The sequence below is a fragment of the Dasypus novemcinctus genome, chromosome 30, assembly GCF_030445035.2.
Source record: "Dasypus novemcinctus isolate mDasNov1 chromosome 30, mDasNov1.1.hap2, whole genome shotgun sequence".
In the NCBI taxonomy this organism is placed as follows: Eukaryota; Metazoa; Chordata; class Mammalia; order Cingulata; family Dasypodidae; genus Dasypus; species Dasypus novemcinctus.
In genome coordinates this window covers 20,969,119-21,212,911 of record NC_080702.1, presented here as the reverse complement: position 1 = coordinate 21,212,911, position 243,793 = coordinate 20,969,119, and the positions used below count along the sequence as shown (strand labels likewise).

Sequence of the window (243,793 nt, the reverse complement as noted above, 5' to 3'; positions counted from 1 at the left end):
AAATAAAATTTAATGGAATTTATGTGTCATCACTTCTCAATTTTTTGCTGTTTTGTTTACACTTTACACTCTTAATAATAAAAAGACACCATGAAAATTCAATTAAGTGAAAGATAGTTATATATACAAATACATATACATATCTTTACTGTATTAGAAATTAAAAGGCATACAATTGTAAATGATTTAATTTATTTAACCCAATGAATCCTATATACATTAATATATTAATACCTTTTGACCAAAATACATTCATTTCTAAAACAAGGGCATAATGAGAAATTGTTTAGGACTTATGAAAATCTCTTTAAACCAAGAGATTTAGCATGTTAAGAAAGAGCTGGAATTTGCTACCTGTGTCTTTATTTATGCTTTTGAGATAAGAGAGCCTCACACAGACATGTTGTCAAAAAATGGAAGGACTATTTAATGAGCATTTTTAGATAATCATTAATACTTCTTCATAATATTGAAATTCTACAAAAATTCAACAAGTGGTTACTTACAAAGAATGATTGTAGCTTATAATCTGAAAATATGCCAAAACTTTCATATTATGTTAAATTTAAATTCATTGAATTAAAAACATTGACTATTTTCACAGCTGTGCATGATTTTGTAACACTAGAAAATATTTACACATTTACATATTTGGTGAGCTTTCAAATATGAAATAATTCTTACACATATACACTTACAAATATGAAACACATACATTTATTTCACTAACAATTCTCATGGAGAAGACTTTCATTACTGGGAGATTTGTAAGGTTATATGGAGAACAATTTTCTAAAATACGAATTTCATTGAAACTAAATGAAATATTTAGCTTCATTTTCATAGATTTTCCTTCAGTAAACTATTTCATTACTAATATTAGTATTCAATTTGATTTTCTTTAATTCCTGATATATCTAAGTAGAAGTTAACCAGTCTGGTAACCGATCTTTTAAAGAAACTAAACCTTTTTGCTTTTCTTACTTTTTCCTTTCCTTTATTTGTTTATCCTCTTCTACTTACTTGAAGGTCACTTTCTTTTCCTGTTTTTTCAGTTAGAAATGACAGTCATTCAGTGGTGCAGTAATACCTTTGGGTTGAATGGTGCTGGTTCATCTGAGGAATAGGGAGGAGAGGGTGGGGTGCACTGTCCATGGAACTGGGGGGAGGGATGGGGGATGGAGCAGGTGAACACTGGAGATAGGCGGGTATGTGGTTAAAACTACAACACTGGGAATGCTCTTTTGGCAACATGGCAGGGGAGGGTTACTGGTTTAGGGTGTTGAATGTGGGGGACTTTCGTGACAGGATGCCCCTGGCAGGCTTCTAGGCAGTGTGTGAGTGTGCATCTTGTCATTTTGGGTTGTATCAGTGGGTGGAGGCCCACAAAATGAGCAAGAAGGTGATGCACTCCCATCCTGGGGAGTCCTGCTGTGTTCTCAGATAGAGGGGCAGGAGTCTATGGAGAGCATAGCATTCAAATAGGAGAGGACGGAACAATATGTCAAGTCCTCCATGTTGTTGCAAGTAACCATGAATCTTGGTCTTCAAGGAGTGAAGCCCGGTGGTTGCCTGGGTCGCAAGGGGAGGGGAGGGAGGAATAGAATAGATGGAACATGGGACATTTTGGGGGAAGGGTGATGGAGGTGGTCTACATGATCTTGCAATGATGGATACAGGCCATGTTAAATTTCATCAAAATTTATAATAGTGTATGGTCCAATATATAAACCATAATGTAAACAACTGACCATTGTTAGTAGATAATTTTCAATATTTGTACATTAATTGTAACAAATCTACCATCCACATTAAAAAATGCAATTTATATAGGAAAGACTAAAGGGGAAGGATGTTGGGTATATGAGAAATATATATGTGTGTGTGTGTATTCTATAGTTTATTCTATAAAACTGAAATCCAGCCGGATTATTTTATAAAATTATAAAGATAGGTTTATCAGTTGATATATTTATTTCCCTCCTCTCCCCCCCCACCAGTTTTTCTCCTCTCTGTATTAATTCACTGTGTGTTCTTTTGTGTCCACTTATATTCTCTGAGCAGCACCGGGAATCTGTGTCCTTTTTTTGTTGTGCCATCTTGCTGTGTCAGCTCTCCATGTGTGGAACACCACTCCTGGGCAGGCTGGACATTTTTTGCACTGGGCAGCTCTCCTTATGGGATGCACTCCTTGAGGTTGGGGCTCCCCTGTGCAGGGGACAGCCCTGCGTGGCAAGGCACTTCTTGAGTGTGTCAAAACTGTGAGTGGGCCAACACATCACACAGGTATCAGGAGGCCCTGAGTTTGAACCCTGGACCTCCTATGTAGTAGGTGGATGCTCTATCCATTGAGCAAAGTCCGCTTTCCAGTTTATATTTTTTAAAGACTTACTTTTCAGAGCTCTTTTTGGGAAATACAGAAAAGTTTTAGTATCAGAAGGTAGTCATCCATAATGTAACCACTCAGAAGCAAATACTATTGCCATCTTTGCATGATTTCTTCCATATTTTCTTTTGAAAATATTGTTGAAGCTACACCATATTTTCAAAAACACCTCTATTGAGGTATAGTTCACATACCATTCAAATCACACATTTGAAATGAGTGATTCAGTGATTTTTGGTGTACTCAGAGTTCTGTAGCCATTACTCAATCTAATTTTAAATCATCCCAGAAAAAAACTATTTGCTAGCATATCACTCCCTGTTCCCTATGCCACTGCCCATAGTCCAAGGCAAACACTGATCAACTTTCTGCCACTATGGATTTGCCTACTCTTGATATTTCATATAAGTGGAATTAGAGAAAATATAGTTTTTGTGACTGGCATCTTTCACTTAGCATGTTTTCAAGGATTATCCATGTTATAGCATGCATCAGTATTTCATTTCTTTTTATTGATTAAAATATTCTACTGTATGTATATGCCACATTTTATGTATCTATTTGTCTATTGATGGACTTTTGGATTGTTTGTACTTTTGACTATTATGGATAATGCTGTTCTCAACATTCATGTCTAACTTCTTGCACGTACATATGTTTTTATTTCTCTTGGGTATATACCTACGTGTAGAATTGCTGACTCATGAGGTAGCTCTATGTTTGACATTTTGAGAAAATTCTAAAATGTTTTGCAAAGTGACTGCACCATTTTACATTTTCCTCAGCAATGTAAGAAATTTCCATTTCTCCACATCCTATCAGTATATGTTACTGTCATTTTTGTTAAAGCCAATCTAGTGGTGTAAAGTGGTATCACCTTGTGGTTTTGATTTGCATTTCTCTAATGATGAATGATGTCATTTTCTTATGCTTATTGGCCATTTTAGATCTTCTTTGGAGAACTATCTATTGAGATCTTTCACCCATTTTTGAATTGGAGTATTTATATTTTGATTATTGAGCTGCTTTGAGAGTTCTTTTTGTATTTGAAATACCAGTCACACATGAAATATATAATTTGAAATTATTTTTCTCCCATTCTCTTAGTTTTCTTTTCACTTTCTTGATGAAATTATTTGCAAACGATAAGTTTTTTTTGCTAGAGTTGAATTTATCCACTTTTCTTGTATTACCACTGATTCTGGTGTCATATCTGAGAAACCATGCCCTAACACAAAGTCACAGAGATTTGCTTCAATGTTTTCTTTAAGTGTGTCATAGTTTTGCCTCATATATTTAGGTGTATGATTCAGTTTGAGTTAATTTCTGCAAGTAGTGTGAAATTCTTTTGCATGTGTATATCCTGTTGTCCCTGCAGTATTTGTTGGAAGCACTATTCTTTCCCCATCATTGAGATGTTTTTGAAAACTGGGTCAAATTTAATTGCTAGAGGGTTGTGGGAAGATGGCAATGAACTAACAGGCAGAGCTGAATGCTCTCACAAAAGTAGTGGAGAAAGAGCCAAAAGCTGTCTGAGGGACCTGCTTTGGGGATCAGCAGACCAGGACAATGTTACACAATTCCAAGAGTAGCAAGGAACAGAGAGATGAAGAAGTGAAAATCACAAACGTGACTTACCCAGCCCCTGTGGCAGCCAAGAAAGGCTCCCCTCCCTAACCCCCAAGATATTAAGCTGGGAAAAACCCCTGCTGACTGTAGCTGACTGAGAGGGGAAAGGACATCATCCTGCCTGTCAGCAGTTTCAAAGGAGTAAAGGAGGGCAGGTCAGGGTGCTTTTGTTCAGTGAATTGGCCAGCAGATTCTACTTTGAATCACGATCTGGAGATTCAACACAAGAAGAAAGGATAGCCTAGACTGAAACACCTATGTGGAAAGGTGTGCTGATAAGCGCTATCTGTTGGGTGGTGTGGAAAGTGCATGGACAAAAACTGTTCATGTTCTCTGTATCCAACCCCTGGGAGAAAAATCTATGCCCCACTGGTGAGTGTCTGGCCCGATTTTGAAAACTTAAGCCTTGTAAATTTAAAGACTTAGAATAACTTGAATCAAATGTCAAAGAACTACTGTAAAAAGAGAAAAAACAATAGGAAAGAGAAATTGGTCATCAGAATAAATTCACCAACATATTCAGATTCCTTGACATCAGCAAAAAATTATAAGAAAAATTACTAGGAAACAGGAAAAGATGGCACAGCCAAAAGAACAAACCAAATATCCTGAAGAAATATAGAATTCAAGACAATTAGTCAGTGATAAACACACAACTCTCCTAAATCACTTCAAAGAATTTAAAGAAAATAGGACTGAAGAAATAAATGTTACAATGAAGGCACTGGGAGAGCATGAAGAAAAATTTGAAGACATTCAAATAAAAGTAACAAAGCTTACAGGAATGAAAGACGTGATGGATGTGATAAAATAAATAAAAAAACATGAGAGGCACATTCGAGCAGCTTTGAATTGCTTAAACACAGAAACAGTAATTTTGAAGACAGAACATCTGACCTGGAAAACACAGTAGAACAGAAAGAGACTAGAATGGAAAAAATGGAACAGAGTCTCAGGGAATTGAACGACAGTGTGAAATGCACTAACATTTGTGTTCTTGGTGTCCAAAAAGAAGAGAATGGAAAAGGAGCAGAAAGAATATTTGAGGAAATAATTACTGAAAACTTCCCAACACTTATGAAATACATAAATATCAATATCCAAGAAGGACAATGCATCCTAAGAAGAATAAACTTCAATAGACCTACCCCCAGACACCTAATATTCAGAATGACAAACATCAGCAATAAAGCAAGGATTTTGAAAGCAGAAAGAGAAAAGCAAAGCATTCCATACAAGGGAAACTCAATACGATTAAGCACCCACCTCTCATCTGAAACCATGGAGGAGGGAAGAGGGTGTGGCTCGGGTGATAGCACCTTTGCCTATCATATCGGAGGACCTGGGTTCAATCTCTGGGGCCTCCTGGTCAAAAAAAAGAAGAAGGGAAGCATGCCTGAGCAGTGAGTCAGTGCCCAAGTGGTGACCGCAGTGAGCCAAGTGCCCATGAGGTGAGCCAAGTGCCTACATGGTAGGCTGAATGCCCACATGGCAAGCTGAGTTCCCACATGGTGAGTCAAGTGCCTGCACTGTGAGCTGGTGCCTGTGCAAGTGAGTCACGCAGTAAGATGATGACACAAGGAAAGAGATGAAGGGAAGAGTCAAGGTGAAGTGCAGTAGAGACCAGGAACTGAGGAGGCTCTCTCCACATCAGAGGTCCCCAGGATTGAATCCAGGTGAATCCTAGAAGAGAAAGATGAGAAAAGAAGACAAAAAGAGAAATAGGTAAGGAAGATCACACAGCTAATGGATACAGACAGCAAAAATCCATTGGCTATTTAGGAATGTGCTAATTTTCACTTATTTGTGAATTTCAAAAATTTCCTTGTTATTGCTTTCTCACTTAACTTCATAGTTTGTGTGGTTTTTTAAAGCATTTATTACAAGTAGGATTTATAAAGGTGTAATTTTGTTCTGGCAAAGCAGTCTTAGAAACATCTTTTCTTAAGGTGATTTTTATGGTCTATCATATGAGCAATCCTAAAGAATGTTACACTTGTGCTTGTGATGAATGTGTATTCTGCTTGTGTTGTGTGGAATGTTGTATAAATATCTGTTAGATCTAGTTGTTTTGTGGTATTTTGCTGCATTCAGCTCACAATAGGTTGGCTTGAAGGGAAGGCAATGCAGAAATAAAGGTGAGACACAAGAGGGGAGACAAACCTGGGACCAGGGGACTCACAGCTTCTGGAACTGAGAGCCTCAACCCTGGTTTTCCCATCGCATTTATTGGGAAACTACCAAGCAGTTCTTTGCTATTAGAACTGCAACATCATTTACAATAACAGGGAACAACTGTAACATCTAACAACTGCTACATTTAACAGGTGTAACATTTACAATAACACACAGGTAAGCCAGTTTCCCACAACAGTATTTTCTGTAGATTTTGATCTTCTGCCTCAATATTCTATTTATTATTGAAAGTGGGTTATTGAAGCCTTCATCTATTAATGCTGAATTGTTTAATTCTTTCTTTGGAGTCCTGTGGTTAGAAGCATGATAGGTGTTCCGTTGTTATATCTTCCTGATGGAGTTATCCATTTATTATTTTAAAATGTCTGATTTTGGGGGGATTTAAAGTCTATTTTGTCTGATATCAATATAATCCTTCTGACTCTCCTGTGGCTTGTTTGTATGGTATGTCTTTCTCCATGCTTTTAGTTTTGACCTATTGTATTTTTTATTCTGAAGTGTGTTTCTTATTGACAATATAGAGTTGGTTCTTATTTCTTTATTCAGCATGACAATCTCTGCCATTTGGTTGCATTGTATAATCCTTTCCCATAATGTTATTGATATCATTGAATTTATATCTGCCATTTGGTTTCTATACATTTTATATTATTTTATTCCTCTATCTTTCTTTTCCAATATTCTTTTTATTACATGGATTTTTTTTGTAGGGAAATATTTGGATTGATTTAATGATTTTGAAACCATTTTCGACTTATTTTCTCAGTGTGGCTCCAGGCCTTACCATATACATAAAAACTTACATATTCTCAAATTTATACTAACTTCATTTGAGTGAGGTATAGAAATTTTACTCCTATATTTGTTTTCCCTCTCCCCTTTTTGTGCTATTATACATATTCCACCTATATATAAGTCCCAAATACGTTATTATAGTTATTATTTTATATAACCTTATCTCTTTTAAAGTAGCTGAGTAAAGAATGCAGAACAAGTATATACGAATAGAGTTAATTTTATTAACCTTATTTATGATATCTGGTTTTCTTCATTTCTTTTTATTTTTCAAAATAAAATTTGCCTTATTAATTTTGGATCGTGATAAATCCATAAAATGCCTTAGTTCTGCCTTTCTATTACAATTCCAGCCTCTAGCTGAGCCTCCTGTACCCTTCCCCTCCCCTCCCCTCCCTTCCCCTCTCCTCTCCTCTCCCTCCCCTCCCCTCCCCTCCTTTCCCTTCCCCTCCCCTCCCCTCCCCTTCCTTCCCCTCCCCTCCCCTCCCCTCCCCTCCCCTCCCTTTCCCCTCCCCTCCCTTCCCCTCCCCTCCCCTCCCCTCCCTTCCCCTCCCCTCCCCTCCCCTCCCTTTCCCTTCCCCTCCCCTCTCCTCCCCTCCCCTCCCCTCCCCTCCCCTCCCCATCCCTCCTCCTTCCCCTTGCTCCTCCTGCCTTCTCGGCTTCCATCCTCCTTACTTCGCAAAGCCCCGGATGGAACCGCTGCTGCAGGCGGGAGGGTCGTTTGTTTTAGTGGTGGCCAGGCCTGGCGCCTAGCCTGAGCCGCGGAGAGCCCTGGCGCCCCCGTCTACTGTGCAGACAGGCCGGGGGCAGGAGGAAGCCCTGCCCCTGGGGCGACCTGTCTGCCACCGCGGTTCCTCCTCCCGCCGCTCTCCCTCCTCCCGCCGCCCCTGCCTCTCTGGTTTTCTTCATTTCTTCTTGCAGGTATGTTACCACCAGGCATTACGTCCTTACTTCAGTTTAGATTTGTTCGCATCTACCTCCTTTGTGCTCCTATAATGAAATTTTTACATTTATACATATTATGGGCCCAGCAATACAAATTATTATAAGTCCAGCAATAAAATTGCAAACGTATTGTTTTCTGTAGTTGCTTTTTAATGTACTAGTAGAAGTTAAGAGAAGACATATAATGTCTTTATAATTGCCTACATAATTATCTTTATTGGCACTCTCTACTTTTTCATGTGGATTTGAAATACTGTGACTTGCTTTTAGCCTGAAGAACGTCCTTTAATATTTCCTGTAAGGCATTCCTGCTAGTAATTAATTCTCTCAGTTTTTCTTACTAGAAATTTATTTTGTCTTCGTTTTTGAAAGATAGTTTTGCTGGATATGAGATTCTTGGTTGACACTTTCGGTTTTTTTTCTTTCAGCATTTACAATATGCCATCTTGCTGCCTTCTGACCTCTATTGTTTCTGATGAGATGTCAGCTCTTTATCTTATTGGGGTTCCCTTGTATGTGAATAGTCAAATACTTCTTGCTGCTTTCAAGAATTTCCTTTGGTCTTGCTTTTCAGCATTTTTACTTTGATGTACTGTGTGTGACTCTCTTTGCATTTGTTTTACTTGAAGTGTGTTGAACTTCTTGGATGTGTAAATTAATGTTTGTCATCAAATTTAGTCTCTAAGGCTCTGCTTGTTTTTTATCATTTTATTCTCTCTGTTCCCTAGATTGCTTAATTTCCATTTATCTGTCTTAAAGTTCATTGGTTCTTCCTTCTGCCAGGACACGCTGTTGATCCCCTCTAGCAAATTTATCAATTTTGTCATCATTCATTTCAAGTCCAGAATTAGCATTTCATTCTTTTTTTTATAATTCCCATCTCATTATTGATATTCTGTCTTTGATATGTAATTATCATTATATTTTCCTTTGTTCTTTAAACCTGATTTCCTTTAGTACTTTAAACATATTTAAAATAGGTGCTTTCAAGTCTCACTCTGCTGAGGGCAGCATCTGGGTCCCCCAAAGGCAGTATCTTTTGTCTGCTTTTTTTCCCCAGTTGTGTTGGTCACAGTGTCCTGTTTCTTTTCATGTCTTATAATTTGTTATGAAAATTGAACATTTTAGATAATATATTGAAGTATCTCTGGATGTTGAGTCCCAACGACCCATGTTCCCAAGACTTCTTATACTTGTTATTATTTGCTCATTTCTTTGTTATCTACTGGGCTGGAAAGTCTATTATTCCCTTCATGTACATGTGCCTGCTCAATTATTTTCCTTGTTTTTTTCTTTATGGTTGACTATTTAGGGTTTGCCTAGGAGTCAGTGCCATTTTTTTTAAGAAGACACTGGAGATTGATTCCAGGACCTCCTTCATGGAAAGCAGGTGCTAAACCACTTGATCTACATCCACTCCCAGCACCATTTAGTTTTCAACCACTGATTGGTCAGGATTTGCTTAAGTCCCCTAAACCAGTAAGATTTTCACTTTTTACTATTGAATCTGTGTGTGACTTGGAGACTGCTTTTACTCTTCAGGTGTTAATGAATTTGTCCAATATGTAGTCAGAGACTTGTAGCTCAGAAATTCCTTCCCTGGTTCTTTAGAGTGTACAGCATTGAGCATGTACAGTTTTTCTGATCACCAAAGATGACAGAGATTTAGCTGGACTTTCTTTGAATGTCTCTTTTTCTTATGTAACCATTAAGCTTTTGGCTCTGTTGGTATCAGACTCAGCTGTTAGGCCCCAATTATTGCTGACTGATCGCTCTATTGTTTTGAACAACACCCTGAAACTTTAATTGCTTTATAGTCTTATCCAAATAGTACCTGGGCCCTTGGCAGGGGCAGGGTGTTGCTAGCCTTTGAGATTATCCCAAGACCTGCCTTGGGCAAAAGGTCAGTACTCTGGAACAGAGGCTGGGGTTCCAAAAGGATGACTTACTCTTCACTAGCTTTTACTCAAAGAATCTCCTTATAGAACAGGGCCTGTGTGCTAGGCTCAGGGTTGGAAAATGGGGCCACCAATCTTCTGCCACCACCATCCACTATAGTACTTCTGTAGCCCAAAGCTGGGAGGAAATTCTGGAAATAAAATGAATAGAACAATAGCAATACAGAAATATGAATAAAAAGGGAGACGGTACAATAGGAATGAAAGGGGAACATTATAACTGAAATTAGAAAGACTGTAAGAGGATACTATGAACAACTGTACATCAATAAATTGATAATCTACATGAAATGGGCAAATTCTTAGAAATACATGGTCTTAGAAATGGAAAAATTCTTACATTGACTGAAAATCTAATAGAAGATCTCAACAAACTAATTTGTAGTGAAAAGATTGAATCAGTCATCAAAGACCTCCCAACAGAAAAACCCAGGACCAACTGACTTCAAAGGGGAATTCTACCAAGCAGTCTAAGAAGACTGAACTCCGATTAGTCTCAAACACGTCAAAAAATTGTAGAGGAGAAAGCATTCCCTAATTCATTCTTGAGGCCAACATCACCTTCATACCAAAGCAAGATAAACACAGCACAAGGAAAGAAAACTAGAGACCAATATCCCTTAGGATTATAGTTGCAAAAATCCTCCACAAAATGCAAGCAAACTGAATCCAACAGCACATTAAAGAATAATACACTGTGATCAAGTGTTATTTTAACGAGTATGCAAGATTGGTTCATTAACAGAATGAAGGAACTAAACCACATGACCATCTCAATTGATGCAGAAAAGTTATTTGATGAAATACAGCACCCTTTGTCATAAAAGCCTTTAGAACATTAGGAATATACAGAAACTTCCTCAACATGATAAAGAGAATATATGAAAAGTCAACAGGTAGCATCGTACTTAATGGTGAAACATTGAAAGGTTTTCCTTAAGATCAAGAATAAGACAAGAATGCCCACTGTTACCACTGTTATTTAACATTGTGTTAGAAGTCCTAGCCAGAGCTCTTTGGCAAGAAAAATAAGTATAAGGCATCCAAAAGGTCAATGAGCACATGAAAAGAGGCTTGAATTCATTAGCCATCTGAGGAATGCAAGTCATAACCACAATAAGAAACCATCTCACAGCTGCTAGTATTGCCATTATTAAAACCAAACCAAAACAAAACAAAACAAAATAACAAGTGTAGAAGAGGCTGTGAAGAAATGGTAACGCTTGTTCATTATTGGGAATGTAAAATTGTGCAACTGCTGTGGAGAACAGTTTGGCAGTTCCTCTGAAAGTTAAGTGTATACTTACCACATGACCCAAAAGAATTGAAAGCAGGACTTAAATTTGCACATGTGCACATAGTGCCATTTTTCACAGTTGCCAAAAGATGGAAGCAACTCAAGTGTCCATCAACAGATGAATGAGTAAGTAAAATATGGTATAGACCTACAATGGAATATTATTTAGCCATAAAAAGAATGAAGTTCTGACACGTGCAACAACATGGATGACCTTTGAAGATAAGATGTTGAGTTGTGATCTCATGGACATTAAGTAATTAGAATAAGCAAATTCAGTGAGAAACTAGAATGCAGGTTACCAAGGACCAAGATGGGGAAAGGACCTTTGGGCTTAATGCTTATTTAGTATAGACTTCCTGTTTAGAGTGATAAAAAACTTTGGTAATGGATGGTGGTGATGGTAGTACAACACGTTCATTATATGTTTGAATGTGGATAAGGAGGGAAGTTTTAAGTTTTATGTAACTTACCACACACAGAACAGCACAGCTCAAAGAGTGAACCCTAATGTACACAGTAGGCTAAAGTTTGTTGTATAATTATAGTAATATTGTTTCATGAATTGTAACAGTGATACCACATTAGAAAAATGACATTCAGTAAAAACTAAGGAAATCTGAATAAAGTGTGGTAGTTAAGTTTTTAAAATATTTAGTATTTCTTCTTAGCATTTCTGCATCTGTAGCCTCAGTGTGTCTGTCATTGCGTCTAAGATTGTAGGCTGGAGGTCTTGTAGTACTGAATAAGAAAAATAGGTAATACTATTTAGATTATTTATCCTATTTACAATAGGATAGGGAAGACAAACTTGTAAATACTTTACATGTTTTATCTTATTTCATGTTTTTTACAACAAACCTTTAGTATTTTTTATTTTTCATATTAGAGATGAAGAAGTGAAAGGTTAAGTTACTTGTTCAAGATTAAGCATTAATTCCCAGTAACCAGATCCTATACTCTTTTTTTTTTTTTAAAAGATTTATTTATTTATTTAATTCCCCTCCCTCCCCCGGAGGTCTGTTCTCTGTGTCTATTTGCTGCGTCTTGTTTCTTTGTCTGCTTCTGTTGTCGTCAGTGGCAGGGGAAGTGTGGGCGGCGCCATTCCTGAGCAGGCTGCACTTTCTTTTGTGCTGGGCGGCTCTCCTCACGGGTGCACTCCTTGCGTGTGGGGCTCCCCTACGCGGGGGACACCCCTGCGTGGGGGGGCACTCCTTGTGCGCATCAGCACTGCGCATGGGCCAGCCTCACTCGGGTAAAGGAGGCCCGGGGTTTGAACCGTGGACCTCCCATGTGGTAGACGGACGCCCTAACCACTGGGCCAAGTCCGTTTCCCGAGATCCTATACTCTTAACCATTAGGAGTTACTGAATTTCTCTTGTAACTAGAGAATGGTTATTTGTGGGGGAATTTGCAAGGAGCAGTTCCTCTTCATCACCAATTCTGGCTTCTGTCCAGATATGTCAGATACAGCATAAGAAGTCTTCTCTTACATTCATTAAATGAAAGTGGAAAGGTTATTCTTTTATGGTGTTGTATGTATATTATTTCATACCCACTTCCTCCCTATTTTCTCCTTTATATGGTAGGAATACTACAATTTTCTACAAACTAAGAGTCCCATACTCACTAGTTTTATGATGACTGGACAAATACTCTCTACCAATATACCTCAGGTAAAATGGTTATTATCTAACATCTGTTTTGCATCATAACATTTACAGATATTGGGTCTTTTTTAAGTCATCCTTTTTCATAACAGCATTTGGAATTTTTACTTTGTAATCCTCAAATAGCAGAAACAATACCAGGGGCTTGGGAACATTTAATCAAGTTTGTTTGGCAACGTTATATCTGAAGACCTCAATATGTGTAATCCTGCTTTTTTCCCCTGTAAAAATAACATAAGGTAACATCTCAATGTTTTCTTAGTTTTCCAGAGCCCAGCTGACAATAGCTCATTTTTATTATTTTTATAAACATTTATTTACGTAATTACAATCCAAGTAGCAATGATGCTAATTGGCAGAGATGATATCTGCCCAGAAAAAAAATGTGTTCTGTAAATTGAGGTGAACTATTTGCCCTTGGCTTGAATCTTTGTGGTGCCTCACAGCTAGTTTTTTTTATTTTCACCTAGTGAGGGACAAGTAAGATTTATTTATTTTGGGACACAGAAAAAAATGCTAGCATGTTCCTGTCTTTGTGAGCTATGTTAACATTTTGAAGTCTAACCTACAGTAGTGCAGTCCACCATTTTACACCTACAGCCCACGACCTCCTGAACAGGGTTGAGCCATGCCACTAGCAGATAGCTAAGCTGTCACAATTCACCTTTTTATTCAGCTACTACTTCTGTGGTAGGTGCCTCCCAACTTTATTTATGTGACACACATACAAAGTGATGCTATTTGGAGAGTACCTTGGGTTAACTTGTGGCTGGTGGTGATTGGCCTGAGGGCTCAAGCTGCCCCAGTCTCCATCAGTCACCCCAGGCTGAAGGGTTCAGCATCTTAGCATACTTGTAAACTACTTGTGATGCATTATGTGCTTTCCTCCCCTGTTCTGTGATAGGCAGTGGTGTGTTTTCCCCAGGTGTATTTAGTTTGCACAACAAATTGTGTAAGGTTTTTACAAAAAATCTTTATGCAGAAATCTGAAATATTTAGAAGATACATGATATTACAGTCTCTTAAACTGATTTGAATCTTGCCTTTGACAACTTGTATTGGATAATTCCATTACGGGGATGGTGTCTCTTAAGAGGTCCAATAAATCTTAAGAGGTCCATCCCTTTTCTCCACCTAAATTTTGAATAAAATAAGAAATAAAATAAAAGTTAGGCCCATATTTACCAGTAAGATGAGTGACTTTTTCTTCTCTGGCAAGAGATAGGAAGATGTTGACAGAAGGTCAGTAGTTACGTGACTGAACTCCCTCCACACTCTCAGGAAACAGAGGAAGTGCAGAAGAAGCATTTTTCCCAATGCCAGTGAGTGAGTTACCATTATTAGTTGTAGCAAGCTGTGAAAACCAGACCTTTTTATATAACAGGACCTTAGAAGAAATCTTAAATAGGGCCTCTTAAAAAGGAAGGTATTTCCTTAAAAAATACCTCAACCTGAAAAGATTTAGATTATTAATCATATTTACTATCTAATATGTGCCCTAAAGATAGTTTTCCTTCTCTGCATTCAAGTCCCTTGAGCCAATGACTTAGGAAATCTATATGTGTTTTATGAAATCATTTTAAAAAGTCAGATTCTTTTTCTATTTGGAGTTGTAAGTTTTAAGCTTAGAAAGTCAAACATTTCAGAAACAATGTTGATTTTGGATGAGTATGAATTTTCGTAGCATTATTAGGAATTCCGAAGAATCATTAGAACTTTAAAAATGTACAGTTATGAACTTCAACTAAGGGGGTAGATGGAATTTGAAATATCTTGAAACATTTAAAAGTATTTCCAGAAGGTCTCCTTCTAGTAGAAAATCTCAAAAGGTAAAAATGGAAATATATGGTATTATACTGTATTAGTTAGCCAAAGGGGTGCTGATGCAAAATACCAGAAATCTGTTGGCTTTTATGAAGTGTATTTGGGTACCATCCTAAAGTCACAAGGCCTTAAAGAGTCCAACTCAGAGTACCATAACAGGTACTTTCTGACCCAGATTCAGTTGCCATGTCTATGATGCAAGACATCAGGTGATGTTTGTAAGGGTTCAGTCTTCCTCCTCCTTCCAAGGCTTTGTGGTCCCAGCTTTGTCTAGTCTCAGCCACAGGCTGGACAAGTCTTGCCTCTCCCAGGGCTTGTTTCTCTTTGGGCTCAGCTGCCCTGGGCGCTCTACAAGGTCAGCTGTAGGCTATCAGGCAAATGGCTCCTCTCTTCCCAGGGCCTCTGCCATGTCTATAGAGCTGTGATCTTTTCCTGTGTGTTTACTTCCCAGGCTCCAGGTCCAGAATGCCTTCCAACTCCTTTGCCTTGTCATTTTTTCTGTGAGTCCCCACACGCCAAGTGAATGGGGAATCAGCATCCTACTGATGTAGTCCAATCGAAGCCTTAATCATAATTTAATCAAGTAAGAGTGAAACCTCTGAATCCAAAATCTACTTTTAGAATTCACAGAAAATATCAAACTGCTACATGTACCATTTTTGTTATGTTAAAATCTCATGAGAAGAAATTGTTTGGTATTTGCTGTCTCAAAATCACCTTAACTTCAAGGCAGTCTTCATTTTCTGGCAGATGGCCAGTGCTCAACAAATGTTTCTTTTTTCCTTTCTCCTTGCTGATTAATAAATCATGTTCAGGCTAATGTCTTTGCCAGGTAGTCCTATTAATGAAAGATGAAGTTAAATATAACCATGAGGTATCCTTTATATAAAACATTTTGAGAAAGAAAATTAAAGTATTTAAATAAGGAAACAGTTTCAACATGGAAGAAAAAGATCAAACTATCTCAGATTCCCAAAATAATGTAGGATATGTTTTTCACTTAAAATACAATATCTTTGCCTTGCCACTGTACACACAGGGCAAAAATATTGCAGTAATGAAAGCCAAGATGTCAAAAATAAAGCTGTATAATATTTTTCATTTTTTAATACCCTGATTTATTTTTACTTTATTTTATTTTTCTAAATTAGTATTTATTCTACTTTTAATGCTTGAACCCATTATTATATTTTGTTTTCCTATTAATTGAATTTGGCGATATATTAGACTTCATTTTTGAAGAAGTTTTGGACTACAGAGAGGTTCAGCTATGGCAGTGGAGGAACACTGTGCGGGGTGTTATTGATTGGTGGCACATTGTTGGGGGTTCTCCAGGGCATGCATATAGGGTACATAAAAATGTTTGGATATATGTTGGGTATTTTCATAGTAGTTACTGTTAGAAATGACAATGGAGTAAGTGCTGAGTTCCTAGCCAGGGGAGCTCTATCACATTCCTGAATGGAACAGAAACAATCATCCAAGTGCAGTGACAAAGACCAACAAACAAAGATGGTCCAACAATGAGCCCTTGATACTCATGGCTATGCTCATGAGCCTGTGTGTCTCAAATATGAACTAGGCCTAGAGGTGCAGGGTGCCTAAGAGTTACCTCCTAAGAGCCTCCATGTTGCTCGAGGGGTTAGAAATGACTCTAACAATTTGTTTGGGTGGCTGACTGAAACATGGAGCAAAAGACAGCATAGCATGTCTGAGGTTGACATGCCCGATTTGTCCAGGTATACAGTAGAAGAGAAAATTCAAAAGCTTAGGGAGATTGGAATGCTAGAATAGATTTACCATTTGAGTGATGCCTAACTACCATAGGAATGTCCCAAGGACACACCTATAATCAGGACTGTGAGGAATAAAATTGTAAGGCTAACTCCATCTTCCCTGAAGAGCTCTGTGCTTGCTTTTCTGTGTAGTCCAGATATTAATGTAGGGAGGGCTGTGATGGAATTAGAATCCTTAACATTATGGGGATGATTGAATGTAGATCTGGTAAAAGTCAAGTATTTGTAGTTAATCACCTACGTCAAGGAGGGTGCAGCTACATACCTTGAAACACAGATTCAAAAAAGAACTCAAAATAATCTGTGTCATGTAGAGTTATGGCATTGACCAATACCTCATGGGGTACCGAGCAGTGAAGTAGATGGGCAGTCTACTAAATTTCTTCTGGATCTGTGTAAAGAGAAGAGTTCTAGGTCAAGTGAACAAAACCCTTTCTTGAATTGAAGACACAGAGAATCACAGCCCCTTAATCAATTTCCAGACTTGGGACAGCTTACAGACCCAGAGTACCTTGAATGAGGAGAAGGCTAGGTCTTCTTGGGGAAGGATCCTGTTAAACTGCCCAAAATGTATATGGTTAATCTTCCTCACATTTCCCCAAAGGGATCTATGGCCTTTTACCAGAGTAAGTATATACTGGGGAAAAGGAAATGATCAGACATTTTGGGGATTATTAGATATTGGCTCAGAGGAGACATTAATTCCAGGAGACCCAAATGTCACTGTGGTCGACCAGTCAGAGTAAGGGCTTATGGAGCACAAGTGATAAATGGAGTTTTAGCTCAGGTGCATTTCACACTTGGTCCAGTGGATCCCTGAGCCCATTTTGTTATTTCACCAGTTCCAGAATACATACTTGGAATAGACATATGCAGCAACTGGCAGAATCTCCACATTGGACCCCTGACCTCTGGAGTAAGGGCTATTATGGATGGAAAGGCCAAGTGGAAGCCAGTAGAACTGCCCCTACCTAGCAAAATAGTCAACCAAAAGCAATACTGGATTCCTGGAGGGACTGCAGAAATTAGTGCCACCATCAAGGATTTGAAGGATGCAGGGATCGTGATTCACATCACATCCCCGTTCAACTCCTGTACAGAAAACAGATGGATCTTGGAGAATGACAGTAGATTATACTAAACTTAACCAGGAGGTGACTTCAATTGCAGCTGCTGTCCCAGATGTAGTATCATTGCTTGGTCTCTGATATGCAGCTGTTTATTTGGTGAATGCTTTTTTCTGAATTGCAATTAGTAAGAAGCACCAGAAACAATCTGCTTTCAGTTAGCCATGCCAACAGTATACCTTTACTGTCCTGCCTCAAGGGTATATGAGCTCTCCAGCCTTATGTCATACAATTGTCCACAGGGATCTAGATCACCTCTCCTTCCCAGAAGACATCACACTGGTCCATTATATTGATGATAGCATGTTGATAGGACCTAGTGAGCAAGTAGTAGCAAAGACTCTAGACTTAGTAAGGCATTTGCATCAGAGTGGATGGGAGATAAATCCAACTAAAATACAGGGTCCTTTCACCTTAGTGAAATTTCTAGGTCTCCAGTGCTGTGGGGCATATTGAAACATCCCTTCTAAAGTGAAGGATAAGCTGTTGCATCTGGCTCATCCTAAGACCAAAAAAGAGGCAGAACAACATTGGTGTCTTTGGATTTTGGAGCCAATACATTCCTCATTTGGGTGTGCTACTCTGGACCATTTACTGGGTGACAGAAAAGCTGCTCGTTTTGATTGGGGATCGGAACAAGAAGTGGCTCTGCATCAGGTGCAGGCTGCTGTGCAAGCTGCACTACCACTTGGGCCATATGATCCGCAGATCCATTGGTGCTGGAAGTTTCAGTGGCAAATAGAGATTCTGTCTGGCATCTTTGGCAGGCGCCTATAGGAGAATCACAACGCAGACCCTTGGGATTTTAGATCAAAGCCCAGCCATCCTCTGCAGATAACTTCCCCCCTTTTGAGAAACAGCTTTTGGACTGCTACTGGGCCTTAGTAGAGACGGAATGCTTAACCACGAGCCATCAAGTTACCGCAAGACCTGAGTTGCCTATCATGAGCTGTGTATTGTATGACCCACCAAATTATATAGTTGGGAGTGCACAGCAGCACTCCATAATAAACTGGAGGTGGTATATACAAGACAGGACTCAGGTGGGTCCTGAAGGCCAAAATAAGTTATATGAGGAGGTAGCCCAAATACCCATGGACCCTGCCCCTGGCCATGTTACCTTCTCTTTCCCAAGACATCCCTTAAAATCAGTTGACTGAGGAAGAGAGAAAACTTGGACCAGGTTTACAGATGGTTTTGCACGATATGCAGGTACCACCCAAAAGTGGACTACTGCAGCCCCTTTCTGGAACATCCCTGAAGGACAGTGCTGAGGGCTAATCCTCCCAGTGGGGCAGAGCTTGAAGCAGTGCACCTGTTTGTTCATTTTGCTTCAAAGAAGAAATGGCCATGGGCTGTTGCCAGTGGTTTGCCTGGATAGTCAGGGACTTGGAAGGATCATGATTGGAAAATTGGTGACAAAGAGGTCTTGGGGAAGAGGTATGTGGATAGACCTTTTTGACTGGGCAAAAAACATGATAATGTTTGTGTCCCATGTGAATGCTCACCAGAGGGTGAATTCAGTGAAGAAAGATTTAAATAATCATGTGGATAAAATGACCTGCTCTGTGGCTAATGCTCATACTCTTTCCCCAATCACTCCTGTCATTGCCCAATGGGCTCTTGAAAAAGTGGCTGTGGAGGGAGGAATGGATGTTATGCATGAGCTCAGAAGCATGGACTTTCCCCTTCCAAGGCTGACTTGGCTACAGCCACTGCTGACTGCCCAGTCTGCCAGCAGCAGAGGCCCAAACTCAGCCCCCAGTATGACAGTATTCCTTGAGGTGACCAGCCTGCTACCTTGTGGCAGGTGGACTACATTGGACCACTTTCACCTTGGAAGGGGCAGGGATTTATTTTAACTAGAATAGATGCATACTCTGGATATGGGTTTGCATTTCATGCACAGAATACTTCTTCCAAAACTACCATGAGTGGACTTAACAAATGTCTTATCTACCACCATGGCATTCCTCACAGCAATGCTTCCAAAGAAGGAACCTGTTTCACAGCAAATGATGTGTGGAAATGGGCACATGCTCATGGAATTCACTGGTCTTACCATTTTCCCCATCACCCTGAAGCAGGTGGATTGATAGAATGGTGGAATGGCCTTTTTGGGGGGGGGTCTTTATTTATTTTTTTAATATTACATTAAAAAAATATGCAGTCCCACCCCCCTCACACCACTCCTCCCCCCATAGCAACAATCTCCTCCATCATCATGAGACATTCATTGCATTTGGTGAATATATCTCTGAGCACCGCTGCACCTCATGGTCAATGGTCCACATCATAGCCCACACTCTCCCACGTTCCATCCAGTGGGCCATGGGAGGACATACAATGTGCAGTAACTCTCCCTGCAGCATCACCTAGGACAACTCCAAGTCCTGAAAATGCCTCCACATCTCATCTCTTCCTCCCATTCCCCACCCCCAGCAGCCACCATGGCCACTTTCTCCACACCAATGCCACATTTTCTTCGATTACTAATCACAACAGTTCATGAATAGAATATCAGTAAGTCCACTCTAATCCATATTCTATTCCTCCATCCTGTGGACCTTGGAATGGTTGTGTCCACTCCACATCTATATCAAGAGGGGGCTTAGGTTCCACATGGATAAAATGGATGCAATCCTCCTGCTTTCAGTTGTAGGCACTCTTGGCTCCATGGTGTGATGGTTGACATTCTTCAACTCCATGTTAGCTGAGTGGAGTAAGTCCAATAAACCAGAGTGTAGGAGCTGAAGTCTATTGAGGCTCAGGGCCTGGCTATCACATGGTCTGTTCAGAGATTCAGGTCCCCTGGCTATGCATTCAACCCCAGCACCAACTACAGTTCTGGTAAAATTAACAGGAGAGGCTTGTGAACAAAGATCACATCTGAGTCCAGCTGCATCACACAGAAACACAAACTCCAAAGAAGGGCCAACTGACATGGCAGTGAACTCCATCTGCCATGTCCATAGAACCTGTGGGTCTCTGTAGCCCTCAGAAGAACCAATACCAGGGTTGTATCTACCTTATCTTTCTTTGGGACTCTGCTGAGGTGTGCATAAGGCAACTCCTCTGATAACCTCCCCACTCTTTTTCAAGACTCATAGCCATATAAACTCATTTGTCCTTTCCATTTCTCCCTTGATCCAGGTCAAAAAGCATTTTTAACTCCTGGAATGGTCTTTTGAAGACTTAGTCATGGCACCAACCAGGGGGCAGTACCTTGCAGGATTGGGGCAGTGTTCTCCAGGAGGCTGTGTATGCTCTAAATCAGTGTCCACTCTATGGCACTCTTTCTCCCATTATCAGGATCCATGGGTCCAGGAATCAAGGGGTGGAAATGGGAGTGTCACCACTCACTATTGCCCCTGGTGACCAACTAGGAAAATTTTTGCTTCCTGTCCCTGCAACCTCAAACTCTGCTGGTATGCAGGTTTTAGTCCCAAAATGAGAAGTGCTCTCACCAGGGAACACACAATGATTTCATTGTCCTGGAAGTTAAGACTGCCACCTTGGCACTTTGGGCTCCTCTTCCCTCTGAATCAACTGTCAAGGAAGGGAATTACTATACTGGCTGGGGTGAATGATCCATACTCTCAAGGGGAAATAAGACTGCATATACATATGGAGGGTAAAGATGTGTTTCCCTGGAATACAGGAGATCCTCTTGGGCATCTCCTAGTACTGCCCTGTCCTATGATTAAAGTCAATGGGAAATTGCAACAACCCAATTCAAGCAAGACTAATAATCACCCAGAATCATCAGGAATGAAAGTTTGGGTCACCCCCATCAGGCAAAGAACCATGGCCAACTGAACTGCTTGCTGAGTGTAATGCAAACATGGAATGGGTAGTAGAAGAAGGTAGTGATAAATATGAACTTCGGCCAAGTGACCAGTTACAGAAACGAGGGTTGTAATGGTCAAGAATCTTCCTTCCTTTTTTCATTATGATGATGATTGTGTGTGTACACAAAGCGAATTTCTTTGTCATCTTCCCCAAACTTTTCCCTTATCATGTAACAAGTTGTATCCATTTTGTGTCATCTTCATAAAATTTGAAGATGTCAAGTTTGAGTGAATATTACCCAGGATTTTGCATGCTATTCTGTATAGAATTAATGAGTTTTCAGTTGTATGCAGGAGACGTGAACATTGTTAGGCAGAAATATATATATATATAAATGCATGTTCGTTATTGTTTTTTCTTAGTGACTGAGTATGGTTTAAGGTAATGTGTATGGTTGTCAAGATGACAAGGGGTGGACGGTGATTGTTAGGCAAATGTGTCAACTTGGCCAGGTAATAGTGCCCAGTTGTTTGGTCAAGCAAACACTGGGCTAACTGTAATTCAAGGGCATTTATGGACTTTAGACACCATTGACTTTACTGCAGTGGTAAATCATAGATAACTGATTACAATTACATCAATCAGGGAGATTGCCATCATCAATGAGTGATGCTTTATGCAATCACTTGAATGTTTTAAAAGGGGAAGTGATTCCAGCATTGAGTGAGAATTTCCAGCTCTTCTATGGAAAGCCATTGTCTCTCAGAACTTGTCAAGGAACTGCACTGGACTTTCATCAGAGTTCCTGGTTGCAGCCTGCCTGTGGAACCTGGACTTGTGCATCCTCAAGGTCATGTGAGAGACTCATAAAATCACATGCTATTGTCAAATATCTCTTGTTGATTCTGTTTCCCTAGTGAACCCTGACTAATACAGGGCATATGGAGTTACCTTGTGCAGACTTAACTTATAAACATGTTTTTTGTTGTTTTTTTTTTCTCAGTGAGTAGTCATACTAGATTCTTTAGGATAGAAGGGAAAAATAACTTTTAATCCTAAAACAAAATTTTAATCCCAGTAGAAAAATGTACCTATGTAAATTGAAGCTAAAGGTAAGAGAGATTAAGAAACCATTCCATACAACTCCATTACCTTCAAAAATCTAAAAATACAGCTTGAATGTAAAAAGTTAAGTAAAAAACCTACAAAGTAGTTATTTTGCTCATTATTCCCTCCAATTAGAATATTAAACCTGTAAAAATTTTTCTCTATTATATAATGCTACAATTGAAAGTCAGTATAGTGTATCTTATTTTATGTCAGAATAATGAAAAGCATTGTCCTAAAATGATCAATTGAATGCATATTATTATTGCATGTCAGCATCCCTATTTAGAGTTCATAGGTAAAATATCCTAATATGTACACAATTTTGGGATTTCAACATATGGCTAAAGATGAGGGCATCTCTGTTAATCAAGTTTTAATTCAGATTGTCATTTTGTATACATGCTTTTGTAGATGGTAAAGGTTTGACTGCCCATCATAGTTCAGTTCCTTTGAGAACAGCTGTTGCAGATGAACTTCTTTTACATGCTTTAGGTAAAGAGTAGTCAAACCTGATACAGCACCTGCTTTTGCATATGCAAATCTGTTGTTTTCTCGTATCATTAAACTAAGGAGAGGTAACAGTCTCTTGGATTCTAAATAAGTGTGCAATATCACTTATATGAAATAAAAGTCAGCAAAAGACAACTGATTTCTGTTCTGTAGTCATGGGAGGTTGCTTCTGTTTAGGGCTTTGTTTCTGGAAGACTGTCCATAATTCAGAGGGAGGATAGAGAGGAAAAATAAGTTTGGAGGCAAGAAAAGGTAAGGTGATTTCTGTCATTGACTGTAGGGTAGTTGTGAAGTTTGACATGCCCAGAAGCTACCAAATGCCATGTGGGCCCCCAACACCACATGCCTCAGTTTTCATCATCTGATGAGCCTGCAGCAGGATTTCCAGACACTGGAGTTGACAATGTGTCGTCTTTGGTTTGGAGCTGATTGATTCACACAACAGAACACGCCTGTGGGATCTTCCCTTGTTATAGAACAACATAAATAAGTGAAATGCTTTTTTTTTTTTTTTAGTAAAAATGAAACGGTATCATTGGTTTATAGACCTTACTGCATATGGGATATAAAGTGTCAAATAGTAACACAAGTATAGTTTGCTGGAAATTTTCACAGTTAAGTTAGTGAGTCATTGCTTGCTCAACTTTGGTGTATTAGAAATAAAAATGGGAAAACACAAATAAGGGAAAAAGAAGATATGAGGAAAAATTCCCCTTATTTACTGTATTCTTAAAAAGGACAGTGGCATATAATAAAAATGGCAACGTAGGATTTTCAAAATAACTGAAGATTTTACTCTGTCACCATAGATTGCTTTGGGGAAGAAAAGAGAAATACTAGAATTGATGAACAAATATTACATGCTGTCTTTTTGGTTTCCATTAGTTTACTGTGAATTGTTCCTAATTTTCCTTTTTAAAAAATAGTGCAAAATGCCTTTACATAGAAAGTAATTTTATGAATCTGCTAATTGTGTTAATTATGTTGAAATATGTCTATTCTGACAAGGGTATACTTGGAGCAGGAGTAAAAATATTTTTTAGCTTTTGGGGAAGTTTTAAAAATTCTTTCCTGACCTTTTAACCTTGTCAAATGATTTCCCTGCTGTGACACAGTACATTATATTTACAAAGGTTGGGAGATAAACTTGAATGTATCAGGCATCATTTTTATTGGGATATTAATTCTCAGAGGTGCTAATCTCTTAAGATTTTAGGCATTTTCTTTCATAGGCTATTCTGATTTGTAACTCTTTCTTTTCACAGCAGTGTTAAATATCAAATCTTCTCCAATGTGGACGTTCATTTAAGATAAGTTTTTGATGACAGTCCTTTCCTGTCCTCAGTTTTAAATACCTTGATGTAAAGCTAAGAAGCCATTGTGGTGTTAGCCCTCCTTGATGAGCCTTATGAGATCTGCAGGGTAAATCAAAGAAAATCAATAAAAAGGCAGCAGATGGAAGCATAAATATAAGGCCAATAGGGAATTGGGTTTGGCTCAACACATAGCATATTCGTCTACCACATGGAGGTCCAGGGTCCAAACCCAGGACCTCCTGACCAGTGTGGTGAGCTGGCCCACACGCAGTGCTGATGCATGCAAGGAGTGCTGTGCAACACAGGGGTGACCCCCACATGGGGTGCCCCACAGGCAAGGAGTGCACCCCATAAGGAGAGTCGCCCAGTGCAAGAAAAGTGCAGCCTGCCCAGGAGTGGCACTGCACACATGGAGAGCTCATGCAGCAAGATGATGCAACATAAAGAGACACAAATTCCCAGTGCTGCTGGCAAGAATACAAACAGACACAGAAGAACACACAGAGAATGGACACAGAGAGTGGACAATTGGGGGAAGCAGGGAAGGGGAGAGAAAAATTAAATCTTTGAAAAAAAGATAAGACCAATGAACAATTGTATTTACGTGATGTTGTTATGAAGTTGACAGGAGCTAAAATTCACTAATCTAGTTCAAATGATCTGCATTTCAAAGAAATCTCATTTAACATCATCTTGAAGGTTTGTAGGCTGAAGTTCTTTTACTGCAGCTTTCATTGCATTCTTTGCTATTTTTATGGTCAAGATTTTCAAGATTTAGCCTTGCTTACTTAAAGTTTCAAGTATGTTACAAGGAGTCTTAAATATTATGAAAGCATTGATGTCTAGACTATGAACTGGAGGTAATTACATATCCAGTCTTTAATAGAGTACATTTAGAAAATACTGTTGTCCAAACTGAATTGTCAGGGCAATACAGATAAAGTAGGTTCCCCCCCGCCCCGCCTGTTTGCTTTGAGATATTTTTTACTTAATAAACAAGCTCATATACAGTGAACTCAGAATTTATGCACAAAATAAGTAGATAATCTTTATGTATGAATCCATTAATGCTGATATTGGCTGTGCCCTTTTCAGAAAGGAAAATTATTAGTTTAGGATGTCTGATACCGTTATTTGACTCAGTGCAGTTATAAATTTTGTTAAATGAGAAATCTAAAATGTTTGAAAAAGTATTTGAAAATAATTTAATGGAAACTAGTTATATTGAACTCTAGTTAGAAAAATTATATACTTATATTTACATTATTATATCATGTATATTACATATATATGCATATTTATACACATCATGTATATATATTTTCATAGTGCATTTATAGATACATTTACATGTAAATTAGAATATACACATTACATGTGAGAAAAAATTATTATATATATTTACATATAAACAATGATTTGTTGATAGAGAAATAATCAAATAAAAATGAGTAGAAGACATTGACAATTTCTTCACCAGCATATCTGATTTAATGAATGAGAAGCTTTTTTTAAAGATTTATTTTATTTCTCCCTCCCCCCATCCCCCCATCGTCTGCTCTCTGCATCCATTAGCAGTGTGTTCTTCTGTGCCTGCTTGTATTTTCAGTAGGTGGCCAGGAACTGTCTCTGGGAACTTCCAGAGTAGGGGAGAGAGAGGTGATTACTTTTTTGTGCCACCTCAACTCCCTGTTCTGCTACATCTTCTTATTTTCTTTCCTCTGTGTCTCTTGTGTCATCTTGCTTCACCAGCTCTCCACATTGGCCAGCAATCCTGTGCGGGGCAGCTTTCCCACACAGGATGGCATTCCCACACAGGGGGCGTTCCTGCATGGAGTGGCATTCCCGCATGTGCCAGCACTGTGTGGGCCAGCTCTTCATGTGGACCAGCTTGCCCTCACCAGGGGGCCCTGGGCATCAGACCCTGGAGCTCCTGTATGTAGAGGGGAGTCCAACTGGTTGAGTCATATCTGTTTCCCATGAATGAGGGTTTTAATTGTCAATATTAATGATTGTTTTTTGTATTTATTGAATTAATTGACAAAAATACCAAGCATATTTTTTATGGCCTTATTGGAAGTTAACTATTCAGTTAAAAAAATTGGTGCCCAATATATACGAAGCTCTGTCCTAGGGAAATGAACATAATTAATATATAAAGTTATTAAGAATCCAACATTGTAGTGAGAATTTGTGTCCAAAATTTCCATGTAGTGTGATAAGTGCATTAATGATAATGATAATAATGTCCAAATAACATTTTGGTATATTAGTCCTATTTTTTTAGGGTTAAGATGATAGCATATTAAAATTGAAATTTTGAGGAATAGTTTGATTCTTAAAAATTTTTTTCAAGGGAAAATATAAGGCATAGATAATTGTACATATAAACAGGTTTTTCTCCAACATAAAAAATATGTTCACTATAAATATATATTTTTCCATAAAGGGATGCATTTCCTTATCCATGATATAATTTTAGCCATACTCAAGCTGTATTCTGCAAGGAGTCTGGCATATTCCTCTGACACCTCTAGTAGATATGGATGACATTAATTAGCTTAGGTTTTGCTTTAAATGACGTGTCAGTCCAAGACCACAAAAAGCATTTGTTACTCTTGTCAGTCACTCATCCTTTGTCAGTTCAAGAGGCTTCCCTGAAGGAATGTGCACTGATCTAACACCGACCCAAAGTACTGAAAAAATCATTTCTGTATGCTAGAAACCATAGTAGAACTATCCATGTTTTTAAAGCTCTATGGAAATATTCATATAGAGAGTGTATAGTGGTAAATTTTAGCAGTAGTACTTTAAAATAGGTCAAGATTAATTGAATATTTGCTACAGAACACAATAATTGTTTGTAATACAAATATCTTGAATGGTTTGTTACCTTTAGTAGCTTTCAACATTTGTAATCAAATTTAGGTTTTCTTTATTTCAAAAGATAGTAAGTAGATGATTCTAAGTGCCATTTATAATGGTTAAAAGCAAAAGGGGATCCTAAGAGTATCAGCTTGTGACCAAGTAAATGGTTTCAAGAGGTACCCTTTTGGGCCACATTTATTTTGGCTTTATGTTTAGGTATTCTGATGTAGGTATTGACTGGTTTCTTTTTTTTTTTTTAAAGATTTATTTATTTATTTCTGTCTCCTCCCCCCCCCCCACCCCGGTTGTCTGTTCTCTGAGTCTATTTGCTGTATCTTCTTTGTCCATTCTTTTGTTGTCAGTGGCACGGGAATCTGTGTTTCATTTTGTTGTGTCATCTTTTGTTAGCTCTCCTTGTGTGCTCCATTCCTGGGCAGGCTGCACTTTATGGGGCGTACTCCTTGCATGTGTGGCTCCCCTACGTGGGAACACAGCCTACTGGTGCTTTAAAGCCAGTTTTTGCTCAGAATTTGACTATTATGTTGGAAATTTATTTTTTTTAAAGTATAGTGGAAAAATAATAAAGTAATTAAAAGTAAAGCAATCAGGTGGCAGACTCGGCTAGGTGGTTAGGGCATCTGTCTACCACATGGGAGGTCTGTGGTTCAAACCCCGGGCCCCCTTGCCCTGCTTTACTGACCCTCTGCTGCTTCTGGTCTGTCTCATGTTCTTGAAATCATCCTTTTAATTATTCCATTCAACTTTTTAAAACTGGAGTTTGCTATACATTTTTGTAATCATCCTGCAATTCTTTAGCCCTAAGACATTAACTTGAATGAATAAAAATATTGGATACCTAATCATATCTGCCAGTCGATTCAAACTCATGGATTTGCAAAATTATGTTGAAGTCTTCTAAAAAGACATTGAGTGGGCTTTTGTAGTCATTTGGATTTTGAATATTAATTTTCTCTTGTTGTGCTTATTAGCCATAACAATAGAAGAGAAGTGAGATGTGGTTTAGATTTAGTGGTTTAGATCTAAAATACTAATTTTGTTTATTACAGTGTTCAGCAATGGCAATTCCTATTTTTTCTGTTTACCAAAGATCCAACAGAAATTAATGGCATATGCCAAACCCCTGCCCCCACCAGCACTGTTAGAAGAAAGTTTGATGCATTTTGAAATAATTAAAAGTATAATTTCCCCATAGATCAAACAAATGATAAAAGTCTGTTGAAGCTTTGTCCTGACCTATTCTGGAAGTAGAATACCCTGGAGAAAGGAGCATTGTAAGCAAAAAGAATAAGACTTCTCAATCCTGGGAGAGAGAATTATTCTACCATTCTGAATGTAAGTCATCTGCACTCTATATTTTCTGTCCCTGTTTTTGTGCCTAGTTAGGTATTGTTAGAGAATAATGTGATAATAATAGTGGTTGGCATTATTTCCGTACAAAATTTACACGTGTAATGGTTGGTAAATTTTTAAGTTCAATTTGTGTTGAATCTTTATTAATTAATAACATAAATATTGCCATAATAATATTTAATGAAAAATGGATTAAAATCATGTGCATTTTCTGGGAGAAAATTGTTAAGAATTTTGAGAGTGTTCTGATGAAAAGAAATAATTTCCTATGAATTTAATATCTGCAGTTGTGCAATGACATTCCCTTTTTGCTCTGAACTTAGATCTTCCTTTTATACTGCTTCTTATCAGAGATTGACTATTTTAATATATGTATGTAAAACCACCACCCTGTAAGAGAAACTTTAAGTCCTTTTATCACTTTACACTTTGAAACTGAATTCGACTAACTTTGTATCCATAATCTACTATGGAAATGTATGAATTTTGGGGCTCACTGTACTGCAAAGACCAATGTCCTGTCTTGTTAGGAAGAACTTAAGAGACGTGTTAATGATTTGCTGTTTAGAAAGTAAGAAATTTATCCTCTTTGTTAAGTTCTGAAGCAGAAAAAGAATGGCAATGGAAGCTAATACTTGTTTGAGGAAAATTAAATTTCATATTCTTGACACTTTTTTCTGGAAAGTTACCTGGTATTCACATGACATGTGAAGTAAAGGCTATTCTACCAGATTTTTACTTAACAAGTGATAACTTTTTCCATTCCTCAGTGATAAGAATCAAGAATTGACTACTGTTTTGATTTTTTAAATTATCCAAATTGTGCAATAGAAAATGAATACTTATTTAAATGCACTTACATCATATCTTCCCATTATCATCTAAATTGAAACATGAGTCTTTACAGATTTTGAATGTAATATTCTTGATGACATAGCATCTGGTAGAGTTATGAAAGTAATCTACGGTGAGAAATCTCCATAATTTCTAGGTTCATGTCTAATGCCATTCATTTGGAGCTTTTTGAGTCACCATACATTATGGCTGTTGGAGAAAAGGGGGCTCTCACTGGAACACAGAGACTGATTGCAGGCAGGAAGTTTATTTCAAAGCTCTCTCACTGGAGGGGGTCTGAAGAATAGGCTTCAGCCCACTCTGCCAGCATGGCGGGTGTCTGAAGAGAGACTTTGGCCACTTTTGGAAAGGGTGGATTTAAATTTATACAGTACATACCTAGGTGGGAAATGATAATTGGTGGGAGGGGCTTGAGGGCCCAAGTGAGGTGCAGGGGCCAATAGGAAGCCCCATAGATGAAAAATTTCCCTTGTATGACTAGTGGGTAGTGGGTTAGGGGGTTACGTTTTTTCAGAATGCTGGAGGAGCAGGTGGCACTTTGATCTGGAAGGAGTGAAGGTCTCTGTCTCCCTCTACTGTGCTTTCCATGTGGTTTCTTTTTTAACCTCTGGGGAAGTGCCATGCTTTCAGATACATAGGCTTATGGGGGGGGGGTGTGCTTTTCTTTCCTCAATGCATGTCAGTGGAAACTGAGTCCCAGCTTGCTAGTTATTGCAAACCTAGTGGGAGGAACCTGTAACATTCTTAACTCTTTGTTTATATATAAGAATGGGGGGAGGGTGAATTCAGAGATAATATCAGAGGATTATATGGAAGAGGTATGGGGTGGGCACGACCTGAGGAATCAAAGTCAGAGTGTTCAGAAGATTTAGGGGTTGAAAGTTTGAGAAGGAAGATTTCTGAGGAGTTTTCTGGTGTAAAAGAAGAACAGGATTGGCAGAGGGAGGGAAGGAATGAAAAGGAATGCCTGAATATAAGGGATCTCTAGACAGCTGCCCTTGAATTGGCTGAAGTTCTCTAAGTCTTGGAGAACTTGGAAATTGGAAGTGCTGTTTTTTGGTCATTGACTTTCATTGTCCAATTTGTATACAGCCCCCCAAAGGTTGAATAGAAAATGATCTTTTAAGGTCTGATGTCTCCTTCTGGCTGCAGAATTTTAAGTTTATGAAAGAGATAGACAGCCCAGAGGCATAGTTTTTTGGGTGGCTGAACTTGAATTCCCCATTTTAAGTGGGTGGGGTGAGACTAAAGATCTCAAGGACAGGAAAGATTCTGAGTGAGAAGGCATCACTCATCAGTCAGATAACTCCAAGGAAACAGGAAACCATGCTTGGAACCAGAAGTCTCTGGAGCCAAGGGGTTTCTTCCCATGAGAATGTGGGTCTTCCACCTTCCATGGCCCTCAGACACAGTGAGGTAACTGACCTAGTGCTAGTTTTTTTCCCATGGGTTGTCCTGGACAGTGGAAAAGGAGAGAGAGAGGGAGCAGTATCCTCCAGTGGAGAAATCCTTAAGTCACCCAGCTGAGATTCAATATCTGGTTTTGGATGGGCATTCAGCCACAGCAGAGGGGAGATTCCTCACCAATCAACCGGTCTCACTGTGACCCCAGTCCCAGGTTTCAGCACCAAATGTTGGAGAAAAAGGGGTACTCACTGGACCCAGAGACTGATTGCAGGCAGAAAGTTCATTGGGAAGCTCTCCCCGTGGAGGGGGTCTGAACAATACCCTTCAGCACTCCGCCCAGCATAGGGAGCTGAAGAGAGACTTTACTGTGATCTAAAACTCTTTTGAAGACAAAATTAAAAATTTAAAAAAGGATATATACACTGAGGAAGGAAGGAAAGAAATTATTTTGCCACTGTACATACAGGGCAACACCTGTTATGATGATGGAAGGCAAAATGTCAAAAACAAAGTTTTATGCTATTTTTTTACTTTTTAATACCCCCCATTAATTTTTTACTCTACTTTAGTTTTTTTAAATTAGTATGTATTCTATTTCTATTCTTTAAGCCTATCATTTAACTAAAAATTGAATTTGGTGGTATATTAGGCTTTGTTTTTTAGAGGAGTTTTGAACCACTGAGGAGTTCAACTATGGCAGGTGAGGAACACTGGTGGGGGTGTTATTGAAGGTGGACACATGCCTGGGAGGAAGTTCTCCAGAGCATTAATATAGGGTATATAAAAATGTTCAGATGATCATTGGGTAGTTTCATAGTAGTTACAGTTATCAATGACACCTGAGGGAGTAAGGAGATCCTAGTTGGGGGAGCTCTGTCACATTCCCCAGTAGAACAGCAGCAATACCCCAAGTACAAGGGCAAAAATTGGTGAAGAATGATGGTCCAATGATGAGATGTTGATACTGATGACTATGCTTATGAGCCTGCATGCCTGCAATTTGAACTAGGCGTAGACTTGCAGGGTGCCTAAGAATTACCTCCTGAGAGCCTCCATGTTGCTCAAATGTGGCCACTTTCTAAGTCAAACTCAGCATGTAAATGCATTACCTTCCCCCAGAATGGGGCATGACTCCTGGGGATGAGCCTACCTGGCACTGATGGATTACTAACAAGTACTAACTGGTTGTGCAACTAGAAAAAGACTTTGAATAGAAGGGGGAAATGGTAAAGACAAACGAGTTTATATGGCTGAGTCTTCAAAAATTGTCAGGAGGTCACCAGAGGGTTCGTGCTTACACCTCAGCAGGATCCCAGAGACAGCTAAAAATGACACAATCCCAAGGAGTGGTGCTCTTTAAGGCTATGGAGGCATACAGGTTCTACGGTCATGGCATATGGCTCTGGAGTTCAGTGCCTTGTCAGTGGGCCCTGCTTTGCAATTTGAGTTCCTTAGTGTGATGGAGTTGGACTCATATGTGACCTTGCTGCACATGCCTCTTCTGTCACTTTTACTGAAGCTGTGTTTGGTGCTGGGGTTAGTGTATACTTGGGAGACTTGAATCTTTGGACTGCCCAAATGTCACCTAAACCTTGAGCCCCAGCAGAGTTCCAACTCCTACTCTCCAGTTCATTGGTTTTACCTAGGTCAGCTAAGAGGGAAGTGAAGATGGTCAACCACCACAATAGGGAAGCAAGAGTACCTAAAACCACAAGCAGGAGAATTGCATCCAACCTCCTTGTGGAACCTAAGCCCTGTCTTGATTTATAGGTGGAAGGGACATCACCATCCCAGGGTCCACAGAATAAGGAATAAAATGTGAATTAGAGTGGACTTACTGGTATTCTACTGTAGAACTATTTTGACTAGTAATGGAAGAAATTGTAGCATTGATATGGAGAAAGTAGCCATGGTAGTTGCTGAGGGTGGGGAGAGGGAAGAAGAAATGTGATGAGGGGGCATTTTCAGGACTTGGAGTTTTCATAAATGGCAGGTGCTGAACATTATATCTCCTGTCATAACCCACTGAATAGGCTGGGGGAGAGTGTAAGGTACAATGTAAACTGTTATCCATGTGGTACAAAAGTGCTCCAAAATGTACTCACCAAATGCAATGAATGTGCCAAAGTGATGAAAGAGGTTGTCAAAGTGGAAAGTATGAGGTGAGATGGAAATGGGGTATATGGGAACCTCTTATGTTTTTTAATGTAAAATTTTTTGCACTCTATGTATCTTCAAAAATACACAATTAAAAAATAAATAAAATGATCTCTTGGATGAGAAGCCTATTACCTCCCAGGAAGTTCCTTTTCATTTCAGACTTTTCACATCTTTGGAAGTTGTTCCTTATGTTAAACCAAATTAAGTCTTCCACAAGCTTCAGTGTATCAGTCTGTGTTCTTATCTTTGGAATCTCGAAGGAAATTTAAACCAGTCAAATATGGAGGTCACAATCCATTTGAATATCAGTGAGTCATATTCTTCAAGCTTCTTCATAATATTTTAACATGAAAAATGATATTGTATTACCTCTTATATGTTTAATAACACTTAGATGATAAATGTATTGGTAACAAGAACATTGATAAAATCACTGAAGCCCATTAATTTCGCTACCACTATCCCTAAAATTTATATAATGGAAATAGTCTTTTCTCATACCTGGGATGAAACTTAAGCAGGCTTCATTACCTTTTTTCATACTGGGCCTTGGTAAATCCTTGAAGTTGAAGGCTGTCACAAGGTAAAATCAACTTACATTTGCTCTTGTAGCCCACCTTACCCCTAATATTAACCAAAGGACCAAGTTCTTAAAGGGGTCCCATAGATGCTCTCCTGTCCCTTTTGGGGGTAAATGACACTCTAGCACACATTTCTCAAAAATAGTTCTATTTATATACCCCCTCTCTATTTCTACTCACCAATCATTTGATAAATTCGAGATACATGAAGTGTTTCAAAAGTCACCTACTTTGGATTACTGGTCAACGAAGATGGGCATGTACATACTTGAAAATGCCATTCCTTCATGGATCTTTGAAAAACTAGCAAAAATTGGAAGTAACATCTTTCTCAAGAAACTCCTGAAAAATATTAAAAAGTTGCAGTATGTGACCAATTGATGAGTCAATAAAATGTGTCCTGAAAAACAGTAGATGAAACTCCTTGCTAACCCCTCTCCCCCACAACATTGCCAGGCTTTGAAGCCAGCCTGCACTTCCATTGTATGTCTCTGGCCCTGTTCCAGAGGGAGCAAAGTAACCTCTATGAACATAATGGGGTCCCTATATGCCACTGCCCATCTATGAGAGGGAAGCCTGAAGTACTGAATCAGGAACCTTGTCTCAGCAAACAGAAATTGTCCTACAGGCAAGGAATCATCTAAAGCACTGTAGGAAATAATTTTGTCATAGAAGTCTGGAGCAAAGGATTACCACCATGGAGTCATAAAAGAGAACCCCAGCAAGAGGCAACAGGAATTCAAATTCCAAAAATGGAGTAATACTAGGGCCAAAAGCAAGCACAAGCCAAGACAAGAAGCACACATTTGCTCTAAAATTAGGATACTATAGATAAGATGCAGAGAACAATATGTTTTCCAGGCACTTCAGGTTGATCGTCTTGATAAGAGGAGTTAGCTATAAAGGAGAACACCTGCCACAGAAGAGAGAATTTGAAAAGATGTGAAAGGTGCCATTTCCATTGGATTTATTGTTTTTGTTTTTTTAGCTCCTGATACTCAAGGAAATCTTCAAGATTCCTTCTGGATACAAACTTTAGGAAAACAGACATCTCAGAGAATAAATCCCAGAGTTAACATCATAAAATACTAAAATGTCCAGCGTGCAACATAGGAACACAAGGCAAAGAAATACGAAATGTAAGCCATAAAAAAGGACAAGGTAAATATCCAGAAAATAGAAACAATGAGGACTAGATTTTTGACATACCAGAAAAAGACTTTAAAAAATGATCCTTGGGTGCTCCAGGAGTGGACAGAGAAGGGTGCCCCCCCATTAGGTGATGCTGTCTCTGTTGCTGGAGTCACATTTGCTGTTGTGTGTCATTGTGCCCAGCTCAGTCCCTTCTCCCCCCAACACCATGGGCTGCAGGTTGAGTGTTGAAGACAGAGCAACAGTGGAATGGAGCCAGATGGTCAACCACAATTTCAGAAGAATGTGTAGAAAAAAGAGAAAGAAATGAAGGTACTGCTTTTTGGTGTTCGAGAATCTGGTAATTTGGGACGATGGTGATGGACTAACAAGCAGAGCTCAATTCCCTCATGAAAACAATGGAAAAAGAGCCAAAACCTGTACAAGAAATCAGATTTGGGGGTTCACCGACCAGGGCAGGGTTACACAATTCCCAGGAGATGGAGGGACAGAGATAAATAAGCTGACAGAAAAAACATGGATTTCTGGGCCTCTCATGCAGTGGATGACTAAGGCTTCTCAACCCCATCCCAAAATATTAAGCTGTGGTAAAACACCTGGCTTGCTTCATCTCTATCAGCTGTTTCAAGGGAAAAGGTATTGGGAGTCAGAGGGGCTTTTCTTCAGTGTCACCCAGTAGAGCCTGCATTGAATCTCTGGGGAGTCAAGACAGGAACACAGGACAGCTCAGACCAATAGGCCTCCAAGGAAAGGTGCACTGATGAGTCCCATCTGTGGCTTGGTCTGGAAACTGCATGGACAAAATTTTTCTTGGTCCTTTCTGTATTCTTACCTCTGATAGAAAATGTGTGCCCCACTAGTGAGTCCTTGGCTTTATATTTTAAACTATTTTTTTTATTTTTAAAGAAGCTTTAGATTACATAAATTCTACATAAAAATAGAGAATATTCTCATATGCTATACTCCCTGCCCCTCCCACACTTTCCCACTTTAACACATCCTTCATTAGTGTGGTACATTTGCTAAAATTAATGACCACACATTGAAGTAATGCTACTAACTGTGGACTATAGTTTACTTTGTAAGTTACACCCTGTTCCACACAATTTGTATAAAGTGACAAAATATGTAATGGAACTTAATCCTCATTGCAATGTCCTGCAGGACACTTCTGATGTCCCAAAAATGTTCCCATACTGCACCTATTCTTCCCCTTCCCTCTCCTCAGACCCTTGAATGGCCACTGCACTTATGTCAATGGTAAAAGTTCTCCCATTGCTAGAATAATAACGTCTGTAGTAGAATAATAAGTCTAATTTACTCCATTGCTCATTCCTCAGTCTTTTTGGTTTTAGGATGGTGATGCCCACTCTATTTCTAATTGAGAGGTTCTTTAAATCCCATGAGCCAGGTGGATGTAAATATATTATTTGCAAATGCAAGCACTGTCTGCTCCTTGGGATGGTTGTTGTCCATCATCATCATCTTCTTATTTTTCCAGGGTGAGTTTAAGAACTGGAGAGTAGGTGTTGCAACTCTGCTAAATTTCAGGGCTCAACTGACATACTGATGGACCAAAGATTTAAGTGTGTGGAACATATATTTATCAAGTATAGTGTTAATTATAGGTTCAAATAAAAGGGACAGAGTAGCCATGTGTAGGGGAAGTATAAATGAGTCTTAAGTCTGTTACATTTGGGAGGATAAATTCCAAAGTAAGGCCTACTGACAGGGAGCTGAATTCCTGAGATGTATGCCCTGCTTATATGCCTTGGGTGTCTCTAGAGACCTCAGGAGAACCACTATTGAGTTGCTTTTTACTGTGGCAGTCAATGAGATCCTTGGGAGACATGCATAAATGTAACCTCTGGAATGACGTCTCAACACACTTTGAAATCTCTTAGCCATAAAAACTCATTTGTATTTACCATTTCCCTTTTTGGTTAAAGTTTTTTTCAGATGCATCTCTAGTCAGCACTTGTTAATAATCCCTCAGTTCCAGGGAGTCCTATTCCTGGGAGTATGTCCACTCCAGGTATGGTAGTGCATTTATACACTGAGTTTGGCTTAGAGAGTGACTACATTAGAGCAATAAGGATGCTTTCAGGAGGCAACTCTTAGGTAATATGTAATACTAGGCTCACTTTGAACTTCCCAAGTCAAGATTCAAAAGTAAAATCAATGTCAAGGGCCTGGTGTAAAGGTCTGACTTCCTTCACTAGGCACTGCCCTTGCACCTGGGGAATTGTTAACTGTCTTATTAGCGAATGTAGCATAATTCTCCAGGATGAGCATTCAGTGTCCCTTCAGTTATTGCATGGCTCTTCAAAACCAAGACAATCTTCACCCGACATTGATATCTTATGCCAGGAATTTATACAGACTTAAGAGTAATTTGAACCAAATATCAAAGAAGAGCTGTGATAAAAACAACAACAACAATCGAAAAGAAACAGAAATTGGCCATCAGAGTAAATTCACCTGTTCTGATGCCTAGACATCAATAAATTTTAAGACACACTAGGAGATAGGAAGAGATAGCCTGCTAAAGGAACAAACCAAATATCGTAAGAGATATAGGATTCAAGACAATTATTCAGTGATAATCACACAACTCTCCTAAATCACTCAAGAATATAAAGAAAATGTGACTAAAGAAAGCAAGATATTAAGAGGACACCTGGTGACCATAAAGAACAATTGGAAAGCTTGTAAAGAAAAGTAAGAGATGTTATGCGAATAAAAGACATGATGGCTGAGATTAAAAATACTTTAGAGTTACTTAAGGGTTAAATTGAATTGATTCAAGTAAGAATTAGTGATTTCAGAGACAGATATCTGACCTTGATATGACAGGAAAAAGAAAGAGAAGAATCTCAGGGAGTTGAATGATAATGTGAAATACACAAACATTTGTGTTATTAATATCCCATAATGAGAAGAGTATGGAAAAGGGGCAGAAAGAATATTTGAGGAAATAATGAATGAAAATTTCCCAACTCTTAGGAAAGACATAAATATCAATATCCAAGAAGGTTGACACACCTCAAAAAATATATATATCTCAATAGACATACCCTGAAACAAATACTATTCAGAATGACAAGTATCAGAGATAACGAGAGGGTTCTGAAACCATGAAGAGGAAATCAAAGCATCATGTAAAAGGGAAAATCAATAGAATTAAGTGCAGTCTTCTTATCAGAAAGCACACAGCAGAGAATAAACTGGTATGATGTATTTAATTTACTGAAAGAGAAAAACTACCAGCCAAGAATTCTGTATCTGGCAAAACTTTCCTTCAGAAATGAGGGAGAGTTCTAAGTCTTCCCCATCTAATAGAATATGTAAAAAGACCAGAATTGCAAGAGATACTAGAGGGAGTGCTACAGCCTGAAAGGAAAAAACAAAGGTGAGAGATTTGGAGAAGAGTTCAGAAATGAAGATTATTATGAAGAGTAAACTAAAGGATAAGAGAGTCAATAGAATAATGTAACAACAGAGAGCAAAGGTACAAAATGGATGAAGTAATGCCTTTATAGTAATATTGAATATTAATGGTTTGAACTCCCCAATCAAAAGATGTAGACTGATTGAATGGATAAAAAATCATGCATCATCTACATGTTGTCTACAGGACACTCACCTCAGATGTAAGGACACAACCAGGTTTAAAGTGTAATGTTGGGAGAACATATTCCATGCAAATAGTGCCCTAATATACATGAAGCACACAGTGGCAAAACTGAAGGGAGAAACAGATATCTCTACAATAATAGTTGGAATCTTCAGTACAGCACTCTCAGTATTACATAGACCATCTGGACAGAGGATAAACAAAGAAATGGAGCAATCGAATAATATGATAAATGGTATTATTTATCATATGATAAACCAGTAGACATAAACAGAATATTGACACCTCAAAACAGCAGAATATACATTCTTTTAAAGTACTCATGGTGCCATCCCCAAGACAGACTACATGTTGGGTCACAAGACAAATCTCAATAAATTTAACAACATTGAAATTATACAAAACTCATTCTCTGATCACAATGGAATGAAGCTGGAAAGCAGTAATGGATGGAAAAAGGCAAAATTCATAAATATATAGAGATTAAAAACACATTTAAGCAATCAGTAAATCAAAGAAGAAATTTAAGGGAAATACAGCAAATATTTTGATACGATTGAAAATGAGAACACAACATTAAAAAAACTTATGGGACACGGTGAAGGCAGTGCTGGGAGGGAAAATTATAACCCTCAGTGCTTACCTGAAACAAGAAGAAAGAATTAAAATTGATCTAATTTCACTTCTAAAGGAACTAGATAAAAGAATAGCCAACTAAACCAAACTGATGGAAAGAAATAAAGATCAGTGCAGAAACAAAGTAATCATGCACACACCAAAAGAAAAACAATTGGGAGAATCAACATCATCAAAACCTGATTCTTTGAGATGATCACCAAAATCAGTGAACCCTTAGGTAGATTGACAAAGAGAAAGAGAGAATGCAAATAAATAAAATCAAAGTAGAGGGCAGACATTACCACTGACCCTGCACAAATGAGAGTGATCATAAGAGGATACTATGAACATCTGTATACCAAAAAACTAGATAATGTGTAGGATATGGAAAAATTCCTGGAAAGACACAAACCACCTATACTGATCCTAGAAGAAATAGAAGATCCCAAGAAACCAGTCACAAGTGATGAGATTGAAACAGTTATCAAAAACCTCCAAAAGATGAAACACCCAGGACCAGGTGGCTTCACAGATGAATTCTACCAATCATTCCAAGGTGATGTAATACCAGTCTTGCTTATGCTCTTCCAAAAAAATGACCAGGAAGGAATGCTACCAAACTGATTCTCTGAAGCCAATATCACCCTAAAACCAAAACCAGGTAAAGATATTACAAAATATATATATATATATTGAGCAATTACTCTAATGAATACACATGCAAAAATCCTCATTAAAATTTCTGTAAACAAAAAGCAAAGGTAAATTAAAAGAATTATACACCATGATCAAGTGGGTTTTATCCCAGATATACAAGAATATCAATTTGTGTAATAAACAACATTGATAAATTAAAGAAGATTAATCACATCCTCTCAGTTGGTGAAGAATAGGCATTTGACAAAACACAGCACCCTTTCTTGATAAACATTAAAAAATCTAGGACTAGAGGGAAGCTTTCTCAAAATGGTAAAGTGTATATATGGAAAACTAACATTAACATTGTACTCAAAGATGAAAGACTGAAACTTTCCCATTGAGATTAGGAACAAGACAAGAATATCCTCTATCACCATTGTTATTTGATATTGGGAGAGAGGGTCTAGCTAGAGCAATTAGGCTAGGTAAAGAAATAAAAGGCACCCAAGGAAAATGGAAAGGAAGAAGTAAAACTTTTAGTATTCCCTGATGATAAGATCCAATATCTAGCATTTACTGAAAATTCCATAGGAAAACTACTAGACCTAATGGACAAGTTCCAGAAAATGGTGAGATATAAGATTAGTACACAAAAATCAATAGTGTTTCTATACATGACTAATGTGCAATCTGAGGGAGAAATGAGAAAAAAATCCATTTATAATACCAACTAAAATAATCAAATATCTAGGAATAAACACTGAGGGCATAAAGGATCTCTATTGAGAAAACTACAAAGCATTGCTAAAAGAAACTGAAGAAGACTTCCGTATATGGAAGGACATTCATGGATTGGAAGTCTAAATAACATTAATCTGTCAAGTCTAACCAAAGTGATTTACAGATTCAATGCAATCCTTATAAAAATCCCAACCGCCTTTTTTTGAGGAAGTGGAAAAACCAATTATCAAATTTACTTGGGGCTTATGGTGGTTCTGGGAAAATGGCCTCAATATAGATAGGCACTGCTCGGCTCTTCTGCAAAAACCAACAGAGATGGGGCAAAATCCAACCTGAGTGAGGTCTTTTGGGCATCCACAGAGCAGTAGCCTGCAGGCGTGGTTCAGGGGGGAGCTGGATAAAGAGTCAAAGAGCCCAAGGGCAAAGCATGTGTCCCTTGCCTCATGTGGCTGGGAACTGAGGGCAGGAAAGCCCCACACTCTGTAGATCCCCTGACTCTCACCAGCCAATTTAGTGAGAGGGAGCATTTCCCAGGAAGAGGATTCTAGCGAGAGGTGGAGAGTGCTTTCCTTTCCATGGGTTTGAACACCTAATCCCCCTTTGAATCTCAGGATGGTAAAAGCCAGCACTGAGGTTGCACTGGGGTGAGGGAAGGGGAGGTAACTGCTTAGCAGGCTGTCACACCCAGCCATCCAGGGAGAAAGGAACTTGATCAGAGAGACAAGCATCTAAGTACCCTAAAAGTGTTAGAAATCCAACTTACCTAAGGGGAAAAAGGGCAGGAAGAGCCAAATAAGTATTCAAAAACCTATTTAGTCTGTAAAACTGCTGTGGCTGGTGTAATGGGGGAATTCCTACCTTGTGTGCAGAATGTCCCTGGTTTCAGTGCCTGTACCTCCTAAGAGAAGTGATCTGGGGAGCAGTAAGGCATATAGCTAGCCTTTTATGATAGGGAACTTGTAGACTGAGTTTCTAGTCTTGTGTTTTATAGGTTGGTTTTTGTTTTTGTTTTTGTTTTCTGAGTTTTCCCCACTTTCCCTTTCATTGTATTCAGTAAAACTGGATATGCCACCTGAGCAGGGCAAGCTACAGGGTGATTAATTGATAAGCACCAGCAGACCCTAGGGGCCTAAGAGGGAAGCCTGTTTTTCCTGGATTGATTCTTCCTTCTTGTTTTCTATCTTGTTTCTTCTTTTTCCTTTCTTTGTTTCTTTTTTTCCTTATTTTTTCAACCTACTTTATCTTCTTTCCTTCATTTTTTCTGTCTTCTGACGTCTGTTGCTTTTCTTCCATTCCACCCCTTCTTGTTTTATCTTCATTTTTTCATTTTCTCTCACCTATTTTTTTTAAATTCTTTCCTCTTACTGACCTTTAATTCATTCTAGTTTTTCCTCTCTATTTTGTTTCTTGCTTTTTGTTTTCACTACTCATGTTTCTGAACACAATGGAATGAAGCCAGAAATCAGTAAAGAGGACAAAATGAGATTAGGCACAAAGATATGGCCCTTAAACAACACATTCTTAGACAATCAGTGAGTCAAGGAGGAAACTGCAGAAGAAATCAGTAACAACCTTGAGAAAATGAAAATGACAACTCAATGTATCAAAACATATGGGAATCCGCAAGAGGAGTGTTGAGAGGGAAATTCATAGCCATTAATGCCTACATTAAAAAAGAAGAAAGAGCTAAAATCAAAGACATCATAGCACACCTGGAGGAGTTAGAAGAAGTGCAAGAAATTTATGCCAAAGCAAGTAGAAAGAAGGAAATAAGAGATGTTTTTCTTGTATTATCTGGAACTCCTTTCTCAATATGTTTTACCTTCAACCTCGAGCAATGAATTTAATGTTTGGCAGAAAGGAGTTAAAGTTGGCAGAATAACTTCTATAACCATGTCTGCTTTGACAGGCCTTTTTAAATTTTTAGAAAAAATTTGCTTATTATCTCAGCCTGTTCATACTTCCTGGAACTTCATGTGTGCATCTGTGGTCATGAAAGTATATACTTTATCTCTGAAGCCAAATAATTTCAGAGTATACATACCCTGCTGGCTTCTAAGCTATGCAGCTCTCTGCACTTTAAAAAAGATGCCTTCATAATGGAGAAGACATATAATATGAAGGTTCACATCCAAGTACCTATACTTCAGAGTTTCTCTCTCCTATTCCTTCTCTTCAGACAAAATACAAAAATATCAGGACTAGAAAATTTAAAAGTATTTGCTTATAAGTAAACCTTATACTCTACAATTTACACTCTACAATTCTCAGTATTTCCTTTATCTCCTAAAAAACCTGCATTCAAAAAGATTGTCAGCCTTTTTCATAATGAAAATGAAATTATAAAACTTATGGAACATTTGTGTTCTAAGTGCTGCCTACATGTAGAGAAAAATAAGCTTTTTAATGTAAAATTTGTTTCTCCTCTTGTTTTTCCAAATCTCTGTCCACCAATTTAAAAAATTTCATGTCCTGAGAACCCAGAAATACTTATGAGTATAAAGAATAGGGAAAAAAATTGTTCCAACTGAAGATCATTTAGGTTGGCCAGTAGTTACTTAAGGAATTGTATAAGGCAGTGAGAAAAATATAGGCATTGTTTAAGAAATATTTATCTTATATTTTAAAAAATTTTTAATCTATTAAAAATTAGATTATAAAAAATGTTACATAAAAAAATATAAAGGATTCCCATATGCCCTACTCCCCATACCTCCCACCCTTCCCCACTTTAACAACAACTTTCATTAGAGTGGTACATTCATTGCAATTGATGAACACATTTTGGAACATTGCCACCAAGAATGGATTATAGTTTACATTGTATATTACACTCTTTCCCACTCCATTCTGTAGGTTATGACCATATATGTAATGACCAGTATCTGTCACTGCAGTTTCATTCAGGACAATTCCAAGTCCTGAAAATGCCCCCGTATTACACTTCTTTGTCCCTCTCCCTGCCTTCAGCACCTCAAGTGGCCACTGTCTTCACATCAGTGATCTAATTTCTTCCATTGCTAGAATCACAATAAGTTTCTAGTAGAATACCAGTCCATATTAATACTAGTCCAAATTAAAGGGGAAATCATATGTGTGAAATATTCGAGTTGTCACAAAGTGCCCGACAGAATTTGAGTAAGCTCTAAGTCACCTTTCACTCCAAGGGAGACCCTCTCTCTTTTTTTTTTTTTTTTTTTCTGTATGAATTGGGTTTTATTACCTTGAATGCTGAGTTAACAGATGCCAGCCATTATCAGTAGCCCCTTTTCCTTATTAAGTAGGGTGCAGAGAAACCATTCACCCCTTTCTCAACCTAGGGACCTGGAAAACTGCTTACACCCTAGTGAGTAGGCCTTGTAGTTTTGATACTTGTCCACCAGAGGGCAGTGGGAGCCCAGGCACCAGGAGAGAACCCAGTAACAGAACTGGTTGTTTCCTATACAAAGGCCCTTCTTTTTCCCCACTTCTCCAATTCCCACTATCTCTGCACTGCCTAAAGGGATGTCACAGGGTCTCAAGGTGGGGAGAGACCCCAGGCACTGGCCGAGTGGTGTTTCCTCTCCCATGCAGCAACCACTGGTGTAGGTAGCTGCCTGGTGCCTCGGGGAGGAGACCCTCTCTCTTTGACCTTACCCACTCCTTTTCCCCTTTCCCCTTCCAGGATTTCTGGATGAGGAGGGATTTTTATTGTTAGTGTATCTCCATGAACCAATCTAGGTCTGGTGTATCCAGGAGAATGAAGAAGCCCCCAAGCTAGTGAAGTTCTCATTTGACAGGTACAGCTTTGAGAACACAGTACTGAGAAAAAGGAGGGATTTTTAAAAATGTTAAAATGGTGCCAAGTTAATAAGACTATAGTTTTGGAATATGAATAGTTGCCAATATTCTGCCTACTTAAATCATCCTTCTCTGTGCTTTTTAACCCTGTGCTCCTGCCTTCCTCTTACCTTGTCATCTTTTCTCTGTTGAGCACTTCTCCCTTCCCTTCTCTGATTTCTTCTTCATCCAAGTAATTGTTTAATGCATTCAATTCAAATCAGTTGAATAGGATAAAGAATGAAGCATCTCAGATTTCATTGATCTACAGGGTATTTTGTGTTTTTAAATTTAGGGATGTATTAGTTTTCTATTGCTGCATTAAAAGCCACCATAAACTTACTGGCTTTATTTGGTGCAGAGTATTACCTCATAGTTTTTGTGAATTAGTAGTTCAGGAACTGGTTAGCTGATTCCTCTGCTTATGGGCTTACAATCAAGGTGTTAACTAGAGTTTCTTCTCAGTTCAGGGCTCTTCTGGGGAAGAATCTGCTTCCAAGCTCTATTAATCTTGGGCAGAATTAATTCCATTGAATTTGTAGGTTTGGGGGCCCCAGCTGCTTGCTGACTATCACTGTTTAATGTAATGTAATGCAGTGCAATTGCTTGTCTCTGTTCCTAGAGTCCAATGCAGTTCCTGGCCATGTGGTCTTTTCAAACATGGCCACTACTTAAGCTAGCAAAAAGTATTTCTGGAGCATGATACCTATCGAGACAGTCATCTAATGTAATATAATCAAAAGAATGACATCCCAGCACTGTTGACATGTTCTGTTGGCTGAAAGCAAGGCCCAGATTCCACCTACACTCAAGGGTAGGGGATTACATGGTCCTGAACACCAGGAATGGGGATCATGGAAATCCACTGAGGAAATCCATTATGCAGAAATAGCTACCATTTTCCTTTTTACCTAAAAACAATGGATTTTAAATTTTTCCTTTCCTCAGAGTATCTGTACTAGCACAAAAGAATTCACCTACACATTAATGATTTCAAGGACTTGTTCAAAATATTTCAGAATTAATAGTTGATGAATAATACCAATACAAACGTCATAACTGCCTTACAAGGATCAAATCTGAAATGAATAACTACAGAATATAAAAATTTCATTTAGAACATGATGCAAGGATTTAATCAAGAAATATCATAGTTCTTTTTGCCTTAATTTTTCCTTCTTTGCGTATCTTAGGAGATGTGCAATTATTTCTCCTAAATGCTGCTTTGACTTAATCTCCTTTTCTCCATCTTGTCTACCTCTCTTGATCCAGTTTCTCCCTACTGTAATATATGCATTACACAGGCAGGAAAGTGATTTTCCAGTTGGAAATCCTCCAATTTTTCCTTCAGGCAAAGTCTCAAATTACTTAGCATGGCTTACAGAAGCTTCTACTATCTGGCCCCATCCAGTCTTTCCAGTCTTAGCCTGTGTTTCTCTCTATCCAAACACACTTAACTAAACTCACTTGTTCCTAACTACACCATGTTTTTTGCACAATTTCTCTTTATGTAAATGATCTTCATGTAATTTGTTCACAAGGCCACTTCTCATTCTCTTTCTGTTGCTCGCTTAGGCATATATCAAGATACAACTAAGATAACTGCTTTGTGAAGTCGTTCTCAAGTCTCCTAGGAATTACAAAAATGAATCCTTATTCATATTGTCCTTTCAGAAGACATCATTCATCTATATTGTATTTATTTGTCAGTTCTTTAATAGAATGTAAAATACTCAAAATCAGAAACTTTATCTTATATTTCTTTTATTCCATACACTTTCTGTGCTATCTGCCCCATGATGTATTAGCTCACTACTTATTAAATTAATACTTTGTCTTCTACATATTTTTATAATTAAAATAGTACATGTATCTTTATTTGGTCGAGAATGTTATGTTTCCTCATGAGAAAATTTAAAGATACTTTAATAAATACTCCTTTAAATTATTCATGTACCAATTCAGATATAAATACATTAAGCATTTAGTAGATACATACCATGATTAAAACGGAGGTTAAACACTAGGGATGAACTCAGGATCTAAATGGAAAGAGAGAAATATCCTTTCCAGAGAGGGCTATACTGATGTATATATATCTGTTGTTTTCCAGCTGTGGTCCTGACTCAGTCATCATTAGGTTAATTCACTATTTCATCAAGTCACCTGATGGTCTATGTGTCAGCCTTTTGCTCATATATTCTGCTGTAAAATGAGTTCTCCAGTAAGAATGTTGTGTAAGATCCCATAATACAAATAAGGCATTCAGTAATCTCCATCGATAGGGATACTAATAAAAAACATTGCAGTTAAGGGATGTAAATCCATATCGAGAGTAAGGATCTATTTGAGAGCAAACCAATAGTGCTTCTATGTAATCAACCCACCAGAAATGGTTGTTTGGTTCTATGAGGAGTGGGCTGGATGGTTCTACAATGATCTCTGTTCTTGACAAGCTGGGCATTCCGCTGGCCACTTAGTATCTAGGTGAATCTTCAAGAGGATAGGTCTCCGTTGTTGAGTCCATTCATAACCTTCGTCCTTGAGTCCATTGCTACATTGTTTGTAGGCCTGTTGGGTAAGAACTGTGCAGAAGAAGGAGTCTAATATCAACAGAAATGTTCACTTTGACAACCTGGTCATTGAGAGCATTCTCAGAAGTGGGTTCCTTTTATATCATTTCTTTTTTTTTTTATTTTTTTTTTATTTTTATTTTTTATTGACTTTGTAATAATATTACATTAAAAATATATATGTGAGGTCCCATTCAACCCCACCCCCCCACCGCCCCTTTCCCCCCCCCCCCCCAACAACACTCGTTCCCATCATCATGACACATCCATTGGATTTGGTAAGTACATCTTTGGGCACCTCTGCACCTCATTTTATATCATTTCTATGAGATGCAAATATCCTCTCAATCTGTAACTATTTGAAGAAATTCTTCATCATAATTCTCCTGGACCTCCTTATCATCAACATTCTAATTGCATTCCTTTCAAGTCCATGAGAATTTGACTAAACCATTATCCACCTCTCAAATACATTGCTATCAATCCATACATGTGACCATACACAGATCCTGGTCAAAACTTCACTTATCAACTGATCACCATAATTTTTTAGCCCTAATTGTAATTAGGTGATTTTTTTGGATCATTAATTACTAAAGTAGTTCAAAGCCTTGGTATGTTCCTTTCCCAATTTAAAGGCACACTGGTAATGACCACTAATCTGGTAGAAGCTATGAGAAAGATTTACAGCACATACCTGTACCAGTGCCCAGAAAGGTATGAAGCTATCACTTTATTCAGAATTCCTAGTTTGTAAACATGCTGCGTTTGACAGTTGTGGAGAGAAGGTGTCACTCTCTGATGCAGAATATCAAGGTAGCTGTTTCTTATAATACCATTATTTTTTCAATATAGAGATTAACCAAAACTTTAATAGGCTGCCAATTTCTTTCAGTACCAGGGAAAAATATGAGTAAGCATTTGTTGCAAAAGATCATGAGGATGAAAATATTATTATCATCCTTGCCCTGCTGCCCATTATAATTGTTCTAAAGTGACCCTGCTGCTACATACTATTAGTATATGAGAACAAGAAGTACAAGAATGAAATGATACACTGTCTATGATCTGAGCTTCCTGCCACTCTGAAGTAGGTCCATATAGTTTTCTTGTTTAATTTGTTGGTTAAAATAATATATTTTGCATGATATCAGTCACTTATAATTTTTGAAATTTGTCTTCTGACTCAGAATATACCCCTGTGGAATGTTTCATACACACATGCAAAGACATTTTATTCTGCAGTTCTTGGTAGAGTGTTCTATAAATATCTTTTGGTTATGCTGGTGAATCTATAGGTCAAGTCTTCTCTATATATTTAATGACTTTCTGCTTATTTTCTATTATTTTTTAGGTTGGGTTTGAAAAAGCCCAATAAAATTGTTGATTTTTTTGTTTTTCCAGTCAGTAGTAGCAACATTTTTTCATGTAGTTTGAATTAAACAATATTTTGTCCTGGTGAATTGAACTCTTTATTATATTGGGATATTGCTCCTTATCCCTTGTAATTTTCTTTACTCCAAATTATAATTTCTAATGTTAACACAGCGATTCAAAATTTCTGTTTATAGATCTTTACCGGATAACCTGTGCTTATAAATTTAAAGCAGGTTTCTTGTGGAAATAATATAATTGGATTTGCTCTTTAAAATAAAACCAACCTCTTCCTTTTATTTGAATTGTTTACACAGTTTATCTTTAATAGAATTATTGATATGATTGGGTTTAAATCTCTTCTTTTGGTATTTGTTCTATTTTACCTACCTCTTCTTTGTTCTTCTTTTTCCTATTGTTTTATTTGTATATTGACCATATTTTTCTTTATTAGAGAAGTATTGGGTACACAGAACGGTCATGCATAAATGCAGGATTCTCATATACTACCCCACCCACTACCTTGAAATGGCATGGAACATCAGTTACAATTCATCATAGCACACTTCCAATTGTACTATTAATGAAAGACCATGGTTTAATTTAGTGTTCATGTGTAGGATAGTTCCTTAGGTTTTTTAATAATTTTTTCGCATTACCATATATACAGTCTAACACTCCCCCTTTTAATCATATTCATATACATATATCAATGCTGTTAATTGCATTCACATCATTGTGCTACCATCTTCACTATCCATTACCAAAACATTTCCATCATTCCAGATAGGAACCCTGTACACATTAAGCCCTAACTTCCCATTCCCTATTACCTTTGCATCCCCTGGTAAACACTATTCTAGATTCTGCCTCTATGAGCTTTTTTATTCTAGTGGTTTCAAATCACAGTGATCATAAAATATATTGGCCTTTAAGTCTGACTTATTTTATTCAATATGAGGTCTTCAAGGCTAACCCATGATAACACATGTATCCAGACTCCATTCTTTTTAGCTGAATTATATTCCATTTATGTATATAGCACATACAATGTGCTTGGTGTTGATGGTAACTTGGGCTTCTTCAGTCTCTTGGTAATTGTGAATAATACCTCTAAGAACATGTGTTTCCAAATATCTGTTCAAGTCCCAGTTCTCATTTCTTTCAGATATTTATCTAGTAATGGGATTGTCAGTTCATGTGGTAGTTCTATATTTAGCTTCATGAGGAACTGCCAAATTGTCTTCCATAGTGGCTGCACCATTTTACACTGCTACCAATCATGATTGTCTGTTCCTATTTCTCTGCATCCTCTTCAATACTTATTCCCATTTTTATTTTAAAAAAGCAGTCATTGTAATGTTGAAGTGGTATCTCATGGTTTTGATTTGAATTTTTCTGAGAGCTAATGATGTTGAGCATCTCATCGTATACTTTCTGATCATTTTTATATCTTCTTTGGAGAGATGTGTATTCAGGTATTTGCCCCATTTTTAAATTGGTTTGTCTTTTTGTTAAGTTGAAGGATTTCTTTATATATAATGTATAGGATCCTTTATCAAATATGTGGTTTGAAAATATTGTCTCCCATTATGTAGCTTGTATTCTTTTATGATAAAATTCTTTGAGGACCAAAAGTTTTTTATTTTAATGAGTCCCATATACCTATTTTTTTCTTTTTTTCCTTGTCCTTTGGGTACCAATTCTAAAAAAACATGGCCTAACAAAAGATCCTAAAGATGCTACCCTACATTTTCTTCTAGGAGTTTCATAGTTGTAGCTCTTATATTTAGTTCTTTATTAATTTTAAGTTGATTTTTGTCTATGGTATGAGACAGGGCTTCTCCTCCTTTTTTCCTTTTTTTTTTTCATTTTTGAAGAGAATATTCTTTCCCAATTAAGTGGTTTTGCCACCATGTCAAAAAAAAGTTGGACATAAATATGAGGGTTGATTTCTGAGTTTTCAGTTCTATTACCTTGGTGTATATGCCTGTCCTTAGGCCAGTACCAGGGTGTTTTGATTCCTGGGACTTTTTAATACATTGTCAGATCAGGAAATGGGAGTCCTCCAAATTCATTCTTCTTTTTCAAGATGATGTAATCTATTTAGGACACTTATTCGTCCATATAAATGTAATGATTGGCTTTTCCATTTCTGCAAATAAATTTATAGGAAGTTTATTGGGATTTCATGGAATCCATACATTGTTATGGGTAGTGTTGGCAACAAAACCTATTCAGTCTTCAAATCCATGAACAGGAAATACACTTGCATTTATTTAGATTTTCTTTAATTTCTTTTAGCCTTTATAAATTTTCTGTGTACAAGTCCTTTATTTCCTTGTTAAGATTAATTCCTAGATATTTAATTATTTTAGATACTATTAGGAATGGGTTTTCTTAATTTCTTCTGATTTTTCATTGCTAGTGTATAGAAACACTACTGATTTTGAGTGTTGGTCTTGTACCCCACCACTTTGTTGAATTCATTTATTAGCAGTTGGAGCTTTGCTGTGGATATTTCCAGGAATTTCTGTATATAGGATGACAGCATCTGTATATAGGGAAAGATTTACTCCTTCCTTTCCAGTTTGGATGAGTTTTGTTGCTTTTTCTTGCCTAATTCCTCTGGCAAGAACTTCCGGTACAATGTTAAATAACAACAGTAACAGTGGTCATCCTTGTTTTATTCCTCATGTTAGAGGGAAAGCTATCGGTCCTTCACCATTAAGCAGGATGTTGGTTATAGGCTTTTCATATATGCCATGTATCATGCTGGAGAAGAATCCTACTATTCTTATTGTTCTAAATGTTGTTTATCAAGAAAGGATGCTGGATTTTTGTCAAGTGCCTTTTCTGGATTGATTGAGACAATCGTGTTTTTCCCGTCATTCTTTTAATGTGGTGTATGACATCATTTACTTTTCCTATGTGCGGCTGGGGTTTGTTTAACCCCGACGCTGACGGGGGGGTCTGGAGGCATCAGGATAGACCACAGCGGCGTCTGAGGCTGCGGCAGACAGCCTCAGAGGGGCTCTCAGGTGTGGAGGACACACGGCAAGGGGAGGAAGAAAGCCGCGGAGACCAGGTCTGTGCGCAAGTCTGGTTTATTGCGGAAGGGGACACAGCTTTATAGGGTTAGGGACTGCGTGGAGGGATTTGATAGGTGCGGGCGAGTACTGCTTCCTGATAGGTGATTGTAAGCGGTTGCTAGGCAGAGGGCTGGCTGAGAGGTTTGGAATAGGGGAGGGGAAAGGGGAAGTGAGAGCTGGCCGGATGTTGGGCTAGGCAGGAGATAAAAAGGGGGAGGGCAGCGCCAGCCAGCCATTAGCAACAAAGGCCTAGTCAGGCGTGGTCACCTTATCTAGGCCCAGTGGGCAGAGGCGGTATCACTTCTTGCCGCACCGTTTGCTACTGTGGCAAGCCGGGCGCCCTTCCTCCCACATCTCCCCCTTTGTTTTTATTAAGCTCCTCCGAAAAGCTTGATTTGAGGAGGGAGGGGGACTGTGCCTGTCTTAGGTCGGGATTGCGCCCAGCCAGGCAATGCCCGTGCCACACAGGTGGCCAGTCTTACCCGTCATGGGGAAGCGCGGCAGCAAAAGGCTGTGTCTCTGCCTTAGGTTGATTGGCGGGCCGATCCCGTTGCCCATCATTGGCTAACCACTCCGGCGCCTCGATGGAATGTTGGCGGCCTTAGATAAACAGGGCAGGGGAGGGGAAAGGGTAAGGGGTTAGGATGGGCGGTGAGAAAGGGTAGGGGCAGGGGAGCTGGGGATCGGGTGCGTTGAGAGGTGGCTGGCCATTTGGGGAGGACGGCAATTAATGGAGACTCCTGGTGCGTCTTCATCGGTGGTGCGGATTCGCTGGTACCAGACCTGGATGGGCTTACTAAGGACAGAGTTAACTTGATTTTTGACAGGCCGGACAATTCGCCTGATGATCCAGGGTCCTAGGGCTAATAGGAGGACAAGGGTGAGGAGCGGGCCTAGGAAGGGGAGAAAGTAAGAAAGGATTCTATTGGGCAGCCCCCAAGAGAAAGACCATCCGGCTTCATATTCCTGCTTTCTCTTGCGGAGGCCCTCCCTAACTTGTGCGAGGTTATCTCGAATGAGGCCAGAGTGGTTAGCATAGAAGCAGCATTTTTCTCCTAACGCTCCGCAGAGCCCCCCTCTTTTAGGAGGAGGAGGTCTAGGCCCCTGTGATTTTGGAGAACGACCTCGGACAGGGAGTTGAGAGATGTTTCAAGGTAGGCCATGGAAGTCTCAAGGCAGGCGATGTCTGCATCGACAGCTTGCCTAAGGGTTGAAAAGGAATTATCTTGGAGGCTGAGAGCTGCAGCTCCAGTGGCTGCGCTGGCAAGACCTAGAAGGGTGGCAATTGTGATGGCGGTGAAGACTTCCCGTTTCTGCTCGTGCTGCGGGGAGCTGAAGTGCTGCCAGGAGTCAAAGAATTGGTTATCAGTATAAAAGAGAACGCGGGGGGCAATGAGTATGAGCACACAGGTGTCGCTGGTGGAGTTAAGGGTTTGAACATTGAGACATGGAGTGAGGCCGGAGGAAGAACATAGCCATTTGGTATTATTAGGGGGAATTAGGAACTTAGCGGCTGCATTAGGGGTGTGAGTTAGGTTGCAGAGGGACTGCATGGAGGGGAGAACTTTGCCGCCGATTCTTATTATACAGAGTCCAGTCTGGGAAACTGATCGGAGGGTGAGTCCTCTTTTTGTTTGGTTCCAATTGCAAGAGGTACCAGTGGAGTCTGGGGAGGCGTGATAGGCACCGTTGGTAGCTATGGCTTCATAGAAAGGAGCCGCGGTGGAGAAGCAGAGCCAGCAACGTTGTGTAAGGTTGGGCTGGGATAAGTTTAAGGAGATAAATGATGCATTGAGGAGGGCTACAAGAGGGTTGGGGGGTGGCAGGGTTTGGCGGTGGGGAGGATACATAGCGATGGAAGGATTTAGGGTGGTAGCGGGAGGAGAAGGAGAAACAGAGGGAGGAGGGGGAGGCTGTGTGTGGGGAGGATTGAGAACTTGATTTGGGCCCACGGCGGCGGATTGTGTGCGGATTGAATTTTTCTTTATAATGAAAAAGGCACCATAATCATAGCTGCTCATGTAAAGTCGGGCTCCCCAGGTGCAGCCCTGTAGCCAGCCTGCATTTTCAGGGTTTTTGACAGTGAGCGTGATGCTGCCCCAGTAGGGCTTAATGCTGCTCCTGTGACTTTTATCTTAAAAGAAAGGGAAAGGTAGGGGTCCCTATTGGGAGCTCCCGACCACCCGTGGGCCATGGTTTCGCACCCCCAGGAGGGGCAGTAATAGTGCGCTGGGTCATGGCAGTCTCTGGCCTTGGAAGGACAAATATAGAAGCCTGAGACTTCATGATTATAGGGGCCATTAAGGCCTGTAAGTGAGCTATACCAACACCGGTGAGTATTGTGTGTAATGTCTTGAAGGGAACCACCACTGGCGAAAGGAAGGTTGGCGAGATTACATATGTGCACTGTGAAGGAGGGAGCACCCACAGTAATGTTATTAGCGAGGAGCTTTTCCTGCTGCCAAAGAGAGAGTGTCCAGTTAAAGGGCTGATGGCTTATACTAGCCTGGTCCGTAGTGGAGGGGAGCAGAGCTAACATGAAAAGCAGGAGAGAGTGTAGATTTTTAGGTTTTTTGTTTGAAGGTAAGGCGCGGACAGCAAGCTGTACTAGCTGTCCAAGGAGGAGGGTGTCATGAGCTGGATCCGCGGCCACATTTGGCCTCTCCATCCGATGGGCGAGTGCTCTCATCATCCGTCGTTGGAACCTGCTGCTGGCCGGTGGTGGGTTTGACATTTTTTTCGGGGATCCAGAGCGGCTGGGAGGCATTTTCTGGAAAGACACAAGCAAACCCTCTGCCTTGGGTGAGAAGGGGACTGGGTCCCTGCCAATTGTTTGTTTCTGGGTCCTTCCAAAACACCATCGGGGCAACTGTTGGTGCATAGGAGGGGCCCCAATGCTTATGGAGGGGGGAAAAACCGTTTTTATCAAAGGAGAGGAGGTTTATGTGAATGAGGCAGGCAGTGATGTCGCCTGGTTGACTATGTGGGCGTAGATCCTTCTCTTATTGAATTTGCACTTTGAGCTGGCGGTGGATGCGTTCTACTATAGCCTGCCCTTGGGGGTTGTATGGAATGCCGAAGTGGTGAGTAATGTTGTAGAGCTGGAGAAATGCAGCGAATGAGGAGCTGCGATACTCAGGCCCATTATTGGTTTTTAAATCCCATGGGACTCCCATGAATAAGATGGCTTGCCGCAATGCTTTAATGCAATGCTTGGCTGTTTCCCCCGGTAAGGGGACAGCGTAGCAAAGGTGAGAAAAGGTGTTGACTGTGACATGGACATACTTGAGGCGCCCAAATGACGGCACATGGGTGACGTCTATTTGCCATCGGGAGTTTGGCTTGAGGCCGCGGGGGTTGACCCCTTGTGGCTGCAACGGTCCAAGCGGCAAGAAGGGGGCGCATGTTTTACAGGCGCGCACCAAATGCTTGCACGTTTCCTTGGGGAGGCCCGGCAAAAGACGTTGAAGTGAGGCCACTGAAAAGTGGAACTTAGAATGGAGAAGTTTGGCTTGATTGACCAAGTCTCCGACAGTGGCTATTGTATGGGTGGAGACGGCTTGGTCGGCAGCAGAGTTACCCGCGGCTAGAGGCCCGGGCAGCCCTGAATGGCTGCGAATATGAGAAATGTACCATGGCTGTGTGCGGAGCTCGAGCTCTTGCTGCAAGGCACAGAGTGCCTGATCAATGGGCGTGTCACGCGGAAAGAAAACAGCATGGGCAATAACTGAAGAAACTTGCAGGGCATACTGACTATCAGTGAAGATGTTGATGGGCTCATTGCCGTGGTGTTGGAAGGCAGTGAAGATGGCTAGTAGCTCGCCCACCTGAACCGATCCGGGATGGGTTTGGCAGTAAACGGTTGGCAAGTCACGGCTGGGAGAGTAGGCAATATAAGCAAACTTGGTCTTAGAGGCGGCCGTGAAGACAGTAGTGGACTTGGAGAGAGGCTTGGAGCCAGGGAAAGGGTGGTATAGTGGGGAGAGGGGGGGCCTTGTGAGGCCCTGGAGCAACTTGTGTGGGGGGGGGTAATGGCAGTCAAAGGTCCCGTGGAAGATTTCTAGAAGAATTTGAGCACGGGGGTTTTCGGAGAAAAGGGCAGTGGTGTGCTTGTCAGTAAGGCGTACATATTCAGAATCAGAGACAATATTTAAGGGCTCTTAAAACATTTGTAAAACTTTAATGATGGCTCAAAGCTCTGTGCATTGAGCAGATGAATAAGGAGTTGGCCAAACCTGTTCTTTTTGAAAAGTAACGTATGCTGCTTTTCCATTACTATTACTATCAGTAAATACCGTACAAGATGGTTGGGCTATGCACATAGCTTTGAAAAGCACTGCAAAAGTTTATTGTTGGGTTCTTACAGATAAAGGAATGCAGCTGGCTTGATTTGTCTAAGAAGACATTAAAGAAAGTCTTAGGAAGTTTTAAAACAAAGTGATAGCCATGTAACTGGACTTTAACTTTTTGCAACAAACTAGCAGTGTTTGGGATTGCTGCATACTAGTGTTGTTACTTTAATCTATGATAAGAGGTTGTTTTTGTGACATACATTCTTTTATAATAATTAAAACTATAATTAACCATATTGTACTTTTCTTTAATATTATGCTGAAATATTGGTAACTTTATACACTTTTAAGCATTCATAGAAACCTTTTATCCATACGACTTTAATTAATAGAGGGTTTAAGGGAAGAAAAAGTTGTTAATTTTATAACACTGTAAAACACCTTTATTTAGCTTATAACATATTAAATGAACTTAATTATTACTTTAATTTTTCTTTCAAGGTAAAAGAACAAATCTCCTACAATTAGTTTGGAACAAAAGGCCACTGTTCAGGATTAGGTCTTGAGAAAGCAGTTTTGAACGTTATGTTCCTTTAAGAGATAAAGCTTTCTTTCTTGGAACACCGAGGAAACGATAAGCACAAGAAACATAAGACAGACTTTCTTTGTATACCGACTGAGGATAAGAACTTTTACTAAAACAGATTAATGGTGAGAGGCCTTGAGAAAGAACAAAAATTTTCAACTTTGCATCAGCATACTACCCGACACCAAAGCCTGTAAAATTTTATAGATAGACCCATTAAATTTCATTTAACTTTAACTGTAAAAATTCTTTGTCCATTAATCTTCTGCAGTTTTAGCATTCACTCAGGTTTAGGACTCAGGTCCTATACTCTACTTTTTCCAATAGTCAATTATTTTATTTCAGGACAAAATTATTTTCTGTTTCTTTAATAATAAAAACACATTCCATATAGCCTACATCAAAGTTATCAAGCAAACCTCTTATAACAATACTGTGAACATTAAACAAGCTTGTTAAAATAATGAACTTTTCTTTAAATACTTAGTAGCATGCAATATTAGAAACAGTTTCCTAGAAGTAAGTTGACAGGGGAGGCTGGTTGCTGCCAATCTTTTCTGTTATAAAATTACCTTTTATTATTATCATCATCAATTCAGTTTTATATATATTTAGAATGACCTTTTGGAATTAGCCATTTAATACTTTAATGTAAACAATGCTTTATTAAACCTTTTATTTATAACCATATAGACTATTGAAGACAAATTTTATGTTTATAGAACACATTCCCTTACTTAAAGTTATCACAATACCTTTTACAGCTTGCCATCTGCAAATTAAGTTTCAAGAGTTCATGAAAAATTAGCCATCCTACTTTAGGACAAAATACGCCTTTTTGCAAAACTTATTACATTTCAGTTAGCATTTTCACAAACTTTTAACCTTTTTTAATATTCATTTAAGCTTTATATTCTTTATATTATCCTGTGAAGAAAAATAAGTTATTCATTTTAATCTGGGCAAGAACAACCTTTTATGAAGACGTACAGTTAATCTTGTCAATCAATACTTACAATTTCTATTATTGTAGATATCTTATTAACATTTAAGCTCATGTATTGATATAATAAACTTAAGTATTAATATAAGCGCTTATTTAATTTTTGGCCATGTGTATAGAGCTCTTTTATAAATTTTTATTAATTTATATTTACCATCCGGAGGTATCAAAATATACACTGACATTGAACGAACAGATAGACAAACACAGAACAATCACAACATAGTAACAGAAACATACAGTTTACAATTAACTCATAATTCTTACTTTCTTGGTATAGCTGCTTTTAAATCCTCTGTTATATAGCACATTTTAGATTGTACCTTTCAAGATTTTCTCTGGAATCCATGCTGCCTGCAACACGAAAGCCTGTGCTCGGAAACATTCCTATCAGTTATCAGCAATCAGCTAAAATAACCCGAGCAGCAGTTAGGCAGACCATTAGCACACATTTTTGGATAATTACTGTAAGACTATAGTGAGACTTGAAGTTCAGGAGTAAACTATTGATTTAAAACTGAAAATTCCTTTTTAAACCTTGATAAAAATTTTGTACTAATTTTAATATCTTGGTTAAAGAAGTCCAATTAGAATTAGCATGGAAATAAAACAGAACACCAATGTTGCCATGTTTTTCTCTCATACCAGTGGATTAACTATTATTAGCCTTTACTAGCCCAGAGCTACATTGTCATGTAGATAGTAGGGAGCTTGAGGAGTTGTGAAAAGGGGTGGGCGTTTGCTGGAACAGAGTTGATTGCCTTATAATCTTGTGTGGATTTTCGGGCTTGTGGCTGGCCTTGTTGATAGGCGGGGCCAATTTCAGATAGGTATCAGGGTCCGAGAGATTGGCAGTGGAAAGCTAGGGGTTGAAGGGGACCAGTAGATCCCAGTAAGCCTGGAGTTGCCTGCCCGAAACTTTACATTGGTGGCAGGCTAGTAGGCCAGCAAGCGCTCTGACTTGCGGCGCTTGGCGGGAAGATAGACGCCCGCCCATTTTTCTGCCGGGGGCCGATAACGGGGGTCCTTACCTTGAGAGCGCGGCAAAGGGGTGGGAGCGAGATCCCACGGGGGTGAGGCAGCGGTCACGCCGGACCGGACTTGAACTGCTACCACGTTGGGCGCCAGTTGCGGCTGGGGTTTGTTTAACCCCGACCCTGACGGGGGGGGGGGGTCTGGAGGGGTCAGGCTAGACCGCAGTGGCGTCTGAGGCTGCGGCAGACAGCCTCAGAGGGGCTCTCAGGTGTGGAGGACGCATGGCAAGGGGAGGAAGAAAGCTGCGGAGACCAGGTCTGTGCGCAAGTCTGGTTTATTGCGGAAGGGGACACAGCTTTATAGGGTTAGGGACTGCGTGGAGGGATTTGATAGGTGCAGGTGAGTACTGCTTCCTGATAGGTGATTGTAAGCGGTTGCTAGGCAGAGGGCTGGCTGAGAGGTTTGGAATAGGGGAGGGGAAAGGGGAAGTGAGAGCTGGCCGGATGTTGGGCTAGGCAGGAGATAAAAAGGGGGAGGGCAGCGCCGGCCAGCCGTTAGCAGCAAAGGCCTAGTCAGGCGTGGTCACCTTATCTAGGCCCAGTGGGCAGAGGCGGTATCACTTCTTGCCGCACCTTTTGCTACTGTGGCAAGCCGGGTGCCCTTCCTCCCACACATATGTTAAACCAACTTTGCATATTAGGCATAAATCCTACTTGACCACGGTGTATAATCCTTTTTAATATGCTGTTGGATTCAGTTTGCTAGTATATTCTTGAGCAGTCTTACGTCTATATTCATAAGACATATTCTTCTTTAGTTTTCTTTTCTTGTGATATCTTTATCTGTCTTCAGTATGAGGGTGAGATTCGCATCATAGAATGAGTTAAGGAGTGTTCTTTCTTCAATTTTTTGATTAAATTTGTGCAGAAATGGGAATGAAGTCTTCTCAGAATGTTTGGTAGAATTCCCCTGTGAAGCCATCTAATCCTGGGCTTCTCTTGGTTAGGAGATTTAGTGTTTAAGTCACTTTACCAATAACTGGTTTGTTGAGATCTTCTATTTCTTCTTAAGTCAATGTGTGTAGTTTGGATGTTTCTAATAATTTTCCATTTTATCTGTTTCCTCTAATTTATTGACATACAGCTATTTATACTATCCACTTATAGTCCTTTTTTAAATTTAATTGGGGTTGGTAGTACTGTTCCCCTTTTCATTTCTGGTTTTCATTATTAGTATCCCCTTCCTTTTTTCTTCTTCAGTATATCTAAATGTTTATTGATTTTTTTATATATTCAAAAAGCCTACTTTTTTTTGTTAGTAAAAGGAATTTATTGGGAAATAGGGGAAAAGAACAGAGCTTGCTGAGAAATGCAAGAGAAGGATGGAAATATGCATCAAGCTTTGTTGTGGGATCTTCTAGACAGAGAGAGTGGGTTTTGTCTTGTGTGATCACCTTTCCAGCTATTAATTATTCCTCCCCTTGCTCATGCTAAGGGGAGGGACCCCAGATGTTATTGAGTAACCCAAAAATGGTGGGAGCCAATCGTGTGGTCTCTTTGGAATATCCAGATCCTCTCTCAATTCTGGGATTTTAAGGTCAAGGTCAAGGTCTTGGTGGGTTCTCACTGCCCTGTTGTCTCCTGGTCAGGTTATCTGTCAGCCAAGTTGTCTGCTGGGGCTGCTGCCTTCCCTCTTTCACTATACTAACCTGCCTCAATTCTCTTCTTGAGAGTTCATGCCATTATTCTTAAGGGGACACTGAGGGGCATGGTCATTCTTTCTGTAGCTACTTCCTGTTGAAGAACCAACTTTTGAATTTGTTCATTCTATCTTTTATTGTTTTCTGTTTCATTTATCTCTGCTGTCATGTTTAGTTCCTTTTGCTTCTTTGGGTTTATTTATTTATTTATTTTTAAAGATTTATTTTATTTCTCTCCCCTTTTACCCCATCCCCCAGTTGTCTGTTCTCTGTGTCCATTGGCTGCGTGTTCTTCTTTGTCCACTTCTGTTGTTGTCAGCAGCATGGGAAACTGTGTTTCTTTTTGCTGCGTCATCTTGTGTCATTTCTCCATGTGTGTGGTGCCATTCTTGGGCAGGCTGCACTTTCTTTCGTGCTGGGTGGCTCTCCTTATGGGGAGCACTCCTTGCGTGTGGGGCTTCCCTACACGGGGGCACCCCTCTGTGGCATGGCACTCCTTGCGTGCATCAGCACTGCCCATCGGCCAGCTGCACACAGGTCAAGGAGACCTGGGGTTTGAACCGTGGACCTCCCATGTGGTAGACAGACGCCCTAATCACTGGACCAAGTCCGATTCCCTTCTTTGGGTTTAGATTGCTCTGTTTTCCCTAGTTCTTCTAGTTTTGAGGTTAGTTCACTGCTTGGAAGTATTTCTTCTTTTTCAATGTAAGCATTTAGATTTAGAGTGTGAGGTTTATTTTACTGTTAAATTTCTTGAGCCAGACAACTGCACTTAAAGTGATTAAATAAGTGAATATCCTTCCTAAGGAAGATACAAGGAAACATTGTGTTTGAGGATTACATGTACAACATGCTTTCAAATGATCGAAGATAGGTAGGTAGGTAGGTAGGTAAGTAGGTAGATAGATAGATAGGTAGGTAGATAGATAATATAATGATAGAGACCATATGGAAAAATGTTAAAATTTGTGGATCTGAGTATCTGTGTACCTTGGGTGTGGGATTATGTTTGATTCTTTGTATGGGGTTTGTATTACTTCTGCAACTGTCCTGTAGATTTGAAATTATTTCAAAATAAAGAGTTAAAAATATAATTTATTGCTAAAAGAATCAGATGCCAGCTAACAATCTTTTTGGTTAATGCAGCCCTTGTGTGAACAGTTAAAAGAGAAAAATGAGAGTGAATCTAAAGATCACACAAACAAAATGTATGAGCTTGAAATCTAAAGACTTGAAAATTCCAATAATTCTCCCTTAGTTTTTAAAGATGAAAGCAGTAAAGTGAGTTGAATCTCTGTGCAGGGGCTGTCATAACCCCTCTCATATTCATAGTACACTTTCAAGGCCAGGGAGAAACAAATTAAGGAGGGCACTGACAGTTTGGGGTCTTATGTGATCACCATGCGCTGTCTCGAATGTCCTAGGCCACAGAATGAAAAATTTATGTGGCCAGCATTGGGGTCTGCAAATCCTCTCCCACGAAACCTCCCAATAAGCAATCCAGATATTTTACAGCTATGGGAAAGCATTTATCTCTTTCTTTCCTAAGGCAGTTGGGAAAAATTTTAGGGAGGCCATCCCTGCTGGCCTATAGAGCTTAGTCTATATCCCCTGGGTCATGAGATGTGATCACTGATTTGTGGGTCAAGATGTGGGGAAAGATGGAGGCACTGTTTTTCTAGACCTCTCCCCCACCCCCACTGAGGTCTGCCTTGGTTGTCAGGCAGTTGGAGGTTCCAGGCAGGCGGCTCACCATGAGGTTCTATCTTGTGTTGTGGCAACAGGTTCCTGGCAACCTGAGGTGACTCAGCAGAGGCCTTGGGAGGCTCATATGGTCTGCTGATAGCCATGATGCTCTGCGCAATCCTGATCCTGGTGACCTTGTGCCAGGTGTTGGCAGCTCTGCCAGAGGACTTTATACAAAGCCCAGATCTCCCAGGACTGCTGTGGACAATGGTGGCTTGGATAGTTTTAGTGGGGATTTTTATTATTAAATCATATGATGAAGGAAAGACAGACAAAAAACTGGCTACTGACATTTCTGCTCTTCTAGAGGGAACACGACAAAATGTTGATAAGTTTCACCACATTGAAAAGGTATTTGGAGACCTTAAATCAACTATAAGAGAAGCTAGACTGAAGAAGGAAGGATCAGAAATTGTAAATGTGAAGATCATGAGTAAAGAACTGGAAAGCTACAACTCTTTACTTGGACTTAAAGCAGATGAGTCTGGAAAATCATGGAAAGGAGAGACATCTAAATGTTTACAACAAGTTCACCTTATGCCTAATCCTACAAGCAGTACTCTGACCTTAGAAGACTCAACAAGGCAACCCCAACATCAAGTCACTGCAACCAAATCATTCTTCAAAATCTCTCAAGTGAATACAGTACAGATTCCCACATCAGTGACAGGAGCTTTGGAGGAAAATTCCAGGCTGGACAGAAGCATGAAACTGTCTACACTGGAATCTCAAAAACAGAAGGGAAAGCTGGGCACTTTTACTAAAGAGAGAGAAATCTCAGAAAACTCTAAACTCCCTCCGGAGCCATTTCTTAGTAATAAAGTGGGTCAGGTCAAACCTCCAACTGAGCACTTGCTTAAGATTAGTGATTCAGCTGCTGTTCTTGAGGAAGATTATATAGATCTTGGGAACATGGAATCAGATATACTGAAGATATTAGAAAATGGAGACCAAATAGTGGAAGAATCTAAAGGAGTGTTGATGGATGGTGTGGAGTTAAATACTTACTTAGAAAGTCTGAGGGAAAAAAGAAAAGAAATGCACACAAAATTAGAAGAAGAAACTAAAATAATTAGCGAACTTGAAAATCACATAGAAAGGTTCGAAACTGAAAAAGCTTTGCTCCACTTAGAAATCGCCCAGCTAGAAAGGGAGAGGCAAAAGCTCCAACAGAAACATCAAGTCCATCCCCTTCAAGAAAAGGAAACAAATGTTTATCCAGTGTTGAATTTAAAGAGAATTTACCCTGTGAAGATGGAGGATTTTTCCAAAGCAAATAAAGGCATCAGCAATGGATGTGAAAAGGTGAAAACTTATAAAATTCTAGCAGAAATCATTGCAGAAAATGTTGATAGACTCACTGGGTATTATGAAAACCTTCTTATTTCCCAGAAGCATAAAGCTCATGATTTGGGAATAAGAGTTCTGATAGCTGAGAGAAACTTATTTGAAATGAGAAAAGAAAACACATACATGGCACAAAAGCTAATTGTGGAAGAACACAAAGTTTCTGAAAATTATCATTTCACCCCTCATATTCCAAATGGAGCATTTGGCAGAGTCCTGGAAGTACAACGAGGAACCCTCTGGAGCAATAGTTCCCCAAGGAAGGAGGAAAATCAGGCTGAGACGGTAAAGCCATGCCCTGTATCAATCCTGGGGTCCCTGCACTTGGGCCAACCCCATCCAGAGTCAGTAGGTGCCATGGGGGATCAAGACAGATCTTGTCTTGGAGCTTCTCTCACAAGCAGAAGCAGCTCAATAGAATCTTCTTATCCAACCCTGTCACCTGATAAGGGATCAGCCAGCCCAGGCTCTGGTCTTCCACATTGCCCTCCTGTCAAAAGTCAGATGTTAAGAAGGAGGCCCAGGAGGAATGTTCTGAGAAGAGGACATGCTGTGCTTCCCCCTATTCTGGAAAGTGAGGAGGAAGCTCCCCAAGATTCCATTTGTTAAGAGACTTCTTTGGCCCAACACTGATCTCCACTGGTAACAAGAATGCATCAACACCAGCCTCTTGACTTCAGCTTGTTTATACAGCTTGGAACAATGTAGCAATTGCTGTGTGGATCCTGCTTCTAATAAGTCTCCTTTGAAGACCTAAAACAGCAAGATTTTTTTCTCTCAACTGATTTTTTTTTTCTTGTTTAGTCTTATTCTATTAAGAGATTATAAAAATGGCTTAGGTGGATATTTGATAATTTATAACTGTTAGTGTATTTCATAACTGAATTTTATATAATATGAATCTGTAAGTTTATTCTATTTAATTATTTATACTACTTATTCTGTTTAATTTTTGTTACATTTCTCCTTAGGTATAGCGTGTCATTTGTATCAACTGTAATAGAGTTTCATATGAGAATGTTTATTTCTGTATATCAAGGGGTCAATACACTCGGGCTATAACAGTAATGAAATTTACCATTATACAATTTGAATAATTAATAAAACAAAGTTCATGTAGCTTCTGTGTGCTGTTTTGATTAAATATCAGATTATGAGATGTGTTTATCGATAATGTAGAATTTAATCCATTTTACTTACCAGAAACCCCTTTATTTGTTGTATTGGTTGTGTTTCTGTACATCTTTATTTGTTGTATTTCTGTACATCTGCATTTCCAAAAAAGGATTCTGGAAAAAGTCTATCAGGCAAATGCACAATGCTTCCATATCCACACATGTTTTGTCCTGTACTTAGGCCCCATGATCTCAGGGAACCACCTGCCTTATTTATCCCTATTTATCCAGCATCAACAGTACTTCCTGATAAGAACAAGGCCCCATAAATAATTGTTCAGTAAATGACAGGACTCAGTTTTTCAAGTATGCAGTACTTTCACTCATCCTTCTGAACCCATTCATTTCCTTGCTCTAAAATATGTATAACAGCTTTATTGAGGTATGATTCATATACTGTGGTAGATTGAAATATCCAACCAAGAAGAACAAAAACACGTTCTTAATAGTAGTCCTGTTGTTGTGAACCCTTTGTAAACCTCAGCTTTTGAAGATGTTATTTTTAATTAAGGTGTGGCCAGCTGAATCATGATGGGTCTTAATCCTATTTTTTAAGGCCTTATAAGGAGAAAGTAATGGGAGAAGCAGGAAGTCAACAGGAACACCCAGATGTGAAAAGAGGATATACCCATGGGCTTGAAAACCCAGGGAACTCAAGATTGTCAGCCAGCCAGAATGCAACAAACTCTGGGAGGAGGCAATTCTTCCAGCCTCTGACACATGCAATCAATAAATTCCTCGTGTGAAGCCAGCATATTGTGTGGTATTTGTCATAGTAGCTGTGGAAACTAAGACACATACCATACAATTCATTGAAATTGTAAATCATTCTTTTTAGTACAGTCACAGAGTTGTGCAACCATTACCACAGTCAAATTTAGAACATTCTCATCACTAAAAAAGGAAACTATAAATTAGCAGCCCCTCTCCATTTCTTTCCAAGTCCCCTAGTCCTATGTAAACATTACTGCTTTCTATCCCTATAAGTCTGCCTCTAATGGACAATTCATCTGAATAAAATAATACAACATGAGGTATTTGGTAGAAAAATATTTATAGAATTATAGGGCATGGGTTGAATGATTTTAAGACAGCTCTTTTGAGGCAGAGGAGTGTGTGGGTGTGGGCATAATTTATTTAGATTGCTGAATCTAGCAAGGACAATTTTTTGAAGAGAGTCTTGAGGGACAATTTCTTTGTCTTGATTCGCAAGCCTTTTAGATCTTTCACAGTTTTACTTTCCAAGAGTAAGTATTCACAGAGCATCCATTTACACTACTATGGCTTGGTCTCAGTTTTGTTCAACATAGGAAGAGAATTATCTTGGCTTTAGTTATCAAGCCCTTTAATTTTTTTCCAACAAGAGAGATATCATTTTTTATTGGTGTTACTATATTAATTATAGCCTCCACATGCTATATGACAGGGATATCTTATTTCTGGTTTTAAAGCAAATGCTCTAGAAATGCCCTGTTCTACTCTTGGATTTATTTAAGAGTTCTATAATCATTGAGTTTTCTTTTCTCTTATACTTTATATCTTTATTTTTATTAAATGGATAACTCAAGATTCAAGAAAATAACTTTAGTAACAAACATTTATTGAACACATTTGCATGCCGAACACTGTGATACATGCTTTGCATGCATAATTCCATTTTATTTTCACAGCAATGCCATGAAGAAGATATTAAGATAACCATTTCATTGGTGATGAGAATGAAGCTTAAGGTTAAGCAGCTTTTCCAAGGTTAAAACAGGAGCTAATGTCAGAACTGCAGGTTCTCAGCTGGCTCCATCTCATAGTTTGCTCTTGTGTGATCTCTGGCTCAGGACCTCCTTTATCTGCTGGCTCCAATAAGTAGTAGGGTTTTGCTCTGATATGATGGACCCAGGGCTTGATTCCCTGCAACTTAAGAGAAGAATGAGAGGTTAACAGTACTGTGTAAGGTCCCTCCTGTTTGGGTTTAAACTGTTCTTCAGGATATTTGTTTTTCTAAACTTTCGAAGAACCTGATCCCTGATTGAGAAGGGGTGGGGGAGGCTGGTCAGTGGGGTATTTTAGGTGCATATTTGCATATACATGCGTGGTGGTAAGGAGCTCTCCTAATTGCAAAGCCCACTTATGGAGGGCTCCCTCTAAGGTTACAGGTGAGCTGGGTTTTTCCCTCAGGTTACTTAGAAAGGGCCTTCTATACATAAGTTCAAATGGACTTAATTTAAGTCCTCTTTTAGGGGCCACCCTAACCAAAAGGAGAGCTAATTAAGTGCTTCTGTCAAATTTAACTGCTTCTTGACAAATTTTACTTAAGGTTTTCTTTATAGTTCATTCTTTCCACCTTTCTTGATGACTCAGGTCTCCAGGCTGCATGTAGTTTCCACATAATTCCAAGACACTGATTGACACCCTGTAGCACAGCAGAAATAAAAGCAGGTCCATTATCTGACTAAATTGTTTGGGGCAGTCCAAACCTCGGGATGATTTCCTGGCGGAGGAATTTATTCACTGTGGAATGCTGTTCTGTGTGGCAGGGAAAGGCTTCCATCACCCTGAAAAGGTGTCTACAAATACCAAAAGATACTTAAAATTTCCTGTGGTTTTTGGCATTACTGTGAAGTCTACTTGCCAGTCTTCTGCTGGGGCAAAGCCTCGACTTTGTGTTGCAAAAGAAGTCCACAATGTTCCCTTTGGGTTATTTTTCTGACAAGTAAGACACTGGTTAGAGACTTTTTGTATAGCTTGAGCAAGGTGGGGTCCCACCACCAAATCAATAAAGAAGACTTATTAGTGCTTGTTGTCCCAAGTGTGTGGTGTGGTGATAATAAGAGACTAGGGGTTATACTAGGTTCTCAGGCAGATAAAATTGTCCTTGGCTCTTTTACAGCCACTTACCCCCTTTTTCTGTTTTTTTTTTTTTTCTGAATTTTCTTGAAATCCCCATTCTCTTGTGCATTCAAGGTCTGCAGGGGTATAGACTGGACAGAAATCTTCCTCTATATGTTGAGGAATCTGAGGTTTAATGAATACAGCTACTTGACTAGGAGGGTAGCCTTTTCTTGAGGATTCTTTTGCCACTTGGTCTGCTTGTCTGTTCATTAAGGCAACATAGGAGTCTCCTTTTGAATGTCCTGGGCAGTGCATTACAGCTACTTCTGCTGGTAGTTTAACTGCTGCTTGAAAGTTCAGTTATTTGTGTGGCATGCTTCATGTCTTTCCACCTAGATGATAAAAGTCCTCTCTCCTTCCAAATGGACCCATGTGCATGCAAGATAAGAAAAGCATATTTTGAATCAGTGTAAATGTTCACTCTTTTTCTATCCCCTCTTTGGAGGGCTCTAAGAAGAGCAAAAAGCTCAGCTTTTTGTGCAGAGCTCCCTGGGGGAATTGGTGTACCTTCTAGTACTTCCCCTGCGGTTACAAGAGCACACCCAGCTTTTTGAATACATCCTTTAACGAAGCTACTTCCATCAATGAAGATTTCTACATCTGGATCTAGTAGAGGAGAATCCTGCAAGTTTTTCCTGGAAGAAAAGACTTTTTCTAGTGTTTTTATATAGTTATGAATAGGTATTTTCTTAGTATTTGATGGGAGTATAGAAGCTGGACTTAAGGTTGCACAAACTTTTCATTTAACTTTTGGGTTGTTTCCGAGTGCCACTTGCTATTTTTCAAGCCTCCCTTAGGTTAGCCAAAGATTCCCTTTTCCTTCAAGCAGTGTGAGTACTCAATGGGGGGTGTGAATGGTGAGGGGCTGTCCTAGTGTAAAGTTTTCAGCCCCTTATAGTAAGATATAGGTTGCAGCAAGAGCTCTTAAACATGCTGGCCACCCTTTTGCAGTCTTGTTTAGCAGTTTTAAGAAGTGCTCTACTGGACGATGCTCACTTTCCAATTTTTGGATTAATTCTCCAAGGAGAATTGTTTTCCATGGACAAATAAATTAAAAGCCTTTCTGCGATCTAGTAGTCCCAGGGCAGGGGCACTCATTAGCTCCCTCTTCAGTTGGTGAAAGGCTTGTTCACATTCAGAGGTCCACTGGAGGGGCTCTGCATCCTCACCAACCAAAGCTGTGTGCAGGGGTTTAGCTATTAGCTCAAAATTTGGAATCCATATTTGGCAGAACCCAGCTATGCCTAAAATCCCTTGAGCTGGCAACAGCTCTTTGAGCTTTTTATTTACAAAGTAACTTTTCTCTAGCAGTAGTCAGGGTCCTTGTTCCTGATTCTTTAGTTTAAATCTAAGATGGCGGACTGATTTCTGGACTAACTGGCTTTACTTTTTGAGACTTTGTACCCCAAGATTGCTAAGCTATTTAGTATTTCAATTGTATCTTTAATGCATTTTCTTGGTTTGGACTTGCAGTTAAAATGTTATCTACATACTGAAGATATTGCCTATTTAAGGTAACTGTTTCTCACAAGTCCTGGGCTAATTTTTTTACTCAAAATAGTTGGGGAATTTTTGAACCCTTGGGGCAGTCCAGTCCAGGTATTTTGTTGCTTATGTCCTGCACTTGTTTCTTCCCACTCAAAGACTAAATCCTTCTTCCACAAAAACCATAAGGCGCACTGTAACAAACTTTGAGCATCAGGATATTGAACCTAAACAAGAAGCCAAGGTCTTAAATTTGTGATTGCTATCCTAAAATCCCAATGGGTGGGTGGTTTGTTTGTTTTTATAAATATATTTACTTTCCAGCAGGCCATCTTCCCTGGGCAAATCCCTTGTGATGCAACAATGTAAGCAGAGTGGATCACTACCGCTCTTTAGCAGAATATACCAATCTACCTTATGCATCTTGCTTTATAAAATCCTAAACCAAGAAAAAATAAAGGACAGTCCACAAATGAACCAAATCCTTTTCCTGTACCTTCCAGTTGTGGCTTTTATTTATCTCCAACTATACAATTAAACCCAGAAAGATGTGTTTTTACTTTTATGTCTTTTATTCACAACCTACTGAATGTGTGGCAGTACATCATTGTGGTTATGTTTTTCCAGTTTCCAGCAGTATGAATTATGTATAACTTATTATCACATGTAAGTGAGATAAAGAATTAAGACATTTATACTGAATATCTATAACCCTTCATTTTAACTTACATTGCAAAATGAAGATTTGCTATACAACTTGTCAACATTTATTTATCCCTCCCTTTTTTCCATCTATTCAACGATCATTGTTCGTATATTTTTCAAAATTTTCTTTGCATTTAAATTTTATTTGCAAATATTATATTTCACTCCTGAACACATCAGAGTGTTTATCATTAATTGAAAGTAATTATTTGAGTATGGTTCTTATTGTTTAGGCAAATTTTACAACAAAATGCATGCACCTTAAATTTCTGGGTCTCATTTAAACCTGATGAAAAATCACATTGACCCAAACCCCTATCAAAGAAAGTACTTTTACCAATGTTGCACTGAATTTCCTCTCTCCTTCCTAGTTAATCCTCAGAAAGATTCTCCATCACACAGGGCTAACTACTAATACCACAGTTTATTTATTTTACACTTGTTTAATTTTTCCTGCCATAAAACTTCACATAAATTTTGCATCATGCTATGGGCATATTTTGAAAAACTCAAAATAATATTTTTGAAATACATCCATAGTGTTGCATATGTTAGTTGTCTATTACTTTAAGTTTTTTTGTATTATTCTGTTTCATAAATAAGCCACACATTACATGTACACCTGTACCATTTGCACATTTAGTTAATATGAACAAAGCAAGTATAAAAATTCTTGTACAATTTTCTTTGGATGTATTCATCCAGTAATCTTGAGTACAGAATGAAGGTTTGACTTACTAGTTCATCTTAATTTTATGAGAAACTTTTCAATTTTTTTGTCAATTATTGTAGGATCTTGAATATCTCTAAAATGTATGAAATGTTATGTTGAGCAATGTCATCACAATCAGTTGGTGTTGACATGATTATTAATTTTATAAATGCTGGAATTGTGTATTAGCATAATATGTTTTCATTAGCATTTCCCTGGAAAATATCTCAAGATGTAACATATATTGAGCCATTGAACAAGGATCCATGAGTTAGAAAGACCAATTTTGCATAATTTGTTCTCTATCCACAATGGAATTAAATTAGGCATCAACAACAAAACATTTGGAAATAATATAAATGTACCAAATCTGTGAGTCAAAAATAAATCAGAAGGAAAATTTGATATATTTATATATATATTTTCATGGAATGATAGTAAAACAAAATATATCCAAAAAGGTGGAATAAAAATAAGGCACTCCCTAGAGAGAAGTTTACATCTGTTAGTGCTTATTCTTAAAAAAAAGAATGTCTAAAAGCAATGGCCTACAATTACCTCTCATAAATCCAGGGAAAGAAGAACAAAGTGAATCTCCATTAAGTATAAAAAGGCAGAAAATTTAAAAAATAATAAAGGGAAGAGTCCAAATCAATGTTATATAAAGGGGATAACAAAGAAAATAGAACAAATCAAAAGATTTTCTTTGAAACAATCATGTTGATTACCTCCTTCTTTGCTCTATCAAGAATAAAAGAGAATGGAACAAATTACAAATGCCACTAATTAATTACTGGTTATTACTAAAAGACTGGCTACCACAAAATATACCTTGCTGAATGGCAGGTATTTTCTAGAAAAGGAATATTATAGAAACTTTAAAAATAATTGCTAATGACAAAATTTGAGTTTCAAGTGAATTTAGAATTTTAGAGAAATTGAATCCTCCACCTGAGCATACAAGTTTCACCAAACTTGATGAACTTAATGGCGATACTGATGTTGATATTTAAAGGGAATTTTGTGGCTTCTCTGGATCCTTGCCCAGCACAGAGAATTGAAATCCACACCAACAGTTGATCACAGAAGGGAAAAGTTTATTAAGAATTCTCAAATGTATATCCCAGAACGAAAGAGGCAAGGGTCTTTATTAGACTTTGACAAACAGGTGGGACGGTTGCTACTGGCTGAGTCCACCTGCAAACTTGGTCTCCAAGGTGGCCATTAGAGGAGGGGAGAAAGGTGAGCTCGTAGCCACTGATTTTGCCCACCTTGACTGTGCTCCTTAAAGTGCCCTTGATTTCACACTTTTCCTCCAGTGTATGTTTTATTAGGGGGAGAAGAAAAACAGGAGCTTGTTAGAGAGTGAGAAACTGAATTTTGCTCCAGAGGGGAAAACAGGAACCTACTTTGTGACTAAAGACACTTTTCATGGATAAGTAATGATGCAACTTCATGCAAGAAATTATAGGAATGAGATTATATAGTTAAAACTAAAGTATCAATTGTTTGTTCAATATAAAAATTAAAACTCTAGTGTTACATATATCATAGGACTGCTTTTGGTTTCTTTCAATTTTAATAAATATGAATTATTTTGGTAATGTATAATTAAATATATGGTGTTTGCAATACCGGCATCACTCTGTGACCAGCATTTTCCAGGTGAATCTTCATATTGTTATGAAATCATGTATGAGTAAAAGAAATACTCAAAATGCCTTATTAGATAATGAATTTAAATCTTACAGAGTTTGAAAAGTTGTTAATATGATGTCAGATTAAAAATTGCAAGACTGCTTTAAGAAACCACCATTTGCTTACTTTTGGTGTAGCATCAGAAGAATATGTCAAGTTCCTGAAAGTGCTATGATTCTACTTTCATTTTGTAATCATATATTTTTGAGTTCATATTTTCTTCATATTCTTCAACCAAGAGAATATTTTCAAAAGTTTAAATGAAAAAGCCAGTATGAGAATACAGTTCATTCCTATTTATTCAGAAATCAAAGAGTGTGACAAAATGTAAAGGGCTATTTCTATCTCTATAGATTTGACTTCTAATCACTACTCACCAAATTCAAACTGACTTTTATAACTCTGGTGATAAACTGTGAAGTTACATAGAAACATCTATTTTGGAGTCTTCATGTCCACAGAATTTCCCCAGAATTTCTTAGCCTCTTACACATTATACTTCTCTCCGGATTTCCAGTCATTAATAAAAAATTCTGGACAATGACTATTAACTCCTTAAGAAAGTCTTCTTAGGGGTAAAATTTTACATTCTGAAGGGAACATAACTTTAGGGATCAAATCCTATGTAGATAAGCTCAAAACACATTTGGTGAGTGAATTACACTCTGTGCCACAAATACTTTAAAATTTTTTTTACATGTTTTCTTTTAAAATCAGTTCTAAAGTATTTCATTTTCTTAAACTTAGTAGCTCTTCAAAATTGATTTTTATTTTTCAGTAATTTTAATCTAAAAATATAAAATTGAAAATATATTGATTTACCTCTGAATTGGGAAATCTTAGTGTATAATTAGTTTTCCAAGTCTAAAAAAATATTTACTAATTTTATTTCAAAGAAACACCATTAAAAATTTAATTTATCTCAAGGGTATAGGGAAGGAATTCCTACCAAGCAGGAAATGGAGGAAAACTAGTTCTCCTGAGATTGAGATTGACAGTTAACCTTGTCTCATGGGAGGTATGACCCACAAGTATCCTTACAAAAGAAAAAACATTTATAGAAAGAATCCAGAAGCAGAATGATTGTTAAAAGTGTATCTACCTGATAAGGGATTTCATGAATTTTATGCAGTAAAGGAAGAGGTAGGACCATGGATATTATCAATCCTTTAAATATTTCAAAGATATGTTCCTGTTATGGAAGAAAATCTCTCACATTTAAGGTGTAATTGTATATTATATTTGATTTACTTCTTTGATATTACCAGTGAATAATTCTCCTACACAACACTGTTAGGCCTCAAGATAATTTGCACACTTAATTATTTCTTTGCCATATGGCACATTTTTGCTCTAAAGATAGGCTGGATTTTTCTGATTCAATTACTAACTTCACAATATTTTTATATATTGTACCTGAAGATCTGTCTGTGAATAGTTTGTCTCAAAATATTGGAAACATATTGATAACAAAATTCCCTTGATATTGAAATAGCAGAAGCAACAAGTATGAGATATTTCATAACCCAGAAATTTACAGGCAAAAAATAATGATGGTATTTCATGGAAATCTATCAAAATAAATAAAAATCAATATTAAAACATTAATGGAAATGTAAAGATTTCCAGTGTATTTTTTTTATTGACTTTGTAATAATATTACATTAAAAATATATATGTGAGGTCCCATTCAACCCCACCCCCCCCTTCCCCCCCCCCCCCCCCACAACACTCGTTCCCATCATCATGACACATCCATTGGATTTGGTAAGTACATCTTTGGGCACCTCTGCACCTCATAGACAATGGTCCACATCATGGCCCATACTCTCCTCCATTCCATCCAGTGGGCCCTGTGAGGATTTACAATGTCCGGTGATTACCTCTGAACCACCATCCAGGGCAGCTCCATGTCCCAAAGACGCCTCCACCTCTCATCTCTTCCTGCCTTTCCCCATACCCATCGTCCACCATGTCCACTTTTCCCAATCCAATGCCACCTCTTCTATGTGGACATTGGATTGGTTGTGTCCATTGCACCTCTATGTCAAGAGGAGGCTCAGATTCCATATGGATGCTGGATGCAATCCTCCCATTTTCAGTTGTAATCACTCTAGGCTCCATGGTGTGGTGGTTGTCCTTCTTCAACTCCATCTTAGCTGAGTGTGGTAAGTCCAATAAATCAGATTGTAGGTGCTGGAGTCTGTTGAGGCTCAGGACCTGGCTATCACATTGTCAGTCCAGAGATTCAAATCCCCTAAATATATCTTAAACCCCAACATTAACTGCACCTCCAGCACATTAGCATGAAAGTCTTATGAAGGGAGATCCCATCTGAGTCCAGATTCATCACACATAAACACCATTTCCAAAGAGGGGCCATCTGCCCTGGTAGTTAACCCCATCGGCCATGACCATAACTCCGATGGGTCTCTTTAGCCCTCAAAGGAACCAATATCTGGGGGTTGTATCTGCTTTATCTGTCTCTCTGACTCTGCTCAGTTGTGCATGAGGGCAATCCTTCTGCCAGCCTCCAGACTCTTTTTTTAGAAACTCGTAGCCATATAAACTCATTTCTCCTTTCCATTTCCCCCTTACTTTAGGTCAAACAGCATTTTAAAGTCATGTTATTTTATGTAGACATGGATATTCTGCTGATCCGCATTGAACCTTCCATATAAGGTCATTTTCCAGTTGCATCATCAGTTGGTAGTTGAGAGTGGTCCCTCGTTGCCAGGGAGGCTCATCCCCGGGTGTCATGTCCCACGCTGGGGGGAAGGCATTGCATTTACATGCTGAGTTTGGCTTCGAGACTGGCCACATTTGAGTAACATGAAGGCTGACAGGAGTAAATTCCCAGGCACAATGTTGCTCTAGGCCTTGTTCTTATTTTAGGTTTATCAGCTCACAAGCATAGTCATTAGCATCAGGGGCTCACTGTTGAACCCTCACTCCCTCCCAGTCCCCGCCGCTGTACCTGGGAGACTGTCGCTGCTCCCCTAGGGACCATGACAGAGCACCACTGGTCAGGAACCCAGTACCCCCCCTGCTGTGGTTTTTAATTGTTGCCACTATGAGTATATCCAAACATTACCATGCACCCTGGACATATGTTCTGTACAGCTCCCTGTCAGCCATATATCACCTGTCATTGGTATCCCATACCAGTATCCCTCCATTGCCATTGTTGAAACACTCTGTGATCCAGAACTCCCCGAAATTTGAAGCCCAATATAATGTCATGGTCCCTTACTAGGGAATGGCATATAGCGATGGGCTTAAAGGATAGATAAAGAACTTGGATAAAGATAGATAAAGAACTTAGATAAAGAATGTTGACTTGAAAAAATTCCACATCCTATCTTTTTCTTTTTTTTTTTTTTTTTCCCCCTAATTATTCAGCTTTTCTTCACAGGAGTCCTAGACCACAGCAATGCATATATATAATATACAGCACTCCCACACATCCACCAGAAAACATTTTCCCTTCCACAGTGATACTCTTACGCCCTATTCATATCATATTTACTTAAAGTGATGTACAGATTCTGAGACATTAGCTTTCTAACAAGGTGACATCTGTGCTTACATTATGGTGCATACTTTAGGATACACAGTTCTTTACATTTTTAGTTATCCTGTTTTACATTATGGTTTACATTATCAGTCTGTCATCTCCTATATGTTATGGTGTAATATTACATGTTTTATATCCATCCTTGTGTACTCTCAAGAAACTCCTCTCTTACCCCCCATTTACTTTGGTTCCACACATTTAACGTCCATTTTCCCTTCCACCTTGGTGCCCACAGTGACAGCCAACCTCCGTTTCCTGAGGAGCCACTTCCAGAGATAGATGGAATAGTGTTCAGGGCCTAACTTGCTCAACTGCCCCAATGCCCTGGGAGCCACCCTTTCTCTCGAGGGGTACAGTTCCCTCTATTTGATGGCATTAGTCCTCCCCAGGATGTGGGTCCACCCCCACTCTCACTACTTGGGTTTCTACCCATGGTGTCACCCACTCTGGCAGAATGAGCATTTAGACATTCCCCAGGAGCCCGTCCTGCATCAGACCCTCCCCTCCGAGCATTCTAAACAGGTAACCCTCTTTATTATATTTTGATATGATTTTCTCGGCATTTTACTCTCCACCAACACCTGACCCTCTCCTGTGTTCGTATGCGAACCCTCCCTCCCCCCCACTTTTGGGCAACGTTACCCATCCGTCTCTCCCCAGCCACCCTCAAACCCGCAAAGCCCCAACCAAAGGCAACCCCTTGCCCCCCTTTTATCTCTTCTTTGTGTTCATACTTACCACCATCTCGTCTTAACTTCCACCCCTGCAGACATTGGCTCATATCCTTCCTCCACCCTCCAATTTCCTGTAAGTCTATCGTTCAGTCTCTTGCTATCTAGGGCAGCTTGTTTATTTCATATCATTGAGGTCATGTAGTATTTGTCCTTCAATGTCTGGGTTGCTTCACTCAACATAAGGTTCTCAAGATTCATCCATGTTATCACATGTGTTTGTAGTGTGTTTGTTCTTACAGCCGAGTAGTATTCCATTGTGTGTATATACCACATTTTATTGATCCACTCATCTGTTGATGGGCATTTGGGTTGATTCCAACTTTTGGCAATAGTGAACAATGCTGCTATGAACATTGGTGTACATATATCGGTTTGTGTCCTTGTTTTCAGTTCTGCTGGGTATATACCCAGCAGTGGTATTGCTGGGTCATATGGCAAATCTATGGTAATTTTTTGAGAAACCGCCATACTGTCCTCCAGAATGGTTGGATCCTTCTGCATTCCCACCAGCAGTGGATGAGTGTTCCCCTTCCTTCACATCCTCTCCAGCACTTGTAATCTTCTGTTTTTTTCATAGCTGCCAATCTTATGGGTGTAAGATGATATCTCATTGTAGTTTTGATTTGCATTTCCCTGATAGCTAGAGATTTGGAACATTTTTTCATGTGCTTTCTTGCCGTTTGTATTTCTTCTTCGGAGAAGTGTCTGTTTAAGTCTTTTTCCCATTTTTTAAATGGGTTGTTTATCTTTTTATTTTCAAGATATAGGAGTTCTTTATATATGCAAGTTATAATTTTCTTATCAGATATATGATTGCCAAATATTTTCTCCCACTGTGTGGGCTCCCTTTTTACTTTCTTGACAAACTCCTTTGAGGTGCAGAAGGCTTTAATTTTGAGGAAGTCCCATTTATCTATTAGTTCTTTTGCTGCTCGTGCTTTTGGTGAAATATTCATAAATCCATTTCCTATTACAAGGTCCTGTAGATGTTTCCCTACACTGCTTTCTAAGGTTTTTATGGTCTTGGCTCTTATATTTAGGTCTTTGATCCATCTTGAGTTGATCTTTGTATAAGGTGTGAGATGGTAATCCTCTTTCATTCTTCTACATATGGCTATCCAGTTCTCCAGACACCATTTGTTGAATAGGCCACTCTCTCCCAGTTGAGAGGGTTTGGTGGCTTTATCGAATATTATGTGGCTGTATATGTGAGGTTCTATATCAGAGCTTTCAATTCGATTCCATTGGTCTATGTGTCTCTCCTTATGCCAATACCATGCTGTTTTCACCACCTTAGCTTTATAGTATGTTTTGAAGTCAGGTAGTGTGATTCCTCCAATTTCGTTTTTCTTTTTCAGTATGTCTTTGGCTATTCGGGGTCTCTTTCCTTTCCAAATAAATTTCATAGTTAGTTTTTCTACTTCCTTAAAGAAGGCTGCGTTGATTTTTATTGGGATTGCATTGAATGTGTAGATAAGTTTTGGTAGGATAGACATCTTAATAATTCCAGTGTAGTTTTTACAATGAACAATTTCTGATATTTATTTGCTGGATATTTTGAAGCAACCGTGATAAATGCTGGTCATTTTAAAATACTACTATATATCTTCTTTTAAAAAATAGACAAGGAATTAGCAATCCCACTCATAATGCTATTGTCCACACATTAAAATTATGAAATAAATGCTTCTTAAAAATCCCTGAGGTAATAAGGCATAGAGGAAAAACCCTGAACTCTCTGCATGGCCATAGCTATTCTTTTGATTGTCATGGTATATTTTAAAGAAGATACGTGGTAAATTTAGCATAATTAAACTTGAGAATTTCTATGGACTAAGGAAAAAGTTGCAGTCTGAAGAGATGGATGATAGGAAGGAGGTTTTAATGATCAAGGGCTAATGTATAATCCTGATAGAGCAAATATGCAGAAATATTTTTTTAAAAAATGTACATCTGGCTTAATTCAGTAACATGCACCAAAGCCCATTTGTATTCACCTTAACCACTGAGTAATGTTTCATAGTTAATAAGTTATCTACTTTGCATAAATTGTATACTTTAGAAATTGAGAATATTAGAAGAAACCACATATAATAGAAATGATATTATATAAAACAATCTGCACAAAATATTTTGAAATAAACTAGAAATTCATGTGGATAAAAACAATGTAAGCAATATAACATGTTTATTTTTTACTTTTATTTTTTATTATATTTTTTGAAAATACATGGATCACACAAAATCTTACATTAAAAATTATGAGGTTCTCATATACCCCACTCCCCACAATGCCTACTCTTCCCACATTGACAACTTCTTTCATTTGTGTGGTACATGCATTGCATTTGATGAGTACATTTTGGAACACTGCTACATCATATGGGTTATAGCTTATGTTGTAGATTACACTCTTCCAGTTCGTTCAGTGGGTTATGTCAGGATATATAGTGTCTGGCATCTGTCCCTGCAATATCAGTCAGGACAGATCCAAGTCCCAAAAATGCCCTAATATCACAACTCATTTTCCCTCTCCCTGCCTTCAGCAACTCCTGTGGCCACTGTCTCCACATCAATGATATAATTTCTTCCATTGCTAGTGTCAATATTTTTATAGTAGAATACCAGCAAGTCCTCTCTAAGCCATATTTTATTCCTCTGTCCTGAAGACTCTGGGATGGTGATGTCCACTCCACCTCTAAATCAAGCTGGGGGTTAGATTCCACGTGGCTGATGGTTGAAATTCTCCTGCTTGCAGCTGTAGACTCTCTCAGTTCCCTGGTGTGGTGGGTTGACCTTCCCCACCTGTTAGTTGACCTGGGTAAGTCCAGTGAATTGGAAAGCAGGTCTTGCAACTCTGCTGAGTCTCAGGGCCCAGTTGGCACATAGACAGTCCAAAGGTTCAAGTTCTGAACATAAACCAACCCCAGAACCAACCACAGTTTCAGTAGAAGTGACAGAAGAGAGGTCACATCTGAGTCCCACTCCATCACATTCAGGAGCACAAATTCCAAGGCAGGGCACACTGGCAGGGCACTGAACTTCAGAGCAATCTGTCATGACTGTAGGAGCTGGGTGTCTCCATTACCCTCAGGAGCACCACTACCTGGGGTTGTATTTACTTTGGCTCTCTCTCAGATCCTGCTGAGATATATTAACATGTATAAAAATGGCAGAAAAACTGAAAACATATTTGTAAAGACAAGAGATCTTTTATAAAGAAAATATTATTAAAATACAAATTATAATCATGTGTAATTATAATTCTTTAATTTCTGGTTTCTGACAAGTAGAAATTAGTAAAAAATTCTACTTCAATAGCAATAAAATTTATTGAAATAAGATTGCTTTATACTTTGAACTACTTCAAGATGAGCACAATTTATTAATTATAGTTAGCATAATTTTTTTTATGAATGAGGAGATTTCTGCAACCTAGAACAGCATATAAGAAAGAGAATTGATCAGAATGTGAACCCTTCACTAAATATTGGAATTCCTGCTACATGGTAAAAGGATGCTATGTGTAGGACTACTGTCAGCTGGAATTATTTTCTCAAGAGTTTGTGTGCAGGTGAAAAAGGTAACTAGATTGAAAACAGGGAACTGAAGATACACACTCCCAACTAAATCAAATATAATTTTATGGGCAGTGTCACAAAAGAGGAATGAAATAATTTGTCTACATTTCCTAAAAGCAACTAAAATGAAAGAATGCTGAGGAAGAACCATTTGTTTCATTTCTAATAAAATCTCAAATCATTTCCAGAACTATTAATTAACTTGTTACAGAAACAAGCAATTTCTATGTCCCATTGCCTTTGAATGGGAAGATAAAGACATTCCCTGGTACAAGCAAGATTCAGTAATAGCTGTGTAGTGGTATAATGCTCTGCTCTCTATATAAACTTTCTCACAGAGCATGTCTGCATTAATATTGTAGAAAATAAGAATATAAGCACTGGATGTGTTCAGCTTATTTTTAGGTATATTTTAAGAAATACTGTAATTGTAGCTCAATGATTGAAATACTCAACTTTAAATCTCATAAGAAATATTTAGTTTTGCTTAGATTCTACTATATCATGAGTGTTGTAGCTACTATAGCTCAGCAGAGTATGAGTGGAAAATGAAAAAGAATTTCATGAATTTACTGATTTTGAAAGACTGCTATTTCTTGATTTCCTATATCCTGATTTCTAGGTTAGAAGCCTTACCTTGATGCCAATGTTGGCTTATTATTTGTTGATAGTGTGGATTGGCTTCATTTTGCTCTTTAGTGTTATCTTATGATTTTATGCTCTGACTCCCAGGTTGACTGCAGCATATAAAGTGCACATGAGCAACCTCACCATCTTCACAGAATTCGTCCTCATGGAGATCTCAAGCTCCCGAGAGCTACAAGTTATGCAAGGTCTGCTATTTTTAGTGATTTATCTGGGAGCACTGACTGGGAATCTTGTAACTGTTACTGTTATTGTGAGAGACCCTCATCTACACTCTCAAATGTATTTCTTTATAGGAAATTTATCCCTGATAGATATTTGCTGCATTTCCGTTACTGTTCCCAAATTCATTGTGAATTCTTTGACAGGCAGTGCATTGATTTCTCTGCCAGCCTGTGCTGCTCAGCTTTTCCTGTTTAACTTCTTTGCTGCCACAGAGCTGACCTTCCTCGTGGTGATGTCCTATGATCGCTATGTTGCCATTTGCCACCCTCTGCACTATGGACTCACCATCACCCCACGTCTGTGCGCACAGGCTGCAGGCGTCTCACGGGCAACTGGGTTGGGCTATTCTGCTGTCCACACAGGTATCATGTTCAGGCTTCCTTTCACAGGGTCCAATGTGATCCATCAGTATTTCTGTGATATACCTCAAATTTTGAGTATTTCATCTTCAGATGTTTGTTTTTCCGAGTTTGTTTTCATAGCTTTAAGTATAGGCCTGGGCTTATTATGTTCTATCTTATTGTTAATATCATACATTAATATATTTTCAGTGGTGCTTAACATGCATTCCATGGAAGCTCGTAATAAAGCCTTATCCACCTGCACACCACACTTGGCAGTTCTATTTATATTTATAGTTTCTGGAATTGTTGCTAACTTAGGACCCATTCCAGATAAAACATATCTTGGTAATCTGCTCACAGGCATGTTCTACTCCATGGTGCCCCCACTAATAAAGCCCCTCATCTATAGTCTGCGGAACAGAGAGATTAACACTGCTCTATGCAGAATGTTCAACAGATGTTTTTAGGTCCCAAGGAATGCTTTCTTTGGTTAAAAATAAAGCAACTTAGAATACAATGACAAAGAAGTATAATTTATATTTTATGTATGTTTTTAATTTGAATCTTTCCCTATAAAATATCTAAACCTTTCTGATCTGTACATATCTTGTCATGAACACATGACAGGAAGCTAGAAAAAGCTGTCATAATTTTTCATTCTTAATTCTACATTTGGGTAATTCACATATTCTTTTAGAATAGGCTTTCAAATTCTAAAATATGTTTTGTAAAATTATTATGATGGTTTAGAGCAAAAAGCAGGATATGGCACCATAAGAAAAAGACTGGGCCTTCTACATCAGCGCCTAAACAGGTGTCTATACTTTTTATGTATTTCCAAGGTACTGGATACTGCCACCCTGGAAGAAAACATTGAGTGTTTTGGTTTAGAGAAATATGCTTTTTAAATTGCTCTCTTTGGTTCATGCATATACACGTCTGCTCAAAATAAGATATTAGAACTAAGAGACAACTATGGAATTGAGGACTCAACATGGGTATAGCACAGACACTTGTATCATTGCTGGAATACTTCATATTTGTCTGCCTCGTTCAAAATGGGCATATAAAAACCCTGAACTTTAATACAATACAATTTGCAAGTTTTAGGTTTTACTTATCTCTGTGTAAAGTTGCATGCTACTCTTGTTTCATTCAAGCTTCTGCATGAGAAAAAACAGGATTCATTAGTTGTAAAATCCAATAAATGATATTGGATTTGTCTGTAGAACAGCAGTCTTTTTAATACTATGTGATTCACTTTTCCCATAAGTAAAATATAAACATCATACCCTGAAGAGCAAACATTTTATTTTTCTGATTCCTCAAGGCTTTGCTAGCACTCTGATAGCCTAAGAATATATTAGCCCCTTTATATCTAAGAATTTAATTCTTTGACAGCTTCCTTTTTAACTCCAGGATGCTATGTAGAAAATGTGTACTTCGTAGAAACTTAAGCTCATTTATATTCAGCTGCAAGTTGTACAGTTTACAGTCTCCTTATGGTTCAGTATGGATTATCAGACATAGAAGCAAGAAGTTGGTGATGAACTCTGCCCTCCTTTCATCAAAAGTCATAATCCTAGGAATAATTTGAACATTGCTCATGTTCATCTAGTGTCTGAAATATAAACTTGTATTTTCAATGATTTGATAATTGAGAGAACCATCATATTTCTTTGTAAAATTTAATTGTCCCTACCTGAGTTTTCTTCTAGCTTTTTCCTGTTTAAAGGCATCACTGATTATATGTTCAATTAACAAACTTACAAAGATTAGCTATACCCTTTCTGAATATGCATATGTGACAATGTCTTTATATTTCACTATGTCTTATTTATATTTTTATATATATATATATATTTATTTATTTCTCCCCCTCACTCCTCCCCTCTCATTGTCTACCTTTTGTTTCCATTCACAGTGTATTCTTCTGTGTCTGTTGTATTCTCATTAGGGGGCTCCGGAAACCCATCCTGGGACCTTCCAAAGTGGGAGAGAGCCTATGATTCTTTTGCTCCACTTCAGCTCCCTAGTTTTCTGCATCTCATACTATCTCTTCTCTGTGTCTCTCTTTCATTGTGTCATCTGGCTGCATCAGCTCTCCATGTGGGCAGTGGCACCACTCCTGGTAGGTCTGTCCTTCTGCGCTGGGCTGCACTTTATGTGGGGGCCACTCCTTGCACAGGGGGCACCCCTGTGCAGGGTGAAGCTCTTCGCATATGGCAGCCCTCCATGTGGGCCAGCTCACCAAAGGTCAGGAGACCCTGGGTTTCAAACCCTGGACCTCCTGTATGAGAGGTGGAAGCTCTATCTGTTGAGCCATATACACTTCCCTATATTTATGTTTATATTCACATTAATAATTCCTGTTGAATTAATTCCCTCCAGATATTTGACTGTCTTCATCCATTGAATTCTATTTCTCAGTGGCTCCTTATAGAAATCGAATAGTCTTCATATTCTAATTCTTTCATTTTCTTGATATTACAGATTTTATTTCATGCATTTCTTGATATTCAGTATTTATTTCTAAGTGTATGTTTAATGAATATGGCTGGTATGTGCACACTATCTTAAATAGAAAACTTAAGTTTTCTATTCCTGAAATTTTTTTTCTGTGGATTTTATGTAATATCTAATCAATTACATTTTTATCTCAGGAATTGTATCATTAATTTTGTCCATATTTTCAATATATTTTTATTATAAATATATATTATGGGAAATATTCTTCAAAATTTCTTCAAACATATGAAATGAACTTCTGATTAAGGAATTCTATTCATATATAATAACCCCTAGTATTTTTTATCTTTGGTTTCTCATAGCACAATCCAAATGCAAAATTATCTTTTGTGTCTTTGAATATATTAAATAGATATCTTAAACTGTCAAACTTTTCCATTTAGTGTCTCAGCACACTTGTGGCCACTTAAAAATGATTTCTTTTTTAAAATATAGTTTTCATTTATTTTTAAAAGATACATAGATCACACAAAATGTTACCTTAAAAATATAGGAGTGGGGAACTCTGTTGCACTCCCCAATGTAGCAGCAACATTTCCCCAAGTGAAAGGGTGAAGACCAGTGAAAAAGGATCGCACAATGATGGGCCCTTGATACTGATGACTATGCTTATGAGTCTGTGTGGTTGAGATTTCAACTAGGTCTAGAGCTGCAGGGTACCTAAGAGTTACCTCCTGAGAGCCTCCATGTTGCTCAAATGACTCCTGGGGATTAGCCTCCCTCATGCTGAAGAATTACTACCAAGCACTAGATTGTGATGCAACTAGAAAAAGACATTGAATAAAAGGGGTAAATGGTAAAGACAAATGAGTTTATATAGCTAAGGGACTTCAAAGTGAGTTGAGAGGTCATCAGAGGGGTCATGCTTATGCACATCTCAGCAGGATCTCAGGGACAGCCAAAGTAGATACAACTCCAAGTAGTGGTGCTCCTAAGGGCTATGGAGAGGGCCACGTCTCACAGTTATGACAAATGGCTCTCAAGTTCAGTGCCTTGCCAGTGGGTCCTGCTTTGGAATTTGTGCTCCTGAGTGTGATGGAGTTGGACTCAGATGTGACCTCTCTACACATGCCTCTTCTGTCACTTTTACTAAAGCTGGGGTTGTCACTGGGTTTGGTTTATGCTCAGGAGATTTGAATCTCTGGACTGACTGTGTGTCAGATGGCTCTGAGCCTCAGCAGAGCTGCAACGCCTAGTCTCCAGTTCCTTGGCCTTACCCAGTCAACTAACAGGAAGGTGGTGATGGTCAACCAACACACCAGGGAACTGAGAGAATCTACAACTGCACACAGGAGAATTCCATCCATCAACCATATGGAATCTAAGCCCTCTCTCAAGTTAGAGGTGGAGTTGATATCGCCATCCCAGGGTCCTCAAGATGGGGGAATCAAATATGGATTAGCGTGAACTTAAAGGTATTATACTATAGAATTTTTGTGACTCTAGCAATGGAAGGAACTACAATGTAAACTGTATGCTGTGTAGCAGTGTCCAAAATGTATTCATCAAATGCAATGAATGTGACACACCAATAAAAAGTGTTTGGTGATATGGGAGGGTGGGGAGCAAGGGTATGTGGGATCTTTTTATACTTTTAATGCAACATTTTGTATGATATATGTATCTTTAAAAGATAAATACATGAAATCTAAAATAAATGTAGGAGATTCTCATATGCCCCACTTCCCATATCCCCCATTTTTCCTACATCAACTTCATTAGTGTGGTACATTCTTTGCATTTGATGAATACATTTTACAGGAAATAGAAAGGGAGAAGAAGGTTGTGAGCCAACACCCACATGGGTGAAATATATGAAAAATGATTTATGTTTATTCTCATTCAAAACCTCAGTTTCTGCCAATACTTTCTGCCAAGTATTCCTTCCGATGCTCCACTGATTCAACTCCCTCCTTCCATAAGAACCCCACAGCATTGTCTGGTTTGCCAGAAAAGTATCTGGAACAAATATTGATGAAATTAGAACCAACACATTTCAGAAATCAGGGGCAAATGTAATTCAAGATTTTACAGTAACTTCAAATAAATGAATAAATATTAATGTATATATGGTGACTTTTGGACAAACATTAACTGTTGGAGAAAAAGACGGTGCTCACTCAGACATCAAGACTGACTGCAGGCAGAAAGTTTATTGGAAGCTCTACCAATGGAGGGTGTCTGAAGAATAGACTTTAGCACACTCCTGGAAGGGGGAATAAGGATTTATACAGGACTTTCCTAGGCAGAGAAATGATAGTTGGTGGGAGGGTTTTGAGGGTCTGATTGAGGTGCAAGAGCCAAGGAAGCCCTACAGGGGAAATCTTTCCCTTGTATGGCTAGGGAGTAGTGAGTTAGGGAGTTATGGCTTACTGGAATGCTGAAGGAGCAAGTGGTGCTTTGATCAGCAGGCAGTGAAGGTCTTTATCTCACTTTACTCTCATATCCATGTGGTTTCTTTGTTCAACCTTTGGGGAAGTGTCATGCTTTCAGACATGTAGGCTATGTAATCACCTCAGAATCCTAGAGATTTTCTATGTGTATCTCATTTTTCATCAGCTTTTTTTCCACCATGAAGATAACCACTCTCCTTACTGGAAATGCAGGGTCATAGCATGTGTTTCTGAAATTTAATATATAAAGCCTAGTTTGAATCTTTATTCAAAATATCAATGTCCTTTGAGTTGCTCCTCTCTTCTGTGCCCTTGTAAGAGTGCATTATAATGTCCTAATTCATTATTGCCAGATTAGGCCACAGGTGTGTCTTTACAATAACTTCTCATTCTGCCACAAGAACCAGTAACATCTCATATACAAGCTGCTCCAGCAGCCTGGACAAATAGCTGAAATGTTGTAGCAAAGTCACAGCCAACACACATGGAACATGTGTCATAAGTAAAAAGTTATCTGTTGCTCTCAGCATCATGAATTAAGACTTAGTGGGGACTGCAAATTAACATGGTCAGAGCTGACTGAAACAGTATTAGACAGTTTTCCAAAGTTTCTGTTCCAACTTAAACACACACACCAATAATCTATGTCCAGTTCCTTTGCTCCACATCCACAGCAACAATTGGTATTCCCAGATTATTTTACAATCTATTGAATTTTTTGCATTACCTTACTGAAGTTATACTTTTTATTTGCCTTCAGTATGAATGTCATTAGTTGTAAATGAGATATTAGTGCTTCTTCAAATGCATTTCTTAGCCTTATAAGTGACATCTATTTTCACTTGATTTATGGTGTGGGTTTAGGTGCTCTTATGTTGCATCTAGGAAGAAATACTCCTCACCTTAATGCAATTAAATTCACACAAAAAAATCCCAATATTTTCTTTCCTCCTCATCCTTATCCTTCTCTACCTCCCTTTGTGTAATTCTTTCTCACTTTAAGGTTCTGAAGATTTCTTCCAAAATATAATATTGTTTTTCATACTTTATTACTCAGTATACTTAGAGTTAACTTGGAACAGGTTGGGAAATATGAATACCATTTGATTTTTAATATATTTTTATCTACTTGTCTTGGCACCATATACTAAAATATACACAGTATTACTACACTTAACAGAGCTGCATCTTTAATCACTTGAGTCTTCTTATATGTACCCTCTAATCTGTTGCTCCCATCCCTATAGCACAATGTTTAATTACTATTATTTTATAGCAAGATTTTATACATGTTAATTAAAATCATATAACTTTTTCTTCCTTATAATTGTATAGATTATTTGCTTTCATATGAATTTTTATGGCCTACTAGTCAAATACTAAACAATTGATACCCTGAGATTATTATATTGTTATCGTTTTAAAATTAGTATCATTTACATCTTTATAATATTGTCTTCCAATTCATAAATACAATCAAGCTCTTCATTAATTTATTTTCTAATAACTCCCAATGAAATCTATAATTTTATACAGGAGATCTCATATAGATTTGTTGCATATCTCCTATGTTTATATTTCATATTATTTTCAATTGTTCCATTTAAAGTTCCATTTTATATTTTCTGTTTTCTGTTAATGGGTATTAGATATTTTCTTAGCATCCAGTTGCATTTCAAACCTATTCAATTAATATTCTTATGATATTTGTCCAGATTTTTTTTATCTTTCACATTTTCAGGTCTTAACATATTAGATGGCTCCTTGGACTCTTTATATAGAATCTTTTTTTTTTTGTCTTTATTTTTTTAATGTTACAATAAAAAAATATGAGGTCCCCATTTACCCCCCACCCCCCTTACTCCACTCCTCCCCCCATAATAACAACCTCCTCCATCATCATGAGACATTCATTGTATTTGGTGAATACATCTCTAAGCACCGCTGCACCTCATGGTAAATGGTCCACATCATAGCCCACACTCTCCCACAGTCCACCCATTGGGCCATGGGAGGACATACACTGTCCAGTAGTATCCCTGCAGCACCACCCAGGACAATTCCAAGTCCCAAAAATGCCCCCACATCACATCTCTTCCACTCCGTACTCCCAGCAGCCATCATGGCCACTTTCTCCACACCAATGCCACATTTTCTTCGATTACTAATCACAATAGTTCATGAATCAGTAAGTCCACCCTAATCCATACTCTATTTCTCCATCCTGTGGACCTGGAATGGTTGTGTCCACTCTACATCTATATCAAGAGGGGATTTAAATTCCACATTGCTGCTGGATGCAATTCTCCTGCTTTCATTTGTAGGCACACTTGGCTCCCTGGTGTAGTGGTTGACCTTCTTCACCTCCATGTTAGCTAAGTGGGGTAAGTCCAATAAACCAGAGTGTGGGAGTTGCAAGTCTGTTGAGGCTCAGGGCCTGACTATCACATGGTCAGTCCAGAGATTCTGGTCCCCTGGTATACATTAAACCCCAGCACCAACTACAGTTCCAGTAAAAGTAACAAGAGAGACTTGTGGACACTGATCACACCTAAGTTCAGGGATAGCTACACAGAAACACAAACTCCAAAGTAGGGCCAACTGAGATGACACTGAACTCCATCTGCCATGACCATAGAACCTGTGGGTCTCTGTACCCCTCAGAAGAACCAATATCTGGGGTTGTATCTACTTTATCTGTCTCTGGACTCTGCTCAGGTGTGCATAAGGGCAACCCCTCTGATAACCTCCCGGCTCACTTTGGAGACTCATAGCCATATAAACTCCTTTGTCCTTTCCATTTCGCCTTTTTATTCAGGTCAAAAAGCATTTTTAACTCCTGGTATTATATGTAGATTGAGATATTCTGCTGGTCCGAGTTGACCCTTTTATTCAAGGCCATTTTCTAGTTACATCATCAACTTATATAGAATCTTAATACATTTCTTTTTGTTTGGATGTTTCTAATTTTTTTTATTGGAGCAATTGTAGATTTACAGAAAAACCATAAAGAAAATACTTCACATATACCATTCTAAATGCACATAAACAGCTTTTTCATTTTACTAATAATATTCATTAATGTGGTATGATTCTAACAATTGATAAGTTGATAGTATTACAATTATATAATAAACTATAGTTCCATTAATTACATTAGGATTTACTGTTTGTCTTGTACTGTCTAATTTTCTTTAAATTTTAGTTACATATGTATACATACAGACAACTATATATATAACCAAATTAATCATTTCAATAGCATTTAAGTGTGCAGTTTGGCAGTGATGAATACATTCATAATGTGCTCCATCACCACAAGAATTACCAAAACATATCCATCATCTCAACTTTCCATTCCCCATTCTCATCCATACCCTTGGTAATTGCTAATTGCTAATTTCTGACTCTCTAAATTTGCATATGTGAGATAATTTGCATATGAATTGTCATTCATGTCTGATTAACCTCATTCAACATAATTTCTTCAAGGTTCATCAATGTTGTAGGATATAGAAGAACTTCATTTATTTTTAGAGCTGAATAATATCCTACTGTATATATATGCCATAAGTTGTTTATCCAATCTTCCATTGATTGATATTTGGGTTGTTTTCACTATTTGACCATTGTGAATAATGCTGCTACAAACATTGCTGTTCAAATATCATTTCAGTTCCATGTTTTCAGTTCTTTTGTGTATATACTTCGAAGTGGTTTTTCTGGGCCTTATGGTAATTCTATATTTACATTTCTGAGGAAATGCCAAACTCTTTTTCACAATGGCTATACAATTTTACATAACCAACAAAAATATATCAGGACTCCAATTTTTCCACATTCTTGTCAACATATATTTTTCATTTTATAAATAGTAATGGGTGTAAAATCATATTTCATGTTGGTTTTCAGTTGGATCTTCCAAATGTCTAAAGGTGCTGTCTTTTCATGTGCTTGTACATCTTCACTGAAGAAATGTCTATTGAAGACCCTTGTCCATTTTTTATTTGGGTTGTCTTTTGTTGTTGAATTGTAGGATTTCTTTTATAATGTGGATCTTGATCCTTTATAATATATGTGGCTTCCAAATATTTTCTCCTATTCTTAGGTTTTTTTCCTAACACACACAAAAGTTTTTAACTTCGATGAATTCTCATTTTATATATTTTTCTTTTATTGCATGAAGTCTCATTTATATACATTTTTTTCTTTTATTGTAATGTCTAAGAAACCTTTGCCTAACACAAAGTCCTGAAATATTTCCTCACATTTTATATTTTTTTAGGGCTTCTTTAGTTTTAGTTGTTATATTTAGATCTTTCATCCATTTTGAGTAAATTTTTGTATATGGTGTGAGGTAGAGGTAAACCGTTTTGTTTTTGTTTTTGTTTGCATGTAAGCTTTTTTCCCCAGAGTAATTTGTTAAGGAAAATGTTCTCCCCCATTATCAGAAATCAATTGGCTGTCCTCAAGAAGTGGAAAGAAGACAGGAAGTCTCTGGTCCATAAAGGAAGTGGTGGGGCACAAGATGAATGGTATGCAAGCAGCAGATGAGTGGGGGACTTGCAGGATGTGGGGGAAAGTGTGGGACCACAGGTTGAATGGTGCATGGACAGCCCCATAGTGAGGGACTTGCTGGGCATGGGGAAACTGGCAGAGCCATGGGGCAAGCAGCACACAGATGCCAAGAAGGAAGTCTTGTTGTGCACAGGGGTAACCAGTGGCACCCAGGAGACTGGCAAGGAGGGACACTTGCCAAATATGGGTAGAAGCAGCAGGTGAGCAGCACATGAATGACCAATGAGGGGGACCTTACTGGGTGTGTGGGGAAGTGGTGGGTGCACAGGGCATGTGGCAAGGCTAGCCAGATAGACCATGCTGGGAGTAGGGGGGAAAGACTGGGTAGTTTCTGAGGGAAGCCTCACTGTTATGGGCAGGCACAGGCAGACACGGAGAAAAGAGTCAGCAGTTCTTAGATTCTGGAGCCAGGGAACCACAATACAAGATCTAGGAGGGAGTGAGGACGTGGAGACTGAGAGAGGCCAAAGTAGAGGAATTTAGTTTTTGGACTGATCTGTGCCACTTTCATGGGTACATGGTCTGGATTTTACCAGTTAAACACAGGCAGTTCTAAAAATTTAGAATGAATTACACTGAGTATCAAAATAGCATTAACACAAATCCAAACAACAAAAAATAGCCAACTGAGAAAGTGACTAACAATAAACTGATCAAAATAAACATGTCTAGACATCAGCTAAAATGGCAAGTCATACTAAGAAAAAAGATGTGGCAGAATAAAAGGAACAAAGTAAAAGCACATAGGAAACACAGAACGAATTAAAGATGTCCACTAAAATCTCCTAAATCAATTCAAGGAATGAAGGAAGAGGTAAAGGATATTAAGACACTGGGTGTGCCTACAGAAGAAATTTTAAACATACATAGAAAAATAATAGATCTTGTGTTAGTGAAGGGTACAGAAGAAATTAAAATATCACACTACAGAAAATTTGAGCAGGCAGAGGAAAGCACTAATGAATTAGAAGATGAAACATCCAAAATAACACAGATGGAAGAACAAATAGAGAAAAAATGAAATAATTGAGCAGGGTCTCAGGGAATTAAATAACAGGATCCAATGCATAAACATACACATTATGAGAGTCCCAGAGGCAGAAGAAAAGGTAAATAAAAAGGGGCAGAGAGTTTGAGAAAATAATGGATGAAAAAGTTCCCAACTATTATGAGGTACACAGATGGACAGAAGTGCAACATACTCCAAACAGAATTAATTCTAGCAGAACTTCTCAGAGACACATATTAGTCAGATGGTCAAATTCTAAATATAGAGAGAATCCTGAAAGCAGGGGGAAAAAATCAACACATCAAATACAAGGGACATGTGATAAGATTAAGTGCTTGTTTCTCATCTGAAAGATGGAGGGATGAAAGCAACGGTTTAACTTATTTAAATACAGAAAGAAAAACTTATATCTAAGAATTCTGTATAGGGAAACGGACTTGGCCCAGTGGTTGGGGCGTCCGTCTACCACATGGGAGGTCCGCAGTTCAAACCCCGGGCCTCCTTCTCCCATGTGGAGCTGGCCCATGTGTGGTGCTGATGCATGCAGGGAGTGCGGTGCCACTCAGGGGTGTCCCCCACGTGGGGAAGCCCCATGCGCAAGGAGTGCGCCTGTGAGGAGAGCTGCCCAGCGCGAAAGAGAGCGCAGTCTGCCCAGGAATGGCGCCACCCACACTTCCGGTGCCGCTGATGATAACAGAAGTGGACAAGGAAACAAGACGTGGCAAATAGACACAGAGAACAGACAACCGGGGGGGGGGGGGGTAATTAAATAAATAAATAAATAATCTCAATTAAAAAAATTCTGTATAAAGCAATACTGTCTTTCAATAATGAGGAAGATGGGCCATGATGTGAACCAATGTATATGAGGTGCAGAGGTGCCCAAAGATGTACTTACCAAATCCAATGGATGTGTCATGATGATGGGAACGAGTGTTGTTGGGGGGGGGGGGGAGAGGGGGGGTGGGGGGGTGGGGTTGAATGGGACCTCACATATATATTTTTAATGTAATATTATTACAAATTCAATAAAAAATAAAAAAATTAAAAAAAAATAATAATGAGGAAGAGATCAAAATATTCAGATATAAACAGAATTTAGAGTTTGTCAAAAAGAATCCTGCCCTTCGAGAGATCCTAAAGGGAGTTTGGCAGACTGAAAGGAAAAGACAGGAGAGAGTGGTTTGGAGGAAGAGTAAAAATGAAGTTTATTAATAAGGGTAACTAAAAGGTTAAGAAAGAAAAATATCTTAAGATATGACCTATAAAACCCTGAAGAAAAATTCTTGAAGTAAAAAAATTCTGCCTTTGCAGTAATACAAGTGCTTGTTAATGGATAAAACTCCCCAATTAAGAGTTGCAGACTGGTGGAATGGATTAAAATATGATCCAACAATATGCTGTCTACAGGAGACTCACATAGAACCAAGGACACAAATAGCTTGCAAGTGGAAGGGTGGAAAATGATTTTCCATGGAAACAGTAACTGAAAAAGAGCTGGGATAGCTAAAATACTATCAGGCAAATAGACTCTCAATGCACAACTGTTACAAGAGAAAAAGAGAGACACTATATATTAATAAAGGGGTCAATTTACCAAGAAGAAAGAGCAACCCTAAACTTTGCATCTAACCAGGGTTCTCCAAAGTATACAAGGCAGACACTGGCAAAATTGAGGGAAGAAATAAATGCCTCTGCAATATAGTGAGGGAATTTATTATACCACTCTTAGCAATAGAAAGAACGTCTATACTGAGAATCAATAAGAACAACAGAGATCTTGAATAATATAACTGAAGTAGACCAAATAACATATACATAACATGGAATCCTCAAACAACAACATATACATTCTTTTCAAGTGCTCATGGATCATTCTCCAGGATAGACCACATGTTAGTTCATAGAGCAAAACTCAGTGAATTTAGAAAGACTGAAATTATACAAAGCAGTTCCTCTGACCAAAATGGAAAGCATGTGGAAATCAGTAATGGGTGAAGAACTGGAGTATTCAAAAATATATGGAAATTAACACATTCTTAACCAGTTGGTCAAAGAAGTTGCAAGAGAAATCAGTTAAAAACTCCAGGTAAATGAAAATGAGAACACAACATATCAACAGTTATGGGAAACGGTGAAGACAGCACTGAGGGGCAAACATATAGCCTATAGGCTTACATTAGAAAAGAAGAAATGAGATCCATTATGGCTAAGTAGGGAATGGTAGTCTGCACTCTTCCTCTTGAAATTGTGGGAAGGTAGGCAGGCTTGCTGGGCATGTGGGTGAGGAAAGGGAGACTGGGGAGGGGGATTTCCTACCTGGGCACCAGAGAAAGGGGAATGGCCCAACCAGCCACGGGGAAGAAGGGAGCATACCAGCCAGTCCAAAGGAGAAGAAAACTGCCCAGGCAGTTCTGGAGGATGGAGAGCCACAGAGCTGGCTCTGTGGGAGGCAGGACAAGTGCTGCTGAGGAATGATCCTATCCGTTGGTCTATGCCCAACATGTTTAGAGTAGGGGAAAACTGGGCAAGCCATGGGGATAGCTGAAGGAATTTTGCCAGAGGTTTTTACCCCACTTTTTTTCCTATTTCCTTTTTTTCTTCAGGGTATCGGCAGAGAGGCTGGTTGTGAATAATTGGTGGAGAGGTACAAGCAGCTGGAGAGGAGTGAACTATTGAGGCTCTGAAGGCCTGAGAAGGAGGACTGTTACTCTGTGTGTGTTGGGGGGTAGGGGTGATAAAAGAGCCTAGCCAGTCTTGGTGGTCTGAGATGAAGACACAGAATTTTCCTTTTGTTTTGCTTTGCTTATTTTTCATTTCCACTTCCTTATTTTCATCTCATCTTCTCCTGTTTACTTCTACTCTCATTTCTCATGTCTCCTTTTTTTAAATTTTTAAATTTTTAATTTTTTGTCTTTATTCATTTTTTAATATTACATTAAAAAAATATGAGGACCCCATATACCCCCCACTCCCCTCATCCCACTGATCCCCCTGTAGCAACATTCTCCTCCATCATCATGAGACATTCATTGCATTTGGTGAATACATCTCGGAGCTTCGCTGCACCTCATGGTCAATAGTCCACATCATAGCTCACACTCTTCCACATTCCATCCAGTGCACCATGGGAGGATATACAATGTCTGGTAATTATCCCTGCAGCATCACCCAGGACAACTCCAAGCCCTGAAAACGCCTCCACATCTCATCTCTTCCTCCCATTCCCCACACCCAGCAGCCACCATGGCCACTTTCGTCCCTCCAATGCTACATTTTCTTCAATTACTAATCACAATAATTCATGAATAGAATATCAGTAAGTCCACTCTAATCCATATTCTATTCCTCCAGCCTGTGAACCTTGGATTAGTTGTGTCCACTCCACATCTGTATCAAGAGGGGGCTTAGATTCCACATGGATGCTGGATGCAATCCTCCTGCTTTCAGTTGTAGGCACTCTTGGCCCCATGGTGTGGTGGTTGACCTTCTTCACCTCCATGTTAGCTGAGTGGGGTAAGTCCAATAAACCAGAGTGTAGTAGCTGAAGTCTACTGAGGCTCAGGGCCTGGCTATCATATGGTCAGTCCAGAGATTCAGATCCCCTGGGACTATATTAAACCCCAGCACCAACTACAATTCTGGTAAAGTTAACATGAAAGGCTTGTGAAAAGAGATCACTTCTGTGTCCAGCTCCATCACACAGAAACACCAACTCCAAAGAAGGGCCAACTGACATGGCACTGAACTCCATCTGCCATGACCATAAAACCTGTGGGTCTTTGTAGCCCTCAGAAGAACCAATACCTGGGGTTGTATCTACTTTACCTGTCTCTGGGACTCTGCGCATGTGTGCCTAAGGGCAACCCCTCTGATAACCTCCTGGCTCTTTTTTAGAGACTCATAGCCATATAAACTCATTTGTCCTTTCCATTTCCCCCTTGATTTAGGTCAAAAAGCATTTTTAACTCCTGTTATTATATGTAGACAGAGATATTCTACTGGTCCGAGTTCAACCTTTTATTCAAGGTCATTTTCTAGTTACATCATCAGGTGGTACTTGGTAGTAATCTCTCGGCGCCAGGGAGGCTCATCCCCAGGAGTCATGTGCCACGCTGGGGGGAAGGGTCTCTTATTTTTTAACATTTTTATTTTCCTCCCTTTTCATCATTAATTTATTATATTTTATTGTCTTCATTTTTTCCTCTTTCCTTGTTCTTTTAATGTTTCTTTCTTTCATTTCATTCTTTTCTTCTTCCTTCCTTTCTATCTTTCCTTGTTTTGCCTTTTTAAAATTGCTAATCACTTATTTGGCATTCTATTATATTACATTCTATTCTACTTTTTCCTGTTTTTTTCTCACCTTTTAAAAGTTTTATTCCTTCTTTATATATATGTATATAAAGTTACTATATGCTGTCTACAGGAAACTGACCTTAGATCCAGGGATTAAAAGAAGTTTCAAGTGATAGGTTGGAAAATAATTTTACATGCAAACATTAACCAAAAAAGGGAAAGATTAGTTATACTATCAGGTAAATAGGGCTTTAAATTCAAAACTGTTGTAAGAGAAAAAGAAAGACCTTAGATATTAATAAGAGGAATAATCTACTAAGAAGATAGAATAATCATAAGAATTTATGCACTGAACAAAGGATCCCCAAAATACTTGAGGCATATATTAGCAAATCTAAAGGAAGAAAAGATGCCTCAACAATCATAGTAGGGAGATGTCAGTATACTATTATCACCATTAGAACATCTCAACAGAGGCTCAAAAAGAAATATGTACGTTAGTCGAACTAGACATACTAGACTTACAAAGAACATTCTACTCAAAAAGAGCAGGATATACATCTTGTCACGTATTGTAGCTTCATTCTCCAGGATAAACCACATGCAATGTCATAGAAAACGTCTCAACAAATTTAGAAAGATAGAAATAAAAAGCACTTTTTGTGACCACAGCTGAATGAAGTTAGAAATCAATAAAGAATGAAAAATGCAATGAGCAAAAATATGTGGAGGTTAAAAAACAAACTCTCAAACTATCAATAGGTCAAGGAAGAAATTGTCAGAAAATTCAGTAACTACCTAGAATTAAATGAAAATGAGAATGCAATATATCAAAATGTATGGGATGCAGCTCTATCAGTGCTGAGAGGGAAATTTACAACCCTAAATATATACATTTGAAAAGAAGAAAGAGCTAAAATTAAAGATCTAACTGCACACCTGGAGGAACAAGAAAAAGGACTATAAAATAATCCAAAACTAGCAGAAAGAAGGAAATAACAAAGAGTAGAGTAGGAAAAAAGTGAAATTGAGAATAGAAGAAACATTAGAAAGAATTAACCAAACCAAAAGCTAGTTTTTGGAAAAGATGTATAAAAATGGTAACCCTTTAGCTAGACCAACAAAGAAAAAGTGAAAGAAGATGCACATAAATAAACTCAGAAATGTGAGTGAGAATATCATTACTGATGCCACAGAAATAGAGTATCGTAACAGTTACTTTGTCCAAGGCGGACAATTTAGATGAAATAGATGAATTTCTAGAAACACATAAGCAAACTACATTGATGAAAGAAGAAACAGAAGACTCAACAGACCAGTCACAAGTAATGAGATTGAACTAGTCCTCATAAGCCTCCCAATCAAGAAAAGCCTAGGACCAGATGATTTCACAGTTGGGTTCTACCAGTCATTACAGAAAGAACTAACATATTTCATGCTCAAACTCTTCCAAAACAATAGACATGGAGGGAACATTACCTAACTAATTCTACAATGCTAACATCACCTTAAGTCCAAAACCACATAAAGATGCTACATGGGAAAAAATACAACAGAAGAAACATTCTAATGAACTTAGATGCTAAAATCCTCAACAAATTACTTGCTAGTCAAATCCAACAACACATCAATGGAATTATACACCATAATCAAGTGGGTTTTAACCCAGGTATGCAAGGATGATTCAACATAAGAAAATTAATATAAAACAATACATAAACAGATTGAAGAGAGAAAAAAAGCACAACCATTTCTGTTGATGTAGAAATATCATTCAATAAGACAGAATACATTTTTGATGAAACACTTAAAAAATAAAATTGGAAGGGAACTTCCTCAACATGATAAAATGTGTATATGAAAAACCCACAGCTGACATCATAGTGATGAAATGCTATAGGTTTTCCCTTAAATATTTGAAAAAAGACATGGATACCCCCTGTCACCATTCTTATTTAGCATTATTTTAGCAGTATTTGCTTAAGGACTTAGGTAAGTAAAATTAATTAAAAGCAACCTTACTCAGCAGAATCTCAGAGATACAAACTCAGGTAGTGGTGCTCCTGAGGGCTACAGAGACACCAGGTCTTACAGTTATGGCAGATGGCTCTGGAGTTCAGTGCCTTACCAGGGGGTCCTTCTTTGGAATTTGTGCTCTTGAGTGTGATGGAGTTGGACTCATATATGACTTCTCTACACATGCCTCCTGTCACTTTTATTGAGCCTGTGATTCCTGTGGGGTTGATGTATGCCCAGGAGGCTTGAATCTCTGTCTATGTACCAGCTGGGCCCTGAGCCTCAGTGGTGTTGCAACACCTATTCTCCAGTCTATTGGACTTTCCAAGTCAGCTGACAAGGAGGTGAAAATGGACAAGCAGCACACCAAGGAACTGAGACAGTCAACAGCTGTGGGCTTGAGATTCCCATCCACCAGCCTGTGGGATTGAAGCCCCATCTCAATGGGAAGTAGAATGGGTAGACCACCCCAGAGTCCTCAGGATAGAGGAATAAAATCTGGATTAGAGTGGACCTACTACTATAGAATTATCGTGGCTCTAGCAATAGAAGAAATTATATCATTGATGTGGAGACAGTGGCCATGGGAGTTACTGAAGGCACAGAGAGGGAAAAGGAGATGTGGTATAGGGCATTTTGGGGACTTGAAGTTTTCCTGAATGATTGCAGGTACAGATGCAGGACATTATATATATTCTGTCTTAACCCACTGAATGGATTGGGAGAAAGTGTAAACTACAGTATTAAGTATAATTCATGATGTGTAGCAGTGCTTCAAAACATCTTCATTAATTGCAGGGAATGTACCACACTAGTGAAAGAAGTTATTGTGGGAAAAGTGAGAGCTGTGGGGAGTGGTGCATATGGGAAATCTTACATTTTTTAATGTAACATTTTGTGTGATCTATGCATCTTTTAAAAATAAAAAATATAAATTTTAAAAAGCATCCATATTGTAAAGGAAGAAATAAAACCTTTACTCTTTGCAGAACATGAGAACCTATACCTAAAAAGTCCTGGAAAAATATACAGCAAAGCTTCTGGAACTGATAAATTCAGTATAGTGGTGGGATATAAGATCAATATGCAATAATCAGTAGCATTTCTGTACACTAATAATGAGCAATCTGAAGAGGAAATCAGGAAAAAAATTCATTTACAATAACAACTAAAAGAATCAAATGTCTAGGAATAAGTTTAATTATGTAAAAGACTTGTACACAGGAAACCACACAACATCATTAAAAGAAACCAAAAAGTATCTCAATAAATGGAAGAATATTCCACATAATTCTGTAAGTTATGACAAGATTTATAATGGCCTGTATCTGTCATTGCAATGTCATTTAGGACAAGTCACAAGTTTCAAAAATGCCCCATATTACTCCTGTTTTTCCCTCTCCTTGTCCTCAGAAACTCCAGTGGCCACTGCCTCCACATCAATGATATAATTTCTTCCATTGCTAGAATCACAATAAGTATATAATATAATACCAATAAGTCTACTTTGGTCCAAAGTTCATTCCGCAATCCTGAGGATTCTGGGATGGTGATGTCCACTCCACCTCTAAATGAGAGCTGCAATCATTAGGATCAATGGATGGGACTCTCTTGCTTCCAGTTGTAGATTCTCTCAGTTCCTTGGTACGATAGTTGTCCATCATCACCTCTATTTTGGTTGTCCTGGGTGAGTCCAATTAATTGGATAGTAGGTGTGGTAATTCTGATGAGATTCAGGGCCCAGCTGGCACATGGACAGCCCAAAGATACAAGTCTCTTGGACATACACCTACCAACTCTAGTACTAATTATAGTTTCAAATAGAAGGATAGAAAAGCCATGTGTAGAGAAACCACAATTAAGTCCAACTCTGTCACACCAGGGAGCATAAATTTTAAAGTAGGGCCCACTGGCAAGACACCAAAATCCTGAGCTATATGCTCTGACTACAGCCTCTGGATGTCTCCAGATCCCTTAGGAGCCCTGTTATTTTGGGTAGCATTTCTTTGGCAGTCAAAGAGATTGTGCTGTGATGTGCATAAGCATAACCTCTGGAATGACCTCCAAATGCACCTTGAAGTCTCTTAGCATTATAAACTCATTTGTCTTTACACTTGCCACCTCTTGATCAAGGTCTTTTTGCAGTTGCATTGCTAAATAGTTCTTGGTAGTAATCCCTTGGTTCCAGTCAGGCTCATGCCCAGGAGTAATGTCCATCCTGGGGGACAGGTAATATATTTATACACTGAGTTTGGCTTAGAGAAAGGCCACATTTGAACAATGAGGAGGTTCCAATGATGCAACCTTATGTATCCTGCAACTCTTGGCTAAGTTTCCATTTCAAAATTAAAGGTTCATAAGCACAGTCATCAGTATCAAGGACCTGTCAATGGACCACTGTCCTTCACTAGGCATTGCCCTTGTGCTTGGGGGATTCTTACTGATCTCTTAGAAAATATGGCAGAGCTCCCCAGGATGGGAATTTGATATTCCTTTTTTTGTTGTGCGAATCTTCACCTACAATGACAATGCCCCAAGACACATTTGAACACATTCATTTGCCTTATATGTGTGCCCAAGTGAGCTTCCTCCCATGTATTCCTCATCACTGATACCCCATACCAAGGATCCTTCTCTGCTACAGTTGTAACCCTTCTGTGGTCCACAACTTCTTAAAATATGAAGCCAATAAAATAGCTAAAACTATGAATGATAGCTTTAAAAATAAAATATAATTTTTAAAAAATATATTAAAATACGGGATAAAAATAATGAAAAACATTTTTAAAATTGACATTCCCTTTCATCACTATAAGATATGTTGTTGTTTATGTACAGTGGCATTGTCTTCCATTTATTCCCCCAGTGTCTTACTTTTAAAAATTTTGTTCTCAAAGAAGTTTTAGTTTACAGAAAAGTCATGCACTGAATACATGGGACTCCCATATACCCAACATCCTCCTCTTTCCCCCTTCCCCTAGTAATAACATTGTATATGTGGTTGGTAGATTTATTACAACTGATGTACAAGTATTGAAAAAAAGGTATATATTTTAATATATGAAAATGTTAACTCTAGGCTTTAGCCCCAGTCTATTTCTTGGTTTTGCAAGCAGTTAGTGTGATAAGACAGGGAGATTTTTTGAGCTTCAGCCCTGCTATCAGGATGGCCTATCCCAGGTGAGTGCAAATTGCAGCCCTTTCCATGTCTTTTTAGACCTCTGCGCTTTCCTGGGGTCTTGCATATTTGCTTTGGAGTTCCTCTCTTTACAGGAGTTTGATGGTCCCTTTTCTGCTTCCCAAGGGACATTTCTCCCTCTACAGTGTATTTGACACTGGCAGGCCTTTTTCCCAGAAGTTACCACCATAGTTTTTTAAAAATTAATTTTATTGTCTCATGCTGCTTTTGCCTGGAAGGCAAATTCCCAAGTCAGTCCTCCACAGTGAAATCATGGCCATGGTCATATGAGGGAGTGCAGACATGCACAACATGCTTCTTTTTGGGATATTAGGAGGGGTTCCAAAACTTCTCAGATGGCTTCATGTGGCTAAGCTTTCCTGGCATTCCCAGCCAATGCAGCCCTTCAGCAAAATGTGACCTGCAGCCTGAGGAAGCACTGAGTCTACAAATCTCCCCTTCCTCTGCTGATGTCTGGAAGGACTGGAACAATGGCTTCTGTAACCTTTGTCCAGGACAGTATTGAAACAATGGCACCCTCAGAGCTGGGACCCAGCAAAACAACTTCACTAATCAAAAGCTGTTATCAGTGATTGGCCATGCCCACCCTATTCTTTGGAAGGAAGATTTTTAAGTCCCTTTTTGTCACCAGTAGGAGTCAGGGACTGAACCCCACAGCAGCCAACCATGAGATTGTGCATATGGATGCTGGTAGCCACTGCATAGAGACACCGATTCATGGGTCTTTACTGCAATTTATCTGCCCTTTGGCCTGCTCTTCCCTCAATGTTGAACTGTGTTCTTCTGGCTTCTAAAGTCTCAAAATATTTGTTTCAGATACTTCTGCCTTTTTAACAGTTATTTGTGGTAGGACTATGTCCTGGAGATCCCTATTGCCATCTTCCCCAAAATTTATCTCAAAAATATTTTAACTGACATACTTTGCCAATTAAATGTGATGTTAATATAATATCAACAAGTACAGAACATAGTAAATAAGTTCAATAGTGCTACATTTCTTATTTCCAGGGAATCAGATACTTTCAGAAACGCAATTAGTTCAGGTAAATCTAAACATCCATTGATTATTTTTAATTAGTTATTCTACTGTGGAATCACAAAAGAACATCAGGTTCCTTTAGTCAAAGTTTTGGAAGCATATCACCTGATTTTCTCATATCTTGGGAACATAAGCTTTTGGATGAAAATAATATCATAATTTACCCAAGTACCTCAAAGCTCTCCCTATTGTAAAATATTAAAAATTCAGAATCAAATCAAAGAACTAAAATTGTTGTCAAGAATTGCCAACTTTTCTCAACCTTTAGTCAATATGATACGTAAATCTGAAGACAATACTGGACCTTCTTCTTCAATCCAGACTCTGGATGTCAGTGCTAGGAAAAAGGAGTAAAATAAGGCTCATGGCTCATGGAGCTACCAGAGTGTGTTCTATTCTTGTTTATCTTATGGACTTTTTCTTGCTCTTAAGTATCTATTAAATATTTCCCAATATAGGTTTGCCCATCAATTTGAGTCCATTAGAAATTCAAAAGACTTTTTTGCTGCTTAGATTTTGACAAAAATATTCTGTGAGGCTGTTTCAGCACAATTACTATATAGAAATTAAATATATTCCCAAAATGGGCCTTGTGATAAATATAACTAATTTTGGATCTTTAGCTGCAATTCATTAATAATATTTTTTTTAAGCATTCAGAATTTTTTTTTTTGTTAGAGAACTTCATGTCAGGCATCATATTGAACACCTTATAGGTGATACCAATAATAAATGAGATAGATTCTGACGGAATATATCCAATAGAAAAATGAAAAATAATTAAGTGAAAAAAAATATTGTGATAGGGTGTATAAGGGAAAACAATTCTATGTAATGACAGAAGGAGATCATCTGCTCTTTTAATGACTTGATTAAAGTGATAAGAGAGATCACCAAAAGGAAATAGACATCAGTAGGCAATATCCACCATCAGGCAATATATTATGCATTATGGATCAATTCACACTCAATTATACAACTCATAAAAGTAAGAAAAAATAAAATCTTATATTATGAATTCTTTCTCCCAACACCTGGTACTGTTCAATTAGATTTGCATTCATCAATATATTTATACTCACAAAACCATATAATATACAAGCTATTATCATTATCATTTTGTAGATGAAGCATCAGAGGAAAGAAAATTTATGTAGCATATCTGAAGTCACTAATAAAAGGTGAAGTCAGGAAGGAAATCCATTTACTCTGGACCCAAGCAGCAGCTGTTAAATTCTGCTTTGGGATTTCACCACTGCAATTTTCCAGTTCTCAGCTAGAGTTAGTTGTGACAGGTTTATGAGTGCTTATGGGACTGATTAATATTTTTGTTTGCTCGTTTCCAAGAAAACAGACTTCATTAATTTGGTCATTTGAATTACAATGGAATAAATTTGCTTGGCCTACCTAAGGGAACTGAGGGGCAGACAAGGGACATTTTCTCTGAGGAAAGTGCAGGTAGGATTTTAAATTGGCCTTAATATCTTTGGTAGAGAATTTTGTGTTTTATTTAACCACCATAATTCAGTGGTAATATGTGATACTGATAAACATGATTTCTCTGTAAAAGGACAAATTGGGATGCAAGATGGGGCAAAGAAACAGAGTAACTGGAAAAAGTGTAGATGTGGTTATGGTGCTGGTCATTTAACTATCAAAAATATGCAAAATTATTGATTTTTCTGAAAATCAAACTTAACTTTTGAAATTAAAGAAAGTAACCCCTTGAAGACATATTATAAAGGTAAGATAGCATATGTGAAACAATGGGTGTATTTCATATAGTTATATAGAATATGATTTATGATTACTATCTCATTAATGCTGTTTCTAGCTCTTGCAAATCAGGAATAAGCAAAAGCAGATAACATCTGCTTTAAATTTCTACGTTGGATATAAACATACACAGAAATAGATATAGAAATAGAAACAGGAAAGTAACTGTAGGTGTAGATATATACTTAGCCATAGACTTTTTAAAATATATATATATGTTTATATATATATATATATAGAGAGAGAGAGAGAAATATTGGCAAAGAAGTAGATGGAGAGATTATATATATGAATATTTTATTTTTAAACAAAATCTACTTATTAACATCATTCCAACTTCCCGTTGTCTAAATGTATTTCCTTAAAATATAGAGTGTATTATCTAGGTAATAGATGTTCCATCATATTACAGACTCATTTCAGAATCTGAGTCAAGAATCCAGGGCATCCAAATGAATCAATGATCTCCCAAGGAAAAACTTACCCAAGCACAACTGAAGGAATCATGCCTTATTTAGCAGGCCCCCCAGATTAGACCTTCACTGACAGCCTTCCTGGGGGCTCAGGAGGTGTGATGTGATCTGCAGATCCCACATGACTCTCTTCCCTCATTTCCTAAAATTTCTCCCATTCAATGTACCTCTTTGTGCTGAGTATGTCTTCTTCTGGTGTGCTTTCACTAGACACCCCTCAAAATAAGAAACTCCCTTACTTCCTTAAGACTGCTTAAATGTCACCTCAGTGAGACCTCTACTGCCTGCTAATTTTTTTTTTAACTTTTATTAGGGAAATTTACATAATATTTAAAAATTAGAAAAAAACAAAACAAAACACTAAGAACCTTCCAGAACACAAACAAGTTTCAACTATCATAATTTTTCTAAAGTTCTGGTTTCATTTATTTCACCTCACCACCACCCGATTTTTTTTTTTTTTTCTTGATGCTCTTGTTTTTTATTTTTTTCCTTGTTTTGTTTTTCTGGAGCATTTTAAAGCAATTTGAAGACATAATAATACTTCTACTTAAATATTTCGGTTTACAACTCAACAAAAGATGAAGACTTAAAAAGAAAATCAAGATTGCATTATCATATCCAGGCATCAATTCCCTTATATCATCTAATACTCAGCATATATTCAATTTTACTCTTTCTAAATCTTATTTTTTACAATTCTGGCCATCCTATCTAAAATGTCAATGCTGACCCTCACCTTGTACTACCAGTATTATCCTACATGGCTTTTTCTTTCAAATACGATATTTATCAGTGCTAACAACATGTTAAGTGTCTTGCTGTACCAGAATATGAATGTTGAGAGAGCTATTTTTTCTTTTTTCCTTCTTCATATATGAATCCCAACCAAAGTGCTTGAAAATAAATATGCTGGAGGAGGTGGGGCAAGATGGTGGCTGAGTGAACTTGCCTGATAGTATCTCCTGCAGGGAGGTGGTTGGGCAGCGTTGGAGGCTTTTCGGGACCGGGCTGTTTCAGGATTTTTGCTGGTCGGCTGGTGTCTGGACATCGATTTGGTGGGAAGGTAACAGAGAGGATACGTCTACAAAATATACACAGAGGTCCCAGCTGTGCATGGAAAGTTCCCTCCTTGGGTGGGCGGAGCAGCAGCATCGGGCGCTGCCATGGCCCGGGGAGCTGCCGCGGTGGTTGGGTGGCCAATTGGGGGGTTGATAGGACAGGAGGCGCTTGCAGACCGATTTGGGGAGACAAATGGGAGTTTTATGGCAAAGCAGGGGGTAATTTTTGATTGCACACACAAACAATAGCGCTTCCGCCTAGAGCCACTCCCCCCCAAGCCCGGCTACTGACCTACAGTGGTCTTAAAGTGATAGCAATAAAGAGACGCCACCAGGGTCTGGTACGGTGGGAGACGTTTGGCAGCTGATTGGGGGAATATTTTGCGAAGCGTGGGAATTTTGGGTTTGGACTCTGTTATTAGCATTTCCGGCTGGAGCCCCTCCCCTAGACCTGGCTATTGATCTGAGTCATTAAATTGGCCGCAGCCTAGAGACGCCCCCAGGTGGCCGTTCCGGGGGATCACAGGGTGGGAGGGGTCCTGAAGTCAATTGGTGATATACCCACAGAATAGACCCCAGTGAGTGAATGAATTGTGGGGTACAGAACACAGGATAAAGCTTGTGGATGTGACCTCACCCATTGGGCTGGCACCCAGCTGTGGGGATCCCTGAAGGCTGTGATGCACTGTGGTGCTCCCAGGCTTCCTGTTAACCAGACTTGAGGTTTCCAGGTCTGAGTCCCCTAAACCCTGGTGGCCTACACCCCAGAGACTCACACCTCTTGAGTCCTCAATATCTCAGACATTCCATCCCTGAATCCATCATGCGCTGAGGTCCATCTGAGGTCCTTGAATGTCCTAGCCCTCAACATTTGCGTTTTTTCTTTTCTGTTTTGTTTTTATTTTTATTCTATTTTTATTTTTTATTCTATTTTTTTAATGTTCTGATTCCTAACATTGCATTATCCCCTAATCTTTTCTCCCAGAATATCCCCCAAAGTCTTTTTTTTCTCTCTCTCTTGTCCCCCATCTTCTTCTTATTCTTTTTTATCTTAACTATACAATAGGTGCTGTAGGAAACATCTCATATTTGCTGGGTTCCCTCATCCTCCACTGCCTCATTTCTGTGTGAATAGATTTTGGCTATCTACACTATCCCATTTCCCCTACACCTTGATATCCTCCATCATCTACTATCTCTCCTATATCCCACCTCCCTTTCTTTGATCCACAAAGTGTCTACTCTTAATTTCTAATCCCTTTGTTTTGTTTTCTGTCTGGTATCCACTCTTGAAACTATTACCTTTCTTTTCTCTTTCCCTCTCTCACGAAAACAATAGCTTTTTAGCTCATACCATATTCCTCCCATATTCAATGGGCTACCTCATTATAGGTACTCTACATACTGCTATAACTCTACACAATTTACATGAATCTAACCTCCATCCTCCCAGATCTCATATTGTTGCTTTGTTAACATATATCACCAATACTACTTTACACTTTTTCCTTGCTTACACAATTGCCTTTCCCCAGCACTAATACTTTCCTTTAAAGTGAACTTAACCAGCAATAAGAAATTAGAATAGGAAGAACAAAGTGACAAAGAGAAGATATAACACTTACGCAAAAACAACAGCTAATTAATCTCCAAGACTAGACAAAGAACCTAAGGAACTGATTAAACCCGTCAAGATAAAATGATGACCAGACAACAACAAAAATCTACAAACCAAACCAGTAATCAGGAAAACATGGCTGAATCCAATCAACAAATTAAAAATCAGGAAGGGGAGCAGAACTTCGCACAAGCAATGAAAGATCTCAGAACATTTATCACCGCCAAATTTGATGAAGTAAAGGAAGAGGTTAACAACATGAAGACAACACTTGGAGGGGAAATTGCAGACATACGCAAAAAGATAACAGATATGATGGAAATGAACACCACAGTTCAACAAATCAAAAATACACTTGTAGCAAATATCAGCAGACTAGAAGAGGCAGAGCAGAGAATTAGTGATGTGGAAGACAGTGCATCGGAAATCAAAAGATAGTAGATGTGATCGATAAAAAGATAGAAAAAATCCAGCTAGGACTTAGGGACCTGAATGATAATGCAAAACGCTCAAATATACATATTATAGGCATTCCCGAAGGAGAAGAGAAGGGAAAGGGGTCAGAAGGAGTGTTGCAGGAAATAATGGCTGAAAACTTCCCAAATCTACTGATAGAGACAGATGTACATATCCAAGAAGCACAGCACACTCCACAAGTCAAAAACCCCAACAGGCCCACTCCAAGACATATACTTGTCAAATTATCCAATGCTCAAGACAAAGAGAAAATTCTAAAAGCAGCAAGAGAAAAGAAAACCATCACATACAAGGGAAGCTCCATAAGATTAAGTGCTGATATCTCATCTGAAACCATGGAGGCAAGAAGGCAGTCGTATGATATAGTCAAGGTACTAAAAGAAAAAAAATTCCAACCAAGAATACTCTATCCAGGTAAACAAGCATTCAAAAATGATGGAGAGTTCAAAATATTCACAGATAAACAGAAACTGAAAGAGTATACCAACAAGACCTCCCCTTCAAGAAATTCTAAAGGGAGTTCTGCAGGAAGAAAGGAAAAAACAGGACAGGCAGAGTTGGAGGAGAGTGTAAGAGCAACAAAAAAGAAAAATAGAAGGGAAAAAAAAAACTACAAACAAAATATGACAAACACAAATCCAATCAAAATATGGCTAACACAAATAATTCCTTGAAAGTAATAACACTGAATGTCAATGGATTAAACTCACCTATCAAAAGATTCAGACTGGGACATTGGATAAGGAAATATGACCCATCTATATGCTGTCTACAAGAGACACATCTTAGACCCAGAGACTCATGGAGGTTGAAAGTGAATGGCTAGAAAACAATCATACAAGCAAACAATAACCAAAAGAAGGCAGGAGTAGCTATGTTAATATCAGACAAAATAGACTTTAAATGTGAAACAATTGTGAGACACAAAGAAGGATACTACATTTTACTGAAAGGGACAATCTGTCAAGATCGAACAATCATAAATATTTATGCTCCTAACAAGGGCGCCTCGAAATACATGAGGCAAACGCTAGAAAAACTAAGTGAAAGAATAGATGCATCTACAATTATAGTGGGGGATTTTTTTTTTTTTTTTTTTTTTTTTTTTTGAAAATTGATGACTTTTATTGGACCCATCAGAGAATTGAAGTTGCAAGATAAACTACCACCTTGAATTTAGAAGAGACAGGCAAATTCAGAGAGCAACAGCTTAGATCTGTCTATCTGGGGCAGAAGCTGTTGGCAGCAAAAATTGATAGGTATAGTTAAATGGTCATTTTGATGAGTTGTTGGTAGCTGAAATTGGACTGGGTATGAAAACATGAGAGTGAGACACTCTGGAGAGCCACAGTCTCAGGATGGATTACACACTTTCATGGGTTTTGGCTCCAGGAACTCCATCAGCTTTTCATGCTCAAGAGTCAAGAAAGATAATCTGCTGATTCTGCCAGGGAAATGAAAATTAAACATTAATATACCATTATGTTTCTCCATAACAAAGTATAGTGGGGGATTTTAATACACCACTATCAACTCTGGACAGAACATCTCAAAAGAGAATCACTAAAGAAACAAAACATTTGAACAGTATATTAGAGGAGCTGGACCTAATAGACATATATAGATCATTACACCCAAACACAGCAGGATATACATTTTTCTCAAGTGCACATGGATCATTCTGAAAGAGAGATCATATGCTAGGCCACAAAGAAAGGCTTAATGAATTCAGAAAGATTGAAATCATACAAAACAATATCTCTGACCACAGTGGAGTGAGGCTGGAAATTTGCAAGGGAGAGAGGCCCAGATTTCACACCACGATTTGGAAATTAAACAGCACACTCTTAGAAAACGGTGGGTCAAAGAGGAAATCTCAAAAGAAATCAATGACTACATTGTAACAAATGATAACACAACATACCAAAATTTATGGGATACAGCAAAAGCAGTACTGAGAGGGAATTTATAGCCATAAATTCATATATCAAAAAAGAAAGAGCAAAAATTGAAGAACTATCTGCACATTTGGATGAATTAGAAAAACAACAACAAAGTAATCCAGCAGGAAGAAGAAAGAAGGAAATAACAAAGATAAGAGCAGAACTAAATGAAATAGAAAATAAGAAAGCACTTGAAAAGATAAACAAGACCAAGCACAGAGATCAACTAAATTGACAAACCATTAGCGAGACTACAAAGAAAGAAAGAGAGAAGATGCAAATACACAAAATAAGAAATGAGAAAGGCGATATCACCACTGACCCCACAGAAATAAAAACTATCATAAGAGGGTACTTTGAAAAACTATATTCCAACAAAAATGATGATCTAGAGGAAATGGACAAATTCCTAGAAACACATAAGCAGCCCATACTGACGAAAGAAGAAATTGATGATCTTAACAAACCAATCACAAGCAAAGAGATAGAATCGGTCATAAAAATCTCCCAACTAAGAAGAGCCCAGGGCCAGACGACTTCACAGGTGGATTCTATAAAACATTCCGGAAAGAACTAACACCAATCCTGCTGAAACTATTCCAAAAAATCGAAACAGAAGGAATATTGCCTAACTCCTTCTATTATGCCAACATTACCCTAGTACCAAAGCCAAACAATGACACCACAAGAAAGGAAAATTACAGACCAATTTCTCTAATGAACCTAGATGCAAAAATACTTAACAAAGTACTTGCTAATCGTATTCAACAACACATTAAATGAATTATACACCACGACCAAGTGGGATTTATTAAAGGTATGCAAGGATGGTTCAACATAAGAAAATCAATCAATGTAATACACCATATAAACAAATTGAAGGAAAAAAATGACATGATTATATGTATAGATGCAGAAAAAGCATTTGACAAAATACAGCACCCTTTCTTGATAAAAACACTCCAAAAGATTGGAATACAAGGAAATTTTTTGAACATGATAAAGAGTATATATGAAAAACCTACAGCCAACATTGTTTACAATTGAAAAATCCTAAAATCCTTTCCTCTAAACTCAGGAACAAGACAAGGATGCCCATTGTCTCTGCTCCTGTTTAACATTGTCTGAGAAGTACTTGCTTGAGCACTGAGGCAAGAACCAGATATAAAAAGCATTCAAATTGGAAAGGAAGAAGTCAAAATTTCATTATTTGCAGATGACATGATCCTATACATAGAAAACCCTGAGAGATCTACAACAAAGCTTCTAGAACTCATAAATGAGTTTAGTAAAGTCGCAGGTTATAAGATCAATGAGTGAAAATCAGTAGCATTTCTGTACACCAATAATGAGCAAGATCAGGAGGAAATCAAGAAACAAATACCATTCACAACAGTAAATAAAAAAATCAAATACTTAGGAATAAATTTAACTGAAGAGTTAAAAAAACATACACTGAGAACTATACAAGACTGTTTAAGGAAATCAAAGAAGACCTCAATAAATGGAACAATATTCCTTGTTCATGGATAGGAAGACTGAATATTATTAAGATGTCTATCCTACCAAAACTGATCTACACATTCAATGCAATCCCAATAAAAATCAATACAGCCTTCTTTAAGGAACTAGGAAAACTAACTGTGAAATTTATTTGGAAAGAGGCCCTGAATAGCCAAAGACATATTGAAATAGAAAAATGAAATTGGAGGAATCACACTTCCTGACTTCAAAACATACTACAAAGCTACAGTAGTGAAAACAGCATGGTATTGGCATAAGGAGAGACACACAGACCAATGCAATTGAATTGAAAGTTCTGATATAGAACCTCATATATATAGCCATATAATATTCGATAAAGCCACCGAACCCTCTCAACTGGGAGAGAATGGCCTATTCAACAAATGGTGCCTGGAGAACTGGATATCCATATGAAGAAGAATGAAAGAGGATTACCATCTCACACCTTATACAAAGATCAACTCAAAATGGATCAAAGACCTAAATATAAGAGCCAAGACCATAAAGATCTTGGAAAGCAGTGTAGAGAAACATCTACAGGACCTTGTAATAGGAAATGGATTCACGACTATCACACCGAAAGCATGAGCAGGAAAAGAACTAATAGATAAATGGGACTTCCTCAAAATTAAAGCCTTCTGCACCTCAGAGGAGTTTGTCAAGAAAGTAAAAAGGGAACCCACACAATGGGAGAAAATATATGACAAGCATATATCTGTTAAGAGACTTATAACTTGCATATATAAAGAACTCATATATCTTGAAACTAAAAAGATGAACAACCGATTTAAAAAATGGGAAAAATATTTAAACAGACACTTCTCCAAAGAAGAAATACAAATGGCGAAAAAGCACATGAAAAAAATGCTCCAAATCTCTAGCTATCAGGGAAATGCAAATCAAAACTACAATGAGATACCATCTTACTCCCATAAGATTGGCAGCTATGAAAAAAACAGAAGAATACAAATGCTGGAGAGGATGTGAAGAAAGGGGAACACTCATCCACTGCTGGTTGGAATGCAGAAGGTTTCAACCATTCTGGAGGACAGTTTGGCGCTTTCTCAAACAACTAACCACAGATTTGCCATATGACCCAGCAATACCACTGCTGGGTATATAACCAGCAGAACTGAAAACAAGGACACAAACCGATATATGTACACCAATGTTCATAGCAGCATTGTTCACTATCGCCAAAAGTTGGAATCAACCCAAATGCCCATCAACAGATGAGTGGATCAATAAAATGTGGTATATACATACAATGGAATACTACTCGGCTGTAAGAACAAATACTACAAACACACGTGATAACATGGATAAATCTTGAGAACCTTATGTTAAGTGAAGCAACCCAGGCATTGAAGGACAAATACTACATGACCGCAATAATATGAAATAAGCAAGCTTCCTCAGAGAGCTAGAGACTGAAAGATAGGCTTACAGGAAATCGGGGGGTGGAGGAAGGATGTGAGCCGACGTCTGCAGGGGTGGAATTTATGATGAGCTGGCATTAAGTATGAACATAAAGAAGAGATAAAATGGGGGCAAGGGGCTGCCTTGGGGTGGGGCTTTGCGGGTTTAGGGGCAGCTAGGGATGGGCGGATGGGTAATATTGCCCAAAAAGTGGGGGGAGGGAGGGGCAACATACGAACATAGGAGTGTGTCAGGTGTTGGTTGAGAGTAAAATGATGAGAAATTCGTATCAAAATATAATTAAGAGGGTTACCTGTTTAGGATGCTCGGAGAGGATGGTCTGATGCAGGACGGGCTCCTGGGGAATGTCTTTATGCTCATTTTGCCAGAGTGGTTTGTACCATTGTGTAGAGACCCAGGTAATGAGAGTGGGGATGGACCCACATCCTGGGGAGGACTAATGCCATCAAATAGAGGGAACTGTATCTCTTGAGAGAAAGGGTGGCTGCCAGGGCATTAGGGCAGTTGAGCAAGTTAGGCCCTGAACACTTTTGCAAGTATTTCTGGCCATAGCTCCTTGGGAAATGGAGGTTGGCTGTCATTGTGGGCCCCAAGGGGAGGGGAAAATGGATGTTGAATGTGTGGAACCAAGGTAAATGTGGGGTAAGAGAGGAGTTTCGTGAGAGTACACAAAGATGGATATAAAACATGTAATATTACACCATAAACATATAGGCTACGACAGACTAAGAATGTAAACCATAATGTAAAACATAAGATAACTAGAAATTTAGAAAACTGTATATCGTAAAGTGTGGACCACAATGTAAGCACAGATGTCACCTTGTTTGAAAGCTATTGTCTCAGAGTCTGTACATCACTTTAAGTAAATATGATATGAATAAGTTATAAGAATATCGCTGTGGAAGGGAAAAGGTTTTATGGTAGATGTGTAGTTGTAATGTATATTGTATATATGAATTACTGTTGTTTAGGGCTCTTGTGAAGAGTAGCTCAATAATTAGGAAAAAAGAAAAGAAAAAGATAGGATGTAGAATTTTTCCAAATCAATACGTATTCTATATCTAATCTTTAAACCCATCGCTATATTCCATTTTACTAGTAAGGTATCCTGACATTATATTGGGCTTCACTTGTCAGGAATTTTGGATCACAGAGTGGTTCAACAATGGCAGTGGAGGAATACTGGTATAGGATGCTATTGACAGGTGATATATGGTTGACAGGGAGCTATACAGGGCATATGTCCAGGGTGCATGGTAATATTTGGATATACTCGTAGTGGCAACAGTTAAAAACTACAGCTGGGGGGGTACTGGGGTCCTGGCCAGGCATGCTCTGTCATGGTCCCTAGGGGAGAAGCTGCAGTCCTCCAGGTGCAACGGTAAGGACCAGGAAGGAATGAGGGTCCAACAGTGAGCCCATGATACTAATGACTATGCTTGTGAGCCTATACGCCTGCAATAAGAACAAGCCTAGAGCAGCACTGTGCCTAGGAGTTTCCTCCTGACAGCCTTCATGTTACTCAAATGTGGCCAGTCTCGAAGCCAAACTCATCATCTAAATGCAATGCCTTCCCCCCAGCGTGGGACATGACACCCAGGGATGAGCCTCCCTGGCACCAAGGAATCACTAACAAGTACCAACTGATGATGCAACTAGAAAATGACCTTGAATTAAAGGTTCAACGCAGACCGGCAGAATATCCCTGTCTACATATAATAACGGGTTAAAAATGCTGTTTGATCTAAATTAAGGGGGAAATGGAAAGGACAAATGAGTTTATATGGCTATGAGTCTCTAAAAAAGAGTCTGGAGGATGTCAGAAGGATTTCCCTTATGCACACATGAGCAGAGTTTCAGAGACAGATAAAGTAGATACAACCCCAGGTATTGGTTCTTTTGAGGGCTAAAGAGACCCACATGTCACATGTCTAGGGTCAGGGCAGATGGGGTTCACTGCCATGTCATTTGGCCCTTCTTTGGAGCTAGTGTTTCTGCATGATGGAGCTGGACACAGGTGGGATCTCTTTGCACAAGGCTTTCATGCTACTTTACTGCAAGTGTTGTTGGTGCTGGGGTTTAAGATATATCTAGGGGATTTGAATCTCTGGAGTGACAATATGATAGCCAGGCCCTGAGCCTCAACAGACTTCATCTCCTACACTCTGATTTATTGGACTTACCCCACTCAGCTAACATGGAGTTGAAGAATGTCAACCACCACACCATGGAGCCTAGAGTGCCTACAACTGAAAGCAGGAGGATTGCATCCAGTATCCATGTGGAATCTGAGCCTCCTCTTGACATACAGTTGCAACGGACACAACCAATCCAAGGTCCACAGAGAAAAGGTGGCATTGGTGTGGGAAAAGTGGCCATGGTGGCTGATGGGTATGGGGAATGGGAGGAAGAGATGAGATGTAGAGGCATTTTTGGGACTTGGAGTTGTCCTGGGTGGTGCTTCAGGCACAATTACTGGACATTGTAAATCCTCCCAGGGCCCACTGGATGGAACGTGGGAGAGTGTGGGCTATGATGTGGACCATTGACCATGAGGTGCAGAGATGCCCAGAGATATACTTACCAAATGCAATGGGTGTGTCATGATGATGGGAATGAGTGTTGCTGGGGGGGAGTGGTGGGGTGGGGGTGGTGGGGTTGAATGGGACCTCATATTTTTTTAATGTAATATTTTTACAAAATGAAAATAATTTTTTAAAAAAAGATCAAACTGAAGTGCCTGGAAAACATATTGTTCTCAGCATCTTATCTATCTTATCCTAATTTTAGAGAAAATGTGTGGTTCTTATCTTGGCTTGTGCTTGCTTTTGGCTCTAGTATTACCTCATTTAGAGGAATTTGAATTCCTGTTGCCTCTTGCTGGGGTTCTATTTTATGATTCCATGGTGGTAATCCTCTGCTCCAGACTTCTATGACTTAATTATTTCCAACAGTGCTTTAGATGACTCCCTACCTGTAGGACAATTTCTGGTTGCTAAGACAAGATTCCTGATTCAGTACTTCAGGCTTCCCTCTCACATAGATGGGCAGTGGAATAAAGGGATCCCATTATGTTCATAGAGGTTACTTGGCTCCTTCTGGAACAGGGCCAGAGACCCACAATGGAAGTGCAGGCTGGCTCCACAGCCTGGCAATGTGGTGGGGGAGAGGGGTTAGCAAGGAGTTTCATCTACTGTTTTTCAGGACACATTTTGTTGACTGATCAATTGGTCACATACTACAACTTTCTAACATTTTTCAGGAGTTTTGAGAAAGATGTCACTTCCAATTTTTGCCAGATGTTCAAAGATCCATGAAGGAATGGCATCTTCAATATGTAAATGTCCATCATGGTTGACCAGAAGTCCAAAGTAGGTGACATTTGAAACACTTCATGTACCTCATATTTATCAAATGATTGGTGAGTAGAAATATAGAGAGGGTATATAAATAGAACTATAGTTGAGAAATGTGTGCTAGAGTCTCATTTACCCCCAAAAGGGAGAGCAGACTATCTATGGGATGCCTTCAAGAACTTGGTCCTTTGGTTAATAGTAAGGGTAAGGTGGGCTGGAAGAGCAAATGTAAGTTGATTACACCTTGTGACAGCCTTGAACTTCAAGGATTTACCAAGGCCTAATATGAAAAAAAGTTATGAAGCATGCTTAAGTTTCATCCCAGGTATGAGAAAAGACTATTTTCATTGTATAAATTTTAGGGATACTGGGCTTCAGGGATTTTACCATTGTTCTTGTTACCAATATATTTATCATCTATGTGTTATTAAACATATAGGAGATAATACAATATCATTTTTCATGTTAAAATATTATGAAGAAGCTTAAAGAATGTGACACACTGATAATCAAATAGATTGTGAACTATATATTTGACTGGTTTTAAATTTTCTTTGAGATTCCAAAGATAAGGACACATACTAATACACTGAAGCTTGTGTTAGACTTAACTGGGTTTAACGTAAGGAACAACTTCCAAAGATGTGAAAAGTCTGAAATGAAAAGGAACTTCCTGGGAGGTAAGAGACTTCTCATCCAAGAGATGATTTTATTTATTAATTGTGTTTTTTAAAGACACATAGATTGCAAAAAATTTTACATTAAAAAACATGAGGTTCCCATATACCCCATTTCCACCTCACCTCTCACTTTCCAATTTAACAACCTCTTTCATCACATTTTCACATTCACTGCATTTGGTGAATACATTTTGGAGCATCCTAGCACCACATGGATAATAGTTTACATTGTAGTTTACACTCTGCTCCAGCCTATTCAGTGCGTTATGGCAGGAAATATAATGTTCAGTATCTGTCCCAGCAATATCATTTACAGAAACCCTAATCCCAAAACTGCCCCCACATTACATCTCTTCTTCCCTCCCCCCACCCTCAGCAACTACCATGGCTACTTTCTCCATATCAGTGCTACAACTTCTTCCATTACTAGTCTACTGGAGTAGAAAGCCACTCTAATTCACATTTTATTCCTTCATTCTGTGGACCCTGGGATGGTGATATCCACTCCACCTATAAATCAAGAGAGGGCTTAGGTTCCACAAGGAGGTTGGATGCAATTCTCCTGCTTGTGGGTGGAGGCACTCTTGGTTCCCTCGTGTGGTGGTTGACCATCTATATTTCCTTCTTAGCTGACCTAGTTAAAACCAATGAACTGGAGAGTAGGAGATGCAACTCTGCTGAGGCTCAGGTTTCAGGTGACACATGGCCAGTCCAGAGATTCAAGTCTCCTGAGTATATACCAACCCCCCACCAACCACAGGTTCAATAAAAGAGACAGAAGAGGCATGTGCAGCAAGGTCACATCTGAGTCTAACTCCATCACATTCAGGAACACAAATTCCAAAGCAGGGCCCACTGGCAAGGCACTGAACTCCAAAACCATCTGCCATGACTGTAGAACCTGTGTGCCTCCATAGCCTTCAGGAGCACCACTACTTGGGATTGTATCATCTTTGGCTGTCTCTGGGATCCTGCTGAGGTGTGAGTAAGCATGACCCCTCTGGTGACCTCCTAACAGTTTTTGAAGACTCTTAGCCATATAAACTCGTTTGTCTTTACCATTTCCCCCTTTCATTCAAAGTCTTTTTCTAATTGCATAACTAGTTAGTACTTGATAGTAATCCCTTGGTGCCAGGGAGGCTCACCCCCAGAAGTCATGCCTCAAAAGCACTGGGGGGGGGGGGGGGGGGAAGGTAATGCATTTATGTGCTGAGTTTGACATAGACAGTGGCCACATTTGAGCAACATGGAGCCTCTCAGGTAATTCTGAGGCACCCTGAGACTCTAGGCCTAGTTCAAACTTCAGGTACGCAGGCTCATAAGCATACTCATCAGAGTGAATATCTCATCATTGGACCATCATTCTTCACCAGTCTTTGCCCTTGTAATTGGGGTATTGCTGCTGTTTCACTGAGGAATATGACAGAGCTCCCCCAGCTAGGATCTCCTTACTCCCTCAGTTGTAATTTGTAACTGTAATTACTATGAAAATACCCAATGAACATCTGAACATTTTTATATACCCTATATACATGCCCTGGACAACTTCCTCCCAGCCATGTGTCCACCTTCAATAACAGCTCACACCAGTGTTCCTCCCCTGCCATAGTTGAACCCCTCAGTAGTCCAAAACTTAAAAAATAAAGCCTAATATACTTCCAAATTTAATTTTTAGTGAAATGAAATAGTAATGATAGGTTTAAAGAGTAGAAATAGAATACATACTAATTTAGAAAAACTAAAATAAAGTAAAAATTGGGGTATTAAAAAATGAAAAATATCATAAAACTTTGTTTTTGGCATTTTGCCTTCTGTCATTGTAACAGGTGTTGCCCTGTATGTACAGTGGCAAAGTAATTTCTTTCATTCCTTCCTCAGTGTCTTTATCCTTTTTTTAATTTTTAATTTTGTCTTCAAAAGAGTTTTAGATTACAGTAAAGTCACATATACAATATATAGGACTCCCATATATCCAAAATCAAACCCTTTTCCCCGTTCCCCAGTAACGACCTTTTTACATGTTCATGTTATGTTTTCTGTAGCTGATGTACAGATATTGAAATATAGCTACCAAACATGGTTTCATTTTGGTTTCCATTTTGCTTTATATTTTAGACTAAAATTTTCTAAAATTGTATTTACCTTATGTTTTACATTTTGGTTTACATTTTAGCCTATAGACTTACACATTTTTGGTGAATTTTAACATGATGTTCTCAAACACAGGGAATTGTGTCTCTAGAGAGACTTGGTGGCTCCCAATGGGAGAGGACAGTCTACTGTGTCAAGCCCTCAGCATTGTTTCAAATATCTGTGAATCTGGTCCTTCAAACAGTGAAACTTGATTGTCACTGTGTGCCCTGAGGGGAGTGGGAGAGAGGAATAGAATAGACAGAAGCAGGGCCGCTGGGGGACAATTGATGCGATCCACAAGATTATGCAATGATGGATATGATGGACATGCTAAATTTCACCAAGAAACTTTAAATAGAAGCTGTGAAGCCACCATGGATCCTGGTGCAGAGTAGGTCTGTAAATTAAGAAAAGACCTCAGCTGTTGCTTCTGAATTTAATATACTGTCCAAGATTTTCTACACTTTCCTTCCTATTCTTTTCTTAAGATCACTGGGCTCCCTATACAGGTGGCCCTTAATAGAGGTTCTGAGGGTAGAATTAGGGAAGAATAGGTGGAATACAGGGCATTTTTAAGTCATTGGAATTGCTCTGCATGATACTGCAATGATGTACACATAGCATTATACATTTTTCCAAAACCTACAAATTGCACAGTGCAAAGGGTAAACAATGGTTAGTCATAATGCTTCAATATTTCTTGAACTGTAGCAAATGTACTACAGAATGAAAGATGTTATTAATAAGGAAAACTGTGAAAGGGAGTATATGGGAATCACTTACATTTTCATGATAGGATTTCAAGGAAAAAAAACCTCATTTATAGTAGTAAGTAAAACAATCAAATACCAAGGAATAAATTTAACTAACAAAGTAAACAATTAATACACAGAAAACTACATGACACTGTTAAAGGAAAATAAGGAGATTTAAATCAATGGAATATTATCCTGTACATGGATGGAAAGACTTAACATCATTAAGATGTCTATCCTACACAAACTGATCTACAGATTTAATGCAATCCTAATAAAAATAAACTGCATTTTATGGTATTGGAAAAATTAACTATGAAATGTTTTGGAAGGGCAAGTGGCCCCAAATACCCAAAGACATACTGAACAAGGAAAATGAAATTGGAGGAATCACACTACCTGACTTAAAACCTACTACAAAGCTACAAAGGGCAAAACCTGGCCTTGGCACAAGGATACACATACCAACTAATGGAACCAAACTGAGAGTTCTGATATACATACACACAGATACAGTCATGTGATATTCAACAAGGCCACCAAGCCCACTCAATTGGGAGAGAATGGTCTCTTTTTTTTTTAATGTTATATTAAAAAAGTATGAGTTCCCCATATATGCCACACCCCACTCCTCCCCCCATAACAACCTCCTCAATCATCATGAGACATTCACTGGATTTGGTGAATACATCTCTGAACACTGCTGCACTTCATGGTCAATGGTCCACATGATAGCCCACACTCCCACAGTCCCACCAGTGGGCCATGGGAGGACATACAATTTCTGGTAACTGTCCCTGCAGCACCTCACAGGACTACTCCAAGTCCCAAAAACATCCCCACATCACATGTCTTCCTTCCACTCCCTACCCCCAGCAGCCACCATGGCCACTTTCTCCACACCAATGCCACATTTTATTCAAATACTAATCACAATAGTTCATGAATAGAATATCAGTAAGTTCACTCTATTCCTCCATCCTGTGGACCTTACAATGGTTGTGTCCTCTCCACATCTATATCAAGAGGGGGCTTAGATTCCCCATGGATACTGGATGCAATTCTCCTGCTTTCAGTTGTAGGCAATCTTGCCTCCCTGGTGTAGTGGTTGACCTTCTTCACCTCCATGTTAGCTGAGTGGGGTAAGTCCAATAAACCAGGGTGTAGGAGCTGCAAGTGTGTTGAATCTCAGGGCCTGGCTATCACATGGTCAGTACAGAGATTCAGGTGCCCTGGGTATACATTAAACCCCAGCACCAACTACAGTTCCGGTAAAAGTAACAGGAGAGACTTGTGGACAAAGATCACATCTAAGTGCAGCTCCATCACACAGAAACACAAACTCCAAAGTAGAGCCAACTGAGATGGTACTGAACTCCATCTGCCATGACCATAGAACCTGTGGGTCTCTGTAGCCCTCATAAGAACCAATACTTGGGGTTGTATCTGCTTTATCTGTCTCTGGGACTCTGCTAAGGTGTGCATAAGGGCAACCTCTCTGATAACCTCCCAGCTCTTTTTGGAGACTCAGCCATATAAACTCATTTGTCCTTACTATTTCCCCCTTTTATTCAGGTCAAAAAGCATTTTTAACTCCTGGTATTATATGTAGACTGAGATATTCTGCTGATCCAAGTTGACCCTTTTATTCAAGGTCATTTTCAAGTTACATCACCAGGTGGTACTTTGTAGTATTCCCTCAGTGCCAGGGAGGCTCATCCCCGGGAGTCATGTGCAATGCTGTTTGGAGTGCAGAACATTTACTTGCTGAGTTTGGCTTTGAGACTAGTCACATTTGAGCAGCACAGAGACTCTCAGGAGGTAACTCTTAGGCACCCTGCAGCTTTAGGCCTTGTTCTTATTTCAGGTGCCCAAGCTCACAAGCATAGTCATTAGTATTAAGGGTTCATTGTTGAACCTTCCTTCTTTTCTGGTCTTTGCCACTGCACTTGGGGGATTGTTGCTGTTCCTTTAGGGACTGTGATAGAGCCCCCCTGGCTAGGAACTCAGCACTCCCTCAGTTGTTTTTAATTGTAACCACTATGAAAATATCTAAACATTTTTATGTACCCTGGATATATGCCCTGGAGAACTCCCTACCAACCATGAGTCCCCTGTCAGTAACATCTCACACCAGTATTCCTCCCCTGCCATTGTTGAACCTCTCTGTGATCCAAAACTTCTTCAAAAGTGAAGCCCAATACATTGCCAGGTTCCATTAATAGTAAAATGTAATATAGTGATGAGTTTAAAGGTTAGATATGGAATACATACCAATTTAGAAAAATTAAGGTAAAAATATGTTGGGTTATCAAAAAATTTAAAAATACAAAAGCTTTGTTTTTGATGTTTTGCCTTCCATCACTGCAGTGTTGTCCTGTATGCAAATTGGCAAGGCAACTACTTCCTTCATTTCCTCAGTGTCTATGTCCTATCTTTTTTCTTCCTAATTATTAAGCTTATCTTCAAAAAAGTTTTAGATCACAGTAATTCATATATACAATAAACAGTACTCCCACATATCCAACATAAAACCATTTTCCCTTCCACAGCAATAATCTTTTTACTTATTCATACTATATTTACTGAAACTGATGTACAGATATTGAGACAATAGCTTTCAAACAAGGTTAACATTTGGGTTTACATTGTGGTTTATATTTTAGACTGTATGATTTTCTAAATTTCTAGTTATCCTATGTTTTACATTATGATTTACATTTTAGCCTATTAGCCCCTATATATTTTTGGTGTAATTTAACATGTCTTATATCCATCCTTGCATAATCTTGTGGAACACTTCTATTGCCCACACAGTTACATTGGTTCCATCTATTCAATACCTCTTTCCCCCTCCCCTTAGGGCCCACAGTGAGCCAATTTTCATTGCTTGAAGGGCCATGTTCAGAGATGCTTGACATGCTCAAGTGCCCTAATGCACTGGTCTCTTGAACAATGTTTCTTAGAAAACTGGATATTCATATCCAAAAGAATGAGAGAAGAACACCATCTCTTACCTCATTAAAAAAAATCAACTCAAAATGCATCAAAGATCTAATATAAAAGCCAAGGACCTAAAGATCATTAAAACCTTGGAAGGTAATGTAGGGCATCATCTTCAGAACCTTGTAAAAGGAAATGGCTTCATGAAATTCACACCCAAATCATGAAAAAAAGAAGAAAAATTTCATAAATGGGACTGTGGCAGTTTGATATGGTTATGAATTCCAAAAATAGAAATTGGATTATGCTTGTGATCTGATCTGTATGAGGGCAGGATTGAGTTATGATTAGGGTGAGTCCAAGGGGTGGGGACTCATGGATAAAAGACATGGCAAAGAACAGTATTGAGGGTTTCTGAAGTTGCAGTTTTGATGTTGGAGTTTGATGCAGAAGACTTAAGCTGGAGCCCCAGGAAGTCAGATCTCAGAGGTAAGAGAAGCCAGCCCCAGGAAGAAAGTAACCTTGAACTCGGAGAGAAAAGCAAGTCCCAGGATTGTTGGAACTCAGGAAGCCTGAACCCTCAAAGACATTGGCAGCCATCTTGCTCCAAAGAGATGTTGGTGAGGGAAGTAACTTTTGCCTTATGGCCCAGTATCTGTAAACTCCTACCCCAAATAAATACCCTTTATAAAAGCCAACCAGTTTCTGGTATTTTGCATCAGCACCCCTTTGCCTGACTAAGAATTTGGTACTAAGGAGTGGGGAAGTGCTTTTGCAATTACCAACATGCTGGAATGATTTTATAAATGGGTAAGGTATATTATTTGGAAGAATTGTGAGATGCTTGGAAGATAAATTCACAGAGCTTTGAAGAGAGTGTTGATAGCAATATGGATGCTAAAGAAACTTTTTAGGATGCCTTAGAAGTAAATGATGAGGGAAGTGGACTTGGCCCAATAGATGGGGCATCTGCCGACCACATGGGAGGTGCTTAGTTTAAATTGCGGGCCTCCCTGCCCCATGTGTAGCTGGCCCATGCACAGTGCTGATGCACTGCAAGGAATGCTGTGCCACATAGGGGTGTCCCCCACATAGGGGAGCCCCATGTTCAAGGAGTGCACTCCATAAGGAGAGCCACCCAGTGTGAAAGAAAGTGTAGTCTGCCCAAGGATGGTGTCACAGGTACGGAGAGCTGACACAATGAGATGACGCAACAAGGAGAAACACAGATTCCCATTGCCACTAAGGATAGAAGTAGTCACAGACGAGTGCACAGCAAATGGACACAGAGAACAGACAACTGAGGGGGGAGGGGAGAGAAATAAAAAAATTCTTAAAAAATAAATAAAAATAAATCAATTTTAAAAATTTAAAAAAAGGAAGTAAATGATGAAACTATTATTGGAAAATGGTTGGTGATCTGTGTTTTAAAGTTGCAGAGAACATATTAGCAAGATTAACTCCTGGTGTTGTATGGAAGACGGGGCTTGAAAATGGCAAGCCTGGGCATTTAGTTGAAGAACTTTCCAAAGTAAACCAGGGGAATGCAGCTTGGCTTCTCCCTGCAGATTATAGCAAAACGCTAGATGAGAGAGATAAGTTAATGACTGAAATGTTTGACAAAAAGAAAACAGAAGCTGATTCCAGAAAGGTCACCACCCCATAGGTCTGAATGTGTGCACCTTGCCCCAAAAGGTTAGGGAAAGCCAGCTAGTCAACCTGTTGCTCTGAGAGGGTTGAGCCTGTATGCCAAAGGTTAGGAGAAATATTGTCTTCATATCACCGCAGTAGGGGGGTTAAGACTGTAACCCAAAGACTGGAGAGGTATGGCAATCACCCCAATACTCTTGGAGGGAGAAGTCTGGAGTTTGGTTGAAACCCAGATGCTTCATGAGGGTGGAAACAAGAAAACGATCATTGGACAAGACTGTGGAAAGTGTACATTCCCATAGGGCCCCAAGGAGAAGAAACCATCATCTTAAGAATGACTCTCAGACTGAAATCTAACAGAGGATGCCCTGCAGGTTTACTGAAATGTAGAGTACCCCAACTCATGTTTTCCTCCCAATTTCTCCTTATTGTAATGAAAATGTTTCTTCTACATCTGTCTATTTGTGCATTGGAAAAAGATAAATTATTTTCTAAGTTTCAGAGGTCTATAGCAGACAGGACTTTGCCCCAAGACAAACTATTTCTTCAAGTTGATTGGGATATGATTTAGTACCTGCATTGTTACTGATTTAAGATTTTTTTCAAATATTGTAATGTCTTTTTGGAATTCAGTGTTGGAGTGCAGCAGTTTGATATGGTATGAATTCCAAAAATAGTTATTGGATTATGCTTATAATCTGATCTGTACCTGGGCATGATTGAGTTATGATTAGGGCATGGGAAGATAAAAGGCATAGCAAAGGGCAGAGTTGAGGGTTTCTGAAGTTGGAGTTTTGATGTTGGACTTTGATGCTGAAGACTTAAGCTGGAGCCGCCAGTAAATCAGCATGTAGAGGAAAGAAAATCCAGCCCCAGGAAGGAAGTAACCTTGAACTCAGAGAGAAAAGAAAACCCCAGAAATGTAGGAACCCAGGAAGCCTGAACCCTCACAGACATTGGCAGTCAACTTGTTCCAAGTAGACTTTGGTGAGGGAAGTAACTAATGCTTTATGGCCCAGTATCTGTAAACTCCTACCCCAAAGAAATACATTGTATACAAACCAACAAGTTTCTGCTATTTTGCCTCAGCACCCGTTTGGCTGACTAATACAGGGCTCTCATTAAAAAGAAAACCTTATGCACCTCATACCAGTTTGTCAAGAAAGTGAAAAGACAGCCTATCCATGGGACATAATATTTGGTCACCATATATCTGATAGGAACCAAATATACAGTATATATAAAGAAATATTATATCTTGAAAATAAAAAGATAAATGACCCACTTAACACATGGGCATGTGATTTGAACATACACTTCAACAAAGAAGGAATGCAAATGCCTAAAATGCACACAGAAAGATGTACAACATCACTAGTTATTATCAAATGGAATTCAAAACTCCAAAGAGATATCATCTCAGAGTATTAGACTGGCAACCGTTTTAAAAAAAGAGGACTACAAATGATGGAGAGGATGGAGAGGAATGGGAACCCTTATTCACTGCTAGTGAAAGAATGAACACAGTCCTAACACATGGATAAGATGGATGAATCTTGACCTTATGTTGAATGTAGTAAAGCAGGCAATGAAGGAGAAATATTACATGACTTCATTCATATGCATTAAGCATATCAAGGAGACTCAGAGAGAAAAAGTTTGGAAAGTATGTTTATAGGAAGAAGAAAAGGAGAAGAGGGTTGTGAGCCAACGCCGACATGGGTGAAATCTATGATAAGGTAAAAGTGAGTAGTTGTGAAGTTAAGGAATATTACTGGGTATAGTAATACTGCTGGGTTGGGTGATGCAAGGTTGACAGCAGAGTAGGATGGGGAGGGTGGTTTGCATGGCTCATGGAACTGCAGGTGGTTTGGGTGAAGAAGCATGTGAACACTGGGGGTTGGCAGGTAACTGGTTGAAATGACAATGTTGGGAAAGCTCTTTTGGCAATATGACATGGAAGGGTTACTGGTTTAGGGTGTTGAATGGGGGAAATTCAGGACATGGCACACCTGGGGCAGTCTCCTAGAGAATGTGCATGTGATCATTTTGTCATACTATGGTGTATCAGTGGCTGGAAGACCCACATAATAAGTAGGAAGGAGTATGACTCCCATTCTGGGGAGGCCCAATATGTTCTCAAACAGAGGGGTGTCTCTCAAGAGCATGGGCAGTTCTTAATAGGGGAGGACAGATCAGTGTATGTCCAACCCTCAGTGTTGTTGCAATTAACTATAAATTGTGTCCTTCAATGAGTGAAGCACAGTGGTTGCTGTGGGCCCTGAGGGGAGGGGAGGGAGGAATAGAATACATGGAAAGGAGGTATTTAGCTGGCAATGGAAGGGTTCTGTGTGATCTTGCAATTGATGGATACAGGCCATGTTGAATTTCATCAAAAATTTATAAAGGTGTATGGTCTAGAAGGGAGACCATAATGTAAACCACCGATCATGGTCAGTGGCTATGTTTCAGTATTTGTACATCAGGTGTTACAAATGTATGATCCACATATAAAAAGGTTATTGATACAGGAAGGGGGAAAAGGGAGAGGATATTTGGGTATAGGGGAGTCCCCTGTGTTTCACATGTGACTTAACAGTGACCTAAAACTTCTTTGAAAACAAAATGAAAAAACGTAAGACACTTGGGAAGAAATGGAAGAAAATGTCACTATTTACAGGACAAAAGATATTATAGCAATGAAAAACAAAATATCAAAAAAATTTTAAAAATATTTTTCATTATTCATTTACTATACCAATTTTTAAATTTTATTTTACCTTCAGTTTTCTAAATTATTGTATATTTTACTTCTTATGTCTAAACCAATTTTGGTTATTTGATTTTCCTATTAATTGTATTTGGCGATACACTTGGCTTCAATTTTCAATTACAGAAGGGATACAACTATGGTAGGGAGGATCACTGGTGTGGGGTGTCAGTGAGAAAGTTCACCTGGGCATATATATAATGTATTTAAATGTGTTCAAATATTATTTGGGCACTGTCACAGTGGGTAGAGATTCACACAATAGCCAAGAGAAGATGGAATTCCCATCCTGGCCAGCTCTGCCACATTCTGTAATAGAACAGCAACAATCCTCCAAGTGCAGTGACAAATGACTAGTGAAGCAGGGTGGTCAATTCCTGCAGCCCTCGATATTGACAACTATGCTTATGAGTCTTTACTCTTGAAATTGGAACTTGGCCTAGAATAGTAGGGTACTTAAGAGTTACATTCTGAGAACCTCCATGTTGCTGAAATTTGTCCTCTCTCAAAGCCAAACTCAGCATATAAATACATTACCTTCCCCCTGATGTGGGCTATGGGGTGGAAGGCTCTTTGTCTCTTCAGAGATAACTAAGTTGTTTGACTTGTGGGTGTGGAACGGTAAGAGGCTGCAGTCCTGCCCTTAGGGACAGTGGCAGCGGCTCCAGTCCCAGGAAATGTTTAACAATGCAAGGGCTATAAACTTTAAGTATTTAGGGGAAATGCAAAAAGTAAATATGCTAAAAGCTTATCTAGAATATCTGGAGTCCATGCTAAAAGCTTACCTAAGATGTGGAAGAGATATATGCTAATTGAAGCCTATTGAGAATTGAAACAAAGGGACCATTTGGCCTTTCCTCTCTGTATAAAAGACGTTTGAAAATCTTGTTCAGGGCTTGGGATTCAAACAGAAGTTCCCGAGTCCGGCCGGCCATCAATAAACCATTTTTCCTTCTCAAAATCATTCCTGAGTCCTGGCCTCTCTATACGCAAATAATTGAACTTCTCTTAAATTCTACAACACCCCCAGTATGGGACATAACTCCCAGGGATGAGCCTCCCTGGCATCAAGGGATTACTAGCAAATAGCAACTAGAAAGGCAACTGGGAAAAAAAAGGCAACTGAGTAAAAGTGAGAAAAGATAAAAAGATATGAGTTTGTATGGTTAAGAGACATCAAAGTGAGTCAGGAGGTCATCCTAGAGGTAATGCTTATGCATGTAACTGCCGGATCTCATAGATGGCCAAAATAGATACTACTCCAAATAGTGGGACTCCTGAAGGCTCTGTAGACACCCCAGTCCCACAGTCATGGCACATAACTGTACAGTTTGGAGCCTTGTCAGTCTGCCCTTCTTTGGAGTTTGTGTTCCCAGGTGTAAAAGAGTTGTATTCAGTTGTGATTTCTCTACACATGACTATTCTTTTCCTTCTGTTTCAACCTATAGTTCATGCGGGAGTTGGTAGGTGTGCTAGTTAGGCTATTGTCTAAACTCAGCTAGCTAACTGTGCCCAGTTGTTTGGTCAAGTAAGCACTGGTCTAATTATAATACAAGGGCATTTACAGACTTTAGTCAATATTGACCTTACTGCAGTGGTAAATTATAAGTAGGTGATTACAGTTACATTGATCAGGGAGGCTGCCATCAGCAATGAGTGAACCTTTATCCAATTAGTTGAATGCCTTAAAAGGGGAAGTGATTCCAGCATTAAGTGAGAATGACCCAGCTCATCTTTGTACAGCCAATGTCTCCCAGATTTCATCAAAGACCTTCACTGGACTTTCCTTGGCACCCCTGGTCCCTAGTTGCAACATGCCTGCAGAACGTGGACTTGTGTATCCCCATGGTCACATGAGAGACTCTGATAAAATCCCTTACTATCAACAGGTATCTCTTGATGATTATGTTTCCCTACATAACCCTGACTAATAGAGTAGGTGTAAGTACAAGAGACTTGATTCTGAGCTCTCCATATGCCAGCAGGGTTCTGAGCCTCAGTAGAGTTGCAAAACCTACTCTCCTGTTCATTGGACTCACCCAGGACAACAAAGAGGTGTGGATGGACAACCAACATACCAAGGAACCAAGAGAATGTATAACAGTAAGCAAATGAGTCTCATCCATCAACCATATGGGATGGAGGCCCCTCTCAATTATAGGTCGAGTGGGCACCACCATCCCAGAATACTCAGGATTGGGGCACAAAATATGGACTAAAGTCGACTTACTGGTATTCTACTACAGACTTATTGGTATTCTAGCAATGTAAGAAATTATATCATTGATATAATCTCCCCTGGAGATGCTAAAGGCAGGAAGAGGGAAAAAGAGGTGTAATAATGGGGCATTTGTGGGACTTGGATTGGTGTTCAATGACATTGCTATGAGAAAAACAGGCCAATAGATATCCTGCCATAACCTCCAGAATTGAGTGGGAGGGAGTGTAAACTGCAATGTAAACTATAATCCATGCTTATTGGCAATGCTCTAAATGTGTTCAACAATTGTAATGAATCTACAACACTAATGAAAGAAATTGTTAATTGGGGAAGGGTCGGAGGTGTGGGGAGTGGGGCACATGGGAATTCTTTACATTATTTTGTGTAATATTTTTGTCATCTAAGTATTTAAAAACAAATAAAAATATATTTTAAAAAGGAGGAATAGACAAGAGGATGAAATCCATCCCACTGCTCACATGTAAATGATTATTTTGTGATTAAGTGTCTGTAATTTGCCAGGTATTATTACACTTGATCACTTAATCTTCACAACAACCCTATTAGGAAATTATTATTATTGCTTTTTTTTTTCCAGGTGAAAAAACTTACCAACGATCAACATGAAAAACAAGTGGCAGAGAAAACATTTGAACCCAGGTCTGCCAAGTGCAAAAATGGGTGCTGCTTCCTCCATTGTATGTTTAAAATAAGTTTTAAATGTGTAAGTATTTCTCCATGCTTCTTTAACTGAAAAAGAAATTATTCTGGCACTATGAAGAAACAGCTGTTTTTTTAAAAACAAAATCTGATTCTATTCCCAAAATTTTGATATGGCAAAGGAAAGATTGCTACAGAGAGAATTCTTAGTTGAACATATTCAAAATTTAATTCCTTGGTAATCTGGGCTTTGGCCAAGACAAATCAAAAGTATAGCTATTTTACAAATGCCAAGTTTTCAAAGAAACAAAAAATTGCAAAAGCAACAGATGTGATCTCCTTAGACATTTGTGTTGAACCTAGTTAGATCCAGATCTTGAAGAAAAGTGGGCTTTCTCATTTTTTTTGAATAATGTATTCCTAGTTTCTCTTAATGTCAAGCTAATCAAATAAGGTTATGTACACTTTTTTGAAAATTAATCAATAGGCAATGAAAGAGAGAGAAAGGGAGAGGAGGAGAGAGAGAGAAGGAGGGAGGTGGTGAGAAGGAAGGAGGGAAGGAAGAAGGAAGGATTTTAAAGGGCAAAAAAGGACTAGAAAGGAGGGAGGGGGCAAGATGGCGGCTGAGTGAACATCCCTGTTAGGGTCTTCTGCAGGGAATCGGCTGGGCGGCGTTGGAGACTCTTTGGGACCGGATTGTTTCGGGATTTTTGCTGGTCCGGAGGTGTCTGGACATTGATTTGGAGGGAAGTATACAATAGGTGCTACAGGGAACACCTCACATTTGCTGGGTTTTCCGATCCTCCACTGCCTCATTTCTGTGTGAACTGATTTAGGCTACCTACACTATCCCCCTTCCCCTGCATCTTGATATCCACTATCATCTACTGTCTCTCCTATATTCCACCCCCCACCTCCCGTTCTTTGATCCATAAAGTGTCTAACTCTTAATTTCTAATACCTTTGTTCTGTTTTCTGTCTATTATCCACTCTTGAAACTATTACCTTTCTTTTCTTTTTCCCTCTCTCATGAAAACAATAGCTTTGTAGTTCATACCATATTCATCCCAAATTCAGTCATCTACTTCATAAAAGGTACTCTACCTACAGCTATAACTCTATACAATCTACATGAATCTAACCTCCATCCTTCCAGATCTCATATTCTTGCTTTATTAACATACATCACCAATACAACTTTACACTTTTCCCTTGCTTACACATTTGCCTTTCCCCAACACTAATACTTTCCTCTAAAGTGAACTTAACCAACAACAAGTAACTAGAATAAGAAGAAAAAAGTGACAAAGAGAAGATATAACACCTGTGCAAAAATAACAACTAATTAACCTCCAAGAGCAGACAAAGAAGCTAAGGAACTGATTAAATTCGTCAAAATAAAGAGATGACCAGAAAGCAACAAAAATCTACAAACCAAACCAATAATCAGGAAAACATGGCTGAATCCAATCAACAAACCAATAATCACGAAGGGGAGCAAAACTTGGCACAAGCAATGAAAGATCTCAGAACATTTATCACCGACAAATTTGATGCAGTAATGAAAGAGGTTAACAACATGAAGACATCACTTGGAGGGGAAATTGCAGACATACGCAAAAACATAACAGATATGATGGGAATGAACACCACAGTTCAAGAAATCAAAAATACACTTGCAGCAAATATCAGCAGACTAGAAGAGACAGAGCAGAGAATTAGTGATGTGGAAGACAGTACATCAGAAATCAAACAGATAGTAGAAGGGGTCAATAAGAAGATAGAAAAAATCCAATTAGGATTTAGGGACCTGAATGACAATGCAAAACGCGCAGACATACATATTATAGGCATTCCAGAAGGTGAAGAGAAGGGAAAGGGGTCAGAAAGAGTGTTGCAGGAAATAATGGCTGAAAACTTCCCAAATCTACTGAAAGAGACAGATGTACATATCCAAGAAGCACAGCGCACTCCACAAGTCATAAACCCCAACAGGCCCACCCCAAGACATATACTTGTCAAATTATCCAATGCTCAAGACAAAGAGAAAATCCTAAAAGTAGCAAGAGAAAAGAAAACCATCACATACAAGGGAAGCTCAATTAGATTAAGTGCTGATTTCTCTTCTGAAACCATGGAGGCAAGAAAACAGTGGTATGATATAGTCAAGGTACTAAAGGAAAAAATTTCCAACCAAGAATACTTTATCCAGCTAAACTAGCATTCAAATATGATGGAGAGTTCAAAATATTCGCAGACAAACAGAAACTGAAAGAGTATACCAACAAGAAACCTCCCCTTCAAGAAATTCTAAAGAGAGTGCTGCAGGAAGAAAGGAAAAAACAGGAAAGGCAAAGTTGGAGGAGAGTATAAGACCAACAACAACAACAAAAAAGACAAAAAAAATATACAAACAAAATATGACAAACACAAATCCAATCAAAGTATGGCTAACACAAATAATTCCTTGATAGTAATAACACTGAATGTCAACGGATTAAACTCACCTATCAAAAGATTCAGACTGGGACATTGGATAAGGAAATATGACCCATCCATACGCTGTCTACAAGAGACACATCTCAGACCCAGAGACGCATGGAGATTGAAAGTGAAAGGCTGGAAAACAATCATACAAGCTAACAATAACCAAAAAAAGGCAGGAGTAGCTATATTAATATCAGACAAAATAGACTTTAAATGTGAAACAATTGTGAGAGACAAAGAAGGATACTACATTTTAGTCCAAGGGAAAATCTGTCAAGAAGATCGAACAATCATAAATATCTATGCCCCTAACAAGGGTGCCTCTAAATACGTCAGGCAAACGCTGGAAAAACTAAGTGAAAGAATAGATACATCTACAATTATAGTGGGGGATTTTAATACACCACTATCAACTCTGGACAGAACATCTCAAAAGAGAATCACCAAAGAAACAAAACATCTGAATAGTATATTAGAGGAGCTCGACCTAATAGACATATATAGATCGCTACACCCAAACGCAGCAGGATATACATTTTTCTCAAGCGCACATGGATCATTCTCCAAGATAGATCATATGCTAGGCCACAAAGAAAGGCTGAACGAATTCAGAAAGATTGAAATCATACAAAATATTATCTCTGACCACAGTGGAGTCAAGGTGGAGATTTGCAAGGGACAGAAGCCCAGATTTCACACCACGATTTGGAAATTAAACAGCACACTCTTAGAAAAACAGTGGGTCAAAGAGGAAATCTCAAAAGAAATCAATGACTACCTTGAAACAAATGATAATGATAACACAACATACCAAAATTTATGTGATGCAGCAAAAGCAGTACTGAGAGGGAAGTTTATAGCCACAAATTCATATATCAAAAAAGAAGAAAGAGCAAAAATTGAAGAACTAACTGCACATTTGAAGGAATTAGAAAAACAACAACAAAGTAACCCAACAGGAAGAAGAAGGAAGGAAATAACAAAGATAAGAGCAGAACTAAATGAAATATAAAATAAGAAAGCACTTGAACAGATAAACAAGACCAAGAGCTGGTTTTCTGAGAAGATTAACAAAATTGACAAACCTTTAGCAACACTAACAAAGAAAAAAAGAGAGAAGATGCAAATACACAAAATAAGAAATGAGAAAGGCGATATCACCACTGACCCCACAGAAATAAAGACTATCATAAGAGGATATTTTGAAAAACTATATTCCAACAAAAATGACAATCTAGAGGAAATGGACAAATTCCTAGAAACACATAAACAGCCCATATTGACAAAAGAAGAAATTGATGATCTTAACAAACCAATCACAAGCAGAGAGATAGAATCAGTTATTAAAAATCTCCCAACTAAGAAGAGCCCAGGGCCAGATGGCTTCACAGGTGAATTCTACAAAACAGTCCGGAAAGAACTGACACCAATCCTGCTGAAACTATTCCAAAACATCGAAACAGAAAGAACATTACCCAACTCCTTCTATGATGCCAACATTACCCTAGTACCAAAGCCAAACAAATACATCACAAGAAAGGAAAATTACAGACCAATTTCTCTAATGAACCCAGACGCAAAAATACTTAACAAAATACTTGCTAATTGTATTCAACAACACATTAAACGTATTATACACCACAACCAAGTGGGATTCATCCCAGGTATGCAAGGATGGTTCAACATAAGAAAATCAATCAACGTAATACACCATATAAACAGATTGAAGGAAAAAAATCACATGATTATATCTATTGATGCAGAAAAAGCATTTGACAAAATACAGCACCCTTTCTTGATAAAAACACTCCAAAAGATTGGAATACAAGGGAATTTTTTGAACATGATAAAGAGTATATATGAAAAACCTAAAGCCAATATTGTTTACAATGGAGAAATCCTAGACTCCTTCCCTCTAAACTCAGGAACAAGACAAGGATGCCCACTGTCGCCGCTCCTATTTAACATTGTCTTAGAAGTACTTGCTCGAGCACTGAGGCAAGAACCAGAAATAAAAGGCATTCAAATTGGAAAGGAAGAAGTCAAAATTTCATTATTTGCAGATGACATGATCCTATACATAGAAAACCCTGAGAGATCTACAACGAAGATTCTAGAACTCATAAATGAGTTTAGTAAAGTCGCAGGTTATAAGATCAATGCGCAAAAATCAGTAGCATTTCTGTACACCAATAATGAGCAAGATCAGGAGGAAATCAAGAAACAAATACCATTCACAATAGTAAATAAAAAAATCAAATACTTAGGAATAAATTTAACTAAAGAGGTAAAGAACTTATACACCGAGAACTATACAAGATTGTTCAAGGAAATCAAAGAAGACCTAAATAAATGGAAGACTATTCCTTGTTCATGGATAGGAAGACTGAACATTATTAAGATGTCTATCCTACCAAAACTGATCTACACATTCAAAGCAATCCCAATAAAAGTCAACACAGCCTTCTTTAAGGAACTAGAAAAACTAACTATGAAATTTATTTGGAAAGGAAAGAGACCCCGAATAGCCAAAGACATACTGAAAAAGAAAAACGAAATTGGAGGAATCACATTACCTGACTTCAAAACATACTATAAAGCTACGGTGGTGAAAACAGCATGGTATTGGCATAAGGAGAGACACATAGACCAATGTAATCGAATTGAAAGCTCTGATATAGAACCTCACATATACAACCACATAATATTCGATAAAGCCACCAAACCCTCTCAACTGGGAGAGAGTGGCCTATTCAACAAATGGTGTCTGGAGAACTGGATAGCCATATGTAGAAGAATGAAAGAGGATTACCATCTCACACCTTATACAAAGATCAACTCAAGATGGATCAAAGACCTAAATATAAGAGCCAAGACCATAAAAACCTTAGAAAGCAGTGTAGGGAAACATCTACAGGACCTTGTAATAGGAAATGGATTTATGAATATCTCACCAAAAGCACGAGCAGCAAAAGAACTAATAGATAAATGGGACTTCCTCAAAATTAAAGCCTTCTGCACCTCAAAGGAGTTTGTCAAGAAAGTAAAAAGGGAGCCCACACAGTGGGAGAAAATATTTGGCAATCATATATCTGATAAGAAACTTATAACTTGCATATATAAAGAACTCCTATATCTTGAAAATAGAAAGATAAACAACCCATTTAAAATATGGGAAAAAGACTTAAACAGACACTTCTCCGAAGAAGAAATACAAATGGCAAGAAAGCACATGAAAAAATGTTCCAAATCTCTAGCTATCAGGGAAATGCAAATCAAAACTACAATGAGATACCATCTTACACCCATAAGATTGGCAGCTATGAAAAAAACAGAAGAATACAAGTGCTGGAGAGGATGTGAAGGAAGGGGAACACTCATCCACTGCTGGTGGGAATGCAGAAGGATCCAACCATTCTGGAGGACAGTATGGCGGTTTCTCAAAAAACTAGCCATAGATTTGCCATATGACCCAGCAATACCACTGCTGGGAATATACCCAGCAGAACTGAAAACAAGAACACAAACCAATATATGTACACCAATGTTCATAGCAGCATTGTTCTCTATTGCCAAAAGTTGGAATCAACCCAAATGCCCATCAACAGATGAGTGGATCAATAAAATGTGGTATATACACACAATGGAATACTACTCGGCTGTAAGAACAAACACACTACAAACACATGTGATAACATGGATGAATCTTGAGAACCTTATGTTGAGTGAAGCAACCCAGACATTGAAGGACAAATACTACATGACCTCAATGATATGAAATAACCAAGCTGCCCTAGATAGCAAGAGACTGAACGATAGGCTTACAGGAAATCGGTGGGTGGAGGAAGGATATGAGCCGATGTCTGCAGGGGTCGAATTTAAGACGAGATGGTGGTAAGTATGAACACAAAGAAGAGATAAAAGGGGGGCAAGGGGTTGCCTTTGCTTGGGGCTTTGCGTGTTTGAGGGTGGCTGGGGAGGGACGGAAGGGTAAGGTTGTCCAAAAGTGGGGGGAGGGAGGGGTAGCATATGAACCAGGAGAGGGTCAGGTGTTGGTGGAGAGGAAAATGCCGAGAAAATCATATCAAAATATAATAAAGAGGGTTACCTGTTTAGAATGCTCGGAGGGGAGGGTCTGATGCAGGACGGGCTCCTGGGCAATGTCTAAATGCTCATTCTGCCAGAGTGGGTGACACCATGGGGTAGAAACCCAAGTAGTGAGAGTGGGGGTGGACCCACATCCTGGGGAGGACTAATGCCATCAAATAGAGGGAACTGTATCCCTCGAGAGAAAGGGTGGCTCCCAGGGCATTGGGGCAGTTGAGCAAGTTAGGCCCTGAACACTATTCCATCTATCTCTGGAAGTGGCTCCTCAGGAAACGGAGGTTGGCTATCACTGAGGGCACCAAGGTGGAAGGGAAAATGGACGTTAAATGTGTTGAACCAAAGTAAATGGGGATAAGAGAGGAGTTTCTTGAGAGTACACAAGGATGGATATAAAACATGTAATATTACACCATAACATATAGGAGATGACAGACTGATAATGTAAACCATAATGTAAAACAGGATAACTAAAAATGTAAAGAACTGTGTATCCTAAAGTATGCACCATAATGTAAGCACAGATGTCACCTTGTTAGAAAGCTAATGTCTCAGACTCTGTACATCACTTTAAGTAAATATGATATGAATAGGGCGTAAAAGTATCACTGTGGAAGGGAAAAGGTTTTCTGGTTGATGTGTGGGAGTGCTGTATATTATATATATACATTGCTGTGGTCTAGGACTCCTGTGAAGAAAAGCTGAATAATTGGCAGGTGGGGGAAAGAAAAAGATAGGATGTAGAATTTTTTCAAGTCAACATTCTTTATCTAAGTTCTTTATCTAACTTTATCCAAGTTCTTTATCTATCCTTTAAACTCATCGCTATATGCCATTCCCTAGTAAGGGACCATGACATTATATTGGGCTTCAAATTTCGGGGAGTTCTGGACCACAGAGTGTTTCAACAATGGCAATGGAGGGATACTGGTATGGGATACCAATGACAGGTGATATATGACTGACAGGGAGCTGTACAGAACATATGTCCAGGGTGCATGGTAATGTTTGGATATACTCATAGTGGCAACAATTAAAAACCACAGTAGGGGGGGTACTGGGTTCCTGGCCAGTGGTGCTCTGTCGTGGTCCCTAGGGGAGCAGCGACAGTCTCCCAGGTACAGTGGCGGGGACCGGGAGGGAGTGAGGTTTCAACAGTGAGCCCCTGATGCTAATGACTATGCTTGTGAGCTGATAAACCCAAAATAAGAACAAGGCCTAGAGCAACTTTTTGCCTGGGAATTTACTCCTGTCAGCCTTCATGTTACTCAAATGTGGCCAGTCTCGAAGCCAAACTCAGCATGTAAATGCAATGCCTTCCCCCCAGCGTGGGACATGACACCCGGGGATGAGCCTCCCTGGCAACGAGGGACCACTATCAACTACCAACTGATGATGCAACTGGAAAATGACCTTATACGGAAGGTTCAATGTGGATCAGCAGAATATCCATGTCTACATAAAATACCATGACTTTAAAATGCTGTTTGACCTAAAGTAAGGGGGAAATGGAAAGGAGAAATGAGTTTATATGGCTACGAGTTTCTAAAAAAGAGTCTGGAGGCTGGCAGAAGGTTTGCCCTCATGCACAACTGAGCAGAGTCAGAGAGACAGATAAAGCAGATACAACCCCCAGATATTGGTTCCTTTGAGGGCTAAAGAGACCCATGGGAGTTATGGTCATGGCCGATGGGGTTAACTACCAGGGCAGATGGCCCCTCTTTGGAAATGGTGTTTATGTGTGATGAATCTGGACTCAGATGGGATCTCCCTTCATAAGACTTTCATACTAATGTGCTGGAGGTGCAGTTAATGTTGGGGTTTAAGATATATTTAGGGGATTTGAATCTCTTGACTGACAATGTGATAGCCAGATCCTGAGCCTCAACAGACTCCAGCACCTACAATCTGATTTATTGGACTTACCACACTCAGCTAAGATGGAGTTGAAGAAGGACAACCACCACACCATGGAGCCTAGAGTGATTACAACTGAAAATGGGAGGATTGCATCCAGCATCCAGGTGGAATCTGAGCCTCCTCTGACATAGAGTTGCAATGGACACAAACAATCCAATGTCCACATAGAAGAGGTGGCATTGGATTGGGAAAAGTGGACATAGTGGACGAAGTGTATGGGGAAAGGCAGGAAGAGATGAGAGGTGGAGGCATCTTCGGGACATGGAGCTGCCCTGGATGGTGCTTCAGAGGTAATCACCGGACATTGTAAATCCTCACAGGGCCCACTGGATGGAATAGAGGAGAGTATGGGCCATGATGTGAACCAATGTATATGAGGTGCAGAGGTGCCCAAAGATGTACTTACCAAATCCAATGGATGTGTCATGATGATGGGAACGAGTGTTGTTGGGGGGGGGGGAGAGGGGGGGGTGGGGGGGGTTGAATGGGACCTCACATATATATTTTTAATGTAATATTATTACAAAGTCAATAAAAAATAAAAAAATTAAAAAAAAAAAAGGACTAGAAAGTAGCCCATCACTGCTATTTCTTTGGAGCAGTAATAATTAGACTTTTAAAATTCTATTAAAAGAAAACACAACATGCATCTCTCTTTTTCATTTCTCTTACAGTATTCTCATATTAAATATAACAAATCAAAGTCCTACTTAAATGAGAAATTGTTTCTGAAGTTGGTAGAAAACTGATAGAAAAAAGTTAAAACCTGAAGAAAGAAACCATGAGCAACTCAGTAAGAATGAGTAGTTCATTATTTTAGAATGGATGGTATTTTCTTACATTTAATGTAATGAATGTTAATTGAAAAAAAAAAAATCTCAAACCAAACAGCTAATATCTTTAAATACCTTAAAGGCAAGTTTATGCTATGTAAGTAAATTATCACAAAATTCAGAGGTCATCTCCTATGGACCTTAACACCAAATAAAATTCCTACTTTTTAATGTCACATAATAATGAATTTTAAATTCTACTTTTTAATTTTGAATATTTATGTCCAGATAGATTGAAATTATTTCAATTTTTGCCAGAATTCTACTTAATATTGGGATAGATTTTCAATTACATTTAACTATGAATTATATAATATGCAAAAAAGTCAAAATTCAGATGTGCAGCTCAATGTATTTTATAAAGCAAACATCCATGCTACCAACAACCAGTAGATAAATAGAATGTCGCCATACACCAGAAGCTCCTAGAGACTTCACACCAATCTCTACAATTTCTCTTCATCTCTCTAAAGCTTAACTCATTCTTCTATTCTATGAGTTAATCATTATGATTACTTTTGTGATAATCACTTCTCATACCTCTCAATACAAAGTCTAGCTTTGGAACTTTGTATGAGAACTCATACAGTGTTATACTTTTGTGTCTGACTTTTCTCACATAACATTATTGCATTTGTCAGCCAAAGGAGTGCTGATGCAAAATACAAGAAATTAGTTGGTTTTTATAAAGGGTATTTATTTGGGGTAGGAGCTTACAGATACTAGGCCATAAAGCATAATTTACCTCCCTCACCAAAGTATTTTCAATGTTGGAGCAAGATGTCTGCTGATGTCTGCAAGAGTTCAGGATTCCTGGGTTCCTCCCTGCCTGGGACTTACTTCCTGGGGCTCCAGCATAAGGAGTCAGCATCAAATTCCAACATCAAAAATTCTTAACTATGTCCTTTGCCATGCCTTTATTGTGATTCCCTGCCCACAAAGGGATGGGGACTCAATGCCCTACTGACACAAGAGGTTTACATAATTACTTAACCCAGTAAACCTGTGAATCCAATGTAATCTAATATCCCCAGAGGAAGAGATCAGTTTACAAACATAATCCAATATTTCTTTTTGGAATTCATCAATAATATCAAACTGCTACAGTTACATTTGTGAGATTTATTCATGTTATTGTTGCTGAACTTTGTTCATTTTCATTGCCATTAAACCATGAAGTCAGCAAACTTTTCCATAAAAGGCATTATTTTCCAATCTCTTATCAGCCTCAAACTGTTAAATTGTACTACACAACTGATCCACCACATTTAAATAAATTTCTAGGCTCCATCAAACTTTTCAATAATAAAAAGTAGCTTTAAATGAAAAACAACTGTTGTTTGTCAGAAAAAGGACTGATAATGCTTGTCGTCTTTCTTCAAGGTATTTCTATCTAGTTTTAAGAACAAAATTTTGAACTAAACATCTAAGTCCTGACCTAAAGCTTTCTCTTTGTATGCACAGTTACTGCTAAATTTGAGAATCCTACCTTACAATTACACATTGTCAGGAATGGCCATTGTTAGAGGTTTCCTCTTACTAGGTTTGCAATAATTAACAAGCTATGACTCAGTTCCCCCAGACATGTTGAGGAACGACAAGACCCCCCCACACAGCATAAGCCTAAATGACTGAAAGCAAGGCATTTCCCCAAAGGCTGAACAAAGAAACCATGTGGAAATGGGAGAAAAGGGAGATAGGGACCTTCACTCCCTCCAGATCAAAGCACCACCTGCTCCTCCAGCATTCCAAGAAAACATAACTCCCTAACCCACTGACCTCCGGCCATATAAAGGAAATTTTTCACTTCTAGCTTCACTTTGGTACCTGCACCTCACTTGGACCCTTGACTCCTCCCACTAACATTTCCATAAGTAGGAATGTACTGTATAAATTCCAGCCTTCCATTCCAGAAGTGGGCTAAAGTCTCTCCTCATACCCCTATGCTGGGGGTAGTGCTGATGTCTATTGTTCAGAACCCCTCCATTGGGAGAGCTTCCCAATGAACTTTCTCCCTGCAATCAGTCTCCAGGTCCCAGTGAGTGCCCCCTTTTCTCCAACATTTGGTGCTGAAACCTGGGACTGGGGTCAAACACTGATTGATCAGTGAGGAATTTCCCCTCTGCTTGGGCTGAATGCCCATCCAAAACCAGATATTGAATGTCAGGTGGGTGACTTAAGGATTTCTCCACTGAAGGATACTACTCCCTCTCTCTCTCCTTTTACATTATCCAGGACAACCCATGGGAAAAAACCTAGCACTAGGTCATTGACTTCACTGTGTCTGAGGGTCCCAGCAGGTGGAAGGCCTGCATTCTCATGGGAAGAAACCTCTTGGCTACAGAGACTTCTGGTTCCAAGTGTGGTTTCCTGTTTCCTTGGAGGGATGTCTTCTCACTCAGAATTTCTCCTGTCCTTGAGATCTTTAGTTTCACCCCACCCACCTAAAATGGGGAATTCAAGTTTGGCCCCCCAAAAAACCACACCTCTGGGCTGTCTGTCTCTTTCATAAACTTAAAATTCTGCAGCCAGAAGGAGACATCAGACCTTAAAAGATCATTTTCTACTGAACCTCTTGGTGGCTGCAGTACAAATTGGATAATGAAAGTCAATGGCCAAAAAACAGCACTTCCAATTTCTGAGTTCTCCAAGACTTAGAGAACTTCATTGAATTCAAGGACAGATGGCCAGAGATCCTTACATTCAGGCATTAATTTTCCTTCCTTCCCTCCCTCTACCAATATTGTTCTTCTTTTACACCAGAAAACTCAGAAACCTTCCTTCTCAAACTTACAACCCCTAAATCTTCAGAGCACTCTGACTTTGATTCCTCAGATCATGCCCCCCCACACCTCCTCCTAATAATCCTCTGATATTATCTCTGAACTCACCCTCCACCCATTCCTATATATAAACAAAGAGTTAGGAATGTTAAAGTTTCCCTCCCACTAGGTTTGCCATAACTATTAAGCTGTGGTTCAGTTTCACAGTCATGCATTGAGAAAGAAAAGCACCCGCAATAAGCCTATGTATCTGAAAGCATGGCACTTCCCCAGAAGTTAAAAAAGAAACCACATGGAAGACACAGTAGAGGGAGACAGAGACCTTCACTCCTTCCAGCTCACAGTGCCACTTGCTCCTCCAGCATTCCAAGAAAACATAACTCCCCAACCCACTACCCACCAGTCATACAAGGGAAATTTTTCACCTCTAGGGCATCCTATTGGCCCCTGCACCTCACTTGGGCCCTTGAGCCCTTCCCACCAAATATCATATCCCCACCTAGGAATGTACCATATAAATTTAAGTCTACCCTTTCCAGAAGTGGCCTGAAGTCTCTCTTCAACACCCACCACGCTGGCAGAGGGGCTGAAGCCTATTCTTCAGACCCCCTCCACTGTGAGAGCTTTGAAATAAACTTCCTGCGTGCAATCAGTCTCTGTGTTCCAGTGAGAGCCCCCTTTTCTCCAGCAGCCATAATTTATGGTGAATCAGAATGCTCCAAATAAATGGCATTAGACATGAACCTAGAAATTATGGAGATTTCTCACTGTAGATTACTTTCATAACTCTGTCAGATGCTAAGTCATCAAGAATATTACATTCACAATCCGTAAAGAGTCATGTTTCAATTTTGATGATTACTGGGGAATACATGATGTAAGTACACAAATAAGTATTCATTTTCTATTGCACAATTTGGATACTTTCAAAAATCAAAACAGGAATCAATTCTTGATTCATATCACTGAGGAATGGAAAAAGTTATCAATTGTTAAGTAAAAATCTTTGTGGTAAAGCCTTTACATCACATGTCATGTGAATACCACGAAGATTACATACTACATAACTTTGAAGAAAAAAAGTGTGAAGAATATGAAACTTAATTTTCCTAGAACAAGTATTAGCTTCCATTGCCATTCTTTTTGTGCTTCAGAACTTAACAAAGAGGATAAATTTCTGACTTTCTAAACAGCATATCATTAACACAAGTCTCTTAAGTTCTTCCTAACAAGACAGGGCATTGGTCTTTGCAGTACACTGAGCCCACAAAATTTATATATTCTCACAGTAGATTATGGATACAAAGTTAGTCCAATTCACTTTCAAAGTGTAAAGTGATAAAAGGCAAAGTTTCTCTTACAGGATGGTGGTTTTACATACATATATTAAGATAGTTAATCTCTGATAAGAAGCAGTACAAAAGGAAGATCTAAGTTCAAAGCAAAAAGGGAATATCATTGCACAACTGCAGATATTAAATTCATAGGAAATTACTTCTTTTCATCAGAACACTCTGAAAATTCTTAACAATTTTCTCCCAGAAAATGCACATGATTTTAATCCATTTTTCATTAAATATTATTATGGCAGTATTTATGTTATTAGTTAATAAAAGTCCAACATAAATTGAACTTAAAAATTTACCAACCATTACACCTGTAAATTTTGTAGGAAAATAATGCCAAACACTATTATTATCCTGTTATCCTGTAATAATACCTATAGGCACAAAAACAGGGACAGAAAATATAGAGTGCAGATTACTTATGTTCAGAAAGTTAGAATAATTCTCTCTCCCAGGATTGAGAAGTCTTATTCTTTGTGCTTACAATGCTCCTTTCTCCAGGGTGTTCTACTTCTAGAATAGGTCAGGACAAAGCTTCAACAGACTTTTATCATTTGTTTGATCTATGGGGAAATTATACTTTTAATTATTTCAAAATGCATCCAACTTTCTTCTTACAGTGCTGGTGGGGACAGGGGTTTGGCATATGCCATTAATTTCTGTTGGATCTTTGGTAAACAGAAAAAAATAGGAATTGCCATTGTTGAACACTGTAATAAACAAAATTGTATTTTAAATCTAAACCACTAAAAGAAATCCACATCTATCTTCTGTTCTATTTTTCTGGCTAAGAAGCACAGCAAGAGAAAATTAATATTCAAAATCCAAATGACTACAAAAGCCCACTCAATGTATTTTTATAAGACTTCAACATAATTTTATAAATCCATGAGTTTGAATCAACTGGCAGAGATGATTAGGTATCAAATATTTTTATTCATTCAAGTTAATGTCTTAGGGCTAAAGAACTGTAGGATGATTACAAAAATGTATAGCAAAATCCAGTTTTAAAAATTTGAATGGAATAGTAAGGATGATTTCAAGAACATGAGATAGACCAGAAGCAGCAGAGGGTAAGAAATCTGGAATAAGAATATTAATGGTAGTAAAATAAGGTTGGTAAATTGCTGTTTAAACAAGGCATATTAGATAAATTAGAGTATAAGTCACAAGAATGTTCTAAATCTGACTTCATCTTAATTCTCCACCAAATTTATAACTCATAAAATGTGATGCATCCTACCTTGTCAGGGACACAGAAAGGTGATGTGAGTGATTATGTGAGCTTTGGTGGTAGGAACATTCATAATTTTAAGGGAACTGATCCTATTCTGCAAATTTTATCAAAATGTTACTTTCTAATAATGGGCACTTTCTGCCTCATTAAAATTAAATATTAAGATAAGTGTCTTCTACCTGTACCAAAGCTAGATCATAACTTCTTGGTTTTTCTTAAATTCACTCATATTCCCTTGTACACCATAATGTTGGTAGAGCATTTAAAACAAAACTGAAAACAAAATATAGATGTTTGGGGGGAAATGTTCAATTCTTGGGGACACAGTCTGCTGGTGCTTTAAAGCCAGGTTTTCTCAGAAATTTGACTATTATGTGGGAAATTTATTTTTTGAAAAGTATAGTGGATAAATCGTAAATAAAGTAATTAAAGGGAAACCAATCAATACCTACAACAGAATAGCTAAACATAAAGCCAAAATAAATGTGGCCCAAAAGGATACCTCTTGAAACCATTTACTTGGTCACAAATTGATACTCTCGAGATCCCCTTCTGTTTTTAACCATTATAAATGATATTTAGAATCATTTACTTCTATCATTCAAAATAAAGAAAACCTAAATTTGATTACAAATGTTGAAAGCTATTAAAGGTAATAAACTATTGATGACTAGATAAGTGTATTACAAACAACTGTTGTGTTCTTTTGCAAATATTCAATTAATCTTGACCTATTTTAAAGTACTACTGATGAAATTTATCACTATACACTCTCTATATGTATATTTCCATATAGCTATAAAAACATGGATAGTTCTACTATGGTTTCTAGTATAAAGAAATTATTTTTGCAGTACTTTGGGTCAGTGTTAGATGAGTGCACATTCCTACACGGAAGCCTCTTGAACTGACAAAGGATGAATGATCGACAAGAGTAACAAATGCTTTGTGGTCTTGGACTGACATGTCATTTAAAGCAAAACCTATTCTAACTAATGCCATCCATATCTACTAGAGGTGTCAGAGGAATATGCCAGACCCTTTGCAGAATATAGCTTGAGTATGGCTAAAATTATATCATGGATAAGGAAATGCATCCCTTTATGGAAAAAAATAGATATAGTGAATGTACTTTTTATGCTGGAGTAAAACCTGTTTATATGTACAATTATCTATACCTTATATTTTCCCTTGATACAAATTTTTAAGAATCAAACTATTCCTGAAAATTTCAATATTTAATATGCTTTCATACTAATCCTAAGAATATAGGACTAATATACCAAAATGTTAGACATTATTATCATTATCATTATTGCGTTTATCACACTACATGGAAATTGTGTTCACAAACTCTCAACTACAATGGTAGATTCTTAATAACTTTAACTATATATTAATTATGTTCATTTCCCTAGGACAGAGCTTGATATATATTTGGCACCATTTTTTTTTTTAACTGAGTAGTTAAGTTCCATTAGGCCATAAAAATAGTGTTTGGTTTTTTATCAATTAATTCAATATATACAAAAAACAACCACTAATATTGGCAATTAAAACCCTCATTCATGGGAAACAGATATGGCTCAACCAGTTGGACTCCCATCTACATACAGGAGCTCCAGGGTCCGATGCCCAGGGCCCCCTGGTGAGGGCAAGCTGGTCCACATGAAGGGCTGGCCCACACAGTGCTGGCACATGCAGGAATGCCACTCCATACAGGAATGCTCCATGTGGGAATGCCATCCTGTGTGGGAAAGCTGCCCCACACAGGATTGCTGGCCAATGTGGAGAGCTGGTGAAGCAAGATGACACAAGAGACAGCGGAAAGAAAATAAGATGTAGAAGAGCAGGGAGTTGAGGTGGCACAAGAGAGTAATCATCTCTCTCTCTCCTACTCCAGAAGTGCCCAGCAACAGTTCCTGGCCGCCTAATGAAAATATAAGCAGGCACAGAAGAACACACTGCTAATGGATGCAGAGAGCAGACAACAGGGGTGATAGGGCAGAGGGAGAAATAAAATAAATCTTAAAAAAAAAGTCTCTCATTCATTAAATCAGATATGCTGGTGAAGAAATTGTCAGTGTCTCCTACTCATTTTTCTTTGATTATTTATATACAAATCATTGTTTATATGTAAATATACATATATAATAATTTTTTCTCATATGTAATATATGTATATAGTAATTTATATGTAAATACATCTATAAATACACTATGTAAATATACATATATGCTTTGTATAAATATGCATATATATGTAATGTACATGATAAAACAATGTAAATATAAGTATATAATTGTTCTAACTAGAGTTCAATATAACTAATTTTCATTAAATTATTTTCAAATACTTTTCAAACTTTAGATTTCTCATTTAACATATTTTATAACTGCACTGGGTCAAATAAGATTTTCAGACATCCTAAAGTAATAATTTTCCTTTCTGAAAATGGCATAACCAATATCAGCATTAATGGATTCATACATAAAGATTATCTACTGATTTTGTGCATAATTTCTGAATAGATTGTATATGAGCTTGTTTATGATGTAAAAAATCTCTCAAAGGAAACAGGAAGGGGGGGAACCTACTTTATCTGTATTGCCCTGACAATTCAGTTTGGACAGCAATATTTTCTAAATGTACCCTATTCAGGACTGGGTATGTAATTACCTCTAGTTCATAGTCTAGACATTAATGCTTTCATAATATTTAAGACTCCTTGTAACAAGCTTGAAGCTTTAAGTAAGCAAAGCTAAATCTTGAAAATCTTGACCATATAATTAGCAAAGAATGCAATAAAAGCTGCAATAAAAGAACTTCAGCCTACAAACCTTCAAGTTGCTGTTAAATGAGGTTTCTTTGAAATGCAGATCAGTTTAACTAGATTAGTGATTTTTTGCTCCTGTCAACATCATAACAACATCATGGAAATACAATTGTTCGTTGGCCTTAGCTTTTTTTCAAAGATTTAATTTTTCTCTCCCCTTCCCTGCTTCCCCCCCAATTGTCTGCTCTCTGTGTCCATTCACTGTGTGTTCTTCTGTGTCTGCTTGTATTCTTTCCAGTGGCACTGGGAATTTGTGTCTATTGTGCTGCGTGAGCTCTCCATGAGTACAGAGCCACTCCTGAGCAGGCTGCACTTTTATTGCACTGGGCGACATTGCTTATGGGGTGCACTCCTTGCATGTGGGGCTCCCCTTTCTTTGCATGCATCAGCAGTGTGTGTGGGCCAGCTCACTGCACTGACAGGAGGTCCTGGGTTTGAACTCTGGACCTCCCACATGGTAGGTGGAGGCTCTATCTGTTGAGCCAAATCCGCTCCCTTATTGGCCTTATATTCATGTTTCCATCTGCTGCCTTGTTATTTACTTTCCGTGGTTTACTCTGTGGATCTAAATAAGGTACATCAAGGAGGGCTAACACCACAATGGATTCTTAAGTATTACATCAAGGTATTTGAAACTGAAGACAGGAAAGGGCTGCATCAAAAACTTATCTCAAATGAACTTCCACATCAGAGAAGGTTTGTTATTTAACACTGCTGTGAAAAGAGTTACAAATCAGAAAGGCCTATGAAAGAAAATGCCTAAAATCTTAGAGATTAGCACCTCTGAGAATTAATATCCCAATAAAAATGATGCCTGATACCTTGAAGTTATCTCCCAGCCTTTGCAAATATAATGTACTGTGTCACAGCAGGGCAATCATTTGACAAGGTTAAAAGTTCAGGAAAGAATTTTTAAAATTTCCCCCAAAGCTAAAAAGTATTTTTACTCCTGTTCCAAGTACACCCTTGTCAGAATAAACATATTTCAACATAATTAACACAATTAGCAGATTTTGTAAAATTACTTTCTATGTAAAGGCATTTTGCACTATTTAAAAAGGAAAATTAGGAACAACTTCACAGTAAACTACTGTAAACTAAAAAGACAGCATGTAATATGTGTTCATCAAACCTACTATTTCTCTTTTCTTCCCCAATGCAGTCTATGGTGACACAGAGTAAAATGTTCAGTCATTTTGAAAATCCTAAATTGCCATTTTACTATATGCCAATGTCCTTTTTAAGAATACAGTAAATAAGGGGAATTTTCCCTTATAGCTTCTCTTTCCCTTTTTTGTGTTTTCCCATTTTTATTTCTAATACACCAAAGTTGAGCAAGTAATGATTCACTAACTTAACTGTGAAAGTTTCGAGCAAACTATCCTTGTGTTACTATTTGACAGTTTATATCCCATCTGCAGTAAGCTCTATAAACGAATGATACCCTTTTGATTTACCAAAAAAAAAAAGCATTTCAATTATTTATGTTGTTCTATAGCAAGGGAAGATCCCACAGGTGTGTTCTCTTCTGTGAATCAGCTCCAAACCATAGAAGACACGTTGTTGACTCCAGTGTCTGGAAATCCTGCTGCAGGCTCACCAGATGATGAAAACTGAGGCATGTGGTGTTGGGGGCCCACATGGCATTTGGTAGCTTCTGGGCATGTCAAACTTCACAACTAGCCTACAGTCAATGACAGAAATCATCTTACTTTTTCTTGCCTCCAAACCTATTTTTCCCCTCTATCCTCCCTCTCAATAATGGGTGGTCTTCCAGAAACAAAGCCCTAAACAGAAGCAACCTCCCATGACTACAGAACAGAAATCAGTTGTTTTTTTGCTGAATTTCATTTCATATAGGTGATGTTGCACACTTATTTATAACCCAAGAGACTGTTACCTCTCCTTAGTTTAATGGCATGACAAAACAACGGATTTGCATATGCAAAAGCAGATGCTGTATCAGGTTTGACTACTCTTGATTGAAAGCATGTAAAAGAGTTTTATCTGCAACAGCTGTCTCAACAGAACTGAACTCTGATGGGCAGTCAAGCCTCTACCATCTACAAAAGCATGTATACAAAAAGACAAACTGAATTGAAAATTGATTGCCAGTTTCCCTCATCTTTCTCCATATGTTGAAATTCCAAAATTGTGTACATATTAGGATATTTTACCTATGAACTCTAAATAAGGATGCTGACATGCAATAATATGCATTCAGTTGATCCTTTTAGGTCAATGCTTTTCACCATTCTGACATAAAATAAGATACACGATACGACTTTCAATTGTAGCATTATGTAACAAAATTTTTTACAGGTTTAATATTCTACTGGCTGGACTAATGAGCAAAATAACTACTTTGTAGGATTTTTGCTTACTTAACTTTTTATATTCAGGCTGTATTTTTAGATTTTGAAGGTAATGGAGTTGTTTGCAATGGTTTCTTAATCTCTCTTACCTTTAGCTTCAATTTTCATAGGTACATTTTTCTACTAGGATTAAAATTTTGTTTTAGGATAAAAAGTTATTTTTCCCTTCTATCCTAAAGAATCTGAGTCTGACCGCTCACTGAGAAAAAAAAAAACAATAAAAAACATGTTTCTGAGTTAAGTCTGCAGAAGTTAACTCCATATGCCATGTATTAGTCAGGGTTCACTAGGGAAACAGAATCAACAAGAGATATTTGTCAATAGCATGTGATTTTATGAATTTCTCACATGACCTTGAGGATGCACAAGTCCAGGTTCCATAGGCAGGCTGCAACCAGGAGCTCCGAGGAAAGTCCAATGCAGTTCCTTGACAAGTCTGGGAGACAATGGCTTTCCAAAGAAGAACTGGAAAATTCTCACTCAATGCTGGAGTCACTTCCCCTTTTAAGACATTCAACTGATTGCATAAAGCATCACTCATTGCTGTTGGCAATCTCCCTGATTGATGTAACTGTAATCAGTTATCTATGACTTACCACTGCAGTAAAGTCAATGGTGACTAAAGTCCATAAATGCCCTTGAATTACCATTAGGCCAGTGACTGCCTGACCAAACAACTGGGCACAATTACCTGGCCAAATTGACACATTAGCCTAACATTCACAGCCCACCCCTTGTCATCTTGGCAACCATACACATTACCTTAAACCATACTTAGTCTCTAAGTAAAAACAATAACAAACATGCATTTATATATATATATATACATATATATATATATATATTTATTTATTTATTTCTGCCTAACCATGTCCAACTCTCCTGCATAAAAGTGGAAACTCATTAACACCATACAGAATAGCATGCAAATTCCTGGGTAATATTCACTCTTAAACTTGACATTCTCAAATATTATGACATGAAATGGATACAACTTGTTACATGATAAGGGAAAAGTTTGGGGAAGATGACAAAGAAATTCGTTTTGCCTATACACACAAACACCATCATAATGAAACAAGGAACAAAGATTCTTGACTATTAACAGTCCTCGTTTCCATAACTGGTCACTTGGTCAAAGTTCATATTTATCACTACCTTTTTCTACTATCCATTCCATGTTTCCATTACACTCAGCAAGCAGCTCAGTTGGCATGGTTCTTTGCCTGGCGGGGTGACCTAAACTTTCATTCCTGATGATTCTGGGCCATTATTAGTCCTGCTTGAATTGGGTTGTTGCCATTTCCCGTTGACTTTAATCATAGGATGTGGCAGTACTAGGAGATACCCAAGAAGATATCCTGTATTCCAGACAGAGTCATCTTTACCCCCCATATGTATATGCAGTCTTGTTTTCCCTTGAGAGTAAGGATCAATCACCCCAGCCAGTATAGGAATTCCCTTCTTTGTTGATTCAGAGGGAAGAGGAGCCCAAAGTTCCCAAGTAGCAGTCTTAACTTCCAGGTCAATGAAATCATTGTGTGTTCCCTGGTGAGAGCACTCCTCCTTTTGGGACTAAAACCTGCAGACCAGCAGAGTTTGAGGTTGCAGGATCAGGAAGCAAAAATTTTCCTAGTGGGACACCAGGGGTAATAGTGAGTGGTGACACTCCCATTTCCACCCCTTGATTCCTAGATCCATGGATCCTGGTAATGGGAGAAAGAGCAGCATAGAGTGGACACTGATTTAGAGTATACACAGCCTCCTGGAGAACACTGACCCAGTTCTGCAAGGTATTGCCCCCTGGTTGGTGCCATGATTAAGTCTTCAAAAGGCCATTCCACCATTCTATCAATCCACCTGCTTCAGGGTGATGGGGAAAATGGTAAGACCAGTGAATTCCATCAGCATGTGCCTATTCCCACACATCATTGGCTGTGAAACTGGTTCCTTGATTGGAAGCAATGCTGTGAGGAATGCCATGGCTGTAGATAAGACATTCATTAAGTCCACCGATGGTAGTTTTGAAAGAAGCATTGCAAGCAGGAAATGCAAACCTATATCAAGAATATGCACCTATTCTAGTTAGAACAAATCCCTGCCCCTTCCAAGGTGAAAGTGGTCCAATGTAGACAACCTGCCACAAGGTAGCATGTTGGTCACCTCAAGGAATGGTATCATATTGGGGGTTGAGTGTGGGTCTCTGCTGCTGGCAGAATGGGCACTCAGCAGTAGCTGTAGACCAGTCAGCGTTGGAAGGGGAAAGTCCATGCTTCTGAGTCCATGCATAAAAACCATCCCTCCCTCCATGGCCACTTTGCTCAAGAGCCCATTGGGCAATGACAGGAGTGAATGGGGAAAGAGTCTGAATATTAGCCACAGAGCAGGTCATCTTATCCACATGATTATTAAAATCTTCCTCCACTGACCTCTCCCTCTGGTGAGCATTCATGTGGGACACAAATATTTTCATGATTTTGCCCACTCAAAAAGGTCTAGCCACATACTTCCTGTCACCAATTTTCAATTAATGTTCCTTTCAAGTCCCTGACTATCCAGGCAAACCACTGGCAACAGCGCATGGCCATTTCTTCTTCCAAGCAAAATGAATAAATAGGAGCACTGCTTGAAGTTCTGCCCCACTGGAAGGATTAGCCTTCACCACTGTCCTTCAGGAATGTCCCAGAAAGGAGCTGCAGCAGTCCACTTTTGGATGGTACCTGCATATCATGCAAAACCGTCTGTGAACCTGGTCCAAGTTTTCTCTTCCTCAGTCAACAGATTTTGAGGAACTCCCCAAGATGCCAAAGCTGTGACCTGGGAAAGAGAAGTAACATGGCCAGGGGCATTGACCATGGGCATTTGGGCTACCTCCTCATATAACTTGTTGGTGCCTTCAGGACCCACCTGAGTCCTGTCTTGTATATACCACTCTAGTTTTTTATGGAGTGCTGCTGTGCACTCCCAACTATATAGTTTGGTGGGTCATATAATACACTGCTCATGATAGGCAACTCCGTTCTCATGGTAACTTGATGACTCATGGTTAAGCATTCAGTCTCTACTATGGTCCAGTAAAAGTCAAAAAGCTGTTTTACAAAAGGGGAGAAGTTATCTGCAGAGGATGGTGGGGCTTTGATCTAAAATTCCAAGGGTCTGTGTTGTGATTCTCCTGTAGGGGCATGCCAAAGACTACAGATAGAATCCCTATTTGCCACTGAAACTTCCAGCACCATTGGATGTGTGGATCATATGGTCCAAGTGGTAGTGCAGCTTGCACAGCAGCCTGGGCCTGATGCAGAGCCTCTTCTTGTTCCGGTTCCCAATCAAAGCTAGCAACTTTTCTGTCACCCAGTAAATGGTCCAGAGTAGCACACGCAAATGAGGAATGTATTGTCTCTAAAATCCAAAGATACCAATGTTGTTCTGCCTCTTTTTTAGTCTTAGGATGAGCCAGATGCAACAGCTTATCCTTCACTTTAGAACGGATGTCTCAACATGCCCCACAACACTGGACACTTAGAAATTTCACTAAGGTGGAAGGACCCTGTTTTTTAGTTGTATTTATCTTCCATTCTCTCTGACACAAATGTCTTACAAATAAGTCTAGAGTCTTTGCTACTTCTTGCTCACTAGGTCCTGTCAGCATGGTGTCATCAATATAATGGACCAGTGTGAGGTTTTGTGCGAAGGAGAGGTGATCAAGATCCCTGTGGACAATATTATGACATAGGGCTGGAGAGCTGATATACCCCTGAAGCAGGACAGTAAAGGTCTACTCCTGGCATGGCTAGCTGAAACCAGACTGTTTCTGGTGGTCCTTACTAATAGCAATTGAGAAAAAAGCATTCACCAAATCTACAGCTGCATATCAGTGACCAGGAGACATGTTGATTTGTTCAAGCAATGATACTACATCTGGGACAGCAGCTGCAATTGGAGTCACCACCTGGTTAAGTTTATGATAATCTACTGTTTTTCTGCAAGATCCATCTGTTTTCTGTAAAGGACAAATAGGAGAGTTGAAAAGGGATGTGGTGTGAATCACGACTCCTGCATCCTTCAAATCCTTGATGGTGGCACTAATTTCTGCAGTCCCTCCAGGAATCCAGTATTACTTTTGGTTGACTATTTTGCTAGGTAGGGGCAGTTCTAGTGGCTTCCACTTGGCCTTTCCAACCATATTAGCCCTCACTCCAGAGGTCATGGGTCCAATAGGGGATTCTGCCAGTTGCTGGGTATGTATATTCCAATTATGCATTCTGGAATTGGGGAAATATCTACAGAATGGGTCCCTAGATCCACAGTTCCAAATGTGAAATGGACCTGAGCTAAAACTCCATTTATCACTTGTGCTCCATAGGCCCCTACTCTGACTAGTGACCACAGTGACATTTTCAGTCTCCTGGAATTAATGTCACTTCTTAACCAGTGTCTAATAATCCCCAAAATGTCTGATCATTTCCTTTTCCCCAGTGTATACTTGCTCTGGTAAAAGGCCACAGATCCCTTTGGGGAAAGGTGAGGAAGATTAACCATATGAATTTTGGGCAGTTTAACAGGATCCTTCCCCAAGAAGACCTAGCCTTCTCCTCATTCAAGGTGCTCTGGGTCTGTAAGCTGTCCCAAGTCTGGGAACTGATTAAGGAGCTGTGATTCTCTGTGTCTATAACTCAATAAGTGTTTTGTTCACTTGACCTAGAACTCTTCTCTTTACACAGATCCAGAAGAAATTTAGTAGAGTGCCCATCTATTTCACTGCTTTGTACCCCATGATGTAACGGCCAATGCCATAACTCTACGTAACTCAGACTATTTTGAGATCTTTTTTGAATCTGTGTTTCAAGGTGGATAGCTGCACCCACCTTGATGTAGGTGATAACTGCAGATACTTGACTTTTACCAGATCTACATTCAATCATCCCTATAATGTTAAGGATTCTAACTCCATCGCAGCCCTCCCTACATTAATATCAGGACTACAGAGAAAAGCAACCACAGAGCTCTTCAGGGAAGATGGAGTTAGCCTTACAAATGTATTCCTCACAGTCCTGGTTATAGGTGTGTCCTTGGAACATTCCTAGGGTAGGTAGGCAGCACTCAAATGGTAAATCAATTCTAGCATTCCAATCTCCCTAAGCCTTTGAATTCTCTCTTCTACTGTATACCTGGACAAATCGGACACCTCAGCCTCAGACATGCTAGGCCATCATTTGCTCCATGTTTCAGTCAGCCACCCAAACAAACTGTTAGAGCCATTTCTAACCCCTTGAGCTACAGAAATCCAGCCTTTCTGCTTAGTGGGCCCATATCAATACATTCAGCCTGATCCAACTTATATTCCTTCCACCATTATCCCATACCCTAAGTATCCATTCCTGCATATATTCCCCTGATTTCTATCTATATCAAGTAGGAAATCTCATTCAGTTCTCTCTGAGGATACCTTACTTCCTCATGGGTCATAATTTCTATTTCACCTTTCGGGGCTTGTTGTGATTTTAGTCTAGGAATAGGTTTCAAGGAAAAGAGGTGATGGGGTGAGTAAGGAGAAGGATTAGAAATGCCTTGCAAGCTACTGACCTTAGGGCATTCCCTTACATTTTCTTCTTGTGACAAAGGATTAATTTCCCCAGGCAGGGGTTGGAAGGCAGTTTCCTGTGGGCAGTCTGAAATCTTGACAGTTCATGCTGGAGTTTGACTGGTACCTGCTTCAGGGCTGGAAGTTGTTTCAGACTCCTTGGGGCAGAGTGAAGGCTGGATGATACAAATTTGACATGATGTGGTCTCCACATGGCAGGACACTGCAGGCTTATCTTCTAAGGTCTCAGCAGAATTCAGGATTCCAATGTCTCCACCAATATTTTCATCATCCCATAGGTCTCTATCCCAATTCTCTGGATTCCACTCTTTTCCAATCAATGCCTTCACTTTAACTGCAGAAACCCTGTGGGGTTGAGATTTTAGTTTCTTTGTAACTCCACTATTCAGACAATGAAAGCCTGTGTTTGGTTCTCATATATATTTGAGCCTATGGCTATAGGAGACAAGATATTCTTACAGAGTACACATAGAAACTCTCCCATATTCATGCAGCAGCTCTCTATATGATGACAGGGAATAATTTCTAAGGTACCCTGTTAAATGAACAACAGCAAAAAAAAACCCCACAGAATACAACAAAGCATGTAAGTTTTGTATCATTTCTGAAAAAAGTCATATTGAGATACTTAATGCTTATGTGTACATTGACTATCTCTGGAAAAACACCAAGAAACTAGTTATGTTAAGTGATTCTAGAAAAGGGGAACTGCACCCTTAAGACTGCTTCCCAAACAATTTCATGACAAAGGATTCAGAGAAACTGACACCAATTATATGACACTTAGGACAGATGGCCAGTTGCATCAGGTCTCTCTGCTGCATTGGAGACTAAAGAGATGACTATCTCTTCACACCCTTAAAGTAACAGAGGCACAACAGGGCTACCTAAATATGTTACTTATTTAAAATTGAATTAATATCAAATAAGCTAAACTAACCATTTAAAGAACTTATCCATGGAGAATGGGAGCTTATTAAAATCTCTTGGCTATATTTTACAATTAAAAAAAAATTAGCACCTGTTAGAAAATTTAATAGCATACTAAATGGTACTCAAGTAACTGCTCAATCTGCAAAGAAAGCATTCTGGTAGGGAAGGTTGCCCAGGAAGCATAGTTAAAAGAGAAAAGAGGCAAGGATGAAGTCTAGAGAGGCAGCATTATTCAGGACAATGACTCTTCAATGTAAACATAAGCCCCCTCTGCTCTGGGTGAGAATCACTTCTTGCAAAATCACTGATGGAAGTGGTTGGAATGTGAACAATATACATGCAGGAAAAAAGGTTGAAAGCTACAGATTACTGATAAAGAGGATGAAAAGTTGCTTGTTATATGGAGAAGAGATTTAGAATCCTAGTTATCAAGGTAACAAAGCAGGAGAAATTAATTTAATTCATGTGAAGTCAACAAATATTTATGAAGTGGCTAATAGTATGTTTACACTACTATTTAGTTCAGATCCACCAGCAAAATGAAGAGGTTTCTGAGTCCCCACTTAATGGTGTTTGACAAATATGTCTAGCTCCCTGCATTTGGACACATGGTGGAATTACACTTTCTCACTGCTTTGAAGTCATGTGAGGCCATGTGAACTGCTTTAGCCAATGGAATGTCAGCAGAAGCTTTAAGAGCCAGTGTTTGATTTGTTGCATTCTCTTACTCCCTGTTAAAAATGATCATGGAATTATATGTCAAAATGAAGCTTCTCATATCCTAGGTTTCTCAGTGATTACAATGAGCAGAGAAAACTAACAATCTGCATTAGAGTTGTAACCTGATTGAAAAAGAAATATTTACATTAATCCAAGGAGATATGAAGAATTATTTTTATTACCACAGAAAAACCTAATCTATCCTGACCAATACAGAAATTTAAATCGTTCCATTTTTTAACCTTGGGAAAATTATAAAAGGAAAAATAAATCTCAAGATAAACTAATCATACTAATTTATGACCACACTCTGATAAATTATGCCTATTAAAGTAGTACTAGAAATTGTTTTTTATTTTAATTTTCTTATTTTTATAAAATGTTATTGAAGTATATTATTGACAGTTGAAAATCCATAAACAAAGAATGTGTAGTAAAAATGTGGACTTAAAAACAAACATGCATATCACCATATAGGGCTTCCATACATCACCCCACCACCAACGAATGGCTTTGATGTGAAATATTTGTAAAAAATTATGCAAAAGCATTGTCAAAAAATTTCTACTAACTATAGCCTATAGCTTACATTTGGTGTATGTTCCCCAAAACCAACAGGATTATTAGCACACTGTATTAGAATTATATATTTGTTACAATTCATGAGAACATTCTTATTCTTTTTTTTTCCCCATGGTTAGTAGAAATACTTTGATATTTGTACATCAATTGTAAAAATTATACCATACACATGCAAAATGTTATTAACAGGAAAGAGTGGAAGTGGAGGAGGAGACTGGGCATAGGGGAATCCCCTATATATATATTTTTCATTCTCATATTTTTTCTTCCTACATTCTCTATATTCTTTTTTAAATGTTACAGTCAAAAATTATAAGAGGTTCCCATATGCCTCCCACGCCCCCTTACTCCATTCCTCCCATATCAACAATCTCTTTCATCATTGTGGCACATTCATTGCATTTGGTGAATATATTTTAGGAGCACTGCTGCACCACAGGAATGTGGTTTCAACTCCCCCCATTGCTTTCAGTGGGTTATGGCAGGATATATAACGTCCAGCAACTGTCCCTCTAAAGTCATTTAGGACAACTACAATTCCTGAAAATGTCCCCACATTACATCTCTTCTTCCCTCTCCATGCCCTCAGCAACTACTATGGCCACTTTCTCCACATCAGTGCTACTATTAGTCACAATAGTTCCATAACAGAATATTAGGAAGTCCACTCTAATTCATATTTTATTCCTCCATCCTGTGGACTCTGGGATGGTGATGTCCATCCCACCTCTATATTGAGAGGGGGCTTAGATTCTATATGGATGATGGATGCAATTTTCCTCCTTGCATTTGTTGGAACTTTGATTCCCTGGTGTGGTGACTGACCCTCTTCATCTCCCTGTTTCCTGGCCAGGGTAAGTCCAATGAACCCGAGGATAGGAGTTGCAAGCATGCTGAGGTTCAGGGCCCAGATGGCACATGGATAATCCAGAGATTCAAGTCTCCTGAGTATACACCAACACCAGCACCAATCATAGGTTCTGTAAAAGTAACAGAAGATGTATGTGTAGAAGGGACAACCTGAGTCCAAATCCATCATGCTCAGGAACACAAATTCCAAACTGTGGCCAACTGACCAAGCACTGAATGCCAGAGCCTAGAATAACCATAGAACCTGTGGGTCTCGATAGTCCTCAGGAGAACTAGTACATGGAGTTGTATCTACTTTGGCTGTCTCTGGGGTCCTGCTGAGGCATGCATAAGAAAAACCCCTCTGATGACTTCCTGACTCTTGTTTGAAGATTATTAGCCATATAATCTCATTTGTCTTTGCCATTTCCTCTTATTCAAGGTCAAAAAACAGTATTTAACACATGATCCTACATGTAGGCTGAGATATCCTGCTGATCCGAGTTGACCCTTTTATTCAAGGTCTTTTTCTAGTTACATCACCAGCTGGTACTTGGTAGTAATCCCCAAGCACCAGGGAGGCTCATCCCCAGGAGTCATGTACCATGCTGGGAGGAAGGTAATGCATTTACATGCTGAGTTTGGCCTAGAGAGTGGCCACATTTGAGCAACATGGAGGCTCTCAGGAGGTAACTTGTAGGCACCATGCTGCTCTAGGCCTATTTCATATTTCAGGCACACAAGCTCATGAGCATAGCCATGAGTATCAAGGGCTCTTTATTGGACCATCCTTCTTTGTTGGTCTTTGCAATTGCACTTGGGTGATTATTTCTGTTCCATTGTGGAATGTGATAGAGCTCCCCTGGCTAGGAACTCAGCACTTCCTCCATTGTCATTTGTAACAGGAACTACTATGAAAATACCCAACATATATCCAAACATTTTTAGGTACCCTATATACATGCCCTGGAGAACTCCCAACCATGAGCCACCCCTATCAATAACACCTCACACCAGTGTTCCTCCCCTGCCATAGATGAACCTCTCTGTCATCCAAAACTTCTTAAAAAGTGAAGCCTAATATATTGCCAAATTCAATTAATAGGAAAATGAAATATAGTAATGGGTTTAAAAATTAAAAATAGAATATACACTAATTTAGGAAAACTAAAATAAAGCAAAAATAAATCAGGGTATTAAAAAATGAAAAATATTACACAGCTTTATTTTTGACATCTTGCCTTTCATCACTGCAATAGTTTTGCCTGTACAGTGGCAAGTCAAAGATATTGTATTTTAAATGAAAAACAAATCCTACATTATTTTGGGAATCTGAGATATGGTTTCATCTTTTCTTTCCATGTTGAACCTGTTTCCTTATTTAAATACTTTAATTTTCTTTCTCAAAATGTTTTATATAAAGGATACCTCATGGTTATATATAACTTTATCTTTCATTAATAGGACTACCTGCCTAATACATTAGCCTGAACATGAATAATCAGCAAGGAGAAAGGAAAAAAGAAACATTTGTTGAGCACTGACCATCTGCCAGAAAATAAAGACTGCCTTGAGGTTAAGGTGATTTTGAGAAAGCAAATACCAAACAATTTCTTCTCATGAGATTTTAACATAACAAAAATGTTACATGTAGCAGTTTGATATTTTCTATGAATTCTAAAAATAGATATTGGATTCAGAGGTTTCACTCTTACTTGATTAAATTATGATTAAGGCTTTCATTGGACTACATCAGTAGGATGCTGAATCCCCACCCACTTGGTGTGTGGGGACCCACAGAAAAAATGACAAGGCAAAGGATTTGGAAGGAGTTCTGGACCTGGAGCCGGGGAAGTAAACACACATGAAAATATCACAGCTCTGTAGACATGGCAGAGGCCCTGGGAAGAAAGGAGCCATTTGCCTAAAAGTCTACAGCTGACCTTGTGGAGAGACCGGGGCAGCTGAGTCCAGAGAGAAACAAGCCCTGGGAGAGAGGCAAGACTTGTCCAGCCTGTGGCTGAGCCTAGAAGAGGCTGAGACAACAAAGCCTTGGGAGGAGGAGGAAGACTGAACTATTACAAACATCACCTGCCATCTTGCATCAATACATCAATACAAATGGCAACTGATTCTGGGTGAGAAAGCACCTGCTATGGTACTTTGAGTTGGACTCTTTAAGGCTTGTGACTTTCAGATTATACCCAAATACATACACTTTATAAAAGCCAACAGATTTCTGGCATTTTGCATCAGCACCCCTTTGGCTAACTAATACAGTATAGTGCCATATATTTCCATTTTTACCTTTCTAGATTTTCTACTAGAAGTAGACTTCTGGAAATACTTTTAAATGTTTCTAGATATTTGAAATTCCATCTATCCCCTTAGTTGAAGTTCATACCTGTACATTTTTAAAGTTTCAATGATTCTTGGGAATTCCTAATAATGCTTTGAAAATTGATACTCACCCAAAATCAACATTGTTTCTGAAATATTTGGCTTTCTAAGTTTAGAACTTTCAACTCAAAATAGAAAAAGAATCTGATTTTTTAAAATGATTTCATAAAACACATATAAATTTCCTAAGTCATCAGCTAGAGGGACTTGAATGCAGAGAAGGGAAACTATCTTTAGGGACATATTTAGATAGTATGATTACTACTCTAAATCTTTTTCAGGTTGAGGTATTTTTTAAGGGAATAGCTTCCTTTTTAAGAGGCTCTAGTTAGAGTTTCTTCTAAGGTCCCATTATATAAAGAAGTTTGGTTTTCACAGCACTCTACAATAATGGTAACTCACTCAATGGCATTGGGGAAAATGCTTCTTCTGCACTTCGTCTGGTTCCTGAGAGTATGGAGGGAGCTCAGTCATGTAACCACTGACCTTCTGTCAACATCTTCCTATCTCTTGCCAGAGAAGAAAAAGTCACTCATCTTACCGGTAAATATGAGCCTAACTTTTATTTTATTTCTTATTTTATTCAAAATTTAAGTGAGGAAAAGGGATGATTTATTGGACCTCTTAAGAGACACTCATCCCCGTAATGGAATGATCCAATACAAGCTGTCAAAGGCAAGATTGAAATCAGTTTAAGAAATTGTAATATCATGTATCTTCTATATATTTCAGATTTCTGCATAAAAATTTTTTGTAAAAACCTTACACAATTTGTTGTGCAAACTAAATACGCCTGGGGAAAACACACCACTGCATATCATAGAACAGGGGAGGAAAGCACATCATGCACTACAAGGAGTATACAAGTATGCCAAGATGCTGATGCCTTCAGCCTGGGGTGACTGATGGAGACTGGGGCAGCTTGAGCCTTCAGGCCCATCACCACTAGCCACAAGGTAATCCAAGGTGCTCTCCAAATAGCATCACTTTGTATATGTGTCATGACATAAATAAAGTTGGGAGGTACTACCACAGAAGTTGTAGCTGAATAAAAAGGTGAATTGTGATAGCTTAGCTGTCTGCTAGTGGCATGGCGCAACCCTGTTCAGGAGGTCATGGGCTGCAGGTGTAAAATGGTGGACTGCACTACTGTAGGTTAGATTTCAAAAGGTTAACATAGTTCACAAAGAAAGGAATATGCTAGCATTTTTTCTGTGTCCCAAAATAAATAAATCTTACTTGTCCCTCACTAGGGGAAAATAAAAAAACTAGCTGTGAGGCACCACAAAGATTCAAGCCAAGGGCAAAAAGTTCACCTCAATTGACAGAACACATGTTTTCCTGGGCAGATATTTTTCTCTGCCTATTAGTATCATTTCTACTTGGATTGTACTTATGTAAATAAAATATGTTTATAAAAATAATAAAAATGAGCTATTGTCAGCTGGGCTCTGGAAAACTATGAAAACACTGGGAAGTAACTTTATGTTATTTCTATGGGGGAAAAAGCAGGATTACACATATTGAGGTCTTCAGATATAACGTTGCCAAACAACCTTGATTAAATGTTCCAAGCCTCTGATACTATTTCTGTTATTTGAGGATTACAAAGGTAAAAATTCCAAATGCTGTTTTGAAAAAGGATGACTTTAAAAAGACCCAATATTTGTAAATGTTATAATGCAAGAGAGATGTTAGATAATAACCATTCTAATAAGGTATATTGGCAGAGAGTATTTGTCCAGTCATCAAAAAACTAGTGACTATGGGACTCTTGCAGTTTGTAGAAAACTGTAGTATTCCTAACATATAAAAGGAGAAAATAGGGAGGAAATGGGTATGAAATAATATACATACAACAGCATAAAAGAATAACCTTTCTAGTTTCATTTAGTGAATGTAAGAGAAGACTTCTTACGCTGTATCCAACATATCTGGACAGAAACCAGAATTGGTGATGAAGAGAAACTGCTCCTTGCAAATTCTGCCACAAATGACCATTCTCTAGTTACAAGAGAAATTCAGTAAATCCTAATGGTTAAGAGTATAGGATCTGGTTACTGGAAATTAATGCTTAATCTTGAACAAGAAATGTAACCTTTTATTTCTTCATCTCTAATATGAAATATAATAACTACCAAAGGGTTGTTGTGAAAAAGATGAAATAAGATAAAACATGTAAAGTATTTACAAGTTTGTCTTGCCTATTCTATAGTAAGGTCTAAATAGTATGAGCTATTTTTATTATTCAATACTACAAGTCCCCCAGCCTACAATCTTAGACCCAGTGACTGACACACTGATGCTACAGATGCAGAATTCTAAGAAATACTAAATTTTTAAAAAAAACTTAACTAACTTCCACACTTTATTCAGATTTCCTTAGTTTTACTTTTCTAATGTAGTATCACTGTTATAATTCATGAAACAATATTACTATAATTATACAACAAACTTTAGCCTACTGTGTACATTAGGGTTCACTCTTTGTGCTGTATAGTTCTCTGTGTGTGGTAAGTTACATAAAACTTGAAACTTCCCTCCTTATCCACGTTCAAACATATAATGAATATATTGTACTACCATCACCACCATCCATTATCAAACCTTTCCATCACTTGAAACAGGAAGTCTATACTAAATAAGCATTAAGCCCAAAGGCCCTATTCCCATCTTGGTCCTTGGTAACCTGTATTCTAGTTTCTAACTGAATTTGCTTATTCTAATTACTTAATGTCCGTGAGATCACATCTTATCTTCAAAGGTCATCCATGTTGTCACATGTGTCAGAACTTCATTCTTTTTATGGGTAAATAATATTACATTGTAGGTCTATACCACATTTTACTTATTCATCTGTTAATGGACACTTGAGTTGCTTCCATCATTTAGCAATTGTGAAAAATGACACTAAGAGCCCATGTGCAAATTTAAGTCCTGCTATCAATTCTTTTGTGTCATGTGATAAGTATCCACTTAACTTTCAGAGGAACTGCCAAACTGTTTTCCACAGCAGTTGCACAATTTTACATTCCCAACAATGAACAAGTGTTACTATTTCTTCACAGACTCTTCTACACTTGTTATTTTGTTTTGTTTTGATTTGTTGTTAATAATGGCAATACCAGCAGCTGTGAGATGGTTTCTTATTGTGGCTTTGACGTGCATTCTTCTGATGGCTAATGAATTCAAGCATCTTTTCATGTACTCATTGACCTTTTGGATGCCTTATATTTATTTTTCTTGCCAAAGAGCTCTGGCTAGGACTTCTAACACAATGTTAAATAACAGTGGTAACAGTGGGCACTCTTGTCTTATTCTTAATCTTAAAGGAAAACCTTTCAATGTTTCACCGTTAAGTAGGATGTTACCTGTTGACTTTTCACAGATACTCTTTGTCACGTTGAGGAAGTTTCTGTCTATTCCTAAGGTTCTAAATGCTTTTATCACAAAGGGTGCTGTATTTTGTCAAATAACATTTCTGTATCAATTGAGATGATCATATGGCTTTGTACCTTCATTCTGTTAATAAACCAATCTTGCATACCTGTTAAAATAAGTCTTGATCATAGTGTATAATTCCTTTAATGTTCTGTTGGATTAGGTTTGCTAGCATTTTGCGGAGGATTTTTGCAACTATATTCCTAAGAGATGTTGGTCTGTAGTTTTCTTTTCTTGTGCTGTGTTTATCTGCCTTTGGTATGAAGGTGACATTGGCCTCAAGAATGAATTGGGGAATGCTTTCTCCTCTACAATTTTTTGAAGAGTTTGAGACTAGTTGGAGTTCAGTCTTCTTGGATGGCTTGGTAGAATTCCCCTTTGAAGTCAGCTGGTCCTGGGTTTTTCTCTTGGGAGGTTTTTGATGACTGATTCAATCTTTTCACTAGAAATTAGTTTGCTGTGATCTTCTATTAGTTTTTCAGTCAATGTAAGAATTTTTCCATTTCTAAGACCATGTGATTCTAAGAATTTGCCCATTTCATCTAGATTATTAATTTATTGACATACACTTGCTCACAGTATACTCTTACAGTCTTTCTAATTTCAGTTGAAATGTTCCCCTTTCATTCCTGTTGTACCTTCTCCCTTTTGTATCATATTTCTATATTGCTATTGTTGTATTCATTTTATTTCCCAAATTCCCTCCCAAGCTTTGGGCTGCAGAAATACTATAGTGGATGGTGGTGGCAGAAGGTTGGTGGCCCCAGTTGCCAACCCTGATTCTAGCACATGGGCCCTATTCTATAAGTAGATTCTTTGAATAAAAGCTAGTGAGAAGTCAGTCGTCTTTTTGGAACCTCAGCCTCTGTTCCAGAGTACTGATCTTTTTCCCAAGGCAGGCCCTGGGAAAATCTCAAAGACTATCAACACCCTTCCCCTGCCAAGGGCCCAGGTACTATTTGGATAAGACTGTAAAGCAATTAAAGTCTCAGGGTGTTGTTGAAAACAAGAGAGTAATCAGTTAGCAATAATTGGGGCCTAACAACTGGGTTTGATACCAACAGAGCCAAAAGCTTAATGGTTAAGTAAGAAAGAGAGACATTCAAAGAAAGCCCAGCTAAATCACTGTCATCTTTGGTGATCAGGAAAACTGTACATGCTCAAGGCTGTATACTAGAAAGAACCAGGGAAGGAATTTCTGAGCTACAAGTCTCTGGTTACATATATGGCAAATTCATAAACTCCCTGAAGAGTGAAAGCAGTCTCCAAGTTACACACAGATTCCATAGTAAAAGGTGAAAATCTTACTGGTTCAGGGGACTTAAGCAAATCCTGACCAATCAGTGGCTGAAAACTAAATGGTGCTGGGAGTGGATGTAGATCAAGTGGTTTAGCACCTGCTTCTCATGAAGGAGTTCCTGGGTTCAATCTCCAGTGTCTTCTTGAAAAAAGAAAATGGCACTGACTCCTAGGCAAACCCTAGGGAGCCAACCATAAAGAAACAAATGAGGAAAATAATTGAGCAGGCACATGATAGGCTGTACACTAAGGGAAAAATAGACTTTCCAACCCAGTAGATAACAAACAAATGAGCAAACAGTAACAAGGAAAGAAGTCTTGGGAACACGGGTGGTTGGGACTCACCATCCATAGATAGTACAATATATTATCTAAAATGTTCAATTTTCATAACAAATTACAAGACATGAAAAGAAACAGGACAGTGTGTCCAATACAACTGGGGAAAAAAGTAGACAAAAGAGAGTGCCTTTCAGGGGACCCAGATGCTGCATTTAGCATGGAGAGGCTTGAAAGCACCTATTTTAAATATGTTTAAAGTGCTAAAGAAAATCAGGCTTAAAGAACAAAGGAAAATATAATGATAATTACACATTAAAGACAGAATATCAATAATGAGATAGGAATTATAAAAAAATAGAATGAAATGCTAATTCTGGACTTGAAAGGAATGATGACAAAATTGATAAATCTGCTAGAGTGGATCAACAGTGGGTCCTGGCAGAAGGAAGAATCAGTGACCCTTAAGACAGATAAATGGAAATTATGCAATCTTGGGAACAGAGAGACCAAAATGATAGAAAATAAATGGAACCTTAGAGACTGAGTTTGATGACAAACATTAATTTACACATCCAAGAAGTTCAACACACTTCAAGTTAAACAAATGCAAAGAGAGTCACACACAGGCACATCAAAGTAAAAATGCTGAAAAACAAGACAAAAGGAAATTCTTGAAAGCAGCAAGAAGTATTTGACTACTCACATACAGGGAACCCCTAAAAGATAAATAGCTGACATCTCATCAGAAATAATGGAGGTCAGAAGGCAGCAAGATGGCATATTCCTAAAAAAAGGAAAAAACCAAAACTGTCAAACAAGAATCTCATAGCCAGCAAAACTATCTTTCAAAAACGAAGACAAAATTAATTTCCAGTAAGAAAAACTGAAAGAATTAATTGCTAGCAGAAATGCCTTACAGGAAATATTAAAGGAAGTTCTTCAGGCTAAAAGCAAGTCACAGTATTTCAAATCCACATGAAAAAATATAGAGAGTGCCAATAAAGATAATTATGTAGGCAATTATAAAGACATTATAACAACTTATGTCTTCTCTTATCTTCTATTAGTACATTAAACAGCAGCTACAGAAAACAATACGTTTGTAATTTTTATCACTGGGTTTATAATAATTTGTATTGTTGGGCCCATAATATGTAGAAATGTAATATATTTCATTATAGGAACACAAATGAGGTAGATGTGAACAAATCTAAACTGAAGTAAGGACATAATACCTGATGGTAACGTACCTGCAAGAAGAAATGAAGAAAACCTGAGAGGCAGGTGCGGTGGGAGGAGGGAGCGTGATGGGAGCAGGGACCTAGGTGGAAGGCTGGTCACCACAGGGACAACTCAGTGCTGATCTGGCCTGGGCCTGGGCTTTGTCCTGCCATGGGCCTGTCTGCACAAGAGATGGAGGCGCCAGGGTTCTCCGCGGCTCAGGCTATGGTGCCAGGCCTGGCCACCACTAAAACCATCCTCGGGCCTGCCTTAGTGGCTCCATCTGGGGCTTTGTGGAGTGAGGGGGATGGAAGCCAAGAAGGCAGGAGGAGGAAGGGGAAGGAGGAGGGAGGGAGAGGAGATGGGGAGGGGAGGGGAAAGGGAGGGGAAGCTCAGCTAGAGGCTGGAATTTTAATAGAAAAGCAGAACTAAGGCATTTTATGGATTTATCGCAAACCAAAATTAATGAAGCAAATTTCATTTTGCAAAATAAAAAGAAATGAAGAAAACCAGATATGATAAATAAGGTTAATAAAATTAACTATTCATGTATACTTGTTCTGCATTCTTTACTCAGCTACTTTAAAAGAGATAAGGTTATATAAAATAATAACTATAATAATGCATTTGCATCTTATATATAGGTGGAAAATGTATAATATCACAAAAAGGGGAGAGGGGAAAATGTACAGGAGTAAAATTTCTATATCTCACTCAAATGAAGTTAGTATAAATTTGAAAATATTTAAGTTTTTATGTATATGGTAAGGCCTGCAGCCACACTGAGAAAATAACTCGAAAATAGTTTCAAAATCATTAAATCAACCCAAATATTTCACTACAAAAATATCCATGTAATAAAAAGAATATTGGAAAAGGAAAACAGAAGAATAAAAGGATATAAAATGTACAGCAACCAAATGGCAGATATAAATTCAATGATGTCAATAACATTACGTGAACAGATTATACAATGCAACCAAATGGCAGAGATTGTTATGCTGAATAAAGAAATAAGAACCAACTCTATATTGTCAATAAGAAACACATTTCAGAATGAAAAATACAATAGGTCAAAACAAAAAGCATGAAAAAAGACATACCATACAAACAAGCCACAGGAGAGCTGGAAGGATTATACTGATATCAGAAAAAATAGACTTTAAATCCCCCCAAAATGGGACATTTTTTAATAATAAAATGGTAACTCCATCAGGAAGATACAACAACTGAACACATATCATGGATCTAACCAGAGAATCCCAAAGAAAGAATTAAAGAATTCAGCATTAATAGATGAAGGTTTCAAAAACCCACTTTCAATAATAAAGAGAATATTGAGGCAGAATATCGAAATCTACAGAAAAGACTGTTGTGGGAAACTGGCTTACCTGTTTGTTATTGTGAATGTTACACCTGTTAAATGTAGCAGTTGTTAGATGTTGCAGTTGTTCTCTGTTATTGTAAATGATGTTGCAGTTCTAATAGCAAACAGCTGCTTGGTAGTTTCCCAATAAATGTGATGGGAAAACAAGGGTTGAGGCTCTCCGTTCCAGAAGCTGTGAGTACCTTGGTCCCAGGTTTTTCTCCCCTCTTGTGTCTCTACCTTTATTTCTGTGTTGCCTTCCCTTCAAGCCAAACCATTGTGAGCTGAATGCAGCAAAATACCACAAAACAACTAGATTTAACAGATATTTATAGAACATTCCACACAACACAAGCAGAATACACATTCATCACAAGCACAAATGAAACATTCTTTAGGATTGGTCATATGATAGACCATAAAAATCACCTTAAGAAAAGATGTTTCTAGGACACTGCATTTGCCAAAACAAAATTACACGTTTATAAATCCTACTAGTAAAAAATGCCTTAATGAACCTTAAAAGTTTGAAACCATACAAAACGATGAAGGTAAGTCAGAAAGCAATAACAAGGACATTTTTGAAATTCACAAATAAGTGGAAATTAGCACAATCCTAAATAGCCAATGGCTTTTTTCTGTCTGTGTCCATTAGCTGTGTGATCTTCTGTATCTGTTTATCTTTTTGTCATCTTTTCTCATTTTTCTCCTCTAGGATTCACCAGGTTCAATCCTGGGGGCCTCTGATGTGGAGAGAGCCACCTCAGTTCCTGGTCTCTGCTTTTCTTCATCTCTCTTTCATTGTGTCAAAATCTTGCTCCATGACTCACTTGCACAGGCAACAGCTCACAGTGCAGGCACTTGACTCACTGTGCAGGCACTCAGTTCACCATGTGGGCACTTGTGTGGGCATTCGGCCTGCCGTGTAGGCACTTGGCTCACCTCATGGGCACTTGGCTCACTGCGGTCACCACGTGGGCAATGACTCACTGCTCAGGCATGCTTCCCTTCTTTTTCACCAGGAGGCCCCAGGGATTGAACCCAGGTCCTCCGATATGATAGGCAGAGGTGCTATCACCTGAGCCACATCCTCTTCCCTCCTCTATGGTTTCAGATGAGAGGTGAGAGCTTAATTGTATTGTTTCCCTTGTATGGGATGCTTGGCTTTTCTCTTTGTGCTTTCAAAATCCCCTCTTTATTGATGATATTTGTCATTCTGAATAGTAGGTGCCTGGGGTAGGTCTATTGAAATTTATTCTTCTTGGGATGCATTGTCCTTCTTGGACATTGATATTTATGTTTTTCGTAAGTGTTGGGAAGTTTACAGTCATTATCTCTTCAAATATTCATTCTGCTCATTTTCCATTCTCTTCTTTTTGGACACCAAGAGCACAAATGTTTGTGCATTTCACACTGTCATTCAATTCCTTGAGACTCTGTTCCATTTTTTCCATTCTAGTCTCTTTCTGTTCTCCTGTCTTTTCCAGTTCAGATGTTCTGTCTTCAAAATTACTGATTCTGTGTTTAAGCACTTGAAATCTGCTCGAATGTGCCTCTAATGTTTTTTTAAATCTCATCCATCATGTCTTTCATTCCCATAAGATCTGTTACTTTTATTTGCATGTCTTCAAATTTTTCTTCATGCTCTCCCAGTGTCTTCATTGTATCTTTCATATTTTAGTCCTATTTTCTTTTTTTTAAATTGACTTTGTAATAATATTACATTAAAAATATATATATGAGGTCCCATTCAACCCCACCCCCCCAACCACACCTTTCCCCGCCCCCCCCCCAGCAACACTCGTTCCCATCATCATGACACATTCATTGCATTTGGTAAGTACATCTTTGGGCACCTCTGCACCTCATGGTCAATGGTCCACATCATGGTCCATACTCTCCCCCATTCCATCCAGTGGACCCTGTGAGGATTTACAATGTCCAGTGATTGCCCCTGAAGCACCGTCCAGGGCAGCTCCATGTCCCAAAGACGCCTCCACTTCTCATCTCTTCCTGCCTTTCCCCATACCCATCAGCCATCATGTCCACTTTTCCCAATCCAATGCCACCTTTTCTATGTGGATATTGGATTGGTTGTGTCCATTGCACCTCTATGTCAAGAGGCTCAGATTCCACATGGATGCTGGATGCAATCCTCCCACTTTCAGTTGTAATCACTCTAGGGTCCATGGTGTGGTGGTTGTCCTTCTTCAACTCCATCTTAGCTGAGTGTGGTGAGCCCAATAAGTCAGATTGTAGGTGCTGGAGTCTGTTGAGGCTCAGGACCTGGCTATCACATTGTCAGTCCAGAGATTCAAATCCCCTAAATATATCTTAAACCCCGACACTAACTGCACCTCCAGCACATTAGCATGAAAGTCTTATGAAGAGAGATCCCATCTGAGTCCAGATTCATCACACATAAACACCAGTTCCAAAGAGGGGCCATCTGACCTGGTAGTTAACCCCATCGGCCATGACCATAACTCCCATGGGTCTCTTTAGCCCTCGAAGGAACTGATATCTGGGGGTTGTATCTGCTTTATCTGTCTCTCAGACTCTGCTCAGTTGTGCATAAGGGCAATCCTTCTGACAGCCTCCAGACTCTTTTTTAGAGACTCGTAGCCATATAAACTCATTTCTCCTTTCCATTTCCCCCTTACATTAGGTCAAACAGCATTTTAAAGTCATGTTATTTTATGTAGACAGGGATATTCTGCTGATCCGCGTTGAACCTTCCGTATGAGGTCATTTTCCAGTTGCATCATCAGTTGGTAGTTGATAGTGGTCCCTCGGTGCCAGGGAGGCTCATCCCCGGGTGTCATGTCCCACGCTGGGGGGAAGGCATTGCATTTACATGCTGAGTTTGGCTTCGAGACTGGCCACATTTGAGTAACATGAAGGCTGAGAGGAGGAAATTCCCAGGCACAATGCTGCTCTAGGCCTTGTTCTTATTTTCGGCTTATCATCTCACAAGCATAGTCATTAGTATCAGGGGCTCACTGTTGAACCCTCACTCCCTCCCGGTCCCCACCGCTGCACCTGGGAGACTGTCGCTGCTCCCCTAGGGACCACAACAGAGCACCACTGGCCAGGAACCCAGTACCCCCCCTGCTGTGGTTTTTAATTGTTGCCACTATGAGTATATCCAAACATTACCATGCACCCTGGACATATGTTCTGTACAGCTCCCTGTCAGCCATATATCACCTGTCAATGGTATCCTATACCAGTATCCCTCCATTGCCATTGTTGAAACACTCTGTGATCCAGAACTCCCCGAAATTTGAAGCCCAATCTAATGTCAGGGTCCCTTACTAGGGAATGGCATATAGCGATGGGTTTAAAGGTTAGATAAAGAATACGTGTTGACTTGGAAAAAATTCTACATCCTATCTTTTTCTTTTTCTTTTTTTTTTCCCCCTAATTATTGAGCTTCTCCTCACAGGAGCCCTAGACCACAGCAATTCAAGTATGCAATATACAGCACTCCCACACATCCACCACAAAACCTTTTCCCTTCCACAGCGATACCCTTACATCCTATTCACATCATATTTACTTAACGTGATGTACAGCGTCTAAGACAATAGCCTTCTAACAAGGTGACATCTGTGCTTACATTGTGGTGCATACTTTAGGATACACATTTTTTTACATTCTTATTTATCCTATGTTTTACATTATTATTTTTTTTAACTTTTTTTAATTGACTTTGTAATAATATTACATTACAAATATATATATATGAGGTCCCATTGAACCCTACCACCCCCACCCCACCTCTCCCCCCCCCCCCCAGCAACACTCCTTCCCATCATCATGACACATCCATTGCATTTGGCAAGTACATCTTTGGGCACCTCTGCACCTCATGGTCAATGGTCCACATCATGGCCCATACTCTCCCCCATTCCATCCAGTGGGCCCTGTGAAGATTTACAATGTCCGGTGATTGCCCCTGAAGCACCATCCAGGGCAGCTCCATGTCCCAAAGACGCCTCCACCTCTCATCTCTTCCTGCCTTTCCCCATACCCATCAGCCATCATGCCCACTTTTCTCAATCCAATGCCACCTTTTCTATGTGGACATTGGATTGGTTGTGTCCATTGCACCTCTATGTCAAGAGGAGGCTCAGATTCCACATGGATGCTGGATGCAATCCTCCCACTTTCAGTTGTAATCACTCTAGGGTCCATGGTGTGGTGGTTGTCCTTCTTCAACTCCATCTTAGCTGAGTGTGGTGAGCCCAATAAGTCAGATTGTAGGTGCTGGAGTCTGTTGAGGCTCAGGACCTGGCTATCACATTGTCAGTCCAGAGATTCAAATCCCCTAAATATATCTTAAACCCCGACACTAACTGCACCTCCAGCACATTAGCATGAAAGTCTTATGAAGAGAGATCCCATCTGAGTCCAGATTCATCACACATAAACACCAGTTCCAAAGAGGGGCCATCTGACCTGGTAGTTAACCCCATCGGCCATGACCATAACTCCCATGGGTCTCTTTAGCCCTCGAAGGAACTGATATCTGGGGGTTGTATCTGCTTTATCTGTCTCTCAGACTCTGCTCAGTTGTGCATAAGGGCAATCCTTCTGACAGCCTCCAGACTCTTTTTTAGAGACTCGTAGCCATATAAACTCATTTCTCCTTTCCATTTCCCCCTTACATTAGGTCAAACAGCATTTTAAAGTCATGTTATTTTATGTAGACAGGGATATTCTGCTGATCCGCGTTGAACCTTCCGTATGAGGTCATTTTCCAGTTGCATCATCAGTTGGTAGTTGATAGTGGTCCCTCGGTGCCAGGGAGGCTCATCCCCGGGTGTCATGTCCCATGCTGGGGGGAAGGCATTGCATTTACATGCTGAGTTTGGCTTCGAGACTGGCCACATTTGAGTAACATGAAGGCTGAGAGGAGGAAATTCCCAGGCACAATGCTGCTCTAGGCCTTGTTCTTATTTTTGGCTTATCAGCTCACAAGCATAGTCATTAGCGTCAGGGGCTCACTGTTGAACCCTCACTCCCTCCCCGTTCCCGCCACTGCACCTGGGAGACTGTTGCTGCACCCCTAGGGACCACGACAGAGCACCACTGGCCAGGAACTCAGTACCCCACCCTACTGTGGTTTTTAATTGTTGCCACTATGAGTATATCCAAACATTGCCATGCACCCTGGACATATGTTCTGTACAGCTCCCTGTCAGCCATATATCCCCTGTCAATGGTATCCCATACCAGTATTCCTCCATTGCCTTTGTTGAACCACTCTGTGATCCAGAACTCCCTGAAATTTGAAGCCCAATCTAATGTCAGGGTCCCTTACTAGGAAATGGCATATAGCGATGGGTTTAAAGGTTATATAAAGAATACGTGTTGACTTGGAAAAAATTCTACATCCTATCTTTCCCCCCCCCGCCCCCCCTAATTATTGAGCTTCTCTTCACAGGAGCCCTAGACCACAGCAATGCATATATATAGAATACAGCACTCCCATACATCCACCACAAAACCTTTCCCTTCCACAGCGATACTCTTACACCCTATTCACATCATATTTCCTTAACGTAATGTACAGAGTCTGAGACAATAGCTTTCAAACATGGTGACGTCTGTGCTTACATTATGGTGCATACTTTATGTTACAGAGTTTTTTACATTCTTAGTTATCCTATGTTTTACATTATGGTTTACATTATCAGTCTGTCATCTCCTATATGTTATGGTGTAATATTACATGTTTTATATCCATCCTTGTGTACTCTCACGAAACTCCTCTCTTACCCCCCATTTACCTTGGTTCCACACATTTAACGTCCATTTTCCCTTCCACCTTGGTGCCCACAGTGACAGCCAACCTCTGTTTCCCAAGGAGCCACTTCCAGAGATAGATGGAATAGTGTTCAGGGCCTAACTTGCTCAACTGCCCCAATGCCCTGGGAGCCACCCTTTCTCTCTAGGGATACAGTTCCCTCTATTTGATGGCATTAGTCCTCCCCATGATGTGGGTCCACCCCCACTCTCACTACTTGGGTTTCTACCCCATGGTGTCACCCACTCTGGCAGAATGAGCATTTAGACATTGCCCAGGAGCCCGTCCTGCATCAGACCCTCCCCTCCGAGCATTCTAAACAGGTAACCCTCTATATTATATTTTGATATGATTTTCTCAGCATTTTACTCTCCACCAACACCTGACCCTCTCCTGTGTTCATATGCCACCCCTCTCTCCCCCCACTTTTGGGCAATGTTACCCATCCACCCCTCCCCAGCCACCCTCAAACCCGCAAAGCCCCAACCAGAGGCAACCACTTGCCCCCCTTCTATCTCTTCTTTGTGTTCATACTTACCACCATCTCGTCTTAAATTCCACCCCTGCAGACATCGGCTCACATCCTTCCTCCACCCTCTGATTTCTTGTAAGCCTATCGTTCAGTCTCTTGCTATCTAGGGCAGCTTGGTTATTTCATATCATTGAGGTCATGTACTATTTGTCCTTCAATGTCTGGGTTGCTTCACTCAACATAAGGTTCTCAAGATTCATCCATGTTATCACATGTGTTTGTAGTGTGTTTGTTCTTACAGCCGAGTAGTATTCCATTGTGTGTATATACCACATTTTATTGATCCACTCATCTGTTGATGGGCATTTGGGTTGATTCCAACTTTTGGCGATAGTGAACAGTGCTGCTATGAACATTGGTGTACATATATCGGTTTGTGTCCTTGTTTTCAGTTCTGCTGGGTATATACCCAGCAGTGGTATTGCTGGGTCATATGGCAAATCTATGGCTAGTTTTTTGAGAAACCGCCATACTGTCCTCCAGAATGGTTGGATCCTTCTGCATTCCCACCAGCAGTGGATGAGTGTTCCCCTTTCTTCACATGCTCTCTAGCACTTGTAATCTTCTGTTTTTTTATAGCTGCCAATCTTAGGGTGTAAGATGGTATCTCATTGTGGTTTTGATTTGCATTTCCATGAGAGCTAGAGATTTGGAACATTTTTTCATGTGCTTTTTTACCATTTGTATTTCTTCTTTGGAAAAGTGTCTGTTTAAGTCTTTTTCCCATTTTTTAAATGGGTTGTTTATCTTTTTATTTTCAAGATATAGGAGTTCTTTATATATGCAAGTTATAAGTTTCTTATCAGATATATGTTTGCCAAATATTTTCTCCCACTGTGTGTTCTCCCTTTTTACTTTCTTGACAAACTCCTTTAAGGTGCAGAAGGCTTTAATTTTGAGGAAGTCCCATTTATCTATTTGTTCTTTTGCTGCTCATGCTTTTGGTGAGATATTCATAAATCCATTTCCTATTACAAGGTCCTGTAGATGTTTCCCTACACTGCTTTCTAAGGTTTTTATGGTCTTGGCTCTTATATTTAGGTCTTTGATCCATCTTGAGTTGATCTTCGTATAAGGTGTGAGATGGTAATCCTCTTTCATTCTTCTACATATGGCTATCCAGTTCTCCAGACACCATTTGTTGAATAGGCCACTCTCTCCCAGTTGAGAGGGTTTGGTGGCTTTATCGAATATTATGTGGCTGTATATGTGAGGTTCTATATCAGGGCTTTCAATTCGATTCCATTGGTCTGTGTGTCTCTCCTTATGCCAATACCATGCTGTTTTCACCACCGTAGCTTTGTAGTATGTTTTGAAGTCAGGTAATGTGATTCCTCCAATTTCGTTTTTCTTTTTCAGTATGTCTTTGGCTATTTGGGGTCTCTTTCCTTTCCAAATAAATTTCATAGTTAGTTTTCTAGTTCCTTAAAGAAGGCTGTGTTGATTTTTATTGGGATTGCATTGAATGTGTAGATCAGTTTTGGTAGGATAGACATCTTAAAAATGTTCAGTCTTCCTATCCATGAACAAGGAATAGTCTTCCATTTATTTAGGTCTTCTTTGATTTCCTTGAACAATCTTGTATAGTTCTCGGTGTATAAGTTCTTTATCTCTTTAGTTAAATTTATTCCTAAGTATTTGATTTTTTTATTTACTATTGTGAATGGTATTTGTTTCTTGATTTCCTCCTGATCTTGTTCATTATTGGTGTACAGAAATGCTACTTATTTTTGCGCATTGATCTTATAACCTGTGACTTTACTAAACTCATTTATGAGTTCTAGAAGCTTTGTTGTAGATCTCTCAGGGTTTTCTATGTATAGGATCATGTCATCTGCAAATAATGAAATTTTGACTTCTTCCTTTCCAATTTGAATGCCTTTTATTTCTGGTTCTTGCCTCAGTGCTCAAGCAAGTACTTCTAAGGCAATGTTAAATAGGAGCGGAGACAGTGGGCATCCTTGTCTTGTTCCTGAGTTTATAGGGAAGGAGTCTAGGATTTCTCCATTGTAAACAATGTTGGCTTTAGGTTTTTCATATATACTCTTTATCATGTTCAAAAAATTCCCTTGTATTCCAATCTTTTGGAGTGTTTTTATCAAGAAAGGGTGCTGTATTTTGTCAAATGCTTTTTCTGCATCAATAGATATAATCATGTGATTTTTTTCCTTCAATCTGTTTATATGGTGTATTACGTTGATTGATTTTCTTATGTTGAACCATCCCTGCATACCTGGGATGAATCCCACTTGGTCGTGGTGTATAATTCGTTTAATGTGTTGTTGAATACGATTAGCAAGTATTTTGTTAAGTATTTTTGCTTCTATGTTCATTAGAGAAATTGGTCTTTAATTTTCCTTTCTTGTGATGTATTTGTTTGGCTTTGGTACTAGGGTAATGTTGGCATCATAGAAGGAGTTGGGTAATGTTCTTTCTGTTTTGATTTTTTGGAATAGTTTCAGCAGGATTGGTGTCAGTTCTTTCCGGAATGTTTTGTAGAATTCACCTGTGAAGCCATCTGGCCCTGGGCTCTTCTTAGTTGGGAGATTTTTAATAACTGGTTCTATCTCTCTGCTTGTGACTGGTTTGTTAAGATCATCAATGCCTTCTTTTGTCAATATGGGCTGCTTATGTGTTTCTAGGAATTTGTCCATTTCTTCTAGATTGTCATTTTTGTTGAAATATAGTTTTTCAAAGTATCCTCTTATGATAGTCTTTATTTCTGTGGGGTCAGTGGTGATATTGCCTTTCTCATTTCTTATTTTGTGTATTTCCATCTTCTCTCTTTTTCTTTGTTAGTCTCGCTAAAGGTTTGTCAATTTTTTTGATCTTCTCAAAAAACCAGCTCTTGGTCTTGTTTATCTTTTCAAGTGCTTTCTTATTTTCTATTTCATTTAGTTCTGCTCTTATCTTTGTTATTTCCTTCCTTTTTCTTCCTGTTGGGTTACTTTGTTGTTGTTTTTCTAATTCCTTCAAAAGTGCAGTTAGCTCTTCAATTTTTGCTCTTTCTTCTTTTTTGATATATGAATTTATGGCTATAAATTTTCCTCTCAGTACTGCTTTTGCTGCATCCCATAAATGTTGGTATGTTGTGTTATCATTATCATTTGATTCAAGGTAGTCATTGATTTCTTTTGAGATTTCCTCTTTGACCCACTGTTTTTCTAAGAGTGTGCTGTTTAATTTCCAAATCCTGGTGTGAAATCTGGGCTTCTGTCCCTTGCAAATTTCCAGCTTGACTCCACTGTGGTCAGAGATATTGTTTTGTATGATTTCAATCTTTCTGAATTCATTCAGCCTTTCTTTGTGGCCTAGCATATGATCTATCTTGGAGAATGATCCATGTGCGCTTGAGAAAAATGTATATCCTGCTGTGTTTGGGTGTAGCGATCTATATATGTCTATTAGATCCACCTCCTCTAATATACTGTTCAGATTTTTTGTTTCTTTGGTGATTCTCTTTTGAGATGTTCTGTCCAGAGTTGATAGTGGTGTATTAAAATCCCCCACTATAATTGTAGATGTATCTATTGTTCACTTAGATTTTCCAGTGTTTGCCTGACATATTTAGAGGCACCCTTGTTAGGGGCATAAATATTTATGATTGTTCAATCTTCTTGACAGATTTTCCCTTTCACTAAAATGTAGTATCCTTCTTTGTCTCTCACAATTGTTTCACATTTAAAGTCTATTTTGTCTGATATTAATATAGCTACTCCTGCCTTTTTTTGGTTACTGTTAGCTTGTATGATTGTTTTCCAGCCATTCACTTTCAATCTCCATGCGTCTCTGGGTCTAAGATGTGTCTCTTGTAGACAGCATACGGATGGGTCATATTTCCTTATCCAATGTCCCAGTCTGAATCTTTTGAGAGGTGAGTTTAATCCGTTGACATTCAGTGTTATTACTTTCAAGGAATTATTTGTGTTAGCCATATTTTGATTGGATTTGTGTTTGTCATATTTTGTTTGTATTTTTTTTGTCTTTTTTGTTGTTGTTGTTGCTCTTATACTCTCCTCCAACTCTGCCTTTCCTGTTTTTTCCTTTCTTCCAGCAGAACTCCCTTTAGAATTTCTTGCAGGGGAGGTTTCTTGTTGGTATACTCTTTCAGTTTCTGTTTGTCTGCAAATATTTTGAACTCTCCATCATGTTTGAATGCTAGTTTAGCTGGATAGAGTATTCTTGGTTGGAAATTTTTTTCCTTTAGTACCTTGTCTATATCATACCACTCCCTTCCTGCCTCCATGGTTTCAGATGAGAAATCAGCACTTAATCTTATGGAGCTTCCCTTGTATGTGATGGTTTTCTTTTCTCTTGCTGCTTTTAGGATTTTCTCTTTGTCTTGAGCATTGGATAATTTGACAAGTATATGTCTTGGGGTGGGCCTGTTGGGGTTTATGACTAGTGGACTGCGCTGTGCTTCTTGGATATGCACATCTGTCTCTTTCAGTAGATTTGGGAAGTTTTCAGCCATTATTTCCTGCAACACTCCTTCTGACCCCTTTCCCTTCTCTTCACCTTCTGGAATGCCTATAATACGTATGTTTGAGCGTTTTGCATTGTCATTCAGGTCCCTAAGTCCTAACTGGATTTTTTCTATCTTCTTATTGACCCCTTCTACTATCTGTTTGATTTCTGATGTACTGTCTTCCACATCACTAATTCTCTGCTCTGTCTCTTCTAGTCTGCTGATATTTGCTGCAAGTGTATTTTTGATTTCTTGAACTTTGGTGTTCATTCCCATCATATCTGTTATGTTTTTGCGTATGTCTGCAATTTCCCCTCCAAGTGATGTCTTCATGTTGTTAACCTCTTTCATTACTTCGTCAAATTTGTCGGTGATAAATGTTCTGAGATCTTTCATTGCTTGTGCTAAGTTTTGCTCCTCTTCGTGATTTTTGGTTTGTTGAATGGATTCAGCCATGTTTTCCTGATTACTGGTTTGGTTTGTAGATTTTTGTTGCTTTCTGGTCATCTCTTTATCTTGATGGATTTAATCAGTTCCTTAGCTTCTTTGTCTACTCTTGGAGGTTAATTAGCTGTTATTTTTGCTTAGGTGTTATATCTTCTCTTTGTCACTTTTTTCCTTCTTATTCTAATTTCTTGTTGTTGGTTTAGTTCACTTTAAAGGAAAGTATATTAGTGTTGGGGAAAGGCAATTGTGTGTGCAAGGTAAAGTATATAGTAGTATTGGTGATTTATTTTAACAAAGCAAGAATATGAGATCTGGGCGGATGGAGGTTAGATTCATGTAAATTGTGTAGAGTTATAGCAGTAGGTAGAGTACTTATTATGAGGTAGATGATTGAATATGGGAGGAATGTGGTATGAGCTAAAAAGCTATTGTTTTTGTGAGAGAGGCGAAGAGAAAAGAAAGGTACTAGTTTCTTGTGTGGATAACAGACAGAAAACAAAACAAAGGTATTAGGAATTAAGACTTAGACCCTTCATGGACCGAAGAAAGGGAGGTGGGAGGTGGAATATAGGAGAGACAGTTGATGGTGGTGGATATCAAGATGTAGGGGAAAGAGGATAGTGTAGGTAGCCTAAATCAGTTCACACAGAAATGAGGCAGTGGAGGATGAGAAGTCCAAGCGAATGTGAGGTGTTTCCTGCTGCACCTATTGTATAATTGAGTTAAAATAAACTAAGTAGAATATGAGGGACAAGAGGGGAAGAGACAACAGAAAAAAAAAGCGGGGGGAGGAAGGGATGAGAGGAAGATAGGAAAAGAGGGTGGACAAATGGTGGGGAACAGGTAGGGGAAAGAAAAAAAAAACAGATATACACGAACCAGAATTAAAACACCCACTACACAGCACCTACCACACACAAAAAAAACCCTTAAATAACTGAGTAAAAAAAGACTTTGGGGGATACGCTGTGAGAGAAGACTCGGGGATAATGCGGTGTTAGCAATCAGGAAATTGAAAAAAGTAAAGAATAAGTCAAAATGAAAATAAAAACAGAACAAAATGAAATGATAAAGAAAAAATGCCAACGTTGAAGGCTAGGGCATTTAAGGACCTCAGATGGACCTCAGTGCATGATGGATTCAGGGATGGAAAGTCTGAGATATTGAGGACTCAAGAGGTGTGAGTCTCTGTGGTGTCGGCTACCAGAGTTTAGGTAATTCAGACCTGGCAACCTCCAATCTGGTCAACAGGAAGCCTGGGAGCCCCACAGTGTAACACAGCCCTCAGGGATCCCCACAGCTGGGTGCCAGCCCTATGGGGGAAGTCAGATCCGCAAACTCTATATTGCGACTGAACCTTGCAATTCACTTACTTAGCTGGGCTCATTGGTATGTGTATCTTTCACTTCAGCTTTTGGACAGCTCCCGTCCTGTGATTCCAAACCACTGCCACTAGATGGCGCCTCTACACCGCAGCCACTTTACTAGTACAGATCCAAAGCCCGGCCTGTGACGCCGAAAACAGATTCCAAAAGCCAGAATTCCCAAGCTTCGCAGAATATTCCCTAATCGGCTTCCAGGCATGTCCCCCTCACTTGCCGCAGCCTAAAACAATTTTCCAATTACGTCCCTTTTTTGCCTATAGCCTATTTGGGTTGGAGACCGGCTGCCGGGCTTTTGGGGGTGGGGCTTCAGGCGGAAGCTCTACTGTTTGTGCTCACAATCAAAAGTTTCTCCCGCTTCACAACAAAACACCGTCTATCTTCCCAAATCGATCCGCAAAGGCGACCCGTCGCATCAACCTGCCAATAGCTCGCCCAGAACTCGTGAACTCCTTAGCAACTCAGAGCCATCTAAAAGCGGAGCTGCCGGGCAGGACCGCGGTTCTCCCCACCCCCAATAGGGAGGAGCCCGTGTGCGGGTCTCACCTGCGGGCAATAGAACCCAAATTATATCTACTAGACCAATCCTCTCCATTACCTTTCCACCCAATCGATGTCCAGGCACTTCTGCCCTGCAAAAATCCCAAAAAAGCCGTGCCTTGGAGAACCTGCAGCCGCGCCCAGCCGCCTCCTCCCAGTACAGACCACAAAGGCAAGTTCACTCGGCGACCATCTTGCCCCCCGGCACTCAGTCCTATTTTCTTTAAGTCCTTTGAAGTGATTTAGGAGAGTTGTGTGTTTATCACTAATTATCTTGAATTCTATATTTCTTCAGGATATTTGGTTTGTTCTTTTGGCTGGGCCATCTCTTCCTGTTTCCTAGTAATTTTCCTTATAATTTTTTGCTGATGTCAAAGAATCTGAATATTTTGGTGAATTTATTCTGATGACCAATTTCTCTTTCCTATTGTTTTTCCTCTTATAGTAATTCTTTGACATTTGCTTCAACTTATTCTAAGTCTTTAAGCCTTAAGATTTTTCTCCCAGTGGTTGGATACAAAGAACATGAACAGTTTTTGTCCATGGAATTTCCAGACCAGCTAACAGATGGCGCTCATCAGCACACATTTCCACAGAGGTGTTTCAGTCTAGGCTATCCTTTCTTCCTGTGTTGAATCTCCAGATCCATGATTCTAAGCAGGATCTTCTGGCCAATTCACTGAACAAAAGCAGCCTGAGCTCCCCTCCTTTACTCTCTTGATACTGCTGACAGGGAGGATGATGTCCTTTCCCCTCTCAGTCAGCTACAGTGAGCAGGGGTTTTTTCCAGCTTACTATGTTGGGGATTAGGGAAAGAAGCCCTTCTTGGCTGCCACAGGGGCTTGGTAAGTCACATGTGTCATTTTTTCTTCTTCATCTCTCTGTCCCTTGCTATCCTTGGAATTGTGTAACATTGTCATGGTCTGCTGATCCCCAAAGCAGGTCCCTCAGACAGCCTTTGGCTCTTTCTCCACTTTTTTTTTGAGAGCACTACCTGTTAGTCCATTGACATCTTCCCACAACCCTATAGCAATTAAATTTGACCCAGTTTTCAAAACTATCTCAATGATGGGGAAAGAATAGTGCCTCCAACAAATACTACAGGGACAACAGGATATACACATGCAAAAGAATTTCACACTACTTGCAGAAATTAATGCAAACTGAATCATAGATCTAAATGTATGAGGCAAAACTATGACACACTTAAAGAAAACATTGAAGCAAATCTCTGTGACTTTGGGTTAGAGCATGGTTTCTTAGATATGACACCAGAATCAGTGGGAACACAAGAAAAATGGATAAATTCAACTCTAGCAAAAAAAATTTCATTTGCATATAATTTCATTAAGAAAGTGGAAAGACAACATAGAGCATGGGAGAAAAATATCTTCAAATTATATATTTAATGTGGGACTGGTATTCCAAATACAAAAAGAACTCTCAAAACAGCTCAATAATCAAAATAAAAATACCCCAATTCAAAAATGGGCAAAAGATCTCAATAGATAGTTCTCCAAAGAAGATCTAAAATGGCTAATAAGCATAAGAAAATTACATTATTCATCATTAGAGAAATGCAAATCAAAACCACAAAGTGATATCATTTTACACCAGTAGAATAGCTATAACAAAAATGACAGTAACATGTACTGATAGGATGTGAAGAAATGGAAATTTCTTACATTGCTGATGAAAATGTAAAATGGTGCACTTTGCAAAACATTTTAGAACTTTCTCAAAATGTCAGACATAGAGCTACCTCATGAGCCAGCAATTCTACTCCTAGGTATATACCCAAGAGAAATAAAAATATGTGTACATGCAAGAAGTTACACATGAATGTTAAGAGCAGCATCATTCATAATAATCAAAAGTGCAAATAATCCAAAAGTCCATCCATAGACAAATAGATACATAAAATGTGGCATATATATATACAGTGGAATATTTTTCATCAATAAAAAGAAATGAAATACTGATGCATGCTATAACATGGATAAACCTTGAAAACATGCTAAGTGAAAGATGCCAGTTGCACAAACTATATTTTCTCTGATTCCATTTATATGAAATATCCAGAGTAGGCAAATCCATAGTGGCAGAAAATTGATGAGTGTTTGCCTTGGACTATGGGCATTGGCATAAGGAACAGGGAGTGATATGTTAGCAGATACATAGTTTCTTTCTGGGATGATTTAAAATTAGATTGAGTAATGGCTACAGAACTCTGAGTATACCTAAAAGCACTGAATCATTCATTTCAAATGTGTGATTTGAATGGTATGTGAACTATACCTCAATAAAGGTGTTTTTAAAAATAAGGTGTAGCCTCAACAATATTTTCAAAAGAAAATCTGGAAGAAATCATTCAAAGATGGCAATAGAAGTTGCTTCTGAGTGTTTACATTAGGGATGACTATTTTCTGATACTAAAACTTTTCTGTATTTCCTAAAAAGAGCTCTGGTGAGAAAGTCTTTTAAAAATATAAACTGGAAAGGGGACTTTGCTCAATGGATAGAGCATCCACCTACCACATGCAGGGTTCAATCTCAGGGCCTCCTGACTCATGTGGTGTGTTGGCCCACTCACAGTTTTGACGCACTCAGGGAGTGCCATGCCATGCAGGGCTGTCCCCCGCATAGAGGAGCCCCATGCTCAAGGACTGTACCCTGTAAGGAGAGCTGCCCAGTGTGAAAAATTCCTCCCTGCCCAGGAGTGGTGCTCCACACATGGAGAGCTGACACAGCAAGATGACACAGCAAAAAAGGACACAGATTCCCAGTGCTGCTGACAAGAATATAAGTGGACATAGAAGAATACACAGCGAATGAACACAGAGAGCAGACAACTGGGGGAGGGAAGGGGAGAGAAATAAAAAGTATATCAAATGGTAAACCTATTTTTATAATTTTGTAAAATAAACAGTCTGGGTTTCAGTTTTATAGAATAAACTATATATACATATATATCCCATATACCCAACATCCTTCCACTTCACTCTTTTCCTGTATGAATACCATTTTTTAATGTGGATGGTACATTTGTTACAGTTAATGTACAAATATTGAAACTAAACTACTAATCATGGTCAATTGTTTACATTATGGTTTGTATATTGGACCATACACTATTACAAAGTTTGATGAAATTTAACATGGCCTGTATCCATCATTGCAAGATCATGTAGAACACTTCCATCACTCCACCCCCAATATACCCCATGTTCCATCTATTCTATTTCTCCCTCCCTTCCCTTGGGACCCAGGCAACCACCAGGTTTCACTACTTGAAGTACAAGATTCATGGCTACTTTTAACAATATGGAGGACTTGACATATTGTTCTGTCCTCTCCTATTTGAAACTACCTATGCTCTCTGTAGACTCCTGCCCTCTATTGGAGAACACAGCAGGAATCCCCAGGATGGGAGTGCAACACCTTCTCACTCATTTTGTGGGTCTCCACCCACTGATACAACCCAAAATGACAAGATGCACACTCACACACTGCCTAGAAGCCTGCCAGGGGCATCCTGTCACTAATGTCCCCCACATTCAACACCCTAAACCAGTAACCCTCCCCTGCCATGTTGCCAAAAGAGCATTCCCAGTGTTGTAGTTTTAACCACATACCCGCCAATCTCCAGCGTTCACCTGCTCTGTCCCCCAACCTCCCCCCAGTTCCATGGACAGTGCACACCACCCTCCCCTCCCTATTCCTCAGATGAACCAGCACCATCCAAACCAGAAGTATTACTGCACCACTGAATGACTGTCATTTCTAACTAAAAAAACAGGAAAAGAAAGTGACTTTCAAGTTAATGGAAGAGTATAAACAAATGAGAAAGGAAAGGAAAAAGAAAAGCAAAAAGTTTTAGTTTCTTTAAAAGATCTACCAGATTGGTTAGCTTCTACTTAGATATATCAGGAATTAAAGATAATCAAATTGAATACTAATATTAGTAATGAAAGAGTAGTTTACTGAAGGACAATCTATGAAACAAACTAAATATTTAATTTCAGTGAAATTAGAATTTTAGAAATTTGTTCTCCACATAACCTTACAAATCTCCCAGTAATGAAAGACTTCTCCACAAGAATCGTTAGTGAAATAAATGTTTCATATTTTTATTGTGTAAGAATTCTTTCCTATTTGAAAGGTTCACCAAATATGTAAATATGTAAATATTTTCTAGTTGAGCAATATATAGTGATACAAAATCATTCGTGGCTGTGAAAATATTCAATATTTTTAATTCAATGTATTTAAATTTAACATAATATGAAAGTTTTGGCATATTTTCAGATTATAAGCTACAATTATTCTTTGTAAGTAAGCACTTGTTGAATTTTTTGTAGAATTTCAATAATATGAAGCAGTATTAATGATTATCTAAAAACACTCATCAAATAGTCCTTCCATTTTTGGACAACATGTCTGTGTGAGGCTCTCTTTTCTCAAAAGAATAAATAAAGACACACGTAGCAAATTCCAGTTCTTTCTTAACATGCTAAATCTCTTGGTTTAAAGAGATTTCCATAAGTCCTAAACAATTTCTCATTATGCCCTTGTTTTAGAAATGAATGTATTTTGGACAAAAGGTATTAATATATTAATATATATAGGATTCATTAGGTTAACTAAATTAAATCATTTACAATTGTATACCTTTTAATTTCTAATATGGTAAATATACATATATGTATATATATAACTATCTTTCACTTAATAGAATTTTCATGGTGTCTTTTTTATTAAGAGTGTAGAGTTGAGAAGTGATGACATAAAGTCCATTAAATTTTATTTTCAAAAGTTCAGGAAACCTCAGGAAGCATATTTTTAGCATGCATTTTGCCCACAAGAACACTCTTTTGAATTCATTTTTTCCATGGAAATAAGGAGACTGTGGCTTCGTTTTATGCCTGTTGATCATTATTTATTTATTAGATGCCTGTACATCATGCAGGGACAATGCTCAGGTTTCCCTTCACAGAGTCAGATGTGATCTACCAATATTTCAGTGATTTATCTCTAAATTTTTGGATATCCTCTTCAACTGTTTGATTTTCTGAAGTTTTTGTCCTATGTGTGTTTGCATTGTCTTCGTATATTCTGCATTTTTGTTTATGACACATATTTATATATTTCCAAAGGTGCTTACCGTGTGTTCTGTGGAAGCCTGTAACAAAGCCTAGAGCAGTCTTACCCACATGTACCCAGAGGTATCCATTCTCATTTTGTTTGTAACTTCTGGAGTGATTGCTGTTTTAGGTCCCATTGCAAAGAAAGCTTCTTCTAAAACTCTTATCACACATGCTTTACTCCACGGTGCTGCATTCATTAACCCTACATCTATACACTGTGGAAGAGAGCTTTACATTACCCAAGCAGAATTTTTAACTTATGTGTTTAGTTCCCAAGTAGGGAACTTACAGATTAAATAATTCTTAAAAATGAATTCCAAAGAAGTTTAATTTATACTTGATATTTTTTCTTGAAATTATCTACTTTAGCTAGGTTTTTTGGGGGGGTACCTTTTTTTGTGTGGATTGGCTACATGTTAGCTAGTGAATTTTATAAACATGTGTGAAAATTTTACATGCCCAATACCAAATTAGTTAAATTCATGCAGCCTTATTAAAATAAATTCCACATTGTAATATGATTTTTAATATTTGAGATAATTTTAAACTAAAAACTAACAATGCTATCATATGGAGAATACCATGTCTTTATATGAATATCTTGATAGGTGCTTATAGTTTTGAAAGATATTTAAGTAACTGGATACTGCCATCCTGGAAGAAAATATTGAGTGCTTTGGTTTAGAGAAATCTACCATTTAAATTTCTTTTCTTGCATTCACTCTTGTTCCATAGCTACACAATAAAATAACAAAACTGAGTCACAACTGCACAATAAGGAAAATTTCAGTAGGAAAACAAGAAGAGCATCTTCTCTCATTGAAAAGGTGTTCTTTTAAAACACTACCTGCTCTACAACTCAGTTATTATTGGGAAGGTTTTGTTCTCTTCCTGAGTTCTGGATGAGAAGATACATGCTGTGCTCAATTCACTAAATTTTCTTCATGATGATGGACAAAGAATCAGTACTTAGAGTGGGGTGAGATGTGGCAATAAATGGTATGTGACTTTTTTTCTCAGGACACCACATTTCTTATACCATTTGATACACTTTTCCCACAAATAAGATTTTCAAACATATCCAATGATTATCCAATTCTCCAAACACATATTGTCTTTGAACTATCTCACTATACTGCTGTCTTATGTGTTACTGTAAGAGCAAGTCTGTGGCTGTGTCTTTTTTATGTTGCATTATTCTATTTATTTATGCATTCTAACTACATAAATTCCAATGAATTTAATGTGAATTGTATTTGTGAAATGATAAGTAAAGTTGAAAAAAATTGTATTTTTCTGTATGACCAAAAATGTTCAGCAAAAGCACATCATAATCATTGAGAATAGGTTGTAAGTTTTTAAAATTCAGATATATTTCTTTAAAAGGGTAATATTGGAGACATTAAACTTGACAAAATGTAATATATAGAATTACTTCATTGATAAAATTAAGATTTTATTGGGAATGAGTATCAAGAGATACATTTGCTTTTAGATATTATGCATCCACTAAAAAGTTGAAATAAAATGAGGAAACTCACTTTTTTTTTTTTTTAATTTTTTTATTTTTTATTGACTTTGTAATAATATTACATTAAAAATATATATGTGAGGTCCCATTCAACCCCACCCCCCCCACCCCCCCCTCTCCCCCCCCCCCCAACAACACTCGTTCCCATCATCATGACACATCCATTGGATTTGGTAAGTACATCTTTGGGCACCTCTGCACCTCATATACATTGGTTCACATCATGTCCCATACTCTCCTCTATTCCATCATGTAGGCCCTGTGAGGATTTACAATGTCCGGTGATTACCTCTGAAGCACCATCCAGGGCAGCTCCATGTCCCGAAGATGCCTCCACCTCTCATCTCTTCCTGCCTTTCCCCATACCCTTTGTCCATTATGTCCACTTTTCCCAATCCAATGCCACCTCTTCTATGTGGACACTGGATTGGTTGTGTCCATTGCACCTTTATGTCAAGAGGAGCCTCAGATTCCACATGGATGCTGGATGCAATCCTCCCATTTTCAGTTGTAATCACTCTAGGCTCCATGGTGTGGTGGTTGTCCTTCTTCACCTCCATCTTAGCTGAGTGTGGTAAGTCCAATAAATCAGATTGTAGGTGCTGGAGTCTGTTGAGGCTCAGGATCTGGCTATCACATTGTCAGTCCAGAGATTCAAATCCCCTAAATATATCTTAAACCCCAACATTAACTGCACCTCCAGCACATTAGCATGAAAGTCTTATGAAGGGAGATCCCATCTGAGTCCAGATTCATCACACATAAACACCATTTCCAAAGAGGGGCCATCTGCCCTGGTAGTTAACCCCATCAGCCATGACCATAACTCCCATGGGTCTCTTTAGCCCTCAAAGGAACCAATATCTGGGGGTTGTATCTGCTTTATCTGTCTCTCTGACTCTGCTCAGTTGTGCATGAGGGCAAACCTTCTGCCAGCCTCCAGACTCTTTTTTAGAAACTCGTAGCCATATAAACTCATTTCTCCTTTCCATTTCCCCCTTACTTTAGGTCAAACAGCATTTTAAAGTCATGGTATTTTATGTAGACATGGATATTCTGCTGATCCGCATTGAACCTTCCGTATAAGGTCATTTTCCAGTTGCATCATCAGTTGGTAGTTGATAGTGGTCCCTCGTTGCCAGGGAGGCTCATCCCCGGGTGTCATGTCCCACGCTGGGGGGAAGGCATTGCATTTACATGCTGAGTTTGGCTTCGAGACTGGCCACATTTGAGTAACATGAAGGCTGACAGAAGGAAATTCCCAGGCACAAAGTTGCTCTAGGCCTTGTTATTATTTTGGGTTTATCAGCTCACAAGCATAGTCATTAGTATCAGGGGCTCACTGTTGAACCCTCACTCCCTCCCGGTCCCCACCACTGTACCTGGGAGACTGTCGCTGCTCCCCTAGGGACCACGACAGAGCACCACTGGCCGGGAACCCAGTACCCCCCCTACTGTGGTTTTTAATTGTTGCCACTATGAGTATATCCAAACATTACCATGCACCCTGGACATATGTTCTGTACAGCTCCCTGTCAGTCATATATCATCTGTCATTGGTATCCCATACCAGTATCCCTCCATTGCCATTGTTGAAACACTCTGTGATCCAGAACTCCCCGAAATTTGAAGCCCAATATAATGTCATGGTCCCTTACTAGGGAATGGCATATAGCAATGAGTTTAAAGGATAGATAAAGAACTTGGATAAAGTTAGATAAAGAACTTAGATAAAGAATGTTGACTTGAAAAAATTCCACATCCTATTTTTTTCTTTTTTTCCCCCCCCCCCCCCCTAATTATTCAGCTTTTCTTCACAGGAGTCCTAGACCACAGCAATGTATATATATAATATACAGCACTCCCACATATCCACCAGAAAACCTTTTCCCTTCCACAGTGATACTCTTACGCCCTATTCATATCATATTTACTTAAAGTGATGTACAGAGTCTGAGACATTAGCTTTCTAACAAGGTGACATCTGTATTTACATTATGGTGCATACTTTAGGATACACAGTTCTTTACATTTTTAGTTATCCTATGTTTTACATTATGGTTTACATTATCAGTCCGTCATCTCCTATATGTTATGGTGTAATATTACATGTTTTATATCCATCCTTGTGTACTCTCAAGAAACTCCTCTCTTACCCCCCATTTACTTTGGTTCCACACATTTAACGTCCATTTTCCCTTCCACCTTAGTGCCCTCAGTGATAGCCAACCTCCGTTTCCTGAGGAGCCACTTCCAGAGATAGATGGAATAGTGTTCAGGGCCTAACTTGCTCAACTGCCCCAATGCCCTGGGAGCCACCCTTTCTCTCGAGGGATACAGTTCCCTCTATTGGATGGCATTAGTCCTCCCCAGGATATGGGTCCACCCCCACTCTCACTACTTGGGTTTCTACCCCATGGTGTCACCCACTCTGGCAGAATGAGCATTTAGACATTCCCCAGGAGCCCGTCCTGCATCAGACCCTCCCCTCCGAGCATTCTAAACAGGTAACCCTCTTTATTATATTTTGATATGATTTTCTCGGCATTTTACTCTCCACCAACACCTGACCCTCTCCTGGTTCGTATGCTACCCCTCCCTCCCCCCACTTTTGGGCCACGTTACCCACCCGTCCCTCCCCAGCCACCCTCAAACCCGCAAAGCCCCAAGCAAAGGCAACCCCTTGCCCCCCTTTTATCTCTTCTTTGTGTTCATACTTACCACCATCTCGTCTTAAATTCCACCCCTGCAGACATCGGCTCATATCCTTCCTCCACCCTCCAATTTCCTGCAAGCCTATCGTTCAGTCTCTTGCTATCTAGGGCAGCTTGTTTATTTCATATCATTGAGGTCATGTAGTATTTGTCCTTCAATGTCTGGGTTGCTTCACTCAACATAAGGTTCTCAAGATTCATCCATGTTATCACATGTGTTTGTAGTGTGTTTGTTCTTACAGCCGAGTAGTATTCCATTGTGTGTATATACCACATTTTATTGATCCACTCGTCTGTTGATGGGCATTTGGGTTGATTCCAACTTTTGGCAATAGTGAACAATGCTGCTATGAACATTGGTGTACATATATTGGTTTGTGTTCTTGTTTTCAGTTCTGCTGGGTATATTCCCAGCAGTGGTATTGCTGGGTCATATGGCAAATCTATGGCTAGATTTTTGAGAAACCGCCATACTGTTCTCCAGAATGGTTGGATCCTTCTGCATTCCCACCAGCAGTGGATGAGTGTTCCCCTTCCTTCACATCCTCTCCAGCACTTGTATTCTTCTGTTTTTTTCATAGCTGCCAATCTTATGGGTGTAAGATGGTATCTCATTGTGGTTTTGATTTGCATTTCCCTGATAGCTAGAGATTTGGAACATTTTTTCATGTGCTTTCTTGCCATTTGTATTTCTTCTTCGGAGAAGTGTCTGTTTAAGTCTTTTTCCCATTTTTTTAAATGGATTGTTTATCTTTTTATTTTCAAGATGTAGGAGTTCTTTATATATGCAAGTTATAAGGGAAACTCACTTTTGACAGAACAAAAATGTATGAAGTTCAAGTTAATATTTTTGAGAAATCATGCCCAGTTTTATTCATTTGTTTGACTATAAAGCCAGGAATAAATAAATATCAGTGGATATTTGATCACTTTGCTATATACTCTGAATTTAACCTATATTCTTACTAAAAAAATGTATATATACATTTTTACTTTTTAAAACCTACTTAGATTACATACATGTTACATAAAAATGCAGGGAATTCCAATATGCCCTATTCCCAGCCTTCTGAACATTTTTCCACATTAACACCTTTCATTAGTGTGGTACATTAGTTAAAATTGATGAACACATTTTCGAACACTGCCTCTAAGTTTACAATGTAAACTAAGTTTATAGCTTACATTGTAGTTTACACTCTATCCCACAAAATTTTGAAAGTTATGACAAGATATATAATGGCTTGTATCTGTCATTGCAATGTCATTAGAACAATTCCCAAGTCCTGAAACATCCCTATATTTTACCTGTTTTTGCCTCTTCCTACCCCGAGAACCTCCAGTGGCCACTCCCTCCACATCAGTGATAAAAGTTCTTCCATTGCTAGGATCACAATAAGTCTCTACTAGAAAAACAGTAAGTCTGTGCTAGTCAATTGTTCATTCCCCAATCCTAAGGATTCTGGGATGGTGATGCCCACTCCACCTCTAATTGAGTGGGGGCTTCGATCCCATGGGGCAGATGGACGGGACTATCTTGCCTGGAGTTCCAGAGTATCTCTGTTCCTTGGGATGGGTGCTGACCAATATCGTCAACTTTTTAGTTGTCTTGGATGAGTCCAGTGAACTGGAGAGTAAGTTTTGAAACTCTGTTGAGATTCAGGGCTGAGCTAGCACATGGACAGCCCAAAGATTTAAGTCTCTTGGACATACACCTTTCAACTCTAGCATTAACTATAGGTTCAAGGAGAAGGGGCAGAAGATCCACATGTAGGGAAACTACCACTGAGTACAATTTTGTCACACTGGAGGGCATAAATTCCAAAGAAGGGTCGACTGGCCAGGCACCAAACTCCTGAGTTGTCTGTCCTGCCTGTAGCATCTGGATATCTCCAGAGCCCCCAGGAGCCCCATTGTTTGAGGCAATATTTACTTTGACAGTTAGTGAGGCCCGTTTCAAACACTGAAAGAAAATAGCTGTCATTATAAGGTTCAATACCAATTTAATATCATTGAAATATAAAAACAAAATTAAAATTCTCTAGGAAATTTAACACACTCACATACAGAAAAATATAGATCCAGCAGATCTGTTCTTCAAGAATTTTCCAGGCATAAAGAGAAAGGTAGAAGGAACTTGGTTCTACTCAAAGAAATAATTACGTATGTATAAAACTGAATGTAAATAAATCAAATACTGGATTTTTAAAAATTTAATTGCTTTAAAATAATTGTGTACAGGAAAATTACATTCGTTCCTTTTGAGGCATGAGACACATATAAAATTAAAATTTTTCACAAAATATATTGCAAAGATTGGGAACGATGAATTGTATCTCTACTTCTCCAAGGTTAACAATCCTTAGGACAGTCATTGTGAAAGAAGAAGACAATATTGCCAAAGTAAGTAATGGAGAAAGTGGTAGCACTATAGTTACCCACAAATACTAAAAGGAGAGTAATAACATTTTGTAAATAAACTATTGCTGTTAAATTTCATTAATTAGATGAAATATACAATTTTTAAAGATGTTCACACCAGAAACACACATTACCTGGAAAGGTCTGCATCTGTTCAATTTTTCCTAAGAACAAACTGCAAGAAAAATTATTATTTTTCCAAAGTGAAAAACTTACGTTTCCCTCAGACTGCATTATGTGTAAAGAGTGCTATGTGAAAACTTTGCATACATGGAGAAGAGGACAACATCTTGTGAGATGTTGTAGCAACAACATTGAAAAATCCTGGGGACCAGGTCTAACTCATGGACATGAGCTACCCACAAACCCTAGTAAGCAAAAGTCTGCATTGTTACATTTTAGGGTGATACTTTCCCCATATTGAGCCACACTGTTTGAAGTCCTTTCTCTTTTTCTTTTTCTTTTATTTTGTTAAGAATATTTTGTCTCATAAATGTTACACTGAAAATATTGGGGATTCCTATGTATCACACCCCCTTCCCTTCCCCCACTTCCCCATATTAACAACATCATTCATTAATGTGGGACATTTATTACAATTGATAAATACATATTAAAGCATGGCTACTAACCATGGTCTATAGTTTACATTATTGTCTACAAATTGCACTTCTCAATTTTATAGGTTTTGACAAAATGTTTAATGGACTTTATCTGTTATTGTGATAACATGCAGAACAATTCTTATGTCCCCAAAATGCCCATGTTACACTTACTCTTCCCCTCCATCCCCCCTGAATCTCTGGTGACCACTGCATTTATAGCTATGCTGAAACCCTTTCTTACACCAGGACAGCCTGTACCTAATACAGACTGTGTCCCATCCACATCAAATCACCTGATCGCTCTTTCTTTCCTTCATAAAGTTATTTTTTTCTATAAATAGGATGACACATGTATGTTTGAAAAGATTTAGCTGGCATTTCCAATGTTATACAGTCTTCTCTCAGCATCTGTAGAGAATGTCTGTCAGCAATGTACACCTGTAACAAACATGGTTACTTTTGTTAATTTTTTGAAAAATATAATAAAGAAATGGATTATATTTCAACACTAACAGGAGCAGTATACTTTTGCAGAAAAGCAGTCACACCATAAAATGGTGATGAAGGGAGACAGATTTTGTTCAAAGGATAGAGTATCCGCCTACCACATGGGAGGACCATGGTTCAAACCCAGAGCCTCCTGACCCATGTGGTGAGCTGGCCCACATGCAGTGCTGATGAGTGCAAGGAGTGCCGTGCCATGCAAGGGTGTTCCCTGGGTTAGGGAGTCCCATGAGCAAGGAGTGCATCTGTAAGGAGAGCCATCCCCCACAACAAAGTGCAGCCTGCCCAGGGGTGGCACCATATGCATGGAGACAGATGCAATAAGATGATGCAACAAAAAAAGACACAGATTCCCAGTGCCACTGACAAGAATACAAGCAGACACAGAAAAACACACAATGAATGGACACAGGGAGCAGACAACTGGGGTGGGCAGAAGGGGAGAGAAATAAATAAAAAATATATAAATCTTTACAAAAACAGATCTCAATAATTTTTTTTAAATGGTGATAAAGAACATGAACTCCACAGGCAGTGTGTCTGGGTTCAAATGTGAGCTTATCCTTTATCCTATTGACTAATCATGATCAAGTTCTTCACCTCTCTGTGAAATTCAGCCATTCCACTGCATTTATGGGGGCATTCTCCTAGGTCACGGGGATAAAGGAATGATCCCAACTGGCAATGATAAGAAGATTTTTCAAGAATCTAACTGACATTCCCTTTTTCTTTTTCAATTATGTTTTTGGCTATTCGGGACCTCTTTCCTTTCCAAATAAATTTCATAGTTAGGTTTTCCATGTTCATTAAAATATGCTGTGTTGGTTTGGATTGGGATTGCAATGAATCTGTCAATCAGCTTGGGTAGGATAGTCATCTTAATGACATTTAGTCTTCGTATCCATGAACAGAGGATATTCTTCCATTTATTTAAGTCTTCTTTGACTTCCTTTTACAGTGTTTTGTGGTTTTTTGTGCATAAGTCTTTTATTTCTTTAGTTGAATTTACTCCTAGGTATTTGATTTTTATTTACTATTGTAAATGGTATCTGATCCTTTATTTCCTCCCCAGAGTGCTCATTAATGGTGCACAAAAATGCTACTGATTTTGGCAAAATTGATTTTATAACCTGTGACTTTGCTGGACTCATAAGTTCTAAATGCTTTGCTATAGATTTCTCAGGGCTTCCTATGTATAGGATCTGTCATCTGCAAATAATGAAATTTTGAATTCTTCCTTTCCAATTTGGATGTGTTTTATATCTGGTTCTTGCCTCAGTGCTCGAGCAAGTACTTCTAAAGCATCCATGTCTCGTTTCTGATTTTAGAGGGAAAGATTTTAGGATTTAACCACTGTAAATGATGTTAGCTGTGGGTTTTTCATAGATACCCTTTATCATGTTCAAAAAGTTTCCTTCTATTCCTTTCTTTTGCAGTGTTTTTATCAACAAATTGTGCTGAATTTTGTCAAATGCTTTTTCTGCATCTGTAGATATGATCAAGTGATTTTTTTTCTTCAATCTGTTTGTGTGGTATATTACATTGATTGATTTTCTTACGTTGAACCATCCTTGCATACCAGGGATGAAACCCACTTGGTCATGGTGTATAATTCATTTAATGTGTTGCTAAATATATTTAGCAAGTATTTTGTTGAGGATTTTTGCATCCAGATTCATTAGAGAGATTGGTCTGTCACTTACCTTTCTTGTTGTGTCTTTGTTTGGCTTTGGTACTAAGGTAATCTTGGCATCATAGAATGAGTTCAGCAATGTTCTTCCTATTTTGATTTTTTGAAAAATTTCAAGCAAGATTGGTGTTAGTTCTTTTCAGATTATTTTGGTAGAATTCACCAGTGAAGCCATCTGACCCAGGGCTCGTCTTAGTTGGGAGGTGTTTAATGCCTGTGTCTATCTTTTCACTTGTGATTTGTTTGTTGAGATCATCAATTTCTATTTTCATCAATATATGCTGCTTATTTGTTTCTAGGAATTTGTCCATTTCCTCAAAATTGTCCTTCTAGTTGGAATTTAGTTTTTCAAAGTTTCCTCTTATGTTTCTCTCTCTCTCTTTCCCCCCTCCCCCTCTCCCTCTCCCTCTCTCTCCTTGATAGTCTAGATAAGGGTTTGTCAATTTTATGGATCTTCTCAAAGAACCAGCTCTTTGTTTTTTCTAGTGCTTTCTTATTTTTTATTTCATTTAGTTCTGCTCCAATCTTTGTTATTTCTTTCTTCTTCCTTTGGGGTTAGTTTGTTGTTGTTGTTGTTTTTTACCAATTCCTCCAAGTGTGGAGTCAGGTCTTCAATTTTAGCTTATTCTTCTTTTATTGATGTATGAATTTATGCCTATGAATTTCCCTCCCAGTTCAGCTTTTGCTGCATCCCATAAGTTTTGATATGTTATGTTATCATTTTCATTATTTTCAAGGTAGTTACTGATTTCTTTCAAGATTTCCTCCTCGACTCATTGTTTTTCTAAGAATATGTTGCTTAACTTCCATATTTTGATGCCCAAAATATTTCTATGGCCCTGGCAGATTTCCAGCTTCACTCCACTCTGGTCAGAGATATTATTTTGTATAATTTCAATCTTTCTGAATTCATTGAGATATTCTCTGTGGCCTACCATGTGGTCTATCTTGCAGGATGATCTATTTGCACTTGAGAAGTATGTATATCCTGCTGTATTTGGGTGTAGTGTTCTGTATATCTCTATTAGTTTCAGATCCTCTAATATATTCTTCAAAGACGTTGCATCTTTATTGGTTCTCTGTTGAGATATTTTGTCCAATGGTGATAATATTGTATTGAACTCCGCCACTATAATTTAGAGGCACTGCTCCTTCACTAAGTTTTACAGTGTTTCCCACACGTATTTCAAGGCACCCTGGTTGGGAACATACATATTTATGATTGTTTTTTCTTCTTAAAAGGTTACCCCTTTTACTAATATGAAGTGTCCATCTTTGTTTCCCACAATAGTTTTGCATTTAAAGTCTATTTTTTCTGATATTAATACAGTTACTCCTGCCCTTTTTTTGTTTTCATTTGCTTATCAGATTGTTTCCAGCTATTCGCTTTCAACCTCCTCGATCCCTGGGTCTCAGATGATTTGCTTGTATACAGCATATAGTTGGGTCATATTTCCTTATCCATTCTTCCAATTTGAATCTCTTGACAAGTGAGTTTAATCCTTTGATATTCAGTGTTATTACATTCAATGAATTACTTACATTAACCATATTATCTTTGGATTTTTTTATGCCATATGTTGGTTTTGTTCTTTTTATCATTTTAGTTGTTCTTCCACTCCCTTCTAACCCTGTCTCGCCTCTTTAGAATTTCTTGAGGGCAGGTTTCTTATTGGCATACTTTCTTTGTTTACATTTATCTGTGACTATTTTGAACTCACCATGATTTTTGAAGGTCAGCTTTGCTGGATAGAGTATTGTTAGCCAGAAATATTTTTCTTTTAGTGTCTTGACTGTGTATATCACTGCTTTCTTGCCTGCATGGTTTTAGATAAGAAATTAGCACTAAATCTTGTTGAGCTTCCCTTGTATGTGATGGCTCTCTTTTCTCTTGCTGCCTTCAGTATTTTTTCTTTGTCTTGACCATTGGATAATTTGACAAGTATAAGTCTTGGTGTAGGCTTGCTGAGATTAATGCTGTATGGGGCATATTGCACTTCCTGGACATGTACATCCATCTCCCTCAAAAGGTTTGGGCAGTTATCAGGCATTATTTCCTCCAACACACCTTCTGTCCCCTTTTTCTTCTCTTATTCTGGGAGGCCTATAATGTATACGTGTGTGTGTGTGTGTGTGTGTTATGTTGTCATTCAGGTCCCTAAGTCCCTGCTGGATTCTTTCTTTTTTTTATTGATCATTTCTACTGTTTGATTTCAGATGTACTCTCTTTCACATCACTAATTCTTACCTCTGCCTTTTCAAATCTGCTGTGATTTGCTTAGAGTGTTTTAATTTCTTGCATTGTGCTGGACATCACTATCATATCTGTTATCTTTTGAGTATCTTTAAAATTTCTTCTGTATGACCTCTCAAGTGTTTTCTTAATGTCCTTAATCTTTTCCCTCACTTCATTAAATTGATCCATGGTATTTGTTTTGAGAGCTTTGATTACTTGTTTGATGTTTTGTGCTCCTCTTCCTGGTTTTTAGTTTGTTCATTGGATTGGGCCATTTCTCTCTGATTACTGCTATGGTTTGTAATTTTGGTTGCTGTCATCATTTTATCTTGATGGATTTGTTCAGTTGATTAGCTTCTCCATTTAGTCTCTGGGCTTATTTAGGTGCTTTTTGTGTGTGTCTTGTCTTATCTTTGACACTTTGTTCTTCTTATTCTATTTCCTTGTTCTCTAAGTTCCTTTGAAGGAAAATATTTGGGCCAGGGAAAACAAAAGAGATAAGAAAAGAAAAAGTACAATAATAGCATTGATAGTAAATAGTAGCAGACGAACCATGTGAGACTTAGGAGAAAGCATATTAAACTCATGTAAGCTGTGTAGAGTTATAACAGTAAATGTGGAGTGCCTACAATGAGATGGTAAACTAATTATGGTGAAGAATATAGTATGAATTATAAGACCAGTGTGATCAGGAGAGAGGGAGAAAGAAAAGAAAGGACAGTAACATAAAGAGTGAATAAAATATAGAAAACAGAATATAGGTGTTACTAATTAAAATCAGAAAAGTTGGGGGCTAAACAATTGGAGGTGGAATGTAATAGCAACAAGAGAAGATGGAAGATGGAAAGATGTAAAGGAAAGGGAACAGTGTTGGTAGCCAAAATCATTACACACAGTAAAGAGCAAATCAAGGATGAGGAAGCAAAGCAAACAAGAAACACTACATGTAGCACCTAATAGAAAAAATGAAAAAATGAAAACAAAACGAAAATAAAAGTTTGGTGGGGAAATAAAGAGGAAGGAAAGGCAAGGAAACAAACAAACAAACAAACAAACAAACAAAAATAAAACCAGACAAAGCCACAAGCAAGGAGTCCTCTTTGCAACTGAATAAACTGCTTAGTAGTCTGACCTTGCCCCTTTCTCCCTTTCTCTCTTCCCTCTCTCCCAGGGCAGCAGGAAGCCTGTGTGAGAGCTCCGCTCTGAGATTCAAATGGGACTCTGGTGAACCAATTCTCCACAGAAAATAATGACAGCCTTTTTGAGGGCTAGCACCCACACCTTGCTGGGAAACCTAAATATGCTATTGGAAGGTGGCCAAGTACAACCTGCTGTCCCCCTCCTGTAGGTGTATTGCACAGGACTAGTTAATTACATGGCTCCAACTTCTCCCAGCCAATTTTCCCTAACCCAGGGCATTAGATAAATCAACTGCCTCAGGAGATTAACCTCTCCTCTCTTCTTCCCTTCTCCCCAAGCTGGGTGGCATGCTCTTCTGAGCTCAAAAAATGGGGGGACCAGGCAATTGAACCTGTACTCCTTGGGTCCCTCTTCACCCCTCACCAGGGTGCTCCTTCTCTTGAGACTGGTGGGCTATGGAAATGTCAGGGTTTGGGGAGTGCTGGGTTCAGGGAATGTGGGCTTGGGGAATATGCACTCAGGGAACACGGGCTTGGGAATCATGGGTTTGGGGACCAAGGGGTTCAGGAATGCTGCTGTGTGACTGGCGGTGTTCAGGGAATGCTGTGGCTAGCAGCCCTAGTGGAAGGGTTTAGCCTTCCCACAGCTTCTGGCTCAAGTGACAGAAACCCAAGGTTTTACCTTGAGCAAGCACTCCTTTTGTCTCACTCTCTCCAGATTGATGCCCAGAAAACTGCTGCTTTTGGGGTTCCCAAAACAGCTCCCTCAGGCAGGATTATGTCCTACTCAGCTAGTTTCTTCCCAGGTTAGAATATGAGGGTGCACCTACTCGGATGCCATCTTACCCTGCCTCTCTTGTTGCACATTTTTGATATTCATTATAAAATGCTTAGCAGTGCATGTTGATTTTTAAACAAAGTGGATTTTTATGTTGCCTTTTTATTATTTAATAGAATTTAATAAAATAAGCAGTAAAGCATGTTTTTATGATTTCAAAGCATGACAACCAAACAACCAGGACTTGTAACAACTCTCTAAAACAATAAGCAGGTCACACACCTTTCCTGGCCAAATCAGCAAAAGGACAAATATACCCCAGGTAGCTTATTGGCAATAGGCATAAAATCCTCCTTAATTGTACTAATCAATTGTTTAGAGATTGATAAAATGATGTTCATCTTCTGCTAACTGAACATATTTTTATGTTTTTAAAAGGGGAAAGTATCATACAGAATATCATTTATATTTTTACTAATAAGATTTCAGTAAATCAAAAATTTTCATTCAATTGCTACTAATTTAGAATTGAAGACATACAAGATCCATTAAATAGAAATGTATTCTCTACATGCAATATCAATATATACATCTCTATTAATGTCTTTCTATCTATACTTATTGATCTATCTACCTATCTAAAACACATGTTGTGGAATTCCTAAAAGGTTAATCAACCGTGACTGATTCATTCATCAGCAAATGATTGATAGTTACATCTAGAAAACAGCACAATTTCCTTCCATTCAAATACATACACCACTGGACAATCAGATCTCTCCTGGTTAGTCCATTACCCCTTAGGACCCCTCCCTCTTGTCCTTGGTACAAGTCTCTACTTCCCATAAGTGTAAGTGTAAGTCATATACACTTACATACACATATACATTTACATACACATGTAAGTGTAAATCATATACACTTCCTTGCATACATTTACATATTATCTTATGTTAATTGAGCAATTTACAATTGTTGTAACATATAGCCAAATTCTCCTTCCCAGCAGGCTTTGATCAGTCTTCAAGGGTTTTGGGGCAGTTGCTTACACACACTCCCTATTAACCGTAACTATAACATATCCCTCCAGTATTGGCCAACAGCAATATCCGCACCTTTTGTGTAAAATCAATGAAAGTCCTAAACCCTTTAGAACTCAGGAGACAGACTGTCTCCATACTTGGCACCATGCAATAAACTATTCTCCTTTTTGAAAAACCCACTGTCACTGAATTGGTTTCTCATGCTCATCAGTCTATGGTCCCACTTTTCCATCAAAAATATAACTTTGGAAATTTTGAATGAATTGCTTTTATCTGTCATACTTATTGAATAAATATTTAATAAAAATATCTCTCCAGTCTTATTTTAAATTCATACATCATCTGAGAAATAAGTGGAGTGCATGTTTGTATTGTCTTCAGGTCAGGAATGAAAAGCATTTATCACTTCTCATTCCTGAACCTACATTAGGGGAGGTGGCCAGGGAACATCTTGGTTAAATATTCCTCAGTCACTCACTCTAGACTTGACTAAAAGGTGTTAAGTTCAGGGAAGGAATGCTGAATAAGACATGAAGGACAGAGAGAGAGAAGGGGAAAAGGCATTCTCACATTGGCTTGGCATTTCTGTATTCTTAAAGATTGTCCATGACCCGTAGGACCTGGGTGTCTCCATAGCCTTCAGATGCACCAGTTCCTGGGATTGTATCTACTTTGGCTGTCTCTGAGACCCTGCTGTGCAGCAGTGCTCCAAATGTATTTATCAAATGCAATGAATGTACCACACTAATGAAAGAATTTGTTGTTGTGGGAAGAAAGGGGGATGTGGGGATGGGATATATGGGAACCTCATATTTTTATTTTCCCCCTTCCTCCCCTCCCAACCTGCTATTTTTGCTGTCTCTGTTGTCTTCTCTTCTCATTTTGTTTCCTCTAGGATTCACTGGGATTCAATCCTGGAGGCCTCTCATAGGAAGAGAGGTTCCCTGTCAATAACACTACCTCAGTTCCTGGTTTCTGCTGTGCTTCACCTTGACTCTCCCCTTGTATCTTTTGATGTGTCATTATATTACTGTATGACTCACTTGCATGGTGCACTGGCTCACCAAAGTGGGAACTGATGTGGGCACTGGCTTGCCACACAGGCATGCTTTCTCTTCTTTTTCACCAGGAGGCCCCAGGGATTGAACCCAGTTCTTCCCATATGGTAGGATAAGCTCTATCACTTGAGACACATCTGCTTTCTGGAACCTCATATTTTTTAATGAAACATTTTGTGTGATCTATGTATCTTTAAAAAAAATAAAATGGTGAAAAGAGGAGAAAAAAGATTGTCCAGTGCCAAAAGAATTTCTATTTGCTTGAGTTTTGTGGAAGAAATATACATATTGGAGTAATGTTAGGTCATTCATCTCACACCACCAGGCCCCATTTCATTTCTGGTTGCAATAATCTCTGAGGAGGTAATGACTATGCCAGCATGTTGCTCCAAAATGGCCATGGCAGAATGGAAATCTAGGCTTTTCCCAGTAACTTGGATGCATTTCCCCCTCTTCCCACTATGCAGCCCAAGCGCACAATTGACTTTACAAGAGTGTCCTAGTTCCAAATCCACACCCTCTCTACACCTCATTATTTTACTCAAATAAGTTGTCAACCAAGTTCATAAAAGTGAAAAAATCAAAGTATACCCTGAGGAATGATGTGCAATGGGATAAAGGAGACCTGAGTCCTGGTCCTTTTCTTTACGAAGCCTTACTATTTAAAATGAAGGTTAAGACTATCAATAAAGGGAAGCAGTTATGGCTCAACTCATACAGAATCCACTTACCATGTGGGAGGTCCAGGGTTCAAACCCAAGGCCTCCTGACCTGTGTGGTGAGCTGGCCCATGCACAGTACTGCTACATGCAAGGAGTGCTGTGCCATGTAGGTGTGTCCCCTGCATAGGGGTGCCCCATGTGCAAGGAGTGAGCCCTGCAAGGAGAGCCGCCCTTGCAAAAAAAGCACAGGCCACCCAGAAGTGGCACCACACACATTAAGAGCTGATGCAGGAAGGTGATGCAAAAACAACATCAAAAAGCAACACAGTTTCTTGGTGCCTCCTGAGAAGAATGCAAGCAGACACAAAAGAGCACACAGCAAATGGACACAGCAGACAATGGGGAGAAGGGAAGAGAAACAAAATAAATCTTTAAAAAAAGATTATCAATCAATTTTTAAAATGTCAATTTAAAATAAAATTAAAAAATGAATTGAGGGAACCTACAAATTAATTTGGCTCATACTTTTTTTAGTTTTAAAAACATTCAAAGGAGGATCTGAAGATTGTAGCCTATATGCCATTTTCTGAAAATTCTTGTTAATATATGCTAAAGAAATAAATCTTTTTAAAAAAACTCTGAATATTGGTATGCAAAGAACTGATTCTGTGCATTCTATGATTAGGTGTATGAACCTACAAGTGTGATTGTAAGATCATACGATAATATAATACTTAATTTTCTGCAAAAATGCCAATATTTTCCCCAATGGCAACACAATTTTACTATTCCCACCAACAATAAGTAATAATAAAGAAATTTAATATATAAAATTACTCTATTATTTATTAGACCATGAAATTAAATGCAAAATTAAAATATATCAAAATATATTTAACACATATTCTGATATATTAAACTAGATAAAAATTAATTCAAAATTAAAATATTATATATATTTATTAAATGAAATGAATAAAAATCTTAAAAGATTTCATTCCATACAAAATGAAAAGTTTGCATGAAATTCATGTGAGACCCAAACAGCATAAACAATTCCTAGAAAATCTTTAGAAAGATTTCTACAACAGACATTAAGTCTTGCTATATAATATTAGTAAGTAAATATTATGGCATTGAGCAAAAATAGGCAAGTAAAAATGTAACAGAATAGAGACCTCATAGGTATTTAAAAAAAACAGATACAGTATGATACTGTAATAGGATGTATCTATATTTCAGTAAATAGTACCAGAACACGGTACACATATTGGGAAAATATTAAATTATATGCCTATTCTGTAACATATGCAAAGTGAAAACCAAGTGGATTAAATAACAAAACATGAAAACCAAGTGTCTTATATTCCTATGTTGATCAAGCAAATACCATGGATGCATCAGATTAAGCAATGGGAATTTATTTGCTCACTATTTTGCTGTTAGGGAAATGCCCAAATCAACATAGCTTCAAGGCTATGCTTCCTCTCTGAAGATTATGGTGTTCTGGGGCTGGATCCTGGTGCTCCTTGGCTCTCAGCCTGTACATGACTTGGCACATGTCAGGGTCTCCTGATCTCTCTCTTCTCTTCCAGGTTCCACTGATTCTCAGCTTCTAGCTACTCACTCTTTGACTTTTCCTTTCTGTGAATATTTCATTCTACCTAAAGAGGACTCCAGCAATTGGATTAAGACTCATCCTCATTTAAGTGAGCCTCACAATAACCTCATCAAAAGGCCCTACTTACAATGGCTTCCCACCCACAGGAATGGATTTAGTTTTAGACCATGTTTTTTTCAGGGCACATACAGCTCCAAATCACCACATGAACATTATGAAATTTTGGAAGAAATATTCAAAATCTAATTTAAGAAAGAATTTTGTAGATTGAGTGGAGGAGAAAAAGGAAGATAAAGGAAAAAATACAATGAAAAGAAACACAAGGGAAATATATTTGTGAATTTTCATTGAATTTTTTCTTTAAAGTCAACAAAGTAGCACAGAAATCCACATCATAATTTTTTCATTGTTGTTCATCACTGTAAATTCTGTTATCTTTTATACACAGTGACAATTTCTGCCATATGTTCAACTGTCTCATCTTCTTTGCTTTATCTTCAAAAAAGCTTTACATTACAGAAAATATAGGGAATTCCCATCTGCCCAACTTCTCTCCATCTCCATTCTCCCTTATTAATAACAATTTGCATGTGTATGATCCATTTATTACAATTGATGTACAAATATTGAAGCACTGCTGGTTACCATGGTGAATGGTTTACATTATGCTTAACATTGTACACCATACAGTTTTATAGGTTTTAGCAAAATTTAAAAATGCCTGTATCTGTCATTGCAAGATCATGCAGGACAATTACAATTGGAATTCCCTAAAAATACCCTATGCTCCATCTATTCTATTCTTCCCTCCCCCTCTCATCAGAACCTATGGTAACCACTAAATCTAAAGTTTTGAAGAATAAGGTTCATAGCTACATGCAATAATATTGAGGACTTGACATACTGGTCTGTTTCCTTTTTTAGGACCTGCCTATGTTCTCAAGAGATTCTTGGCACTCTAAGTGAGAATATGGCAAGACTCCCCAGATGAGAGTTAAATATATTCATGTTTCTTGTATGGGTCTCCACTCACTGAGATAACATCAGGACAAGGTGAAGAGATTCATTTTCCACAGAAGCATGCTGCATGTATGCCCCATCCCTCATATCCCCAACCCCGAAGCCCTGCACCAGTAACCCTTCAATGTTCACATCTGATTGAAGGGAGGGCTCTTTGAGGAAGAGTAATATCATGGGGGATGCTTCTCTTAAATACCATGTGCAGGTGAGAACTTGAAATAGATGACAAACTCTAGTACACACTGCAACAAGAAGATGGAATCAATTATTATCTGAATCAAATCAAACCTTTTATGGTTTGTTGGAGAAAAGAGGAAAGAAAAGGCTCACACAGATGTCTTATATTTCAACTGAAATTAAAGAATAGTGAGACATAATCTGGCCTCCTTTAGGTTGATTAGTCTCAGAAAAACTTTAAAATTATTGATTGACTATTATAGGGAAAGGTTGACTATTATAGGGAGTAATTCTTAGTCAACCATCCAAATAATGATATATCCACAATCTTCTGAGTCAGCTGGTTCATAGAGAGCACCAGAAATAGTGACAGACTGTGCAAGTAAGTGGAAAGAAGCAGAGACTCCTACTGTGCATGTCTGTGATGAATATACACTAATTTAAAAAATGAGAAAACAATATTTGGATGTGTCCAGGTAGATATGAAAAGATTTTTTACTGAAATAGCATAATTGTGAATCAATAATTGAAATGTTTATGCATGTCAACTTCATAATAAATCATTTAATAAAATTGGAATAGTTGATCCTATGAATGGGGGAATTGAATTTTTAGAAAACATTCAGAAATAAATGAACAGGGAAATATTTTCATTCATTCATTTCTAAATACTGTCCAATTCTGCTAAGCTGCATTCCTGATGAAAAACCATACAGATACCAAATATGAGCAGCTTCTCCATTTAGATTTTAGCAGAGTTTATTGTATACTTTGGCTTATAGGAGATAGGAACATATGAGAAGACATGGGCAATCTCGCTGTCTCCACAGAATCCCTCCTCCTGAATATGTCAACCTCCAAGGATCTACAAGTCTTGCAAAGTACGATGCTCTTCATGAACAATGTCATATTTTCCCAAAGTACATTCCCACCATTGTAGTTTAACCCACAGGCCCACAAATACCCAGTTTTCCCTGCTTCTTCCTCCAAACTTCCTCCAGTTCCATGAAGAGCCCAAATATATCCTCTTTATATTCAAGGATCTATATCAGAACTAAACTAAAAGTCCACAATAACATATGGATTATTACCTTAACATGTACCTATACATTTTTAAGAACTTGAAGATACTGTATACTGTCACCCAGGAAGAGAACCTTGACTGTCTTGAGATAGGGAATTCAATTCAAATTGCATTTTGCATTTAATTTTAATAAAAATATTTACACCAAGAAATAAAGTGTTAGGAATTTAGCATAACTGCAGAATAAGAACATAGGAAAATTTTAATATTCAGATCTGTGCTAAAGCCCCCTTCATCATTGAAAAGTTGCCTGTGAATTCCTGGTCCTCAATACAGAATAATAGTTGGGTGTTTTTTTCTCTCCATGTGATCTGGTTGAAAAGGGGCATGCCATTCCTGAGACATCCAAGGTTTCTGCATGATGGAGAACAAGTATTTACAGAGTGGAGCATGTGGTAGGGGACGATCTTAGCACAGCCTGCCTCCTCTCCATGGAACCCACAGATATCTCCTGTGCTCAGAATTTGGTGTGTCAATCTTGGCAGAATAAAATATAATGCCCTAGTATATAAGGGTATTGTTGTACATTTCTTTCCCTTGTACCCAAAAGAGATGTAAATATTCACTGGAGATAGTCTGATTCTGATGGGCATGTTTTATCCCATCCAGTTCATACCTATTGTATCTGTCCCTGGAGGGAAAGGTGTGGAATTCTTCCCCCGGAACATACAAACACAGTAAGGAATGCTCCGTGTAACATCTCTTTTGCACTGGTCACAGATTGTGACCTGCTGGCTGTGGATAACTGAGACCCACTAGTGAAGCTGAGATTGCTCTATCTTCTCTCCAAGTCAATGAAACATTGCTCCATCCAGTGTTGTGTGAAATGTACTTCTGTTGGTGACACCAACACCAATATTGGAACTGGCTAGAATTCTTTAGGTATCTTTCCTTCTGAATGGCAACTTGATATATGCAGCTGGATCCCCAAAAGGCACACCAAGGCATAGTGAAGGATTAGGGGATTGGCAGTTCAGTCATCCCAGGGCTGTATAGGCTTCTCGGGAGGTGACAGATTGGCTGAGGAGCTGGCTTCACTCTGGTCATGTGGGGACAAGTGAGATGAAGTAGTATTCCTGTTAACAGGGATGAGTTAATGCAAAAGATAAGGTTAGTCATGAGGAAGGTGGGTCCTAGGAATGATAGGGAATCTATTCCCTGCCACCTGGATGCCTGTATGCTACCCACAATGGCCTGACCCCAAAGGGGGCTCAGAGTCCCTAATAATTCCAGAGAACAGTCTGGGGCCCCCTGTGGGGAGTTTCACCACATCGGCCTTGTTTGCAGTCCCCAGGTTCAGTCTGTTCTCATTCAATGTACAATTACTGATGGAATTGCTTCAAATCAAGCTGAATAAGGACTTATTCTGAGGGCAACATATAGATGATAAAAAAAGATATTGGCAGAAATCTGGGGAAGGTCACACAGCTTGTTTGGAACATTTGATTGAAGAGAAGGAATTGCAAACTCCCATGACCAAGGTGAGAGATACAGTTTGGGAAAATTACCTACTGACCCTCTCTACAACATATTTTTGCCCACATTGAATAGGAAAACTGACAGACAAGTCCATGCTGCTTTTAGTCTAGGCTGCTGAAGAATGAAAGTAATTTTCCCAACTCAAGGGAACTTTCCAAACAGTGAAATTCCATGATATGGAAACCTGTTCTCATTCTATAGCCTCAAGGTAAATGTGATAGACACTTGACTCTAAGACATAGCACAGGGGTAGGAAGTGATAAGATGATCCTGTGAAGGCCAGCATTTGAATTGTTCATAAAAGAGGGACTTTGCTAATTGGAGGGTCCACTGTCCCATTTGTTGTCCCTTGGGATGACAGAGAAGGAAGGGATAAGAAAGCTCCACCAACACATCCAGCTCCAGGAAAAACAGGGAGTTGTCTACTACCTTCACTGAGGTAGGCTGGGGGGCAGGACAAGGAGCTCAGCAATGGGAAGCTGCCCCCCAAAGGGTCATAGAGGAACATAAAGAGCAACCAGGGAAAGACAAAGGAGGGGCAGGGCCTTCCCCAAGCAGTGTGGTTTTGGTCACTAAACAGTAGATAAATGGGATGGAGGACAACAGAATTCCCATGGAAGAACCCCACAGCACCACTGGGCAAAGGGGGCCCTCTAAGCAGGGGCTTCAAGGGCAGGTACAGCCAAAAAGGAGCAGGAAGAAGAGGCTCAAAGGATGAGGAGGTTCAGAATTCAGCATCTCCACCCTCTACATGCCTGAACACAGCCAGTGCAGAAGGGAAATGACAGTTCCTAAGGCCTCTGCAGAGTAAATCAAGGAAAGCAAATAACAGGGTAGTGGATGGAAGCATGAATATAAGGCCAATAGGGAAGCAGACTGCCTACCACATGGGTGGTCCAATGTTGAATCCCAGGTCCTCCTGACAGATGTGATGAGCTGGCCCATGTGCAGTGCTGATGCGTACAAGTAGTGCCGTGCCATGCAGAGGTGTCCCCCACGTAGGGGAGCCCCACATGCAAAGAGTGTGCCCTGCAAGGACAGCCACCCAATGGGAAAAAAGGTACAGGATGCCCAGGAGTGGCGCCACATAAAGGGAGAGCTTATGCAGCGAGATGATACAACAACAACAACAAAAAAACCCCACAAAGATTCCTGTGCCACTGACAAGAATAAAAGCAGACAAAGAAGAACAGACAGTGAATGGACACAGAGAGCAGACAATGTTGGGAGGGGGTAAGGGAAGAGAAATAAATAAAAAATAAATTTTAAAAAAATTTAAAAAACACAGTTGCATACCTCATTGTCATTTATGCAAGCAAGCAGAAAACAAAATTTTGAATACTCAATAGGGATAGATTCAAATCTAAGGATATATCAAATAAAATTTAACTACATTCTATTATTTCTCACAATTTTTAAATCCAAATAAGCCTGCTTCAATGTTCAAATATCTGTTGAACATTCTGCAATACAGCAGTTTTAATCTCTGTTCCTCAGGCTACAGAGGATGGGATTTATGAATGGGAGCACCACTGAATAGAAGATGTCCATGAGAAGATTACTGAGGGATGCTTTATTTTCACCAGGGCTAAGCAAAGCAATCAAGTCAGAAGTTAAAAAGAAAATGAGAATAGCCAACTGTGGGGTACTTGTTGATAGGGCTTTGTTACTGGCTTCCACAGAATGCATTTTCAGAACCATTAAAAATGCTTTATCACATTCCCCAATGGAACAGTAACAATCCCCCAAGTACAGTGGCAAAGATGAAGAAAGATGGATGGTCCGATGATGAGCCCTTGGTATTGATGGCTCCAATTATGAGCCAGTGTGCTTGAAATATGAACAAGACCTAGAGCTGTGTGGTGCCTAAGAGTGATCTCCTGAGAGCCTCCAAATTGCTCAAATGTGGCCACTCTCTAAGCCAAACTCAGCATGCAGATGCGTTGCCTATCCCCCAGCATGGGACAGGACTCCTGGGGATAAGCCTCCCTGGCACTGAGGGATTACTACCAAGCACCAGCTGATGATGTAACTAGAAAAAGACCTTGAATAAATGGGACAAGTCAGAACAGCTGAATATCTTAGCCTCCATGTAATATCACATGTTAAAAACTGCTTTTTGATTTTGGATAAAAGGAAATGGAAAAGACAAGTGAGTTTATATGGCAAAGCGTCTCCAAAAAAATGTTGGGAGGTCATCAAAGGGGTGATGCTTATGCACACCTCAGCAGGGTACCAAAGACAGCTAAGGTAGATGGAAACCCAAGCACTGGTTCTCCTGAGGGCTGCAGAGACCCACAGGTTCTACAGTCATGGCAGATGGCTCTGGAGTTAGGACCAAGTTAGTTGGCCCAAATTTGGAGGGCAGACAACCCCCTCCACAGCTCATCCTGGAAGCATTCTCTGGTGACTATTTTTATTTATTTTTTCCCTTCATGGATGTGAGACTGATCCGACCTTGCAGATCACCATATAACACTGCAGTTCTACACATTTTAAAGCCTGGTACAAGTGGAGAGTACCGGTTTGTCCAAGATTTAAAGGCTATAAATAAAACAGTTGAAAATATCCACCTGATCATGCCAAAACCATATGCCTTGCTTAATACTCTCAATGCAGAGAATAGTTTTCAGTATTAGATTTAAAAGATGCCTTCTTTTGCATTCCTCTGGATAGCTCCTCTCAAGAAATTTTTGCCTTTGAGTGGGAAGAACCAAGTGGAGGACATAAGCAACAATATACCTGGACTGTGCTGCCCCAAGGATTCAAAAACTCCCCAACTATTTTTAGTAAACAATTAGCCCAGCACTTGTGAGAAACAGTAATGTTAAATAGGCAATATCTTCAGTATGTAGATTACATTTTAATTGCAAGCCCAAACCATAAAAATAAAGATACAGCTGAAATGCTAAATAGCTTAGCAATCTTGCAGTACAAAGTCTCAAAAAGTAAAGCCAGTTTTAGTGTAGAAATCAGTTCATTATCTTAGATTTAAACTGAAGAATCAGGAACAAGGACCCTGACTACTGCTAGAGTAACAGCTATTTTAAAAATGAAAAGCTCAGGGAAGCGGACTTGGCCCAGTGGTTAGGGCTTCCGTCTACCACATGGGAGGTCCGCGGTTCAAACCCTGGACCTCCTTGATCCGTGTGGAGCTGGTCCATGTGCAGTGCTGATACATGCAAGGAGTGATATGCCATGCAGGGGTGTCCCCCGTGTAGGGGAGCCCCACGCCCAAGGAGTGCACACCATAAGGAGAGCCACCCAGCATGAAAGAAAGTTCAGTCTGCCCAGGAATGGTACCGCACACACACAGAGCTGACACAAGATGATGCAACAAAAAGAAACAGATTCCCGTGCCTCTGACAACAACAGACCCAAAGAAAAACATAAAGCAAATAGACACAGAGAACATACAACTGGGGCGGGGCGGAGGGGTATAAATAAATAAAGTCTTTTAAAAAAATACATTAAAAAAAAATGAAAAGCTCAAAGAGCCGTCACCAGTTCAGCTGCCTTTTAGGCATAACTGGGTTCTGCTGAATCTGGATTCCAAATTTTGAGCAAATAGCTAAACCCCTGCACACAGCTTTGGTTGGTGAGGATGCAGAGCCCCTCCAGTGGACTTCTGCATGTGAACAAGTCTTTTACCAACTGAGGAGGGAGCTAATGAGTGCCCCTGCCCCGGGACTATCAGATCTCAGGAAACCTTTTAATATATTTGTCCATGGAAAACAAGCTGTAGCCTTTGGAGAATTAACCCAAAAATTGCAAAGTGAGCATTGTCCAGTAGGGTACTTCTTAAAACTGCTAAACAATACTGCAAAAGGGTGGCTGGCATGTTTAAGAGCTCTTGCTGCAACCTGTATCTTACTATAAGAAGCTGAATATTTTACATTATGACAGCCAGTCACCATTCATACACCCCGTCGAGTACTCACAATGCTTGAAGAAAAAGGGAATCTTTGGCTAACCCAAGGGAGGCCTGAAAAATAGCACGCAGCACTCCTAAACAACCCACATGTTAAATTAAAAGTTTGTGCAAACTTAAATTCAGCTTCTCTACTCCCCTCAAATACTAAGGAAATACCTATTCATAACTGTATAAAAACACTAGAAAAAGTCTTTTCTTCCAGGTAAAATTTGCAGAATACTCCTCTACTAGACCCAGAGTTAGAAATCTTCACTGATGAAAGGAGCTCTGTTAAAGGATGTATTTAAAAAGCTGGATATGCTCTTGTAACCCCAGGAGAAGTACTAGAAGGTGCACCAATTCCCCCAGGGAGTCTGCACAAAAAGCTGAGCTTATTGCTCCTCTTAGAGCCCTCCAAAGAGGGGATAGAAAAAGAGTGAACATTTTCACTGATTAAAAATATGCTTTTCTTATCTTGCATGCACATGGGGCCATTTGGAAGGAGAGAGGACATTTATCATCTAGGTGGAAAGTCATTAAGCATGCCACACAAATAACTGAACTTTCAGCAGTGGTTGAATTACCAGCAGAAGTAGCTGTAATGCACTGCCCAGGACATCCAAAAGGAGACTCCTATGTTGCCTCAACGAACAGACAAGCAGACCAAGTGGCAAAAGAGACTGAAAGAAAAGGCTACCCTCCTAGTCAAGTAGCTGCACTCATTAAACCTCAGATTCCTCAACATATAGAGGAAGATTTCTGTCTGGTCTATACCCCTGCAGACCTTGAATGCAGAAGAGAATGGGGATTTCAAGAAAATTCAGAAAAAAAAAAAAAAAACCAGAAAAAGGGGGTAAGTGGCTGTAAAACAGCCAAGGAAAATATTATCTGCCTGAGAACCTAGTATAACCTGTAGTCTCTTATTATCACCAAACCACACATTTGGGACAACAAGCACTAATAAGTCTTCTTCATTCACTGGTGGTGGGACCTCACCTTACTCAAGCTGTATAAAAAGTCTCTAACCAGTGTCTTACAAAGCCAGAAAAATAACTCAAAAGGAACATTGTGGACTTCTTTTGCAAGACAAAGTCGAGAGCTTGCCCCAGTGGAAGACTGGCAAGTAGGCTTCACAGTAATGCCAAAAACCACAGGAAATTTTAAGTATCTTTTGGTATTTGTAGACACCTTTTCAGGGTGGATGGAAGCCTTTCCCTGCCGCACAGAACAGCACTCCATGGTGAATAAATTCCTCCTCCAGGAAATCATCCAAAGGTTTGGACTGCCCCAAACAATTTAGTCATATAATGGACCTGCTTTTATTTCTGCTGTGCTACAGGGTGTCAATCAGTGTCTAGGAATTAAGTGGAAATGACATGAAGCCTGGAGACCTGAGTCATCAAGAAAGGTGAAAAGAATGAACTATACTTTGAAAAAAAACCTTAAGTAAAATTTCTCAAAAACATAGTTGAAATGGACAGAATCACTTAACCTAGCTCTCCTTCAGGTTAGGGTGGCCCCTAGAAGACTACTTAAATTAAGTCCTTTTGAACTTATGTAGAGAAGGCCCTTCCTAAGTAACCCAAGGGAAAATCCAACTCACCTGTAAGCGTAGAGGGAACCCTCCATAAGTGGGCTTTGCAGTTAGGAGAGCTCCTTGCCACCATGAGTGTATATGCAAATATGCACCTAAAATACCCCACTGACCAGCCTCTCCACTCCTTCTCAATCAGGAATCAGGTTCTTTTAAGCATTTAGAAAAACAAGCATCCTGAAGAACAGCTTAAACCCAAATGGGAGGGACCTTAAACAGTACTGTTAACCTCTCATTCTCCTCTTAAGTTGCAGAGAAACAAGCCCTGGGTTCATCATACCAGAGCAAAACCCTACTACTTATCAGAGCCAGCAGATAAAGGAAGTCCTGAACTGGAGATCACACCAGAGCATGAAGCAAAATATGAGATAGAGCCAGTTGAGAACCTGTGGTTCTGACATCAGCTCCTGTTCTAACCTTGGAAAAGCTGCTTCACCTTAAGCTTCAGTCTCATCACCAGTGAAATGGTTATCTTAATATATTCTTCATGGCATTGTTGTGAAAATAAAATGTAATTATTCATGCAAAGCATGTATCACAGTGTTTGGCATGTGAATGTGTTCAATAAATGTTTGTTACTGAAGTTATTTTCTTGAATCTTGAGTCATACATTTAATAAAAATAAAGATATAAAGTATAATAGAAAAGAAAACTCAATGATTATAGAACCCTTAAATAAATCCAAGAGTAGAACAGGGAATTTCTGGAGCATTTGCTTTAAAATCAGAAATAAGATATCTCTGCCATATATCATGTGGAGGCTTTAATTAATATAGATAACACCAATAAAAAATGATATCGTTCTTGTTGGAAAAAAAAATGTAAGGGCTTGATAACTAAAGCCAAGATAATTCTCTTCCTATGTTAAACAATACTGAGACCAAGCCATAGTAGTGTAAATGGATGCTCCATGAATACTCACTCTTCGAAATTAAACTTGTGAAACATCTAAACGGCTTGTGAATCAAGACAAAGAACTTGTCCGTCAAGACTCTCTTCCAAAAAGTGTCCTTGCTAGATTCACCAATCTATATAAATTCTGCCCACACCCACACACTCCTCTGCCTTGTAAGAGCTGTCTTAAAATCATTCAACCCATGCCCTATAATTCTATATTTTTCTACTAAATACCTCATGTTGAATTATTTTATTCATATCAATTGTCCATTAGAGGCAGACTTATGGGATAGAAAGCACTAATGTTTATATAGGACTAAGGAATTTGGAGAGAAATGGGAAGGGACTGCTAATTTATAATTTCCTTTTTTAGTGTTGAGAATGTTCTATAATTGACTGTGGTAATGGTTGCACAACTCTGTGACTGTACTAAAAAGAATGATTTACAATTTAAACGAATTGTATGGTATGTGTCTTAGTTTCCACTGCTGCTATGACAAATACCACACAATAGGTTGGCTTAACAACAGGAATTTATTGACTGTATGTTTCAGAGGCTAGAAGGCTTGCCTCCTCCCAGAATCTGTAGCATTCTGGCTGGCTGGCTATCTGAAAATTCTTGGGTTCCCTGGCTTTTCAAGCCCATGGGTAGATCCTCTCTTTTCACATCTAGGTGTTCCTGTTGACTTCCTGCTTCCCCCATGATTTTCTCCTTATAAGGCCTTCAAAAATAGGATTAAGACCCATCCTGATACAGCTGGCCACACCTTAATTAAAAATAACATCTTCAAAAGGTGCTATTTACAAAGGGTTCACACCAACAGGACTAGTATTAAGAACATGTTTTTGTTCTTCTTGGGTGGATAATTCAATCTACCACAGCATGGGAATCACACCTCAATAAAGCTATTATACATATTTTAGAGAAAGGAAGTGAATGGGTCCAGAAGGATGAGTGAAAGTATTGGACACTTGAAAAACTGATTCCTGTCATTTCTTGAACAATTATTTATGGGGCCTTGCTCCTATCAGGAGTTTCTCTTGATGCTGGATAAACAGGGATAAGCAAGGCTTATCTCAGGTTCCCTGAGATCATGGGCCATAAGTACAGGACAAAACAAGTGGTCTATATGCAAGCATTGTGCATTTGCCTGATAGACTTATTCCAGAATCCTTTTTAGGAAATGCAGATATACAGAAATACAACAAATACAAAAAATACAGGCATTTCTAGTAAGGAAAATGGATTAAGTTCTATGTTATGGATAAATACATCTTATGTTCTGATGTTTAATCAAAATAGCACACAGAAGCTATATGAACTTTTTAAAATTAATTATCTAAATTGTATAATGAGAAATTTCATTACTGTATAGTCAGAGGGTATTGACCCCTTGACATATAGAAATAAACATTCTCATATGAAACACTATTACAGTTGTTACAAATGACATGGTATAACTACATAGAAATCTTAACTAAAATTAAATAGAATAGTATAAAAAATAATTAAATAGAATAGAATAAAGTTACAGGTTCATAATATATAATATACAGTTATGAAATACACTAACACTTATAACTTATCAAATATCCACCTAAGCCATTTTTATAGTCTCTTAATAGAATAAGACTAAACAAGAAAAAAAATGTATCAGTTGAGATAAAAAGATCTTACTGTTGTGGTTCTTCAAAGCAGACTCATTTGAAGCAGGATCCACACAGCAGGTGCTACATTTGTTTCCAGGTTGTATAAACAGAAACTGGAGTCAAGAGGTTGGTGTTGATGCATTCTTGTTACCAGTGGAGATTAGTGTTGGGCCAAGGAAGTCCCTTAACAAATGGACTCTTGGAGAGCTTCCTCCTCACTTTCCAGAATAGGGGGAAGCACACCATGTCCTCTTCTCAAAACATTCCTCCTGGGCTTCCTTCTTAACATCTGACTTTTGACAGGAGGGCAATGTGGAGGATCAGAGCCTGGGTTCTTATCAGGTGACAGATTTGGATAAGAAGATTCTATTGAGCTGGTTCTGCTAGTGAGAGAAACTCCAAGACAAGATCTGTCTTGATCCACTGTGGCATCTGCTGACTCTGGATGGGGTTGGCCCAAGTGCAGGAACCCCAGGGTTGATACAGGGCATGACTTGACCATCTCAGCAAGATTTTCTTCCTTCTTTGGGGAACTTTTGCTCCAAAGGTTTCCCAGTTGTGCTTCCAGGACTCTGCCAAATGCTCCATTTGGAACATGAGGGGTGGAATGATATATTTCAGAAACTTTATGTTCTTCCTCAGTTAGCTTTTGTGCCATGTGTGTGTTTTCTTTTCTCAGTTCAAATAGGTTTCTCTCAGCTATCTGAGCTCTTATCCCCAAATCATGAGCCTTATGCCTCTGGGAAAGAAAAAGGCTTTCATAACACTCAGTGATTCTATCAACATTTTCTACAATGATTTCTCCTAGAATTTTACATTTTCACCTTTTCACATCCATTGCTGATGCCTTTATTTGCTTTGGAAAAATCCTCCTCCATCTTTACAGGGTAAATACTCTTTAAATTCAACACTGGATAAACATTTGTTTCCTTTTCTTGAAGGCGATGGACTTGATGTTTCTGCTGGAGATTTTGCCTCTCCCTTTCTAGTTGGGTGATTTCTAACTGGAGCAAAGCTTTTTCAGTTTTGGAATCTTTCTATATGATTTTCAAGGTCACTGATTATTTTAGTTTCTCTTCTAATTTAGTGTGCATTTTTTTCTTTTTTCCTCCAGACTTTCTCAGTATTTAACTCCACACCATCAATCAGCGTTCCTTTACATTCTCCCACTATGAGATCTCCATTTTCTGATGTCTTCAGTTTATCCCATTCCATGTTCCCAAGATCTATATTATCTTCCTCAAGAACAGTAGCTGAATCAGAAATCTGAAGCAAGTACTCACCTGGAGGTTTGACCTGACCCACTTTATTACTAAGAACTGGCTCCAGAGGGAGTTTAGAGTTTTCTGAGATTTCTCTCTCTTTAGTTAAAATACGCAGCTTTCCCTTCTGTTTTTGAGATTCCTGTGAAGAGAATTTTCTGCTTCTTTCAGGCCTGGAATTTCCCTCCAAAGCTCCTGTCACTGATGTGGGAAGCTGTTCTGTATTCACTTGAGAGATTTTGAAGGATGATTTGGTTGCAGCGACTTGATGTTCGCATTGCCTTGTTGAGTTTCTAAGGTCAGAGTTTTGCTTGTAGGATCAGACATCAGGTGAACTTCTTGTAAACCTTTAGATGTCTCTCCTTTCCATGATTTTCTAGACTCTTCTACTTTAAGTCCAAGTAAAGATTTGTTGCTTTCCAGTTCTTTACTCATGAACTTCACATTTACTATTTCTGATACTTCGTTCTTCAGTCTGACTTTTCTTATAGTTGATTTAAGATCTCCAAATTCCTTTTTAATGTGGTGAAACTTACAAACATTTTGTCGTGTTTCCTCTAGAAGAGCAGAAATGTCAGTGGCCAATTTATTGCCTCTCTTTCCTTCATCATATAATTTAATCATAAAAATCCCCACTATAACTATCCAAGCCACCATTGTCCACAGCAATCCTTGGAGATCTGGGCTTTGTATAAAGTCCTCTGTCACAGCTGCCAAAACCCAGCACAAGGTCACCAAGATCAGGATTGTGCAGAGCATCATGACTATCAGCAGACCATATGAGACTCCCAAGGTTGCTGCTGAGTCACCTTAGGTTGCCAGGAACCTGTTGCCACAACACAAGATAGAACCCCATGGTGAGCCTCCTGCCTGGAACCTACAACTACCTGACATCCAAGGCAGACTTCAGTGGAGGTGGGGGAGGGGTCTAGAAAAACAGGGCTTCCCTCTTTCGCTCATCTTGACCCACAAATCAGTGACCACATCTCATGACCCAGGGAATATAGACTAAGCTCTGTAGGCCAGCAGGGATGGCCACCCTAATTTTTTTCCCAACTGCCTTAGGAAAGAAAGAGATAAATGTCTTCCCATACCTGTAACATATCTGGATTGCTTATTGGGAAGTTTCATGGAAGAGGATTTGCAGACCCCAGTGCTGGCCACATAAACTTTTCATTCTGTGCCTAGGACACCTAAGCCAGCCCATGGTGATCACAAAAGACTCCAAACTGTCAGTGCCCTCCTTAATTTGTGTCTGCCTGTCCTCGAATGTGTACTATGAGTATGAGAGGGGTTATGACAGCTCCTGGATAGAGATTCAACTCACTTTACTAGTTTCATCTTTAAAAACTAAGGGAGAAATATTGGAATTTTCAAGTCTTTAGATTTCAAGCACATACATTTTGTTTGAGTGAACTTTGGAGTCACTTTCATTTTTCTCTTTTAACTGTTCACACAAGGGCTATATTGACCACAAAAATTGTTACCTGGCATCTGATTCTTTAGCATCAAATTATTTTTTTAAGTCTTTACTTGGAAATAATTTCAACTCTACAGGACAGGTGCAGAAATAACACAAACTGCATACGGAGAACTCAAACATAATCCCACACCCAAGATACACAGATACTCAGATCCACAAATTTTAGCATTTTTCCATTTTGGCTATATCATTATATTATCTCTATCATCTATCTATCTATCTATCTATCCATCCATCAATCTATATCATTATATTATCTATGTATCTAGAATAATTTAAAGGAGTATTTATTAAAGTATCTTTACATTTTCTCATTAGGAAAAATAACTTTGTTGACCAAGTAAAGATATATATCATTTTAATTATAAAAACGAATTGTGTTTCTTAAACCCAAATAATTTTCATATTTAGAAGACAAAGTATTAATTTAATAAGGAAGTAGTGAGCTTATACATCATGGAGCAGATAGCACAGAAAGTGCATGGAATAAAAGAAATAAAAGATAAAGTTTCTGATTTTGAGTAAGAGAACTGACAAATAAATACAATATAGATGAATGATATATGTCTTCTGAAAGTACAGTGTGAATAAGGATTCAGTTTTTAAATTCCTAGGACACTTGAGAATGACCTCAAAAAGGAGTAGATATTTTAGTTGTATCTTGATTGATGCATAAGCAAGCAACAGAGAGAAGTGGCCTTGTGAACAAATTACATAAAGCTCATTTATATAAAAAGAATTTGTGTAAAAAAAAACATGGTGTAGTTAAGGACAAGTGAGTTTAGTTAAGTGTGTTTGAATACAGAGAAATACAGGCTAAGACTGGAAAGGCTGGTTGGGTCCAGATAGGGGAAGCTTCTGTAAGCCATGCTAAGTAATTTGGAACTTTCCCTGAAGGAAAAATTGGAGGATTTCCAACTGGAAAATCACTTTCCTGCCTTTGTAAAGCATACAATACAGTAGGGAGAAACTGGATAAGGAGAGGTAGACAAGATGGAGAAAAGACGATAAATCAGAGCAGCATTTAGGAGAAATAACTGCACATCTCCTAAGATATGCAAGAAAGAAAAATTCAGGCAAAAAGAACTATGGTATTTCTTGATTAAACCCTTGCATCATGTTCTAAATGAAAGTTTTATTTTCTGTAGTTATTCATCTCAGAGTTGATCATTGTAAAGGAGTGATGATCAATTTGTACTGGTGTATTATTAATCTAATATTAATTCTGAAATATTTTTAACAAGTCCTTGAAATCATTATTGTGTAGGTTAATTCTTTTGTGTGCATACGGATACTCTGAGGAAAGAAAAAAATTAAAATCCATTGTTTTTAGGTAATAAAGGAAAATGGTAGCTATTTCTGCATAGTGGATTTTCTTAGTGGATTTCCATGATTCCCACTGCTGGTGTTCAGGACCATGTATTCCCCTACCCTTGAGTGTAGGTGGGATCTGTGACTTGCTTGTAGCCAATAGAACATGTCACCGGTGCTGGGATGTCATTCTTTTGATTATATTACATTAGATACTGTCTTGATAGGTATCTTGCTCTACAGATAATTGTTGCTAGCTTAAGTAGTGTCCATGTTTGAAAAGACCACATGGCCAGGAACTGCAGTGGACTCTAGGAACAGAGACTAGCAGTTGTATTGCATTCCATTACATTGACCAGTGATAGTCAGCAAGCAGCTGGGCCCCCAAACCTACAACTTCAATGGAATGAATTTTGCCAAAGACTAACAGAGCTTGGAAGCAGATTCTTCCACAGAAAAGAACTCAAGTGAGAAGAAACTTTGCTCAACACCCTATTTGGGAGCCCAAAGGCAGAGGAATCAGCTAACCAGTTCTTGAACTACCCATTCACAAAAACTATGAGATACACCTGTGTGCTATATAAAGCCGTAAGTTTTTGGTGACTTTTTAATGCAGCAATAGAAAACTAATACATCCCTAAATTTAAAAACTCAAAATACTTTGTAGAGTAATGAAATCTGAGATGCTTCATTCTTTATCCTATTCAACTGATTTAAAGTGAATGCATTAAACAATTACTTGGAAAAGGAGAAATCAGAGAAGAGAAGGGAGAAGTGCTCAACATAGAAAAGATGACAAGGTAGGAGGAAGGCAGGAGCACAGGGTTAAAAAGCACAGAGAAGGATGATTTAAGTAGGCAAAATTTTGGCAACTATTCATATTTCAAAACTATACACTAATTAACTTGGCACCATTTTAATATTTTTAAAAATCGCTCCTTCTCAGTACTGTGTTCTTAAAGCTGTACCTGTCAGATGAGAACTTCACTAGCTTGGGGGCTTCTTCATTGTCCTGGATACACCAGACCTAGATTGGTTCAGGGAGATACACTGTCAATAAAAATCCCTCCCCATCCAGACATCCAGGAAGGGAAAAGTGGAAAAGGAGTGGGTGAGGTCAAAGAAAGAGGACCTCCCTTGGGATGAAAACTGCACTTAGAGCTTACTCAAATTCTGTTGGGCAATTTATAACAACTAGAATATTTCACACATATGATTTCCCCTTTAATACGGACTAGAGTGGACTCACTGGTATTCTACTAGAGACTTATTTTGATTCTAGCAATGGAAGAAATTAGATAATTGATGTGAAGACAGTGGCCAATTGAGGTACTAAAGGCAGGGAGAGGGAAAAGAAGGTGTAATACGGGGGCATTTTCAGGACTTGGAATTGTCCTGAGTGAAATTGCAGTGACAGATACTGGTCATTATATATATGGTTATAACCTACAGAATGGAATCGGAAAGAGCGTAAGCTACAATGTAAACTATAATCCATTCTTAGTGGCAATGTTCCAAAATGTGTTCCTCAATTGCAATCAATGCACCACACTAATGAAAGAAGTTGTTAAAGTGGGGAAGGGTGGGAGATATGGGGAGTAGGGCATATGGGATCTCCTTATATATTTTTAATGTAACATTTTTTGTGATCTAAGGATCTTTTAAAGGTAAATAATAGACTAAAATTTTTTTTAAGATATAAGATAAATATTCCTTAAACAATGCCTATATTTTTCTCACTGCCTTATACAATTCCTTACGTAACTACTGGCCAACCAAAATGATTTTGAGTTGGAACAATTTTTTTCCCTATTCTTTATACTCAAAAGTATTTCTTGGCTCTCAGGACATGAAATTTTGTTTTATTGTTGGACAAAGATGTGGGTAAACAGGAGGAGAAACAAACTTTACATTAAAAGTCTTACTTTTCTCTACATGTAGGCAGGATTTGGAACACAAATGTGTCAAAAGTTTTCTAATTCCATTTTCATTATGAAAAAGGCTGTGAATCTTTTTTAATGTGGATTTTTAGGAGATAAAGGATATACTGAAAATTGTAGAGTATAAGGTTTAGTTATAAGAAAATACTTTAAAAATTTTCTAGTCCTAATATTTTTGTATTTTGTCTGAAGAGAATAGGATAGAGAAACTCTCAAGTATAGGTACTTGGATGTGAACTTTCATATTAAATGTCTTCTCCACTATGAAGGCATCTTTTTTAAAGTGCAGAGAGGTGCACAGCTTAGAAGTAAACAGGGTATGTATGCTCTGAAATTATTTGGCTTCAGAGATAAAGTATATACTTTAGTAATCACAGGATGCACACATGAAGTTCCAGAAGTATGAACAGGCTGAGATAATAAGCAAATTTATTATAGACATTTAAAAAGACCTGTCAAAGCAGACATGGTTATAGACGTTTTTCTGCCAACTTTAACTCCTTCTGCCCAACATTAAATTTATTCCTCAAGGTTGAAGGTAAAACATATTGAGAAAGTACTTCCAGATAATGCAAGAAAAACATCTCTCTTATTTCCTTCTTTCTACTTGCTTTGGCATAAACTTCTTGCACTTCTAATTCCTCCAGGGGTGCTATAATGTCTTTGATTTTAGCTCTTTCTTCTTTTTTAATGTAGGCATTAATGCTATGAATTTCCCTCTCAACACTGCTCTTGCTGATTCCCATAGGTTTTGATACAACGTATAGTCATTTTCATTTTTTCAAGGGTGTTACTGATTTCTTCTGCAATTTCCTCCTTGACTCACTGCTTGTCTAAGAATAAGTTGTTTAAGGGTCATATCTTTGTGCCTAATCTGATTTTCTCCTCCTTACTGATTTCCAGCTTCATTTCATTGTGTTCAGAAATATGACTATTAAAAAAAAAGCAAGAAGCAAAATAGAGAGAAAAATAAAGAACAAATTAAAGGCCAGAGAGAAGAGGAAAGAATCAAAGAAAAAAATAGGTGAGAGGAAATGAAGAAATGAAGATAAAACAAGAAGGGGTGGAATCGAAGAAAAACAACAGAAGACAGAAGACAGAAAAAAATGAAGGAAAGAAGATAACACACGTTCAAAAAATAAGGAAAAGAAAAGGAACAAAGAAAGGAAAAGAACAAACAAGAAACAAAACCAGAAGGAAGAAACAATCCATGAAAAACAACCTTCCCTCTTAGGCCCCTGGGGACCTTACTCAGGCTGTTGGTGCTTATCAATTAATCACCCTGCAACTTGCCCTCCTCAGGTGACATATCCAGTTTTACTGAACACAATAAAGAAGAAAGGGGGGACAACCCAAAAAAAACAAAAAAGAACCCATAAAGCACAAGAGTAGAAACTCAGTCTAGAAGTTCCCTGTCATAAAAGGCTAGCTATATGCCTTATCACTCCCCAGATCCCTTCTCTGAGGAGGTACAGGCACTGAAACCAGGGACATTCTGCACACAAGGCAGGAATTCCCCCATTACACTAGCCACAGCAGTTTTATAGACTAAAAAGGCTTTTGAATATTTATCTGGCTCTTCCAGCCGTTGTTTCCCTTAGACAAGTTGGACTTCTAAAACTTCTCAGGGTAGTTAGGTGCTTGTCTCTCTGATGAAGTTCCCTTCTCCCTGGATCACTGGGTGTGACAGCCTGCCTAAGCAGATACCCCCTTCACTTTCCCCAGTGCAACCTCAGTCCTGGCTTTTACCATCCTGAGATTTAAAGGGGGATCAGGTGATCGAACCCATGGAAAGGAAACCACTCTCTACCATGCACCAAACTCCTCTTCCTCCTGGGAAATGCTCCCTCTCACTAAGATGGCTGGTGAGAGCCAGGGGATCTACAGAGTGTGGGGTTTATCTGCCCTAAGTTCCCAGCCACATGGGGAAGCAACTCATGCTTTTGCCTTGGGCACTTTGACACTTTATCCAGCTCCCTCCTGAACCATGCCCTGCAAGTTCCTGCTCAGTGGATGTCCAAAAGATCTCACTCAGGTTGGATTTTGCCCATTCTCTGTTTTTTGAAGAGCTGACCAGTGCCTACATATATTGAGGGCATTTTCCCAGAACCACCATGAGACCCAAATAAACTTGATAATTGTTTTTTTTCACTTCTGCAAAAAAAGGTTGTTGGGATTTTTATTGGGATTGTATCGAATCTGTAAATCACTTTGGTTAGAATTGACAGATTAATGATATTTAGACTTCCAATCCATGAATGTCATTCCATATATGGAAGTCTTTTTCATTTCTTTTAGCAATACTTTGTAGTTTTCTCAATACAGGTCCTTTATGCTCTCGGTTAAGTTTATTCCTAGATATTTGATTATTTTAGTTGATATTATAAATGGATTTTTTCCTAATTTCTCCCTCAGATTGCACATCAGCAGTGTATAGAAACACTATTGACTTTTGTGTATTAATCTTGTATCCCACCATTTTCCAGAACTCCTCTATTAGTTCTAGTAGCTTCCCTGTGGAATTTTCAGGAAATTCTAGATATTGGATCTTATCATCATGGAATACTGAAAGTTTTACTTCCTTTTTCCTTGGGTGCCTTTTATTTCTTTACCTAGCCTAATTTTTCTAGCTAGACCCTCTCCCACAATATCAAAAAACAATGTGATAGAGGACATTCTTGTCTTGTTCCTGATCTCAGTGGGAAATTTTCAATCTTTCATCTTTGAGTACAATGTTAGACGTAAGTTTTCCATATATGCACTTTACCATGTTGAGAAAGCTTCCCTCTTGTACTAGAATTTTTAAGGTTAAGGGTGCTGTATTTTGTCAAATGCCTATTCCTCACCAATTGAGAGGATCATGTGATTTATCTTCTTTAATTTATCAATGTCTTTTATTACACAAATTGACATTCTTGTACACCTGGGATAAAACCCACTTGATCATGGTGTATAATTCTTTTAATTTACTTTTGGTTTTTGTTTACAGAAATTTTATTGAGGATTTTTGCATGTGTATTCATTAGAGATATTGCTTATCAATTTTTTGGGGGGTATCTTTACTTGGTTTTGGTTTTAGGGTGATATTGGCTTCATAGAAGCACTTTGGTAGCATTTTTTCCTGGTCATTTTTTTGGAAGAACTTAAGCAAGACTAGCATTACATCACCTTTGAATGATTGGTAGAATTCACCTGTGAAGCCATCTTGTCCTGGGCGTTTATTCTTTTGGAAGTATTTCATAACTGTTTCAATTTCATCACTTGTGCATGGTTTCTTGGGATCTCATATTTCTTCCAGGATCAATATAGGTGGTTTGTGTCTTTGCAGGAATTTTTCCAGATCCTACACATTATCTAGTTTTTTTGGTATACAGGTGTTCACAGTATCCTCTTATGATCACTCTCATTTGTGCAGGGTCTGCCTTCTCATTTCAATTTTATTTATTTGCATTCTCTCTTTCTGTTTGTCAGCCTACTAAGGGTTCACTGGTTTTGGTGATCATCTCAAAGAATCAGGTTTTGGTGTTGTTGACACTCTCAATTGTTTTTCTTTTTGTGTGTGCATGATTTCCTTGATTCTATACTGGTCTTTATTTCTTTACATCAGCATGGTTTAGTAGGCTATTCTTTTTCTAGTTCCTCCAGATGAGCAATTAGATCAATTTTAGTTCTTTCTCATTGTTTCAGGTAAGCAATGAGGGCTATAATTTTCCCTCCCAGCACTGCCTTTTCCGTGTCCCATAGATTTTTTTAATGTTGTGTTCTAATTTTCAATTGTGTCAAAATATTTGCTGCATTCTCCCGAAATGTCTTCTCTGACCTAGTGATTGCTTAAATATGTGTTGTTTAATCTCTATATATTTATGAATTTTGCCTTTTTCCATCCATTACTGCTTTCCAGCTTCATTCCATTATGATCAGAGAAACTGTTTTGTTTAATTTCAATGTTTTTAAATTTATTGAGACTTGTCTTGTGACCCAACATATAGTCTGTCTTGGGGAAGGCTCCACGAGCACTTGAAAAGAATGTATATTCTGCTGTTTTGAGGTGCAATATTCTGTATATGTCTACTGGTTTAGTCCATTTATCATATTATTCTATTTCTCCATTTCTTTGTTTATCCTCTGTCCAGATGTTCTATGTAATACTGAGAGTGCTGTACTGAAGATTCCAACTATTATTTTAGTGATATCTGTTTCTCCCTTCAGTTTTGCCACTGTGTGCTTCATGTATCTTATGCACTGTGTGCTTCATGTGTGCTTCAAGCATTGGCATGGACTATCTTCTCCCAACCTTACACTTAAACCTGGTTGTGTCCTTATGTCTGAGGTGAGTGTCTAGTAGACAACATATAGATGACTCATGATTTTTTTATCCATTCAATCAGTCTATGTCTTTTGACTGGGGAGTTCAAACCATTAATGTTCAACATTACTATAAAGGCTTTACTTCATCCATTATGTACTTTGGCTCTCTGTTGTTACATTATTCTATTATCTGTCTTATCATTTAGTTTACTTTTCATAATAATCTTCATTTCTGAACTTTTCTCCAAATCTCTCACCCTTTTTTTTTCCTTTCAGGCTGCAACATTCCCTCTAGTATCTCTTGCAATTCTGGTCTTTTTACATATTCTATCAGATGGGGAAGAGTTAGAACTCTCTCTCGTTTTTGAAGGACAGTTTTTTTGCCAGATATGGAATTCTTCGCTAACACTTTTTCTCTTTCAGTAAATTAAACACATCATACCAGTTTATTCTCTGCTCGCTGCTTTCTCATAAAAAGACTGCACTTAATCCTATTGATTTTGCCTATTATATGATGCTTTATTTTCCTCTTGATGGTTTCAGAACCCTCTCTTTATCTCCGATATTTGCAATTCTGAATAGTATATGTTTCAGGGCATGTCTATTGAGATATATTTCCTTTGAGGTGTGTCGACCTTCTTGGATATTGATATTTATGACTTTCCTAAGAGTTGGAAAGTTTTCATTCATTATTTCCTTAAATATTCTTTCTGCCCCTTCCCATGCTCTTCTCATTCTGGGATATTAATACCACAAATGTTTGTGTATCACACATTGTCATTCAATTCCCTGAGATTCTTATCTTTCTTTTCTCCTGTCATATCCAGGTCAGATGTCTGTCTTTGAAATTATGAATTCTGTCTTGATACAATTCAAATCAGCTCTTAAGGGACTCTAAAGTATTTTTAATCTCAGCCATCATGTCTCTTATTCACATAACATCTCTTTCTTTGCAAGCTTTCCAATTGTTCTTTATGGTCACCAAGTGTCCTCTTAATATCCTGGCTTTCTTTAGTCACATTTTGTTTATGTTCTTTGAAGTGATTTAGGAGAGTTGTGTGATTATCACTGAATAATTGTCTTAAATCCTATATCTCTTCAGGATACTTGGTTTGATCCTTTAGCAGGCTATCTCTTGATTTCTCCTTGTGTGGCTTACAATTTTTTGATATCTAGGCAGCAGAAGGGGTGAGCTTACTCTGATGGCCAATTTCTGTTTCTTTTCTGTTGTTGTTGTTTAATCACAGCTCTTCTTTGATATTTGGTTCAACTTATTTTGAGTCTGTATAAATGTCTGGCTTAAGATATCAAAGTCGGGCCAAGATTGTCTTGGTTTTGAAGAGCCACACAATACCTGAAGGTACATTGAATGCTCATCCTGGAGATTATGATACATTCTGCAATAGGACAGTAAGAATTCCACAAGTGCAAAGGCAGTGCCTAGTAAAGGAAGACAGACCTTTACTCCAGGCCCTTCACATTAATAATTGTAATTATGAACCGTTACTTGGGAAGTTCAAAGTGAGCCTAGTATTACATTTTACCTAAGAGTTGCCTCCTGAAACCATCCTTATCGCTCAAATGTAGTCCCTCTCTAAGCCAAACTCAGTGTATAAATGCAGTACCATACCTACAACGGACATACTCCCAGGAACAGGCCTCCCTGGCACTGAGGGATAATTAACAAGTGCTGACTAGAGATGCATCTGAAAAAAGACCTTGACCAAAAAGGGAAATGGTAAATACAAATAAGTTTTATGGCTAAGAGATTTCAAAGTGTCTTGAGAGGTCATTCCAGAGGTCACACTTATGCATGTCTCACAAGGATCTCATTGACTGCCACAGTAAGAAGTGCCTCAGTAGCAGTACTCCTGAGGTCTCTAGAGACATCCAGGGCATATAAGCATGGCATATATCTCAGATATTCAGTTCCCTGTCAGTAGGCCTTGCTTTGTAATTTATCCTCCAAAATGTATCAGACTTACACTCATTTATACTTCTCCTACACATGGCTCCTCTGTCCCTTTTATTTGAACCTATAATTAGCACTATACTTGATAAATATATGTTCCACACACTTAAATCTTTGGTCTATCAGTGTGTCAGTTGAGCCCTGAAATTTAACAGAGTTGCAACACCTACTCTCCAGTTTTTTAACTCAATCTGGACAAATAATAAGATGATGATGGACAACACCCATCCCAATGAGCAGGCAGTGTTTGCATCTGCAAGTAATATAGTTCCATTCACCTGCCCCATGGGATTTAAAGACCCTCTCAATTAGAAACAGAGTGGGCATCACCATCCTAAAATCAACAAGATTGAGGAATGAGGAGTGGAGTAAATTAGACTTATTATTCTATTTCAGACATTATTATTCTAACAATGGAAGAACTTTTACCATTGACATAAATGCAGTGGCCACCCAAGGATCTGAGGAGAGGGAGGGGGAAGAATAGATTCAATATGGGAACATTTTTGGGACATCAGAATTGTCCTGCAAGACACTGCAATGAGGGATAAGGTCTGTTACATATTTTGTTATTTCATACAAAATCGTGTGGGACAGAGTGTAACTTACGAAGTAAACTATAATCCACAGGTAGTAGCATTGCTTCAATATGTGTTCATTAATTTTAACAAATGTACCACACTAATGAAGAATGTTGTTAAAGTGGGAAAGTATGGGACGGGCAGGGAGTATAGCATATAAGAATATCCTATATTTTTGTGTAGGATTTATGTAATCTAAAGCTTCTTTAAAAGTAAAAAAAAAAAAAAAAGAGTTTAAAATATCAGGCCAAGGACTCACTAGTGGGGCACAGATTTTCTACCAGGGGTAAGAATACAGAAAGGACCAGGAAAAATTTAGTCCATGCAGTTTCCAGGCCATGCCACAAATGGAATTCATCAGTGCACCTTCCCTTGGAGGCATATTAGTCTGGGCTGTCCTGTATTCATGTCTTGAATGTCCAGACAGAGATTCAATGCAGGCTCTATTGGCTGACACTGAAGAAAAGCCCCTCTGACTCCTGATCCCTTCTCCCTTGAAACAGCTGACATAGATGAAGATGTCTTTCCACTCAGTTGGATGAAGGGAGCCAGGTGTTTTACACAGCTTAATATTTTGGGGTGGGGTTGAGGAGCCCTGCTCATCCACTGCATGAGAGGCCCAGTAACCCATGTTTTTTGTGTCAGCTTATTTCTCTCTGTCACTTGATCTCCTTGGAGTTGTGTAACCCTGCCCTGGTTTTTTAAGCCCCAAAGCAGGTTTCTTGTACAGGTTTTTGTTGTTTTTCCATTGTTTTCATGAGGGAATTGAGCTCTGTTTGTTAGTCCATCACCATCTTCCCAAATTACCAGATTCTCAAGCACCAAGCAGCAGTACCTTCATTTCTTTCTCTTTTCTCTACACATTCTTCTGAAAGTGTGGTTGGTCATCTGGCTCCATTCCACTGTTGCCCTGTCTTCACCACTCAACCTCCAGCCCACGGTGCTGTGGGAGAAGGGATCAAGCTGGGCACACTGACACACAACAGGAACTCTGACCCCAGCATCAGAGAAAGCATCTCCTGCTGGGGGGCGGGGGGGAGCAGCCTCTTCTGTCCATTCCTGGAGTACCCAAGGATCATTTTTTTAAAGTCTTTTTCTGGTTTGTCCAAAACCTAGTCCTCTTTATGTTTTCTGGATATTTACCTTGTCCTTTTTATGGTTACATTTTGTATTTCTTTGTCCTGTGTTCGTATGTTGCACGCTGAACTTTTAGTATTTTATGATGTTAACTCTGAGATTTATTCTCTGAGATGTCTGTTCCTCAAGTTTATATCCAACTAGTGATATCTTGGGGATTTCCGTGAGTATTAGAAACTAACAGAAACAAAAACAAGAAACCAATGCAAATAGCACCTTTCACATCTTTTCAAATTGTCTACTTTGGCAGGTGTTCTCCTTTAGAGCTAACTCCTCTTATCAAGAAGATCAACCTGAAGTACCTGGAAAACATATTGTTCTCTGCATCTTATCTATCTTATCCTAACTTTAGAGCAAATGCATGCTTTTTGTCTTTGCTTGTGCTTGCTTTTGGCCTTATTATTACTCCATTTATAGGAATTTGAATTCTGTTGCCTCTCACTGGGGTTCCATTTCATGACTCCATGGAGGTAATCCTTTGCTCCGGATTTCTATGACTTAATTATTTCCTACAGTGCTTTAGATGATTCTCTGCCTGTAGGACAATTTCTGTTTGCTGAGACAAGGTTCCTGATTCAGTACTTCATGCTTCACTCTCATAGATGGGCAGGGGCATATAGGTATCCCATTATGTTCATAGAAGTTATTGGCTCACTCTGGAACAGGGCCAGAGGCCCACAATGGAAGTGCAGGCTGGCTCCACAGTCTGGCAATGTGTGGGAGAGAGAGGCTAGCAAGGACTTTCATCTACTGTTTTTCAGGACACATCAGTTGCACATACTGCAACTTTTTAACATTTTTCAGGAGTTTTAAGAAAGATGTCACTTCCAATTTTTGCTAGTTGTTCAAAGATCTGTGAAGGAATGGCATCTTCAAGTATGTACACTTCCATCTTGGTTGACCAGAACTCCAAAGTAGGTGACTTTTGAAACACTTCATGTATCTAAAATTTATCAAATGATTGGTGAGTAGAAATAGAGAGGGTATATAAATAGAACTATATTTGAGAAATGTATGCTAGAGTCTCATTTACACCAAAAGTGGGAGGACAGCATCCATGGGACCCCTTTAAGAACTTGGTCCTTGGTTAATATTAGGGGTAAAGTGGGCTGGAAGAGCAAATGTAAGTTGGTGAGACCTTGTGAAAGCCTTGAACTTCAAGGATTTATCAAGGCCCAGTATGAAAAAAAGTTATAAAGCCTGCTTAAGTTTCATCCCAGGCAGGAGAAAAGACTATATCCATTACATAAATTTTGAGGGATCGTAGTAGCCAAATTAATGGGCTTCAGTGATTTTATGAATATTCTTGTTACCAATACATTTATCATCTAAGTGTTATTAAACATATAAGAGATAGGACCGGTCACGAAGCAAGATGGTGGCTGAGTGAACTTGCCTTGCGGTCTTCCTGGGAAGAAGCGGCTGGGCGCTGCTGGAGGTTCTCCGAGGCTGGGCTTTTTTGGGATTTTTGCAGGGCAGGAAGTGTCTGGACATCAATTTGGTGGAAAGGTAATGGAGAGGATTGGTCTATAGGATATAATTTGGGTTCTATTGCCCAGAGGTGAGACCTGCATACGGGTTGCTCACTCTTTGGCGGTGGGCGGCTCCGCTTTTGGTGGCTCTGTGGTGCCGGGGAGTTAGTGAGTCCTGGGCGGGCTGTTGGGGGGTTGATGGGACAGGACACCTTTGAGGATCAACTGGGGAGACAGATGGTGTTTTGTTGTGAAGCGGGGGAATTTTTTATTGCGGACACAAATAATAGCACTTCCAACTGGAGCCCCGGCCCCACAAGCCCAGCTGCCGATCTGCAACAGAAATAGATTGTTGGCAATAAAGGGAGGTCATTGGGAGGTTGTTACAGGGTGCAGCGAGGGAGGGGGACACGTCTGGAAGCTGATTGGGGAATATTTTGTGAAGCCTGGGAATTCCGGTTTTGGAATCTGTTTTTGGCGTTTCCAACTGGAGCCCAACCCACGGGCCAGGCTTTGGATCTGCGTCACTAAAGTGGCTGTGGTGTAGAGGCGCCTTCAGGTGGCTGTTTTCTGGGATCACAGGGTGGGAGCTGTCCAAAAGCTGAATTGACGATATACCCACATAAATAAACCCTAGTGAGTAAGTGAATTGCAGGGTTCAGACATAATATAGAGTTTGCGGATCTGACTTCCCCCATAGGGCTGGCACCCAGCTGCAGGGATACTGAGGGCTGTGTTACACTGCAGGGCCCCTAGGCTTCCTGTTGACCAGATTTGAGGTTGCCAGGTCTGAATCCCCTAAACTCTGGTGGCCTACACCCCAGAGTCTCACACCTCTTGAGCCTTCAATATCTCAGACTTTCCACCCCTGAATCCCTCATGCCCAGAGGTCCATCTGAGGTACTTGAATGCCCTAGCCTACAACATTTGCATTTTTTCATTATTGTTTAATTTTGTTTTGCTTTTATTTTCATTTTATCTTATTTTTTACTTTTTTTAAATGTCCTGATTGCTAATATTGCATTATCCCCTAGTCTTTTCTCACAGTGTATCCCCCAAAGTCTTTTTTTTATTCAGTTATTTAGGGTTTTTTTGTTGTTGTTGCTGCAGTTGGTGTTGCAATTGTGGTTCATGTATACCTGTTTTTTTCTTTCCCCCACCTGTTCCCCACCCTTTGCCCACCCCCTTTTTCTTTCTTCCTTTCTTCTCTTCTTTCTTTTTTTTTCTTTTCCTGTTTTCTCTCTCCTTCTTGTCTCTCATTTTCTACTTATTTTATTTTAACTCAACTATAAATAGGTGCGGCACGGAACACCTCACATTTGCTGGGTATTCTCATCCTCCACTGACTCATTTCTGTGTGAACTGATTTAGGCTACCTACACTATCCCCTTTCCCCTACATCTTGATATCTGCCATCATCTACTGTCTCTCCTATATTCCACCTCCCACCTCCCTTTCTTTGATCTACAAAATGTCTAACTCTTAATTTCTAATACCTTTGTTTTGTTTTCTGTCTGTTATCCACTCTTGAAACTATTACCTTTCTTTTCTCTTTCCCTCCCTCACAAAAACAATAGTTTTTTAGCTCATACCATATTCCTCCCATATTCAGTCATCTACCTCATAATAGGTACTCTACCAACTACTATAAATCTACACAATTTAAATGAATCTAACCTCCATTCTCCCAGATCTCATATTCTTGCTTTGTTAACATATATCACCAATACTACTTTACACTTTTCCCTTGCTTACACAATTGCCTTTCCCCGGCATTAAAACTTTCCTTTAAAGTGAACTTAACCAGCAACAAGAAATTAGATAAGAAGAACAAAGTTACAAAGAGAAGATATAACACTTACAAAAAAAAACAACAGCTAATTAATCTCCAAGAGTCGACAAAGAAGCTAAGGAACTCATTAAACCCATCAAGATAAAATGATGACCAGACAGCAACAAAAATCTACAAACCAAACCAGCAATCAGGAAAACATGGCTGAATCCAATCAACAAACCAAAAATCAGGAAGGGGAGCAGAACTTCGCACAAGCAATGAAAGATCTCAGAACATTTATCACCAACAAATTTGATGAAGTAATGAAAGAGGTTAATAACATGAAGACAACACTGGGAGGGGAAATTGCAGACATACACAAAAACATAACAGATATGATGGGAATGAACACCACAGTTCAAGAAATCAAAAATACACTTGCAGCAAATATCAGCAGACTAGAAAAGGCAGAGCAGATAATTAGTGATGTGGAAGACAGTACATCAGAAATCAAACAGATAGTAGAAGGAGTCAATAAAAAGATAGAAAACATCCAGTTAGGACTTAGGGACCTGAATGACAATGCAAAACGCTCAAACATACATATTATAGGCATTCCAGAAGGAGAAGAGAAGGGAAAGGGGTCAGAAGGAGTGTTTCAGGAAATAATGGCTGCAAACTTCCCAAATCTACTGAAAGAGACAGATGTACATATCCAGAAAGCACAGCACACTCCACTAGTCATAAACCCCAACAGGCCCACCCCAAGACATATACTTGTCAAATTATCCAATGCTCAAGACAAAGAGAAAATCCTAAAGGGAACAAGAGAAAAGAAAACCATCACATACAAGGGAAGCTCCATAAGATTAAATGCTGATTTCTCATCTGAAACCATGGAGGCAAGAAGGCAATGGTATGATATAGTCAAGATACTAAAGGAAAAATATTTCCAACCAAGAATACTCCCTTCTGTTTTTAACCATTATAAATGGCACTTAGAATCATTTACTTACTATCATTCAAAATAAAGAAAACCTAAATTTGATTACAAATGTTGAAAGTTATTTAACTTAATAACACATTCAAGACTAGATATTTATATTACAAACTGTTGTGTTCTCTTTTGCAAATATTCAATTAATCTTGACCTATTTTAAAGTACTATTGATAAAATTTACCACTATACACTCTCTATATGAATATTTCCATATGGCTATAAAAACATGGATAGTTCTACTATCGTTTCTAGCATACAGAAATGATTTTTGCAGTACTTTGGGTCAGTGTTATATCAGTGCACATTCCTTCAGGGAAGCCTCTTGAACTGACAATGCGTGAATGACTGACAAGAGTAACTAATGCTTTTTGTGGTCTTTGACTGACACATCATTTAAAGCAATACCTATGCTAATTAATGCCATCGATATCTACTAGATGTGTCAGAGGAATGTGCCAGACCCTTTGCAGAATATAGCTTAAGTATGGCTAAAATTATATCATGGATAAGGAAATGCATTCCTTTATGGAAAAAAATATATATATAGTGAATATACTTTTTATGCTGGAGAAAAACCTGTTTATATGTACAATTATACCATATATTTTCCCTTGAAACAAATTTTTAAGGATCAAACTATTCCTCAAAATTTCAATCTTTAATATGCTATCATCCTAACCCTAAAAAACATAGGACTAATATACCAAAATGTTAGTTGGACATTATTATCATTATCATTATTCCACTTATCACACTACATGGAAATTTTGTTCACAGACTCTCAACTACAATGGTAGATTCTTAATAACTGTAACTATATATTAATCATGTTCATTTCCCTAAGACAGAGCTTGATATATATTGGTTACCAATTTTTTTAACTGAGTAGTTAAGTTCCATTAAGGCCATAAAAATTGTGCTTGGTATTTTTGTCAATTAATTCAATACATACAAAAAACAATCATTAATATTGGCAATTAAAATCCTCATTCATGGGAAATAGATGTGCCTCAACCAGTTGGAATCCCATCTACATACAGGAGCTCCACGGTTCAATTCCGAGGACCCTTGTGAGGGCAAGTTTGTCCCCATTGCTAGCTGGCCCACATAGTGTGCTGGCACATATGGGAGTGCAACTCCATGCAGGAATGCTCCCTGTGTGGGAATGCCATCCTGTGTGGGAAAGCTGCCCCACACAGGATTGTTGGCCAATGTGGAGAGCTGGTGAAGCAAGATGACACAAGAGACACAGAGGAAAGAAAATAAGAAGATGTAGCAGAACAGGGAGTTGAGGTGGCACAAGAAAGTAATCGCCTCTCTCTCTCTCCTACTCCAGAAGGTCCCAGGATCAGTTCCTGGCCGCCTAATGAAAATACAAGCAGGCACAGAAGAACACACTGCTAATGGATGCAGAGAGCAGACAATAGTGGGGATGGGGGGAGGAAGAAATAAATAAATCTTTTAAAAACCTCTCATTCATTAAATCCGAAATGCTGGTGTAGAAATTGTCTGCTACTCATTTTTCTTTGATTATTTCTTTATCATATCAACAAATCATTGTTTATATTTAAATATACATATATAATAATTTTTCTCATATGTAATATATAGTAATTTATATGTAAATATAACTATAAATGCACTATGTAAATATACATATATGATTTGTATAGATATGCATATATATGTAATATACATGATATAATAATGTAAATCTATGTATATCATTTTTTAATTAGAGTTCAATATAACTAATTTTCATTAAATTATGTTCAAATACTTTTTCAAACACTTTCAATTTCTCATTTAATATAATTTATAACCGCACTGAGTCAAACAAAGGCATCAGACATCCTAAATTAATAATTTTCAATACTGAAAAGGGCACAGCCAATATCAGCATTAATGGATTCATACATAAAGATTACCTACTTATTTTGTGCATAATTTCTGAGTTGACTGTATATGAGCTTGCTTATAAAGTAAAAAATATCTCAAAGCAAACAGGCAGGAGAGCAGGGGAAACCTACTTTATCTGTATTGCCCTGACAGTTCAGTTTGGTCAATAATATTTTCTAAATGTACCCTGTTCAGAACTGGATATATAATTACCTCTAGTTCATAGTCTAGACAGAATGCTTCCATAATCTTTAAGACTCCTTGTAACATGCTTGAAGCTTTAAGTAAGCAAGGCTAAATCTTGAAAATCTTGACCATATAATTAGCAAAGAATGCAATAAAAGAACTTTGGCCTACAAACATTCAAGTTGCTGTTAAATGAGATTTCTTTGAAAATCAGATCATTTGAAATTAGTGAATTTTAGCTCCTGTCAATATCATAACATGATGTAAATACAACTGTTCATTGGCCTTATATTTTTTCAAAGATTTAATTTTTATTTATTTCTCTCCCCTTCCCCACATTCCTCCCAATTGTTTGCTCTCTGTGTCCATTTGCTGTCTCTTCTTCTGTGTCTGCTTGTATTCCTGCCAGCAGCACTGTGAATCTGTGTCTCTTTATGTTGCATCATCTTGCTGCATGAGCTCTCCATGTGTGCAGTGCCACTCCTGGGCAGGCTGCACTTTTTTTGCACTGGGCAGCTCTCCTTATGGGGTGCACTCCTTGCATGTGGGGCTCCCCTATGTGGGGGACACCCCTGCATTGTGCAGCATTCCTTGCATGCATCAGCACTGTGTCTGGGCCAGCTCACCACACTGGTCAGGAGGCCCTGGGTTTGAATCCTGGACCTCTATGTAGTAGGCAGATGTGCTATCTGTTGAGCCAAATTAGCTTCCCTATTGGCCTTATATTCATGCTTCCATCTGCTGCCTTGTTATTTACTTTCCTTGATTTACCCTGCAGATCTAAATAAGGAACATCAAGGAGGGCTAACACCACAATGGCTTCTTAGCTTTACATCAAGGTATTTGAAACTGAGGACAGGAAAGGGCTGCATCAAAAACTTATCTCAAATGAACTTCCACATCAGAGAAGATTTGGTATTTAACTGCGTTCTGAAAAGAGTTACAAATCAGAATGGCCTATGAAAGAAAATGCCTAAAATCTTAGAGATTAGCACCTCAGAGAATTAATATCCCAATAAAAATGATGCCTGATACCTTGAAGTTTTCTCCCAGCCTTTGCAAATATAATGTACTGTGTCAAAGCAGGGAAATCATTTGACAAGGTTAAAAGGTCAGGAAAGAATTTTTAAAAATTTCCCCAAAGCTAAAAAATATTTTTACTCCTGCTCCAAGTAAACCCTTGTCAGAATAAATATATTTCAACATAATTAACACAATTAGATTTGTAAAATTACTTTCTATGTAAAGGCATTTTGCACTATTTTTTAAAAGGAAAATTAGGAACAATTTCACAGTAAACTAATGGAAACTAAAAAGACAGCAGGTAATATTTGTTCATCAATTCCAGTATTTCTCTTTTCCTCCCCAAAGCCACCTATGGTGACACAGAGTAAAATCTTCAGGCATTTTGAAAATCCTACGTTTCCATTTTTATTCAGTGCCACTGTCCTTTTTAAGAATACAGTAAATAAGGGGAATTTTTCCTTATACCTTCCCTTTCCCTTTTTTGTGTTTTCCCATTTTTATTTCTAATACACCAAAGTTGAGCAAGCAATGATTCACTAACTTAACTGTGAAAGTTTCCAGTAAACCATACTTGTGCTATTATTTGACAATTTATATCCCATACACAGTAAGGTCTATAAACCAATGATAGCCTTTTGTTTTTACTAAAAAGAAGCATTTCAATTATTTATGTTGTTCTATAGCAAGGGAAGATCCCACAGGTGTGTTCTGTTCTGTGAATCAATCAGCTCCTAACCATAGAAGACACGTTGTCGACTCCGGTGTCTGGAAATCCTGCTGCAGGCTCACCAGATGATGAAAACTGAGGCATGTGGTGTTGGGGGCCCACATGGCATTTGGTAACTTCTGGGCATGTCAAACTTCACAGCTACCCTACAGTCAATGACAGAAATCATCTTACCTTTTCTTGCTTCCAAACATATTTTTCCCCTCTATCCTCGCTCTGCATTATTGGTGGTCTTCCAGAAACAAAGCCCTAAACAGAAGCAACCTCCCATGACTACAGAACAGAAATCAGTTGTCTTTTTGCAGAACTTTATTTCATGTAGGCGATGTTGCACACTTATTTAGAACCCAAGAGACTGTTACCTCTCCTTACCTCAATGACATGACAAAACAACAGATTTGCATATGCAAAAGCAGGTGCTGTATCAGGTTTGACTACTCTTAACCTAAAGCATGTAAAAGAGGTTTATCTGCCACAGCTCTCTCAAAGGAACTGAACTCTGATGGGCAGTCAAATCTCTACCATCTACAAAAACATGTATACAAAATGACAAGCTGAATTAAAAATTTATTGACAGTGTCCCTCATTTTTATCCATATGTTGAAATCCCAAAACTGTGTACATATTAGGATATTTTACCTATGAAATCTAAATAGGAATGCTGACATGCAATAATATGCATTCAATTGATCATTTTAGGACAATGCTTTTCACCATTCTGACATAAAATAAGATACATGATACTTCCAATTGTAGCATTATGCAATAGAGAAAATTTTTTACAGGTTGAATATACTAATTGGCTGGACTAATGAACAAAATAACTACTTTGTAGGATTTTTGCTTACTTAACCTTTTATATTCAGGTTGTATTTTTAGATTTTGAAGGTAATGGAGTTGTATGCAATGGTTTCTTAATCTCTCTTACCTTTAGCTTCAATTTACATAGGTACATTTTTCTACTGGGATTAAAATTTTGTTTTAGGATAAAAAGTTATTTTTCCCTTCTATCCTAAAGAATCTGAGTCTGACCAATCACTGAGGAAAAAAAAAACCAAAAATATGTTTTTGAGTTAAATATGCAGAAGGTAACTCCATATGCCCTGTATTAGTCAGGGTTCACTAGGGAAACAGAATCAACAAGGGATATTTGTCAATAGCATGTGATTTTATGTATCTCTCACATGACCTTGGGGATGTACAAGTACAGGTTCCACAGGCAGGCTGCAAACAGGAGATCTGATGAAAGTCCAATGCAGTTCCTTGACAAGTTCTGGGAGAAAATGGCTTTCCAAAGAAGAGCTGGGAAATTCTCACTCAATGCTGGAATCACTTCCCCTTTTAAGACATTCAACTGATTGTATAAAGCATCACTCATTGCTGATGGCAATCTCTCTGAATGAAGTAATTGTAATCAGTTATCTATGATTTACCACTGCAGTAAAATCAATGGTGACAAAAAGCCCATAAATGCCCTTGAATTACACTTAGCCTAGTGTTTGCTTGACAAAAAAACTGTGCACAATTACCTGGCCAAGTTGACACATTAGCATAACAATCACAGCCCACCCCTTGTCATCTTGGCAACCATACACATTACCTTAAACCATACTTAGTCTCTAAGTAAAAACAAAAACCTACATGCATTTATATATATACATATACATATATATATATTTCTTCATAACAATGTTCAACTCTTCTGCATACAACTGGAACCTCATTAATTCCATACAGAATAGCATGCAAATTCCTGGGTAATATTCATTCTTAAACTTGACATCCTCAAATATTATGACATGAAATGGATACAACTTGTTTCATGATAAGGGAGAAGTTTGGGGAAGATGACAAAGAAATTCATTTTGTGTACACACCAACACCATCATAATGAAACAAGGAAGAAAGATTCTTGACCATTACAGTCCTCGTTTCCATAACTGGTCACTTGGTCAAAGTTCATATTTATCACTACCAGGTTCTAATACCTATCCCATATTTCCATTACACTCAGCAAGCAGTTCAGTTGGCCATGGCTCTTTGCCTGGTGGGGTGGCCCAAACTTTCATTCCTGATTATTCTGGGCCATTATTAGTGCTGCTTGAATTGGGTTGTTGCAATTTCCCACTGACTTTAATCATAGGACATGGCAGTACTAGGAGATGCCCAAGAGGATCTCCTGTATTCCAGGCAAATTCATCTTTACCCCTCATATGTATATGCAGTCTTATTTCCCCTTGAGAATAAGGATCAATCACCCCAGCAAGTAGAGTAATTCCCTTCTTTGACTGTTGATTCAGAGGGAAGAGGAGCTCAAAGTGCCCAGGTGGCAGTCTTACCTTCCAGTTCAATGAAATCGTTGTATGTTCCCTGGTGAGAGCACTTCTCATTTCGGGACTAAAACCTGCAGACCAGCAGAGTTTGAGGTTACAGGGACAGGAAGCAAAAATTTTCCTAGTGGGACACCAGGGGTAATAGTGAGTGGTGACACTCCCATTTCCACCCCTTGATTCCTGGACCCATGGATCCTGGTAATGGGAGAAAGAGCACCACAGAGTGGACACTGATTTAGAGCATACACAGTCTCCTGGAGAACACTACCCCAGTCCTGCAAGGTATTGCCCCCTGGTTGGTGCCATGATTAAGTCTTCAGAAGGCCATTCGACCATTCTATCAATCCACCTGCTTCAGGGTGATGGCGAAAATGGTAAGACCAGTGAATTCCATGAGCATGTGCCCATTCCCACACATTATTGGCCATGAAACAGGCTCCTTGATCAGAAGTAATGCTTTCAGGAATGCCATCACGGTAGATAAGACATTCATTAAGTCTACCCATGGTAGTTTTGGAAGAAGCGTTGCATGCAGGAAATGCAAACCCATATCCAGAGAATGCATCTATTCTAGTTAAAACAAATCAGTGCCGCTTCCAAGGTGAAACTGGTCCAATGTAGTTAACCTGCCACCAGAGAGCAGGCTGGACACCTCAAGGAATGGTAATTTATCGGGGGCTGAATGTGGGTCTCTGCTGCTGGCGGACTGGGCACTCAGCAGTGGCTGCAGACAAGTCAGCCTTGGAAGGGGAAAGTCCATGCTTCTGAGCCCGTGCATAACATTCATCCCTCCCTCCAAGGCCACTTTCTTCAAGAGCCCATTGGGCAATGACAGGAGTGAATGGGGAAAGAGTCTGAGCATTAGCCACAGACCAGGTCATCTTATCCACATGATTATTAAACTCTTCCTCCACTGAACTCACCCTCTGGTGAGCATTCACATGGGACACAAATATTTTCATGTTTTTTGCCCACTCAAAAAGGTCTATCCACATACCTCTTCCCCAGACCGCTTTGTCACCAATTTTCAATTCATGATCCTTCTAAGTCCCTGACCATCCAGGCAAACCACTGGCAACAACCCATGGCCATTTCTTCTTCCAAGCAAAATGAACCACCAGGTGCACTGCTTGAAGTTTTGCCCTACTGGGATGATTAGCCCTCACCACTGTCCTTCAGGGATGTCCCAGAAAGGGGCTGCAGTGCTACAGCAGTCCACTTTTGGGTGGTACCTGCAAATCATGCAAAACCATCTGTAAACTTGGTCCAAGTTTTCTCTTCCTCAGTCAACTGATCTTAAGGTACTCCCCAAGATGCCAAGGCTGTGGCCTAGGGAAGAGAAGGTAACATGGCCAGGGCAGTGACCATGGGCATTTGATCTACCTCCTTGTATAACTTATTTGTGCCTTCAGGGCCCACCTGAGTCCTGTCTTGTATATACCACCTCCAGTTTATTATGGAGTGCTGCTGTGTACTCCCAACTCTATAGTTTGGTGGGTCATACAATACACAGCTCATGATAGGCAACTCAGGTCTCATGGTAACTTGATGGCTCATGGTTAAGCGTTCAGTCTCTTCTAAGGTCCAGTAGCAGGACAAAAGCTGTTTCTCAAAAGCGGAGAAAGTATCTGCTGAAGATGGATGGGCTTTGATCTAAAATCCCAAGTGTCTACACTGTGATTCTCTTATAGGGGCCTGCCAAAGACTCCAGACAGCATCTTTATTTGCCACTGAAACTTTCAACACAATTGGATCTGCTGGGTCATATGACACAAGTGGTAGTGCAGCTTGCACAGCAGCCTAGACCTGATGCTGAGCCTCTTCTTTTTCCAGTCCCCAATCAAAACTAGCAGCTTTTCTGTAACCCACCAAATGGTCCAGAGCAGCACACCCAAATGTGGAATATGTTGTCTCCAAAATCCAAAGAGACCAACTAAGCATTGTGCCTCTTTTTTGGTCTTAGGATGAGCCAGATGCAACAGCTTATCCTTCACTTTAGAAGGGATGTCTCAACATGCCCCACACCACTGGACACCTAGAAATTTCACTAAGGTGGAAGGACCTTGCATTTTAGTTGGATTTATCTCCCATCCTCTCTGACACAAATGCCTTACTAATAAGTCTAGAGTCTTTGCTACCTCTTGCTCACTAGGTCCTATCAACATGGTATCATCAATATAATGGACCAGTGTGATGTCTTGTGGGAAGGAGAGATGATCAAGATCCCTGTGGACAATATGACATATGGCTGGGGAATCAATATACCCCTGAAGCAGGACAGTAAAGGTATACTGCTGGCATGGCTAGCTGAAACCAGACTGTTGCTGGTCATTCTTACTAATAGCAATTGAGAAAAACCCATTCACCAAATCAACAGCTGCATATCCGGTACCAGGAGATATGTTGATTTGTTCAAGCAATGATATTACATCTAGGACAGCAGCTGCAATTGGAGTCACCACCTGGTTAAGTTTACGATAATCTACTGTCATTCACCAAGATCCATCTGTTTTCTGTACAGGCCAAATAGGAGAGTTGAATGGGGATGTGCTGTAGATCACAACCCCTGCATCCTTCAAATCCTTGATTGTGGTACTATTTTCTGCAGTCCCTCCAGGAATCCGATATTGCTTTTGGTTGACTACTTTGCTAGGTAGTGGCAGTTCTAGTGGCTTCCACTTCACCTTTCCAACCATAATAGCTCTCACTCCAGGGTCAGGGGTCCAATGTGGGGATTCTGACAGTTGCTGCATATGTCTATTCCAATTACGCATTCTGGAACTGGGGAAATATCCACAGAAAGGGTCCAGGGATCCAACTGTGAGATGGACCTGAGCTAAAACTCCATTTATCACTTGTGCTCCATAAGCCCCTACTCTGACTGGTGGGCCACAGTGACATTTTGGGTCTCCTGGATTTAATGTCACTTCTGAGCCAATGTCTAATAATCCCTGAAATGTCTGATCATTTCCTTTTCCCCAGTGTACAGTTACTCTGGTAAAAGGCCATAGATCCCTTTGGGGAAAGGTGAGGAAGATTAACCATATAAATTTTTGGCAGTTTAACAGGATCCTTCTCCAAGAAGACCTAGCCTTCTCCTCATTCAAGGTGCTCTGGGTCTGTAAGCTGTCCCAAGTCTGGGAATTGATTAAGGGGCTGTGATGCTGTGTCTATAATTCAAGTAAGGGTTTTGTTCACTTGACCTAGAAGACTTCTCTTTACACAGATCCAGAAGAAATTTAGTAGACTTCCCATCTATTTCACTGCTAGGTACCCCATGATGTATTGGCCAATGCCATAACTCTACATGACTCAGACTATTTTGAGATCTTTTTTGAATCTGTCATTCAAGGTGGGTAGCTGCGCCCACCTTGACATAGGTGATTAATTGCAGATACTTGACTTTTACCAGATCTACATTCA

At 38.7% G+C, this 243,793-nt stretch overlaps 2 long non-coding RNA genes across 2 annotated transcripts; one reads left to right on the top strand and one right to left on the bottom strand.

Moving 5' to 3' along the window:
* The first annotated feature begins 7,731 nt into the window (after positions 1–7,731).
* LOC139437870 (uncharacterized) lies at positions 7,732–129,196 on the top strand. Its single transcript, XR_011647785.1, has 3 exons — positions 7,732–7,927; positions 80,172–80,272; positions 129,134–129,196. It is a non-coding gene; the product is annotated as an uncharacterized lncRNA (long non-coding RNA).
* Positions 52,066–58,282, bottom strand: LOC131276908 (uncharacterized). The gene is made up of 3 exons (XR_011647783.1): positions 58,151–58,282; positions 57,443–57,488; positions 52,066–52,131 (listed from the first exon to the last, which is right to left on the bottom strand). It is a non-coding gene; the product is annotated as an uncharacterized lncRNA (long non-coding RNA).
* Positions 129,197–243,793: the final 114,597 nt, after the last annotated feature.